The 225,700-nt window shown below is 35.9% G+C and overlaps 7 protein-coding genes and 3 long non-coding RNA genes across 31 annotated transcripts in view; 3 read left to right on the forward strand and 7 right to left on the reverse strand.

Annotated features, from left to right (window-relative positions):
- The first annotated feature begins 1,039 nt into the window (after window positions 1-1,039).
- On the forward strand, window positions 1,040-14,930 carry LOC127868585 (cysteine-rich DPF motif domain-containing protein 1-like). The gene is made up of 4 exons (XM_052410456.1): window positions 1,040-1,207; window positions 5,709-5,817; window positions 10,969-11,052; window positions 14,829-14,930. The coding sequence occupies exons 1-4, from the start codon at window positions 1,056-1,058 to the stop codon at window positions 14,862-14,864; spliced, it is 381 nt and encodes a 126-aa protein (XP_052266416.1). The 5' UTR covers window positions 1,040-1,055; the 3' UTR covers window positions 14,865-14,930.
- A 729-nt stretch (window positions 14,931-15,659) lies between these two features.
- Window positions 15,660-82,112, reverse strand: LOC127868250 (gamma-tubulin complex component 6-like). Of its 8 annotated transcripts, none has more exons than XM_052409885.1 (33): window positions 82,007-82,112; window positions 79,792-80,009; window positions 79,051-79,193; window positions 77,865-77,992; window positions 76,414-76,505; window positions 74,004-74,052; window positions 73,277-73,458; window positions 71,537-71,582; window positions 70,419-70,603; window positions 69,665-69,872; window positions 65,725-65,908; window positions 61,350-61,461; window positions 60,919-60,985; window positions 56,506-56,615; window positions 54,573-54,664; window positions 53,832-53,971; window positions 53,238-53,380; window positions 51,843-51,934; window positions 51,177-51,265; window positions 48,491-48,606; window positions 45,820-45,988; window positions 44,462-44,661; window positions 40,903-41,050; window positions 39,029-39,731; window positions 37,034-37,123; window positions 33,827-33,983; window positions 31,335-31,476; window positions 30,464-30,658; window positions 24,451-24,583; window positions 23,467-23,555; window positions 21,993-22,120; window positions 20,412-20,608; window positions 15,660-16,337 (listed from the first exon to the last, which is right to left on the reverse strand). In XM_052409885.1, the coding sequence occupies exons 2-33, from the start codon at window positions 79,962-79,964 to the stop codon at window positions 16,249-16,251; spliced, it is 4,791 nt and encodes a 1,596-aa protein (XP_052265845.1). In that variant the 5' UTR covers window positions 79,965-80,009; window positions 82,007-82,112; the 3' UTR covers window positions 15,660-16,248. The 8 variants fall into 8 exon arrangements, 2 of the variants coding, with proteins under 2 accessions (XP_052265845.1, XP_052265860.1); XR_008044039.1 differs by lacking the exons at window positions 15,660-16,337; window positions 20,412-20,608; window positions 21,993-22,120 and adding exons at window positions 22,140-22,910; window positions 23,128-23,158; window positions 23,190-23,251 and having other exon boundaries at window positions 23,374-23,555; XR_008044045.1 differs by lacking the exons at window positions 15,660-16,337; window positions 20,412-20,608; window positions 21,993-22,120 and adding exons at window positions 22,140-22,910; window positions 23,190-23,251 and having other exon boundaries at window positions 23,374-23,555.
- A 3,704-nt stretch (window positions 82,113-85,816) lies between these two features.
- Window positions 85,817-127,621, reverse strand: LOC127868410 (NKAP family protein CG6066-like). Of its 14 annotated transcripts, none has more exons than XM_052410190.1 (22): window positions 127,521-127,621; window positions 118,501-118,581; window positions 114,605-114,661; window positions 112,580-112,657; window positions 109,394-109,507; window positions 108,864-108,917; window positions 107,744-107,785; window positions 106,655-106,705; window positions 100,226-100,258; window positions 99,982-100,032; window positions 98,150-98,206; window positions 95,951-96,145; window positions 95,355-95,387; window positions 95,111-95,161; window positions 91,825-91,896; window positions 90,717-90,773; window positions 90,515-90,571; window positions 90,251-90,280; window positions 89,644-89,742; window positions 89,371-89,427; window positions 89,112-89,141; window positions 85,817-88,625 (listed from the first exon to the last, which is right to left on the reverse strand). In XM_052410190.1, exons 1-22 carry the CDS (start codon window positions 127,560-127,562, stop codon window positions 88,209-88,211), a joined length of 1,758 nt encoding a protein of 585 aa, XP_052266150.1. In that variant the 5' UTR covers window positions 127,563-127,621; the 3' UTR covers window positions 85,817-88,208. The 14 variants fall into 14 exon arrangements, with proteins under 14 accessions (XP_052266150.1, XP_052266142.1, XP_052266168.1 ...); XM_052410182.1 differs by having other exon boundaries at window positions 90,696-90,773; XM_052410208.1 differs by lacking the exon at window positions 107,744-107,785 and having other exon boundaries at window positions 90,696-90,773.
- A 5,947-nt stretch (window positions 127,622-133,568) lies between these two features.
- On the forward strand, window positions 133,569-141,354 carry LOC127868640 (uncharacterized). Of its 2 annotated transcripts, XR_008044213.1 has the most exons (6): window positions 133,569-133,911; window positions 134,892-134,974; window positions 136,286-136,381; window positions 136,634-138,524; window positions 138,862-138,957; window positions 139,238-141,354. It is a non-coding gene; the product is annotated as an uncharacterized LOC127868640 (long non-coding RNA). The 2 variants fall into 2 exon arrangements; XR_008044212.1 differs by lacking the exon at window positions 133,569-133,911 and having other exon boundaries at window positions 134,658-134,974.
- A 1,866-nt stretch (window positions 141,355-143,220) lies between these two features.
- Window positions 143,221-146,013, reverse strand: LOC127868520 (potassium voltage-gated channel subfamily A member 1-like). The gene has a single exon (XM_052410365.1). The coding sequence runs from the start codon at window positions 145,754-145,756 to the stop codon at window positions 144,251-144,253; it is 1,506 nt and encodes a 501-aa protein (XP_052266325.1). The 5' UTR covers window positions 145,757-146,013; the 3' UTR covers window positions 143,221-144,250.
- A 6,971-nt stretch (window positions 146,014-152,984) lies between these two features.
- On the reverse strand, window positions 152,985-168,129 carry LOC127868283 (zinc finger protein 616-like). The gene is made up of 5 exons (XM_052409919.1): window positions 168,046-168,129; window positions 162,866-163,636; window positions 160,007-161,661; window positions 158,312-158,411; window positions 152,985-155,699 (listed from the first exon to the last, which is right to left on the reverse strand). The coding sequence occupies exons 2-5, from the start codon at window positions 163,608-163,610 to the stop codon at window positions 155,104-155,106; spliced, it is 3,096 nt and encodes a 1,031-aa protein (XP_052265879.1). The 5' UTR covers window positions 163,611-163,636; window positions 168,046-168,129; the 3' UTR covers window positions 152,985-155,103.
- A 6,011-nt stretch (window positions 168,130-174,140) lies between these two features.
- LOC127864887 (uncharacterized) lies at window positions 174,141-180,359 on the reverse strand. Its single transcript, XM_052404778.1, has 7 exons — window positions 180,332-180,359; window positions 179,720-179,949; window positions 177,910-179,442; window positions 177,080-177,532; window positions 176,468-176,545; window positions 175,498-175,628; window positions 174,141-174,147 (listed from the first exon to the last, which is right to left on the reverse strand). The coding sequence occupies exons 1-7, from the start codon at window positions 180,357-180,359 to the stop codon at window positions 174,141-174,143; spliced, it is 2,460 nt and encodes an 819-aa protein (XP_052260738.1).
- Window positions 180,360-205,355: 24,996 nt separating this feature from the next.
- Window positions 205,356-208,851, forward strand: LOC127868614 (uncharacterized). Its single transcript, XR_008044200.1, has 2 exons — window positions 205,356-205,446; window positions 208,338-208,851. It is a non-coding gene; the product is annotated as an uncharacterized LOC127868614 (long non-coding RNA).
- Window positions 208,852-209,317: 466 nt separating this feature from the next.
- On the reverse strand, window positions 209,318-212,911 carry LOC127868611 (uncharacterized). The gene is made up of 3 exons (XR_008044199.1): window positions 212,823-212,911; window positions 211,868-212,014; window positions 209,318-211,332 (listed from the first exon to the last, which is right to left on the reverse strand). It is a non-coding gene; the product is annotated as an uncharacterized LOC127868611 (long non-coding RNA).
- A 354-nt stretch (window positions 212,912-213,265) lies between these two features.
- Window positions 213,266-225,700, reverse strand: part of LOC127864888 (uncharacterized) — a 22,504-nt gene continuing 10,069 nt past the window's right edge. The window contains exons 11-13 of the mRNA XM_052404779.1: window positions 224,138-224,299; window positions 223,705-223,930; window positions 213,266-213,542 (exon numbers count right to left, since the gene is read on the reverse strand). Of these exons, the coding sequence (XP_052260739.1) occupies window positions 213,266-213,542; window positions 223,705-223,930; window positions 224,138-224,299 (665 nt within the window). The remainder of the gene's footprint in view (window positions 213,543-223,704; window positions 223,931-224,137; window positions 224,300-225,700) is intronic.

Genomic DNA, 225,700 nt, shown 5'->3' on the forward strand with positions numbered 1-225,700 from the left:
AGAGAAACAATGTATTTATAACCGACCAATGAGGTAACATTATGCAACTTTCAATTTACACAGTGCTATATGGCAACAATATGGAATTTGAACAGTGGTAGTGTTTTAAGGTCTGGACTATCATTACTTGTAAGTTTGTATAAACATTTTTCTAATGCAATAAGTAAAATAATGTTTATATTTTATGTTTAATAATTTATTGCATGATTATTCTGTGCTGTTATATGAATTTGATGCCGTTAAAGCTTCCGACATGAATTCATGTCGGAACGATGCTATTGCAAAATAACGTTAAACGATATGAGGTCGATGTAAATCGACCTCATATTTATAGGAGTACCATCAGACATAGCCTTGGGTGGGCGCTGATAATTTAGAAGACGAAGACCATCCCCCTGTATATTGAGCATAAAATACTTAATTTTTTGCTAAGCTGTTGTAGGCTAGCATACCTTATATTATACCAGTCTTAAAGTCAATCCAAAGTCCAGCCACTTTTCTAAAGCGGCTAAAGGGTCATAAGCTGTAATATCTGCAAAAAACCAAAGGACCCCATTGGAAATAAGTGCTTGCACTTTCATGGGTTATCCTTGACTGCAAGGTCAAAAGAAATACATTCCTTTATTTATTAGAATTTAGATTTTTTTAATTCTCAATTTTCAGCGTCTGATAAACTTGAGTGTTGTTGTTTTTTTAAATACAAACATCTATGAAAAAGTTTCTTTTCGGTAAGTTGTTAATGTTAAACACATTGTTTTCGTTTTTCCAACCTTAAACAAATACATTTTGTTTTTGCAAATAAGCGAAAATTAAACACGTTTTTAGAATGCAGACGATATTTTACCAATTTTGCGGATAGTAGACGTCTATATAGAGCTATGAAAAATAATAATGCATATAGTTTCGAATCATTTCGCTGTGCTCAGTTTTTAATCAGTTAACCATAGTATGATTAAAAGTGTCATATATTTGAAACGTGATTTATTTATACTCATAACAAACAATACAATTATGTTAACAAGCTAACGAATTTAACGAAACTAAGGATTACACTTATGGAGCTGACCAAAATGCAAAACAACAACAACAACATGGAAACTGATTCAGAAAAGCCAGACGTTATCAAAGAATTTCTGTGCTCTAATTGTGGACTGAAAGTAAAATACGACTATTTTGGAACAAAGCCACCTTTTGCCAAGTCACTTTTGTAAGTAGTATTGTAAGCCATGCAAAACCTGGAGCTGTTTCTGTATTGGGTCACGTACATTTTTGCCCTGGGCCCGTTGACTCTGTAGTATTCTTTCATGGTGTTTTCTAGCCATTTGGGAAAATGGAGTCTTGTCAAATTGGGATTTTGATGGTCAAGAAAATGGTAAATTTTGGAATTTTTTATCGACAACTTGCAGGGGTTTTTCAGCACTGTCTGCGCCTCCGGAAAACGGAGGCATTCCCAACGCAAACAGACCTGATCCCAAACCAAAATTATAAAAAAAAATCCCAATCCCCCCCCCCAAATTTTTTTTTTTTTTAGAAAGAAGTGTCTTATCACTTATGATTATTAGATTGTTAATGTTCCAACTTGTCCAGGTGATGTGTATCACAGGGCTAGCGCTGGCCCAAAATTTCTTTGAGCCAACCAGATTTTGTTTTTTCGGCGCGCGAAAAGTGGTTTTGAAATAATAATATATACTATCAACTTGTTCATATTTCTTTTTATGACAACAAGGGCATATCACATATAATATAACATGCAGTTTTCAATAAAGAAATAATTATTATGGTACTTTTCAAAGTACAAACATAAGTTAATTTGTACATGTACACTTAACAGTGGAGTAAGTTGTCCCAAATTTGAAATCCTGAAAATTAGCCCGGGTGTCTTAGAACCAGGAACACAACAGGAATAAAGGGCAAAGCCCCCCCCCCCCCCCCCCCCAGAGACTTACAAATTGTTCTTTGTTATAGTCTTTCCAATTGCAATTTCAAGCGAATACAATTCGAAATATTATAAACCACATCGTCTGTATTACCGCATGTGTATTCGGCATTCTATTTCTTCTATAAAGAACTCCGAAGATAAATTTAAATAAACGAAAAATAATGTATCCGAAAACGACAGTCCGAAAAATTGTACGCGGTCTTCACTTGAAATAAAATTTGCATATCATTTGATTGCAGAAAATGAAAATTGGTAGCCTAGCAAATACGTAATAAATATACCATTTGGTTGACATTTTTCTTTACAATAGCATAGCTTGTGGGTAAAACAACTTAATTATCATCTTTTATTTCAAACGATAACATCGATTATTGTCAGAAAGGTGTAACATCATCAACATAGAACTACTTATTTAATGATCATCCTTTAATTCAGATCGATAGTCGGTAGACAGGTCTAAAGTGATCAGCTAAGAAATTATTTATTGTTGCTCTTGTCATTTGTTTATCTTTAAATACGACGTTTGCCATTGGCCGATAAATTGTTGGCAGACGACAATATCAACTGTGTATTCCAAGCGTCTATGCATGATTGGCCCAATATTATGTGCAGCGCCCTCACACTACTTTGGGGGAAGGGGTCCACAGCCCTTAGTAGGGGGAATTTTCGCGGCGTTTCCCTTTTGGGGGGATTTTTTTACTTACTCTCTCATTATTACATGTGTACATGTTTGCACTATATTCATTGCATTTTTCATAATTTAGTATGTTTGAAAAGATTAAATTGAAATAGAATTGAGATATAATAATCATGAGACACATCTTTCTATTAAAAAAAAAAAAAAAAAAATTTTTTTTTTTTTTTAGGGGGAATTTTTCCCCCCAAAAGGGGGAAAAAGTATTCTTTTAAGGTGGGGGACTGCCGCCGAAATTCAGCGGCAGATTTGATAGATTGAGGGCCCTGATGTGTAAGCGAACTCAATGTTGATTGGCCAGCTACCACGTGCGCTTCAATAACAATAAGGTCAAGCGATGTCTCATGTTTTGGTGCAGACCGGTTTTCGTTTATTGTTCAATTTGCGAACACTTTTAATGAAACAAAGAGAAAACTATAGAAAACCAGTCTGGATTTAAATTGCGGATAATTTCAATGAAGATTTGCGAGATTTTAACATTTTCGCAAATCAGAATTTTCTTGAGCCAATTTCTCAATATTTTCGCAACTGGCTCAAATGTTGAACGACAGCGCGAGCCCTGTATCATATCAACAAGCACTGCTGTGCTTGAGCAAGGATTCAGCACCATGAACCTGCTGTACTCCCCATTACACAGCACATTCACACAAACCAAACTTATACTCATCTGATGCTTTCCTGCATTGAAAGTCTAGACCTGAATGACAAAACATTGGAGGAGCTGTTTGATGCTTTAAAAAACAGAAAGCAGAGAAAAATTATGCTGTAACTTGTGTAACTAACCAATGTTTGTTTTTGTCAAAAATATCTGCTATAAATTTTTGACTGTACAGCTTTTATCTCAGAGTGTAACTGTAACCAGGGGTTTTTTTGGCCCGATTTTATAGCCGAAATTCGGCTATGTTCCCAATCCCAAAAAGTATACTTTTTTCCCAAAATGTGGCAAAAAATTCCCAATTTCCAAAAAAAAAAAAAAAAAAAAAAATATTTTTTTTTTTTTTAGAAAGAAGTCTCATGTGTATTTTATCTCAATTTTAATTAAATTACATCTTACAAAGTATTATATGATTTTTGTCTTTTAATTTGAATGATTATAAAGAGTTACTTCAATTTAGTATTTCCCTAATTAGTGGACTTTTCGTGTGGAAAAAAGGCTAATGAATTTATTTTCCCAATTTCATGAAAATGCCGATAAAATTCCCAATGCCAAAGCCATGGGCTATCTTCCCAAAAAGCGGAAAAAAAAACCTGGTAACCGAAAAACAAAATTGCAGTACTTGAATAAACGTTGAACATGCCCAATATTGCATGTGTTTATATAAAGAAGACAAAATAACAAATAAAAACAAATTTATTTGTTAAACCACTGACTTATTTAAGCATGATAAATCCACAATGTTTTCCCAAAATGAGCTGTTTAATCCAAGCAAAAATTCCCAAAATGGACTATTTTGTCGATAAAAAATTCCCAATTTGGTCAGACTCCTTTTCCCAAAATAGGCAGAAAAACCCCTGACTTGGACCAAATTTGAATTTTTGTATCAATAAATATTGACACATCTGAGGACAAAACAGGCCTTTTCCGCTCCGTTTTGGGAAAACGCCACACTGGAATTTTGGGAATTTCGCGTCGTGAAAAAACCCATTTTGGGGGAGAAAAAAATCGCAAAACTGGCTCAATTGGGAAAAATCATCGCATGTAAATAGTGTTTCTTATATTTCAAAGAAGCTGTTAACTGGTAAATAACGACTATTTTGATAACATACTATTAATATTTTACAAAATATTATGAACATGTGTGATAAGTGCAGGTTTTTTTATCTGATTTTGGGGATAATAAGGAAAGTCTTAAATAATCAATAATTTAACATATTTTACTGTTTTTAAAACAAATTCAAGGCAACAGATAATTTAATTATGCAATATTTTTCTATTTTCTACACTGGATCAGGTTAACTTATATATTTAAAGGTTTAAAAAATATATATATATTATTATTATTTATTTTTTTGGAATTGGGATTTTTTTCCATTGGGAAAAAAACAAACAGTTTTACATTGGGAATGGGGCCGATATTCGGACCCCTGGCATAGGGCGGAAAACGCCTGCAAAATCATATAGTAATAAACTGTGTAATAATTGTTGTTTTAGAAGCAGATTCAAACCTTCTTAATGTTTATAACATTATATTGTTCTTTAAAGCGAGATTATACGATTTTGTTCAATATTTATTAATTTATATAAAATGTGTGAACAACTTATTAAACATATATTTCAATATAAATTAAAATAAAAGTTCAGAAGAACATGTGTCGAAAAATGCAAAATAAGCCAGATATTTAATTCTGAAATCAAAAATGTCTGTACAGTCGAATTGCCAGCATGTAAATCATGCATTTACGATGTGAATCTAAATTTAGTTTAACAGTTCATTTTAAATTCCTGCAACGATATATATTCATATGACACACGAACACTAACTAAAAAGACGAAGGAAAATATGTACGAAATATCTTCATCAAAATCGGCTCGGGGCGCTAATTTGTCGTTGCTGCATTTTATGAAATTCGTCTTCAATGTATAATTTTTCTTGCCTATTTTGTGTTTTTGTAATATATTTTATCAATATATTACAATTTAACACATATAAAAAATCATATAATCTCGCTTTAAATAGTACCATAAACATTTTACTAGAAAATTAGTAACCTAATAGGCTAGCTAGCTGAGTTAGTAGAGGCAGGTATATGTGTCGAATACACATACCTGGTAGAGGGTTGGTTTACAAATCAGAGGATTGCCGGTTTGATCCCCTGCCCAGAAACATATCTTGTTGCTGATTGATCATGTACTCCACTCTATGTCTATTGTTTCCCTATGGCTCATTCATCTTAGGCAGTTGTCAGTTACTGGGATGTGGCATATGCATTTGCACTTAGTACCAACTTGCCCAGGGATTGTGAGTTTGTTAACTTACCACTGTGGTATGAATGAAATGCTGTAGAAAAAAGCACAAAAAAGCAACCTGGTATGTAGATAATAACAGTCAGTTGATGTTTTCTTTTTTATTGTAGGTTAATGGAAGACACCTTTGTTATGAAAGACCCATTTTCATCAGAAGTAGGGATTATCACTCTTGGATCCCATTGTTCATTATGTCAGAAGTCAGTGTGTGCATCTCAGGCAAGCCAATTATTCAATTTTGTTTCAAAATCTTTGTGTAATCTGTCATAAAATTAAGGTTGTCAATTCTGTTAACAACAAACTGAATTAACATCTATCGTAACGATATGGCCTCTGGAGTAAACTATTGTAAGTGTTGTATGCTGTAATTAACTTGGTTATAACATTTTGACCACAGACGTTTGCATGATTCTGAAGGGGCATTTTTATGGCATTTTAAAAAGATGTTGACATGTATTAAAACAATTTATATTGTTTCTTTTCATCCATATATTTATGTAGTAAGCATGATATATAAATGATGTTGTTAATAAAAAATGTATACAGTGTCAAAGATTTTCAATACACTTGTCAGTGTGATTCAAGCTCACACGTAGAAACATTACCAAATTCAGTGCGAAAGTTTTTTTAATATTAAATTATTGTTATATATAGTATTAATAACTGTATATTTAATGAACTTTTATATTATTTATCCTGGGCATCATTCATCCGGGGCATTTTTTAACTCACCTTAGCACGAGGTGTTTCAGGTGAGCTATTGGGGTTACTCTATGCCTGGCATCAAAAACTTTGTGTAGTGCTTTAACTTTTAGCTTGTTAACTCACTAGAGGCAACAATTTTCATCCAATCTTGGTTAAACTTGGTCAGAATGTTTATATTGACAATATTTAGTCCAAATTTAAGTGTTGGTCATGTGCATCCAAGAAAACTAGGTCACCTGGGCAAAGCTTTTTAAAAAAGCTAGAGGCCTTATTTATTACTTATTTTGATGCAGCCTTGTAAAAATGTTATCTTGAAACACTGTATAATGTGAATTTGGGAAAATTCCTTAAAACTTATAATTGATCATATTTTTGTTATTGATGTTCATATCAAAAACTGGTTATTTCATGTTCCGGATGTATTTTTGTGATATTCTGCCTTATAGTATACTTTAAGTATTATACGGTAAGCACTTTTCCTTTACTTTTTCATTGACAGGGATGGTATTTTTAGCATTTTGTCTGTCTATTAACCCTTTCCCGCTCCTTTCCAGAAGCAAAGTGAAAATGGCTATGGGCAAACAGCATAAAACCGGAACAGCCTGCGAGTAACTCTCAGTCTGTTCAGGTTTTATGCTGTTTGCTGCTCATCAGTATTTAAGGGTTATAAATGATGCTTTTAAAACTTGAATCTAGCAAGAAAGGTCTTTTAGGGATTACAAATACGTAAAAATACGTATCCAAGGGGTAAAGGGTTAAACTGTGTTAATGCACGCATGGACAAGGTTTTGATGAAAAAAATTATTCCAATAAAACATTCAGCTTTGGAGTAAAATCATTTTCTTATGCATTTTTATATGCAAGTGTTTATTGTTCTCATAATTTGTCATTATTGATACATACAACAGAAATAAACTAAAAATACATGTAATGCATTGTTTTGACAATATCCAACTGGGGTCCAAATCTGGGTTATATGCATTCAAAAACTAGTTTGCAAGGTCAAATCTCAAAAGAACAATTTTTTAGCTTGTTTACTCTCAATGGGTCACATGTTTTATCCAATCTATATGAAACTTAGTCTGTATCTTTATCTTAAATATATCGGTTGACTTTAAATCAAGGTTGTATGGTTCTACAAAGTAGGTCAATTGGTCCAATCTTAGGAAAACCATGTTACCAGGCAATACGAAGAGACTCCATCAAACCTGAAGAAGATTAATAAGATTGCATTATTTTGATTAAAAAAACTGTAGCTGACTCTTAGTGTTTAAATATATTCTTGTCTAAAATAAACATTCTTGGACAATTTATAGCTCACCTGAGCACAATGGACTCAGGGCTCTCGGAAACACTTAATCAAGGGTATTTGTACGCATAAATTTGAAAAATGACACTTATTGGAAACCAATTGAGTCCCCAGGATGCTCCATTTTGCATAACTGGGTTCTTCAATCAACCCATTAACAAACAAAACCTGTAAAGCAACCTCCTATTTAAATTCAACCCACCACAATAATAAATGAATTTATCTCCTCACACCTGTTTAAAATCCAATCAATGAAATGCAGTAATGTTTCTAAATTGTCTGATAGTTTTCTTACATCCCATCCTCTATGGAGATACATGTACTGTAAGCCCTTATTCTTAATCTGACAGTATAATCATGATTTCAGTAATGTACTGGTATTGATTTATGCGGTTTGAAAAGGCCACTTGCTGATGTGTTACAAATTTACAGTTTTAACTTCCTAGTAACTTGCCCCAACTCGGCATTCAAATCAAAGACCTTTGATGTCTGCCAACACCATTCACAACTTGCAGTTTTTTTAGGCATAGGTTTAATTAATGTCATCCAGTTACACTGTTGTGATTGTCCAAGATGTTTGTATTTAACTGGTTTTATTGTTGTTTCAAACAATGATTATATTTTGTTTACCAAAAAAGTGGATGTTTATAAGTGGGGTGTGTATTTAAATATACATTGTATTAAGCAATTTTATGCACACTTGCCTTAAAAGAATTATTTTACTTTTTTATGCCCCCTTTCGAAGAAAAGGGGGTATATAGTTTTTGCACTGTCCGTCTGTAAGTCTGTCTGTCAGTCTGTCACACTTTTCGTGTCCGCTCTCTATTTCAAATAGTTTTCATCCGATCTTTTTAGGTCACGGGGTCGAAAAAACAAATCCAAGGGAAGTAATAAGCTTTAAACGGACATAATTATCTGACCTGCCAAATTATATATTTTTGTTAAATAAATCAAAGCGGCGCAGTAGGCGGCATTGTGTTTTTCTGACAAACACATCGTGGTAAAAGGTCAAGGTCAAGGTCATTCTTCAAGGTCTAAGGTCAAAAATACAAATCCAATTGAAGTAATAAGCTTTAAAGGGAGATAATTATTCAATATTCAACATAGCAACTTGATATTTGGCATGCATGTGTATCTCATGGAGCTGCACATTTTGAGTGTTGAATCTACAGTCACGAGTGGCTTTTAATTATTTGCTAATAAAAATAGAGATTTGTTAGAGACAATTACTTTCAAGGGAAGTAATTTATATAATTATATTTCTCAGATTATATATTTCCTTACCAAGAATTTAAGTTCTTTTCACAGTTACTGTACAGATTTTTTATTTTGATTATTTATAACTCAAATGATTGATTTGTCAAAGGTTTTTTTAAATGATATAATTATCATTTCTTTCCTGTACTAATTTGTGAATGGTAGGGTTCATACCTGTGGACTTCTGTCCATAGATACATGATGAACTCTGGCTATGATCTCTTTGATAAACCACAGGCCTTGGTTGTCAGTGATGTCTGACTTGGTCATTTTTGACTGTCTACAGTCCCCCCCCCCCCCCCCCCGGTTGGATTGGACAAAATCCAAGGGAAGTAATAAGCTTTAAAGGGAGATGATTTCTATACCTGCCAAATGATAAATAGAAATTTTATTTCAAAGTGGCGCAGTAGGGGGCATTGTGTTTCTGACAAACACATCTCTTGTTCTACATTTTTATTTAAGTAACAATACAGAGAACATAATGAGTGGTGTTCCTTATGTACATTTTGTATTTGGCTTTAAAATAATGAAACCAACAATTATATTTTTTATTTAAATGGATTCTTTGCTGAACATTTGAAGAAATGTGCAATATTCATTGGGACTCCTTTTTTTCCTTTTGACTTGGATTTTTCCAAGTAAGGAGTCCAAGGACTCCTGGTTTAAAAACCTAGCTAGACCCCTGGTACTCATGGTGAGCACTTTTGAACGCCTTTTGTCTGTCATCCATCATGCATTGTGCGTCGTGCTGCATCAACATTTGCCTTGTTAACACTCTTGAGGCCACACTTATTGTCCGATCTTCATGAAATTTGGTCAGATGATTTGTGCCAATGATATCTTGGATGCGTTTGGCAATGGTTCAGGTTGGTTGAAAAACATGGCTGACAGGCGGCCGGACATTTTTCCGTATATTACCAATCTCGTTATTACTCTAGAGGTCACATTTATTGTCCAATCATTATGAAACTTGGTCAGAAGATTTGTCCCAATTATATATTGGATGAGTTTAAAGAATGTTCAGGTTGCTTGAAAAACATGGCCACCAGGGGGTGGGGCATTTTTCCTTATGTGGCTAAATATGTCTAAAGTAAAACATTGTTAACACTCTGGAGTCCACATTAATTGTCCGATCTTCATGAAACTTTCTCAGAAGATTTGTCCTAATAAAATCTTAGATGAGTTTGAATATGGTTCCAGTTGGTTGGAAAACATGGCCGCCAGGGGGGGGTGGGGCGTTTTTCCTAATATGGCTATAGTAAAAACTTGTCAACACTCTTAAGTCACATTTATTGTCCAATCTTCACAAAACGTGGTCAGAACATTAATTTTGTTCAAATGATATCTTGGATGTGTTCGAAAATGGTTCTGTTCTGTTGAAAAACATGGCTGCCAGGGGGCGGGGCATTTTTCCTAATATGGCTATAGTAAAACATTGTTAACACTATATATAGAGTCCACATTTATTTGTTAACACTATATATAGAGTCCACTTTTATTGTCCAATCATCATGAAACTTGGTCAGAAGATTTGTCCCAATGATATCTTGGACGATTTCAAAAATGGTTTTAGTTGTTTGAAAAACATGACCGCCAGGGGGCTGGGCATTTCTCCTTATATGGCTTAAGTAAAAACTTAACAACACTTTTTGTCCAATCGTCATGAAACATGGTCAGAACATTTGTTTTCATGATATCTTGGATAACTCTAAAGATAGTTCTGGTCTGTAGAAAACCATGGCCTCCAGGGGGCAGGTAAGTTATTCTTGTATGGCTATAGTAAAACCTTGTAAGGACTCGAAACGTTACATTTATAGTTCACTCTTTTTCATGAAAGTTGGTCAGAATATTTGTTGTAATGATATCTTGGGCTGCACAGAACAGGTCAGTTCCTTTGTATCTCAGGTTAGCGACATTGAGCCTTTAAGGCCCTCTTGTTATTACTATTACTGTTTTCCTTCTACAGACTTATTTGGATGTCAATCAGAAAACCTTTTGGGAGCTATTTTATAATTAAATGTGTAGTGAGGTTATAATTTCATTTCAATCCTAATATTGCAAGTAAAAACTAAAATAATGAGTTCATGTTTTGACTCCAGGATTGCAGTATATTCTACACAAAAAGATTCTGTATGAAGTGTGTTCATGACAACATAGAAGAATTTCCCAATGAAATATATCAGGTATGTGATGCTGTGTGGTCTGTAAATGTTGAGATGACCCTGCGATCGAAATGTTCAGGGGTAAAATAGGTTAAATTTTCAGGAGTCAAATGACCTCACTTACTTTGTTTCTGCATATTTGTAAAGTTATCTGCAAATATTGCTTTATCTTTATATAAAGTTAACAAACATCTTTTTAATACAAAATATATATTTGAAGTGAATTTGTTGTTAATATTTGCATCAAAACTATGCAAGGCAGATAATAGGCTGGAGTCATCAGTGAGAAAACTGGAAAATGCTTGCAGCAAAAAACAGGATTCTGGTCAAATTGTAGTGTTCAATGTTTAATGTTTATTTTCCAACTGTTACAGCATATTTAGGCAAGTCCTGGGAAAACTGGTCTTGATGTGTGAGCGTAAAGTATGTCACAGATTAGCCTGTGCAGTCTGCCTCGACTGGATTTTCTTTAAGAAGAGACTTTCTGTAAATGAAAATATCCTTAAAACAAAAAGTGTTGTTCCTGATGAGCCTGTGCAGACTGCATAGGCTAATCTAATACCATATTTTATGAACATGCATTTTGCCCAGTTTTCCCATAACAAGGCTCATTTTTTTTTGTTTTTTTTTTTTTTTTTTTTGTAACCTATTTATTTAAGCTCGATTGCATAACAAGCCTAAGCTTATATGAAACGCTTTGAGTCCGTTTTCCTTCGTGTCTATGGGGGAGATCGAAAGAACACTCCCACAGTGGGGATCAGACCTGGGGATCAAAGGCTCATTTGATAACCAAAGAGTGATCACTCATCTATGTGACGTGATCACAATGTATTAACCTCATCTATGTGACGTGATCACTATGTATTAACCTCATCTATGTGACGTGATCACTATGTATGAACCTCATCTATGTGACATGATCACTATGTATTAACCTCATCTATGTGACATGATCACTATGTATTAACCTCATCTATGTGACGTGATCACTATGTATTTACCTCATCTATGTGACGTGATCACTATGTATTAACCTCATCTGTGTGACGTGATCACAATGTATTAACCTCATCTATGTGACGTGATCACAATGTATTAACCTCATCTATGTGACATGATCACTATGTATGAACCTCATCTATGTGACGTGATCACGATGTATTAACCTCATCTATGTGACGTGATCACTATGTATTAAACTCATCTATGTGACGTGATCACTATGTATTAACCTCATCTATGTGACATGATCACTATGTATTAACCTCATCTATGTGATATGATCACTATGTATTAACCTCATCTATGTGATGTGATCACTATGTATTAACCTCATCTATGTGACATGATCACTATATATTAACCTCATCTATGTTACGTGATCACTATGTATTAACCTCATCTATGTGACGTGATCACTATGTATTAACCTCATCTATGTGACGTGATCACTATGTATTAACCTCATCTATGTGACGTGATCACTATGTATTAACCTCATCCATGTGACGTGATCACTATGTATTAACCTCATCTATGTGACGTGATCACAATGTATTAACCTCATCTATGTGACGTGATCACTATGTATTAACCTCATCTATGTGACGTGATCACAATGTATTAACCTCATCTATGTGACGTGATCACTATGTATTAAACTCATCTATGTGACGTGATCACGATGTATTAACCTCATCTATGTGACATGATCACTATGTATTAACCTCATCTATGTGATGTGATCACTATGTATTAACCTCATCTATGTGACGTTATCACCATGTATTAACCTCATCTATGTGACATGATCACTATATATTAACCTCATCTATGTTACGTGATCACTATGTATTAACCTCATCTATGTGACGTGATCACTATGTATTAACCTCATCTATGTGATGTGATCACTATGTATTAACCTCATCTATGTGACATGATCACTATTTATTTAATGCTTTCCGGTGGTTTATAGAGAAATATCAGTGAATTAAAACTGATAATTTCACTGTTTCAAACAGTGAAAATTATCAGTGAGAATTATCGATAATTTTCATTGTTTACTGTGAAATGACGTCATTTTTTTGACGAAATGACGTCATTATCCCAGCAAAATTCGTTAGTTAAACTCTTGAACAATGTATATAAACTGTGAAAAATGCATTAAATAAAAAGAAAATTTGTTGGATTCGGTGGATTATCGACTTTAATTCACTCGTGATCATAGAAAACATATATTTTCACTCGTGGCTGCGCCACTCGTGAAAATATTATTTTCTATGATCACTCGTGAATTAAAATCGATAATCCACCGGATCCAACAAATATCCTCTATGTATTAACCTCATCCATGTGACGTGATCACTATGTATTAACCTCATCTATGTGACGTGATCACAATGTATTAACCTCATCTATGTGACGTGATCACTATGTATTAACCTCATCTATGTGACGTGATCACAATGTATTAACCTCATCTATGTGACGTGATCACTATGTATTAACCTCATCTATGTGACATGATCACAATGTATAAATCTCATCTATGTGACGTGATCAAAATGTATTAACCTCATCTATGTGACATGATCACAATGTATTAACCTCATCTATGTGATGTGATCACAATCTATTAACGTCATCTATGTGACATGATCACTATGTATTAACCTCATCTATGTGACATGATCACAATGTATTAACCTCATCTATGTGACGGCATCACTATGTATTAACCTCATCTATGTGGCGTGATCACAATGTATTAACCTCATCTATGTGACGTGATCACTATGTATTAACCTCATCTATGTGACGTGATCACTATGTATTAACCTCATCCATGTGACATTCTCACGAAATATGTTCAAGAAATATGTTTATATCCGGGTTTTTTAGATTAACTTTTCTTTAAAATGATGTGTGTACTTAAATGAATGCTGTTTTTTACATGTATGTTAAAGACAATGAGTTCACATGCTTACGTCAAAAAATAAACTATTCTGTTCTGATAACCAAAGAGTGACCTTCTACCTACCATCACAGTTTTGCCCCCAGAAGTTGTCACAGCACTCATCAATACCAATGGTTCTGTTACATGTGTGGTGACATCCTTCCAAACTCACGTTGGGCCCCAGTCCATAGTGCTGTGTGTACTGGCATCCCTCTGTCCCATTGAACGTAGAAATCTTTGTAGATCCATTTGGGCAGTCAATAAACACATTCATGTTGCAGGATACACAATCTGTTTCAAAAATTTCAAACAAGTCTTTCGGACATTTTCCAAGAGGGTCACTGGTTGTATATTCAATTTCATTATAAAACACAAATACAGTTAAACAAATGAATTTTACAAAAACCAATTTCATTTTTGATCGTTTTTATTTCATGTAATTGTAATCCTTAGTTCAAACTATTTAACACATGATTATACCACAGAAACTGTGACTTTTGGGTAATTAACTGTATAGTTATTGGCTTTTTAAGTGTCATGAATATAAGGAAATGAGCGTGTATATTGCACTCATGCTTGTGCTACTTAACGAACCAGACCCTAGACTTTGTAAAACATGGGACCTTGCACACATAGATGTAGTCTGATACTAGTTCTCTTGACCCACTTGAACACTTCCTGTATTTACAGACAATTAGTGCTGGTACACAAGAGGGTTAGCTGTTCAACGAGTTTTGCTGCAATCAACAATAAACAATAATGATATTGTTTTGACTTACAAATTACTTGTTTGTTTAACATTGACCTCTCATATGGTTTGTTTGTTTTTATTTTTCAGGAACTCAAGAATCGCAAGTTAAAGGGCAAAACCTAGCATGGCCAGCTTATCTGATAACATGTACTTTGTTGGATTTGATATCCATTTAAAAAATAAACATATTGTTATATGTAAATATATATTTGTATACAATCCAAGAACTCTTGTTATTTTAATAATACAACTGGCATCATGCGAAAATGGGCCTTATGACACATGCATATGGCTCCAACCACTCAACTTTGTCGAAGTTCAAGGGCACATGATATCATGACACGAAAATATTGTCCTGCACTTCTCGATTGGATATTCAACATAAGTACAGATGTGCACCATGTTAAACAACTGACCAAAGGGGTGATTACAGTATACACCACAAACTTAGTTTGCAGGGGTATATTTACACTTAGTTAGATAAAATGAAACAGAAATGGATTTGGAGGTTTTAAGACCAGTTGTGTTTAATGTACATACCAGTCATAAAAACTTATATACCGTGCATTTATATGATAATAGCTACAAAATCATCAACATTTAACTAACAAAGTATGATGTTTTAATACACTATGACATATTCTCTTATAAAATTCGATTGGAATTGTCTTGAGTGAGATTTTTACTTAAATTTTTATATTATCAAGATTTTTAATTTATCTACTCATATTGGTTGTTTTATGTGATATAAAAGCCAATGTGTAAACCTTCACAGTGACATTTAATTACATGAAAAAGTATCCATGTTGAATTTCTGCTCATCGCTGTGGTAATAACCCCAACTATGAATGCAATGTAACAAACTCTTCCACAGTTAACAGTCATTTTTGGCAAACAGATTCAGCAAAAACAGAAGGATGGATTAACATGCAGTTTATTTCTATTAACTTGACATAATTTATTTCAAAGAAACCAGAAATAACTAGGTTTTGTTTCATAGCAATACATAATGGCATTCATAAATGTTTCAATTATTACAAACAAATAAATAAATACATTGTTACGCACGATAAGTATCATCTGTGAACTAGGACATATTACAAATGAGATGCTACAACTCCTTATGAGATTCCAAACAAGACATGAATCTTTTTGGTTATGCTAATACAGTGATGGCAAACACAATGTCACTGGTTCTGATTGATAATGTCACATAAATAGAAGTTGTCCCATAAACTGTTGATAAAAGATATCATTAAACAGTTTAATAAGGGTTCTAGCCACAGAATAGGTTTAAGTTAATTCACAGCAAGTCTGCTGCCTTGCCCTTTATGATCCCGCTATTTGTCTCAAGACGGGTTCTTGTCCTTTATTGATCACAGTAAAAGTTCAGTCTCAACAGGTTTTGCGTCCCAGCCGTTTGACTCTTGAATGGCTCCCAGAGCTCAGTAGGAGGTAATAATGATGAGGCTGGTACCCTCTGTCAACAACAGACTGGCTCCCTGCTCTACTGATCGTAGTAGTGGTTGAAGTTGAGTCTAAGTAAGAGGTCATGAAGATGAGGCTGGTACCCTCTATCAGCGAGCTTGCTAACCACTGCAAACACACAAAATAAACAGCTCTCTGAATTCTGATTTAAAGGGGCCTTTTCACAGATTTTGGCATGTATTTAAGTTTGTCATTAAAAAATTTATATTGATATATTTAAACATTGGATCTAAAAAGCTTCAGTAAAAAACAAGAATGAAATTAAAGAAAGAAAAAAAATAACCCTTAAATTGGCTCGATCCACTGACCCCTAAAGTAGAAGTCTATCGCTTAGACCACTCGGCTATCCGTGCTCATACAATGAGTGATGTATTTAATACTTTATATAAGCAATCCTCATATTATCATAAAATATAACTACAACAACAGAACTCTCTAAATTATTCAATCCTTTGGCATTGCAACGCTTTATAATTTTCAGGTTTTTATTTAGAGCATGTTAAATGTTCAGTATATCTGTTTCATCACAAATATCATAACTACAACAAAAATCTGCCAATCTGAAACAATTTTTAGCTCATCTATTTTTTGAAAAAAAATTATGAGCTATTGTAATCACCTTGGCGTCGGCGTCTGCGTCGGCGTCTGGTTAAGTTTTGCGTTTAGGTCCACTTTTCTCAGAAAGTATCAATGCTATTGCATTCAAACTTGGTACACTTACTTACTATCATGAGGGGACAGGGCAGGCAAAGTTAGATAACTCTGGCGTGCATTTTGACAGAATTATGTGCCCTTTTTATACTTAGAAAATTGAAGATTTTGGTTAAGTTTTGCGTTTAGGTCCACTTTCATCAGAAAGTATCAATGCTATTGCATTCAAACTTGGTACACTTACTTACTATCATGAGGGGACTGGGCAGGCAAAGTTAGATAACTCTGGCATGCATTTTGACAGTATTATGTGCCCTTTTTATACTTAGAAAATTGAAAATTTTGGTTAAGTTTTGTGTTTAGGTCCATTTTATTCCTTAAGTATCAAAGCTATTGCTTTCATACTTGCAACACTTACTAACTATCATAAGGGGACTGTGCAGGCAAAGTAATGTAACTCTGACTGGCATTTTGACAGAATAATGTGCCCTTTTTATACTTAGAAAATTGAAAATTTGGTTAAGTTTTGTGTTTAGGTCCACTTTATTCCTACAGTATCAAAGCTATTGCTTTCATACTTGCAACCCTTATTAACTATCATGAGGGGACTGTGCAGGCAAAGTAATGTAACTCTGACTGGCATTTGGACGGAATTATGGGCCCTTTATACTCAGAAAATTGAAAATTTTGTTAAGTTTTGTGTTTTAGTCCACTTTACCCCTAAAGTATCATAGATATTGCTTTCATACTTGGAACACTAACAAACTATCATAAGGGTACAGTTAAAGGACAATATGCATAACTCTGGTTGTCATTTTTACGGAATTATGGCCCTTTTTTGACTTAGTAACTTTGAATTTATGGTTAAATTTTGTGTTTCGATCCACTTTACTTCTTAAGTATCAAGGCTATTGCTTTCAAACTTCAAATACTTTCATGCTATCATGAGGTTACTGTACCTGGCAAGTTGAATTTTACCTTGACCTTTGAATGACCTTGACTCTTGAGGTTAAATTATTAAATTTTGCTAAAATTGCCATAACTTCTTTAGTTATGATTTGATTTGATTGATACTTTGACAAAACTACTCTTACCTGACATACCACAATAGACTCCACCCAAACCATCCCCCGTGCCCTTTCCTCCCCCCCCCCCCCCGAACCCCCCCCCAATTTTTTTTTTTTTTAAGATCATCTCACAAATGACCACCACACCCTCACACTATACCCCCCCCCCCACCCCACCCCCCACAATTTTGTTTTTTTGAAACGGTTAAAAAACAAAAATATTTATTTTTATTATTTTATGTTTGAAATAACGTCCAACCATCGCACCCAAGAATCCCCCCTCCCCCCCCACCCCCCACCCGAATCCCCCCCCCCTATTTTTTTTTTTTTTTTTTTTTTTTTTAAGATCATCTCACAAATTACCACCACACCCTCACACTATAACCCCCCCCCCCCCACCCCACCCCCATTTTTTTTTTTTGAAACAGTTAAAAAACACAAATATTTATTTATATTATTTTATGTTTGAAATACCGTCCAACCATCACACCCAAGAATCCCCCCCCCCCCCCTCGAATTTTTTTTTTTTGCATTTTTTTCGCATTTTTGGAAGATAATGTAATAAATGTCCACACCCCCACACTATACACCCCTCTTCACTCCACCCCTCCCTCCTTTGTGATTGAAAATGAGAGTCCCTTCGCCATTAAAAAGAAAATAGATCAGCGGTCTGCACCCGCAAGGCGGTGCTCTTGTTTTTAATTTTGTCAATTCACCAAAACATGAAAAGGCCCCTTTAACCTTGCTACAGAAATGTTGCTGATCATCATAAACAAATCAAATCTTTTAAAACAAGAAACCGTCGGAGACAGGTGATGCTCCCCAGTGTTTTTGTCACAATATTGCACTATATATTCAGATAAAAGGAAACGTCTTGAGGACACAGTAGTTGGGGGGACAAGATTTTTTTTTATAGAAAATTTCAAAGGGCCATAACTCTGTGAAAAATCATCTGACCAGAACCTGCTGATAATATGCACATCTCCTCTTGGTAGTGAAGCTTCCCATAAAGTTTCATTGAATTCTGGTCATTAATTGCTGAGTAATGGCCCGGACAAAAATTGTGCACGGACGGCCGGAAACACGGACGGACGAAGCGGCGACTACATGCTCCCCCAAAAAAAAATTTGGGGGAGCATAATAAATTATAAGTTGAAACTTTTTATATGACATGAGAATCACTTCTTAAGTATATTATAAATATAGACGGATATTAGGTAATACATACATTTACATAGATCAGTTACAATAATTTCAGTTCTCAGTTATTTGAACTTGGTGTCTGAATACTTTAAAATGTTGAAAATACACAAAGATTCACAATTTATGGGTACAAGTTAGATATTTTCAAATGCCGGTATCAGTTTTGAAAAAGGACCCCAGATGGGTTCAGGGCAACACCTCAATCGATTATTTTTTATTGGATTAGACCTTCTATTCTTAACTTAATTGCTGGTATGTTCTCAGAAAAAGTAGAAATGGGAGTTAATTTTCAGTTATACAAGCTGCAGTAATTGCCCTTTTTTTCAAACGCTGATTCATTTTCTTCTTTTGCATTTGATTAACATGGGAGAAATGTAAAAAGGTTGAAACTCCATGCAAATTATTTTATACTGAAAACCGCGTTCATAAACCAAAATCTGATTGCATGATCCATGAAAACCTCAAAATGAAAAGCTTTTTATGAAACTTTGAGAATGATGAATAGGAAGAATGTACCTAAACATTTTCGAAGGCACTCATGAAAAATCAGGTTTTACTCAATATATTTTCTAACAAGAGCACCGCATAACGGGTGCCAACGATCGGCTGCAGGTGCAGTTTTGAATAAATGAAAGCTTGTCAGAATTATTAATTCTTTTAGAGTTCACAGTGACCTTGACCTTTGACCTAGTGACCAAAAATGGGTGTGACGTGTAGAACTCATCAAGGTGTGGCTACATATGAAGTTTCAATTTTGTAGGTGTAAGCACTTTCATTTTAGAACCAATGCTCAAAAGGTTAACAAAGGTTAACAAAATGTTTAGGTTTTAGGACACGACGAGCTGGCTATGACAATACCTCGGGCTTTCTCAGAAAACAGCCAAGCTAAAAATACGTAAGAAGATGTACCAACGATTCAGAGTGTTAACAACCAAACATGTTTTCATGCAAAGTAGTTTTCGTTTGTTTAAGTGACATTGGAAGCTGGAGAATAACCATACCATCCATAAAATCCCCCATGAAGTCTAAAATTTACATTATTTGGAAAAAAAAGGCTCTGGAAAACTGGAAAAATGAAACTGTTTACACATTTTGGAAAACTTTCAGCCATGTGATCACATCAATCATTCTAGTAACTTGCCCCCTTCTCCCACCCATTACATGATCAGTAAAAATATTATCTGAAATTGGGAACAGTTGGAACTTCTGAAGTATTTAGTAAAATGTCCATGCAATCCAATCAGACACTATAGTAACTCACCTGTGAACAAGAACCTGGAGTGGTCATGGAAGCCCTTGTAGGAGTGTTTCATCTTGGCGTAGTTCCTGTGTGTCTGGACCCCCTGCTTGTTCACCACCCAGCCTCCCGCTGACAGCTGGCCATGGAACATCAGGATCAGGCGGAATGTGTCCTGTATGATCTTCATCAATGATGCAGCGTTCTTTGTCAATAGGCACCTGAAGTAAAAGGACCCTGTTAATAATGTTGTTCAAAATTAATGGAGGTTTTGTTTGTTTTTATTGGTAAAAGTAAATCTCGCATGTTTCATTAATGAAACCAGCATTTTGTTGTTGTTTTAATATTCTAATTTGAGACAAATTTGAAAAATTAAAAGTATTAATGTAACCAGCACAAACATTAACCAAATATAAATTACTAACAATTATACCAGTTGTTGTTACAAAGAACATAACTGAATTTTAAGAATTCATTAAGGGTATTTATTTCATTACACATAACCCATACAGACCATAAGCCCCATTCTTTCAAATTGTGGAACACACATGTTATGCTCTAAAGCATATATCAGGCCGATCTATCCTGAAACGGGTAATCTTGTCAATTTAAATGCAGCATTTTCAGGGAACACCAGTCTTTATGTATGTGGGTAAAGCAACGTCTCCGCTCAGCAACCACTTACAGCAGGTGTATGATTACAAGTTCACTTGAAGCTGACAATGCAATAACGGCATAAAGCATTGTTCCAATTTCACGGCCCATATTCACCAAACAATTCTTGTTATGTCTTAGAAGAAAGAATACTCTTTAAATTGGAATATTAAAGAATTACTTTAATTTCTTCATTGACAGCCTCTATCTTCATGTAGAACATTCTGTTAAAGGCATCATCACCAGTAGTAGCCTGTATACATTCAAATGCTGGACATATTTTTCTTGGGGTAAGTCCATGATTGTTTACTTAAAGTCTCAGAATAAGTTGGTGAATATGGGCCCAGTACCGGTATGTGCAGGTCAAAGGGTCAGTCTGAATAAACAGAATTAATGGGATGACACATTTCTCGACTCCATAAAGCAGTCTTGAACCGCACGCCTGATAAAATATAGGGTGCAGGATCGCGTGACTTTGTTGGGTTCCCAAATAAAAGTTAATGGATATAAACACACCGGTAAGTGCTGCTTTTTTCCAAATAACTTTAAAACAATTTTTCATAAGAATTTCAACTAGTGCATAAAAGACAGCTTTTTATTTTGCTTATGGCTATGTGAAATACATCAGAATTACTTTATTTAATAAGCCTGAGTGTGTTCTAGTTAAAAAATTCCATGTATACTGCACGATTATGCTTCACGCAACGTGAAATTTTGTCACCGATTTCAGATGTATTCAAGGCTTTATTCTTATACCTTATGATATCTGCACAAACTTCAAGAAAAACTGTCTTTTATGCACTAAATATTTTTACAAATGTATTCCAATAACTTTAGATATTTTCAAAAATAAAGTTCTTAACAGTTTGTTTACATTCTGTCCAGCCCGTGTGTAAATCCCTGAAAACCCCATTGATTTTGCAGCCTGTATAGGGGAGTCTGCTAACTAACCTAAAGAGAGCATTATCCAGGTACGTGTTGTGTGCAGCATGGAGGTCATCAAGGCTGTGTACAGTGGTAGCCAGCGCTGTCTGAAACTCCTGCCACGTCACATTGATCACCTGGTGGGATATGTACTCCTGAAATATAAGGACAACAATATCTGGTGATGGGTTTAAAATGAACAAGTAGTTTCTTTGTGTTAGAGGTACATCTTTTATTGGAGACAATGACAAATCAGCAACAGCAGCAATTAATAGTAAATCTCACTATTTGTGTATCTGTTTTGTGCACAGAATTGTGCGGCTCTGAATGTCTACTTGTTTAAATATTTAACCTCTAAAAATTTAAACATTAAACGAGACTTACCTTGGTTAAGTCGATGTTTGAATGTAATTCTATGAGTCATAGACTCACTGGAGGGATTTGATCTGCACATGCGCCGCACAATCTCATTTAAGACTGACAGTGATATGACGAAATAGAATTGGCTTGTTATTCACAATGTAAAGATATGAATTAGTCATCTGCACATCCATGGTTGAACACCATAACTCTACCAAACAGGAATGGAGAGAACAATACAAGCCTTGTTCTGAGAAAACTGGGCTTAATGAATGCGAGTAGAGTGTTGTCCCACATGAGCCTGTGCAGTCTAATCAGGGATAACACTTACTGTTTTCATGGATTTTTTATTTACAGGAAGTATCTCCTAATTGAAAATCTTGTTTAGGAAGAAATTATTGTCCCTGATTATAATGATAAGCATGTGCCGACTGCAGAGGCTAATCTGTATCCACACTTTACACACATACATTAAGCTGGGTTTTCCCAGAACAAGGCTCTGACACACACAAGTCTATGTTACCTGCATGACTTGACACACAAGTCTATGTTACCTGCATGACTTGACACACAAGTCTATGTTACCTGCATGAATTGACACACAAGTCTATGTTACCTGCATGAATTGACACACAAGTCTATGTTACCTGCATGACTTGACACACAAGTCTATGTTACCTGCATGACTTGACACACAAGTCTATGTTGCCTGCATGACTTGACACACAAGTCTATGTTATCTGCATGACTTGACACACAAGTTTATGTTATCTGCATGACTTGACACACAAGTCTATGTTACCTGCATGACTTGACACACAAGTCTATGTTACCTGCATGACTTGGCACACAAGTCTATGTTACCTGCATGACTTGACACACAAGTCTATGTTAGCTGCATGACTTGACACACAAGTCTATGTTACCTGCATGTCTTGACACACAAGTCTATGTTACCTGCATGACTTGACACACAAGTTTATGTTACCTGCATGACTTGACACACGTCTATGTTACTTGCATGACTTGACACACAAGTCTATGTTACCTGCATGACTTGACACACAAGTCTATGTTACCTGCATGACTTGACACACAAGTCTATGTTACCTGCATGACTTGACACACAAGTCTATGTTACCTGCATGACTTTCACAAAGAGCTGCATCTCCTGCCTGTAGAGATGGAGTTCTCTAAACTCAAACACCTGAGCCAGTTTGTGAACCAGACCTACAAAAAGACATAATGTTGAATTTGTACATAAATAAAAATCTAGAAAATTGTGCTTAAATAAAGCACACATTTCATAAGACTAGATGCATACAGACCAACAAAAAAATAGTTTAACCTTGACCTTTGACCCAAAGACTCAATAAAAAAGCATTTTAATTAAATTGAAATGACCTACTCAAACAAAGTTCTGTTAAAAAAATAATCTAGCTTCTTAGGAAATGAGTTAAAGTGGTATTAGATGCATTTTTCACTGTTGAATTGAGCTGAAAAGAATTAAATGGTCAAACAAGTTAGTTAAAATGTGGTAACTGGCCAGTTATCTGCAATTCATCTTGCTACCAGTTGTTTATAAAAAATATATATTATATTGGATATTTTTCATGACAGTTCCAGTCCTCTAAGCCGAGCCGAAGTGTCTTTATTAGGATCTGAGTTAGTGTTTGTGTGTCGTATGAATAGATATCGTTGCAGGAAATTAAAATGTTCCGTAAAACAAAATTGTGTCTTTGTGTCGTATGAACGTATCTGCACTAAAACTAAATTTAGATTCACATCGTACATGCATGATCAGTTGTCAAACAAAAGTATGGTTAATATTCAAATGCATTATTTTTCTCTTTCCGGGATGTTGTTTTAGTATGTTGATGCTGCATTAACAAATATAAGTGTATATGAAGTGAAAACACCAAAAATAAACAACGGTTGCGACAGACACCTATTAACATAGCAGATGCGTCTAATATCACTTTAATAGGACCAATGTGCGATATGGTGTTTCTTTCTAGAAATGATGAGTATCCATATTAAATTTTAATAGAATTAAAACTGAAAGCGATTCCATAACTTTGCTCAATCTATGACCGCTATGAAGTTATAAGTCACTAAGTCTTACCGTCCCTCTTGAGTCTGTTCCAGACATCCTTGAGCACCCACACAACCCGTTTAAGCTGCAGCATAAAGGAGAACACCTGGCAGTACTTGTCCAGGCTGTTCTCTGTGATCACAATGTTCAGTGGCCAGCCCACCTGTAAAAGAGGCATGGCAAAGGTTCATTCTTGGGAAAAAAGAGCTTAATAAATGTGAGTTATGTTTTGTCCCACATTAGCCTGTGAAGTCTTCCCTGGCTAATTTAGGACATTTCCCACTTTTATGGATTTTTTTGTTTGAAGGAAGTCTTTTCTAATTCAAAATCCAGTCTAGGCGGAAAGTGTTGTCCCTGGGTAGCTGAGTGGACCACACAAAACGAGGCTCAATTACAGGCATCAAAAGTGTTAAATGACCGTTACACAATGGTTGAACACAATTAGGGCATACTGTTTACATATGGGCCTTGCTCTGTGAAAAGAGGATTTAATGCATGTGCATAGTGTCGTCCCAGATTGGCCTGTGCAGTTTGTACAGTCTTATCATGGATGACACTTTTGAGCTAAACTTGATTTTTGCTAAGAAGAGACTTTCTTAAAGTGGAAAGTGTCATACTTGATTAGCCTGTGCGGACTGCTAATCTGGGGTGACACTTAACGCACATCCAATTAAACCCCCTTTTCACAGAGCATGGCCCATAATAAGAAGTAGTTGATAGATGTCATAAAATGTACATTAAATATCAAATCACAAAATCTACTTTCATTGTTCCTTAAGTACTCCAAATTATTCTACACTTAAAAAGTATTTATTTTTTTTACATTTAGTTACACAAAAATAACCACTGTAGACCAAGTCTGAGGATTTTAATCTAAACATATTGATGTTGAGATATTCTTTTGTATAAAGTTATTTGCTAAACATGTAAAATATAAATTTGAAATAAATTTGGAATCAATTTAATTTCATTAATTTTGTTTTATAGAAAGATAATCCATGTTTGAACGTTGACCAGCAAATACAAAGATAAGCTTTTTACTTGCAGTCATTTGAACCTATAATGATTTAACTTCAACTTAAATAACAGTTGCTTATTACGATTATGTTTGTTGTTGGGTTATTTTGTTGAAAAATAGCAAAACAAGAGCACCGCATAACGGGTGCCACGCTTGGCTGCTGGTGCAGTTTTGAATAAATGAAAGGTTGTCAGAAATTTTTAGAATTTTTAGATTTTTTTGTTAAGAGGTCACAGTGACCTTGACCTTTGACCTAGTGACCCAAAAATGGGTGTGGCATGTAGAACTCATCAAGGTGCAGCTACATATGAAGTTTCAAAGTTGTAGGTTAAAGCACTTTGATTTTAGAGCCAATGTTCAAAACCTTGACAAAATTTCAAGGTTTTAGCGGACGGCGGACACAACAAGACGAGCTGGCTATGACAATAGCTCGGGTTTTCTCCCAAAACAGCCGAGCTTATAAAATTGGAGGCTATTTGTCACACTTAACAAAACACTAATTTGCAAAAGCAACCAAATTGGCATAAAGACTTAAAGACACCATACAGAAGTTCCTAAAATGATTTTAAAAAAAGAGACAAAATGATTTAATTGGGTCCCTGCTACAAAGATTCCAACTGTATTACCACTTAAAATAGCGGCTGTGAAACCATTTATATAATCCATTCACATGCCTTTACCCAAATAAGCAAATTTAGTACGGTCTACTGATTTATCGCATTCATCAGCAAGGTGTTAGGACTTAGGAGTGTCATCCTGTTTTAAGATCACTTTTGATGTGTCAACTGATTAGCAAAAATTGATAAACATGTAATTCTGATTAAATTCAACTGTCTGAACATTAAGTGATTAATTAAAGAGGGAAAATATTGATTGTCCAAAAATTTAGTCACACAAATTAAATTTGGCTTAAAAAGAGTATCAAAAAATTTAGTGTCGGAAAACGTATCATGGTAGAAATTTTACAATAAAGTCTGTATTTTGACGTTCCAAATCAAAGTATGGCCTCTGTCTTTATATTAACAGCTCAAAGTTAGTTATTTTGGGGAATACAAATGTTAAGATTTACATGTGGCTAAAGCACGGTATTGGTGCTGATTTGCATTTTTTTATGTTATATCCTTGGATAAGAAAAAATATACAAGATAGAAATTAATTCTAAAGGTCCACTACACTGGCATATACCCATCTTACTTTCCTGAAAATTTCAAGAGGCTAGTGCTACACGTTCTTGAGATATACCTTGAAACATGCTCTAAAAATGGCCTTTTTTTAGCGTTATGCAGTCTCACTCAAAAATCTATTGATTTAAATGAGAAATGCTCTTGCTATCAGCAACAAATGATGCAAACATTGGTTATAATCTTACACAGACTTGTATCCGGTACGATTTGCTACTTGAATTAATGAAATAGTTAAAATAATATGGATTTTATAAGTAAAATACTACCAGCAGGGATTTTGTTTCAACACTAAAATTCAAACATATACTTATTGTTATACTCCAATTATTGGTACAATATTTCAGTAAATTAAACTTGTATTAACATAAAAAATTCAGTTATGTATAAGGATAAGTACAAAACCCATTCAAACTACTAGATAAGCCGGGGTTTTAGCAATAATGATAGTTCATTGGTAAATCTTTTTATTTAAAATTCTGTAGTGTCTGTAACCATTGAAAGTTTTATGTGGCAATAGTTTAGAAGTTTTTCCATGTAAAATTATATAAATACTACATTTGCTAATGTGTATTCATGTCATGTCTAAGTTGGCTGAAATTTGCCTTGCTAAAATATTATCATTATTGAAACAAGATGCGTTTGTGAAACACAATGTCCCCCTATATGATGTTTACCTTGAAGGATGACCTTGACCTTGTGAAGGATGACCTTGACCTTTCACCACTCAAAATGTGCAGCTCCATGAGATACATGTGCATGCCAAATATCAAGTTGCTATCTTCAATATTGCAAAAGAATTAATAAAATAAGCGATTTGGGCCACATATATTTGACCTCTGACCTTGAAGGATGACCTTGACCTTGACCTTTCACCACTCAAAATGTGCAGCTCCATGAGATGCATATGCATGCCAAATATCAAGTTGCTATCTTCAATATTGCAAAAGTATTTATAAAATAAGCGATTTGGGCCACATATATTTGACCTCTGACCTTGAAGGATGACCTTGACCTTGACCTTTCACCACTCAAAATGTGCAGCTCCATGAGATACACATGCATGCCAAATATCAAGTTGCTATCTTCAATATTGCAAAAGTATTCATAAAATGAGCGACTTTGGCCACATATATTTGACCTCTGACCTTGAAGGATGACCTTGACCTTGACCTTTCACCACTCAAAATGTGCAGCTTCATGAGATACATATGCATGCCAAATATGAAGTTGCTATCTTCAATATAGCAAAAGTTATTGCAAAATGTTAAAGTTGTCGCAAACAGACCAACAGACCAACGGACCAACAGACCAACAGACAGATAGGGCAAAAACAATATGTCCCCCACTACTATTAGTGGGGGACATAAAAATACTACTTAGAAAAAGTTACAGACACTACAAAAATGTGTAAAAAATGAAGGAAAAAAATCCCTGTTCTATTTCTCATAAATAATTTGTTTTACTCATGAGAAAGTTCCATCTTTTATGTTGGAATGTTACATCATACATTGTGCAATAGATTAATGTGCAAAAAAAGGTAATGCAAGACCTCTTGGGATGAAATATTGTAAGCATTCTTGTGGAATTATTTTATGAACAATTTATTTAGGAACAATATAACCTGATTTTCTTTTTCTAAAATGATTTATCTAAATATGTCTGTGTTCTTAACGATGATACAACCCTTTAATATGGAGAGAAGACAAGAACAAACCTCTTGTAATGACTCAGGTATGTAACTACCATTTTGATTATGCTACGCTTAAATTTGTAGTGTCTGTAACCACTAACTTCGTTCTGTAAGCCTTAAACCTTTTTTGTTATATGTGAGTAAAATGAAACAAAATTGTATTTTGTATTACATTGCTGATGTCTAAAGTGCATTATTTAGACATTTTCTGTTTGAATTTGAAATATTTATCATAATAATGTAAATAAATTGTCTTTATAGTGTAGCTTTCTATAAACTGGCATTTTTTCTATTATCTCCTAGAATATGCAATTGGAAACATAGTTTTTTGCATTAAATATCATGAGAACAGTAAATCCAAACAAAACCATTTGAGAATTTACTGAGATCAGACACAATATCAAACAGTTTGTTTTGATGGTCATATGGTTACAGACTCTACAATGCCTACACATTTAACTTATTATTGTTCATGCTATCAAAGAGCATATGAAATCATTTTTAAAGCTAAAGAGATGAGTTTTAACCAATTCTGAAGTAACTTCTGTTTTTTACTTTGATCCAAATGGCTGCATTTAATCATTTCCTTTGCTTATGAATGGATCAAAGAAGACATGCGCACTGTATGCTAAATACACTACATGTATATAAATTTACATTCTTATACTTTAATTAGTAGCAGAAACTTTGAAGAAAGGAAAATGAATTTTGTTTCCGTTCTTGTTTCAGGAAGCAAAGATAAATCAAGCAAAAAAGAAAAGATAAAATAAGACTAGGTTTGGCTGCATGAAGGTTAAGCATTGGGAGAACAAACGAAAATATGAGAAGCTAAAATACAACTAAGATGCCTTCGTAGCTGCTAGGCTAGAGCAAAAGAATGGAATCAAAGGACATTTTAGTGTTTGCTTTGGAACAGAAATCAGATTGAAATACATTTATTTTGTATGTTAAGCAAATTTGGCCTGGAAGAGAGGACTACAGGAATCAATAGATGTCATCTTGTTTATAGGGCACAAGATCCAGAGATATTATTGAAAGTGGACTTCGCAAATTCAAATTCAGGGCAAACATTACTTAAAGCTTAAACTTCTCTGTGATTATCTTGATAGCTAGAGTAACAAAGGGTTATAAATACATCACTAATTTGCTGCTTGCAAAATTACATTTTTGTTTACACTGAAATGTTTGGAAAGTTTTCCGCACATTATTTGGTAATGCTTATTGCTGCATAATGAAATTCTAGATTATATTAATTTGTAACTCTATACAGGTGTGCCAATTCATATGAGATGCCAAACTCATAATGTCAGATTAGTCTTCTTTGACTTGTATGTGCCCAGCACTGAGAATTGTCAAGCTACACGTCTCCTGGACAGCTATTGTTACCCCATGTGTAGTGTCTGTAACCAACTCAGATCATGTACACAAAAAATGTGTTTTAACTAAAATTCTAACAGATCAAAAATTATTTTATATAATGTTCAAGTCACTGTTTTTATGTAAACTTGCTTTTATAGTGCATTTTTTAATGCTTTATGCCATTCTGCAACTGTTTTTGGAATCATATATTTTGGTAGTGTCTGTAACCAAACCTATGAGCATGCAATTCTACCTTTTATGAAAACTTATGCTTTTTCAAACCAATTTCGTTTCGATTTATTTTGTTTGAATATACTTCCTGGTTTCAGACAAATGCCTAATTAGCTATCTTGTGGGTCTATAATAAAAGTTATAGAAAAGTTTCTTGCTTGGTTCTCTTTTGGTCTGATACCTGATTAATTAATGCTTTGATTTTTTTGTTAAGATAGTAATCACTTTTGGTTTTTTGCTTTATTTCAACAGTTTATAACCTGCAGTTGATGTTAAAGTGAAAATATCTGAAGTTTTGAAGTTCTGCTATGTTTTTCTTGCATGTTATATGACTAGTGTAGTGTCTGTAACTTGTATTATACCATAGGATGAAAATGTTAGATAAAAAAATAATGCATGCATGATCAAATAAAATTCAACTTGATTTGAGTAGGGGATACCTTGAGCTTTAAAAATAACACCAAGGAAATGCTGTATCTACAATTTCATTTTTTTTTAGTAAGTGAGACTACTTTCAGCACCAATACCGTGTTTTAGCCGATGGTATATTAAGAAGCATACCTCATAGTGAAGCTGAATACAATCAAACACGTCGGGTGCGGTTTGTTCCATGACCCGGGGCAGGTATTTGAGAATGAAGCTCACATTGTCAGCATACTTGTCCTCAGCATTCACCGACAGTCTGACTGCCTTGTTCAGACAGTTGTTAAGAAACATAGGGTTGATAAGGTCCCTTGGTCTGGGGTTGGTCCCAAGCTGAAATAAAAACAAGAGATGTGTTTGTCAGAAACACAATGCCCCCTATTGTGCCGCTTTGAAATAATATTTCAATGTATCATTTTGCAGGCTTAGATATTATCTGCCTTTTAAAGCTTATTACTTCCCTTGGATTGTATTTTTTTACTTTTGACCTTGAAGGATGACCTTGACCTTTCACCTTTCAAAATGTGCAGCTCCATGAGATACACATGCATGCCAAATATAAAGTTGCTATCTTCAATATTGCAAAAGTTATTGCAAAACTTTAACCAAGGTTAAAGTTTTGGGACAGAATGACAGACAGACAAACAGACAGGCCAAAAACAATATGCCCGATCATTCGATCCGGGGGCATAAAAAGGAAGAGATATACTTATTCTGACCAATCAATAAGGGAACTAAGATTAAAGTAAAAGACTCTGATGATATTATAATTTCCTCTAATATAAAAATGGGATGTTTGTAAAAAGTGTATGCCCCAAAATTTGTTGCACAGTTGTCTCTGTGATCTTGACCACAGATCTTGAGATCTGAAAATAATTAGGGGACAAGACTAACCAGAGTACTAATTAATATGATCTTAAGAATTCTCCAGATATTATGCGGAACTCACAAGTCGTGATACAAGCCCATATGACCTCGACCTTTGACTTGACAAACACTGTACACCTACCTTTTCCATGAGCAGATCACAGAGTATCTCTGAGAAGTCTCCATCCCCCATACACAGGTAGCGTCTGAGGGCCAGGAAATGGTCCTCGATCTGCAGATCTGACAGGAAGTAATCCACCAGGCTCTTGTTCACCAGGGATACCCTGAAACCAATACGAGCAGCTTTCTGGGAATAGTGCTTTGCAGTGCTAGATATTGGCTTAGAAAGTTTTATTAGCATAATTTTATTAGCATAATTCTCTGGGACGACACTTTCAGCCTAAACTGAATTATCGTTTAGAAAGTACTTTTTTTACATGAAAAAAAGCATACAAGTGAAAAGTGTTGTTCCTCATTAGCCTATGCAGTCTGCACAGAGAGTTGAGTCTATGCAGTCTGCACAGAGAGTTGAGTCTATGCAGTCTGCACAGGGAGTTGAGTCTATGCAGTCTGCACAGAGAGTTGAGTCTATGCAGTCTTCACAGAGAGTTGAGTCTATGCAGTCTGCACAGGGAGTTGAGTCTATGCAGTCTGCACAGAGAGTTGAGTCTATGCAGTCTGCACAGAGAGTTGAGTCTATGCAGTCTGCACAGGGAGTTGAGTCTATGCAGTCTGCACAGAGAGTTGAGTCTATGCAGTCTGCACAGAGGGTTGAGTCTATGCAGTCTGCACAGGGAGTTGAGTCTATGCAGTCTGCACAGAGAGTTGAGTTTATGCAGTCTGCACAGAGAGTTGAGATGCAGTCTGCACAGAGAGTTGAGTCTATGCAGTCTGCACAGAGAGTTGAGTCTATGCAGTCTGCACAGAGAGTTGAGTCTATGCAGTCTGCACAGAGAGTTGAGTCTATGCAGTCTGCACAGAGAGTTGAGTCTATGCAGTCTGCACAGAGAGTTGAGTCTATGCAGTCTGCACAGGGAGTTGAGTCTATGCAGTCTGCACAGAGAGTTGAGTCTATGCAGTCTGCACAGAGAGTTGAGTCTATGCAGTTTGCACAGAGAGTTGAGTCTATGCAGTCTGCACAGAGAGTTGAGTCTATGCAGTCTGCACAGAGAATTGAGTCTATGCAGTCTACACAGTGAGTTGAGATGCAGTCTGCACAGAGAGTTGAGTCTATGCAGTCTGCACAGTGAGTTGAGTCTATGCAGTCTGCACAGAGAGTTGAGATGCAGTCTGCACAGAGAGTTGAGTCTATGCAGTCTGCACAGAGAGTTGAGTCTATGCAGTCTGCACAGGCTAATCAGGAACAACACTTTCCACTTTAAAAAATCTGGGACAAAACTTTAGGCACATGCATTTAGTTTTCTCACAACAAGCTGTGTACGTACTTCATACAAATTGTTTTCACTAAATGTGCTTATTTTAGCCATTGGCCCATTTGATAAGATGGTTCTTTCATGTAGTCAGTTTGAAAGTATTACTTTTAGTATATTAAATCACAGGCCTCAATCTTCATTGTTACAACATGTATAACAAGAAACCGTCGGGAGACGGGTGATGCTCCACACATTTTTTTTTGTCACAATATTGCACTATATATTCAGATAAAAGGAAACGTCTTTAGGGCACAGTAGTTGGGGGGGATAAGAATTTTTTTATAGAAAATTTCAAAGGGCCATAAATTTGTGAAAAATCATCCGACCAAAACCCGCTGATAATATGCACATCTCCTCTTGGTAGTGAAGCTTCCCATAAAGATTCATTGAATTCCGGTCATTAGTTGCTGAGAAATAGCCCGGACAAGAATTGCACTATATGTACATTTAATGGAAAATTTCAAAGGACCATAACTCTGTGAAAAATCATCAGACCAGAACCAGCTGATAATATGCACATCTCCTCTTGGTAGTGAAGCTTCCCATAAAGTTTCGTTGAATTCCGGTCATTAATTGCTGAGAAATAGCCTGGACAAAAATTGTGCACGGACGGACGGACACACGGACGGACAGACGAAGCAGCGACTTTATGCTCCCCCTAAAATTTTTAGGGGGAGCATAATAAAATTATGCAACTGCTTCAGTTCAAAAAGAATTTCTAGCACTCATTCTGTTGATCAAACAATATTTTTAGCCAAGTGGTAAATTTGAAACCAACATTTTATTTAACAAATAAACTAACTATAAGAAATAACAGAAATTCAACAGGAAAATGATGGCCCTTAAGCTGTCCCCAGGGTTCAAACTACACCTAATGTCTTGACCTGACGACATGGTTTTAGACCATAGTTGAACCAGATCAAAACATAGTTTTATATTGTCAAAATAAACATAAGGATTATGTATCATCAAGTTTGAGTCATAAACATGTTTTCTAGAGCTGTAATAAGGTTTCAATGAGATTTGACCTAATGAATTATCATAATTATAAATGACCCTGATTCATACTTAACCTAGATATTGGCATCATAAACATTTTGACCAAGTTTTGTCAAGATCTATGAATACATGTTTTTTCTAACATGTGTCAGAATTTATTGCATCTGCATGTTTTATTTAAAATGTAAGGTATCAAACTTACTGCATTTCCAGAGCAGATGTGACTGAACATCTTAGAATGGCAGACAAAGGCAGGTACAGGTAGCCAGCAATATCTCCATGATTACCCACGTAGTTGCCATAGCTACCATACTGCACATCTGGTAGGTGAGACAGCAAATTTACCTGGGGAGGGTTACCTGAAAATTAAGAAACCAAACACAGTATTAAACAAAGTCATGGACAGACATATGCCCATAGTAAACAAGGGCTGTTTGTAAAACATGCATGCCCCCAATATGGGCTGTCAGTTGTACTGGCAGCCATTGTGTGAATAAGTTTTTTGTCACTGACCTTGAACTTTGACCTAGTGACCTGAAAATCAATAGGTGTCATCTGCCAGTCATGTCAATGTACCTATGAAGTTTCATGATCCTATGCCTAATTATTCTTGAGTTATCATCAGGAAACCATTTTACTCTTTTGAGTCACTGTGACCTTGACCTTTGACCTAGTAACCTGAAAATCAATAGGTGTCATCTGCCAGTCATGATAAATGTACCTATGAAGTTTCATGATCCTAGGCCTAATTATTCTTGAGTTATCATCAGGAAACCATTTTACTGTTTCGAGTCACTGTGACCTTGACCTTTGACCTAGTGACCTGAAAATTAATAGGGGTCATCTGCCAGTGATGATCAATGTATCTATGAAGTTTCATGATCCTAGGCGTATGCATTCTTGAGTCATCATCCGGAAACCATTTTACTATTTCGAGTCACTGTGACCTTGACCTAGTTACCTGAAAATCATTAGTGGTCATCTGCCAGTCATGATCAATGTTCCTATAAAGTTTCATGATCCTGCGCAAGCATTCTTGAGTTATCATCCGGAAACCATTTTACTGTTTAGAGTCACTGTGACCTTGACCTTTGACCTAGTGACCTGAAAATCAATAGGGGTCATCTGCCAGTCATGATCAATGTACCTATGAAGTTTAATGATCCTAGGCGTAAGCATTCTTGAGTTATCCGCAAACCATTTTACTGTTTAGTCACTGTGACCTTGACCTTTGATCTAGTGACCTGAAATTCAATAGGGGTCATCTGCCAATCATGATCTTTGTACCTATGAAGTTTCATGATCCTAGGCGAATGCATTATTGAGTTATCATCCGGAAACTATTTTACTATTTTGAGTCACTGTGACCTTGACCTTTGACCTAGTGACCTGAAAATCAATAGGGGTCATCTGCCAGTCATGATCAATCTACGTATGAAATTTCATGATCCTAGGCCTAAGAGTTCTTGAGTTATCATCCGGAAACCATCTGGTGGACGGACTGACCGACCGACCGACATGAGCAAAACAATATAATCCCTCTTCATCGAAGGGGGGCATAAAAATAGAACACATATCAGAAAAGTATGGTAAAGATTCGGTGAAAAGTGAATGAGTTAAGAAACAGGAAACCAATAATTTTGCACGTTTGGTACACACAAAGGACAATAACTATAAAGTGCCTAGCGCCATTTGGCTGATAACGTCCATTTTATGTTAACAAACATTTCCACTAAGTTTGATTTATATAACAAGGGCTGTTTGTAAAACATGCATGCCCCCCATATGGGCTGTCAGTTGTAGTGGCAGCCATTGTGTGAATACGTTTTTTGTCACTGTGACCTTGTACCAAGTTATTATTAAAGCTGTTAATATATGCAAAAAAACAAACCATTTCTTTTCACAAAATACGTTAACAACCCTTGCTTAATGTTACTTCATCTCAAGTGAGTTACATGTACTCTCTTGTTTAAATCTTGTTTAAATAAAACATGCATGACCCCCATATGGGCTGTCCATTGTACTGGCAGCCATTGTGTGAATACAACTTTTGTCACTGTGACCTTGACCTTTGACCTAGTGACCTGAAAATCAATAGGGGTCATCTGCAAGTCACGATCAATGTACCTATGAAGTGTCATGATCCTAGGCAAAAGCGTTCTTGAGTTATCATCCGAAAATCATTTTACTATTTTGGGTCACCATGACCTTGACCTTTGACCTAGTGACCTGAAAATCAATAGGGGTCATCTGCGAGTCATGATCAATCTACCTATAAAGTTTCATGATCCTAGGCATATGCGTTCTTGAATTATCATCCGAAAATCATTTTACTATTTCGGGTCACCGTGACCTTGACCTTTGACCTAGTCACTTCAAAATCAATAGGGGTCATCTGCGAGTCATGATCAATCTACCCATGAAGTTTCATGATCCTAGGCGTATGCGTTCTTGAGTTATCATCCGGAAACCATTTTACTATTTCGGGTCACCGTGACCTTGACCTTTGACCTAGTGACCTCAAAATCAATAGGGGTCATCTGCAAGTCATGATCAATGTACCTTTGAAGTTTCATGATCCTAGGCCCAAGCGTTCTTGAGTTATCGTATGACAACCACCTGGTGGACGGACGGACGGACGGACGGACCGACCGACCGACCGACCGACATGAGCAAAGCAATATACCCCCTCTTCTTCGAAGGGGGGCATAAAAATTATAGGAGTTGGAGAAACAACCAATTGTGCATTTTATTAAGTTCCATAACTCTACAGCTCATGGGGAGAATAGGCTGTTTATCTAATTTTGCCTCAATTTTATGTCAGAAAACAGTTCCTGAAAGTTTGGTGAAGATTCGCTGAAAACTGTTCAACATAGAGAGCAGAAACAGTACATTTTACATTTTGGTACAAAGAAAAGGCAATTATTTAACTCTAAAGTGTATGGTGCAAATCTGCTGGTTATCAAACTTTTCCATTTTATGTATAAGGATTGGTGAAAAATGTATGAGTTAGAGAGTAGAAACAATGAATGTGCTGACGGCCCTTCTGCCAACCCATCCATCCTCCATGATGAATGTTCTCATTAGCCTGTGCAGTCCGCTAAGGCTAAGTAATGGCAACACTTTCCGTTTATATGATAATTTTCGTTCAAAGAAAGTCTTCTTATCAAAAATTAAGTTTAAGCAGAAAGTGTTGTCCCTGATTAGCCTGTGCACAGCAAACTCACCAAAACAGTATTAGTGCCTGTCAAACGAATTTAATACATTTCACTGAATTGTTCTTGCATAATAATCTCCTATATACATATGTAATTTATAATGAAGGTAGAAGTTACATGGTACATAAGCTGATTTTGAAAATGCATAAGTCTCGTAAACCAAGTATAGCAAGAAATTATAAACCACATACCAAGGAAGTTAAAGTTGTCCTGGTATGGAGTTACCTCCCTTGTAAGCCACTCGATCTTCTCTAATGGGGGCACAACTTTCACCTCTGGACCTTCAACAGACAAACCTCCAGTTGTTATTATCACGACTTTATCAGTTAAAATTGTTCACATATGTGGCTGTGCAAACCTCAAGTTTTGGATGGTATAAAACTTTATTGTACAACAGCTTTTTGTAATATATAAAGTATTTGTAATGACAAATGCAACTTAACAAAAATATCTTTATGTGATTACATTTTGTTCAAATGCTCCATTGTTTATGAATATTCACTATTATGTTTTAAACCAAATTATCTGGAAAATGTGATATTGATTTATTTGTTCGATAATAACAAAATAATACTCCTTGTAATTATGCCCCCCTTCGAAGACGAGGATATATTGCTTTGCTCATGTCGGTCGGTCTGTCGGTCCGTCCACCAGGTGGTTGTGAGACGATAACTCAAGAACGCTTTGGGCCTAGGATCATGAAACTTCATAGGTACATTGATCATGACTCGCAGATGACCCCTATAGATTTTGAGGTCACTAGGTCAAAGGTCAAGGTGACCCGAAATAGTAAAATGGTTTTTGAATGATAACTCAAGAACGCATACGCCTAGGATCATGAAACTTCATTGGTAGATTGATCATGACTCGCAGATGACCCCTATTGATTATGAGGTCACTAGATCAAAGGTCAAGGTCACGGTGACCCGAAATAGTAAAATGGTTTTCGGATGATAACTCAAGAACGCATATGCCTAGGATCATGAAACTTCACAGGTAGATTGATCATGACTCGCAGATGACCCCTATTGATTTTGAGGTCACAAGGTCAAAGGTCAAGGTCAGGGTGACCCGAAATAGTAAAATGATTTTCGAATGATAACTCAAGAACGCTTTTGCCTAGGATCATGACACTTCATTGCATACGCCTAGAATCATGAAACTTCATGGGTACATTGATCGTGACTCGCAGATGACCCCTATTGATTTTCAGGTCACTAGGTCAAAGGTCAAGGTCACAGTGACAAAAAACGTATTCACACAATGGCTGCCACTACAACGGACAGCCCATATGGGGGGCATGCATGTATTACAAACAGCCCTTGTTAAAATATATATTATGCAAAAATAACATGTATGTATACTTTACCAACCACAAAAAGGGACATATGGATACCTGAATAATTATTTTAGATATTTTAAAATTTTGCTGACAAAAGCAACATCAAGACAAGAAACATGTCAACAAAACTAAGTTTTCAACATTTTACTTATTAATTCATTCAAATTTAAATAATTATGCAATCCCATGCATGGTCGGCATGGTTACTACCTTTCACAAAATAAAACTCCACAAAATTTCAGCCCAAACCGCCATCAAAACTTATTTCTATTTTTACTAACAATCACCTTAACCCAAATATCCTGAACTTAAAGCCATAGCTACGTAAGGCTGTAAGCGGAAAACTGTGTTTTATGCATGTGCATAAAGTGTTCCCAGATTAACATGTGCAATCAGCACAGTCTAATCAGTAACGACACTTTCCGCTTAAACTGGATTTAGTTTAAACATTTTTATTTTAGCTCGATTGCATAGAAAGTAGTTCCTACTTATTTGAAATGCTCTCGAGTCCGTTTCCTGGGCCTAGAACCAGTACTTGGTGTCTTTATGGGAGATCGAAAGAACGCTCCCACAGCGGGGATCAAACCCGTGACCTCCCGGTCGCTAGGAGGTCACGGGTTCGATCCCCGCTGTGGGAGCGTTCTTTCGATCTCCCATATAGACACCAAGTACTGGTTCTAGGCCCAGGAAACAGACTCCAGATTTGCATGGACTTCCTTTGAACCAAAACATTCCATGAAAGCGGAAAGTGTCCTCCCTGATTAGCCTGATTTAACTTCACAGGCTAATCTGGGATGACACTTTGTGCGCATACATTAAGCCAAGTTTCCAGAACATGGCTTACCATGTTCTACTTCCTTCAAGGTCTTGCCAAACATGCCCACATATAGAAGCTGCTGTACACTGGAGTCGGCTGTGTGACCATGAATGTTGCGTTCCTTAAAAATCTTCAGACGCTTTGCATCATGGTCCACATGCTCTGACTCTTTCGTGGCGGACATCTTGTCACTCATTTTTATTGCTCTCCTCGGCACATCGTCTGTTTCTACAGACTCTGTATTGGCCGTCTGTAATCTGTTAATCCTTATTTTTGGCTTGATATGATAATCCACGTTCCAATCAGATTCCTTTGAAGCTGAAAACATTGTTGATTTCTTTAACTTTGGCAAGAAGAAGTCATGTTGTTCACTTAGCTGAGACACATGCCCAAACACACTCTGTTTCTTTATTTTCCATTCCATTGGCTGGGACTCTGTCCCAGAATGCATCACTCCAAGTTTCATTCTTGGTACGGCATCATACTCCGGCTTATCAGAGCGGGTGTTTGCATGCCTGTCCCCGAAAGACCGGATGTGTGGCCGGATGTCCGGTTGCCCACTACTCTGCTGCGATATATGCTGGTCACCAACTGACTTGATGTGCGGGCGAGCGTCCGGTTCTGGTTCTGTTTCCTTGGAAGCGTGTTGATTGCTGACTGCTTTTGTGGCTGGTTTTGAAGAAGTGGTCTCTTCCGAGGATTCTTTTGATGCATGCATGTGAGTAAATACCTGAAGGAGAAACCATGAGCACTGGAGCTAGCAATTAAGATGATCAAAGGGACTTATTCACAGACAATTTTCCAGTTTATTGACACAGATTTAACAAATTAAAGATCACTACTAATCATGGAGCTTTGTTTATGAAAAACCATAATTTTAAAATTCACAAATATGTTAAGCGTCACAAACACAAAATGATTTAATAATTTTAAATCATTTCATTGTTTTTCATTAAATTTTGTTACAACACGTGAATCACTAATACATGGAATTAATTGTCTCAATATATACGAGTCCAGAATGAAGAGTTGTTTCTGAAATATCCTTAAACCCCAAAGGACACTGGTTTTGGCTATGCTGGGGACATTTTTAAAGTAATTTTTGTCAGTCTTAAATGCTATTCTTGTCACTATACAGCTCCTCTTAAATGCTATTCTTGTCACTATACAGCTCCGTGGTTAATCTGTAACTATTTATGGCATTAATGGACACCCTTGAAAAAATTACCCTCTCTGTGAACAAATCCCTTTCATTCCCTTATATACCAAACACATCTATTACTGTAACATAATCATTTATTTTCTTTAAAAAAACTTATTCAAAGCATCTGATTAATGGAATGCAAAAAACTTTGTTGTTGTTTGTATGTTTGGTTGTTGTTGTTGTTTTGAACAGTATTTCATTCTTATCAAAGCCATCATTCACTCTATTCACACTCACTACTTTTCACTAAGACCAGTAACTGACAACTGTCCTACTAGAATAAGAGGCAGAGGGAGAAGGACCGGACAAAACAATTAAGCCTCGTTCTGGGAAAACGGGGTTTAGTGCATGTGCCTAAAGTCGTCCGCACAGGCTTATCAGGGACAACACTTTCCCCCTAAACTGAATTTTTGCTAAAAAGAGACTTCTTCTGAAGGAAAAGTTCCATAAAAGAGGAAAGTGTTGTCCCTGATAAGCCCATGCAGATTGCATACGCTAATCTTGGAACACATTACCCACATGCATTGAACTCCATTTTTCCAGAGCAGGGCTCATTAAACGACCGATCCCTTTTAAAGTATGTTGCTAGGCTGGGAATCAAACCTGAAATTCTAGGAAATGAAGGCCAGTCCTCTACTAATTGAGCAAGCAGAACAGGTTATATTAAGTAACTGAAACTAAATATGAGGTCAAATACCTGAATGGCGGGTTTCTGTATGGATTCCTCTGACTCATCACTCACATGAAAGGACGTGTTCAGACTACGTCTTGTTTTCTTGCCCATCACAGGTGAAGGTGAACGAAGCTGTAAACCTTTAGTTGGAGAAGGGCTTCTTATGGCATACCTGTGATTAATTATAGAGATGTTACAAATTGCTTTTCAGACAATTACAGAAAAATTAATTTAGAATACAAGTATCATGTAATTACTAGTTTGAACTGATAATGACATTAAACAAGAGCTGTCAGGGGACAAGCGCTTGACTATTCGAGTGCTTGACAGTATAACGTAAGCAATCATGGAAAGGGGGGTATAATGTATGTTGTGGGCATTTAAGAGATGATATTTCAAAAAGAAGAAATTAAAAAAAAAAAAAATTGGGGGGGGGGGGGGGGGGGGGGTTCTGGAGTGGGGCGTGGGGGATGGTTTGGGTGGAGTCCATTGTGGTATGTCAGGTAAGTGTTGTTTTGTCAAAGTATGATTCAAATGTGATCACAAATAAAGAAGTTATGGCAATTTAAGCAAAATTTATTAATTTGACCTTGAGAGTCAATGTCATTCAAAGGTCAAGGTCAAATTCAACTTGCCAGGTACAGTAACATCATGATAGTAAGAATGTATTTGAAGTTTGAAAGCAATAGCATTGATTCTTTAAAAGTAAAGTGGAATTAAGCACAAAATTTAACAAAATATTCAAAGTTACAAAGACAAACAAGAGGGCTATGATGGCCCTGAATCACTCACCTGACTAACCTTGCTACATCAACTTAAATTCTATCAGACCCATATACAATCCCAAGCCAGATTTCAATAATTAATACATTCTGACAAAATTTCATTAAGACGTGATGAAAATTGTGACATATTTCATCTACACAAGGCTTTACTAGAATTAGCCCGGTGACCTAATTTTTGACCCTAGATGACCCAAATACAATCCCAACCCAGATTTCATCAAGATTAACATTCTGGCCAAATTTCATAAAAATTGGATAAAAACTGTGACCTCTACTGTCTACACAAGTTGTTTTTTTTAAACTTTGACCTAGTGACCTAGTTTTGACCATAGATGACCCAAATTCAATCCCAACCCTGATTTTAACAAGCAAATTCGTTGAATTGATATCCCCGCCAATATGCTTCTTGACACAAAAGGGTTATATTTGACACAGAAAAAAGCATTTTTTCAAGATACAAAGGGCCATAACTCCGTAATTAACAGATGGTTTACAATGACATTTGGCGTGAAACATCCTCTTATCCATATATATATTCATACCAAGTTTCAATGAAATCCGCCAAAGCAATTTTAAGATATGGCTCCGGACGGACGGAAAGACGGACGGATGGAAAGACTGACGGACGGAAGGACGGACAACGCCACAACAATATCCCTCCGCCTATGGTGGGGGATAACAAGACAAACATTCTGACCATATTTCATTAAGATCTTTTGAAAACTATGACCTCTATTGTCTACACAAGGTTTTTTATGATTTGACCTAGTGACCTAGTTTTTGACCCCAGATGAATCAAATACAATCCCAACCCAGATGTCATCGAGATAAACATTCTGACCAAATTTTATAAAGATTGGATGAAAACTGTCACCTCTACTGCCTACACAAGGTTTTTCAATTATTTGACCTAGTGACCTAGTTTTTGACCCCAGATGACCCAAATACAATCCCAACCCAGATTTCATCAAGATAAACATTCTGACCAAATTCATAAAGATTGGATGAACTCTGTGACCTCTATTGTCTACACAAGGTTTTTCTAATATTTGACCTAGTGACCTAGTTTTTGACCCCAGATGACCCAAATACAATCCCAACCCAGATTTCATCAAGATAAACATTCTGACCAAATTTCATAAAGATTGAATGAAAACTGTGACCTCTATTGTTTACACAAGGTTTTTCTATTGTCTACATAAGGTTATTCTATTATTTGACCTAGTGACATAGTTTTTGACCCCAGATGACCCAAATACAATCCCAACCCAGATTTCGTCAAGATAAACATTCTGACCAAATTTCATAAAGATTGGATAAAAACTGTGACCTCTATTGTCTACACAAGGTTTTCCTATTATTTGACCTAGTGACCTAGTTTTTGACCCCAGATGACCCAAATACAATCCCAACCCAGATTTCATCAAGATAAACATTCTGACCAAATTTCATTAAGATTGGATGAAAACTGTGACCTCTACGGTCTACACAAACAAATTGTTGATGGACACACGCACGCACACACGCACGCACACACAACGGACGCCGGACATCACACGGTCACATAAGCTCACCATGTCACTTCGTGACAGGTGAGCTAAAAAGGGCCATAATTCTATTAAAAAGCCAACCAGAGTTATGCAACTTGCCCTTACGATAGTTAGCGAGTTTTCCAAGTCTAAAAAGCAATAGCTTTGATACTTTAGGAGTAAAATGGACCAAAACACAAAACTTAACCAAATGTTCAATTATCTAAGTATAAAAGGGGCCATTATTCAGTCAAAATGCTTGAAACAGTTGTCTGCTCTTGTTTATACATTGGGGTCATGTTGGTAAAAAAAATATGCAAAATATGAAAGCACTATGTTAAAGGACATAGGAAATATTTGAGGTGGTACGCAAACTTTAACATAGAGTTATCAATAATATGCATATTCTAAGTGAAAAAGGGACATAATTCTTACAAAATGCTTGATACAGTTGTCTGCTCTTGTTTATAGATTGGGGTCATGTTGGTTAAGAAGTTTTGCAAGATATGAAAGCAATATGCCAAGGGATAAAGGAAATATTTGGGGTGGTACGCAAACTTTAACATAGAGTTATCAATAATATGCATATTCTAAGTGGGAAAAGGGCCATAATTCTTACAAAATGCTTGATACAGTTGTCTGCTCTTGTTAATAGGTTGGGGTCATGTTGGTAAAGAAGTATGCAAAATATGAAAGCAATACATATGTCAAGGGACATAGGAAATATTTGGGGTGGTACGAAAACTTTAACATTTGCACGCTAACGCTAACGGAAATGCCGGGGTGAGTAGGATAGCTCCACTATATATATTTCATATATAATAGTAGAGCTAAAAAAATATATATTTGAATAAAATTAAGCAGATTTTACGTGTCATGTGTGATCTTTTTACTATGCTGTATCCTTTAAATTAAGTCAATGAGATAATAAACTGTAAGGGATAAATAAAGTCCAGGTGCATTAAGATTATAGAAACAATCAACTAGTGGCCAAAATAAAATGCCCTTATAAAATTTGATTGTTTAATCATAACACATTTTTGCATGAATATAAACATATACACAATTTTAGAAAATGTATTAATACAATAGCAGTATTTGTATTGGATACTTTTTTAACTGTAATCAATCATGTATAGAAACTAAAAAATGAAGTGTTAAACAATTAAGCAAAAAATCAATGTTAGGCAAATGTTTACAAGTAATTACCCAATTTTAATTTGATGTGTGAATGCTTACACAAATGTTCAAGTAAAACCTGCAGCTTACTTTTCGAGGCCTTTCCTGGCCCAGTTAGGCAGATCCCCGTCTGTTGCCTCCAACAGGTCCCCGGGGACACCAGTATCACCACTCTCCTCCTCCCCGACGACCTGTATAGTGTTGCCTTGGATACCACGCTCTGCCCACCTTGGCAGTGGCACTGGGCTAGCAGGTCGGACTGGTGGGAGTCCAACTTCTGATGCAGATGACTGCAAAATGGGACATGAAAATACAACCGAGCAACAGAAACAAAGCTTCATAAATGACATATAATTGAGCGGTTCTCTGGAAAAGCAGACTTAATGCATGTGCCTATTATATCATCCCAGATTAGTTTGTTCTGCGCTGATCTTTTCTGCCTGGACTGGATATTCTTTACAACAAAAAAATCCATAACAACAAAATCCAGTCCAGGCAGAAAGTGTCCCTTATCAGCCTGTACAGACTGCTCAGAGACTTATCTGGAACGATTCTTGTCGTACTTAGCCTGATTTCTCAGAGACCAGCTCACATTACAATGCAGTGATGTTATTACTCATGTGTACATTTGTCCCACTGCTGAAGGACTGATACATGCAAATGTCAAAATCACGAATAAAAATATGTTATCTAAGTAAATATGATTCTTCCTTCATATTTGTTTGTGATCACTGAAATGTTCAAATATGTTGTTAAATAAGGTTTTATACACACAAAAAATAAACAAATTTAATTTGTACAATTATAGCAGGAACAAGGCCATTGTCAAGCAATATGGTCCCTTACCGGCTCCACCATTGTCAGAAATTCCACCATTTTCAATAAAAAAAAATTTTGGTTACCATAGCAATCACAATTTTTGACGTAGGAACAAAATGAAATTACGTGCATAATGTCCATATTGCCATCTATCCATGTTGCAAGTTTCATCAAAAAATATTTAGAACTTATAAATTATCCAGAAAACCACCATTTTCAGCAGTATTTCTAGTCTATTTGTTGCCATAGCAACCAGAATTTTTGATGTAGGAAAAACTGAAATGACGTGCATAATGTCCATATTGCCATCTATCCATGTTTCAAGTTTCATGAAAAAATATGAAGAACTTTTAAAGTTATCACAGGATCCAGAAAAGTGTGACAGACTCACAGACGCACAGAGCGCAAACCATAGGTCCCCTCCAGTCAAACCGGTAGGGGACAATAATCATACATTCTGTGAATACATGTACCATAATGCCATCAATTGCATTAACAATAAATATGTTGTTAGTTAGGCTATTATACAACAAAAATTTAATAAACAATTTTAATATTTCCATTTTATAATTATATCATTAACAAAACATTTCTTGAACCCAAGCACCATTCTGCCAAGATTTCCATACCGGGTCAAGCCTGTATTTCTCCATCTCCTGGGCCCACATGGCGTCCTGTTCTAGCAGGAAGTCTGTCCTCTCCCTATCAAGCCGTGACCTTCGTACCCTCCAGAGGGCCTTCTGCTCCCTGCGCGCCGCATCCTCACTCAGCTGGCTGTACTGGCGTACTAGCTCCTCCCTGATAACACATATCGTCTACTGTTAAGTGTTAAATCAATATTTGAGCTGAATTCTGGGAAAAGAGGACTTAATGCAAATGTTTAAGTGATTGATACTAATCTGGGACAACACAACGCACATGCATTAAGCCCAGTTTTCTCAGTACGCCCACTGGGCCTTTTGCTCCCTACAAGCCGCCTACTTATTCAGCTGGCTATACTGACACACTAGCTCCTACCTGATATTGCATAAGGCAAGTAGACATGAGTGAGAGCAATGTATTAAGAAATCTGTAGTTATCTAACAGCCCTTGGTTATTCCCTGATGCCTCTTTTGGCTGGTTAAAACAGCCCTCCAGATAAACTAGGTTAAATGCAAGTTTATAAACTGTTGTTTGGTATTAGCCTGTGCGGGCTGCAAAGGCTAATCAGGGACGACACTTTCCGTCTAGACTGCATTTTCACTAAGAAGAGACATTCATTAAACAAAAAGTTCTATTTTAACGGAAAGTGTTGCCCCCGATTAGCCTGTGTGAACTGCACAGGCTTATTTGAGACTACACTTTATGAACATAAATAAAGTCTAGTTTTCTCATAACAAGACTTTATATTGAAAACAATTATTTATCCCTCCATCTCTGGCAGGGGATAAAACAATTTTTAATAAACAATTACAGGTAGATCTTGTCAATCAAGGACTGAATTGATTAGTTATTATTTTGTTCTTCAAGTTGAGAAAAGTTACAATCAGAATACTTGAAAAGGTATACTACGGCAAAAACAAAGCACATCGCAGGCTTGGCGAAATTGGAAAAAAATCTGCCAGTCATCCGGACAGGCATTTCAGAAAATGTGTCGGTCCGGAGAAAATTTAGCCGGACCAAAAACAACAATAACAGAACGATGTACATTAACATAAACCCTTTATTTAGCTCAACAAGCCACTGCTGGCACAGTGCTTTATCCTAATAAGATAACAGTTGTTTGGTGTTCATCAATTTGTCATGATAGCCTGGACAATCTTCTTCTATTTCCATATCTTCTTCAGTGTCACACAGTTTATCAATCTCCTTTCTGAAGTTAGGGATTATAACAACGTAAACTAAAGTAAGAAGAAGTATCAAAAATAAAATTGCGGTTAACAGACACTAACCTGTACAATGTAAAATGATAACATTTTTGGAGACCTATGACGAGTGCATGTTATAAAGATATCACTAGAACATTGTTTATATTTAATAAACAACCTTTTTAAAGCCATGCTTCATAAAGAAATTCATATTTTAATGTCCTTATCTACTCGAAAAATATGTCAATCTTTTTTGTTAGAACGCAGTTGCCGATTTTGCGACTGAGTTTGAAGTAGGTGTTGTGTAACCAGTTGGATTTGGTAAATGTACGTAACAAAGTTATTGCAAACATCAAAACAATGAGCAATTTCATTTTCATGATGTAGTAAGGGGTTTGCTCTTTGAATTCTCAACTTTGAAACAAGAGCGCCGCATGACGGAGCAATATACGCCCGATTCGTGTGCCATTGGAGATGATACACTGATGATTGATGTATTTGTTTTGGAAATAAGCAAAAAAAAGTGGCGCCGTTGAAAATGCACTAATTGACCCTATGACCTAGTTTTTGACCCGGCATGACCCATATTCGAACTTGGCCTATATATCAACTAGATGCAACTGCTGACCAAGTTTGGTGAAGATCGGATGAATACAATTTGAAATAGAGTCCGGACAAAGTGGCCCCTTTGAAAATGCACTTATTGACCCTATGACCTAGTTTTTGACCCGGCATGACCCATATTCGAACTTGGCCTAGATATCAACTAGATGCAACTGCTGACCAAGTTTGGTGAAGATCGGATGAATACAATTTGAATTAGAGTCCGGACAAAGTGATGCCTTCCGCCCGCCGCCCGCCCGCCGCCCGCCCGCCCGCCAAGGGGTTTCACATAATACGTCCCGTATTTTATACGGGCGTATAAAAATAAAGATTTGTTTGCATTCATTTCACATTTTGCCGGTCGTCAGGACCGACATTCTTGTTAAACCTGCCGGACCAAATGGAAATCTGCCGGTCAGGACCGGCGGACCGGCAATTTCACCAAGCCAGCATCATGTGATGATATCCTGTATGAGCATCGCTATGGGTAAACTGAGTTTAATGCATGTGTGGACAGTGTCATCCCAGATTAGCTGGTGCAGTCTGTACAGGCTAATCAGGGAAAACACTAAAAACTGGATTTTCAATATGGAGGGACCTCATTTAAACCTTTCCCCATCAGAAGCAAAGTGAAAATGTCTTTTGCAACAAGCATAAAACCAGAACAGTCTGCGAGTAACTCGCAGTCTGTTCAGGTTTTATGCTGTTTCCTGCTCATCAGTAACTAAGGGTTGGAAATGAAGCCTTTAAAACTTGAATTTAGTAAGAAAAGTATTTTATTAAATTTAACTTTCTATTGGACAACAAATGCGCCAAAATACGTATCTACGGGGTAAAGGGTTAAACGAACCTGGCTTGTCTCTCCAACTCCAGCTGCCTCTCATCCATGGCCAGCTCTCTGTTAACCACTCCGTCCATGTAGGTCTTGTCCTCTGCCTTCTGGTCTGTCTTCCCTTGTTTGCGTCTCTGAATTGGAACAGACAGGTGCAAAATATAAAAACTCTAAATATTCATACTAGATAATTATAGCAGAGTCTTGATACTTATAGTGCAGTCGTGATAATAATAATGGTTGAGAAATATCTAAGATCACAAAATGTGAATCCTACTGCTTAGAAGCTGCTGATTGGAAAGCCACACATGACATTTACAAACAATTGGCTAAATCAAAGGACTGTCAAACACCTGAAATAAAGAATTTAAGCCTTAGAAAAGTTTCTTTTATTAAAATTTCAAAACATTTGCCAAATTTTTGTGTTGATCACAAAATTGATTAGTCCACAGCACGCTGCTGTACTGCTGTAGACTTTTCCCTCCCGTCACGACTAATACGCATAATTGTGTTTATACTTTGAGTAAATAACGTACATTATGATTATAATATTTATGCATGAACTTCAAAGATAAAAAGAGTGGTTTAAAAAATTAAGCTACGGCTCTGGGAAAATGGAGCTTAATGCATGTGCGTAGACATGCAGTAAACAAGAGATATGTTTGTCAGAAACACATTGCCCCCTACTGCGCCGCTTTGAAATAAAAAAATAAAATAAATTATTATATCCCTTTAAACAAGAGCATCGCATAACGGGTGCCAACGCTCGGCTGCAAAAGCTTGTCAGAATTTTTTTTTTTTTTTTTAGGTCACAATGACCTTGACCTTTGACCTAGTGACCCAAAATTGGGTGTGGCATGTAGAACTCATCAAGGTGCATCTTCATATGAAGTTTCAAAGTTGTAGGTGGAAGCACTTTGATTTTAGAGCCAATGTTAAGGTTTTAGCACGACGCCTACGGCGGACGATGAGCTGGCTATGACAATACCTCGGGTTTTCTCCGAAAACAGCCGAGCTAAAAATATTACTTCCCTTGTGAAAATGATCTGTACCTGCCAAATTTTATAAAATAGAAATTATCTCCCTTTAAAGCTTGTTACTTCCCTTGGATTTTGTTTTTTGACCTTTGACCTTGAAGGATGACCTTTACCTTGACTTGTCACCACTCAAAATGTGCAGCTCCATGAGATACACATGCATGCCAAATATCAAGTTGCTATCTTCAATAAGTTATGGCCAATGTTAAAGTTTTTGGACGGACGCACAGACTGACGGACTGACAGTTCAACTGCTATATGCCACCCTACCGGGGGCATAAAAAATATATGAAGCTGAGAAGCTCTACTAATAACTGCCTTACAAAGCTGTTTATTCCCACAAGCCTACGGTCCGTCTTGGTAAATACAAAGGGTATAAAACCTATATATAGTATGATAAACAAAAATGAGTCCTCGCCATTGTGTATAAATAAATGGTCAAATATTTTCAACTGTATTGAAACAAAACAAGAGCACTGCCATGCTCGGCTACAGGTGCGGGTTTGAATAAATGAAAGCTTTTCAGATTTTTTTGAATTTTTTTTTTTTTAAAGGTCAGTGACCTTGACCTTTGACCTTGTGACCCAAAAATGGGTGTGGCGAGTAGAACTCATCAAGGTGCATCTACATATGAAGTTTTAAAGTTGTAAGTGGAAGCAATTCGATTTTAGAGCCAATGTTCAAAACCTTAACAAAATGTTAAGGTTTAGGCACAACGCGGAATGCGGACGACGAGCTGGCTATGACAATACCTCGGGTTTTCTCCGAAAACGCAGAGCTAAAAATGGCGACATATTTTTATATGCCTTTTGATACAGTGTTTTCCATATAGAATTGTACAAAGAATAATAGAAACAAACTCCTTATTTAAGATAGGATATGCCACTTCAGCCAACTGCATGTTTTGTCAAACTAAATGTGAAACTATACATCATATATTTGGGAAATGCAAGCATGTCAATCAGTTAATAACATAACTGTTTTCTGGATGTAATCATTTTTGGAAATTTTTTAATATGCCTTCTATTATACAGGGACATGCAAATACATGCAAATATAAATGGACTCCCAAAATTTAATATTTCTTTTGATCAAAATGTTAATTTACAAATGTAAAAGGAACGAAACTTGACCAACTCTTAGATCAGCAAAATCATACCTTACCTTGCATTACAATGTACTGAATGATATTAACTGTTAATGATTTGCATCAAAATGAAGAAAGGGAACTATTTTTACCTTTTCTGCAGTATTTGTGATAGAGGACTAAAGAAGTCATGTAAAGGAAATAAACAAATATTGTTTATATTGCTATGTAAAAGCTATTAATGGTAAAATGTATGTCATAACATGCATCAATTGGGAAGTGTGACTTGGGATGCCTTCGAGACTCACACACTTTTTTACAAGGATAATAAAATATATTGAACGGAAAAAAAATTATTGTCCCATATAAGCCTGTGCAGTCTGCACATACTTATCAGGGTACTTTATAATTTAAGCCTAGACTGGATTTTTGTTAAGAAGAGATCTTTAAACCAAAAAATTCAACTTAAGCGGGAAATTTCCTCCCAGATTAGCCTTTGCAGACTTGCCAGGCTAATCTGTGACAACACTTTACCCACAGTAACCTCAGTTTTCCCAGACCAAGTCTCATTGCACATTACCTGCAGGTCTTCCACCATCTGATTCTTGAGGAATGACAGCTCCTTCTTCTTCTTATCTGCAACTGCCTTTTTCCTTTGTTTAATCTTGTCTGAAATAAACAGTTAAAAATACATTTTAGTTGATATAAAAATGCCATTTACTGAGTGTTTCCTGGAAATCAAATTGTGCAGAATTTTAGAAATCATGTTAAGAAGATCTAGTTTTTCTGGATTTAATTTTAGTGAGTGTGTTTACCAAAAATGTCTACCGCCCTTGAATTTTCAAAATATTAAGGAGCATGAAAATTAAAAAGTTTTATGATTTTTCACTAATACTTCTGCCATTAATATTAATATTCTCTCTATATCACTGACATGCTCAAAGTTGCTATAAACCTATAAATGAGCGGCCCACTAAGATAAAACAGGCTTGATGCATGTGCATAGAGTTGCCTGTGATTTGCACACAGGCTTATCAGGGGCGACATTTTTTGCTTTTATGGACTATTTTGTTTCAAGGAAGTCATTTCAAATTGAAAGTCCAGTCTAAGAGGGAAGTGTCCTCCCTGATTAGAATGAGTAGAGTGCACAGGCTAATCTGGTACGGCCCTTTACGCACATGTATTAAGCCCAGTTCTCACAGAGTGCGGCTCTACTGAGATCATATATTAGTTAATGGTCACAGACCTTCCAGTCGTTTGAGTTCTGCAGCAGCAGCCTTCCTTGCCGTCACCACCAGGTCATGCTTGGCTCTCTCAAGTCTCTCCTTCCTCTCCTTTCTGAGAAAAACATTTACACATGGCATGATATCAGGAAAGACAATGTCTCAATATGCCTTACTTGATAATTTCTTTTATATTCTATTTGCAAGTTGTCTATGAAGCAATTAAATATTCCCTTCTGTCAATCTTTCACATGTGCGTCAATGCTCCGGATGAGCTGGGACAATATAGACTGTCAAGGTCTGCCACTCCTGAGAAACTTTACATTTTCAGTAAATCACACACCAAAGCTATGTCATAGTGTGATCATCGTTACTTCAGAGCAATATGTAGCTTAAAAAAAGCAGTGAAGATTAGATATGCCTCATATTAAGCCCTTAATATACTTCCTACAGATATATTTTCCAAACTAGAGCTTTCCATAGATTTTAAATGTTTAACCAGTCAATTACATGGAAAAAAAACTGTGCAATCCCATGTAAGCTCTGCATTTAAACTACCTACAGGTTAAAACACAAAAACTGTTTACCTATTTTTAGCAACAGTGACCTATTTTCCCTTTTTTTAGTAACAGTGACCTATTTCCTATTTTAATAACAGTGACCTATTTTCATATTTTTCGAAAAACAGTGACCTTCATCTTTACTAGACTAATCTCAAATGCAGTCCCACATTATATCAGCATGAAAGCAACCTACACACACAATTTCATAAAAATATTTCCATTCTAATGTTATTTTAAATAAAAACTATGTCTTCTTTAGCAAGTTACCCTGACCAAACTGGTCCCAAACACAGGGCACAATACTGGCTGCCATATGCAAGATTTCATCAAGGTTTGTCATTGCAAACTAAAGTTATTGATTTTTAAACACAAACCAAATTGCATTTTTTAAGTATAAAAAGAGAATCATTCTGCAAAAGTAAGCCTGAATTTACAAAATACATGATGTAACCTTGAACATTCGAGTGTGATTAAAAGCATAAAATATTCAATGCTGCCGGTGTGAATCTGAAAATCAGAGAGCAAGCATAGTTATGAAACTTGCCAGTCTGGAGCTCACAGACTGTGGCTAATGTCCAGAAGTGCCTGTGATACAATTGAATCCGCATTCTTGGACAATTGGGCTTGATGCATGTGCATTCAAAGTCATCCCAGATAAGCCTGTTCTGTCTGCACAGACTAATCAGGGACGACACTTTGCATTATTATTGTATTTTTCATTTAAAGGAAGTCTCTAATTAGCAAAAAATAGAAGATAAGCCTGTACGGATTGCACAGGCTTATGTGGGACAACACTTTATGCAAGTGCATTAAGCCCTATTTTCCCACAGTGAGGCTTAATGTATCCTCTCTTACCTTGAAAGAGATGCCTGGGCAGCAATCTGGGTCATACGACTGGCATATGCTGCACACTGGTCTCTCGTAACGCGCAGCTCCATTTCAGAGAATGTGAGCTGCATGCGAGGAATATACTGGTCTTCAATATCACAGAAGAAATGCTGAAACAATGAAAACTCACTTAAAACTTACTAAAATTAAAAGATTAAGCACTATAATCATACTGATTATTCTTTATGCAATACACCCCAATCCAATCCATTTAACAAAGTATATTTACTAAACCTTTCTTAGAAACAACAGACAACACCCTTAAAAATGCTAGCCTACCCAAATCTTGTATGATCAAGAAATTTAACACAAATTTTCGCTTAGAAACAATAGTTTTAACAATGGGCAACTCATTTTCAATTGTGAAATTTTATGTTTAGTTTCAACTCATTATTCAAGCTCCACTACAGTAAAATTTTTAGGCATAAGATACTTCGAGATCATTTAGATAATGTTGAGTCTATTAATGGGGTAAAACCAAAACTTTTGTCTTCAGAATAGCGACCATTCTCAATGAAGAAAAAAGCCCTGCTAGTGCTGTATACCACAGCTGGCACCCACCTGTCTGTTGCAGGCTTTGAGCAGGTTGATGGACTTGCCACACACAAAGATGTCCCTGGCCAGGTCCCTCAGGAACAGAGGCACACTGTCATCTATCCTGTCTGTGGCCAGCGTGTAGCCATGAGTCCAGTAGTGCTTGTCTGCAGGCAACAAGGAATACATAGACTCAGAATGGGCATTAACAAGTGTTGCAATAGACCACCATAGACTATAGATTGAGGTACGACTTCGAAAATCCATATGGTTCTTCAACAGTTGTATATTTTCTGTTAATCATAATACACAAGCCAAAATGCAACAGAACAAGCCATTATACAAGATGATCTCTTCAAAATAGCAATAAAAAATCCTTAATGCCAATTAGTTAGAATTGCACGCACATAACATGTACACCTATACAAATATTTGAGCTAAGATGGCAAACAAAAGTGTGTTCATCTGAAAACATACAATTTTTGCAGCCCCACAATAAGAAAGATAATATTACAAGATACAAGCAGACATATCTGAACCAGACTTAAAAATCCTTCAGTAGGTTTTAATTGAATTTTTTTATGAACGTGCTCTGGGGAAAAAAAGGCTAAATGATTGAGCTTTGTGTAAAGAGTTGTCACAGATAAGCCTCTGCAGACTACACAGGCTTATCTGGGATGACACTTTACACACATGCATGAAGCCAATGTTGAACAGAATGCTACTCATATATCAAACACACACACAAACACACACACATATGACTACCTTTGAACTGGAGATAGTCATCATTGACTTGAGTGAGGAACTCCCCGTATGCATCTCTGTACACTCCATGGTATACCCACTCCTGTACAAAACTGAAATGTGACAACATTTAATTGCTTGAGTATACAACCATTTAATGAATTATTTTATGTTGATAAAAGCTACTAATAAGTACATGTACTGTAAAATCATTATTATTCATGAAAAATTGAGCCTCATTCTGAGAAAACTGGGCTTAATGCATTTGCGTAGTGTCATCCCACATTAGCCTGTGCAGTCCACAAAGGCTAATCAGGGATGACACTTTCCGCTTCTATGGTATTTTTAGTTTCAAGGAAGTTCTTCCTTACCAAAAATCAAGTTTAGGCCGAAAGTGTCGTCCCTGATTAGCCTGTGCGGACTGCACCACATTAATTTTCACAATTAGTTGATTGTGTGGGTTGATAGATATACGCATTTGACACAAATATATTGGAAAAGGCTTACACAAATTTCTTTTTTTTTCACCAAAATCAGAGATCTACAAATTTAGGTGTCAATTAAAGTCATTCTTTGACGTACCACAAAATGTTATGCCAACAAACAGGGATCATATTTTCCCACAACATCAATTGGTCTGGATTTAAAATGGGGGGGGGAAAGTATTCGAAAAATTACATCCGAAATCCATACATGCCAGAATTTTTCAGGTCCAAATCGGGACATTCCATAAAAAATTGTCGGGAAATTTGACCAAAAAGCAGGACACCTAAAACGATATTCCACCTTTACTTTAGTAAGAATATTACTTACAAAAACTCTAATTTTCTACCCAATTTTGACGATACATGTGTTTCAGAAATTCGTGAACACAGCGTTTATTATTCTCCGGAAGTAAACACACCCCATCAATTGAATTGTGGGGTTTTCCCGTATGCCTCGATTTGACATCCAATCGGTACAGGAATATCCCCTTGAACATATGTAAATCGTGTGACGCAATGTGAGCGCATCGAGCACTTTTCTTATTCAACCAATCGTCAATTAACTCTAAATTTAGATTGATGCAATAGGTTACAAATTATTTTCTGACTATCAGTCGAAAACGAAAGTTTATTTATGTGAAACATCAATGCGTATTGGTCAGCAAAATCGATGTACAAAATCGGTGTTTTGACATGTTTTATAACCTTAGGTGGTATAATACACAGGATAATAGTGTCATTGGCGTTTATTTCTGTATGATACATCTTTCGATAGCAATAAGAGACCTCTATCATAAAAACACTGTGGTGTGAATGCCTGATAAAATCAATAATTACCGATAAGGTGTCAAAAACAACACTGGTGCACTCGAGTAGCAGAAGCGGGTTGTTAATTGGGGGGCAATAAAGGGATTAGCAATGGTAAGTGTTAGCCAGACAGAGCTTGAATAGCGAATTTTATTGGGAACTTGTAGAGTTTACATCGTTTTTTACGAATGTCTGGACAGAATCGGACCGACTGTTTAGGATTTTCAATTGGTCTTTCATGACCCCAATCGGTCTACGACCGACAAAACCGAAAAAAAATATGATCCCTGCCAACAAATATAAATTAGCCAGGCTCTGTGAAAATGGGGTTTAATTCATGTGCGTAAAGTGTAGTCCCTGCAGACAGCATAGGCTTATCTTGGACGACACTTTATGCACACTGCACATGCATTAAACCCCCTTTTTCACAGAGTACGGTTTTCTTAATTGTTCATAATAATTATTAAATAATTTAGTATTTAGTATTTCACAGGCAATTAGATGACAATTATTAGAAATGTAAAGTAAAAATATGTAATGTTGTCTTGTTGTTCTTAATTACACTCATAAACCAGTAGTTTATATGCTATCAAATGCATTACATAATGGCATTTTCATACTCACACCATTACTAATGAGTCAAATGCATTTCCAACACTTACATCAGGTAGGGTGTGCAGGCATGTTTGAGCAAGGCCAACATGACAGGGTAGTGGTCTGTGAAGGAGGCCTCCAGCGTCTGGTCATACAGGTAACTCAGCAGCTGGATACCCTGGAAACATACAACATGACTTTGCCAAATCGGGGCTTAATGTATGTGCGTAGTGTCGTCACAGATTAGCCTGTGCAGTCTGCACAGGCCAATCATGGATCATGGATGACACTTTCCACCAAACTTGATTTTCCCTAATTTGACTACCTTTAAACCAAAAATAAAATACAAGCGGAAAATGACCTCACTCATTAGACTGCACAGGCCGCACAGGCTTATCTGAGACAACACCTTACACACATCCATTAAGCCATGTATTTCCTTGGCGAGGCTTATATAAAAGACAAGTACACCATGAGCAAAAGATCAGGGTTAAGCAGAAAGTGAGATCATTCATGTGTTTCTGAGAACAATCATGTGTTTAAGTCTGGTCATACAGATAACTCAGCAGACGGATACCCAAGAAACACACAATATGGCTTTAGTCAGTGGGCTGGAAAAATATTGGACACAGATATTAGCTGCTTCCTGTTTGCCCAGGGCAGATAGATTAATGTTGCGGAAACTGAATTTCAAAATTTGGTAGGCTGTCAGTACAACTAGCTTTTTAGTTTATATAAATACAAGAAGATTCAGGCTTATTAAATTGCCTAAGGTATTCAGTCATGTCAGCATTTTTTATATTGTCAAATAATTTTGTATAGCTATTTAAAATGTATGGCCAGAACTTTGTTCTAGGCTTTGTCACGTAATCGATTACTGTTCGTGGCGAACACACAGTAACAAACAAAGTTCATTTCTCTTCATTTATTAGTGTGTAACCTATCGTTCGAATTCACGTCATGCGCGTATTGCCATAATGACGTGACTCGCATTAACTACATTTTGCTACATGCGAATAGGGCAAGTCCGTCCCTTTCTATTAATGTAAGTTCATCCGTATAACAACGTGTAATGAAATACTCAACAACAACGCCATATGTGAATTCCAGTCCAATTTAATATCTAATAAATTCATATTTTCAAATATATAAGTACAGTCTGACAACTACACGATTGGATCTTTCTCGATCTGTTCACCTCAAAATCTAAGCAAAGAGTCCTCTATTCTGACAAAACATCTACATTTTATTTACAGGTTAATTTGCATAAAACTCAATTATAACTTTGATTGGTCATTAGTGTCCGTTTCTGCACGTGCTTATTGTTGATTGGTTGAGTTGCTATATGTACTGAATCAATGACACCCCCGGGAACGGATTTTCATGTGTTTACCCATTTATCGACTAATCCTTTCAGACATCTGATTTGACTACAGAGTTCAATGGATGTGAGAGACAATTTGATAAGATTAGGATTACCGCTGCAGTATTTTGTATGTTTAGTGATAGTAATAATAAGATTAGACTTCTTGTGGCATTAGTTTTGAATACCTTGTTAAATATACGTAGCTGAGTAACAGATTCATGTTTTAACTTGCAAGAGATCTTAAATTTCCAAACTTCATTTATGTTATTATTGTTTCTACCATTCAAATATTTATTTTATTTATAAATATTAATGTAAATAAACTTTTAACATTTTCTTACATTATTAGAACATCTATTCAATTTCTGAAATGCATATATGATTATCACATTATTAATATTATCTGTAACTAAATTTCTATCATATTGTTATATTATATAACATAATATTTATGTTATATGAATAAACAATATGTTATATGGATAAATAACTAATTAATTTATTTATCTCTACGGGGCTGTTACGTTACAGCTTTGTTTGTTTTATTTCAAGCAATTTACAATTCAATGCAATCAAGGCAATAAATAACGTATAGATTGCATTATTATCATATTCAGAAACATGCATTACATGAATGGTGCCATTTATCACAGATCCAAATAAGATTACGACATGATGTATACACAGGATAACCCGTAAAGCTTAGACATGTAAACATGAAAAAGCTTATTTCCAACGGGGTCCATGGATTTAGTCGAACAGATCTTATAAGTGACTATAAATATATTGTTTTTTCAGTTCTTAATATATAATCGACATGATCCTACACATGATTTCTTCTACAAATTAAGTGAATCTTTCAAAAGTTGACATGATAATACACTGACACGAATAAAAAACATAAAAAATAATGAATTACATAAAATAAAACAAATCTAAAAGTAAAAATACACGGAATTCTCGTCTACCTTCATATCATTTAATAGATGTGTCTTAACAAGTTTCTTAAAAGTAAATTTCGATTCGATGGACTTTATATTATCGGGTAATGCATTCCAATCCGTAATACCATTGTAGTAAAATGAAGAACTAGTAAAGCCATCAACTTGAGGTACATAAAAATTAAATCGGGATCTATTCCCATACTGATGGACATCTGTACATTTGACAAAATTGTCTTTCATATAGCTTGGACATTTATTGTAGAAAATCTTATGGATGTGGTTAAGCTGAAGTTGCTTGCATCTTTGTTCAACGTTCAATAAACCAAGTTCTTCAAAATGCGATACAACAAGTGATGTCCTACAATGGGAATTGTTAATAAAACGAACCATTTTTTTTGGACTATTTGTAACTTGTGCTTAAGCTGTTTCGTGAGTCCACAATACCACGAAGAGGATACATAATCTAAATGACATTGTATTAAAGAATTACATAAGCTTTTTCTAAGACTTTTATTTAAAAAATCACGTTGTCTATATAAAAATTTAAGTCTAGAGTTAACCTTCTTGACGATATTATTTACAATAGAAGTACCGGACAAATCAGCATCTAGAATAGAACCAAGATATTTTACATACGTCTGAGATTTTATAACATGATCATTACATTGTATATGAAAATTGTCCACCTTGGTGAGTTTACGTTTCGAACCAAAAAGAATACATTCTGTTTTGCCTAGATGGAGGGATAGCTTATTATCAATTAACCATTTACTACAGGACTCGAGTTCTTTGCCTAAAACTTGACTGATGGTACTTGGATCTTTATGTGAATACAAAAAAGCACTGTCATCAGCATAGAGTATTAATTTACAGTTGGATGATATACTTGTTTTCATATCATTAACGTAGGTCAAGAACAAAAGAGGACCCAGTATACTCCCTTGGGGAACACCACACACTACCGATTTGAAATCCGATTTAGCGGCATTAACATGTACAGACTGCGTCCTATCAGCTAGGTACGAGCGAAACCACTCCACAGACTCCACTCCCATCGCACGAAGCTTCCGACACAGAATGTCATGATCTACAGTGTCGAATGCCTTCTGTAGATCTAACATAATCATACCAGTAAACAAGCCATTAGAGGTTTGTCCACGTATATGATCAGACAGGTGAATAAGACAGGAGTCAGTGGAGTGATTCCCCCTGAATCCACTCTGATACTCATACAACAGACCGTTCTTCACTAAAAAGGATTCCGAATGGTTGTATACAGCTCTCTCTAATATTTTTGAAACAATGGACAAAATACTAACCGGTCTATAATTAGAAACCTCGGACCTATTGTCTTTCTTAAACAGATTTTGTAAGCCAATAAACCCTGGCTTGTTGGATTTTGTGTTTGTCCTGATCAAGTTCACAAATGCTAATAACTAATTTAGCCTCATTCTGAGAAATATGGGCTTAATGCATGGGCGTAAATTGTCATCGCCAATTAGTGTGTGAGGACAGCAAAGGCTAAGCAGGGACGACACTTATCACTGTATTGTATTTTTATTAAAGGAGGTCTCTTATCAGAGAAAATTCAGTTTAGGCCAAAAGTGCCGTTCCTGAAAAACCAGTGCGGATTGCACTATCTAATCTGGGAAAACACTCTTTGCACATGAATTAAGCCCGTTTTTCCCAGAGCGAAGCACAATTAAAATCTTAAGGGTTCCCAAGACATTGATTAGTGCGGAAAACCGGTGTTTCAAAAGTCACCCCTTTTACATTGACCTTTGATAAACCGAATAGGAAATCAGTTGAGGTCATGTCTTCATAGACAATGAAAATGAATAATTCTCACTATGATGAAAGGACATCAAGTGTGGCTTAAGGTAGGACTCACCACTATGCCTCACCCAGTCAAGGGAAAGACATTGCATCAAAATATGAGCCTTGCCTTCAGAAAACTGGGTTTATGCACAAATGTTAAGAGCTGTCCCAGATTAGCCTGTGCAGTCTGCACAGGCTAAGCAAATAAATAAGTCTCTGCTTAGCAGAATCCAGTTTAAGCAGAAAGTGCTGTGCCATATTAGCCTGTGCAGACTGCACAGGCTAATCTGGATCTTACGCACATGCATTACGCCCAATTTCCCCACAACAAGGCTTATATAACAATACGCTACCTTTGGGTATTGATCCTTTGTTTCATCTGTGACGGGATCCAGGCAATGGCACAGGCAGGCAAGAAACCTGGTCATCATTCAGGAGAATTAGAAAACTAAACATGAGTCTGCAGTCTATCAATATAAAGCTAAGTCCATTAACGCAAATCATTGGTTGAAACAAGGACAAATTATTAAAAGAAATAAAAAAGTATTCCAAAATTTCCAACCAAAAATATTGTTATGTTTCTTACACAAAAAAATCTACAAGCTAAAGATATGTCACTAGTTTATTTTATTGCTGAGACTATTTTCATTCATTTTGCAGTCAAAACATGGTTCTTTACTTTTAAATTACTCTTCATACAAATATGAATGCGTGCATATAAGAGAGAGCCTTTAATTTCAAAGTATAAATGTGTAACCAAAATCGAACTTTGTAAGGTGTGCACCTGATTTCTTGGAAAACATTCTGGAGGGTTACTCTAAGCTGTAGCAGGGTCTTACATCGGTCCACAGACAGAATGACTCCTCTGTAATACTGCAACACCATCTGTACTGCATCTAGACAGTAAAACAAACCGAGAAACCATATAAGAATTATTTCTTTCATTTCAATCCTTTTCTGATATCTATTGTATTGTGTATTTTGATATATTGTACTTGACAAAAGAAATAAATATGTTTAAATTAAAACAAACAGAAATTAGTAGCACTGCAACAGCAATAGTTCTGCATCTAGACAGTAAAAACAACCAGAAATTAGTAGTACTTTAACACCATCTGTACTGCATCTAGACAGTCAATACAACCAGAAATACATTTGATTTTTGTATTGATTGGAAATATGTCACAGATATGAATACTGTGCTGATGCATGTCTAGACACAGACGATCCCTACCTAATAATAAAGTGGAAACAAGAGCACCGCCGTGCGGGTGCAGACCGCTCATCTATTTTTCTTTTTAAATGTGTAGGGACCTATCTCAATTTCAATTATAAAGGAGGGAGGGGTGGAGTGGAGAGGGGTGTATAGTGTGGGGGTGTGGTCATTAATTACATTATCTTCCAAAAATGCAAAAAAATGCAAAAATAAATATAAAAAAAATTTGGAAGGGGGGATTCTTGGGTGGGATGGTTGGACGGTATTTCAAAAATAAAATAATAAATATAAATATTTGTGTTTTTTAACCATGTTAGAAAAAAACAAGAGATGTGTTTGTCAGAAACACAATGCCCCCTATTGCGCTGCTTTGAAAAAAAAAAATGTGTTTTTTTTTACCTTTGACCTTGAAGGATGACCTTGACCTTGACCTTCCACCACTCAAAATGTGCAGCTTTATGAGAACGCCGCTTTGAAATTATTTTTTTGACCTTTGACCTTGAAGGACGACCTTGACCTTGAAGGATGACCTTGACCTTGAACTTCCACCACTCAAAATGTGCAGCTTCATGATAACGCCGCTTTGAAATTATTATTTTTTTACCTCTGACCTTGAAGGATGACCTTGACCTTGAAGAATGACTATGACCTTGAACTTCAACCACTCAAAATGTGCAGCTTCATGAGAACGCCGCGTTGAGATTTTTTTTTAATTTTTTTACCTTTGACCTTGAAGGATGACCTTGACCTTGAAAGATGACCTTGACCTTGAACTTCCACCACTCAAAATGTGCAGCTTCATGAGAACGCTTTGAATTTTTTTTTTTTTATTTTGACCTTGAAGGATGACCTTGACCTTAAACTTCCAACACTCAAAATGTGCAGCTTCATGATAACGCCGCTTTGAATTATTTTTATTTTATTTTTTTACCTTTGACCTTGAAGGATGACCTTGACCTTGAAAGATGACCTTGACCTTGAAGGATGACCTTGACCTTGAAGGATGACCTTGACCTTGAACTTCCACCACTCACAATGTGTAGCTTCATGATAACGCCGCTTTGAATTTATATTTTTTTTACCTTTGACCTTGAAGGATGACCTTGACCTTGAAGAATGACCTTGACCTTGAACTTCCACCACTCAAAATGTGCAGCTTCATGAGAACGCTGCTTTTTTTTTTTTTTTGTATTTGACCTTTGACCTTGAAGGATGACCTTGACCTTAAAGGATGACCTTGACCTTGAACTTCCACCACTCAAAATGTGCAGCTTCATGAAAACGCCGCTTTGAATTTTTTTTTTTTACCTTGAACGATGACCTTGACCTGAAATTCAACCACTCAAAATGTGCAGCTTCATGAGATACACATGCATGCCAAATATCAAGTTGCTATCTTCAATATTAAAAAAGTTATGGCCAATGTTAAAGTTTTCGGACGGACAGATGCCATATATTTGACATTTGACCTTGAAGGATGACCTTGACCTTCACCTTTCACCACTCGAAATGTTCAGCTCCATGAGAAACACATGCATGCCAAATATCAAGTTGCTATCTTCAATATTGAAAAAGTTATGGCCAATGTTAAAGTTTTCGGACGGACAGACACCATAAATTTGACATTTGACCTTGAAGGATGACCTTGACATTTCACCACTCAAAATGTGCAGCTCCATGAGATACACATGCATGCCAAATATCAAGTTGCTATCTTCAAAAGTGAAAAAGTTATGGCCAATGTTAAAGTTTTTTTCGGACGGACGTAAAGACTGACTGACATACTGACGGACAGTTCAACTGCTATATGCCACCCTTCCGGGGGTATAAAAATTATTTTTTGGGGTGGGGGGGGGTATAGTGTGAGGGTGTGGTGGTCATTTATTAGATGATCTATAATTAAAAAAAAATGATGGGGGGAATTGAGGGGGGATTCGGGGGGAGGGTGGGGGGATGGTTTGGGTGGAGTCTATTGTGGTATGTCAGGTAAGAGTTGTTTTGTCAAAGTATCAATCGAATCTAATCATAAATAAAGAAGTTATGGCAATTTTAGCAAAATTTAATAATTTGACCTTGAGAGTCAAGGTCATTCAAAGGTCAAGGTAAAATTCAACTTGCCAGGTACAGTACCCTCATGATAGCATGAAAGTATTTGAAGTTCAAAAGCAATAGCCTTGATACTTTAGAAGTAAAGTGGATCTAAACACAAAATGTAACCATATATTCAAAGTCAAAAAAGGGCCATAATTCCGTAAAAATTACAACCAGAGTTATGCAAATTGTCCTTTACTGTCCCCTTATGAAAGTTTGCGAGTGTTCTAAGTATGAAAGCAAAATCGATGATACTTTAGAAGTAAAGTGGACCAAAACACAAAACTTAACCAAATTTTCAAGTATAAAGGGCCCATAATTCTATCAAAATGCCAGTCAGAGTTACATAACTTTGCCTGCACAGTCCCCTTACGATAGTTAGCAAGTGTTGCAAGTATGAAAGCAATAGCTTTGATACTTTAGGAAAAAAGTGGACCTAAACACAAAACTTAACCAAATTTTCAATTTTCTAAGTATAAAAAGGGCACATAATTCTGTCAAAATGCCAGTCAGAGTTACATAACTTTGCCTGCACAGTCCCCTTATGATAGTTAGTAAGTGTTGCAAGTATGAAAGCAATAGCTTTGATACTTAAGGAATAAAATGGACCTAAACACAAAACTTAACCAAAATTTTCAATTTTCTAAGTATAAAAAGGGCACATAATTCTGTCAAAATGCAAGCCAGAGTTATCTAACTTTGCCTGCCCAGTCCCCTCATGATAGTAAGTAAGTGTACCAAGTTTGAATGCAATAGCATTGATACTTTATGAGAAAAGTGGACCTAAACGCAAAACTTAACCGAACGCCGACGCCGACGCCAAGGTGATGACAATAGCTCATAATTTTTTTTCAAAAAATAGATGATAGCTCATAATTTTTTTTCAAAAAATAGATGAGCTAAAAATGGCAAAGTTTGAGAAAAAAATCGATCTGCCCCAATTAAAAAAATGTTGTGTAAAACAATATTTTGGAACATTCCTATGATCCTCCTTCTGGGAACACTAGGCTTAATGAATGTGTGGTCCTAGATCAACCAGTGCAGTCTGCACAGGCTAATCAGAAATGACACTTAAAAAAACACTTTCCAATTAGACTGGATTTTAGTTTAGAAGAGACTTCCTTCGAACCAAAAATATCTTAAAATCAGAAAGTGTCATCCCTGACTGCACAGGCTAATTTGTGATAACACTTAATGATTGTCATTAAACCCAGTTTTCCTAGAACAAGGCTCATACTGACAAGAAGCTTAATGCGTCCAACATTGGCAAACAATTATAAGCAATAGCCTCAATTCTATCTAAGAAAATTTTCATTACAAGGTTCGCAATGACTTTTATGTGGCAAAAAAATAAATAGTTTACTGACTGCTTAATGCTTCCAACATTGGTGAACTTTTATAAGGAATAGCCTCAATACTATTTAGTAAGATTTGTATTACAAGGTTCACAAAGACTTTTATGTGACAAAACGAATTAAATGTCTTCACATTTAATAAATCAATAATCATGTTCATCAAAAAGTCAAAACAAAGTTATTGATGAACCCTAGAAAATCAAATGAATGAAAACAATAGTTTAAATGTTTTATTATATTAAGTTAACTAACACCAAATTATTACTTAATGATAATATGTATGCAAAATAAGCACCAGTGAAAGCCAAAATGTGAGACCAGCATTGTAGAAAGAGTTCATCTCTAAAGGGCAATAACTCTAAACTCTGAGAAGAGATTTATGGTTCCTGTAATCTGTAATTTCCCTAAATGCCCTCTAACATTAACCGAGAACAGCTAATGAATAACAAAAATACATATTTTATTTCTTACCTATTTACCGATATGCAAAAAATCACCTGTGAAGGCTAGAAACGTGAGACCAGCCTTGTAGAAAGAGTTGATCTCGGGCGCCATAGAGAACACCCCCAGTCTGTGATAGTACATGCCACAGGCCAGGAAGTCCTCTAGCAGACTCTGTAGGCCCTCAGGCGAGACCCCTGACACGTACAGGCCTTCTCGCTGGATGAAACACTGGTCAGTCTGAAGACATACAAAGTTCTAATGAAATCTCAGAATAGTTTTAACAATTGATTTAAGTAGCATAATTGCAATCACATTCACATCACACCCACAAGTACTTTTTCCGTTCAATATTTTAGCCGTGCTCTAGGAAAATTGGGCTTAATGCATGTGCATTAAATGTTGTCCCCGCTTAGCTTGTGAAAGGAAACTTTAAGCACATGCATTAAACCCTGTTTTCCCTTATTGAGGATCATTTCAGTACTGTACGTCTTTTTATGTTCATATTAACTAGGGATGAGAACAAACATCAAAATATTCAAAAATTTCAAAAATCTGCCAAATATCCGAGTATTTGTTTTTTTAAGCCGACAGCCAATAAATATGTAAGTGCAAAATCACATTTTTTGTTCAGTGCAGACGACTTTTGTGTATCAGTAATTAATGATATGATAATTGGCACAGGGGTGGGAATAAGCAGAAGAAGTGGCTTGTTTGGTTTTATCTGGCGCTTTGCAAAGGTGTTTATACACTGTCTAATCTATTGACTTTCTAAGATAATTGGCATGTCATTAACGGTTCAGCGTCTTGCAATTAAGACAACAAGGGCAACCTGACATGCGTTAACTTAAAATGACCAATCATTTTAATTATTAACTACATGTATTAAATCCATGATTATCTAATCAGAATTTAGTTACAAAAATATCAACCAATAACTTTTGTTTGGAATAAGTATCAATTTATTTAGACTCAATAGTATTTATTTCAAATACGCTATAGGTTCTAATTACATCCAAAATTTAGAGTTAAATCGATACCCTCTTGTGTTTGGAATTGTTTTACAGGCTCAAGTGATATGACAAAATACATGTGAATTACAGTAATATGTATACCAGAAATATCTTATATCTTTTGAAAATGTAAAGCATTAAGAGGAAATGAAGAATATAATAATCAATTATCACTTTTAAAAATGATAACTCTATCCCCTTTATAAAAGCTGCATTTAAGATTATAGTGGTATTTGTGCCGAATAGGAACAGTACTTTTCTTCGGACTTTCTTAAATTCCGACATTTACATATTATGTTCAATAATCGAATATTTGAATATATTCGAATAATGAAGGACAAATATTTGAATATCATTTTCAGTATTTGTACCCATCTCTAAAATAAACCTTAATTTGAGTTTAACACAATAATAGTAGTATAGGTATTCTATGGAATTCCTATTTATGTTACAGTTTTTGTTTCACAAAATACAAAATGAGTCATTCATCTACTAAGGAGAATCTACTATTAAGTTAGACAGACATTTCAGATCTTGCATTCAAAGATATGTAAGATATATTCAGATTTTACTGGAATATTGAATTGTAAATGCAAAAGAACTGACCAAGCAACAACAATTTTTTTATACAGATTTGTATGACCAGGGCTATAGATAACAAGCGTATTTGCGTTATTACGCAATTAAAATAACCAAAAAGCGTACAAAAACGCAAATACAAATTTAATAACATAATTCCCGTTAAAAACCTTGCGTCACCAATAGGGCTGTCACGATTCACCGGTATACCGGTATATCGCGGTGCATGTCGTGAAAAAAATCGCACCGCGGTACGGCGTTGCCGCACCGGTTTTTTTTAATATTATTATATTAGCACAGATATAAATACATTACATAATTATTTTGATATAGATATCGTTTTGAAAACTGTAGAAGCGATTCAAAAGGGCTAAATAAATAATCCGTTAATATCCAGGTCAAGCAAGCGCTTCCACTGGTAGATGTTTAACTTTCACGTTTAAAATACGGCGATGTATGGGTCCGTACCTTTTTTGGAATTTGGGACAGATTTCCTTTGCAAATAAATTCATAATTATCCAAAAGATGTTTACTCTATTTTTTATTTTCTTTCTTTAGTATATCGATCGTTCAAAGCATGCCACTTCCGAATCATGTTATCTTAAGATTATGAATAAGTCGAGGAAGAGTCAGAACGCTGCGGATTTTCAATACTGGGCCTGCTGACTCCGCATTTTAAACATGCCCTTGAAGCGTTCGATTTACACAGATTGTAGTCACAGCTATTGTAGACAACATGGCGGACATTTTAGAAAAAGACGCGAATAACAATAACAATAACAATGACTACTTCTATCAAGTTTATTACAGTTTCTTTTACAGTTTCTAGTCAAACTATGATACCAGTGTTTTCTGATTATCGAGTTTAATAAAGTTTGTAAAACTTGTTATTCTGCTGTTTTCTTCACAGATACATATTCTGTAAAATATCGCGGTACGTACCGCGATACAGTGTTACAGTACCACGATATACCGCGGTACGCTCATGGCGTATCGTGACAGCCCTAGTCACCAAACGCAATTCTTACGAACATAGGCGTATTTTATAGACTGGTTATTTTCCATACAAAAATGTACCAGATAATTTATATGCTGTTCTATGAAGAAAAGAAGGCAGTCTTTCCAGCGGTTATCAATCTTTGGGGTATTATTGAAATTATTCGTAGACCTGTCCGATTTCTACTTTCATTTTAAAGGTATTCAACTCAAAAACGACCCGAAAATGTGGTGCATCGCTTTGAAAAGCCATAACTTCATCAATTGTGCAGCGATTTTCACAAACTCGGTCTTATTCAACGCAAAAATGAATGAACTTTGATCAGAAATTCAGTAATTGTTTGTTGTTATGTACAGGTACCTTTTTGAATTCCATTTGTATAAATAATATAGTAATCTTAGTAGATTTTTATTATATTATGTATGTCATAGCCTAAATTACCCAAAGAGTTAAAAAACCGGGGGTGAAAAACCCAATTAAGCTCAAAAGTAGGGGGTGAACATTTTTGCTAAAACTCTATTGAATTGAGATGTGTTCGTCAGAAACACAATGCCCCTTATTGCACCGCTTTGAAATAAAACTTCAATATATCATTTGGCAGGTTTAGAAATTATCTCACTTTTAAAGCTTATTACTTCCCTTGGATTGTATTTTTTTTACTTTTGACCTTGAAGGATGACCTTGACCTTGACCTTTCACCACTAAAAATGTGCAGCTTCATGAGATAGACATGCATGCCAAATATCAAGTTGCTATCTTCAATTTTGCAAAAGTTATGGCCAATGTTAAAGTTTTCGGACGGACGCACAGACTGACAGACTGACAGACGGACTGACGGACAGTTCAACTGCTATATGCCACCCTACCGGGGGCATAAAAACCTTATTGTTGTCAAAAACAGGGGTTGATTACCCAATATACCTCAAAAGTTATCTATAGCCCTGGTATGACTATATTCTTAATTATAAAATGTTTTTGTTTATTCAACTATTATAAATATCAGCCCGTGATTTGAGAAAATGTAAACAAGTAAGAGCTGTCACTGTAAGTGCCAAATGCCCCTGTAGTATTGTTTTGTGCCAAAAGTGTGATAATGATCTTCAAAGCTGGGGATATCAGCCAGGTTTCATTAATGTATAGAATTCTCTGCACTTCCCCTTAATCCTTGATGCTCTTTATCACAGGAAATGGACCATGCAAAAAACAAGCCATGAGCAATAAATCAAAACATAACAATGAGAAAGTTGTGGTTCTGGAACACTGCACTTCCTCTCAATGATCCAAGTTTCAAAGAAATATCTTCATTACTAAGGCAGTTATATACAACAAAAGAATATTCAATAACGGTCAATAATTTAAGTGAATGATGAAGAAGACAGTAGACAGTATTAAAAGGAAAATACTCACCAGGTCTATCATAAAGTTCACAGATGGCACGGCAATGAGGACATTGAGGATTTCGTTGACCAGTTCCGCCTGACTGATCTCGTGACGCTCAGTGATCTTCATCGACGGGAACGCTGTCCTCAGGGACTGGGTCATGTGACCGTACCAGTGGTCAAACGCCCTGGGCCCACCATGCATCAGGAACGGTTTTGTACGGGGACCAGGGCCACTGGAGTAACAAGAACTCTTAGAACAAAATGCAGTTAAGATGGAAAGCGTCGTACCTGATTAGATTGTGCAATCTGATTGAGAAATATGTAACAACAAGAGCTGTCACCATAGGATGACATATGCCCCCTATAAACGCTTTGATAGAAGTTATGAGCATTTTTCGAAACCTAAATACTAAATCCTTGAAATGCACTAAGTGAACCTGTGACCTAGTTTTTAAACCAGCATGACCCATATTCGAACTTGACCTAGATATTGTCTAGATACAACTTCTGACCAAGTTTGGTAAAGATCGGATGAAAACTATTTGAATTAGAGAGCAGACACGAAAAGTGTGACAGACTGCCAGACAGACTGAAGGACAGTGCGAAAACTATATACCTCCTTTTCTTCGAAAGGGGGCATAATAATAAAAAGGCTCATAATTTCACTGTGAACTAGAACAGCATTTAATCAAATATGTTTTGATTTATATCATTTGCCGCAGAATTGAAACAGCTCATATTTAAACAAAAAGCACTTATCACAGTGGTGTTTAACCTACAGGCCAATGGTCTCCCATGTATAGTGCAGTGACACCTGCTCAGTGAGACATCGATCGTACACGCTGGTGTCATAGTCCGCCTGGAAGGCTGAGTCCAGTGAGAGGTCAGCCCAGGGGTCGTCAGGGCTGTGAGGGGAGCTGGCCACACTCTCCTCCTGTGACTTGAACCCTTCGTCCACCTGCTCCTGTTGGAATCATATTAGCATACGTGTTAAGTGTCCTCCCAGTTAAGCCAATGCAGTCTGCACAGGCTAATCAGGGACAACACTTTACGCATTAAGCCCAATGGTCATCAGCCACACTCTCCTCCTGTGCCTTGAACCCTTTGTCCCCTTGGTCCTGCAGAAATCATATGAGTCTCGCTCTTGGAAAACAGGGCTTATTGCATAAGGTGTCATGCCAGATTAATGCCAGATTAGCCTGTGCAGTCTGCACAGGCAAATCAGGAATGACACATTCCAAATTTATTTTATTTGTTAAAAAGAAGTCTCTACTTAACCAAAATAATCTTTTTGCGGAAAGTTTTGTGCCTGATTAGCCTGTGTAGACTGCACAGGGTAATATGTTACGACACTTTGCGTGCATGCATTAAGCCTCGTTTTCCCCCAGGGAGGCTCATATGCAAGCTGACTGACCTGCACATCTACAGGTTTTGGATACCACCCAGTATTTTCAACAAGCTACAAGTTCCGCATTTTGATGCAAACAAATTGCAATCAACTAGCTTTATACTCCTGCAAAGTTGATTCTTATTTTTTTATGCAGTAGTAATGAAATAAGTCAAGTGTACAAGTATACAGCTATTTGATGCTATGTTTTCCAAAAAATTATTTAAGTCCTGGTACAATATATTCATAAGAGATGTGTTCTTGAAATGAACTATCATGAACAATTATCAAACACGTCAATTTTGCATTTATAAAGGGAAACACTGTGAGCAGTTCCCAGACAAAACTTGAAAATCAAACATCATCTTTTGTTCCTGGAGTACATATATAAGGTCATACAACTTTAAACATTTTTATTTCTCAAAAAATGTTTCTATTACAATATCAGGTCACAGACATAAAAAAAGTAAATCTTCCAAATTATTGAAAACCTGCAGCCAAAAAACTTACAATGCTGTAAGATGAGTAGGCCTTAGGAATCCTTGTTTCCAGCATTCTGAAAAAGATCAACATTCAATAGGATAGTAATTAGTAGACTTCTTCTTGGAAAACTGGGCTTATGCGTGTGGGTCAAGTTAAATCCAAGATAAGCCTATTCAATCAGCACAGGTTTATCTTAGATGACATTTTCGGCCAAGACTGGATTATCGTTAATAAAAAGACACTCTTTAAACAAAATGTTACATAGAAGCCGACAATGTCCCTGATAAGCCTATGCGAACAGGCTAATCTGGGATGGCACTTTCGGAACATGCATTAAGCACAGTTATCACAGAATTAGGCTCAATTGACTAGTTCTATCAGGATAATTCAAAGCACTATTCCACTAATAAACAAGATATGTGTTTGTCAAAAACACTATGTCCCCTTTTGCGCCGCTTTGAAGCTATATATTTGACCTTTGATCTTAGGATGACCTTGACCTTTCACTACTCAAAATGTGCAGCTCCATAAGATACACAAGCATGCCAAATATCAAGTTGCTATCTTCAATATTGCAAAAGTTATTGCAAAATGTTAAAGTTGGAGCAAACAAACACACAAACAAACCAACAGACAGGGCAAAAACAATATGTCCCCCACTATAGTGATGGGGGACATAAAAACATGCTGAAATGGATAACAGTTGACGAAAAAAGGAGTGAAATCTGTCAGATAGCTATAATTTGGTACAAGTTAATTGCATAACTTTCTTACAGGGACAATATTAAATGTATGCCTTCTACAGTTTTCAATAAATGCAACTTTGGAAATAATTAATTTATATTCAGTGCACAAAAGCTTTGATTGGACATAATGAATATAAAAACAAGAGCTGTGTTTGTGAAACACAATTCCCCCTACTGCGCTTTGAAGCGATATATTTGACCTTTGACCTTGAAGGATGACCTTGACCTTGACCTTTCACCACTCATGAGATACACATGCATGCCAAATATCAAGTTGCTATCTTCAATATTGCAAAGGTATGACCAAAGTTAAAGTTTTGGGACAGACAGACACAAACATACAATGACAGACAGACTGACTGACAGACAGGCCAAAAACAAATATACCCCCGATCATTCGATCCGGGGGCATAAAAATCAATAATCAACCATACAAATATTATATACTTTAAACATTTATTTAAATTAACAAATATTCCTGGCTGCAGGTGTTAAGACTCCTGGTTCTCCTGCTTTTCCATAATCTATACACCCAGTATTCTATGGTCACTTATCTCAACCTACTTGACTTCCAAATTGTGGTCACCATAGTGAAGAAGATATGGTGTCCCCCTAGCGACTGGGATGTCATGGTTTGATCCCGACAGTGAAAGGGTTCTATAGATCTCCCCCAAAGACACCAAGCACTGATTCTACCCAGGAAAGTGACTAAATAGTATTTAAATAACACTAAGGCTTTCAATGCAATCAAGCTAAAACAAATGAGCTCACTCTAAGAAAATGTTTCTTAATGCATGTGCATAAAGCGTCCACACAGGCTAATCAGCCACGAACCTTTCCGCCTAAACTTGATTTTTGCTAAGAAAATACTTTCTTTAATGAAAAATACAATGCAAGGTGTAAGTGTTGTCCAAGATTAGCCTGTGTGTACTGAACAGGATAATCTGGGCCAGAACTTAAGGTACATGCATTTAGCCCCATTTTCCAGATGGCAGTTCATATTAGTTTTTACTGAACATACCTGGACTCCGCCTCCGGCAGCTCCGGCAGTGTCAGTCGTACGTCCATATGGCTGGTACGGGACTGCACCAGGCCACCAAACAGGGACAGGGTTGTGTTCTGCTCATGTTGGTCTCCCAAACAACCCTGCACCAGGAACAGCCCGTTTCCATGCAGACCACTGCCCGGTGACATGTCGCACAGCTGGTTTACAACAGATCTTGTATTCAAACAAACAAGTCTCTTTCTGGGAAAACTGGGCTAAATGCATCTGGCTAAAGTGTTGTCCTATATTAGCCTGTGCAGTCATTACAGGTTGATCAGGAAGGACACTTTCCATCTAAATTGGATTTTTGTTTATAAAAGACTTCCATTTAACGAAATATTCCATAAAACTGAAAATTGACATAAGCCTTTGCAGATGAAACAGGCCTATCTTGGCAGACAATTTACACACATGCATTAAGCCCTGTTTTCCCATAGTGTGGGTAACATGCTTACTGTTATCCCAGAACAGCAACATTGTAATCTTCCAATCATTTTGCACAAATATTAAGACTTATTTACATTTTGTTTTGTTATATTTTTTACCCATGGATCTTATTAATGTGTCTGTCTTGTGACTGCTTTGTACTAATTGTTATATTTTACTTTACTTGCTTGTTATGATAAATAAATACTATTTTTGGTGTGTGGATTTCCAAATAGCAAACAGGCCGTTGATAACTACAGCAGTTGAGTCCACTTACATTATTGATATGACTTGTAATTTCCATTGGCTCTGCTTCAAACAAAGATCTGTAAAAACACGACACTTTTCATGTGAACAACAAAATACAATTCTTTATCAATAATTTTCAAAAAGAAAATCATAAGACTTGAGTTTTAATTGCTTGGCTTATAATTAATTAACTATTGTACCACCCAGAAAGAATATTAACAACCCTATTAAAATGTATGACAACTGAATATTACATGGTTTTCTTGTTTCTAAGTATGATAGGCTATTTGCAATCCTCAGGTATTAATATGTAGCTGATCAAATGTGCTTTATCTAAATACCAGTACTTTCTACTGCTTCATAGTACATCTATCATTTTCAGTAAACATGTTAGAAAGATCAGATTGAAAAAGGTGATTCAATTAAGTTTATCAAATGGGTCAATTATTTCTCAATGCAAACAAAATACAGACCATAAATGTTGCAAATAACAACTAACAAACATTTAAAGAACACCATTTCTATATAAGTCTTGCTTTTGGAAGCCTACACAGGACAATACGTGACAAAACTTTTCACTTTAACTTGATTTATGCTGAGAAGAAACTTCCTTTAAATAAACAAGAATATCAGTGAAACTGATGGATGCTGCCCGATGATGCGTTTTGTCAATCTATGTGTTAATAACCACCTAAAAAAATATATTATCAGCCTCGGTGACCTTGACCCCAGTGACCTCAAACCTCATCAAAAGGTAGAGGTTTATGCAAGGTACATACATGCCAAATATTTAAGATATCGGTAAAATAGTGAAGGCGCTATGAGAAACTGTAACGATAGTGACGGAAAAATGTATTATTAACCTCGGTGACCTTGACCCCAGTGACCTCAAACCTCATCAAAAGGTAGAGGTCTATGCAAGGTACCGACGTGCCAAATATGAAAGCCATTGGTAAAGTATTGAAGGCGCTATGAGAAACGGTAGCAAAAGTGTGACGGAAGGAAGTCTATTATTAACCTTGGTGACCTTGACCTTGACCCCAGTGACCTCAAACGTCATCAGAAGGTAGAGGTCCATGCAAGGTACCTACGTGCCAAATATGAAAGCGATTGGTAAAGTATTGAAGGCGCTATGAGAAACGGTAGCAAAAGTGTGACGGAAGGAAGTCTATTATTAGCCTCAGTGACCTTACCCCAGTGACCTCAAACGTCATCAGAAGGTAGAGGTCCATGCAAGGTACCTACGTGCCAAGTATGAAAGCGATTGGTAAAGTATTAAGGCGCTATGAGAAACGGTAGCAAAAGTGTGACAAAAGGAAGTCTATTATTAGCCTCGGTGACCTTGACCCCAGTGACCTCAAACGTCATCAAAAGGTAGAGGTCCATGTAAGGTACATACGTGCCAAATATGAAAGCAATTGGTAAAGTATTGAAGGCGCTATGAGAAACGGTAGCAAAAGTGTGACGGAAGGAAGTCTATTATTAGCCTCGGTGACCTTGACCCCAGTGACCTCAAACGTCATCAGAAGGTAGAGGTCCATGCAAGGTACCTATGTGCCAAATATGAAAGCGATTGGTAAAGTATTGAAGGCGCTATGAGAAACTGTAACAAAAGTGTGACGGAAGGAAGGAACTACGGAACTACAAATTGGCAACTAAAGTCTATTCTTAGCCTCGTTGACCATGACCCCAGTGACCTCAAACGTCATCAGAAGGTAGAGGTCCATGCAAGGTACCTACATGCCAAATATGAAAGCGATTGGTAAAGTATTGAAGGCGCTATGAGAAACGGAAACGGTAGCAAAAGTGTGACAGAAGGAAGGAACTACGGAACTACAAACTGGCAACTATATGCTCCACCGAAAATATTTTCGGGGAGCATAAGTGCCAAATATGAAAGCAATTGGTCAAGTATTGAAGGCGCTATGAGAAACGTTAGCAAAAGTGTGACGGAAGGAAGTCTATTATTAGCCTCGGTAACCTTGACCTTGACCCCAGTGACCTCAAACGTCATCAGAAGGTAGAGGTCCATGCAAGGTACCTACATGCCAAATATGAAAGCAATTGGTCAAGTATTGAAGGAGCTATGAGAAACAGTAGCAAAAGTGTGACGGAAGGAAGTCTATTATTAGCCTCGGTGACCTTGACCCCAGTGACCTCAAACATCATCAGAAGGTAGAGGTCCATGCAAGGTACCTATGTGCCAAATATGAAAGCGATTGGTAAAGTATTGAAGGCGCTATGAGAAACGGAAACGGTATTAAAAGTGTGACGGAAGGAAGGAACTACCGAACTACAAACTGGCAACTATATGCTCCACCGAAAATATTTTCGGGGAGCATAAAAATACAATTAATTCTGAAAGTGTCGTCCTGGTCAACCATCTGCACGCATTAAGTCCTGAGCAAGGCTCATATATATTACCCATGGATTCATACCTGGAGTAGTGCATGTAGTGGAACCTGCTGGACTGCAGTAGCTGTGTGTCTCCATAGTTGAGAGGCCCATCTGGCAGCTCTGGATCGAATCCCTGCAACATGAATCATATCAGGCTTCCTGAAAAGGCCTGACCGCCGGTCTTGTCCGGCAAAATTCTTTACGGTCCGGCGAAGTTTCTAATATCGCTGGTCCTTGTGACAGGCCAAAAAAATTATGACTAAATACCGAAAAGTCTAATACTTACCAAAACAACGATAACACCCAATTGGAATCACTCTTTTCGTGAATTTCGAGCCTTTTTGTCATTAAGAACACTAACGCGTTACTAGTTCTTAAGAGTACTCTCCCTTTGTTGTTTTTTTTCGGAAAAGTCAATTTCATTGTTCCGACATATTACCATCTATCCAATTACAAAGGTTGTAAAAAAAAATACACATGAAAAAAATGCTTATACAAATGATCGAAATTGTCAAATTTGAAGTTGTCATATATGTAAGCAATATTTTGCTTTATGTATCGTCGAAACGCATGAAATAATACGGAAATGTGTTTATATCCGTGTAATATCGCATTTTCATTTTATTTATGATTATATAAAACAGATAGTTTTGTAAAAGATTGATATTGTACGGAGAATATATAAGAGTATATTTTGTACAAGTTGACTACATAACTACATATTATTTTGAATGAATAGAATATTTTAAAATAACAGTGTGTTACATTTGCATAAGAACACATAATGGTTTGATGTTATATGTTCCAAAATCAATTACTCCTTAATAGTTGTCCGATACTTATACACAGGCTGCACATTGCAATAAATATGAGTTAAACTTTACTAAATTCTTCAGTTATAAACTCACGCTGTTCCGAGGTGAATTTTTATCCGGACAGGCTTACTTTTCCATCAGCCTGTCCAGTTGACAGGAACTTTTTGGGACTTTTCAGGAAGCCTGACATATGAGTCACGATAATTTCTGTTACCATAGCAACACAATTTAATGTCTTGATACAAAAATACATATAGGCATCTATCCACATAACATTTTTCATCAACCTTGCTAAAGTACATAGCACAGGTATAGTAATATATACATATATATAAAAAAAAATGTTAAAAAATTACAAGAGCTGTCTCCATCGTAAGACATATGCCCTGGAAAAACGCTTTTTTGAAGTTTTTTCGAAACCTCAACGCAGATTTCGAAACCTAAGCGCGGACCCTAAGTTCAAGGTCAAGGTCAAAGGGCTCAAAATTGTTGCGCGTATGGAAAGGCATTGTCCGTATACACATGCATACCCATAATGAAGGTTACATCTAAAGCGACATAGAAGTTATGAGCATTTTTCGAAACCTAAATGCAAAAGTGTGACGGAAAGACAGACAGACAGTGCGATCACTATATGCCCTCCTGCAGGGGCATAAAAAAACAACATAAACACAAACCCTTCTTTGGATAAGAGGCAGATTCAGTTTGGAGTGTCCCAGGACGTCAGGGGCTTTTGTAGGAGCCGTGTTCCTTAGCAACAACAGAACTTTGAGAACCATGAACACACTCTCTGACTCGCTGTGGTCTGTAAAAAATGAGATTTTAAACTTTTTTTATGGAAAACTAGACACAACCATTTTACTTTTCCATCAGTAAAATTACTTTTTCAGGACCACTCTTACTTCCACTTCAGACTACAGGTGTGTTTTTGACAAAATTTTATGTCTCAAGTTTAAAGGTTATTTTTAAGAGTTTCGCCCACAATTAGGTGCAGCATTTTATATTATACATGTGTGCAGCATGTTTTTCATGACCCATAGATGTTTAAATAGGAAGTGCAATGAACTTGTAAACCATTCTATAAAAAGCTGTAAAGGTCACTGTGTCAGTTAAGACTGGTGTGTACACAACCAGACGTATTCAGTAAAATGACGCTATTACTGGTGACAAACCCAGGTGATATCAAACTGTTACAACTTTTTGATTACTAGAACATGAAGGTAAAGAAGCTTTAGAACTTGGAAAAAAAAAATTGGATCTTTATTGAATTGCTATTATGTTAAGTATGTTTTATTAAGTTACATATAGAATTTAATCTATAAAAATTCTTTGGACCAATGAAACGATTTTTTTTAATATATCTTGAACCATTGCAAGATATGTCCGTCTTGTTCAAGACTGATGGTTTTCTAGAAATTTGTAACATTCAATTTCCACACCAATATTATATATCCAGAATATAGAACTATCTATTTCAATGCAGCAAATATAAAAGTCCCTGTACAAGTTAAAAAAATAACTTTCCGCCAAGTTCAAAAGATAAGTCCCCATATCAGTTCAAAGGTAAAATCCTATGAATGCTTTAAAAGTGAAGTCCACTGATAAATTCAAAAGAGAGAGTTAATAAGACTGGTGGATTTATATATGTTTTTTTTTCATAAAGAATAGTGCATTTCAGTGAAAGATGGATTTTTTTTAATACGAGACTAACGCATAAAGAATGTAAAAAATGGCTAACCAGAAAACACTGTTAGATGCCAAGTTTACGATAATTTAAAGCACATAACTTGACCTTAATTTTTGTTAAACCCCTTTCACAATTGACCGAAACAATAACTTTTCTGTAATCGCAAACCACTTAACCATTCATATCCTCCACTGCTTCCAGCAAAGCCTGCAGTCGATTCGCATCATCAAAGTTCCGCCTTCTCTGCAAGCCTAATTTAATCCAACCCAGCTCTGTTTTTATGTCTTCCACATCATTCCTGACCGGAGAATGTGCATTCCTGGAATATAAATGCACTTGTTAAAAACAAGATGGCCAATGGCCCTAGGTCTCTCACCTGAGACCCAAAGGAACTCAACTGTTTTGATCAGCTTTTGAAAAAAGACCAAGAGTGCCACTTTGGCGAAAAGTTTGCAGAAAGTAAGCTAATGTCGCTTTTTTAAGAGCTAGGAGAACTGAATTTGCACAAAAACATTAATCTGAATTTACAAAAAAGGGCATTATTCTTCTAAATTTCAGGTCAGAGTCATGGAACTTGGTAGGTGACCTCAAACAATGACCCCATAAACATGGGCAAAGTTTCAATTAAAACAAATGTAATAGAAACTGCGATATACAGATGTTGCACATTCCCACAAACCAGAGCATTACCGGTACACAGAAGCCCAATCCAGAAAATCCATGAGTTTTATAGCTTTGACTATTCAGTGAATAGGCAAGCTAAAATTTGCCAAAATTTTAGTATTGATTCCACACGGTTGTAGCAACAATAACAGGATATGCTTGGACTCTTATTACGATAACAATTTGTTGCCAATCAATGATGATATTTTACTTAAAGAAAATAACTCCTTAAAAGGTGATGATCATAATTATACCTTTGTTTATCATTCAGGAATGTAAAAAGAGAATTGTAGAGTTTTCGTTTCAATCTGGTCCTGATTTGGCTGCGAGTCTGTAGAGGCTGCCCCAAAACAGCCCTTTTCTTTTCAGGTGTGAATAAGGAACACAGTTTGCTGAATTCTCCAGTGATACTGTGCTCTACAGCCATTCTTCATTACTGTTTTTTAAGTCCCATACACAGTTTACACACGACCTGAGAATCAAACAATTCAGTTTGTCAACAAATGGCTATAAAAAGTTAAAGGCAATATGTTACATACTGGCAATACTAGTAGGTCTAGGCAAGTAAAATACCACTGACCCTCTTAAATTGGCAAATATTATGTCCCCAACATAGGCCCAATTGGGTCATTGCATTTTCATATAAGCCAACTATAACAGGATGAGGTGCTTTAAATCTTAACTGGTAGAAATGTGATTATACTTCTAAATATGGGATACTAAGAACTTTATTGAAAAAAAGTATTTCAACAGGAACTCAGTATGTGTTACATATTGATAGTTGAGATTCATTTTGAAAAAAAATAGAGTTAAGGTGACAGAAAAAATATGACGACAAAACATAAGGGCTAACTCATTTTGTAAGCTTGTAGCATTGCAGGACAAGTGCATTTTCCAGATTTTTACACACTTAAGGTTTGATTCCATTTTTTTCTGAAATCAAGTCTTCATAATTCACAAGTGCCAATTCGATAATGCAAATGAAAAACAAATCAGGCAAACAAAGCATTACCAGCCACGTTAAATTAAATATTTTCTTTCCTGACAAGATTAATAGTTAAGCGAGTTTAAATGTGTTGGATAAATAAGTGTAGTGATTTAAGGTCACTTCCAACAGCCTCGCTGTTGAGCTAGCTTTTCAGTGACGTGGTTAGAGTGTCTGACTACCACTCCTGAGGTCGTGGGTTCGATCCCCCATTGGAGCTCCGTATTTTTACAATAATGGCGACGAGGCAAACACAAACTGTGATTCAGAACGTGGGTGTGAGCTGTCTAATGGCTTCAAGGAGCCGCTTGTGAAGCGGTCGACACTATAATATAGCAAAACGTGTCAATGTGACATGCTGTAGCGGGCATGTCTGGCCTTAGTTGCAATAATTCAACTCTCAGCTTAGGCTGAGAGTTGCAATGCGCTCTCTCTTGTCCATGGGTGCAAAATGTTATCAACAATTCAAAGGTTAATGAACACTGAAACTGCAAGAGCTTATTAAACTTTACCTACTCTACTCTAAACCACAAACTCATCCAAATGGTACCATTAAAGCAAGAAATAATTGATTTGTATTGACTAAGGTTTTGTTTTGTACGCTGTATCCGCCATATTGGAAAATTGACCCAATATAGGTCAGGTCGCATTACACCAATATTTTGTACATCGCGTTATGTGTTGGAGCCAAAAAGTCGATAACGATGTGGTATTCGATACAGAATGCACTGTTTCAAATTTAAACATAACAATGTCAGCGAGTAAAGTGTGTTGAAACATCGTCGTGTTTTTATCGGATGCATGCAAAGGATAACATCCGTAGGTTTCCATTCAGGTAAATTTTACATGGTTATGAAGTTTATTCATTATTTTCCTCAATTTGTCTCTAACGTTGTCTGTAACTGTTTAGTGAAGCGCACGGATTCGCTGCGCTGAACTGCACCCATGTTTATGAAGGGGTGCATATGGACTGCCAGAGCCGCCATAGCAAAAATTATCAAAGGTTCTGGGAGTCCGTTTATATGGACAAGTCTGGCCTTGAAACATTAAAAGGGGGAGGAGTGTAGTGATTTAATGTCACTTCCAACAGACTTGCTATTGAACTAGCTTTTCAGGGACGTGGTTAGAGTGTCTGACTACACCGAAGGTCGTGGGTTCGATCCCCCATTGGAGCTCCGTATTTTCACAATATAAATTTTTGTCTACACTTAGTTCAGTTTTCTTTAATTGTTGAAATTATGTCCTAGAATTGAGTATTTTATTATTTTAAGCAACCGTTTTTTTGTCTTGAGGGGGGGGGGGGGGGGGGGGGGGGGGGAGCAACAAAGTGTTTACCCTACAACTTTACAAGGCTACATAATGTGTCCGAATTTGTATTTCTCCGAAAAGAACACAATTCAATAACAAAAGCGATTCAAACATCATATATATTTTTATGAATGGATTACTTAACGAAACACAAAATCAGTCTATAATTATATAACCTGTTATAATTCGTCAACGTGATAATGGTACTTAAACCAACTTATTAACTTTTAAAGTTACTCGGTCTCCAAAAACAATCCGCCATTAAAAGGTAATGTATAATACTCCATACTATCGTTGTCGACAAATAGACACTATAATCGAACATACGTTCACAATGTACAATGTGGGGAAAATGCATTTTTAATGTAATCAAGTGCTTGTTTTACTGTGGTCAGGACGATTTAGACACTAATCTTTAGAAAGATTGTATGATTAAGTATTGTTTGCCGAACAGAATATGCAAACCTAAACCAGGGACCTATACTGGTCCCTGACTAAACCAGAGACGTAGATTTACGTCTCTGACTAAACCAAGAGAAATAAAAACAAGAAATATCTTTAAAAAAGATATACGGCGTTGATTGTGGTCGGTGTTTATGAACGACCAAAAGTTATATCTATGATATCAAAAATAGCGAATGCCTTGTTTCTGCGCAGTTCTTAGCTGCATCACACGCAAATCAATAACGGGGTACGTGTTGCGCCAGATTTCGTGGCTTATTTCGCTTTATTAGATATTATTACTCAGATATCTATATTTACAGAAAAGAAAAACACAAGAAGCGTGAAAATAAATGAAAGCATATAGGTCAGCCGGCAACACTCGAATCTTATTTGATTCCATTACTATCATGAATCATCCTGATCATGCTTAATAAATTGGTCTAAATGGATAAATAATTCTAATTAAATTAATAAAAATTGGTCCTTATCATGCAATTGTCGAAAACACATTAAAAATCTATGATTGGCATACCATAATAATATCGCCGAATATCTTTAATTATTAGATAGCGTTTATATAACGATTTCTGTAACTGACCGCAAACTGACCTTGAAACCTTGCGGATTGGAATGCAATGCATGAGTGAGGTAACAATTCCACTGCTGGAACGCCGGCTTGTTTAAAGCTTTAATTATTTACGTGTTTAACGGTCAATTTCGAAAACAATTTTAAATATTTTCGTCAAAGCGTATATTAGTTTACTGAACAACAATACTTAGATCTATTATGATCTAAAATTATGAGTGCACAGAATGCAATATCGTAGTAATTACCAAATATGAGAACACAGCCTTTTTGTAGAAACGCTCTGGTGCTGACAACACGGGTTTGACCTTCCCGCTTATGTGACACACAATTGATATAATCCCCTTAGTCTAACAAAATCAAATAATCAAGGTATACACACCGACAGCATCATCATTATGGATTTTGCTAAAGCATTCAATAAAGTACCCCACCAGCACCTCTTATACCAACTTTAAAACTGCGGAATCAACTGCGGAATCAATTCCAAAGTTTTCTTCTGGATACTCCCCCTCCCCCGGTATTTCTCGCTTCCTAACAAATAGAACATGCCTGTACCTGTGACCTCTACAGTTTCAAAGGGCACTGTCTTGGGACCAATCTTATTTCTCATCTACATCAATGACTTCGCTGATTATATAAAATAAAAATAGCATTCTAAGACTTTTTGCAGGTGATAGCATCAGTGCGGACTGCAAATGTTAATCTGGGAAGACACTTTAGGCACATGCATTAAGCCCCGTTTCCCAGAGCGAGGCTTAAATACAAGCTGGCAGACATGATAGAAACAGAATTCCTAGACATTTGCGATATGAAATACCAAACATAGAAGATAACTATCATTTTGAAATTATATGTCTATGTATTGATTTAATACGCAACAGTATAAACCGTTATTTTATTACAAAAGACCGTCAAGTTTAAATTTTAAAAAAGTTTTGTGTTAATACTTTCTATGCCAAAAATAATTTTGGCACTCTTTCACGATTCAAAAATAATAGTAAATAAATTCATACTGGCAATATTGACAAGCTAAAACAACACATTTGGAAGGAAAAACACTGTTAGCATTTCTGGATTTTTTTAAAATTATAAACGCCCGCTTTGAGAGGCCAGGTTCTACCACGCGGCTGATTCCTCAGCGTGTTATGGTGGTGCCCCTACAACCCGGAGAGCTATACCAGCAGGAGTGCAATCAACTGACAGGGCTTCCCAAGCTGGACAGGTTGAAGGGCAGTGGAAAGACGAATATCAGCCATATCTCCTCGATGCTAAAGGGTAATAGAAGGATTACTCAGACTGAAAATCCAAGAGCGGGAGACGCTCTAAAGCCTTAACCAGTAAGTCTCCTACAACAAGGAAAAGTCGGAAAATTCAACGATGCGGAGAACTAATGCACTGGGCCAAAGTGCGCATAACGATGCTGCAACACGCTCCACTCCAATGATAAACGACGATGGATTTTTGCGTTATGGTCCTCTGACGACAGTCTTTAACACTTTCAGCGCACGGCTATCTTTGCGCATAGTGCCGGCGTATCCAACTGAACGATCGATAAGAAGAAAACAGGCTAGATTATACGTAAATAAAACACTCATAAGTATTGCAATGACTTCATATATTTTATGAATATTCAATTTTTAAGAGATATATTTCGATAAGTATGCGTTTATTAAAAAAAAAATCTATTATTGTACAGATTTAGCAAATTCAACTACGCATCACATTAAACCTTGATTTAAAAAACCCGTATGTCAAGTGTTTCTTACATTCTTTCATTGTTCCACCTTCAAGTACCCGTAGTGTGGAATAATGTTCCGTCGAGGTCCTTGTCCGTCTTCCAATGTTGGTCAGTGTATGTTTCGACACAAGCCGAACGGTCAATACCACATCCGCCACCTGACAGCGTAAAAGGAGCTTAGGTCGCCATTCTATGCTCTCGTTTTGATTCTACAGATTCCAATGTGAGCTAATTTAATAAGGTTTTGAAATATAACTTATAATACAGTATTATTACTTACCAAAATAAAACAAACAAAAAATGCTTTGCACTTTGATAATTCATCATCATTTTTAGTTTGGGCTGTCCGGTCAGCACAGTGGTCTTCACCTAGGAGACCCGGGTTCAAACTCCCTCCGGGCGCCTTGAGATTGGTAAGTGGTCACAATACCGGATGACTGGGGTTTCCCACGTGTACTCCGGTTTTTCCAAACAGTAGAAGAACACGCCAAATTTAATATATTTAAATATAAATCAAATAGCTCTAGCTTCAAATTAACCGTTCCATTAAATATTAATCACAACTTTCAAAGTTCATACGGAATGAGTGATGGGACACATTCTGGCTCCTCGGAGTCTTCAAATAATGCAGCCTCAGGCAAGGAAGGACCTCATGGACTTCAAAATTCCCACACATTCTTAGTTCGCACACAGTCTATCATACAAGCCCCATGCTTTAGCTGCCGCATTGAGTCCAGGGTAAGCATCGAGCTTCTTTCACATTCAGCAATTTGATTCGTTTAATAAGTCATTTACATTTAGATAGGGCCAACCAATTTTGTTGTGATATGATTGGTGTGATATGGAGATTTAGACTCTTTGAAGCGGCTACATTTGTGATTTGTTTGATCTCAAATCCAATTGAACCTTACACAGGGAAAACCAGGCTTAATGCATGTACGTAAAGTGACGTGCATGATAAGCCTTTTCAGTTGGCACATGCTGATCATGTACGACAATGTCTACTTTCATGGTATTTTTTGTTGAAAGGCTTTTCTTATCAATCATCCAGTTAAGGCAGAAAGTGTTGTCTCTGGTAAGCTAAGGCAGACTGCACAGGCTAATTTGGGATGACACTTTTTGCACATGCATTAATTAAACCCCGTTTCCCCTGAGCAAGGGGCAATTATATGCCCGTTTTGGGTAAATAGTATTCTTAAATGACAAAGCTAAATATTCTTTAATCTACATTAAATAATACATAAACAGAAAAAACAAGATTCATTTCCTTTCTATTCACAATACAAAACGGTCACAAGTCAAAAAAGACAAAAACAACACTAGAAGGCCATATACAACAATAAGAACAGATAATAAGCATTAAGAACTTTGAACACAATTCATTACATGATCTTCCTCTTCAAAATACAGTCCAATATAACGCATTGCTTTTTGGAACACACCATCTTAGCTTGCATGTGCTAAATGCATACAAAAAGAACACATTATTGTTTATAAATAATGAATATCATGAACATTTATACTATAACACAATGATTGTTAACAAATGATGGAACATTAATACTAAAACACAACAACAACCAACAAACAAATTCATTTCAGTGGAGAAAATAGCAAGAATATAAAAGCTAGTAAGGACAGTGAAATAACGGTACTAGTTAAACCAATACTTGTGAAAATAGTTTTTAAATTTTAAATATGGAAACTTATGACATTTTGTAAACAGATGCACACTAAGTAAGAAAAGATACAATTCAAACCAGAAATGCGTCACAGACACTGATACCCCCACAACATATGTTGGGACTTTGGACAAAGCCACTTTTTACTTTAGCAGTTGACAATACGACACAGGGCCATAATTCAGTTCTGGTTACAGTCAGATTTTCTTTCTGTACGATCAAATAAACATTTAGGTGAAAAACAGACTTAGGGTCACAATTAAAAATAAAACTTGTTTCAGATCATCTACACATTAATGTCTTTCAACTATACAAGTTCAACCCTTTACCACTTAAATACATTTTTTGACGCATTTGTAGTCCGTTAGAAAGCTACAAACAATTAAATACTGGTACTTTTCTTACTAAATTCAAGTTTTAAAGGCCTCATTTTCAACCTTTAGTTATGGTTGAGAAGCAAACAGCATAAAATCTGAACAGACTGAGAGTTTCTCGCAGGCTGTTCAAGTTTTATGCTGGTTGCAAAAGCCATTTTCACTTTGCTTCTTATGGGGGAAAGGGTTAAGAGAATTCTACTCTAAAGTGAAGGAGGAGTTAAAAGCTTGAATGCTCAATGTCCCCCAGTACATGTGGGCATACAAATACACTTTTTTTCCATAAAAGCTCCATTAAGAATAATAGATATCAGACCTAGTGTGCTAGAACATTCTCTTTACAATAAATAAGCATAATTATTGCTATGGTCAAAGCAGAGAAAATAAATCAATGCAATTTAGGGTCCTTTGTGCCACGCTCTGGGAAAATGGGGCTTCATAAATGTGCGTACTATTCAGGGACAACACTTTCTGCCTCAACTGGATTTTCGTTAAGATGGGACTGCCTTCAAAACAGAAATTCCATTAATGTCAAATGTGTCATCCTTGATTAGCCTGTGCAAATGAGCAGGCTTATCTTGGGAAACATTTAACACTCATGCATTAAGCCCAGTAGTCTCACAGTGAGGATTATTTGTACTCTGCAACATGACAGCTCCTTACCTCAAATTGTACTGGTTAACAATATAAAGGAGTCGTGAAAAAGGGGGTTTAATGCATGTGCGTCAAGTGTTGTCCCAGATTAGCCTGTGCAGTTGGCACAGGCTAATCTGGGAAGACACTCCGTCTTAACTGGATTTTTGCTAAGAAGATACTTTCTTTTACCAGAAAATATCATAAAAGTGGAAAGTGTTGTCCCTGATTAGCCTGTGCACATTGCACTTTAGGCACATGGTGTTGTCTCTGATTAGCCTGTGCACATTGCACTTTAGGCACATGCATCAAAACACTTTTTCACAGAGCATGGCTCAAATAAAAAATGGCCATTCAACACTTAGTTTACATTCAACTGTAAAATGTGTTTCATTTTGGATGCATTTTTACAAATGATAACTGGTATTGATCTATTTATGTGCAAGTACATGAGTTTACAACATGAACTGTGATATAAAATCTAACAAACTTTTCATTTTCAAAACAGTGATTTTTTACAATTTCAATGTAGACCAAGCAAATGCAAACTGAACACTAACATGAAAACCTTTAAGAAATCAGTCAAACATAGAACATGAACACTACTATGTACTGGGTCTTTAGTATGGCACAGCATACATGTACAATGCCAATTAGCCATGGTCTGTAAAGACACCTTCTGCTTTGATGGACATTTTTGTTAGAAGGAAGTCTCCTCTATACACAAACCTAGTCAAGATGATGTGTTCATGTATCTTTCCATATTAGCCTGTGCAGTCTCTTCTAGAGAAAAATCCAGTCTAGGCAGAAAGTAACTTTCGTGAGTCTGATCAGACTAATCTAGGACGACACTTTACGCATATGCATCAAGCCCGAATTTTCCAGAACACAGCTCAAATGATTTATGCAAGTATGTTTCTACATGACAGGAATTTCACATAAAGAGTGACTGTCCCCGACTTCTTTTCTTGACTCAGCAGCCACTGAACTTGCCGGTGATGGTGAAGTAGATAAATTAATCCCAGTGTATAAAAGATTCAAACTTTTAGTCTCTTTAATATCATTCAGTTTCCCCCCTTGTTTATGTCCAGATTTCTCTGCTTTTTTATCAGAGTCCTTTTCCTGATTGTAATTTGCCGTTTTTGGGCTGCTGCTCTTAATTGTTTCAGTTTTGTCACTCTCTTTCTCATAACCTGACTCAGTTTTGGTATTGTCAATTTCTTCATGGCTAGTAGAACTGTCATCAGAACTGCTCGTGGTGTCTGATGATTCTTCTGAACTTTCAATTTTTCCTTTATTTGTTGCTTCTGAACTGGTACTTGATTCATCGACAGTCTGAAATAAGTTATTCCAGAGTTTAATCCAACTATGGGAAAATGGGGCTTTATGTATGTGAGTAGTGTGGTCCCAGATTATCCTGTGCAGTCTGCATAAGCTAGTAAGGGACAAACTTTCAGCCTACATGGGATTTTTGTTATGAGGAGACCTCCTTTAAACAAACAATTCCATAAAAGTAGACTGCACATGCTAATCTGGGATATTTTACACACTTGTATTAAGCCCAGTTTTCCCAGTTTTCTAGAAGCTGTCTGATATCATTAAAAAATTCTAGAACAAAATGCTTAACATGGACAGTAACTGGACTTGTTGATAAAGCACTTAAATAAGAATCAAAGGAAAAGATTAAAACTAATCAAAGGCATAACTTATTTGTTGATAAAAAGAAATTATGAAAAAAAATTGTGTATAATTATAACACCAAATAGATCTTAATAAGAAGACTAACAATGGTTCACTTAAATGTTTCAATAATTCTTTTACCTGATGTTTCTGTGGCGGTCTACCTCTCGGCTGGTGAAAAACAAGCAATAATAATAATATCATTATTATTAATAACTTAAAATCATTTATTTAGTACATGTTATGATATTTAATTAATAAAGAGCAGTTTTTCAGGACTTAAATTGAGTACAAATGTCACTTTACAGAATATTGTTAAAGTAACAAGCCTTTTTTATATAAATAATAAAATATTGAATGGAACATTCACTATCACTAAACAACTATTATCAAAACCTACTTTTTTAGTTGACCCTTTTGGTCGCCCCCTCCCTCTTTCTGATGAAACTTTTTCAGGCTAAAAAAAAACATAAAATGTTTGAAATAATTACTAATATGAGCCTCAATCTGTGCAGACTGCACAGGCTAATCTAAGACAACACTTTAAGCACATGCACAAGTCCAGTTTTCCCAAAGCAAGGCTGATTCACTAAGACACTAACCAGATCCTTTAAGAAATGTTGCTGTAAATAAAAGGGCTTTAGTGCACGTATGTCAGGCAAATGTTTTGTACCTGCATAAGCAACTGGTCAGTGGTGTCTGATGATTCTTCTGAACTTTCAATTTTTCCTTTATCCCTTGCTTCTGAACTGGTACTTGATTCATCGGCAGTCTGAAATAAGTTATTCCAGAGTTTAATCCAACTATGGAAAAATGGGGCTTTATGTATGTGAGTAGTGTGGTCCCAGATTATCCTGTGCAGTCTGCATAAGCTAGTAAGGGACAAACTTTCAGCCTACATGGGATTTTTGTTACAAGGAGACTTCCTTTAAACAAACAATTCCATAAAAGCAGACTGCACATTCTAATCTGAGATGATATTTTACACACTTGCATTAAGCCCAGTTTTCCCAGTTTTCTAGAAGCTGTCTGATATCATTAAAGAATTCTGAAACAAAATGCTAAACATGACAAGCAACTGGACTTGTTGATAAAGCACTTAAATGAGGATCAAAGGAAAAGATTAAAACTAATCAAAGGCAAGCAATAAAAATAACTGTCATGACTTATTTGTTGATAAAAAGAAATTATGAAAAAAATGTGTATAATTTTAACAGCAAATAGATCTTAAAGAGAAAACTAACAATGGTTCACTTAAATGTTAAAATAACTTCTTTTACCTGATGTTTCTGTGGCGGTCGACCTCTCGGCTGGTGAAAAACAAGCAATAATAATAATATCATTATTATTTATAACTTTAAATCATTTATTTAGTACATGTGATGATATTTAATTAATAAAGAGCAGTTTTTCAGGACTTTAATTAAGTACAAATGTCACTTTACAGAATATTGTTAAAGTAACAAGCTTTTTTAAAATAAATAATACAATATTGAATGGAAAATATTCACTATCATCATTAAACAACTATTGTCAAAACCTACTTTTTTAGTTGACCCTTTAGGGCGCCCCCTTCCTCTTTCTGATGGAACTTTTTCAGGCTAAAAAATACATAAAATGTTTGAAATAACTCCCTGGTGTCATCAACTTAAGAAACAAGACTTAAATGGTAATAATTCCAATCAAATTCAATATAAAAAGAAACAATATTGTAAATATTCTTTCTGTTTCAGTGTGTATCTGTACCTTAAAAGGATTTTTAGGCCGACCTCTGCCTCTCCCTGGCACTTTCTCTGGCCTTATCTGCAGAAAGCACCATGACAACAGTGTAGACAAATGTACAAAGATCATCAAACATACTCTTTATCATTCATTTATACACGATTTCAAGAATTCTTTTTTGAAAAGCCTTTATCTAATAAATTTAAGAAAAAGAAATTGAGGGTAACCAAAATGAAGGGATAAGAAGAACAAGATGTGTTTGTGAAACACTATGTCCTCCCATATATTTGACCTTTGACCTTGAAGGATGACCTTGACCTTTCACCACTCAAAATGTGCAGCTACATGAGATACACATGCATGCCAAATATCAAGTTGCTAGTATCTTCAATATTGCAAAAGTTATGGCCAATGTTGAAGTTTGACGCATTTTGACCCATATATTTGACCTTTGACCTTGAAGGATAAACTTGACCTTTCACCACTCAAAATGTGCAGCTCCTTGAGATACACATGCATGCCAAATATGAAGTTGCTATTTTCAATATTGCAAAAGTTATGGCAAATGTTAAAGTTTGACGCAAACCAACAAACAAATAGACAGGGCAAAAACAATATGTCTCCCAGTATAGACTGGGGTACATAAAATCTCTTGGGATAGAAAAAAATAGTCAAAAATATTAAATAAACTGCATGTGGCAAATGATTTTCCTGGTTTGCCATTCAATAGAAGTTTTACAGTAAGCTTCATCTGACAAATAACAATACATACAAATATCATGAAACAACTCACTGATTTTCCCAATAAAACACTTTTTTACACATCTTTTTTAATTTAAACTTCAGGCATGGTGGATTGAATTGTGATTTTATAAGAAGCTTACCATGATCATTAAAGCCTTACTCTGCAAAAACTGGGCTTAATGCTCTTCTTAGCAAAAATCAGTTAGCAGTTAAGCTGGACTCCACAGATTAATCATGGGCGACACTTTTGGCACATGCATTAAGCCCAGTTTTCCCAGAACAAGGCTGAAACAAAACCCTCAAACAAGCAAATTTCATCTGTCAAATAGTACCATAACTTCAAGGCTTAGGGAAGTAAATAAGAATGAACAATAAATTATCAGCAAACCTTTAAAGGATTCTTTGGTCGACCTCTTCCACTCTTTACTCCATCTTCTGTATAAGGCTTCCATGTCAGATCCTAAATTGAATAAGTTGAATTGATATCCCCCTCCAAATAAACTTTGTTTATGGATCGGTGCAAATCCCTTGATATACAGTATAATCATTAAGTGTAGGGTAATAATTAATAGGTAATGATTCAGTTTAGGGTAATTGTTTTTATGAATTGCAATTCTTCTCATTGATATTTACACACCTATGAAGTTTCATGTTGAAATCTTGTAACGTATCTAAGATATAGCCTTGAAAAGTTACATCATACAAAAAAAAAATGGCAATAACTCTAAGTTAATAAAGTGCAGGGTTATAGTTCTTGCGCATGGCACTTCTCCCCATAGATTTCTACAAACCTGTGAAGTTTCATGTTGAAATGTTTGAGATATAGCCCTGAAAAGTTCCATCATACAAAAACAAGAAATGGCTGTAACTCTTATTTTAAAAAATGTGGAGAGTTATGTTTCTTAAGCATGGCACTTCTCCTCATTAATATAAATACACCCATGAAGTTTCATATTGAAATCTTTCATGGTTTCTGAAATAAAGCCCTGAAAAAATTCATCATACAAAAAAGGGCAATAACTCTTATCAAAGAACGTGGAGAGCTATGCTGTTTGTGTATGGCACTTCTCCTCATTTTATGACTATTCACCAATGAAGTTTTGTGACAGACGGACGGACATAAAAGCCCAATTCTATATCCCTCTGCCTTTGGCGAAAGATAATCAAACTTAGAATCATGCAACTGCACTCGTTGTTTGATGAAACTCATACAAAGTGCCGTGTTCAATAAACTCTGTTATCCATGGATGAAGCCATGTCAGTATAGATTACTGGCCAATATGGATTCTTAGTCTAAAATCAGGTCAAAGTCAAGGTCAAAATCAGATCAGGTGATGTGAGAGTACCGAGCATAGAATGAAAGTATTACACTTTTTAGTAAGAAGCACTGATGTTAAGCAAACGGTTAGTTCAGGTTAAAACAAGCAAATTCTTTTATTTGATATACCCAGCAAATTAAGTTTGTTTATGGATGGGTGCAAATCCCTTGATATATGGTATAATCCTAAAATATAATTTGAATTGTAGGGTAATTGTTTTTATGTATTGCAACTCTATTCATTGACATCTTTACACCCATGCAGTTTCATATTGAAATCTTGTAGCGTATCTGAGATTTAGCCCTTAAAACTTACACAATACAAAAACAACAAAGAGCAATAACATTAACTGAAAGAAAGTGTATGGTTATGGTTCTTGTGCATTGCACTTCTTATAATTGATATCAATACACCCATGAAGTTTCATGTTTAAGTCTTGTATTGTATCTGAGATATAGCCCTGAAAAGTAGCATCATAATAAAAATAGGCAATAACTCTTATTTAAGAAACTAAAGCATTATGGCGCATGTGCATGGCACTTCTCCTCATTGATATCTACACACCCATGAAGTTTCATGTTGATATCTTACATAGTTTCTGAGATATAGCCATGAACAGTTTTGTGAAAGACCGAAAGACGGAATGACCAAAATTTGGTAAAAGTCAAGTTTAAAGTCAAGTTAGGGTACATTGATAGTGTTCATAGATAAAACAAATGCAAGCATCAAAGCTATGTAGCAAGCAGTTTTGATGTCAAATGAAACTAGAAATGGCGCGGCAGAGGCCGACGCGTATCCCCACGCCGAATGTTTGACCTAGGTGTGCCCCAGGGTTGGTAATGGGGCCATGCATAGCTGAGATTGACCGTATTGTCATAAGAGAAGTTCATCATCAATAAGAAGTGAATTGGTGTAGAAATGAAGAAGTTATAGTAAAAGGCAATTTTGGGTGGGTGTGACATATGTGGGCAGGGCGCCCCAGGGTTGGTAATTGTGCCATGCATAGTTGAGATTGACCGTATTGTCATAAGAGAAGTTCAGTATCAATTTGAAGTGAATCGGTGTAGAAATGAAGAAATTATAGTAAAAGGCAATTTTGGGCGGGTGTGGTCTATGTGGGCGGGGCCCCAGGGTTGGTAATGGGGCCATGCATAGTTGAGATTGACCCTAATGTCATAAGAGAAGTTCAGTATCAATTTGAAGTGAATCGGTGTAGAAAAGAAGAAATTATAGAAAAGGCCATTTTGGGTGGGTGTGGTCTATGTGGGCGGGGCCCCAGGGTTGGTTATGGGGCCATGCATAGTTGAGATTGACCCTAATGTCATAAGAGAAGTTCAGTATCAATTTGAAGTGAATCCGTGTAGAAATGAAAAAATTATAGTAAATGGAATTTTTTGGTGGGTGTGGCCTATGTGGGCGGGCGCCCCAGGGTTGGGATTGGGGCCATGCATAGTTGAGATTGACCCTAATGTCATAACAAATGTTCAGTATCAATTTGAAGTGAATCCGTGTAGAAATGAAAAAATTATAGTAAATGGAAATTTTTGGTGGGTGTGGCCTATGTGGGCGGGGCGCCCCAGGGTTGGGAATGGGGCCATGCATGGTTGAGATTGACCGTATTGTCATAAGAGAGGTCCAGTATCAATTTGAAGTGAATCGGTGTAGAAATAAAGAAGTAAATGTAAAATAACCTAAAAAAATGAGTGATAATTTCTGACGCGGCCCACCCCAACCGCTATAACTTTTGACCCAGGGGTCAGATCAAAATTTCAAATAGTGCAGGGTCGCACATATGCTCATAGCTACCATGTGTGTAAGTTTCAAGGTTCTAGTGCTTTTAGTGTAGGAGGAGATAGTGGCCAGGACGGACGGACAGACAGACGGACGGACGGCGGAGATAACCACAATATCCCCACCTTTTTTTCAAAAAGCGTGGGGATAACTAGTAATATTCGGTTAACAAAGAATTATGACCTATAAGTCATAGTTAAAAAGTCTGTCAATGTCAGGGTCAAACTGCGGGACCATGTTGAGGAGGCAGTTAGAGCGCTTATGGATCACTTCCATGCCAGTATCAAAGCTTTTTTAGAAGCATTCTTGAAGTGTTAAGAATGAAGATTCTCGTCATTTACATTAAACCTTGTATGGACAAACAAAACCTTGTATGAACAAACGAGCAGACGATAGACAAAAAGACAAATCAATGGACATGCCATTGCTTCTAGGCATCTGTAGATGCCAGGGGCATATAGAGAAATGTCTTATTCCCAAAACTATAGACATTGTAAAACACATGAAATTTGTAAAACACATGAAATGTGTCCCAAAGCATAGAATAGAAATAAATATTGTTACCTTTTCGTCCTCACTTGTTTCTATGGACTTTCTTGGACGCCCTCTTTTACGCTTTTCAAAATAAAACAAAACATTTACTAACATGCAAAAAGTAGTTCAAAATATTAAAAATATATATGCTAGACTTGCAGACTAATTAACTTATACACATAAAATATATTGTTTTACAATCTTTATATCACTATCATTTAGGTTACAAAATGTAAAATAAAGGATATTATTCAGATCTTTGAAGTTGACAAACCTCCTTCAACTTTTTTGGTCTTCCCCGTTTTCCCTAAAAATGACAAAACAATTTTTAGACAATTATATATTAAAAAAAATAGACAGAATAAGGTCAACGACCATACCCTTATGTGTTTGTTTACATAAAAGTTAAACAAGGGCAATTCTTGTACGAGACAATACAGACATCATAAGACGTTAAGAAGTATCCAAAATATTGCATTGCAACCCGGGCAGGGAAAGTGATGTTTTAAGTCCAGAGCTTAGTATATTTATTTCATTACACTAAACAAACATGTTGTACTTCAAGTAAAAAACCCAACAGAAACTATGATGTTTTATTTAAAAACAAGAAGCAGGCACAGGCAATTTATTTCCTGTCATATTCATTGTTGTTGAAACGGTACACTTACAATTTTCAAATTAATTCTTAAGAAAAAAAAGAAAAACTGCAATCCATACCGGTGGCCCTGGCAAGATGTACTTTCAACTCAAACAACAATAACTTCTTAAATGCCAGAAGGCTAATAATTGCTAATAATAGATGAAATGGGTTACAAATGCTTAATAATTTTTTATAATGTGAATATCAAAATACTATCATGTCTTTTTCACCTTTTTAGTTACTTCAGCTTTGTCTATCTCTTTCTCATAACCTGGCTCAGTTTTGGTATTGTCAATTTCTTCATGGCTAGTAGAACTGTCATCAGAACTGCTCGTGGTGTCTGATGATTCTTCTGAACTTTCAATTTTTCCTTTATCCGTTGCATCAAAGGAATCTTCAGAACTGGTGCTTGATTCATCGACAGTCTGACATAAGTTATTCAAGATTTGAGTTTAACTCTGTGAAAATGAGGCTTAATGCATGTGGCTCAAGTGTTGTCCTAGATAAGCCTTTGAAGTCTGCATAGGCTAATAAGGGACAACACTTTCAGCACAGGATTAATGTTAAGTGGCGACCTCCTTTAGACTAACAATTCCATACAAGCAGAAAGTGTTGTCCCTGCAGACTGACATTTTATGCACTTGCATTAAGCTCAGTTTTCCCAGTTTTCTAGAAGCTGTCTTGATATCATTAAAGAATTCTGGAACAAAATGCTAAACATGGACAGCAACTGGACTTGTTGATAAAGCATTTAAATGAGGATCAAAGGAAAAGATTGAAACTAATCAAAGGCAAGCAATAGAAATAACTGGCATGATTTATTTGTTGATAAAAAGAAATTATGAACAAGATGTGTTTGTGAAACACAATGTCCCCCTATATGACGTTTGACCTTGAAGGATGACCTTGACCATGACCCTTCACCACTCAAAAATGTGCAGCTCCATGAGATACACATGCATTTCAAATATAAAATTGCTAGCATCAATATTGCAGAAGTTACATTACATGAACAATTTTGACTCATATATTTGACCTAGAAGGATGACCTTGACCTTTCACCACTCAAAATGTGCCGCTCCATAAGTTACACATGCATGCCAAATATCAAGTTGCTATCTTCAATATTGCAAAAGTATTCATAAAATAAGCGATTTGGGCCACATATATTTGACCTCTCACCTTGAAGGATGACCTTGACCTTTCACCACTCAAAATGTGCAGCTCCATGAGATACACAAACATGCCAAATATCAAGTTGCTATCTTCAATATTATAAAAGTATTCATAAAATGAGCGATTTTGGCCACATATATTTGACCCCTGACCTTGAAGGATGACCTTGACCTTTCACCACTCAAAATGTGCAGCTCCATGAGATACACATGCATGCCAAATATCAAGTTGCTATATTCAATATAGCAAAAGTTATTGCAAAATGTTAAAATTGGCGCAAACCAACCAACAGACAAACCAACCAACAGACCAACCAACCAACAGACAGGGCAAAAACAATATGTCCCCCACTACTATAGTGGGGGACATAAAAAACTGTCACAAGATACGTCCATTTGAAGGTTTTAAACGCACTAAGTGACCCTGTGACCTATTTTTTACCTGGCATGACCCATATTTGAACATGACCTAGATATCATCTAGACACAAATTCTGACCAAATTTGGAGAAGATTGGATGAAAACTACTTCAATTAGAGAGCGGACATCATGCCAAATGCTTGAAATGCACTAAGTGACCTAGTTTTTGACCTGGCATTACCCATATTTGAACTTGACCTAGATATCATGTAGACACAACTTATGACCAAATTTGGTGAAGATTGGATGAAAACTTCTTCAACTAAAGAGAAGACACCATGCTAAATCCTTGAAATGCACTAAGTGACTCTGTGACCTAGTGTTTGACCCGGCATGACCCTTATTTAAACTTGACCTAGATATCATCTAGACACAACTTTGACCAAATTTGGTGAAGATCAGATGAAAACTACTTCAATTAGAGAGCGGACACCATGCTAAATGCTTGAAATGCACTAAGTGACCTATTGACCTAGTTTTTGACCCTGCATGACCCATATTTAAACTTGACCTAGCTATCATGTAGACACAACTTGTGACAAAATTTGGTGCATATCGGATAAAATATACTTCAATTAGAGAGCGGACACCATGCTAAATCCTTGAAGTGCACTAAGTGACCCCGTGACCTAGTTTTTGACCCAGAATGACCCATATTTGAACTTGACCTAGATATCATCTACACACAATAAAGAGCAGGTTTCCAGGACTAAAATTAAGTGAAAATGTCACTTTAAAGAATATTGTTAAAGTAACAAGTTTTCTTTTTATAAATAAAACACTATCGAATGGAACAATATTTACTATCATTAAACAACTATTATCAAAACCTACTTTTTTAGTTGAACCTTTTGGTCGCCCTCTTCCTCTTTCTGATGGAACTTTTTCAGGCTAAAAAATACATAAAATGTTTGAAATAATTACTAATATGAGTGGGAACTAACAAACTATCTGTTGTCATCAACTTAAGAAACAAGACTTAAATGGTAATAATTCCAATCAAATTCCAATCAATATAAAAAGGAACAAGATTGAAATATTCTTACTGTTTCAGTGTGTACCTGTACCTTAAAAGGGTTTTTAGGCCGACCCCTGCCTCTCCCTGGCACTTTCTCTCACAGGAGGGAAGACCATTTTTTTTTTTTAATATAGATATATATATATGCTATAAAAGAAACAAGGAACGCAACTTCATTTGCCGTAAAACTACACCATCTTCACTGTAAACCATGTAACTCGAACAATTTTTAACAAATCAACTACACACCGGTTGCATTCAAAAGCTAATTTAACAGGAAAAATTCAGAACATAATATGTTTGCAGTTGTTAGGGCAAATTGATAAAATACGCAATTGTTAGAAATTTTGTTAATTTGATAATTATTTCATCACATGAACAACATTTGAAAATAAATTAAAACACACTAATTTATCATGAAATAAACAAATTTAATTTACTTTGTTGTTTGATTGGTTTATTTTTCAGACTTGCGTGAATTACTAATTGTATGCAGCGCAAGTTTGAAAAATTCTCAATGTGTTGCTAATTGATGATTTTTTTTAAAACTCTGCCGTTTTTTGGCAGTTTTTCGGCCGATGAAAATGTGACCGCGTCTTATATGCGGGGAAGTCTTAAATCCACCCATTTTAATGTCTGAAGTCGGGTTGCGTTTTATAAGAAAGGGCGTCTTAAAAGCAAAAGTATACTGTACCTCGCAAATAAAGTTTTTTTTATGGATGGGTGCAAATCCCTTGATATATAGTATAATCCTAAAATATAATTTGAATCGTATGGATATTGTGGTTATCTCCGCCGTCTGTCTGACCGTCCGTCCTGGCCACTATTATTTCCTACACTATTAGCACTAGAACCTTGAAACTTACACACATAACTTTTGCAATATTGAAGATAGCAACTTGATATTAGGCATGCATGTGTATCTCATAGAGCTGCACATTTTTAGTGGTGAAAGGTTAAGGTCAAGGTCATCCTTCAAGGTCAAAGGTCAAAAAACAAATCCAAGGGAAGTAATAAGCTTTAAAGGGAGGTAAGTAAATAACCTGCCAAATGATATAAAAAAATAAAATAAAATCAAAGTGGCGCAGGAGGGGGCATTGTGCTTGTTCATCCTTCAAGGTAAAAGTAAAATAACAAATCCAAGGGAAGTAATAAGCTTTAAAAGGAGGTAAGTAATGAACCTGCCAAATGGTAATTTTTTTAAAAATAAATCAAAGCCGCGCAGGAGGGGGCATTGTGTTTCTGACAAAGTTGGCACAAACAGACAGACAGACCAACAGACAGGGCAAAAACAATATGTCCCCCACTATAGTGGTGGGGGACATAGAAAGTATGTCAATGTCAAGGTCAAACTGCGGGACCATGATAGAGGAGGCAGTTAGAGCGCTTATGGATCACTTCCATGCCAGTATCAAAGCTTTTTTAGAAGCATTCTTAAAGTGAAAAGTTTCTTGTCATTTACATTAAACCTTGTATGGAAAAACGAGCAGACTAACAGACAGAAAGACAAATCAATGGACAGGACATTGCTTTTAGGCATCTGTAGATGCCAGTGGCATACAGAGAAATGTCTTATTCTCAAAACTATAGACATTGTAAAACACATGAAATGTGTCCCAAAGCATAGAATATAAATAAACATTGTTACCTTCTCGTCCTCACTTGTTTCTATGGACTTTCTTGGACGCCCTCTTTTACGCTTTTCAAAACAAAACAAAACATTTACTAACATGCAAAATGTAGTTTTAAATATTTAAAATATATATGCTAGACTTGCAGACTAATTTACTTATACACATAAAATATATTGTTTTACAATCTTTATATCACTATCATTTAGGTTACAAAATGTAAAATAAAGGATATTATTCAGATCTTTGAAGTTGACAAACCTCCTTCAACTTTTTTGGTCTTCCCCGTTTTCCCTAAAAATTACAAAACAATTTTTAGACAATTATATATAAAAAAAAATAGACAGAAAAAGGTCAATGACCATACCCATATGTGTTTGTTTACATTAAGAGTTAAACAAGGGCAATTCTTGTACAAACAATACAGACATCATAAGATGTTAAGGAGTATGTAAAATATTGCATTGCAACCCGGGCAGGGAAAGTGATGTTTTAAGGCCAGAGCTTAGAATATTTATTTTATTACAATTAACAAACATGTTGTACTTACAATAAAAAAAACAGACAATACTATGATGTTTTATTTAAAAACAAGAAGCAGGAACAGACAATTTATTTCCTGCCACATTTATTGTTGTCAAAACGGTTCACTTACAATTTTCAAATTAATTCTTTTTTAATTGAAAACTGCAATCCGTACTGGTGGCCTTGGCAAGATGTAATTTAACTCAAATGAAAATAACTTCTTTTTTATGCCAGAAGGCTAATAATTGCTAACAAGAGCACCGCAAAACGGGTGCCAACGCTTGGCTGCGGCTGCAGTTTTGAATAAATGCAAGCTTTTCAGATTTTTTTTTAGAGGTCACAGTGGCCTTGACCTTTGACCTAGTGACCCAAAAATTGGTGTGGCGTGTAGAACTCATCAAGGTGTATCTACATATGAAGTTTCAAAGTTGTAGGTGGAAGCACTTTGATTTTAGAGCAAAATGTCAAGGTTTTAGTACGGCGGACGACAAGCTGGCTATGACAATACCTCTCCGAAAACAGCCCAGTTTATAATAGATGAAAGGGTTACAAATGCTTCATAATTTTTTCTAATGTGAATATCAAACAAGATATGCGTTTGTCAGAAATACAATGCCCCCTACTGCGCCGATTTGATTTTTTAGTTCTTTTTTATCATTTGGCAGGTACAGATAATTATCTCCCTTTAAAGCTTATTACTTCCCTTGGATTTTGTTTTTTGACCTTTGACTTTGAAGGATGACCTTGACTTTGACCTTTCACCCCTCTAAATGTGCTGCTCCTTGAGATACATATACATGCCAAATATGAAGTTGCTATGTGCTGCTCCTTGAGATACATATGCATGCCAAATATCAAGTTGGTATCTTCAATATTGCAAACGTTATGGCCAATGTTTAAGTTTTCTGACGGACGCACGGACAGACAAACGGACTGACATTTCAACTGCTATATGCCACCTTACCAGGGGCATAAAAACTATCATGTCTTTTTTACCTTTTTAGGGGAATATCTAAGTCAGCGTTTTTGAATATAACCTTTGATTAGCCCTTTCCCACTCAGAAGCAAAGTGAAAATGGCTATGTGCAAACTAGTCCAGTCGATTTGTGCAGATTTTCACCAGAATTTTTCAAGTTGTGATAAAAGCATGAAAATTTGCAGAATACTAGCTAAGAGTATACTGAACAAAATCAGATATGGACCCACTCTCAAAAATTTGCATAAAGGGGTATGGCGGCCATTTTAAAATGGCGGCCGTCAAATTTCCAATAAATACATTTAAAAATTCAACACAATTTTTTTAGAGTATCAAATGACCTGAAATCTTGTATTGAAAAGGCAAATGACCTTATCAATGTTATCATAAAACCAAATAAAAAAAAATATCAAATTAAAATGCGGCCATCTTGAGATATGAAATTCTAGCCACATTTGTCAAAATCAATGAAAAATATTATATTTAACTGTCTTGAACATTTTTACGATCCATTTGAAACATACACTGCAAACATAATAACAATAGCAAGTGATTGGTATAATTTGAATAGTTTTTAAAACAAATTTAGGTTAATTAAGAGTTCACTATCCGTAAACAACACAGATCACATGTGCATGATCAAATAAACATTTATTGTCAAGTCCAAGTACAAGTAAATGTATTCATTTCCTATCACATTGCTCTTCACTTTTACATAGAGCTGTGCAGCTCAAAGCTGCTAAAACACACTTGCAACGTCCTCGGCAGCCATTTTCACTTTTGCATCCACATCTGATGAGTTCAGCACAAGACTCGGAAGCTTGCTGTAAGGTTGTCCAGGAAGGTTTCCACATTCCATCTTTGTTGCAGAGCTTGGTGGGATATTATCGATTGCACGCCCTTTTCGAGTAAAACAATCTTTTCTTGCCTCATCTACGGTTATGCACTCACTGCTCCTGTCATACAACAAAATGTTCAATGTTTGAAGTACATTTGTTGATTCTATCAATATCTGGCTTATCACTCAATGTTTTGAAATCTTTGGTTACTTCATCAAAGACAGACCATGTTTCCCATGCAGTCTTCTTTCCACGATTGGAAAAGGATGACACTTGGTCACAGCCGCTAAAGGCATGTAAGAATAGAAGTGCATTGGGCTTGGAAGCACCCAAATTGGCAGCGATTTCATGAACTGTTATGTATCTTAGATTTTTACCGACTCCAAATGCTATCCACAAGGTAAGTATGTTCAGTTTATGCACAATCGATATTGCAATGACAACAACAAACGTATCTACGGTTCTGATCATTATTTGACGCATACGAGTTTGTACTGCATCCTTAACGTGTAGCATAATGCGCGTGTCTGCCTCTTCATGGTTACACGGTGATATTTGACTTGTATCCTTGCTTGGGCAATTGTATACAACTTTCATTCTGAGTGTTGAGACCACTATCTTGTCATCGATTGCTTTAAATGTTGATAACTGTTCTGCTAGATAGGTAAATAACTCGGTCTTATCGTCATCAATGCGAAGAAAGGATTCCCAGTTTCCTGGAATGGCTAAATCTTCCTGAACACGTCTTCTTATTCCTTTTCCACGCTCGCCTCGAGTTGAAGCTTTCAAACCGTCTTCGCGATATTCATCCCATACAACCTCAACTCTGCTACACGTCTTCAATTGGTTGTCAATATAAGGTAGAAAAACGTTTTTGGCATAATCTTCCAACGTCTTGCAGAATCTTGGCTTCAGAATATTGACAATTACAGCTCCGTCTAACTTAAAGTTCAAAGCTGCTATCTCAGGACATTCAGTTTGTGATGTGATGATCTTCTCTAGAGAAACTAACAAGTCTGACTTTGAACCGAGTCTTAACTGTCCGAATTGTTAAAGAGAAGATGGATACGCTTGATTACCGTCACGAATCTGACAAGAGACATACAATTGCGAAAATAACGAACAATTTTGTTTCAGTGAACTAATTTGCTGTTAATCCTTGCGACAACCCTGGATCCTGACGACTGAATAGATGTAATTTGTTTTGTTTTATGGGATCAGAAAGCGGTTAAGTTTGATTGTCCAATCTGTCCCGTATATATTCCTGGTATTGATTCTTCCCAATCTGTTCAATATTTCGTATTGTATTTGAAACGTTCAGATCAGCAATGTCACGCATGCCTAGGGCATCATTGTTTTTGTTGAATAACCACAACTGTGTCTGGTTAGTTTACTTGCATGTTCAGATTGTGACTCTCCAACAACATCAGATGTTTGTTTCTCTTTCTGCTGACGTGATATCTTAAGATCAGACATTTTGTGTTTGCATGTTTTATGCCACTTTGCCTTGTGTATTTGAAGTGTTGATGCAATGCCATTTCCTTCATCCAGTTGCTGTCAGTTAAGTTTTACAGGGAACCAGTTTATTACTTTACCTCTTTGTATAATAGTTTCAAATGAATGGTAACCAGCTCCAATATCTACATTAATTCTTTTCGTATCAGCTGGACATTGTAATTCCTCGTGTGTTCTCTCTTGACAAAATAAAACATTCTTTCCAATCTAATGGATCAGTAGGTTTTTCGGTAGGTATATCATAAACATCTACAAGTTTAATTCTTTTTGCCATAATGTCTTTACAAGTCACATGTTTTTTAAATGCAAGATACTAATAAGGTAAATCTGCAAGTAAACAAAAATAATTGCATAAAAACCTTTTATTTACCAAATTTTCCAGTGTATAAAACAAAACTTTTTTCTGCAATATTTTTACCCGCGTCTTATTTAACAATGCGACTTTTAAGTGTACAAAATCCGATTTTTAAAAAATATTATCACCACCCGCCTTTTGCAATAAAATCATCAACAAATGTATGCAATTCTATCCAAATAAAAAATATTTACCATGTGACAATAATATCCAAAATTGGCCATATGCACCCTGTATCATTTGTCAAACTGATCTGTGTATTTTGTAGACATCGTTTTCGTTAATATGTCATTGACAATTGGAAGTGTTGTAATTCTCTGGCATCCAGAATAGAGATGTGCATGTATTGAGTTGAAAAATTAATTGACATAGATAAATGTCTTAGTATATACATTTAAAGTAATATGTAAGCGTTTGTAATTTTAATGAAAAAAGATTACCTATTATTAATAACAAATAAGTTAAAAAATGCATTTTTCTTGGCAATTTCGAAAAATGTAATTTTCAAAATGGCCGCTTTTTAAGATGGCCGTCCTATTTTTGCCAATTGAAGAAGTTTATTGATTGGGGATATTATTAGAGATTTGTATACCAAATTTTATTAAAATAGATGAAAAAAAAAATATGATTTTTTGAAGATTTATTATGAACAAATTATGGCCGTCATTTTAAAATGGCTGCCAAAGTCCGCCATTTTGATTTTTTAAGATGGGTCCATATCCAAAATTAATTGTTATAACAACTCCATTTCTGCAAAGTTTCATTCTTTATCATTTTGTGAACAAATTTCACACAAATCGACTGTACTAAACAGCATAAAACCAGAACAGCCTAAGAGTAACTTGCAGTCTGTTAAAATTTTATACTGTTTGCTGCTCATTAGTATCTAAGGTTTGAATATGAAGCCTTAAAAACTTGAATCTAGTTAGAAAGTCTTAACTTGAATATACAGTCTAACCTGTCAATAAAGACCACTTAAGAGATTTGGTCGTTGTGGTCTTTGTTCATAGGTGCTCTTTATTCGCAAGGTCGATTGAAACTTTACAAAATATGCTAGTAGGATTTTAACAGGTACCTTATCTATGTATGTGCTCTATTGCTTAAATGGTTGAATACTAATGCATGAATAATGTCATAAAGGATTGAAAACACAGTTTTGATTTTATATTTATTCTTCTAATTTCCTTATATTTTTATTATTTATTTAATTAATCATATCATGTAACATGTATCAATAACTATTGACATACATGAATATGTACTTGAACTGACAAATTCCGTATCGATAATCCTTGCACGTCTTATCACAGAGAAATTTAAGAAAGGAATAAATATCAAAATGTATGTTTTTAATTGGCATTGTAATTGTAACGAAACCGTAAATTTCCTTAATGAGTTGATGAAAGCCCCAAACTTTTGTTTGATATTTTCGGCAATTAGTACATTAATCACTAGTCACTAAAATACAAAGGCAACTTCTTACACTTTCGACAAACTGATAAATACATAAAAGAAGCAGGCGGCTACCAATCAGCAATGTGTATTAAGTAAACAAACAACTGCTATCGAGTGCAGTAAACTTTCACTTGCCAATATCTCCATAGCGACCGAAGAGTCTGCTGGTTAGATGTTTATCACGTGACTATCACAATGTCATGGTGGCCATTTTTGTAATTGAAAGTTGCGAAATTGTTGATTGTTATGATTGAAGTCGTCTTTGTTATGTATCAAAATGGACATTTGGGAATGTAAAATGGCGGTTCTTGGTCTTTGTTTGCAGGTGGGCTTTATTCGCAGGTACAATATATAGTGAAATCGTTCGGGAGGAAATCGTTGTGGTCTTTATGTACAGGTGGTCTCTATTAAAAGGTGGTCGCTGGGACAGGTTGGACTGTACCTTTCTAAGGGACTACAAATGCGTGAATATACATTTCTAAGTGGTAAAGGGTTAATTTTCATTTTGCCATACAGTGACCAAATCTCTTTCAAATCCTGTAAAGGTGGGTACATAATAGTAACAACTTATCAACATAGAGATCATTAACTCTTTATCACTTTAACAACATAGAACCTGAACAGACTGCAAATTACTTGCGGGCTGTTCTGATTTTATGCTATTTGCACATAGCCATTTTCACTTTGCTTTTGAGTGGGAAAGGGTTAAATTGTTTCGAGTTATGTAGGAAAATGAATGTCTGTGTCTACGTATAACCTGCAATGTCTTACAGATTAGGTAATGAATATGCATAAAAGTTTTCCCACATTAGGTTAGCCTGTGCAATGTGGTAACCAAGGTTGGCACTTTCAGCTTCAGTGTGTTTTAGTTTTAAGTAAATCTCTTCTTTGCGATAATCCAGTTGAGATGGAAAGTGTCATACCTGATTAGCATGTGTGGACTGCACATGCTTGTGTTGGACTACACTTGATGCACATGCATTAAGCCCAGTTTTCCCACAACTCAATTCAACTATTATATATACCTTAACTTCGGGAGGCATATTGTTGTCGATTTGTTTCTTCGGTCCAAAAAGCTGAAAAGAATCATTCAAGTTTTATAAATTATGACCAACAAAAATTGAGTTCTTGCTTTTTACAATGTTATAAATGACTTTTAAACAAAGTGTACTTAATTATCGGTATACTAGCATGACTGTAATATAAATATAACACATAAATAACTTGCATCCCCCCAAAACAGAAAATGTAAACTAACTAAGCAAGTATGTAATTGAAGGTTATGCTGTAGTAGTAAATACAATTTAATAGACTAGCAATAATTAATTCTATACAAGGCTTTATTCCAATCACAATGCATATGAGCCCCGCTCTGTGAAAAGGGGGCTTAATGCATGTGCAGTCCACAAAGGCTAATCAGGGACAACACTTTCCGCTTAAATGATATTTTTTGTTTCAATAAAGTCTCTTCTAAGCAGAAATCTTCTTAAAGCAGAAGTCTTGTTTAAGTGGAAAGTATTGTCCATGATTAACCTGTGCAGACTGCAGACTGAAGTGGAAAGTGTTGTCCTTGAACAGCCTGTGCAGACTGCAGACTGAAGTGGAAAGTATTGTCCCTGATTAGCCTGTGCAGACTGCAGACTGAAGTGGAAAGTGTTGTCCTTGAACAGCCTGTGCAGACTGCAGACTGAAGTGGAAAGTATTGTCCCTGATTAGCCTGTGCAGACTGCAGACTGAAGTGGAAAGTATTGTCCCTGATTAGCCTGTGCAGACTGCAGACTGAAGTGGAAAGTATTGTCCCTGATTAGCCTGTGCAGACTGCAGACTGAAGTGGAAAGTGTTGTCCCTGAACAGCCTGTGCAGACTGCAGACTGAAAGTGTTGTCCCTGATTAGCCTGTGCAGACTGAAAGTGTTGTCCCTGATTAGCCTGTGCAGACTGCAGACTGAAAGTGTTGTCCCTGATTAGCCTGTGCAGACTGCAGACTGAAAGTGTTGTCCCTGATTAGCCTGAGCAGACTGAAGTATCTGGGACGACACTTTACCCACATGCATTAAGCCCCATTTTCACAGAGCAAGACTCATATATTATTTATTAAACACTGACAGTCCCTACCTCTGCTTCAATACTGTGGATTCTGTCACCAACATCTTCTGCCTAAATGTACACGTTACATCAGTATCACGTTCAATACAGAAATTGTTAAAATCATTGCAGTATGAAGTTGTAATATTGGCAATCATTTTAATCAGATCAGCTATTCCTTAACCCTTCATAAAATTTGACACATTTTGACACCCCAGAGATAATCAAATTTAATAAAAGACCTCTCTTAATAGAAGCAAGTTGAAAAGACTTCATTTCTAACAATAAGACACTGATGAGCGAGTCCCAGACACTGATTCACCCACAACACATGTTTGGACACACACAAATATACTATAGATTCCACAGAGGACAAAAAGAAGCGTCATTATTCTGCTCAAACTTGTAGCAGTCAAAATTACTTTCTTATTTTGATAAACTGTACAGTAGGGCAATGAGCTTGAAGATTAAATCTAATCTAAATTAAATCTAAATCCTGCAAAAACTATCAAGATTTAAGCAATATTTAATCCATTGTTAAAAAAGAGTTGAAAACAAAAATAGAGTGACTTAAATTCTATAGTGGAATATTTCTGCAAAAACTAATTTCACTCAATAATCCACTGCGAATTAAGGTCATTCAACTGTGAAAGTGTGAGCAACATCTAACTTAAAGTTCCAGAGTTCAAACACTGAATTTAAAGACTAAATCAAGAAAATAGACAAAGGACAGTAATTCTTTCAAAACTTGTCACAGCTGAAATTCTGTTCTTTCTTATCTGACAGCTAAGTTATAATGTCATTCAACTATAAAAGTTTGAGGAGTTACAAACACACATTTCAGGCTGTGCACACTCAGATCTAAATGCCTTTATTTGCAATCATCTACTCATTGATTCTTTCAACTGTAAAAGTTTGAGCAAGATCAACCCATTAGTTAAAGAGGAATTAAAAACACTAGCTGCAATATGTAGGACCAAAAAAAATTGTGGACCTAATTTCGAAACAACAAGTTCTGATATTGTGTCCATTATTTGTGTAGCTTTGAGTCAGTCAGTAGAAAGCAAACCTTTTGATTTCTTGTCTTATACCCAAGTTTAACAACATAAATAATTATATAAACATTACAAATAAGTTGAACATGCAATACCCTTAACAGCTGCTGAATCTTCCTTGGTCTTCCTCGTCCTTTCTTGGATTTTACCTACAGCAGTCGTAAAAGAAATACAAACATGGCTGTACAAGAAATCAATTTAACCATCTTTGATAAAGAAATTAACATTTCACACTTACACTTTACAAAGTAGGTTAATTAATCCTTGTATTACTGCAGTGAACAATTGTGTTGAAGCCAGGATAGGAAAATATTTAAAATGAGCATGTTATTTTCAGTTTTCCCACCAATTACATGTTAGATTTGAATGTGACAATGTGTTATTATAATTTTAATCAGAATTATGTTGAAGTGTGCATAGGCTAATCTGTTAAAACAATTTCCATCAAGCGTACACTTAACTTTATTTGACACTTCCCTAAAACAAATAAAATTGACAAAAGGGGAAAGTGTTGTTTTGATTAGCCTGTGTGGACTGCAAGGCTAATCTGGGAAGACACTTTACACACATGCATAAGGCCAAGTTTTTCCAGAAAGAGGCTCACATGTAAAGATTTCATGCCTACCTCCAGATGTTCACTTTTCCTTGGACGCCCCCTTCCCCTTGCATCTTTCTTGGGTCCTGTTTGATAGCCTGGTATTTCATTATCAGTTTCCGACTCAAATCCAGACTCACTAAACTGCAAAACAAGGACACAGGTGTGTTAACTGCAAAACAAGGCCACAAGTGTGGTAACTGCAAAACAAGGCCACAAGCTTGTTAACTGCAAAACAAGGCCACAAGTATGTTAACTGCAAAACAAGGCCACAAGTGTGTTTACTGCAAAGCAAGGACTTAGGTGTGTTAACTGCAAAACAAGGACACAAGTGTGTTTACTGCAAAACAAGGACACAAGTGTGTTAACTGCAAAACAAGGCCACAAGTGTTTTTACTGCAAAACAAGGATACAGGTGTTTTATCTGCAAAACAAGGCAACAAGTGTGTTAACTGCAAAACAATGACACAAGTGTGTGAACTGCAAAACAAGGCCACAAGTGTGTTAACTGCAAAACAAGGACACAAGTGTGTTTACTGCAAAACAAGGACACAGGTGTGTTGACTGCAAAACAAGGCAACAAGTGTGTTAACTGCAAAACAAGGCCACAAGTGTGTTTACTGCAAAGCAAGGACTTAGGTGTGTTAACTGCAAAACAAGGACACAAGTGTGTTTACTGCAAAACAAGGACACAATTGTGTTAACTGCAAAACAAGGCCACAAGTGTTTTTACTGCAAAACAAGGATACAGGTGTTTTATCTGCAAAACAAGGCAACAAGTGTGTTAACTGCAAAACAATGACACAAGTGTGTGAACTGCAAAACAAGGCCACAAGTGTGTTAACTGCAAAACAAGGACACAAGTGTGTTTACTGCAAAACAAGGATACAAGTGTGTGAACTGCAAAACAAGGACACAAGTGTGTTTACTGCAAATCAAGGACACAAGTATGTTTACTGCAAAACAGGGACACAAGTGTGTTTACTGCAAAACAAGAAGACAATTAAGTTTGTTAACTGCAAAACAAGAAGACAAGTTTGTTTATTGCAAAACAAAAAGACACATGTGTTAACTGCAAAACAAGAAGACAATTTGTTTACTGCAAAACAAGAATGCAGGTTTGTTTACTGCAAAACAGGGACACAAATGTGTTTACTACAAAATAAGAAGACAAGCTTGTTTACTGCAAAACAAGAAGACAAGTTTGTTTACAGCAAAACAGGAAGACAAGTTTGTTAACTGCAAAACAGGACATAAGTGTGTTTACTGCACAACAAGAAGACAAGTTTGTTTACTGCAAAACAAGGACACAAGTGTGTGTACTGCACAACAAGGTCATAACTCTGTGTAGTAACATAAGCTTAGTCACATGGTCTCGACACTTAAACACGGTCAACATCTTAAAATGAACACAGTCAATAGCAATCAGCTAAAGTCAGAGCTCAACATTAACCTAAAAACCAACTTGCCCTGCCAGGCAAGTACGTACTTATAAAATCTACTTGACCTGAACGTAAAGCCACTTTCCCTAACATGAAATATCACATTAACTGTAAACTTCATATTTTTTTTAATAAAGATCAAAATGATACACCACAAAACCTTTTTTATTTGTGCACATTTAACAGCAGTTAAAGCCTTATTAAAGTCTAAATTAAATGCTCTTTGTTCTCTTTTGCACTTGCCCGGGAGGACAACTAGATTATAAAATCACTTGCCTGGACCCAACTTTTACTTGCCAGGGGCAATAGGACAACTGTTAATGTTGAGCCCTGAAAGTGTTCCAAAATGCCAAAAAATGTACATATATAAAACATTTACTAATAAAGTGAATAATTTAAATCAGGACTTTTCAAATGTCAGAGGAGTGGCCATTTTCTGACCATTTTGAGAAAAAGTATATTGGTTAAATTTGGGAAATTCACGACATTAAGTTTTCATCATTTGGAAAAAATCTTATCATGGATGTATGAAAAGGAAAAGTACAGATGTAATAAGTTAAATATTACTGTAATTTATGTCACTCTCAATTTTGACAAAATTTAAAAAATATTTAACACAGGAATGCAAACCAGATTTGATCATCATATCAACTTCTTATTTCCAATAATTGAATGACGTTAAGTGTATTTCTATAAGATGAACTCTTAATCTGACCATATTTACAAGTCTTACAAAAAATCGATTATCTTAATTATTTATCTTGAATGGAATCATAATAAACATTTACAAATACCCAATAAGTTGTAAAAACATGTGACAACTAAAATATAAATGTTTACCTCTTAATAGGTTTTTAAATAATTCATTTATCTGATATGATCATAGTTGTAAAACCAAATTATTTGTCTATTATATTGATTTAAATTTGATAATGACAATGGACAAACAAATTGTTTTTGTTCGATACACTTCATTAATATATACCTGGCTAGAAGAGTTATCTCCCTTAAGAACAATAATGATAATCTTGATAATCTTGATACAACTTATGTTTCACAACGCTTTATTGTGACGAGACATCACTCTTTTTAATTGGTTAACAAAACATCAAATAAGCAGACGAAGAATTTTATCTATTGATTGTTATCGCCAATTAGATAAATATGTCCATTACTGATGATATCCCTATCTCTAAATAGATCCCAAAGATAAATTTCACGATTTTAAGATTAAAACAAAACCATACTGTTTGTAACAATAAATTGATTGGTTTATTGTTGTGCTACTTTGTTTATTGACATATTTGTACTCCTGTTAATGGCATGTTGTTTTAAGTATGTACTAGCAATACTTGGCAGTATATGTTGGTCCTACAAATGAAACTTGTATGATTTATTTCACACAAAAAATGCATTTGATTTATTTTAAATAAACCTATCAAACATTAGGTTTACCAGATAACATTGTTGCATCCCTAGTAAACATGGAGTATATCCAAATGTAGATTCAATCTAAAAATAAGTATTTTTAGTTTGTAAAATTCCTTTTTTGGAATTAGGAAAAACTATGCATATTTTTGGGAAAGGGTCCGACTATCAACCTGTAAGAGCAGAAAAAAAAGGCGTGAACTACAGTTGTCCACTTGTAAAATGAAAGAAAATGAGACTTTCTTTTCATTACACAATTTTCATTTAAATTAATCTACATGTAAGTATGTGACTTCAATTATAATGATATCATGAGCAACCAAAAAGATTTCTCTGCCATTCTTACATCATCCCCAAATGAGTCACCATCACTTGGTTCAGCGTAAGACAACCGCATCTTTTTTCTGAGTCTGTCAGACTCCATCTGAAAAAAGAACATAGAAATTTTATGTAGAAGGTCAAATGAAAAAAAAGATGAACATTATCATAATTCAGCATTTACTTTTAATATCTGGTAACATACATTAAACAAGATACATAATGCTTGTTTGTATTTTTTGTGTGACAATATATTCCAGCAACGATATCCGAATAATGCGAGATTGGCTTTGCTGCCCAAAACAAATCTCCAATTGGAATACTTTTTATACAGGCAATATTGTTCCATCAAATTAAGCTCGACTTGACATACTTTTTATTAAAGCAATAATATTCCAGCAAATTCAGCAACACATTACAAATATGGGCCAGACAAGCTTGTTTCACCTGCCAGCCCGCCCACCGACATTCGCCAATGTATTAACCAGTTTTTTCCTTCGGAAAACCTGGTTAAACAAGGGCTGTTTGTAAAACATGCATGCCCCCCATATGGGCTCTCCGTTGTAGTGACAGCCATTGTGTGAATATGTTTTTTGTCACTGTGACCTTGACCTTTGACCTAGTGACCTGAAAATCAATAATGGTCATCTGCCAGTCATGATCAATGTACCTATGAGGTTTTATGATCCTAGCCTAAGCGTTCTTGATTTATCATCCGGACACCATTTTACTATTTCGGGTCACCGTGACCTTGACCTTTGACCTAGTGACCTGAAAATCAGTAGGGGTCATCTGCGAGTCATGATCAATCTACCTATCAAGTTTCATGATCCTAGGAATAAGCGTTCTTCAGTTATCATCCGGAAACCATTTTACTATTTTGGGTCACCCTGAACTTGACCTTTGACCTAGTGACCTCAAAATCGTGACCTCAAAATTGAAAGGGGTCATCTGCGAGTCATGATCAATGCACCTATGAAGTTTCATGATCCTAGGCATAAGCGTTTTTGAGTTATCATCCGGAAACCATTTTACTATTTCGGGTCACCATGACCTTGACCTTTGACCTAGTGACCTCAAAATCAATAGGGGTCATCTGCAAGTCATGATCAATGTACCTATGAAGTTTCATGATCGTAGCCATTAGCGTTCTTGAGTTATCATCCGGAAACCATTTTATTATTTCAGGTCACCGTGACCTTGACCTTTGATATAATGACCTGAAAATCAATAGGGGTCAACTGCGAGTCATGATCAATCTACCTATCAAGTTTCATGATCCTAGGCATAAGCGTTCTTGAGTTATCATCCGGAAACCATTTTACCATTTCGGGTCACTGTGACCTTGACCTTTGACCTAGTGACCTGAAAATCAATAGGGGTCATCTGCCTGCCATTATCAATCTACCTACGAAGTTTCATGATCCTAGGCATAAGCGTTCTTAAGTTATCATCCGGAAACCATTTTACTATTTCGGGTCACTGTGAACTTGACCTTTGACCTGGTGACCTGCAAATTAATAGTAGTCATCTGCGAGTCATGATCAATCTACTTATCAAGTTTCATGATCCTAGGCCTTAGTGTTCTTGAGTTATCATCCGGAAACCATTTTACCATTTCGGGTCACTGTGACCTTGACCTTTGACCTAGTGACCTGGAAATCAATAGGGGTCATCTGCGAGTCATGATCAATCTACCTATAAAGTTTAATGATCCTAGGCCTAAGCGTTCTTGAGTTATCATCTGGAAACCATTTTACTATTTCAGGTCACCGTGACCTTGACCTTTGACCTAGTGACCTCAAAATCTATAGGGGTCATCAGCAAGTCATGATCAATGTACCTATGAAGTTTCATGATCCTAGGCCAAAGCGTTCTTGAGTCATCATCCGGAAACCACCTGGTCGACGGACCGACCAACCGACAGACCGACAGACAGACCGACATGTGCAAAGCAGTATACCCCCTCTTCTTCGAAGGGGGGCATAAACATGTTGTAAACGTAATATTTTTATGTGATTACAAAAACATATGGGGTTTGAGAAAGACTTACATGTTTATCATTCTGATACACTGTTCTTTGTCTTTTCTGAGGTCTATTGTCCATGACCTGCAATCAATAGTAATTTGATAGTTTAACCTTTCCTTTTTTATTGTTTGGTTTACAAGAATTGTATGCCAAGTTTGGCAATAGGAGGGAGTGAAAATAATATAATGCAATTTATAATGAATCATTCATTTTTTCATCGGATTCGAAATATGTATACATTTGTATTAACAGCTTATTTAAGAAATTAAAAAGTGAACTAAAACAAATAACTAGTCTCTTAATTTGACTTAAAGAAAACATTTGTTTCCATAATGCATAAAAAAAATTTGTCAATAACAACAGCTCAAGTATAAATATACTTTTATTGTTCTATCCTGTATGTTAACAAGTAAACAAGGGCTGTTTGTCAAACATGCATGCACCCTCCCCCCCCCCATATGGGCTGTCAGTTGTAGTGGCAGCTATTCTGTGAATATGTTTTTTGTCACTGTGACCTTGACCTTTGACCAAGTGACCTGAAAATTAATAGGGGTCATCTGCCAGTCATGATCAATGTAACTATGAAGTTTCATGATCCTAGGCGTAAGCATTCGTGAGTTATCATCCGGAAACCATTTTACTGTTTCGAGTCACTGTGACCTTGACCTTGACCTAGTGACCTGAAAATCAATAGGGGTCATCTGCAAGTCATGATCAATGTATCTATGAAGTTTCATGATCTTAGGCCTAAGCATTCTTGAGTTATAATCTGGAAACCATTTTACTATTTCGAGTCACTGTGACCTTGACCTTTAACCTAGTGACCTGAAAATCTCTAGGGGTCATCTGCCAGTCATGATCAATGTGCCTATGAAGTTTCATTATCTTAGGCCTAAGCGTTCTTGAGTTATCATCCGGAAACCATCTGGTGGACGGAGGGACGGACCGACTGACATGAGCAAAACAATATACCCTCTCTTCTTCGAAGGGGGGCATAAACATATGAAAAAATGGTGATCATGTTTAAATACATCATATCTGATTGCTGACCATTATACATGCATTATGAGAAATACTGATAGTTTATCAAAATAGTCAGTCTTTAACAGCAAACATTTGCATATACAGGGGTTTTTATCTGATTTTGGGGAAAGGGCCTGGCTTTTTTGAGGGGAAAAAAATCACGCGAAACACCAGATTTTGGGGGAAAAAATCACACGAAACGCCGGATTTTGGGGAAAATAAGGAAAGTCTTAAATAATTAATTAAGCATATTTTACTGTTTTTAAAACAAATTCAAGGAAACAGAAAATTTAATTATGCAATATTTTTCTTTTTTCTACACTGGATCAGGTTAACTTATATATTTAAAGGTTTAAAAAAAAAAAAAAAAAAAAAAAAAAATCTATTTTTTTTTTGGGAGGGGAAAATGAAATCTAGGGGAAAATTTACCAGCTGAGGGGAACAAAAAATCGGAGGGGAAAGGGCCGATGATCGGCGGGTCACAAAGAAGGAAAAAAACCCTGATATATATATATATATATATATATATATATATATACATACAAGTACATATTTTAAAAAGTAACTACTAATATATATCCTCAAAATTTACATAACTTTGTATACAATCAATTAAGCATACAACAATTATGGAAAATATCATCAACTTATTCAAGCTTGAGGCTCAATAGGAACACTTAATAGGCAATTTGGGCCAAGCACATCCGACTGTAACAAGTCTAGTAATTTTGGGTACTGTAAGCACAATTATACAGCAAAGTTTTTAAATAACACATGTATAATGTATGATATTACAAACATCTATGTTAAAAATATAAGAATAATATTAAAATGCTCAATGTTGTATGCTAAATTGAGTGTATAAAAAGTTGTGTAAATTTTGTAGAAATCTCACCGCCAAAATACTCTTTTCTGACAGTGCCTTTTCTATAATTTGCATGAAATATCGTTATTATTGAAATTTTTGAAAGATGACATATTCAGCTTTATATGGATACTAGGCTTGCGCAATCTGAGTACAAAAAAAGAAAAGAAAAACATGTAGAAAGTTTGCCATAATGGGACCCTATGTGCATTGGATTTCATGTAAATTTTTGAATTTTTGTTTTGCAAAAGTTATATGTTGTTACAACAACATTTGGTTTAACTACATACATGTAGGTCAAACGGATTTGGGAATTTAGCTGTTGCTTTCAGGTTTCTCTGAAGAATTATTTTTATTATTGTCAGTGAATGTGCATCAGAAGTAATGAAACAAAAAGATTTTCTCTTCTTTTTTTATTCCAAACCTTTTTTTCATCGGCGGATTTGGAAATTTGAGCTTATCATTAACATAAGCATATTATCGCAGCAATTGTTTTCCTTCTTAAAACCAGAAAATGGCACTTTCCCAATAGGAAAAAAAAACAAAGTTCCTAATGGCTGTAAAAAAATCCCAATTGAATTTGAAGGCGTTTTTTTTTAATAAATAAAAATAAATAATTTGCAACATAAAGTTACTTTCCCTATGCAGCTCTATGTCTTGAACCTAAGTGAACATAATATTTCCCTATGCAGCCCTATGTCCTGAACCTAAGTGAATATAATATTGACAACTTGACAACACTTAGTTAGGTGCCCTCCCATCAAATCTGGAGGGGCGGATACTGTAAGTGCCTCCCTGTCAGAATTAAGTAGGCAGATATCTGCCCCCTCACAATAATTCAAGGGGTGAATGAGCGCCCCCCCTTGGGACTATCGTCTGTTCCAGTTTGTGTCAGCATCCATTTTGTCTTGTTTTGCAAAATCAATTATTGTTTTCAGCTTGCATAAGATTGTATGAAATTGCATGCTAATTCATGGGCTTTTTGTTTGAACTACCGGGAAATATAAAATAATTCAGCGAAAACTGTTTATATAAGTAAACAAGATATGTGTTTGTCGGACACGTCCCCTTCAGCGCTGCTTTGAAGCTATATATTTGACCTTTGACCTTGTAGGATGACCTTGACCTTTCACCATTCAAAAAGTGCAGCTCCATGAGATACACATGCATGCCAAATATCAAGTTGCTATGTTCAATATTTCAAAAGTTATTACAAACCTTTACTATATGAAAGTTTTAAATTGTTGACCTTTGACCTTGAAGGATGACCTTGACCTTTTACCACTCAAAATATGTAGCTCCATGAGATACACATGCATGCCATATATCAAGTTGCTATGTTCAATATTTCAAAAGTTATTGCAAAACTTTACTATATTAAAGTTTTAAAATTTTCGACCTTTGACCTTGAGGGATGACCTTGACCTTTCACTACTCAAAATGTGCAGCTCCATGAGATACACATGCATGCCAATATCAAGTTGCTATGTTAAATATTCCAAAAGTTATTGCAAAACTTTACTATATGAAAGTTTTAAATTGTTGACCTTTGACCTTGAAGGATGACCTTGACCTTTCACCACTCAAAATGTGCAGCTCCATGAGATACACATGCATGCCAAATATCAAGTTGCTATGTTCAATATTTCAAAAGTTACTGCAAAACTTTACTGTAAGGTTTAAGTTTTGGGACAGAATGACAGACAGACAGGCCAAAAACAATATACCCCCGATCTATCGATCCGGGGGCATAAAAATGTTATTTATATAAAAATAAACTGCATTAAGACTTAATGTGTTATGAAATTACTTCTTGTAATTTGTGTTTTTATAGGAAGTTAGGTTTCTTAAATAATTGTTATTTATAACAAAGTCAGATTAAAAGACGGTTTTTACGTTGAGAAAAAGTGACTACACCTTTTTTAGGCCGGGCCAGTGAAACCCCCGATTTTATGCACATGCATCAAGTACAATTTTTGCAGAACACAGCTTATATTTGAGAGATAGGGTGGGACCCATAACTTATACAAACCTCATCACTGGTCTTCATCATGCTAGACTCAATCTTCCTCGGACGACCTCTTCCTCTCTTCATAGTGACTAGTAAGTCCCCCTATTTTTAAACAAATGTAACAATTACATAAAAGTTACACAATACAGACCATGCAGTGGTAGGGCCTATTCTCATACAGAGATTTCAGTAGGTTTTGAAAACTAAGAGTCAAATGAAACCTTGCATCAAGTTTTCAAATTGAAATATTTTATTGTAAAAATAATGAAGAAGCAAAGATTGTGTTTCCTAATTTCTGATAGTTGTTTTTGGGTTAAATGTTTTTTATATATAGGTTTTCATTCTCCAAAATTATGACAAAAGTGGAGGGTCGATTCGGTGCCAAAGAGATGCTGGAAACCAAAAGAGCCAATTTCCAGTAGGCCGCACAGATGTCTGAAGAGTCCCTGGAGGATTAGGTTGACAGAGTGATGACCTTGGCAAATCTGCCGGAAAAGCACAGCATGCAGGAGGCGATTTCCAAGTTTTGCCAAGGCTGTTTTGACAAGCAGGCAGGAAAGCATGCTAGCTTGGAGCGTCCTCAATCAATGCAGGAGGCAGTGGACCTTGTAAGGCATCATCAATATGTAACACAGGCGGTTTATGGTCTAAGAAAGGCAAAGTCGTATGCTGTGAATGCAGTGGCGTGTGAAGAAGACAGGTTGACGCGCCTGGAAAAGATTTTTGAGCGCCTGACTTCAACTGTGCAGACATTTTCACAGAAACATACATTTTCGCAGCCACGCCGACCTGGGTCAACACTTGCATGCTACAAATGTGGTGAGTTTGGCCATTTTCGGATGGACTGTCAAAAGCAACAAGACGATCAGGAAAAGAAGGGGCGAGAATCAGGGAATGGCCAGAGTCCTTTAAACTTCAAAGGAAAGATGGCATTTGGTCCCCCAAGAAAGTCAATGGCCCACAAACCAAGAAACACTCCGTTTGTAGGATTTGTGCTTCTGATGCACAGGAATACAAATTGGATGTTGGGTGTCTCTTCACCAGTGCCGGTGGACAATCGTAAGAAAGAATCTATTGAAGAAGTGGCTTATTGCCTTCCTCAAGTGCAGTCAATTCCTGAGATTGCTTCTCCAGTGCCGATGGACAATAGTAAGAAAGAATCTCTTGAAGAAGTGGCTTATTGTCCTCCTCAAGTGAATTCAGTACCTGAAAATGTTTGTCCAGTTATAGATGTCAAACAGAGGTTTTCGAAGGAACATAACTTGGCTTCAAACAAGAAGGTTCCCTCAAATGAAAACATTGGGTTAAAGTGGTACAAAAGTGGGATTATTGCCCTGTTGTGTGTTTTATAAACCCGATAGAGAATAACCATGTTATGAAGAAAGGCTTCATCATTGGGAGTGTGTCAAAGAGTCTAAAGGATGATTACACTGGAAATACTGCTTGCTTTGCTGTGGAAGATGTTGGTGTTGGCAGTGTGCTGAGTCAAGTACAGGGCGGTCAAGAGAAGGTTAATGCTTATCTCAGCTTTGCTTTGACACTGGAACAACAAAAATATTGTTTAACAAGGAAAGAACAGCTTGTATTTGGTTTCAAGACGGTTGAAGAATAATCTCTTGAAAAGATCGTTTAAAGTGCGGAATGATAATTCCAGTATGTCATTGTGTTTACGCTTCAAAGATCCACAAGGACAATTGGCACTATGGAGAAAATGTTGCAATAGTTATACCACGTGGTGGTTAAGCAACGACCTGAAGCCAAGTGTGGAAAAGCTGATGTTCCTGAGAGCTTGGCGTTTTATCCATCGTATGAGGCTGTGGCTAGGTCAGAAGACTTGTATTGTGGAGGTTGTGATAATTGTGTTCATGCTGATGAGCAGTGAAGCAAATTCACGGATGTAGTGGAGAAAGCGGTGGGTTTATCAGTCGCGAAACAGACAGTAGTTTCTCATGAAGATGCTGTGTCTGATCAAGATCTTAAGTTCAAGGTCATGATGAAAGGTAAGGAGGTGAATGCTGTGAACAGTGGTGAAAGCTGCACGCCGGTGGGTTTACCTTACTCTCTGAGTCAAATGGAGCATCAGGTACCGTGGGTTTCCTTTACTCCCTGATTGCACTAGGTATCTATTATCCATAGATACCAATTTTGTCTGGGATACTGGAGGGAAGAGGACAACGGGACCATCAACGACAAAAGGGCTTCTTTGTTTGGTCTGCCATACTCGAGGTCATGTTGATGCCGGTTGGAATAGTGGGCTTACTTGTAACAGAATACTGGATCACAACTGAGCGTCAATCATCAAAGTAGAAGGTCAAGTGAATCTGCTGGATACTGCTGTGCTGAAAGGAAAGTGTATAGAGTTGTGTTTGTCCGCGGGGCGCCTGAAATTTTCAGATCAGTGTAATTTTGCTGTTACTGCAACTAGCCATTCTTAAGATCAAAACGATATCGACTTAGCCAAAAATTTTGAAAGCCGATTTACGATCCTCTGTGAAATACATCTAACGCTTTACCCAACTAAAGCCCTATTAAGGACGAAGCGTCGTATTGGAAAATCAATATTGGCCAAGGAGAGCCACGCCTTGTATAAGCGACAGCACTCGTAGGCAGGCACTATCTGCAGTTAAATCATGCAGGCGACTCGTGACGTACATGTAATTGCCAAAGAAATCTTGGCCCGTTACTTAGACGACTGATGATGGCTGTAATCCTTGTGGAAGTTGTGCATTTCATGAATAATACAGTCCAAACATTTACTCGACCTGTAAACTATTTTAACAAATTATTGTTGAATTCATTACGCAACTGTTTATGTTTTCTTGAAGTCTCGAATGAGAATAATTTAATTTGTAATCCGAAACCCACTTCCGAATGTTAATGTAAACTCTATGTTAACAGATTCTTGCATCAAACAAACATCGATAATTTAATTCGTTTTGTAAGACCCTTTTTCTCAATAAAAAGGGCGTGAAAATTATGCAGCAAGTACAGCATGGAGTCATGAACATAGAAAGCGTGGGTGTATTGAGTGTTGTATTAACAAGCACACACCACGTCAAGCCATTTACGCATGTTCAGTGGTAATATTTCCATAAAATCTATAAATAGTCACTTACACTGAAATTTATTTCAACGTCAATATTTACTAGAACGTGCTTTTAAAAATGGGATTATCGGGTAATTAAAGCAACTTGAAAAGTAGTAAGTACACAGTAATAGAGTCTTGTTGATACGGGTGTATTGGGGAATAGTTAGAGTCTGGATTTTACTTTCTTTGTGGGAAAGTATAAAAACAATTATTAAAAAATGTCTTTATAAATGACTTTATAGCTGGGGGGGGGGGGGTTTCTTGAAGAGTCATAGCGCACCAAATGACGTCTCTTTACCAGGGGTGTGATTGAGGCGAAGTCAGAGGGGAGGAAAATTCTGTCGACTGATTTTGACTACGCGAATCGCGCGAATAACGCAATGACAAACCTTAAACCAGACATTAAAATAAAACATACATTAAAATAAACAATTTCTTGAACTTCATAACACTATTTCTTTATAAAAACCTGTTTAACTTCACATTTCACATACTGAGGATGCAAAGTAAACAATATTTACTGTGACCAAAAACAGAAGTTGTTCAATGTATTCACAGTAAATGGACTTATTTAATTAAATATCAAATGGGGAAAACATTAATAAATATAAACAAACACACTTGAGTGTTCTTGTTGAGTTAATGATGTATTAAACTGAGTAAAATTAATATATAGTAATGTGTTTACCTTTTAAAATCTTGCATTTCACATCTACAGTTCAATGCTAATTCTGTTAACTGAACAGTGTGACAAACATAATAAAGCAGAATATGCATATGAATCTGATTACACACAGATCCACTAACATATAAATCAAATCATGTTTGTCTTTTTCCATTTTCAAACGATACTCTTCTAAATTGTTTTACTTCGCAAGTAGAGTGAACTCCAATTTGCAAACACTGGTTTCCGAGACACAAATTCACTGCGCACATTTGTAAAAAAAATATGTGTTGCTTGTATCTAAAACGCAGTCTTCATCGATGACAGACACATTTCATTTATCCTATCTAACTATATGATGACAGTCGCTAATTCGATTGATATTTGTCATTTGGATAAACTTAATTTTCGCTTTGCAACTGCGCCATTTGCAGTCAAATCAGAAAAGAAATACCGAACGCATTTAAAAAGAACCATTTTAATTGGTAGATTGGAAAACAAGAGCCAATGACATCGCTCGTTTCAAATTGCATAGGCAGAATCTACCAGTGTACTATGCGGAGTGATTTCGCGAGCCGCGGATATTTCGGGCCGCACATAAAAGACGTCCGCGGATTCGGATGTACCGCCCTCCCCCCCATTTTTTTTACGAATTTACGCGAATCTCAGAAATGACCTCCGAGACAAGCCGATCCACGGAAATCCGCGGAAAAATCACACCCCTGTTTACGCTGTCTGTCTTAGAATTATAACACACCACAGAATATGAATTTACACGTTAAATTAAAACAAAAATCAACGTCGGGCGGGGACAACCCTCCGGAAGCCACCCCTATTAGCCCCTGGGCGCCTGAAAAATTCAAATCCGGTGAAAAGCACTGGTAGTGTGTGCTGCCGAGGATGATTTGTGCTATTTTGACAAGGTTTCTGGTCCATGACCCGGTGAGTAGTCTAAGGTAGTGTTGTTACTAGTAAGTCCTAAATAAACTCGCGATATATTGTAAAAATGCTTTTAAATGAGAACTGATACCTTGAATGCAAACGTTGAGTAATTCGATGGCCTTAGTGCATTTTTAACATCTTTTTATGTATGAGTTTGGTCACTTTCGCATTACTATGCATGTGCTTATTGCTTATATATTGTCAGTTTTGTATATGTAACGATGAACTGTAAATGTTCAAGTTATATGAATAAACTTTCTGTTCTGTTCTGTACATAAACCACAGGTACTTGAAAAAAAAATTTGGTCCTTATATATATATATATATATATATTATGAGTAAAGGTATCCAAAGATGATTTCACAGGTGTATTGAATAACACAATGCAACAGCATAAAAGATCAAACAATGCACACATATGTCGTTGTGGTTGCCAGCAGGAAGCGTCCGACTCCATCTATGATAAAACACCTTTTATTTGATGAAAATCCACCAAGTATGTCCAAAACAGCGAAAAATTCACAAATATGACCGGTAAATTAACGTGTGTATTTCCGGACGTCCAGCTGTCAGTAATGAATGAAGGCGATTTTCGGTAGATTTTTCACAATAAATTAAGAACATTGCTATAAAGACCACGTACGTTTTTCAACCACAACGACATATGTGTGCATTGTTTGATCTTTTATCAGGGGTCGGCCAAGATGGCGACTTGGGCGAAATTTTCGCCGAACGTTGGCTCATATCGCCTTTATTAAAGACAAAAGCGAAATTCATTTCGCCGTATTTTTCAAGTAAAATAAAATCCATTAACAAACATTACCTGTAAAGCAACATCACATTCAAATTCCAGCAAACACGATTTATTTCCTCACACCCGATAAAAATAAATACAAATGAAGTCAAATCTCCGATATTTTTCACACATTGCATCCTCTATGGAGCTAATGTATTAATGCTGTATCAGTGATTCATTTTGATGTGCGTCCCGCGTGCCAGATGCACGTTTTTTTCTGGGGACGCATCATTCTCAAACATGTGCGTACTCGGGACGCATTGTTTAAAAACTCCGATTTTCAACATCGTCAAAGTTGTACATGATACAGAGTTGGATTCGTGGAGATAAGCTAAACACATGTTAACACCGTTTTGAAAAGTAGATCGGAAGTAACATTACTACATTCAGAATGTAATACACGTATTTTTATTGGTTGAAATATATCAATTATCCAATCAGTTACGACGTTTTATTAAAAGTGCATTGGACGTTTAATTTGCTGTCCCTGATGGTAAACAAAGAAAATGCCACCCAAAAAGGTTTTCAAACTTGATCCTCAACAATTTAAACTCGCTCAGTGTGTAGATATTTATCGATAACGCAGCCTCGATGTAAAACATGTGGTTAAATGTGAAGAATAAAAGGCGGAAAACACATTTTGTGTTCGTCTGTTGTGAGCGCAGACAGTTATATTGTAAAGCGATGTTATTATACTTTTCTGGATTAATTGATCATTGTTGTTTTTTCTAAAGCGACAATTAAAAATTTGCAAGTTCTGAAATAAACAGCATCTTTTATTTTTATACGGTACATACATAATAGTGATACAGATCGTACAGCATTCCGTCCTATGTACATGTAACGTAGAATGTAAGTATACAGTACACTCCACGCGTTTCCCCCAAAAAACGCGCTCCCTTCGCGGGTTTTTTCTGCTAGCGAGTGTTCACGCGGCGTTGGACAGCGAGGTGAACTCGATAAAACGCTCGCCGTTGCGCCGCGTTTGCTAATTCCAGCGGCGTGTATTACTTTAGCCTAGTCGGTAAATGCTGACAATTTCCGTTCTTATCAGGGACCGCCGCGCAACACCCCATTAGCAGTGTTCTACTGGGCATGCCAAAAATAAAAACATTGTTATAAAAAAATGTTTAAATACTGTATAAAAATAAAGATAATTGTATAGAAAATTAATACGTATAAAAATTATGTTTTTTAATTCACAGGTACGTCTATAATATGAATGAATATACGACATGTCATGCGTTTTGAAAAATTAATATTTAAATCAGAGCTCCAGATAAGGTTTTGTGAAATTCTTAAATTACTACCAGATTTTCAAAAAGAATTCTTAACTCTGAAATGTTATTCTTAGCGTTACTACTAAGTTTTGGAAAATAATTCTTATTTTTTCTGAATGACCTAAAAATAAATAATAATGGTTATTTTCATGCAAAAAAATATAAATAAACATACTAGCAACTTTATTTATACGAGTTCAACAGTGTCTTTTTAGTATTATACCATTTTATTTTTCCAATACCTTCATATGCCCAAACTGTGTTTAGATTGCATGCCTTAGATGAATTTTTACATATTTCACATTTAAAACGGGTCTCCCCTTCAATCTTTTCAACGATTAGCCACGGGACTTGTCCCTTCCACTCGTGCAATGTTTTTTTTTGTGTTTAAGTTTGGACCCATCGTGTCGCGTTTTTGTGTCGGTAACTGAACATACAACATCGTATAAGATCTTTTCTATAATATCTTTCTAAACATTTAACTTCGGCTCACTTTGCGTACAATATGTTAAAAGCGTGTTTTGGATGCTTTGCAGTTTTTTAGGACGCTCTCTGGGCGCTGCCATTGTTTTTTGACAGATAGACTGTATACGCCGCTTTTATTGGAAAAAATGCGCTTTGTTAAACAAACCCGATAACCATTCTATATAAGCACCGCAAAGATCTTTAAAAGATACGAACCGATGTAAAAATAATATTCGTAACTTGATTTTGTAATTCTTAATGGTACGACAAGATTTTAAAATAAATACGTAACGGACTTGAAAATAATTCGTAATTACGAAAATACGACCCTTATCTGGAGCTCTGTAAATCATTATACATATAACACAAGGATAAATGTTGCGTAAAATTTCCAAATGAGAATAATAATTAGTAATCAGAAACACACTATGATTTTAATGTTAACACAACGTTTACAACTGCTTCCAATATACAGTCATCATGTATATTCTCCACAAAAGCGCGCGAAAATTATGCTGCAATGTACAAGGTCAAGGTATACTCCTTCAAAGCGTGCGTGTATTGATTTCTTGATACAAACTTTGTAGCGCAAAGAACCACCCCAGGAAACCCGATACCTTGCAGGTCGTGTAATACCATAAGGGACAGTGCTGTGCATTTTGGCATGAACTTACATAGGGTAATTAAATTGGAAAAATTAAATTTTTCAAAGCCCAATTTAAAACAACTGTGTATTAACATTGATAACAAAGGTATTGGCCTACATGTAGAAAAAATCCTGACAATGTTTCTTAAACAAATGAGCGAAATGTGGCTCCCTGAAGTAGAAGATTGGACAAAACGGGCCATGTTCAGGCATTTAAGGGAGAAAAAAACTGCTTTAATTAGCAAGCCACTACCATTATTGAAGGATTTATAGTATACAAACTTTCACATGTCTACCATAACCTCTCAGCAGGGTTTCTCCAGAAAACTATTTATTGTGGAGATATTTGCTTTTTTAATGACCATGTCACCCATCGGGAAAAGTGAACACTGCAGACAGGTGTTTTTGTTAAAGTAGTCTGTACTGTAGTATTCTGGTAAAACTGATTGTGATATGTTTACGTTTGCTCAATGAACTTGGAACTTTTCGCAAATACCGGTAAACCCTTTTTAGGTGTTTGCTCATATTATACCTAAAGGGGGGTGAAATTAACGCGCCCCTTTGTGATTTGCATCACGCCCGGGTGCGTTTATTAGGATAAATACGGTATATAGACATACGTGAGGCATATTTTTTTACATGGTTTTGTCTTTGCCAGGAAGAACTATGAGCTGTACATATGTACTCATAAAAGCTCAGAGCATTCAAGAAGAACTATCACTTCTCCCTAAAATTTTACACTAGGCCGACCCTGTTTATGCTGTTGCATTGTGTTATTCAATACACCTGTGAAATCATCGTTGCATACCTTTACTCTTTTTATATATATAAGGACCAAACAAAAATTTCAAGTACCTGTGGGCATAAACACTACAATTTTATGGTTCTGAAAACCAATTATAATTTTATTTTCATTAAATCTGTTTATTGTAAACCTTAAAGCAATCATGCAGTTTGTAAAGAAACAAAGAACAATTCACTATATAATTGACTGTGTCTGTGGACCGAATCTGCTCATTTGATAAGATTATCCGAATGTTTAATAGTGTCCGAAAGAGAACCATTGTCATCCAATACTAAATAATATATTACCATTCATGCATTGCAAACATTATCTTGTTGAAAATAAATAAAACACTGCAGTATCATAAGAGACAAACCTCGTCCTTATTTTTGGCAGGTGGTGAATCGCGTATATCCATTTTTTTATAACACGCGTTTGTGTTTGTTTTCAAACCGGAAACAAACTGATTGAGGTAGGTTACATGTCACTTAACTTAGGTCACATTGGAATTGATTATCTACCTTGGAAAACCTTATAATCTCTCGACAAAAACAACGTTTATTTGTTTACCAATCGCACTTTCATTCAAATAATAATTATTTATTTTTTTGTGATTTTGAAAAGAATTTGTATGGGTTCGCGTTGTTTGTACCGATGAATTAGTGTGATTTTTTCTAAACGTTTACTTATTCTGGGATACGTCTTTTTTCGGCGTAAGCTGTATTAAGCCAGCTTTTCACCTTACTTGACCTTTGTTAGTGTCCAATTTTTGTTTGTTTGTTTTATTTGTGCATACATGTCAAGCAATTTACAATTCAATGCAATCAAGGCAATAAGTAACGTATAGATTGCATTATTATCATATTCAGAAACATGCATTACATGAATGGTGCCATTTATCACAGATCCAAATAAGATTACGACATGATATATACACAGGATAACCCGTAAAGCTTAGACATGTAAACATGAAAAAGCTTATTTCCAACGGGGTCCCTGGATTTAGTCGAACAGATCTTATACGTGACTATAAATATATTGTTTTTTCAGTTCTTAATATATAATCGACATGATCCTACACATGATTTCTTCTACGAATTAAGTGAATCTTTCAAAAGTTGACATGATAATACACTGACACGAATAAAAAACATAAAAATAATGAATTACATAAAAATAAAACAAATCTAAAAGTAAAAATACATGGAATTCTCGTCTACCTTCATATCATTTAATAGATGTGTCTTAACAAGTTTCTTAAAAGTAAATTTCGATTCGATGGACTTTATATTATCGGGTAATGCATTCCAATCCGTAATACCATTGTAGTAAAATGAAGAACTAGTAAAGCCATCAACTTGAGGTACATAAAAATTAAATCGGGATCTATTCCCATACTGATGGACATCTGTACATTTGACAAAATTGTCTTTCATATAGCTTGGACATTTATTGTAGAAAATCTTATGGATGTGGTTAAGCCGAAGTTGCTTGCATCTTTGTTCAACGTTCAATAAACCAAGTTCTTCAAAATGCGATACAACAAGTGATGTCCTACAATGGGAATTGTTAATAAAACGAACCATTTTATTTTGGACTATTTGTAACTTGTGCTTAAGCTGTTTCGTGAGTCCACAATACCACGAAGAGGATACATAATCTAAATGACATTGTATTAAAGAATTACATAAGCTTTTTCTAAGACTTTTATTTAAAAAATCACGTTGTCTATATAAAAATTTAAGTCTAGAGTTAACCTTCTTGACGATATTATTTACAATAGAAGTACCGGACAAATCAGCATCTAGAATAGAACCAAGATATTTTACATACGTCTGAGATTTTATAACATGATCATTACATTGTATATGAAAATTGTCCACCTTGGTGAGTTTACGTTTCGAACCAAAAAGAATACATTCTGTTTTGCCTAGATGGAGGGATAGCTTATTGTCAATTAACCATTTACTACAGGACTCGAGTTCTTTGCCTAAAACTTGACTGATGGTACTTGGATCTTTATGTGAATACAAAATAGCACTGTCATCAGCATAGAGTATTAATTTACAGTTGGATGATATACTTGTTTTCATATCATTAACGTAGGTCAAGAACAAAAGAGGACCCAGTATACTCCCTTGGGGAACACCACACACTACTGATTTGAAATCCGATTTAGCGGCATTAACATGTACAGACTGCGTCCTATCAGCTAGGTACGAGCGAAACCACTCCACAGACTTCACTCCCATCGCACGAAGCTTCCGACACAGAATGTCATGATCTACAGTGTCGAATGCCTTCTGTAGATCTAACATAATCATACCAGTAAACAAGCCATTAGAGGTTTGTCCACGTATATGATCAGACAGGTGAATAAGACAGGAGTCAGTGGAGTGATTCCCCCTGAATCCACTCTGATACTCATACAACAGACCGTTCTTCACTAAAAAGGATTCCAACTGGTTGTATACAGCTCTCTCTAATATTTTTGAAACAATGGACAAAATACTAACCGGTCTATAATTAGAAACCTCGGACCTATTGTCTTTCTTAAACAGTGGTTTTACCTTAGCACTTTTTAAATCAGTGGGAACTACATTGTTAACAATAGAGCTATTTATCAAAAATGTAATATGAGTTTTGATATAAGGAGCAGAATCTTTCAAAAATCTGGCCGGGATTTCGTCTAACCCAGTACTTTTAGAACAATTCAATTTGCTTAACTCTTTGTAAACAAAATCTTCAGAAACTGTATGAAGTTTAAAAGAATTGTGAGCAGGATTTCTGTCTTTTGTAAAACGATTTAAAAATGTTAGATGCTGTATTAAATAGATTTGGAGCAGTAGGAAGCTTATCAACTAGTACTGAAGCAACAGTTGTGAAAAAATAGTTAAAATGATTGGCTATTGTTTTAGCTTCAAAACATAGGTTGCCCTCTACATTTAAAACAACATTGGGTGAGGATTTACTATTATTGCTATGACCTAACGATTTTAAGTGAGACCACAGACTTTTAGGATTGTGTTTGTTTTCTTCTAATTGATCACAAATATATTCTGCCTTTGCTTTCTTCACAGACCTTTGGACTTTATTTCTATATGAACAAAACTTTTGAAAAAATTCCTTATTATTAGTTTTTTTTAATTTGTACATAAAATAGTCCCTAATTTTAATTAGTTCTAAAATATCGGAATCCATCCATGGCTCTGTTCTCTGCTTTAAACGAACTTCTTTGGTTGGAGCTACACTATTCAAAACTGTCAAAAATTTGTCTTTGAAAAATAACCAAGATTCTTGTACCGTGTCAGCAGTAAACATAGAATTCCAATCACAAGTGTTCAGTTTGTTAATAAAATCTTCCACAGTATAGGTTTTCATACACCGAACAAGAACTGTGTTATGCTTACTTATTTTTTCTTTGCTAGTTTTTCTTGTACAATATACTGGGAAATGGTCACTAAGATTTATGGGTAAAGTACCATATTGTGAAACTTTATTACTTTGATTACACAAGATATGATCTAAAATTGATGAAGTTGTTTCAGTTATTCTAGTAGGATGAGCAATCATTTGTTGTAGGTTAAAAATGTCTAATAAAAGTGCATATTTTTCAAACAGTGAACACATTTTGTTTTTAAAACAAATATTTAAATCACCTAAAATAAACCATTCAAAATCAGATCGTAAATTCGATAAAATGTTTTCTAAATGTTCCGTAAAATCCTTTTGATTCGGAGGCCGGTAGCAAGAACAAATCAGAATAGGTTTAGTTTTTACAAGATGTATCTCAGCCAAAACCGCCTCAATAGTGTCACTGTGTAAATCAGTTCTTTCCGAAAATGCAATACTTTCATTTATAAATAAGCACACTCCTCCGCCATTACGATTTCTGTCTCTCCGGATGACATTAAAACCTGGTATACAAATTTCATTGCTTGTGATGGTATCGTCCAATAAAATTCAAATACAATTTCCCGCGGCTAGGTACGAATGAATACACTTCATTTATTCCATTGGCTGATTTGAGTATACCACCAGAACATTGGAAACATATCCGCGTCTTTGTAACACTGTTTTACTGCATGAAACAATTTTATCTCTAATGAAAAGGCTTAATAGATAGAACAGTTTTACACTCAATTCTCGACATCAATACAGTTTGTGCGTGCACCTTTTATTTTCAGAGAATTACCAGCGCAAAAGCGTTTATACTTAAAGGCTATATTCTCATATTTAGTACTTACTCCCATATTCCTGTCAACATGTTAACATGTAAAAGTATAAAGAGCAGTGGAAGCGAGGCCTCACTTTAATGTATTGCATTTCAACCCGCGAGGTATCGGGTCTATTCGCGGTTAGTGTGTGAATGTCAGAGTTTATATACAGGTCATCACCGGAGTTCACGGCCAGTAAAATAATCGTTATATAATAAAGACGCTATCCATGAACTAGGTGACCTGGAATGTTCTTAAGACCAGAAATATGTTAAATGAAGATATTCAGCAATATAATTATGGTATGTCAATAAAAGATTCTAAATGTGTTTTCAACAATACAATGATAAATACTATTTTTGATTAATTAAACAATAATTATTCCACCATATTGACTTATGTATTAAGCATGAGCGCGATGATTCTCGATACTGTTAATAATGGAATCAAATGGCAATGCCCGACAAACCACTAAAACAGGTTTGTTCGAAGAACGCGCCTATAAATACGGATACTTCGCGTGTGGCCGGTTGACTCATATGTTTTAATTTCACTTCCATTCTTCTTTTGGTTTTCTGTTTTGTATCTATAGGTTTATGACCAGCAATATGAAATAATGTAAAATAAGCCGCGAAAACTCCGCGTAACATCCAGTACTGCGTGTGATGCAGTTAAGTGCTGCACAGAAAAAGACATTCGCTATCCTCGATCTCATTCGTTGAACTATCAACGCCGTATATCTTTTTTTAAGATATTTATTGTTTCTGGATACGGATCTTGATAGATAAGTTGTTGGGCCTTTAAGCGCCGGCGCAACGGTACATAGGGTGGTTAGTCCACTGTAGGATAGTTGACTTGAAACTGCCAACTGTGTCTGCGCGCACTAGACTTTCTTCCAGATTGTTCCACTCTATTATTGTCTTAAGGAAAAAGGAGTTCTTATATAATGGGGGTTTGCACTTGATTGGTGTGAAACACTTCGAGTTTTTGATAGAATAGTTTTCAAAAATGTTATCAACTTTAAAGTATGAAACAGTCTAAGGGGTAACTCTACGTTTGAATTGCTGGACTGGGGTAAGGAAGTCTTGGCTTGGCAGGGCTGGTACAAGCCCCTCAACCACCTTATAGAAGAAGATCGGTCTTCCTTCTCTCTTGGAGGGGTTGGATCTTCATACCTTTCAGCATATTTGTTACGCAGCCAGGTATTTTGGTGGTATAGTCTCCGGTAATATTAGATATTGAGAGTGTCCTAACATACAGCAGCATCCTCAATATCGTTTATTTATTGTATTTATTTTCAATTAGTTTCACTTAGTTTTACTTTAAGTTTCTGCTGATTTCATTCATGATGCAAAAAAGTTCAAAAACTTCCTCTGCATTAGAAAAACAATGCAAACCACTGTATGCGGCATTGCCGGGAAATGTTTATAGTTTTTGCAAATGCGGAAACCTTTAAGGTACAAACAGTTCTTTGTAAAACGGCATTCTGAGGAAAGTAAATCTCGCTTTTTAAATTAAAATTTGGAGGACCAGGGGACTTTTGGGAATGATGGTTAGCAACTTCATGCGTTTAATATAAACATACTATAAGGAATATAAAACTGATTGACATTTCGGTACAAACAGAATAGTAAACGTGTTTATATTATCGAGTGCAACGATATTTGCATCATGCGCATGGTCATCGTCCACAGACAACTTGTGAAAAGGCACCCAGTAGGGTGATGTATAAGATGGACCTCTAATGCCTTGCTATACGAGCAAGCCTTTGGTAGTGACGCGGTAGAGTCTGCTTAGGAACAGGAATGATCTGGGTTCAATCATAATTGTAGTCAGATATTTGTCAGGTTGGTTTACTCACAGACGACGTGTGACAAGGAACAGATGACGACCAGACCATGGTGAACACATCTGGATTTTAGATTGATTTTCATTGTATAAAAAATGAAAAAGATTTTGCTATGACTGTATTAACTACATGTTAATATTGATCAAATACTAGTACATTTCTTTTCCACCTTAGAAGAGTCATTGTTTCGGCCATTGACTGTATTTACTTATACATGTATTACATTTTTATGGTATTTAATATGATTATGTTATATGTGAGTCGTGAAAGAAAATAATTTGTATATGCATATATCGAGACAAAGTTCTGTTGTACAAGTCTGAATTATGTGAGTGTGTGTGTGTGTGAGTTTGTAAAACCTACCAACCGGGGAAAATCGTATGAATACACACCAACAAACCGGGGAACACCTACCAACCGGGGAATTCCCCGGTTGGTTTTAGGCGAAAATCTCTAATCTACGTGAATGAAATACCAAACTGTCAATTTAAATTAGAAATCCAACGCCTTCCCCGATTAGCGGGTTTGTGGCATGCACAAAATATACACAAATCTTCACCATATTACAATCGAGTGTGTATCCAGGCTTATAACAGTTCCCCGGTTGCGCTGTTTAAAAATCATACACTCGGTATTTATATCATTTAGTGAAAGTCAGTTGGAAAAATGGAGTTTCGAGCGAACAAACGCATTAAACTAAGGTAAGTTTTTTAATTATGTTTATAATTTTTAATTACTATTAAAAAGCGCTTTTATGTAAACGTTAAAGTAATACTGGAAGACGAATTCTAAAGATCGATTTATATAAATATCATTTGATTACAAAGCTTGTTTTACGGTACATATTTCAAGAATATATTTTATAAATATACGTTAAACAAAGTAGAGCTCTACGCAGTTTTTAGCTCGACTATATATATACAGTGGAGCTATCCTACTCACCCCGGCGTCGGCGTTAGCATGAGCGTTAGCGTGAGCGTTGGAATGTTAAAGTTTGCGTACCACCTCAAATATTGTCTATGTCCCTTGACATATTGCTTTTATATTTTGCATACTTCTTTACCAACATGACCCCAATCTATAAACAAGAGCAGACAACTGTAACAAGCATCTTGTAAGAATTATGGTCACTTTTTTCCACTTAAAATATGCATATTATTGATAAATCTTTGTGAAAGTTTACGTACCACCTCAAATATTTTCTATGTCCCTTGACATATTGCTTTTATATTTTGCATACTTCTTTACCAACATGACCCCAATCTATAAACAAGAGCAGACAACTGTAACAAGCATTTTGTAAGAATTATGGCCCCGTTTTTCCACTTAAAATATGCATATTATTGATAAATCTTTGTTACAGTTTACGTACCACCTCAAATATTTTCTATGTCCCTTGACATATTGCTTTTATATTTTGCGTACTTCTTTACCAACATGACCCCAATCTATAAACAAGAGCAGACTACTGTAAACAGCATTTTGTAAGAATTATGGCTCCTTAGTGATTTTGTTATTACTACACATGCCTAAATACATATTATGTATATCATGAAATTAATGTAATTTGTGTACAAGGAATTAATGTCAATGTGTTGTACTAAATGGTTTTATGAATAACGAACTTTTTAACTCTGACTAGATTATGTGTTATACCATTTTTTATTGTTGTTGTGAATAGGCAACACAATGACTACTAGATCTACGGACAGCCAGGAACCAGGACAAACAACATCCGTACACACGGAAGAAGTCGATGAGACGGTTTGTAATATTTCACTATGTCGAAGCTACTAAGGCGTATTTTCTGGTTTGGTTTAGTCTTCAGTGAAATAGGCGTAATTTTGCCTTAAATTATATTGTGCCAATATTTATTCCGGGTGGTGCTAATTGGTATTTGGGCTTAACATAACACGTACGTCGATGATCATTATATTAACATGTTATGCGAATTTTAAAAGAATAAAATATTGTTTACCAGTTGTAGTGACTTTGAACTACTTGTCTTTCAAAATCTTCATATACACAAAGAATTTAGAATTTACACCTGTCAATGAAACTGGTGCGCATGTGTATTAACCACTGTAGTTTATAAACATCGACTTCATCATAATCACAAAAACGTTAATTATCGCTTATCCAAGAAGTGTAATATCATTAATTTTTATTTTCAGTGTAAGACTTATACGCTGCCAATTACTGTGTATGAAACTCTGAGACATTAAGAAATTTAACTTGCGTGTTACATATGGTCATTGGTTGATATTTCATCTTAACGACAAAAAAACAATAGCGTCTACTCGATATTTTGCTATACGATACATTCTGACATGGGTAAGAAAAGATAGTTCATTTTACACCAACCACCGCACAATACATACATGATTTACCGTGAACCACAGTCCGTTCACCAGTTCTTTTTTCTTCCAACACATTTGTCCAGAGAAGTACAATACCTTTCATTTAACCGTGCATACATTTCGTCTTATTAGTATCTGTAAAAAAATATTCCTTGTATACTTTTTCGAACTTTGATAACATGTTTGGAACAACCTGGTATATGTTAAGACTTGCTACGTCGGTGTATTCAGCCAATCTTTAAACATGCTTGATACGTTCAAGATAAATAATCAAAGATATGTTAAATTTGAAACCGTTTTGTTAAAAAAAACAAAAAAAAAAACCGTTTTGTTGAAATTGATCATTTAAATGCAACCTTTAAAAATGTTTTATGGGTGTTTTTCAGTTTGTTATTATGTCGACAAAACAAGCTATCAATCTGTTTCAAATCTTCCCCAATGACAGTGAACGGCAAAAAATAAAACATGTGATGTAAGATAAGCAAAAGTAAACTATTTTGGACGAAGGTGAATTAAACTTGTATTATACCATCGGTTGCAAACATTTACACAAAATTCTCATGTCACTTAGATTTTCTACATCTTAATAAAAGGCCACATGAGTGATGATATCAATTGAAAATGCTGCTACTAAAGAATTGCAATTTCAACTGATACTAAGTAACGTGGATGTATGAATCTTACTCTATTATTGTCTCATTGAATTGTGTTGCAGAGTACCGAAACTAAAGAACATAGCGACACTGCACACGAGTACAATTCACAAGATGCAGCAGAAAATATGTTGAACAGTGAATCATCGGATATCGATGTACGTAAACTTATAACGATTTTGTGATTGCAATACAGTACACACATTTAAACATTTTATCTAAGATTATATATAGTTCCGATTTTTTTCAAGCTCTAGTATCGAACTGTAATTAAGACATGCATTCTGGTAAGTGTTATGTTACACTTACACATTTTTATGGATGTAGTTCACCAACAACAAATTATGATGTTGTGATATTTTCATATTTTTATATGATCTCACACACAGGAAAACAACTTTATTTTACAGGATAGTGACAATGACAAAGACTATATTCCGGAAGAAGGCGATGCATCGTCAGATGAGTCGATAGTTGTCGAACTCATACCAAACATTCAAAGATTTCAAAAAAAGACAGCGTCAACACTACCTCCTGTTGAATCCTTGCAATCTCGTGCACGTGACGAATCATCCGCAGAGGCACACAAAACCAACATCACCATCGCTCAAACAAATAACAGTGAATACAGACATTACGATAAGAGATTTTATTGCATGTTTTGCGAAAAGGCTCAAATAAAACTAAAAAAAACATTTGCTTTTGCAGCATAAAGATGGGCAAGATGTGAAAGATCTATTAAATACGGAAAATTCAGCAGAAAATAAAAAAATGTATGAAAAAATAAGGAACGTAGGGAACCATCTCCATAATGTTAAAGTATTGCGAGATGGCCAAGGACAGCTGTTTGTGTCATACAGACAAAGTCACAATCAACGCGTAGCTGAGACGAGTATGGACCTTGTCCTTACTGTTACGGGTATTACCCGAAGAAAATCCTGTGGAGGCACACTCAAAAATGTAAGTTTACAATGCGGCGTGATCAAGAAAACGACTCGCTTTAGAGAGCAGCCTGCTATTACCAAAATCAAAAGAAGGAAGCACTATTTTAAGACGAGTAATCGAGTCCATGAGAAACGACGAAATAAGTCGCAAAGTCAAAAGTGATAATACAATCCTTGCATTCGGTGAAAAACTCTGTACAAAAAGGGGCCATGATGAAAAGCAACACAATTATATTAGACAGAAGTTAAGAGAAGTTGGTAGATTGCTGAAAGACATGCGATCTTGTCCAGGCAATGTTGAAAAGTCTTTGGAGAATTTCATGTATTCAGATGCTTTCAAATTTATTACACAATCTTGCAAAAACGTTGCAGGCTTCGACGGAAACACCAATACTTATGCTACACCATCATTAGCCTTAAAGATTGGCACAACGCTTCAGAAATGTCTAAAAATTCTAATTTCGAAAGGAATCGAAACAAACAACCAGGATCTGCAAACAAGGGCTGAGGAGCTTTCCAAACTATTTGAAATTAATTGGACGGAGGACGTGTCTTCCAATGCCCTAAGAACACTTCATGAGGCTAAGCAGAACAGTCAGAAAGAACTGTTGCCATTGGCAAATGATGTCAAAGTAATGTCTGAATACTTACGACATGAAGCAGAAACACATGCAAATACCTTACAAGAATCAGCAAGTGATTGCGAGAAAAGGCAAGCATGGCATAAGTTGTCTGAAATCTGCTTGTGTTTAATCGAAACGATCAGACGATGTGTCAAAAATGACAGTCGAAGAATATTCAAAAAACAAATTGACAAATGACGATGGAGAATTAGATTGATGTTTAACAAAACTGGAAAAAAACCTGTGCCGTTATTTTTACCGTACAGAGATTATTGCAAAACGAGGTCGAATAGCTGCAGTACTGTTTCCAAGACAGGTGAAAGAAAATATCGACCTGCTCATACGCAGCAGAAATTCTCTAACAAACTGTTTAAATAGTAAATATCTTTTCCCAACAAAATCTGCATCATCGCATATTCGTGGGACAGATTTATTACGTTCAATAGCAATTGACTGTGGAGCTGAACATCCGAAAAGGCTTCGTTCTACAAAGTTAAGGAAACATATTGCCACAATGACTAGGCTTTTTAACTTGTCTGAAAATGAAATAGACATTCTAGCTAAATTTCTTGGTCACGACATTCGGGTACATAGAGAATTCTACAGATAACCAGATGGAACCATGCAGGTTGCCAAAGTCAGCAAGCTGCTCATGATGATGGAAAGTGGACAAATTACCAGAAATTCTGTCAATTCGCTAGACGATATTGATGTGGACGACGAATGTATTGTAGGTATGTCGCATTTTTAGTGTTAAATTCATACAGTAAACTTAATGTTAATAATGGGCTCATTACCGAACTTGATTACCTAAAGTGATAAAAAGAATTACAAACATTTTCTGAAATATACTTGTGTTATGCAAGGCAATTCTTTTTTATCGGAGACGACCAGGTAAGGCGGAATTTAAAGTCTACACTCATTTTGTGCTCAGTAAGGTTTACATTGGCTACTTCTAATTTTTCAATTTCAATGCACTAACTGCATATTTATTTGGTGTGCTTCGGTTGTTTCCATCATTGCTATATTATAAACTATATATATTTTTTGATCTTGTGATTTACACGACAGATGAACAATATTCTTCTGAATTATCAGAAAATAAAAATACTGAAGACCTTGAAACTCTGCTTCCCAGCACCAGTCAACCAAAAATAACAGACAAAGGTATGCATACACATGTGGATGCATTTAAGTTATGTATCTCCAAGTTTCTTATGTTCCTTAGAACATGATTTGCTTACATGTAATTGTTTGATTCATTAGGCAAAATAATGTTTCCAAATTTGTCGTGTGACATCGATGTCATTATCAGGTGCCGTAAGTACCTGGACGCTTTTGTCGTAAATTTGCTATGAAAAATTGTACTGAAGTATATATATTTAATATGGATATCTTACACATGGCAGTTAGCGACGTCATATGGTGTTTTATTATCCATGTACAGAAAAGGGTACTTCAAATACCAGGAGAACAAAACAAGCAGCCAAAAAGCAACGGAGTGAAGACGAAAACAGGAGCTGTTCACAGACACTTAGATCGTTTTTTGATAATTGGTAAATTACCAGGGAAAAAATCATTACTTGCATGTATTGAAAGTGAGAATGACCTTCACAACAGAAGTTGGAAAAATGTCAAAGACTTTTGCATAAATTTAATTGAAACAAAAAAGCGACGGGGACTTTTAACTTAAAAAAATATAACACATATAATGCACGTTTAGGAGAATACGTTAAAGGATGAAGTTGCCACATGTGTTTTGTGTGTTTTCTTGTTCTATATACTCTTTTCGAAAACGATATATGTGTGCTTATTGTATTTGAATGTTTTATTAATACGGTTCAGTCAAAAACGATATTTGTTCATAATCATATCGCCGAACAAATAAGGATTGGTATATAGTTCGGCCAAAGAGTGTTTCTTTGTACTTTCTATTACGAGTTTCTACGAGTTACTCACTATACAAGTTATTTTTTACCCCAAACTTGGTGAATATGAATGAATATAGCAAACATGATAACAAATCAATCTAGAAGGCTAAACGTTCAGAGAAGGCACAAAAAAATTCAGTCGGATAAATGGAAACAAACATTTTGTTCAAGCATAACAAACAAACACTTTTAGATATAATAAGATAAATGTAAATAACATAAAAAAAACTACTGCTAAACTACTGCTACAATGTGAAGAATACAAATGAATATTTTGTCAATTTTACAAAATTTGTTTTGAATGACAGGTGTCTGACTTGCAGTTGAGTACTTAATAGTTATTTTAAAGTAAAAATTTACCAATATGTAAATTATTGCGTAAATATCGCACTAGAATTGATTAAATAGTTGTTAAATATTACAATAATTTCCTACACAGACTTTTGTGCATTTGTTTTGCGTGTAGATATTCACATTAACTATCAATTCACATATTTGCTTTGTGTATATAATTGGTATGTTTATTTTCAGAATTGAGTCACACTGTTATAATTTCCCTGTTGGTACATATTATTTTTAAGTTGGCACCAACAAGGGTCTAACAATTGATTCACATGTGCACTCCCCAGTAAGTATATATACTATAATGTAAGTGATGCAAAATAATATTAAACTACGTGTTTGATAAGTGTTTGCTTTGGTACATATTTAATTATTAGTGTTTTTATAAAATGATAATGCTGTCAAAGTCAGCGATGATAATACGTGTATAACAACATTAATTATAACATTTTTATATTGTTTTCAACAAATAATATATGGTTGACACATCGGCATAAATTTTCAGTGCTTAAAATACACTCTTTCTATTATATTTTATGCAAAAATTAGGTACATAAGTTGGTTTACATAAAGGTAGTTTGAACAAAATACGTGAATTCAAATCTTGAAAAAAGGTGTTTGGTTTGCAAGGGAAAACTAAGCGATTGCCAGTGACTATTTTCCTTAAAATATAATCTGTTATTTCGACAGGTAGAATTTAATGTGAGTTCATTATTAACGTTAACCCGTTTTTGGCATTCTCTACTCAAACAAGTGCATACATACTGTATTTTTTTAATACAGCACATGTGTAATGGTATCACAGTTGTAGAATTGGAATTCATATATTATAACAATAAATACTGATCATTATTCAGATTGACCTACCGCCGTAGACTAAGTCACTGGCGCATCAAAATGCATTGTTATCAAGTCGTTTTGCTAGTTTACTAAACTAATTTGTTTCTCAGGCCTCGCCACATTCGTTGTGAAACGTTCATGATTGTTTAAACTTTCAGATTTTATTATTTTTGAAAATGCAATAAATGTATTTAAGACAATTTAAGTGAAGTGGAAGTTGCCCTGCGTGTGAATGAATTTTCTGATGTTTACCTGTTTCAGGGGATTAAATGCATGAGTTATTTTATAATGTCAGAGTAAGGACAAAGTAAATTTACACTACTCAATCTACATGCTTATGGGCAGTTCTACTTTTAGGATAAAAAACTTCATAGTACGTGAACATCGTGAATATTTTTTTCTGATGGAAAAAAGGAATTAAACAAATAAGCCGCCTCCCCCTCTCCTTCATTCGGTTTGACAAAAAGCATGGCCTAAAACAAAAACATTATTTTTTAGTTTTAAGAACGAATTGTATTCATTTGTTGATTAATTCACCATGATTGATATGCTATAATGCAGCACTTGCATGTTTGTAGTCGGCTTATAGCTAATAAAGTCATAAATGTATTGTTTGATTTGCGTTATGTCTCGTATGCTTATTTTGATGTGAATAATATTTGAGTCAATCAAATGAGGCATTTTTGCAGAACTTATATAAGGTCATATAATAAACATATTTAATTTAAATATTGTTTCATACATATTCCTTTCAATTTTTGTGCTAACTTAAATATTATCCATGAACGTGCACGCCATTGTCCTATCAACAACGGTACCATGATTACACACAATTACCCCTGTTGGTAAACGCAAGTTCCCCGTTGGACATTATTGAAGTTCCACAGGGATAGCGCGCTTAAGTTCCTCTCTTGGTTAACACAATTCCCCTGTTGGCACACATTAAAGTTCCACGGTTGGTACGCACATAGTACCCCTGTTGGTATACACCGTTCCCCAGTTGGAACACATTGAAGTGCCACATTTGGAACGCACTAAGTTCCCCTGTTGGTATACACCATTCCCCTGTTGGTACACATTGAAGTTCCACAGTTGGTACGCACTTAGTACCCCTGTTGGTATACACCGTTCCCCAGTTGGCACACATCGCAGTTCCTCATTTGGTACGCACATAATTCCCCGGTGTGCATGTAAAATTTTCTTTGATTTATTACCCTATTTATCATAATTGTTATGTCAAAATCGTATTTTAGGTTCGACACTTGTCTGTTTTTTATCACTTTCAGCTTTCTAGAATATGTGGAAATGGTGGTCCCCGGTTGGTAGGTTTAGAACACATTTCCCCGGTTGGAAGGTTTTACAAGTATGTGTGCGCGTGTGTGTGTGTGTGTGTGTGTGTGTGTGTGTGCGCGTGCGCGCGCACACGCGTGTGTGTGTGTCTGTCCGTCCGTCGATTTGTCTCGCCTCATTGTAGCGGTGTGTTAGGGGATGAGCAATACATGTAGTTCGAATCTGCTATCCCTTAAATGCAAAGCAATGAAGTTTTACAACGCATCAGACGATGAAAGTTGTTTATAAAGTACTTTATAAGCTTTTCGACTAGCAAAACCTGTCACAACCACTGACCCCAACACTTTATTGTGAGGAGTTTGCATTTGTCTCGAAGCACAATAAGTACGTATGTCATGTTGTGATAAAATTTAAAATGACCCACGGCATGCGAAAATGTGTTTTATGTCATATGCGGCCATCGGAGCTGCAGACCAGCATCCATTTTCGCGCAATCTAGTTAAGAGTTACGCTGTCCGCTACAAAGGAGCGCAAGGTTTCGTGACTTCATAAACGGACAGTAAAGTTCATGACTAGACTGAGCGTATGCACAGGCTGGTCTGAAGTACGCTGGCCGCATGTAACATAAAACCCCTTTTTGCATGACGCGGCTAAACACACGTGTAATCAAGTATTCAACTTATCTTATGCTTGTTAAGTTATCGAATCGACTCCATGTTGCGAATATGAACAACAAACGAATTACTGGCAGTAGAAGATAATACAATTTGTGAACTTAAAGAAAGCACACAAAATACACAAAGTAGTGTGCGTGTAATCCTAGACGGAGATGCATTCAGATTATGTTTTAAGTTAAAAGTACGCACCATTCGATAAATGAATAAAATATATAATAATATCGCTGAATTTGTTTCATGATTACAGATACATGTCAAAGAGATGTTTATATTTTAGATCTCAAAACTCAAAAATAACATACATGTATATTATTTCTCTATATTTATTAATGAACAAACTATTACGTCACACACAAACAAACACACAAATTTATTTTTAATTAATAAAATTTAAGCAAACATATAATTTCGCTCTGGGAAAACGCGGCTTAATGCATGTCAGTAAAGCATCGTCCCAGACTGGCCTGGGCTAATCAGGGGCGACGCTATCCGCTTTTATGGCATTTATCGTTTAAAAAGTCTCATCTTAGCGAAAATCCGATTTAGGCGGAAATACCCGTTTCTGATTCGCTTGTTGCATAGCACAGGCTCATCTGGGAGGACTCTTTAGGCACTTGCATTATGCCCTGTTTTCCCATCGCGAGGTTCTTATTCTAATATTCGTCATAACGAAACAACGTTGATTATCAACTAAGTATAATCGCAAGGATGTCACTTTATCTGCACTTTTGTTTGCCACAAACAGTAATAATACATAAATTTCATTCGAGTTATGCTTGGAACAAATACACGACCGAGCGATTAGTATTGTCAAAACGCTCATCGTCAAATATCCACGTGCGATACACTCAATGGCGTGCACTTTCGATGGGAGAATGTCACATGAACGCAACATTGAATCGAACGCTTTCCTTGTTTCAGCTGCTATTGATTCGGTGACATTTCGAGCAAGAGAACACGGAAGCCGTTAGTTTGTGTGCAGATATCTCGCCATTAGGTCCCAACAACCAAATATGAACAGCTTTGTGCTATACATAATGAATATACCCTGGAATAAAGGGGATGCTACAGACGCGTTTTGGAAAACTGGGTTTAATACATTTGCATAAAATATCGCCCCAGATTAGTATGTGCAGTCGACCCGATTTTCTCATTACGACACTCATATGGAACTTAATGTATCAGTATATAGCTGTTAACATAATAACGGGAATGACACATTTACATGAGCTTAATGTACCAGTATATAGCTGTTAACATAATAACGAGAATGACACATTTACACGAGCTTTCACATTCAGCTAATGACTTTAATACTTCATGCTGAAAACCTGCTATATTTCTGCTAACATTACTTTTGCTATAGACGTGAAGACGCTTTCACAGATTTGCACCACGGCCCGTCGTCCGTCGGTAGATGTTATTGAAATTCGTGACAATCACGGGCACTGGCAGAGCTATGGCGAGAAGACCGGATAACACGCACATAGTGCCAACTATTTTGCCGGGAATTCCAACCGGATACACGTCACCGTAACCAACTGTTGTCATCGAGATCACTGCATACCAAAAAGCGTCCGGTATACTGATGAAAAACGTGTCCGGGTTTTGCGCTTCCGCGTAGTAAATACCACCTGCAAATATTATTACGCCGATACCGAGAAATAGCATAAACATTGACAGTTCACGAAAGCTCACTTGCATAGTTTTTGCGAAAATTTGAAGTCCGTCTGAAAATCGGCTCAATTTGAAAATTCGTGCTACCCTAAGAACTCTGAGAACTGACAATATCCTACTGTTGTTCTCGCACGAGTTTGTTAGTAAAAACATGATCTGGAATATAAAGTAAGGAGCTATCGATAAGACGTCTATCCAATTGACCATGTCCTTCACAAATTTCATTTTGACAGGGGCGCAGACAAATCGTATACTCAGTTCGAAAACAAACCAAACGATACAGCAACTTTCAACGATATACAACGGATCCGTATAATTGAACTTTATTACGGTCTTGAACGTTCCGTTGTGTGTTTCCACCGTATCGTTGTAACAATCCCTGCCGCGATACTGGGGGAGCGTCTCGACGCAGAATGTGACGATCGAGGTCAGAATAAACACTACTGAGACGATTGCAATCACGTTTGATACACGCGTGCTTCCCTGCTTTTCAAACACTTCCCAAATATAGCGTTTTATTTCATTGTCGGGGAGCTCACTTTCATCAACCTCGTCAAGTATGAAACCTTCGGCAACCTTGAAGGCGTGAATGACCGACGAGCCAAGCTTGAAAAACTCGAGTTCTTCTATAAATATATCAACGGGCACCTCCACTGGTCGCCGCAGACGCCCGCCGCTTTGATAATAGTACAATATGGCGGCAAACGAAAGCCGGTGACGGTCGAAGAAATACTCCTTCCGTTTCGGATCCCAAAACTTGTGACGCTCTTCGGGGTTACCGAGGAGAGTACTCGGCAGTCGGTTCAACGTCTTTAACTGGGTTTCAAACTTGAGACCGGCGACGTTCAATATCACTCGCTTACAGTTTTCTGCTTCGCAATCGTGCTCCACCGCTCGTGGTTGAGATGTCGACGGGGGATTCTCAGACTTCGGAATGAGAGGTACCTTCTCGTGATTTCCGTCACTATCTTTCTGTAGAGAGTGACCCAACAGCGGATCACTAGCCCTGTGCTTTTCATATTCCTGTATCTTCGTGAACTTGACGCTACTGAAGGAGTTCGACCGAACTTGTTTCGATCTCTCAAGACGCGGCGAGTTGCTGTGTAGAGTTGTTGGCGGCTGTCGGAAGAGGTTCAGTGGGTCTTGACGCAGCGAGTAGCCCGGCATATTGTACGCAAGGTCCGTCGTGTTACGGGCAACAAAATGCATCTTTGTGCACACTTATAACAACGTCCGACGTCCGAAGCGTATGTTCAATTTCAAAGAAAACCATATACAAAAAACGCCAAAGGGTAACTCAATTTTTTAACGCGGAGGCGCTACAGAAAACGTACTATTTAAATAAGCAATGATTATCAACTTCAAGTTTAAGTCTTTGCTTAGAACACTGCACTTTTGTTTTTAAATCCTTCCGTGCATATGTGACATTATTTGTCCGTTAATCACTTCTATATACGTGCTGTGGATCGCCTTAATCGGTAAATAAGAAAATGTTAAAAAAGAAAACACCAAATTATCTTAGTAGTACACAATCTATACTCGTAGAACGAAACATTTACCAATGTGGTTTAACTGAAAGCACATTTAAAGTAAACAGCAGTACGGTTCGAAATCACCGTTCACATAATCGCTATATTAAAAGCGTCAAAAGAAACACAATGAAATAGAATAGCCCACCGGTTTGTATAAGTATATCCACCAAAAGCTTTTAACTCCACGCTCGAATGGAATTCCTTTGAGGTTCTTCAACTGCGAAGTTTAATGAATATTAAGCCTAAATGTCATTAAATATGACCGATTGAAAAAATGCCTCTAATAAAGGCATATACACAAGAATAATAATTATTCAGTTTTTGCATATCGAGAGTTTAAGAGTCGTTTAACATTTTACAGAAGAAAAAAAAACAAATAAGAAATTTGTAAAGCTTGTGATTGTTTTCCTTTTTACGATTTAAGATTATAATGCATGTCGCGTGAGGCATGCCGTGCATTGAAAGGTAGAAACTGGCATAAAATATTAAAATTTAAATAGAAAGAATATTAGTATGTTAAATGATTTCTAATATTTTTTTTTATATAAAAGTTAGCAGCTGAACAAAATGGGTAGGTATTCCTTAGCAGAAGAATGTCGTCATATCAATGCACGATACGAGTCTAGAAGAAGAATATCGTCATAGCAAAGCACGATACGACGCTAGCCAAGAATGTCGTCATATCAAATCACGAAACGACGCTAGGGGAAGAATGGCGCCATAGCAGAGCACGCATCGAGGATAGCAGAAGAACGCCGTCATAGCAAAGCACGGTACGACGCTTGCAGAATAATGTCTTCATAGCAAAATAGCACCGACGATAGCAGAAAAACCATTTCATAGCAAAGCACTCACCGACGCTAGCAGAAGAATGTCGCCATATCAAAGCACGCACAAACGCTAGCTTACCATAATAAGCAGATTAGCGTACGCACAAGAAGTCGCCATTGCACAGACAATTGGCAGGATCTAATGGCGTTACAGATAGACATTTACACCCACATGAGTTGTATCTGTGAAAGATGCTTAAAATTACATGGACATTTTGATTTCCAGTTCCTAATCGCGAATTTCGGTCTAAAAGACAACTTTTGATACTACCAAACGGCGTCAGCTGAATTGTGATCATTTTAGTTTACTCCACTAAAATTTTACCCGGCGAGTTTCCTTTAAATGCTTAAATACAGTACGAGTGAAAATATTTTGTTAAAAAAGCTGGATACAGAGATTAATCCTTGTAACTTTTAGCAGTACCAGTATTAATAGGGTCACGACCGACTTTGTCACAATGGCAGTCACGCATTGTTAAGTAGCTTATTTAGCAATCTCATTAAGTTTAATGAGTCGAAATTGGTTTTAATGGTATTTTGTGACCGTTTAAAGATCACTTGATCCGAAGTACTATGGATTCGGATTCAAAGCAAACGTGTTGTATATCTGCTTCTGATGAACAAATTTTAGCCTCGTTCTGGGAAAACTGGGATAAATGCATGAGCGTAAAGTGTCGTCCCAGATTAGCATGTGCAGTCTGCACAAGCCATTCAGGGACGACACTTCCCGCCTGAGCTGGATTTTCACAGACAGAATATTCATAAAAAACACACACCATAACAGAGGAAAGTGTCGTCCCTGATTAGCCTGTGCGGACTGCACATGCATTTTCTCAGAGCAAGGCTCATTTATCTTATTCAGCACGAATGTTGCTTGTGTCCGCATTATCACAGATCACTGAATTGCAACTACGTAAATACAGGTAATATGTACAAGCTTTAACATTAAAGAACTGCAAACTGTAATATACTAGTATAGAAAAAGAGTAATGCTTGATTTCCCGCCCCAGAAGGTCAAATATTGGAGGTGAACTTTTATACAAAGCAAGCGGAAATTTCAACAAACGGTCAACAATTGCAAGAGTTCAAGTGTTTCACCAGTTGTCGAAAATTTGAGTAGTGTTCAACTTCATGCAACCCTGTTTTAAACTCGTCCTTGATATACTCAAGCAAACATTTAGACGAAGTTCATCGTAATTAGGTACCAAAGAGGTGTCTATACATTGTTTTAGATATGACATTGAAACCTTATTTTTGCCCATATTCAATCTTAACATAAGACATTTCAAGACAAAATGCTTGCCAAGTTTCATCAAGATTTGGATAAAACTGTAGCTTCTAGAGTGGTAATGGGCTTTTTCTTATAATTGACCTGATAAATGCATATTTAATCAAAAGTGACCCAAGTTCAAATACTTACATGTAGTAAGATAGTGTCAAGATTAATATTCTGGTCAAAGTCATCTAGACCTCTGATAAATAAGGCGCCCAAGGTCTTCAAACGGTTTTGCTAAGATTTGACCTTATATATCCAATATTTATTCTATAAATGTTTCATCAAGATTGAATAAAACATCAGGCTTCTACAGTTGTTAAAAGTTTTTTCTCACATTTGACCTGGTAACCTTTTTTGTTTACCGTACTTTGACCCAAATTATATCTTGGTCTACTTATTGTCAATCTAATCCTAATGTTTCATTAAGATTAAGTCTAAATTGTGGCCCCTTGATTGATTATCCACTGAAAGCTGACGATGCAGAACGAGGCACGACAAAAGACAAAGTATTCCCAAGAGCACATATTGGGCTTTCTTGGTAAGATGAGCTAAAATGCACACTTTCGTTGTATAGTGAAATTCTCTTAGATAGTTATATTAACAAACTTAATCTAGTAAGCCTTTGATATAAAAGGGTTAATTGACCCGCCCGTTATAATATATTTACAAATGTGGCATTTTTTGTATAGTCATGTATTTTTTTAAATTTTAAATGTCTCATAACCAGTATAACAGGCACAATGTAGATAATGAATCTTTATTAACAGTAATACATATACTGACAATGGTATCAATCTGTTTATATATTGTTAAAAAAACCTTACACTCCTAAATAAACCTTATAAATTATAATTCATCCAATGTTTAGTAATGACTTTTTCGATAACAAGATGCTCACGAAAATTAAGTATAGTTGCTACACTTTTCATACAATCTCTTTACTCTAGAGCTTTTATTTTGTCAGTTGGCCCTTTTTCATTTTTCTGTTCTGATTCATGCCTAATGTTTAAACATTAAATTCATTTTTAAACTACAAATGTCTGTTATCTTAAATCTTAAAAAATATTATGTTATGAGAAAGGCAAGATAATGCTACATGAATTGAAAGGCAATGAACATCTTTCCATTAAGTAAAAATCAACATCAAAAATGTTCTAATGGAAGTTTCATGAACAAAATCTGTGTATATCTTGTTATTGACACATTGTTTATTCTTGAGAGCTAAACAAGGGTATGGGTACATGTACAAAATATTGAGATGTCAATAATTTCCTAGTGACTAGTATAGCTCATTACAAAAATAAAACACTAGTCACCACAACAGAAAAGAATCAAAACAATTAACAAAAATAAAATCAAATCCATTCATACTGATAACCATACATCTAAGCACATGTATACTAATCAATAAAGAAATAATTACATGCATAAATGTACTTGCCAAAAAAGACGCAAATACATGCCCATTCCCTCAAATATATTCAAGTAAAGTGTGTACTATGGTTTCCAGCATTATACAAAATATCCACAATATTATGTTTTCTGTATGTGACGTCTCAATCTGGCAAAAATATTAAATAAAAATGGGGGTCATCGTGAATTATTTGAAGAAAATCTTTTTTTTCGATTTCATACTTTTTTTACAAATCTCCATTTTGGCAATTCATGGAAAGGAGTGGTATAATAAATATATGATAAATACTATAATGTTGAACCATACACTTAATATTTAACAGAATAATCAAGTATAAAGTACATATAATGATATTAAACAAATTTAAAACAAGACAGACATCCATTATGAATATTTAGGGGTATTTCAAGTCCACATATCTTGGAGTTCAGGCAATTTATTTTCATGTACAGTTTTCAGATATGCTATACATATACATATAGTTTGCTATTTATAGTAAACTATATTAATAAAACATTCAATATTTTCTTATTTCTTTATGTGACTTGTTTCTCATGCTCAATGTCTATTTTGATTACATTCGAGTAATTTAATAATTACATTAGGAATAAAAATATACTTTAGCAAAAATGAGTATAATTTTAACATCACACAAATATTTAGGGTGTCTTACATGTTGCCCAAGTTAGTGGAGTAACATCTGTTTATTTCATACAAGAAATCTAAGACGATCAGAAAAATATTAAGGTATGTGGCAATGCAACGGTTATTTAAATGAGTCCATTTTTACTTGCCCAAGGGACTAGTTACTTTAAGCATCTCTCTTGCCCTATTTGACAGAATGTTGCCCAGTATTTCAGTGCTTTGTTTGTTTTGTGTACACATGATTTCAAAGATGTGTTTTAGCAAACAATTACATTACCAACAAACACACGTTTAATGTGTAATTTAAAGCATTCTGCAATAACAAGTCAAATACTTGTTTGTTTTATTTGTCTGATAATCAGAATTGATAAACATCGACAAATAAGTCCGAGTAAAAAAGGGTGAAAAAATCTACTAGGACTTGTTTTTCAAGCTACAAATAATAGACATTGAAACTATTTTTGTACACAAAATGAGCAATTATAGAAGTCACAAATGTAAATTTCTTCTTTCCTACAGCCAGTACTATATTAATAAGGTTCGGAAGTTCTGTTTTGTTATCCTTTGTTTGTTTACTTCATGGCATGGGCTTATCAAAACTATTTGCTTCCTAAAAATGAGAAAAAACTGTATTTTGATTATATACACCTGCCATTTTGGACAAATGCATAATTTCTCAAGCTTATGATACAGAATTGCTCATTGTATCATGCAAATGATAAAAACTTCTAATTCTATTATTGAAATGAAAACATACTAATTACATGTATATCATGCAAATGATATAAATTACTTATTGTATCATGCAAATCATAAAACTTATTTAAGGAAATAACATTACCATAAAGCCCTGTCTATTACCAAAAATGAGGATATTTTCTTCATTTTCAGAAAATTCATTATAATGGTGTTAAGGCAGGCTAGAATAAAAAAATATGCATCAATATATTAATGACACAAACTAAAATGATCACATTTATGTCTAAAACTACATGAAGGACACATCTAAGTACACAAATATGCGCAATATCATATTCAAATATTATCTTCATAAAATTACATACACGTATAGAAAATGCAAAATACACTCTGTACACTAAGTGATTTACAGGTAAATAAAAATTACATTTGAACCTGTATCAAGGAAAACCAGGGTAAATGCATGTGCTCAAAGTATCATTCCCCATTAGCCTGCGCAGTCCCTGAAGGGTAATTTGGGGCAGCACCTCTCGCCTAGACTAGTCTTAATTTGAACGAAATTCCATAAAAGCAGAAAATGTTTATTATGAATAGTCTGTGCAGGGACCCGCTCAATTATATAGGTTCACAACATATTCCCACAAATTCATGAAATTACAAGATGGAGAACGAAGCACCAATGTATAGAATACAGCAAACACTTTACATATGAGCCTTGCTCTGGGAAAAGGGGGCTTAATGCATGAGTACAAAAGTGTCATCCCAGATTAGCCTGTGCAGTCCACACAGGCTAATCAGAGATGACAATTTCGGGTTTTATAGAATTGTGCGTTTACTGAAAGTCCAGTTTAGGTGAAAAGTGTGGTCCCTGATAAACCTGTGTGATCTTCTCAGGCTAATTTGGGACGACACTTAACACAAATAAATTAAGTCAAGTTTTCCTACAACACGGTGAATAAAGACATGATTAATGACAATGTTACAATTAATCACTTACAATACAATGTGTATCCATACAGACATCTTTTCTTTCATCAAATGCAAATACATTCTCAAGAGAAGTGTGAGTGAATGATGTATATTTATATATAACACATGTATATAAAATAAAAAAACAAGAGATGTGTTTGTCAGAAACACAATGACCCCTTCTGCGCCGCGTTGAAGCCATATATTTGACCTTTGACATTGAAGGATGACCTTGACCTTTCAGCACTGAAAATATGCAGCTCCATGAGATACACATGCATGCCAAATATAAAGTTGCTATCTTCAATTTTGCAAAGAAATGACCAATGTTAAAGTTTTCGGATGGACGGACTGACTGACGGGACGGACTGACGGACAGTTCAAAAACTATATGCCATCCTTTGGGGGCATAAAAATATTTAAGGAGTTTAGACATTACATTTATATTTTGCAAAACAACTGTTAACTGCAGACATAAATGTTATTTAGCATGATAATTATTAAATAAATAAAATAATAAAAGAGTCAAATATTGGAAACATGAAAAGAAAACACCATGAAAGCAAAGCTACAAATTGACCTGCAATTTAAAAACAAAATGTAAGGATATAAAAATACAAATAGCCACAACTTAAAATATATAAAAAAAACCCACATATTTACTATTAGAATACAGTTTAAAAAGTATCACTATTGTGGGTGAGCAGAAATAGAAGCTTTTATAAAGTCAATGTGCAAAATGGAGCACAGTCTACACTTAAATGTGACATTTAATCCATTCCCAGACTATAGCAGGAATATCAAATATGATCTGGGAAAATGGGTCTAAAGTGTTGTCAAAGATTGACTTGTAGAGTCCGCACTGGCTAATGACACTTTCCGCTTGTATGGTTTTTATTTTAAATGAAGTCTCTTTAAAAAAAAATCAAGTCTAGGCTGTAAACGTTGTCCCTGATTAGCCTGTGCAGACTGCACAAGGTAATATATGACAAGACTTTATACACATGCATCAAGCCAAGTCTTCCCATAAAGCTGCTCAATGCAGACTGAAGAAAATCAATGCTGCGCTGCTTTATGTGGCTGTAGAGCATTGCTAACTGTGCGAACTGCTTGACATATAAACTGCACTGATCCAGTGTGTGCACAAGTCTGTATAAGCCACACTCTTCAAAATTGGCTTAATGCATGTGCGTAAAACTTCGTCCCAGCTTAGTTTGTGCAGTCCGCATAGGCTAATCAGGGACGACACTTTCAATCCTAACTGGATTTTTGTATTGGAAGACTTCCAGAAAATGCAAAATTTCATAAAAGCAGAAAGTTTCTTCCCTTATTAGACTGTGCTGATTTCACAGGCTAATATTAGAGGAAAATTGACGCACATGTATTTAATCTAAAGTTCCCTGAACCAGACTCACTTAAATTTGAAATTTCAATCAAAACACAGGATTTAGAGGACTATCAAATACTCTGACTGCAAAAAAATCAATGGTGGCTTTTACATGGCCGTTAATCATGCGCGCTACCTCTTTTTTGAGATGCATTAATAAATGAGTCAATGTAACTTCCAAGGTGGCGCTAAGGCCCGGATGTTTTGAAATTTCATGGATAATTTTACAGGGTGATTAGGTTTTATATGTTTTTTCACCAATTTTTGCATTATTTTAAAAATCGGACAATGTAGTGCGATTCAGCGAATATTACTTCATCCAAAAAAGAAAGAAACATAGATTCTCAACCTATTTAACAACGTGAGATCCTTTATAAGTTGTGGCATGGTGGAGTTTTAAAAAGCATTTCTATGAGTTGTTCCAGTGTGACGAGAACATTTCCACCCAATTAAATCGCTAACAGCATAAAACAATTGCGTACAACATACATTAGATGCTGCATGCACAAAAATATTGGCTTCTTGTCCACATAGTAGATAATTTTGCATTTGTCCAAAAGAGATGGAGCCAATGCTTAGGAGATGGCGCCAATGATAGGAGGTTTTATATATATATATATATAAGTGATCAACTCAATTAATTAGTCACCAATGTGAATAAAACATATTGTACGATATATACCAACATTTGTAATACTCAATAAAACCAATAACTTTATGTTCAACATTATCAAAATAATTCATTGACAGCAATATTTGTCTACAGTATGGTAATTTACAAAATCAATATACGATAATACTTCTTCTTGAAATGATGATTCGTGTCCCTTAATCCAAATGCTTAATTTACTAAAAGGCCAAGGTCAAAGAATCTTAATTAGGCTCAAATATGTTGTTTTTCCCACTTTCAACTCCAAAAAAATTATGACAGCTCTGTCTTTTCTGTTAACATTTTTGTATCATACATGTTAAATGTTCTTATCTTATAAAGACGAACATTTAAATCCATCAAGACATTATTAGAAAACTACTTTTTCTAATTAAAAAGGCACGCGACTCAAATGTGCTGAAGTAGTCAACTTACACAAATTAATAAAGGTCCTGTAAACATAATAGAAACCATAACATAAAATATTTCACTTTATTTTAGCTGTAAATGTGCATTGGCGCCACCTCCTAATCTGAGCGCCACCTCCTTGGCATTTGCTCCATCTCTTTTGGAAAAATGCAAATTTATCTATTAGATCGGCTAGAAGCCGATCATAGATATTTTTGTGCACGCATTACCTTGTACATGTTCAAAGCAATCGTTTAATGTAATGAGCGATTTAATTGACTGGGAATTTGCTCGTCAAACAGGCAAAAGACATTGATTTGCTTTTATGAATTCTACCATGTTACAACTTATAAAGGTCCTCACGTTTCAAAATGGGTTGTGATTGTATGTTTCTTTACAGCTTTGGATGAATTTATAATCGCTGAATCGCACTACATTTGCCAACTTTTAAAAATAATGCGAAATATGTTGAAAGAACATATAAAACCTTATCACCCTGTAAAATTATCCGCTTAATTTTAAAACATCCAGGCCTGAGGGCCACCTCGGAAGTAGCATTGGCTCAGTTATTAATGCATCTCAAAAAAGAGGTGGCGCGCATGATTAACGGCCGTGTTTTGAAGGAATATCAAATACGCTGACTGTAAACAAATCAATGGTGGCTTTTACAGGAATATCAAATACGCTAACTGCACACAAATCAATGGTGGCTTTACAAGAATATCAAATACACAGACTGCAAACAACTCAATGATGCTTCATGTGGCTGTACAGAGTGGCATTCTGCGCGAACTGCTTGGCACAGATGCTGCACTGGTAAGGCTTCTCTCCGGTATGAGTGCGCAGGTGCTGGGTCAGGTGGTGCTTTTGTACAAAACACGCCCCACACTGATCGCACTTGTAGTCCCGAATCTGAAGGTGGATCTTCATGTGGATCTTCAGGGCCTGGGACCGCCGGAAACCTTTCCCGCAGGTTGAGCACACAAACTGATTGGTCTCTGAATCTCTATGTTCAAATTTCATATGCATGGCTTTCTCACCCATAGTGTCGAATTCCCGCAAACAGAATCGGCATACAAACTTCCCTTTGATGAAAAACGGCTTTTCCATACAGTCTGTTTTGCTGTTCAGATGGCGCATCAGCCGCGACTTCTTGCAGAATCCTCTCCCGCATTTCTCGCACATGTGGTTCTTTTCTGCAGGCTTGTTCACGTGGGAAGCTCTTCGATGGTCGATCAGGTGGGCCTCTGATTGGAAGTGCTTTCTGCAGACGCCACAACCGTACGGCAGCTTGGAGTGTTTGAACTCCATGTGTGTCTTCAGCTTGGAGGCCCGAAGAAATCCTGCAATAATAGCTGTGATTTATGATTTGGATGTAAGAAGAGACCAAGTGAGTTCTCAATATCAGCAGGATGTCATGCATATATAGAGGCAGACTGTTTGTAAGTGAGATTAATTGTAAATGATTGAAAAATGGCGTCCTTTCTGATTTTTTTTGGACAAAGAGGACCCATACTAAGACCAGGCTTAATGCAGTCTAATCAGGGACGACACTTTATGACTTAACATGATTTTGGTTTCGAGGAGACTTTCTTTCAACGAAGCAATCCATAAAAGCAGAAAGTGTTGTCCTGTCCAAATATCATTTTATTTAACAATACTCAGTATTCGTGCATTAGTGTTTGTGAAAAACAGAAACAAATGGATCCCATTTTATCAGTCATTCACGCAGAAGCTCACTTAAACCTTCAGCCTTGTATATGCATGTCACCCTGATAAGATATCTGTGTATGAAGTTTCAGAGAAATAGATGAATTTGATCTCACATTGATTTGAAATAATGAGAAATGTGTTGTTTTTTAATTTTCTAGGTGTATGAACTGCCTAACAAGAACTATTTAATTAACAACAGCCATCAGAATAAGAATAATTTGCCACATAGTTAATTTACCCTTTCCTCCATAAAAAGCAAAATGAAAATGGCTTTTGCAACCGGCATAATAGAACTTGCAGTCTGTTAAGGTTTTATGCTGTTTGCTGCTCATCAGTATCTAAGGTTTGGAAATGAAGCCTTACAAACTTGAATCTACCGGTAGTAGGAAAGGTCCTTAACTAAATTTAATTTTCGAAGGGACTTCACACGCGTTAAAATATGTTTCTAAGTGGTAAAGTTTTATTCAATAATTTGCAGAAAAATGCAATTGAATTCATTTCTACTGCCTCTTAATAGACAATAAACTTTATAGAGGAATAAAAATGTACTGCATTTAGTATTTTAGCATTTGTGTGTACAAGTATGCATTATATTTTGCTCTTTCAAAACCAAACATTTTAAGATATGTGTATAGAGCCAGGACATGAGACAATTTCAGCAAATTCCTCCAATAGTAAATACTCTTCCCAAATTTTTTATAAACATTGCGCAGCGCTCTGTGAAAAACAGGACTAAAAGCATTTATTGGTGTTAAGTGTCGTCTCAGATTGGCCTTTTCAATCAGCACAGGCTAATCTGAGACAACACTTTCCCCTTTATTTTGTATTTCTTCTTTTAAAGGATGTCTATTTTTAACAAAAACTATTTTAAGCAGATACTGTGGACACTTAAAGAAAAGCCATTAAACCCCATTTTCCTAGAGAAAGGCTTAAATGTATTTTTGCTCAACTATTTTGAAAGAAAGAACTCTTTTGAAATAACCATTAAACATGACAGGTGGTCAAGCCGTAGTGGATATGGTGTCTGCATTGCAACCAAGAGATCTCGAGTTTGACCCTTACTTTAGTAGCATTCTAAAGATCTCTGGTTCTACCCAGGGTATTGACTCGAGCTCATCTTTGGTTCTACCCAGGATATTGACTCGAGCTCATCTCTAGTTCTACCCAGGATATTGACTTGAGCTCATCTCTGGTTCTACCCAGGATATTGACTTGAGCTCATCTCTGGTTCTACCCAGGATATTGACTCGAGCTCATCTCTGGTTCTACCCAGGATATTGACTCGAGCTCATCTCTGGTTCTACCCAGGATATTGACTCGAGCTCATCTCTGGTTCTACCCAGGATATTGACTCGAGCTCATCTCTGGTTCTACCCAGGATATTGACTTGAGCTCATCTCTAGTTCTACCCAGGATATTGACTCGAGCTCATCTCTGGTTCTACCCAGGATATTGACTCGAACTCATCTCTTGTTCTACCCAGGATATTGACTCGAGCTCATCTCTGGTTCTATCCAGGATATTGACTCGAGCTCATCTCTTGTTCTACCCAGGATATTGACTCAAGCTCATCTCTTGTTCTACCCAGGATATTGACTCAAGCTCATCTCTTGTTCTACCCAGGATATTGACTCGAGCTCATCTCTGGTTCTACCCAGGATATTGACTCAAGCTCATCTCTTGTTCTACCCAGGATATTGACTCGAGCTCATCTCTGGTTCTACCCAGGATATTGACTTGAGCTCATCTCTGGTTCTACCCAGGATATTGACTCGAGCTCATCTCTGGTTCTACCCAGGATATTGACTTGAGCTCATCTCTGGTTCTACCCAGGATATTGACTCGAGCTCATCTCTGGTTCTACCCAGGATATTGACTCGAGCTCATCTCTAGTTCTACCCAGGATATTGACTTGAGCTCATCTCTGGTTCTACCCAGGATATTGACTCGAGCTCATCTCTTGTTCTACCCAGGATATTGACTCGAGCTCATCTCTGGTTCTACCCAGGATATTGACTTGAGCTCATCTCAGAAAGCCTTAGGCTTTTGATGCAATAAAATTCAATAAATTTAAACTAAATGTTAAACATGGGATACATGTATCTAAATGCAATTATAAGATAAAATGTCAACAACATTTGCCTAAGATACAACAGACCTAAGGCGCGAGCCCCTAGTCACAAAACTCCTTAGTTCAATGCTTAAATACAAACTGTCCCTGGCCATGGGCTGCTTACAGTACCTTTCCCACACTCTGTACAGCTGAACTTCTGTTCATCAGTGTGGGCCTTACGGATGTGATAGTTCATCTCCCCCTTGCGCTTGAAGTCCTTGCCACACACCTGCAATTAGAACTCCCTTAATAACCAATATCCAACGCTCACTAGTACCAATAGCAAACAATAAACCTCTCCAGCTTCTTCTGTCATTTTGAAGTTTTTCCATGCTGAACAAAATGGGAGATCTTTAGAAATCTTAAATTTAATTCTTATACAAAACATTCATGAATATGACAACATTCCCAATTAGCAAAATTTGCAAATTACACTATTTTCATTTATATTAGTATTCATGTGTTCTTTTGCTAGTAATTAAGCCACAGCTATTTAACTATGCAAAATATTAAGATCAAAAGTGCTTGGCTACATTTGTAATGTAATGACTTTTATTGAACATTTTTTAACATTACTTTATTATATATAAATAAGTTAATTTTGGAAATCATAAATACATTTTTTTATCATAATGTAACGTGATAAATATTATTGGTAATTACTAAATATACATATGTAAATAATAAATACTTGAATATTAGAAATTTAAACTTTCTCACAGAACATATACAACTATTATTACATTATTAAGATATATAATAGATGTTATTAAATCATATAGAGAATTATTATTATGACATGTTCTGTAGTATAATATAAAATACCTATTTTCTAAAATTCTTATAAAAATCAGTTTGTTTAAAATTTCGGAGAATGTTAGGTTGGAATACATGTACATTATATCGCATGATGGCCAATTTTAACATCAATATTTCCTTCCCTTGGAGGTTGAAACGTCAATTAATCATAATCTAATCGCCGTAAGGTAATTTTCTTGAATTTCTCTTAATAAGACCACAGGCATGCATATTGATGTACAAGCAAATCAAATAGTCAATGAATATGTAAAATTGCAACGCAGTATACTGGTCACACTTCTGTACATGCCTGTCAATTTATGAGTATATAAGATGCGTGAAATCACCCACAAAATACACTTGCGGCTAGGTTTTAAACGATTACTTTAGACTTATTTTTATAAACAGAACTTGTGTAATAGTTGTATTTAATTCAATAGAAAAATAAAATAGAATTTGTAAATTATATATATATATATATATAAATTCTTATAAATTATACAGTACATAATTACGGTACACATTTAAATACACAAACTGCATAAATCATAACTCAACTTGTTTAGTATGCGTCTTTTGTTATTAACTTTTTTCATCAAATTGTCTTTTTCTAAGATTGTTAACACTTAAATAAAATATACAAAATCAGGAAAACTCACGTGTCACTATCAGTATATAAGACATAGATCTAATATAACTTCCAATGATATTTCTAAATTAGTCACACAACAAGAGATGTGTTCGTCAGAAACACAATGCCCCTTTCTGCGCCGCTTTGAATTATTTTTTTTACCTTTGACCTTAAAAGATGACCTTGACCTTGAACTTCCACCACTCAAAATGTGGGGCTTCATGAGATACACATGCATGCCAAATATCAAGTTGCTATCTTCAATATTGCAAAAGTTATGGCCAACGTTATTTTTTTGTCCGGACGGACAAACTGACATACTGACAGACAGTTCAACTGCTATATGCCAAACTACCGGGGGCATAAAAATATTAAGTAGTAACAAAGTTTCATACATCACAAATGAATGGCCTTTCTCCGGTATGCACCCGTATGTGCTCAGTCAGCGTCTTGCGGTCGGAGAATCGAAGATCACAGTGAGTACAGGAGAAGGGTCTGTAATCCATATGCACCGACTTAACATGCTTGTTCAGTGAACTGACATCAAAAAATGACTTTCCGCATACATTGCAAGTTTTGTCATTGACCTTCACTCCATTATGTATATCCATGTGCGTTTTCAGAGAGCGTTTTGCAGCAAAGACTTTGTCACAAATCTTGCACGTGTAAGTTCCCTTGTGAAGATTCATATGCTTACACAGTGCTGTTTTACATGAAAATGTTTTATCGCAAGTGCTGCAGAAAATTGGTTTGAGTTTTGTATTTAAAACTGCACTGTCTGGCCATTCATTGTTTTCCTCATTTTCTTTTTTCTCTTCAAGAGTTTTTGTCTTTTGGACAATCAAACCCTCTTCATTTTGGTCTGAACTGTTATCAACAACATCTGTCTTCATAGCATTCTCTTCCCTTTTTTTAAATTTCCTTTTCACAGGAACCGATTTCCTTTTTCTTCTTGAAGCTTTTTTCTCTGAACTCAAATGACCATCATCTTTTGCATGTTCAGCAGCACTTGCTTCATGCAATACATTTCCTTCTTTTTCAGAACTGCTGTTGGTATATGCATGTCCCTTGCTCTTCTTTGCAGAATTTATCTTTAACTTATTTATATGAGCAGTTTCCATTTTATCTGCTTGCTTTTGAGAGTTAGTTATGTCAACAGTTTCCTGAATGTTGTCACTTAAGCTTTCTTCACTAGTAATATCAGGATTTTTCGGCATACAATGAGAATCAAATTCATCATGTTCTGTCTTATCTTTTATGATATAATTAATACCGCTATCATCATCACCATCTGACTCATAGTTTATCATGTTGTTAATTTCATCTGCATCTTCAATATCAGTGTCTGCATTATAAGCAGAAAAATTGCCTTCATTAACATTAATTTTATTTTCATTAAATTCATTCTTAACATCACAAACATTTTCTTTGTTTAAAGCAGCAATTACATCAAGATCTGAACTCAAATTTCCAGTAATATTGAATCCAAAGGCATTGACCAGTTCCACACTTCTTTCCCTAGAACTGACATTCCCAACACTGGTCTTTTCACTTGTGTTCAGTTCAGTTCCCAAAACAGCAGCATTGTACATGTCATCATCTACCTCAATCTTTATCTGCGGCAAATCCAGAAGAGGTTCAACAGGAGGAATAAAACCTGCTGCAATTAAGGGTGCTTCATATGTTGCATTCTGGCCCATACTAATATGGGGACCTAATGGGGGATATAAAGGCATATAGCTCCCGGACGGTTGAAAGCCTATTTGGAGATCTTTGACAATGTTGTTGACCATTTTCCTCTTTTCTTCGTTTTCTTGCTGCGTCAGTAAGGTTCTATTCTGCATGGTCGTTTCTAAATGCGTATTAATATGGACTTTCAAATCTTTCGCAGTGGGGAAGAACACATTGCACCAGTGGCAGTTGTGGCCTTCAGACAGTGTCATGGATGAGTTTAAGTCATCTGGTTGCTCATGTTTGCGCATGTGGCGATTCATTTCCGAAACGCGCCTGAATCCTTCTCCACAGAGTTCGCACGTGTGCGATACCTCCCCTGTAGGAAATGATGATAAGATTTACACAAGATGGTTAACCCTTAACCTCTTAGATACTCATTTTGACGAATTTGTATTCCCTTAGAAAGTTACATTTAATTAAGACCTTTCTTACTAGATTCAAATTTCAAAGGCTTCATTTCCAACCCTTAGATACTGATGAGCAGCAAACAGCATAAAACCTGAACAGACTGCGAGCTACTTGCAGGCTTTTTTGGTTTTATGCTGTTTGCACATAGCCATTTTCACTTTGCTTCTGAGTGGGAAAGAGTGAAGTTTTACATTTTATGTGTATCAAAATATATTAATGTTCTGTTTTCCATGAACATTTATCCATACACAGTATCTCAATGAATGATTAAATTTGACAACAATAAGCCTTTTTGACTAATGACGATTTTAATGTTAAATCTTTCAGATAAAAATTGATTCCTCTCTTAAGAACCAAAATTTATATGAGCCTTGTTCTCGAAAAACTTAGTAAAATGCATGTGCGTAAAGTGTTATACCAGATTAGCCTGTGCAATTATTATTATAATTGTACATAATTGTTCATTATATACAATGCCATCTTCCTGGTTATCATTCCTACTAATGTCTTGATCCATAATCCCATCACTCATATGAGCTTCAAGGTCATCAGAGGTACTAAACAAAACTCATGTCTAGGCAGAAAGTGTTGTCCCTGATTAGCCTTTGCAGACTGCACAGGCTGTTTTGGGATGGCACATTTCCTATATGTATTTAGCCCAGCTTTCACAGAACATGCATTATACCGCTATTGCTGTAACAATACTACAAATATACAGAGGATATTTGTTGGACTCGATGGAACATCGATTTAATTTCACGAGTGATCATTTAAAATAACATATTCATGAGTGGCGCAGCCACAAGTGAAAATATATATTTTTTATGATCACGAGTGAATTAAAATCAATATTTCATCTAATCCAACACATTTTCTTTTGATTTTATGTTTTTTTCACCTTTTATTTAAATTGTAAAAGAGTGTAACTGGATAATTTCGCTGGATTCATGACGTCATTTAGTCAAAAAAATGACTTCATTTCACAGTAAAACAGTGAAAAATATTGATATTTTTCACTGTTATTTTTCACTGTTTAAAACAATGAAATCTCAGTTTTATTTCACTGATATTTCTCTATAAACCACCGGAAAGCATAAAATAAATCTTCATACCTTTATGAAGACGAAGGTGATGGTTGAGATCAGCAATTCTCTTGTAGGACTTGGGACACAGTGTACATTTGAAAGGCCTCTCTCCAGTATGTACCCTCTCATGTTCGTCAAGTGTCCTTTTGCCAAAAAATGACTTATTGCAGAACTGGCATTGATAGTTTGTAATTCCCATATGTACCGACAATGTATGTTTATTCAGTGAGCTCTTGTCGCAAAACACTTTGTCACATACGTTACATACCACGTCACCAGTGAAACCCTCGTGAACCTTTGCATGGTTAATCAAAGAGTAAGTGGAGTTGCAAACTTTTCCACATTTGTCACATGTGTACGTCCCCAGGTGTAGATTCATGTGCCTTTCTAAGCTTCGAGCATTGTGATATACTTTCCCACATTCTTCACACTTAACTGGACTTTTTTTATCAGTTTTTGAAGGACTTGCCTTTTTAACAGGTGTTTTATTTTTCTTATTCGTATTTATCAAATTGACAATGGCATTTGCTTGCAGTTCAGGAAAGTTTTCTTCTTTCATGGCTTGACCTGTTTCTTCCGATGTTTGTTCATTTTCTGTTTTCACGTGTACTGCTAATGAAGTATCCATGTCAAGGTCTTCAGTAGTGTCGCTCCATCCATCAATTTCATCTTCTTGATCATCATTTCTACTGGTGTCTTGATTCATCTTTACATCAACTCTATCACTAATATGACAGTCATGGTCATCATTTGTACTGGTGTCTTCATCCATCTTTACTAAACGTTGGAGGCCGGTGTCTACATGCAAAAACAAAATAGTGTAATGATATTGTTACATTGAAAGGAATACATAAACTTAAAACTAATACTAAATTATTAAAATTAACTGCCAATTGATCTTGTTATAAATTTATATATATTAAATTTGAGTTTTATCACCACAAAATGCTATGGTTTCTTTGTTAAAAACCCATCATGTCATGCCTTGTCAAAACAATAATACTCCTACTGTTAGTGTTGTGCCTGAGTTTGCCCAAGTCATTCAAGTAATATTTAGTCTGATACCATAACTTCAGCCTACTGATTATTATTTACTTAACTTATTGTACAAAGATTTTTTCACCATTTTGCACATGGGGCTGGGGCCATTTGGATTGCAAAAAATCTAGTTGTTTTAAATAAAATTGGGGAATTGTTGTTATTTTTTGTGCAAAAAAAATCTATAAAATTGAAAACCAATGTGTTTTCAATATTATATATACTAAAGTTTCAATCGCAAAGCTCTATTGGAGAGATGAACTGAATATTGCCATTAAAAATACATATTACCTTCTTTAATTTTGGAAACTTTCAATAGGAAATTTTAGACAGCTGAGCCATTTGTAAAATATACATTGTACATTCTTTTTTGAGTTAGGGAATAGGGCTGAATATCAATCGTAAATTTGACAAAAAAACAACAACAACAAATACTGGTACAACAACAAGAACTCATCTTTGTTTTTAATACAGGCCCTCTTTCTAGTGTTCTCAAGATCAGATTTTTTTTTGCAACAACCTATTTTTGACACATAACTTGCATACAATTGTTGTTATTTGAACATAAGAAACACCAACACATAATACAAAATACAAACAGTACTTTCACTGAAAAATATTTTTAGTATTTGGCATCTGCAACATTGTCCATCTTTTATTAAAACTGTTGCCATTTTTAAGAACATGAAGCCATTTAATGGTCAATTAAATAAAAGTGAACAGTGTCAAATAGATATTACAATTGAAGACATACATATTGACTTGCAAACATTGCAGGAAGGACACACGGTGTCAACTTGAAGTCTTAAATATGTTGTGTTCCTGACATCAATATAGTAAAACAAGTTGTCATAATCTTTACCTGTTGTGTTTAATAAGTTATATTGGGATAATTAATTAGAAATAGAATGGTCCCACAAACTATTTTGCAATTAAGAAACATGTTGATGCTCACTCTGGATTGGACCTATTTTTTGCATTGTTTTAAGTTGAAATTATAGACTTAGGAAAACAAGTTCTTCTTGAATGTACTTTATTTATAATTTCTGAGAGAGCCTGAATGAGTCAGACTGTGATTGATCATAAAATGAACAAAACGTTAAGCATTTGTGTTTTTTGTAATTAACATTAATAACATACAAATAAACACAAGGCAGCTCACTTAACATTTTCGATTGTAATGAAAGTGTATGTATTGTAAATTGATAGGTTCATTCTTTACTGCTTAAAGGGAAATACTCAGTTTTTTAAAAGAATGATTTTCAAATTCTTTGTCATACATTCAAAAAAGTATATCTAAATGTTTAAACAAAAAGTAGTAAAGCTCTTGACTAAGAAAAGTGTTTAAAACTATTTAGAAAAAAAACTATTCCATAATTTTATTTAATACCTTACCTTAATTATTCGGTAATTATAGACTGACATTTTCAGTGTTTTCAACTTTTGTTCTATTTAAAAGATCTCACTGTCAAATATGTGCAATAATTCAACAAGCCTTTTTCTGTCTATTTTGGGAAAAATGTACCTAGCAAAATTCGCGAAATCTTCCAAATTTGGAAGAATTTTCATCGACAAAAGCATTATTTGGGAAATTATTTTTCTAATTTTTTTCTTATTAAATCTAAGGTTTTCATACATAGGTTTTGCCCAAAAATAGTAAGAAAGTATTAAACTGTTTTTTTTTACCATGAAACAGTCATTGTCCACTGATAACGTAAGTATGTGTATGATAAAAATACACAGACTTTGTTATGCTTGAAGTTCAATAAAATACATAGCTCGATCTGTCATTAAGGATTTTTTTATGAATATTTACAGTCGAAGGACCTGCATCCAACATATTTTTATTCAGAATTCATGTTGCCAAATGTCTGACGGCAACCATTTTTTGAAACACAAAAGTAAAGCTGAACATCATAAATTGATAGTATTGAAATGTTAAGAAGCTACAAATGGTAGTGACTCTGAATCTGGCAGTGGCAAATGTTCATCACTTGCTTGCTTATGGGCCAGTCAGATTCTGGCTTAACCGTAGACTGACTGGCAGTAGTATTTTTCCACAAAACGTACAGTTTGTGCATGCCTTTCGAGTCAATTGTTCGTAGTTTACTTCGATAGTACTTCCAATTATGCGTCATTTTTAGACTGCGTCCGATTTCCGTATTTTTTAACCCAAATTTACTCTTTCGAACCACAGAAATGTTGAAAGTGAAACTAATCCACATTTATTTACCTCAGAATATCCATATCGATTCTCAACCAATTTACAATAATTGATGCGTACACATGGTTATCACTTGTTGTATGCATACCTGATAATTCGGAATAATCCAGCACTTCAATATTTAAAAGCTAATTCTCACCGAAAATGTGTCTTAAGAAATGCAAAGACACAAGCGGCCGCCATTTTGTCTGAAGTCTCAAGATCGCAAAATTGTATTATGGAATACTCGATACGATGACGTTCTACGCATTGCCACGTTGAAACACGGCGCCCGATCATTTAAAACATGGTACCTACCGCGAAAGGCATTTTTCGGCTTCCATTAATTCGGTCTGAAATTGGGATTTTTTTAAATAATTGGGGAAAAAACATCCATATTTGGCATTGGGAACGGGTCCGTGAGATAGGCAGAAAAAGGTCTGTTCAATAAAATTAGCCCTCAAGACAACCACAATTTGCCCTAATGATGAACATTAGTTTACATATTGGCAGATGCATGTAGATGAGAATGTACAACATAATAATTCCAACTAATAGAACTCAATCTACAAAGAGTTACCTTATAATGGCTTATTTAACTTGTTTTTATCTTTACATAATGCAGGCTTGGCGAAATTGTCGGTCCGCCGGTCCTGACCGGCATATTTCCATTTGGTCCGGCAAGAATGTTGGTCCTGGCGACCGACAAAATGTGAAATGAATGCAAACAAATCATATTTAAACAAATCATATTTTTTTCAAAGTTGAAAATTCGAGGAGCAAACCACTAATTACATAATGAAAATGAAAAAACAACAACATTGTTTTGATGTTTGCAATAAAATTGTTAGGTACAATTAGCAAATCCAACTGGTTACACAACACCTACTTAAAACTCAGTCGCAAAATCGGCAACTACATTCTAACAAAAAAGATCTTGATAGCTTTGACATATTTTTCGAGTACATGTAGATAAGGACATTGAAATATGATTTTTTATGAAGCATCGCTTTAAAAGAGTTGTTTATTAACTCAGGTTTAATGCATGTGCAAAAAGGTCGTTCCAGAGTACCAGGTAGCCTATACAGACAAAACAGTCAAATCTAGGGCTTGTTTTTCTTCTTTGAGACTGGCCATAGACGAATATTTTACAATTTTGACACGGACAATCCACAAATCTTACGCATTTTTTATCAAAAACGGCCGTTTTGAACTCTTAAAAACTAACTTTTTGTGCTCTAACCTGTCAAAAACAACCATTTCACAATTTGAAAAAACGTTTTGTTTTACCGTTTTTCATTCAAAATTCACAAATTTTGTTAACTAATTGTTTGACTGGCGTCGCTTTTAATTGATCACTAACGTGAATTGATTAAAATTTTGAAACTGGTGCAACCAATGTATTAGTCGATCAACCTCAAACCTTAAACAAAAAAATTGGCGTCGCAAAAGTCGCGTTGCTATGTTAAAAAGATTTAAAACACATAAAAAAATTCTAATTAATTGCAATTCGGTATAACAATAAAGAAACAAAAGATTTCTTCATAAGGATGAATGTTTTTACAATGCTATATTAAAACGGACATGAATTAACTGTTGTTGATTTTTTCAGGCCGGCTAATCTTCTACGGACCAGTACATTTTCTGAAATGCCTGTCCAGATGACTGGCAGGTTTTTTCCTATTTCGCCAAGCCTGTAATGCAGCCTCAGATGAGGAAAGTCATCACTAATTTCGAAAAACACAATCTTCTTAAGATTTAATGAGGAGAATAAGTCTACATGTCTACTTTTCCATACGCCCTAAGGTTTGTTGGGGATATTTTATTTGATAAAAACCGAATCCACTCGTCTATGCCAAAGGCAAAGTTATCTGTTGCGATTTGGGTCCGTTTTCCGAATGTAAACGATTAAAAATCGGTACATGCAGATGGCATGTGCTGGCCTATGTGACTAACATGTTCTTACCTTAAGATTTTTTTTCTTAAATTGATTGTTCTTTGAAACACAAATTATAACACAAAACTGTATTTTCTCTTTCAGTAATGACATATTCTGAGCAAAGGGAAGTAACTTTTTTTTACCAAATAATACTACACCGCACGACGATGGCTGGACAGCACTAAAATATCATATAATGTTATTGTTCGACCTGGTAAGGTCGTTAAAACTATTGCTTCGTAAATTACCTTAATGGTGCAAGCTTTTTGTTTCACCATTAACAACATCAATACTAGAAAAAAGGAATGTGTAACGAAAATAATAAAACAATGATATTTTCTTTCTCTTTCTCTTTATTTCAACAGTGTAACACTTTCGAACACAATTAGGCTGTTCACCTTATTAAATATCAATATGATAAATTACGGGAAAAACGCTTATTTGATAACCATGTAATGTAATAAAAATTTGGAAATTATTCTGTACAAAACATCATACTAGTTTGAATAAAAAATAATGCATCCAAACAATTAAATCCTACTTTTGCTGCATGAAGCGTTTTACATCTGCCAAGCTTTTAGATCCTATATTTTATAATTGTGTGCCTATTAAGCCTCTAGAATTGAACGATAGTTCGGTTGCTGTTGCCTAGTGGAAATGGTGTCCGCTTAGAGACTAGGAGATCTCGGTACTAATCATTATAGTGGAAGCGTTCTTTAGATCACCGTTTAGAAACCAAATACTGGTCCTACCAAGGAAACATATTGTTTTATTATGTATCAATTCAACTTAAGCTGTTGATTATTGCATAACCTGATTGAACATAGGTTATTAAAATAATGTTATGTGTCAAATCAATTTTTATTGTCATGATCATCAATGCATAATGATGTTTAACTGAGGGACAGCATTATTGTTTTGAAATTGAAATATTTCATTCTGTTGCTCTTTCATATCTCATACATGTTCCATAAGAAGGCGCCGTGAAGAAGGCCACAATTCACAACATCAATGTCTCTGGCAAGCGTGGCAACATCGTGCAGGTGTACCATGCCGTGGAGTATGACTTTGTCCCTAACGTCCTGGAAATGAGACCCGGAGAATTTTTGCACTTCCAGTGAGTGCCACAGGATAAAACATCTCAAAACAAGACCAACAAATGTTTAATGAGTAATATTTGGGTTACTGATACAGTTCATGATGCATTTATTGAAATACAAATGCAGCATCAAAATTCGATCCAAACTGATGATTCTTATCATTATTTGCTATCATTATTATTGCGTCAAGTACGGTAATAGATTGAAGCAATTAACATCTTTGGATTTTAGTTAAATGTTCAGTTCTCAATTGTAAAGAAAGGACTAATTCAATGTTGATATTGGTTGATATTTGTTGCTTTTTATGCCCTCCACACAAACAGATTGGGAGGCATTAAGCATAGCACTTGTTTGTGCTTCAGTACGTCTCAAAGCTTGTGCATGATTTCTTCAACTACTTAAATTGCTGACTGGATGTGTCTCAAACTTTGTAGCACTGTTTTGTCTGTTTTTAAACATTGTGTTTTCTACCCCTCTCTAATGGCTTGACGCGTGCAGCTAAAACTTGTGCGTAGGTGTGTATTTCCAAGATTATGAGGTCCTTCTTGGCCAGAGGCCGTATTATGTGAAGACCCAGATTGTGTCCCAACACGTACTGCTCCTAATTGGCTTACAAGACTCACAAAAGTTGGGACAAATTTTTGAATTATAGCTTCAATTTTCATCTTTTTAGTTTTTACTAAAAGTTATTTAATTTTGGTGTGGTCTTATGCTGTGTGTGTGTAGGGGGGGGAGGGGTATGAGTGCCCGGAGGAAACCCACCAGTTTGGTATGGTGATCACCTAACAAGCTAAAATGCGGTGGGAATGGGGATTGAACCCAGGTTGCAGAAGTGAGAACATGTACCAACAACTGTACTTACCGAACAGATAAAACGTTTATAGCTGACAGACAGTAATCTGTAGCTGATTATATAGGAAGAATTGCAGCCCTTTGTCTGGTTTTCGAGATTTTTTCAAGACTGAATGACCTTAATGTGATCATAATGGAAGGAATGTCTGCTGCGACCAAATTTTGGTAAATTGTGGCCCTTTGTTTGTATTTCCTATTGTGTCGCCGGACTATGGTCAGAGGACATATAGGTATTACTTGTTTCGGCGGTGTCGGCGGCGTCCGCGGTGTCACACTTTTCGAAAAAGGCTCATAACTTCTGTGTCCCTTAAGATATTGCTTCATATTAGGTATGCATGTGTATCTGAACAATACCTTTCCATGCGCATACAATTTTTAACCCCTGTCACCTTGACCTTGAACTTGAGGCCAGCGTTCAGGTTTCGAAATTTGTGGCCGCGATTCGAAAAAGGCTCATACATTCTGTGTCCGTTCAGATATTGCTTTCATATTTGGTATGCATGTGCATCTGGACAACACCTTTCCATGCGCATACAATTTTCTTTCCCTGTGACCTTGACCGTGAACATAAGGTCAGCGTTCAGTTTTCGAAATCTGCGACCGCGATTCGAAAAAGGCTCATAACTACTGTGTCCCTACATATATTGCTTTCATATTTGGTATGCATGTGTATCTGGATACATGCATAATCTGCGAACGCGATTCGAAAAAGGCTAATACCTACTGTGTCCCTTCAGATATTGCTTTCATATTTTGTACGCATGTGTATCTGGACAACACCTTTCCATGCGCATGACAGTTTTGTCCCCTGTGACCTTGACCTTGAACTTAGGGTCCGAGTTTAGATTTCAAAATCTGCGACCGCGACCCAAAAAAGGTCCATAACTACTATGTCTTGAGCTTTACTTTAAATTTTTTTAATAATAATAATAAACGATTTGATATTTGTGAACTTTGACAGTTATATAGATGTTGGTGAACTAGAAATGTATTACAGCCACCACAAACTTGTTTGGATAGCAGTTTAGAATTGATGAGAATTCACAAATTATAGCTGGTCTGTCTGTGTGTTTTTGTCTGTTTGCTATTAGATTTACAATATTCATACAAAATTATTTTGGTCATTCATTAACAAAAAGTTTTGCTTATTCAATATGTTACTAAATACGACAAACAAGGGTAAAAGTTTGATTGTAACAACATTAAGAATTAATGTCCCATCCCGATATAATAGTAAACAAGTAACACAGGTATGTTACCATCAGGCGACACATCCAACTCGCGGAGTTCTAGTTAGAATATAAAGTTCCAAAAATATTGTGTACTTAATTCCTTTTAAGTAGCTTCATTGATTGAGTTCAAACTTAAACAGTCTGCACAGGCTAATCTGTGAAAACTATTTCCGCTTATAAGGTATTTTTTGTTCAAAGGAAGTCCAGAATCCAGAGTAGTCAGCAAGTGTCGTCTCTGATTAGCCTATGGGAACAGCACAGGCTAATCTGGGAGGACTCTTTGTGCATATGCATTAAACCCAATTTTACAGAGTGAAGTTCAATAGCATTGTTGTTATGCTTTCGTTGTCTGGCAAATTCGGCAGAGTGCAGGTGGATGCAGGCGTGTTTGATGGACTCACAATGCTGAGACTGGAGGTGTGGTCAAGGTCAAAAAACAAGGCCAAGGTCGAACAGATATCAAAGTCTCTAACGGTGAGTGAAAACTAAGTTGTGAGTATTAAACAAATAAATTTAAGTTCTCTTTTTAGAAAGACAGATTATTTATTTTGTCATTTTGCATGAAGTTTTTGTTATTGATGTGCAATATGTGTTTGATAATTACTGGTGTACACGGATGTATGTGATTACAAATGATTTCTTTCTCAGACACAGTACATAAGAATATATATTTTTATTTACCTTACAACTACTTGTCTAGTTTCTGGTCCATTAGTGTCAGAGAAAATATATTTAAAGCTTTTTGCTCATTCATATTCTAATAATGATCTATGCACCAGTCATAAAAATCCCTGCTGGACAGCATCTGTTTTGACAAAAATTGGGAAAAGTTCTCTTCAGCTTTGTTCTAATGATGTCTTAATGTAAAACACAATACCTTATCATCACAACTCTGTGGATTAGTTGCTTGTCAACATAACTAGACTTGATGTTCCGTTCTCGAACTAACGAAATGGTTCGTTCTTTTCCAGGATGACCAACATCTTGATGTGGACCTTTCAATACTTCAGTGTGATAACATGATTGTAAAACTAATTGTCGAACTGTATTTTGATTTTCTTGAATTTCCATGTAAAGTAGACCTCGTATCATATTCAACTAGTTAAAATGTCTTGACATTGTCAAATGTCTATTGTTTGAAATCAAACTTTTGTGTGGATTTTTTTAATTCACAGTTGCTTTAACCCACACACCAATATCAGGATCATTAAGCTGACTATTTCGCAATTCCCTCATCTCCTTCTGTGTTAGAGTAACACCAGTGTCTTCAACACTTTCAAGAACTTTTACAGAAGCACATGGAAATACTCCAATTAATGGAACATGTATTTGATTACAAATTGTTTTAACAATTTTACTTTCAATTTTACTTTCTTTCAACTGATTTTCATATTTTTCAAAAGGATATCGTGACATAATGTCAGCATCAATATTTTTAATTCATTAAAACCTTTTTCTTCATCAGCTCCCCATTTCCATTTCACATTCAACTTGTTTTTTTTTTAAATTCTTTTTGGGGCTTGTGGGTGGTAGTAAATTAGTCAGAGGTTCTGCAATCTTACTAAAATTCTTCACATATTTTCTGTAGTAGCCTGCTGAAGCCAAAAATGACCGTAATTCATCTGCATTTGATGGAGTAGGATAATTTCTTATCTTCTCACACTTGTCTGGATCCGTTTCAATTCCATCTTCTCCAACAACATGGCCTAACAAATTAACTTTCTTTTTTTTAAAGTTACATTTTTCTGGAGAAAGCTTTATTCCACACTCTCTGAGTCGAGTCATAATCAAATCAAGTCGTTCCAGATGTTGTGAAAACGAAGTACTGAAACTGATTAAATCATCTAAATAAATAACACAGATTTTCATGTTACAATCACCCAACAATTCTTCCATTAAACGTTTGTAACTAGCGGGGCTGTTGACTAACCCAAACGGCAATTTGTTGAACTTCCAAAAACCAAGTTGACCTACTGTAAAAGCTGTTCTTTCTTTATGACACTCTTCAACCTCAACCTGATGGTAACCAGCTTTCATATCCACAGTGCTAAACCATGTTGCACCACTTAAACATTTAAAAATATCTTCAACTCTGGGAATTGCATATGAATCTTTGATGGTTTGTTTATTCAGCCTTCGATAGTCAATGCACATACGCAATTTTCCATTCTTTTTTCTACAAAGTACAACTGCAGATGCCCATGGCGACTTCGACTTCCTAATTATTCCTGCAGTGACTAAGTCATTCAAATGTTTGCTCACCTCATCTACCATATGTTGAGGTATATTTCTATGTCTTTGTTTAAAAGGAATGTTGTTATGCAAATCAATTCGATGTTTTGACAAGGTACAATTGCCGATATCTGTGTCTCCTTTTGATAAAATGTTCTCATGTCTTTTCATTAAAGTTAAAAGTTTACTGTTCTGTTCTGAAGTTTATTCAGAATTTATATGAACTTGGTTAAAAATATTTACATTGTCATCTGACAAATTCTCATTTGAACTTTGTTCAATGATCATAGGCTGCATTTCACAAATGACAGCTCTAGGTGAATTGTTTACAAAATTGGAAGATGGATTTGAGATATTAACTAATATCTCTTGTTTGTTGTTTTCAAAATTAAAAACAGCAGGAGTAATTTCCACAAAATTTGGCCATAAAAACTCCTTTGTCTTTTTCAACATAGCACAAGTCTGTTTATAACTTAAGACTTTATCAGTAAAACATAGTAATTTTACTGACTGATTTGGACCAATAGTCACAGTTGTGTGTTGGTTACCTCTCAGTATACCAAGTCGATTCCCATTTCTGGCTAATTCTCTTTCATGTAATGTCATGGTTCTAAAAGTTAAGTACCAAGGTGTTGGCAATTTAGCCTTTAAAAAAAATTGCTCGCCACAATGTAATTTAGAATTTTCCATAAGGTGAGACAATATATTAGTACCTAAAAGAACAGGAGTATTTTGATTGTACTCAGTATTTGGCACAACAAGTAATAAACAAAATTGTTCTTCAGAGTTTTCAATCCCTAGGGTATTAATTGAAATTTCACTATACTTTTTATATGGTAGTGCATTACCACCAGCACATTTAATTTTCATCTATTTAGAGGTTTCAATTCATGTTTAGACAAATGTTCATTATAAAATTTCTCTGAACATGTGGATAACATCTTAAGATGTTCTTTTAAAGGTTACTTAGACCCCAGTTTAAGGAATTCGCTCCAAATACAGACACGGTATATTAAATTTAATATCAAACGGATTGAACTGTTTTTACAAGCACAATGTAGAAAAAGTATCAATTAAACCAGTATAGGTAAACGTATCTAGTACTTACCTTTTGTATAATGTATAATAATATAATGTATAATGGAGAAGTTAAGTATGCAGCGTTTTAAATTATTCATGTTTAAATTATTCAACAATTGTCATTGTATACTCCAATTCATGTGCAAAAAAGGATATTTAAAACAATTCACAAAACTAAAAAATAAAAGTATGGTTAACACAAACTATAATTTTTAAACTTGAGATTTCAAAAAAACAAAATTGTTTCACTATGGTTAAGCTGAATCAAATATTTGGAGAATAAATTAACCCCCAATAAATCAATATCAATAAACAGATTCAACCAACTGATATAGCAGTGCATGTCAAACGATTAAAACATATCTCTGTGTTAAAAGAAAGACTTAAGATTTAGCAAGGAATTTGTGCTTTTTTGGGGGGACGAACATAAAATTATAAAAATAATGCAAATGGTATATCAGATCTGTAAATGAGAGTTTGAACGAAACACATTTTTGGTTCAGCACATGGGCCCTTAAGCATAATTCAGGACAAGATTTTAGGCAAGTAAAACTGTATTTGTGTTTGTGGATACAGCTATGTTTTATTCCTAGGAAATGGAACACTGTATTTCATTTTCAACCAGATGCATGATATTCTCAAGTACCCGAATTAGATAATTAAATCCATATAAATGTATGTGTGGGCTTATAAGTTTAAATTGTCCTTCCGCGCCAGTCGCTGAATTGTGTGAGGAACCGGTTTGTGTCCCAGAACTCCGACCTAACTAACTTTCTAGACTACTCGCAATAGTTTTTACTAATTTTGAGTAGTATTCAAGTGTTAATCGGTAGTTTAACTAATATTATTTCAGTGTAACGATTTAGTATACCTTATTTAAGTGTTACTCAGAAGTTTTCCTTACTAACTTGCTAACTGGTAGGAAACCTAATTAACATGTAATGCGGTAGTAAATATAATTAATTTGCCACCCTGTATGATACCTGTGTAACAACTCGAGTGCGACAGTGTCCCCGTAGTCATGTGACAGCACGTGGGTGTGGTTTACAGACAGCGAGACCAGAAGTGTGTCGTGGGTATTTGCCTGCTCCTCAATTAGGTAGTCACTATTCAACTGAAACAGATATTGATAGACTTGATGTAATATTTGCAATCTATATGTATCACGAGTAATATTTGAGGTTGTTACAGTAGTACAGACGTCATAATTATGTGCTTGCTTTTAGTTTTTTGTTATTTTGTATTCACTCTGATGAGAACGACTTAATATGTGGGAACGATAAAACTAACGTTTGTGAAAGAGATCGTTGAAACGTATTAAGATGCGCGATAGAGATAACTAACTCGTGAGAACGACATAATAAATTTGTATGACTACACGCAGTTTCAGAAGCATTTGAATGCGCGAATCTGTTATATTCATATCATTGAAAATTATGCTACGCCCACCCCTGTTATCAACCACTTGAAACTTATGTGCGCGCGACGTGGAATGCCGTTATCTTCGAATTGGTTAATCGTTTAATCGAGTTACTAAGTCACTCGCAAGAGTAAGCTATGTCATTACAACGACTTACTAACTTAGTTATCTTAATTCCAGGATTTATTGTATGCGCCATCGAAAGTATTGACTCATAATATTGTACTGTATTCAATATAATTATTAACACGATTTTTAATAAGCTGATGGTGATCATAATAATGTAATAATCGTCATAAATACTGTGATGACGACAGTAGTGGTGTTATCTATATAATACAATCCAATCTTATATTGCCTAACTAAAACATAACTGACAAATCATGTGATCCACTTCTCTCTACTAAAAGTATACAGCGCATAACACGAAACATTGACTTGTCCGACATGCCCAGGGCCAGGTTGGGCAACACAGGCCTCATATTTGTCCAGCCCTGACACATCACAAACCAGTGACCCCGATTATAACTCACCGGCTTATCCGAGAATCCAAAACCTAACATGTCAACCAGAATGATTTGTTCAAAATGCTGCTTGAGTCCATTCAGGACCTGCAACATTAACATAAACGAGCCGCGTTTTGGGAAAACCGAGATTAATGCAAGTGCGTAAAGTGCGTTTTAATAGTATAATTTAAAGGAAGTCTCTTCTTAACGAAAATCTACTTTAGGCGGAAAGGGTCGTCCCAGATTAGCCTGTATGGATTGCTTACATTAATCTGGAAATACACTTTTTTCACGTTCATCGTTCATTAAGACCTGGTTTCCCAGACCGCGGCTAATATCTACATCTACATCTACATTGTTCATCGCTGCAATCACGCATGATTATTATGCGACGGGTGGTTAAAGAATAAGAATAAAGAATGAGGGACAGGAAAGCAAGGAGAGCTTAATAGTTAAAAGACAGAAGGAAAGTAAAGCAGAACACCAGCTACGTTTCGCCCTTCTCCCTTATGCCTCTCCGGCTACGGTGGCCGCTGAGAGGATTGAACCTCAACCGGCACAGCCATGAGGGGTCATTAGGAGTTACTTTGTTCAACTTATTCAGAATCTGGTTGTTGCTAGCCCCCGCTTGAAGGATACCAAGTCGGGGGATTCAGCGATGGAGGCTGGTAGGTTGTTCCAGGTGGCAATTATACATGGAAAAAAGCTGTACCGAAAGTATGAAGTGGATGTCGATAATGGCAGGAACTGGATGGAGTGGTTTGCTCGTGTCCGGCTTGAGCCAGGGGAAAGATATTTCGAAACTGGTATGTCCATGAGGTCGTTGGTTATCTTATAGACCATTGTCAGCTTGGCTTTGCTTCTTCTGGACTCTAGAGTTTCCCACTGAAGGTGTTGGAGCATTGATGTGACGCTACTGGTGTTGTGATATCTGTTCGTCACATAGCGAGCTGCTCGTCTTTGGACCATCTCCAGGTCATGGATCTGCTCCTTATGGTATGGGCTCCACACAGTGCCGCAGTACTCTAGGTTAGGGCGAACGAGGGAAAAGTATGCTGCACTTTTACCTCCTCGTTGCCTATCCGTAAGTTCCTGCGTAAGAAACCAAGGGAACTGTTGCCTTTCTTGATCACTTTTTGAATATGTGGCTTCCAGGACATGTCCTTTGTCAGCCCCAACGCAAGGTATTTTTCTGCACACTCGCAAAATGCAGCACTACTCTTGGTTAAAGGACATATCCCAGAGCTTCTCCCAGTCCCACAGACGACGGAGGTCTTCCTGGAGCACTTCACAGTCCCGCTCCGAGGATATTTCTCTGTATGCTACACAGTCATCTGCGAAAAGCCTAGTCTTGGAAGAGACTTTAAGGGGTAGGTCGTTAATGTAGACAAGGAAGAGGATCGGTCCCAGAACGCTACCCTGGGGCAATCCACTGACTATTTGGCGGGATCTGAGATTGCTCCGTCTACAGAAACTCTCTGTGTTCTGTCTGTCAGGAAGGCTCGGATCCATTCCAAGGTCTGGCCGCGTATGCCGTTGTGGTGCAGCTTGGTCAGCAGGCGCTGGTGTGGAACTTTGTCGAACGCTTTGCTGAAGTCCAGAATGGCAAGATCATGTTGTTTCCCTTTGTCTAGGGACTTCAGGAGTTCGTCGGACAGAGTTAGGAGTTGCGTTTCACAGCTCCGCCTCTTTCTGAATCCATGCTGACCGTCAGTAAGGATGTTGTTCCTGTCCAGGTGTCCCATGACATTGCTAACAATGATATGCTCCAGCATTTTACAACATATGCTGGTGAGTGATACTGGGCGGTAGTTGCTTGCTTTGTACCTGTCTCCCTCATTGAATATTGCAGACACTGTAGCAGTCTTCCAAATATCTGAGATGGATCCAGCTGACAGGCACTTTTGGTATATAAGGGAGAGGTATGGGGCGCACTGATTTGCCAGTTCTTTTAGTACACTTGCTGGGAGAATATCTGGGCCCGATGCCTTTTGGGGGTTAAGCTTCATCAGTAGCTTCATCACTCCTTGGGTCGTAACCTCGATATGTGGCATAGTTGGTGCTGGTTCCCCATCTGGTGTTGGGTTTGCATTACAGTCCTTGTCGTTGGTGAACACTGACTGATATTGTCGGTTCAGTATATTGTCCTTGTCTAGTGGGTCGCTGTTTAGCCTGCCATTTTCTTTCAAGGGTGCCACCCCAGAGTTGTCCTTTCTAGTCGACTTGATGAAGTTCAAGAACCTCTTCTGCTTGTTGGGTTGCTGTTCTTGTTCTTGGTCGCCGACTTCTATGAGGTTCTCGATGTATTTCCAATAAGCCTGCCTCTCTAGTCGCTGAGAGGTAGCTTTGGCCCGGAGATAGGTATGACGATCTTTCGACTTTCCTTTCGCTTTTTGTCTGGCGAAGAGTTTATTTCTTTTCCTGTGGAGGGCCTTGACCGCTTTTGTTATCCAAGGTTTGTGTACCTTATTTCCAGACAGCATTTTCGAAGGAATGTGTTGGTTCATAAGCCTTTTTAGGAGCTCTTCAAAGATAGACCACGTGTCATTTACTGTCATATCTTTGGTGTTTTCCATAAACTGTGAAGTCTGTGCGGACAACTCATCGCGCATTGACTGGTAGTCGGCTTTCCTGTATTGGTATACCTTTCTTGCCGGTTTCTTCACCTTCCTTGGGCGTAAGCTAGCGTCCACAAATATGGCTTCGTGGTCGCCTATCCCAGGGATAGTCTCACATTTATTGATGAGAGTGATGTTGTTTGTGAAGAAAACGTCAAGAATGTTACTGGTGTACTCCGTGATACGCGTGGGCGACTGGACAACTTGGTCAAGTGATGCGTCCGTGGCTATTGACAGGAGCTGTTTACATTGGGTGTTGTTTGTGGCCTGTGGTTTAGGGCATTCATTTTCCCAGTCAATATCAGGCAGGTGGAAGTCACCTCTCAGCAATAGGTGGGCGTTTCTCGGGATTCTGGTGAGGATGGCGTTGAGCTCCTCTAGATACTCCGGATCAGTGGACGAAGGTGGTTTATATCACTCTCCAATGTAGAGGTCTTGTGCTCCTTGAATTCGGACCTTGATCCACACCGCCTCTAAGTTGTTGTCTGATTTCAACTCTTCTGGTTCGTCACTCCTGTGCTTGTCTACTACAAGGATGAAAACTTCTCCTCCAGTGGTTTTTCTATCTCGGTCTTTCCGGTAAGCATTGAGGTTGGCCGAAAACACCTCAGATGATCCAATAGAGTCATCAAGCCATGATTCCGTGCCAATGACTATATGCCTGTGTCGCTTCAATCATGTTTTGCAGTATCGCCTTCTTGCCTGGGCTTTTGATTGACTGGCAATTAACGACCAGAGTTCTCAGTCCATTTTCAGCCCTGGCAGCAGTGGGGCTTTCCCTTGACGAAGTGGCATTTGGGCGGCTGAAGCTGATTTCACTATCTGTATGTGTGATGTCGCTTAGGGCAGAGTAGCTGTTTGACGTGTCGAACAGGGTTGTGTCAAATATCACTGTTGAGAAGTTAGGCACACCGCATTGAACACATTCCCAAGTTATGTTAGTCAGTGCCTTGAAGACACAGTCCGGCATCCCCATGCACTCCTGATGGTACCACACATTGCAGGAATCGCAGCAGACACAGGGTGTTGTCCATTTGCATGCTTTACTGCATATAGCACAGGGTAATTTGGCCTGTCTTGGGCCAGGGTTTGGTTCTATTGACTGCTAGTAGGAGAATGCAAAGGTACAATAGGACTTGTTTGTCTCGGCAGATAGGGCCTTGAGCCTTTCTCATTGTGGTCTTCATGCTAATAATAAGATGCGAAGAAAGAAACAATGTTGGGCAACTTTGACCTTAAACTTGGTAAATTGTACCACTATCCGACTTCTCACCATGATTTGGCATCTCTGGGGTTGGCATGTTGTCAGCGCAAAAATTGTGATTTGGTGGTCGAACATCGTAAGGTTTTCCTTTAAATTTCGTAACCGGAAGTAAACAAATGAGTTTTCAGAATGAGTTTGGATGAGGGGCGTTCAAAAAGTGTTTCTTGCATCTGTCATTTAGAGTTTATCTGCCAGATCTTGATGGAGATGGCTTACCATACTCTTCCTGAAGTAAGTTGTAGACAAGGAGATAGTTTAAGCATAAGGGAAAAGAGAAATTAAATAATTTTGATTTTTCAGAGCCGAGAGAAAAAAAAGAAGTTGCGCGCGCACCACCGGTCACACTATGAAATCACATTAAACTCATAACATTACATCCTATATGTTACAAAAGGTTTTGTTATTGAATAAATGTAAGGCTTGCATGTTAACATCCGCAATTCATTTCTCAAGGTTTTCTGAAGTGAAACAATACCCTATAAATTGACATGTTTATGTTCTGAAAAAGGCTGTTATATTTTTTTTCCAATAGACCGTTTCTAGTTTGGTATCAATGTAAACAATTAAGCGATACTAAGAAATGTTTTTTTACTAGTTAATACTCAATGGGTGTAAAGAAATCTTTATATAACCATTAAAAGTGAACATTGTTGAAGGTTCAATTCAATAACTCATAAATATAAATTCGTAATGCCTACTGTCATTAAGCCTATTACAAAGCTCTTCCGAAATGTTATTGTCAAATCCATAACAATCTGTCGAAATTCCCAAGTATGGCGAAAATTCATTTAAAAGCGTTCAATTGGGACACCTAAGGCCAACATTTTTTTATTATCTGTTTTACGGGAAATTTTTCAAAAACATTGAGTCGGGGGGGGGGGGACAAATAAAAATAAAAGCGTGAAAAGCGAGCAGACTACCAAAAATAAAATAAAAATAAAACTGACTAAACCGATTTTTTATTTTATTTTTCAAAATGTAAAATATCAGCCAATTTAACCTTATGTATACTTGCATTAACCATAAGTTGTTTTATATATCTCATTACACTGCTGATGAAGAATTTTTATAATAATAATAGTCAACATACTTTTCTAATATTAATATAATATTAATAGGTAAAAGCACCTTTTGCATATAAATTGCTTTAATAGAGACTAAACACTCAAGGTGTGTAGAATAGTATAGTGATCGTTAAACTTTTGTTGTGTGTTTATCATATGTATGTTTATAACAAATAAAGCACGCTTTTGACTTAAATTAAAGAGACTGGAAAACTTTTTATATTGTTTAATAGCTTTAACAACCAACTTTCTAACTTTCATCCATGGGTGGAATATGCACATTAAAAAACTACTTTTTGACGATGCTGGAACAGCATCGTCTAAGGTATGATAACCATCAAAAAATTCTTCACAATGGCGACCTATGTAAAAGACCGAGCCAGTCCGATTGAGATAACTCGATTTTTCGGTTACTTCCCTTGGGCATTCGCCACTGCGTAGGAGATTGCTCGTTGATTTTCATTGATAACATTCTCCTAGCAGAGTTGTCGTTCGTGTTTCAACATTCAACAATGGCCGCCCCCATGAGAATCTCGATTCAAAACTTTCTTACTGCATAAATTGGCTTGTTTCGCTATTTAGAAGCTGTCATTTATGATATATGAATTATTTATTCACTAAATCTCCGCTAATGACAACAGTGGATGGAATTCGAAGGATATATTCGATGTGAATGGATCACTTTCTACAACAATGGCTTCGCCCCTGAGAGACTTGATAACACTCGTGTCAAAACTTTCTTACAGCTTAAATCGGCTTGTTTCGCTATTTAGTAATGCAACAATAAATGAAATTCGAAGGATATATTCAATGTGAAATGAACCACTTTCTGGATCTCGACAGATTGACAAGGCAAAACTGGCATACTGATGATACTGGTATTTTTAGTAATCAATTTAAGTCACATTTTGCTTTATAATTTTTTTTTGAGCATTTTGCGACTTATTGAATGGCTATGATACCCGATATCAACAGCTCATATGGGATCTGCATATCATCAAGCTGTCCTGAAATACAACATTGATTACAAACTCCTTACTCAAATTACTGGTTTGTATGAATTCTTTCTTCTTTCTTTTTAAGTAGTTGATATCATAGTCCAAATAATTAGACGTAATTTACCGTTTAGTCCATGTATTTCGACCTCATATTTATAGGAGTAGATATTATGTTAAAGGGGCCTTTTCACAGATTTTAACATGTTTTGAAGTTAGTCATTAAATGCTTTATATTCAAAATGTAAACATTGGATCTTAAAAGCTCATGTTAAAAATCCAGAATAAAATTCTTTTAAAAAAAGTAGTCCGCCGCAGGGCTTGAACCAGTGACCCCCTTAGTCCTGGAGTAAAAACGCATTAGCCTGCTCGACTTTTCTGCCAAGTATAAATGGTTGACGTATTTTATACCTAATATAAGCAATCTTCGTAGTTTTACACAATTAAACAACAACAACATAACTCTCCAAATTATTCAATCGTTTCGCGTTGCAACGCTTTAATTTTTAAATCGTTAAAATATGCATATAATGGCTATATTAGACCATGGTAAATGTTCAGTAATACTGTTTCCTAAAAATAACATACCTTAAACGAAAATTTGCGAATCCGATACAACTTTTTTCAATTTTCGTCAATTTACCATAACGTGAAAAGATCCCTTTAAAGTTAAATGAACTGTATCCCAGTAAAAGAGACATTAAGGCGATTGTGGCCAGTTTAGATCCAGTTCAGCTTGCAGTTGCTTGAAAGCTGTTTGCTTAAGAGCGGTTGTCTGACTATGACAAATAGTTTAATTGGATACTGATTAGACTGCCCTTTTCCTGTGACATGGCTAATTAAATTCAGAAGCCTGGTAACAGTTTAACGTTAATGTTACCAATGTGTCAGACCAGGGCCTGGGTTTTGAAATCTATGACATGCATGGTCAGAAGATGTCATTTAAGATTACCCGGTATACATTTTTTCAAACATATACAAATGCATACAAATATAAATAGTAAAATGCACTAAGTCAGAAGGCATTTGACTTCGGCTGTGCCTTGGCACACCCGATTGTATAAACGCTGATTAAAGTTGCCGCTCGGTAACATTCAAACCTTGGTAAGTTTGCGGTTATTCAGGTATAGTAACCTTCAAGGTAACTCGATTGTATAAACACGATATACCGCAAAGTAACCTAACCGCGCATAGTGGAATTTAACCACCGGTAACTTTAACCAAAACATTCCCACAATGCATTTTCTAATGACGTAATTTTCGCGCGAAGTGTCACGCTTATAAACAGCGACATGTATTTTTTTATCAAATTCATTTACAAATGAATTCACAATAAAATAAAGCGTAAATTTTAACTATGAGTTTATCAAAATGACCAGGGACAAATTGATCATGATGTCGGGATTTGCATCATTTAGCGGAATCCCCGATGCTTCCAAACTGCAAGAGAGTGCTTACAAAGACGTCTATTCTTCTAGTTGTTCTAGGTGTAATATAAAAATTATACATGGTCGTCGTAACTTGCTAGACTATTCTTCTAATTTGGCTTATGTTTACAATAAACTTACTTACTTTCTTTTACAATAAGGGAATTTACCATAGACAAATAAAACATTGTTCAAGTTTAAATATATCTTTGTATGCAGAAATCTGCAAATGCAACCGAGTTCACCAACGGCTATTATTTGTGTCGTGTTCTGAGAAAACTGGACATAATGCATGTGCGTAAAGTTTCGTCCCAGATTAGCTTGTTAAGTTCGCACAGGCTAATCAGGGACGACACTTTCCGCCAAAAATTGATTTTTGCTAAGAAGGGACTTCATTTTAACAAAAAAATGTCATAAAAGCGGAAAGTGTCGTCCCTGATAAGCCTGTGCGAACTGCACAGTCTAATATGGGACAACACTTTAAGCACATGCATTATGCCCATTTTTCTACGAACACGACACATTTGATAAACTGCTCCGGTTCATTTTGACAGCAGTAATGTACATAGAGTACATGACATAGCGTGTGACGAAGAAGAAAGTTTATTGAGTTCTCATTTGAATATAATGATATGATGACATAAGGGTCTTTATTTAACTATGCTAAAATAATTATCAAAGACCCTAGATGCAAACTCGTCAATTATTGAATTAAATGGATTATTTATGGATTTTAAAGGATTATTAAAGGTCAGATACTAGTTCGAACGTGTTTTGTTTTTTGTTTGTACTTTTATTGTTCCCTGTTCTCGGAGAAATGATTTTAACATGGGCGCCATTGATGCATCGGATCACACACGGCATACCCATAACAGAATATAAGAAACACGTTCTGTGCGTCCTTAAATTTGTCGTCCGAAGTCGGAAGTCGTATTGCCCTGTACATTAAGTCAAATAAAGTGTCAGTCGCTGCATTTGTTGTTTACCTGTCGAAGTGACGGTCGTCGATGGTTAGATTTTATAATGTCGCGCGCCGCGGCCATTTTGTGTAAGTTACCTCTCGGTTACTTGTACTTACCCACCTAGGGAAGCAGGGTATGTTTTAACTGGGTTTTAACCGATCGGTATAACTAACCAAATTTTATACGAACGCTTATCGACCAGTAACCAACATGTTACCGACTTTTAACCGCCGGTATGTGGTTAACCGCCGGTTTAACTGTTTATACAATCGGGTGCAGCACCCGATTGTATAAACGCTGATTAAAGTTGCCGCTCGGTAACATTTAAACCTTGGTAAGTTTGCGATTATTCAGGTATAGTAACCTTCAAGGTAACTCGATTGTATAAACACGATATACCGCAAAGTAACCTAACCGCGCATAGTGGAATTTAACCACCGGTAACTTTAACCAAAACATTCCCACAATGCATTTTCTAATGACGTAATTTTCGCGCGAAGTGTCACGCTTATAAACAGCGACATGTATTTTTTTTATCAAATTCATTTACAAATGAATTCACAATAAAATAAAGCGTAAATTTTAACTATGAGTTTATCAAAATGACCAGGGACAAATTGATAATGATGTCGGGATTTGCATCATTTAGCGGAATCCCCGATGCTTCCAAACTGCAAGAGAGTGCTTACAAAGACGTCTATTCTTCTAGTTGTTCTAGGTGTAATATAAAAATTATACATGGTCGTCGTAACTTGCTAGACTATTCTTCTAATTTGGCTTATGTTTACAATAAACTTACTTACTTTCTTTTACAATAAGGGAATTTACCATAGACAAATAAAACATTGTTCAAGTTTAAATATATCTTTGTATGCAGAAATCTGCAAATGCAACCGAGTTCACCAACGGCTATTATTTGTGTCGTGTTCTGAGAAAACTGGACATAATGCATGTGCGTAAAGTTTCGTCCCAGATTAGCTTGTTAAGTTCGCACAGGCTAATCAGGGACGACACTTTCCGCCAAAAATTGATTTTTGCTAAGAAGGGACTTCATTTTAACAAAAAAATGTCATAAAAGCGGAAAGTGTCGTCCCTGATAAGCCTGTGCGAACTGCACAGTCTAATATGGGACAACACTTTAAGCACATGCATTATGCCCATTTTTCTACGAACACGACACATTTGATAAACTGCTCCGGTTCATTTTGACAGCAGTAATGTACATAGAGTACATGACATAGCGTGTGACGAAGAAGAAAGTTTATTGAGTTCTCATTTGAATATAATGATATGATGACATAAGGGTCTTTATTTAACTGTGCTAAAATAATTATCAAAGACCCTAGATGCAAACTCGTCAATTATTGAATTAAATGGATTATTTATGGATTTTAAAGGATTATTAAAGGTCAGATACTTGTTCGAACGTGTTTTGTTTTTTGTTTGTACTTTTATTGTTCCCTGTTCTCGGAGAAATGATTTTAACATGGGCGCCATTGATGCATCGGATCACACACGGCATACCCATAACAGAATATAAGAAACACGTTCTGTGCGTCCTTAAATTTGTCGTCCGAAGTCGGAAATCGTATTGCCCTGTACATTAAGTCAAATAAAGTGTCAGTCGCTGCATTTGTTGTTTACCTGTCGAAGTGACGGTCGTCGATGGTTAGATTTTATAATGTCGCGCGCCGCGGCCATTTTGTGTAAGTTACCTCTCGGTTACTTGTACTTACCCACCTAGGGAAGCAGGGTATGTTTTAACTGGGGTTTAACCGATCGGTATAACTAACCAAATTTTATACGAACGCTTACCGACCAGTAACCAACATGTTACCGACTTTTAACCGCCGATATGTAGTTAACCGCCGGTTTAACTGTTTATACAATCGCGTGCAGGACACTTCCTTTCTTTCGCCAGTTTTTTAGCGTGGAAGACAATGGGGGAGGAGGGATGTTTAGATACCCCAAAGTAGCCGCAGTGACTGACACTACCCAAATCATCGCACTGTAACCCAGGACTGAAATGATTCCATACATACACTCAATCTTCATGGAGAACGTTTACTAAGGGCTCTAAAGCAGTGGACTAAAGGTTTGCCATTCGTTCACCCGTCCCTCTGCCTATCGAGTAGAACTTGATACTGCGATATATCAAACAGAACTGAATACATTTATGAAATTGGACACTTCGACCGAGGCTGCATTATGCAAAGTGGTCGTCGTTTGTGGCTCTTGGGCTCCAGTGTAGTAATCGTAGATAAAAAGGATACTACATGAGATCACATTATACGTGTCCGCAAGTGGCTTATTATGAATTTATTTTTTCCGCCATTCGCCATGGAAACATAAGTTGTTAACATTTGAGTTAGACGCAGTTTTTTCTTTTCATATTCAAGTCACACTTTCCGTGCCGCGTCATGCGAACATGTGTTTAATGGCGTAGGTGGCCAGGGTAGCTTAAGCCCAGCCAGCGCAATTGCCCAGTCTGAGCTAGTCTGACCGCAAATGGTATACCCATGTTCACATGACGCGAGTCTTTGATAATCTTATTGTATTTTCTAAATGGACCATCTAAACCACGATACTTCTTGATAGAAATTCGCAGTCAAACTGGACACTGGCAAATATCGATAGCCTATTCTGGCTGGTTGGAACGCTGTCGGCCAACGTCATAAAATGATAAATACACGATTTTTATATTGTCTTTACACTATTCTATGATGGTACTTTTTTGCACAATGCATATCTTTTCCTGATGATTTACATAGTATACTGCTCTCACACTGAAAGTCTTGGCGGTGTAATTTATTGGCAATGCTTACATGTGTAATCAGGGTGCAGAATCAACGGGGTCCACAGGGGTTTACACACGGGTTGGACAGAATGTAAACGCACCGGTAAGAACTTTATTTTTGAAACTATCTCAAGTTATTGAAATACATTTGCAAAAATCGTAAGTGCATAAAATACAGTTTTGTTTTTAATGCAGTTTTTGCCGATATCTTAAATTAAAGAATGAATCCATGAATACGTCTGAAATCGGGGCCGAATTTCCCCGTTGTGTGCAGCATAACCATGTACATGAATGCTGTACACATCGAATTTTTGGCATGGGCTTATTAAGAACACAGGCTTATAAAATAAGTAAGTATGATGTATTTCGCGTTGTCATGAGCGGCATGAAATTCTTGAGATGTTTTTAAAAATTATTTGAAAAAACAACAACAACACACTAACCGTGTCCTTACATCCATTAACGTTTAACTGTTAACCCCACAAAGTCAGGTGAACCTGCATCCTGGTTATTGTAACTGGGCCAAAATGTGTATCTGCGCATCGTATGAACATGCAGAGACTTGTCTGCATTTTCTTACACTGTTCAGTGCAACATCCTATACTACAAAGACGCGGTTATGTTGCTAATGTTTCGGGGAAATATGCTCAAATCAACCAATTGAATAAATGGAGTGTATTCGGGTCTGCTGGAGTTATGTGAAAAGCTGGGTTAAAGATCTATGCCGAAAAACCTCAGACTGAATACGAAAAATATATATATTTCAAATTATTATGTATTTGCTTTGCATTATTACACATTCATCATTGTAATAACGTCTTCATTTGTATATACATTTTTTCCAGAAATACTACTTCGCATGTTTTATTTATATCAAAATAAGAGATATGTGATGGTTTGAAATCAAATTTGTGCATCAAAATCTTTTAATTATTTTGATCTCAAACTCGTAGCTGTTATGTGAATTCCATTAAACATAAACAGAAGAATTATACATTAAGTTGGTTTATTTACGTACAGTTTGAATGTTGAAAACCTTAAAAAAATACAGTTGCCACAAAGTAATGAAATGCGTACAAATTTAAAACATGATCTTTTGTTTCAACAAACTTGTTTTTGATCAGTTTCTACTGAATCACAAATGGATTGTTCAATCTGGCTATATACTAAGTGCCAGCAGCGTGGCACAATGTCAGCGAACGTACATCTCCACATCTCCAATCGTTTTCGTTTGGTCATACGTGTTCGCATATCTGTACAGAGCCAGCATGTTGGTCACATAGGTGCACGGTTCAGAACTCCAGAATGGCCAGTAGTCCGGATAGTTGTTGTATCCATGGAAATCAATAGGCGCGGTCTAACCATGCACTCACTCTTGATAAAGGCTTGGATTGTCTTCTCGTCTATGATTCCCTGGTGTTAGGCTGACACGGTTCATCGGGTAAGAGGGGCGTGTCTAAAAAGATGAATACATCGGAATTATCCGAAAACATTACTATTGACAAAATAAATAGCTAGGCAACAATTCATTATTTAAAAATCTGTGAAAAAGTAAGTACAAAATTTGTGAACGCCTTTTAAATGTTACACTGATTAGTGAACATCTCTTGTTTATTTGTATTTAACAAACTCACTTTGGTTGTATTTATTACGTTAATATTTCTATTTGAGCTTATAAATGTCAACACTTTCACAATGCCCTATGTATCATTTAGACTTTCAAAACCACCATAGGTTATTGCAGTTGGGTTCATTTATTATCATGTATTTCATGCACAATATAACACATGTCTTGAGGATTAGTATGATATGTATAACTGCCAGTCTTGAGAATTGTTATGATATGTGCAACTGCCAGTTTTGAGAATTCTTTTGATATGTGTAACTGCCAGTCTTGAGAATTGTTATGATATGTGTAACTGCCAGTTTTGAGAATTGTTATGATATGTGTAACTGCCAGTCAGGAGAATTGTTATGATATATGTAACTGCCAGTCTTGAGATTTGTTATGATATGTGTAACTGCCAGTCTTGAGAATTGTTATGATATGTGTTACTGCCAGTCTTGAAAATTGTTATGATATGTGTAACTGCCAGTCTTGAGAATTGTTATGATATGTGTAACTGCCAATCTTGAGAATTGTTATGATACGTGTAACTGCCAGTCTTGAGAATTGTTATGATGTTTGTAACTGCCAGTTTTGAGAATTGTTATGATATGTGTAACTGCCAGTCTTGAGAATTGTTATGATATGTGTAACTGCCAGTCTTGAGAATTGCTATGATATGTGTAACTGCCAGTCTTGAGAATTATTATGATATGTGTAACTGCCAGTCTTGAGAATTGTTATGATATGTGTAACTGCCAGTCTTGAGAATTGTTATGATATGTGTAACTGCCAGTCTTGAGAATTGTTATGATATGTGTAACTGCCAGTCTTGAGAATTGTTATGATATGTGTAACTGCCAGTCTTGAGAATTGCTATGATATGTGTAACTGCCAGTCTTGAGAATTGTTATGATATGTGTAACTGCCAGTCTTGAGAATTGTTATGATATGTGTAACTGCCAGTCTTGAGAATTGTTATGATGTTTGTAACTGCCAGTTTTGAGAATTGTTATGATGTTTGTAACTGCCAGTCTTGAGAACTGTTATGATATGTGTAACTGCCAGTCTTGAGAATTGATATGATATGTGTAACCGCCAGTTTTGAGGATTGTTATGATATGTGTAACTGCCAGTCTTGAGAATTGTTATGATATGTGTTACTGCCAGTCTTGACACTTGTTCGTAGTATCATTTCATCGTTCCTCAAAAAGTTGTAACTCTGTTGCCCTGGTCTCTTTCCTACCATTGAGTAATGAAATGGTAATTAAATTGAATGTGTTTTAATTCCCTTTTATTATTGTTTAATTTGAGTTGCAATGCTATGAGGTTAAATGTTATTTTCACTTAAATGTATCATGAATATTGCTGGGCCAAGTGTGAGGTTGAGCGCCCTTAACCTGGTTGAAACCCCCAATGCTTTGCATTGACCGTTCCAAGGCGGTGTCCCCAGCTTTATTCTTATATGTGTTTATGTTGTTTTGTATTGTGCTGTTTTGTGCTGTTTTGTACTGTTTTGGCAATTGGTCACTTGCCTTAAATAAAGGACCAACTAATTGTAAATAATGAGAATTCAAATCTGCTCCAGCAGCTGGAGTTTCACTTCTTTATATTGAGAATTGTTATGATATGTGTAACTGGCAGTTTTGTGTGGCGTAATAAAACTAGGTTTTGTAGTTATTGTGGTCACTGACATTACTGAACACATCGTTTAGTATTAATGGCACATACGTCTGTGTTAAAGAGATATACCAAATCAAAATAATGTTTCAAGATAATTATTGTAGTAAGTCAGTTTAAGTTTCTTTGTTACCGTAACTGAGCGTCCCGTTCGTCCGGCCATTCTCATATGTTGTGTATAAAAGCAGTTAATAATTGATAATAATGTTGCAAATAATTGAAATAAGTTAAATTAAAAAAAATACATTGTTGCGTGAAATATGTGTTGTCCAAATTTCAATCAAATGCCATGTGCAATATAACAGTCGCATTAAACATTGTATGTAATACATTTACCGTTGAACCCTTCACTGAACCAGAAAAGAAGGCGTCCCAAGGCTGGTATGCAAGTCCAAACAAATTGTTGTGAAGAAAAGACGCTGCCGTTAACAACATCGGGGTTGTCTGTAGAAAATAATGTATAAAAAAAATAGGAGGAAGTCGGATATAAGTTATTATCTTCGTAAACAAAATGTCTAGTTGGGTTATATAATTGTTTAAGTTTTAATTTTGTAAACGATTTCCCATCAGTATTAATACCGATTTATCCTCAGTCTTGAAGTCACCAACTTTTCTTGAAGTCTCAACTACCTTTTTCCCAATACAGATGCTTTGTTTTCTAATCAAAGACCGCCCACGTGCTCAGCAAGGCATTGATGGCTATACCTGTAGTAAACATGCGATCTTGACCACGTACCTATATATATAGCAATGAAATGAGCAAAAACATGTTTGCTGAAATATGCACTTTTCGCACACACATAGTTGCACTTTCAGAAAAAATGTGAGGTCAATTCAATTTGATTAAAAATTCAGAACACTATATTAAGGTACAAAAGATAACAAATGTTGATCAGCGGGCAAAAACCAGCGTTCACTAACCTCCAAATAAAATAAGTATTATATACCAATTGCCATTTAAAAACCTTATGTATTTAATTAAAATGCACATACAAACTTACAGCCCAGTGGCTTAACGTATGGATCTTTCAAAACCTACAGAACAATGAAGTAGTTATGATTACGCGTGCACATTGATAGCAATCACTAAAAGCTTGGTTATACAACTATTATGATTATCATTATTGTATACATCTACTGCACAAGTTAAATCAATTTACATTCACCCATTACCCCGGATATTTCGCAGCGGTCATTTCTGCAATGACATGTACTCATTTTTAGTAGCAATGAACGGCAAACATGCGCATGTGAATGGTTGCGGACTGCAAGAAGCAGCAATAATATTTACCACTGTGATGTTGTTGCGGTCAAGATCACCGTCTCCCACAAAGTCGTCAATGCAAATATCTCCCCGACTGTCCTCCTGAGTCTGATTGAGCAATACTGAAGTCATGTGATCGTGCAAGACGGTACTCAATAGATCTTTGACCTCATTGTACAATAATATAAAGTTACACGAGCGCCCCTACAGGGAGGAGATACAAACCAAACTGATAAACTTAGAACCTGAGATTCTACGTTGTATAAAACAAGAAACATGTAATGCCTATACTTATAATGATGTGTTTCGTTTTATGCATTATTAATTATTTGCTTTGCATAACACTATTTACCATCTGACTATTCAAAATACAGGGCCTTGTGTTGCAAATGGTACAATTATGGCTAAAATCCGTGATCAGAACAGTACACTTATATTTCGGACGTTTAAAACCTCGTTGCAAAAAATAATGCCGTAAACATGAGTAATATTGTTTAGTCTTTACCTTTTTTTTCGCAAATATTCTTGAACAACCATGTGTATCCGACACATAAAACAGAAAAAAAAACATTTTATGGTGATAACATTATAAAAGTTTGTGTTGCCTTATCTACTGTAGCCGAGAGCAAGTTCGTGTCAATACAAGTCCCACCTACCGGGTGTGGTAATTTCTCAGTTTTGTCTTTCCTGGTTATTTCGCCATAGGTTCTGGCCACGAACCAATAGAACTCGATCGCGGACGGGTAGTAGAGTAGAGCTAGGTTGTGACGGGAACTGAAGTTTGTTGCGATCATATTCGCTATCAGTTTGGAGGTGTTCAGATATAGTTGCTGTAAATAGAAAAAACAACATACAGTGCGTGTTGCGGTTAACATCTGTAAAAACGGCTCTATTTAAGATAACGCTGTACAAGAGTAAAGGAACTAACTACAGTTGAACATACCAAGGTAATGTAAGGTATTGAGCCATAAATACAACACGAGAATTTGATGGCGGAACGACAGAAGTCAAATGTAAATACAATAGTAAAATCAAAGATAATGGTCGACAATTGTAGGAGGAAAACAAGTGTTGTTGTTGTTTGCTAATATGGCCAATAAGGAGAGCATAACAGTCAATTAATTTTTTTTTTCAATCATTTATATTTATAATTGAATTGTGTGTTTACTTACACTGTATTGCCAATACAAAGTAAATATGTATGGTTTAAATACCTTAACTAAAGAAAACAATCGTTATTAGCACATGAAAACTATTTCAGGTGATTTAAAAAAATGCTGCTTGATTAGTAATACATACCTATGGACTATATATTAAATTGTGTTAAGCGATTTGTCCTGAATATTAAATAAGTATTTTTCTTGTTTACGGTATGAATATGTATGGTGTTATGATAAAATCGACATTACAACCATTTATAATTAACTCTTACTATAGTATAACGCTCATGAAGGTCGCCAAAGATGGATGTTCTTATGCGGTAAATCATCTGATGTACGTAAACTTGACCTTCGACATGCACACGTCCTTGGTGGTCGAATATTGAATGGATTTATATAGACAGAACATAAGAATATTCTGCAGTTAATTATTCATTTAAAGGGGCCTTTTCACAGATTTTTGCATGTTTTGAAGTTTATCATTAAATGCTTTATATTGATAAATGTAAACATTGGATCTAAAAAGATCCAGTAAAAAAATCAAGAATAAAATTTGCAAAAAGAAAAAAAGTAACCCTCAACAGTGCTCGAACCACCGACCCCTGGAGTCCTGGAGTAAAAGTCTAACACTAAGATCACTCGGCCACCCGTGCTCATGAAATGAACGATGTTTGCATACTTTATATAGGCAATCTTCGTAGTTTTTCAACATATAACGACAACAACAGAACTCTCCAAATTATTGAATCGTTTTGCGTTGCAACGCTTTAACATTTTCAGCTTTTTAAATCGTCAAACGATGCATATAATGGCTATTTTAGAGCATGGTTAGTGTTCAGTATTATAGTTTCTTAAAAAATATCATAACTAAAACAACAATTTGCGAATCTGGAACAACTTTTTTTAATTTTGTCAATTTACCAAAACGTGAAAACGCCCCTTTCAGGCCCGTAGCCAGGGTTTTGAAAAGGGGGGTGCGAAGTTTTGCCATCGACGATTGTTATTGAGCAACGAAGTGGCGAAGAGGGTATGTGCAGGAGAGGATGTCCCCCTCCTGCAATCAGGGGCTTTGGAGGTCCTCTCCCTAGAAAATTTTGGAAATGAAACGTAAACTACTGCATTCTGGTCAATTTTTAACTGTATTTAGAGACTGAAGTTATAGAGCATTTTTATATGAAATTTCACTTTCAGTGACCATACTCAGTCACTGATCGACATGTATATGATATAACAAACATGTATTCCCCACCACGTTTTTCAATAACTACCTTTTTAATCAGTCACGGATATACATAATTTTATACGGTATTTAACCCGACAACACACACACTTTGTTTACATATGCAACAACAAATTTAAAGAATGTTAGATAAAACAATAAGAACGGTATAAAATATCATTATTTATTGGAATCTTGGAATCTTGATAAAATTGGTGTGTTTCACCATTCCAACATTCTACCATTCATAAATCGAGCAAATTAAATGGAAATATTTGACTTTTTTATTCAAAACAATTATTTTTCTGCTACTATGGATAGTACCAGAGGGTTAGCATTGCTCTCAACGTGCTAATAGTGTATTGTACAACAAACACTGATTAGCAAAACTGGGTCTTCTCTAATCTGCATCAATACTAAAAAGAAATCAAAATGGTATGACTGGTTACTTTATTTTTTAAAACTATTTTTAACAAATAAGTTATCTTTTTTTCTAAACGAATTTCAGAAAAATATAACACTTAAGGCTTCATTAAGACCCTTTAACCACAAACTACTTGCCATATGGTCTCAAAGTCCTTAACAATCTATACCAGGACTTCAAAGAAAAAAGATGTACTTATTTTCCCATTATATGCTCAAGATCCGTCACAGTTGATGAACATTAAACGTTAACGTCCACCTGATCATATGTTATAACGTTTTAAATTTAAAGTCGTGGCTTCATCATTTTGTTATGATATCTATTAAAGTTATTGCTTTAACATACATTAATAACGATGACAAAAGTTATAAAACAATCATTTAGTATCAAATATCTATAAATCAGTATCGATTTTATACGGATTAGAGTGACAGGTTAATAATTATGCATTATACAGAAAACAAATATTCTTTCATAACAAAGATTCCAATTCCATTTTGCGGGGACCGGCTTCCTAGATCTTCTCAAATGTTGCTGTCAAAACTTCTGTTGATTTCAACAATTCTACGGTTAAAAATTGTAAATAAAAATCACGCGCTATCTTGGGAATTACTTAATCGAGAAAGTAATTATATGGTGACCTGTCGGTTGCATATTTAATACAACATTATTTTAACGCTGAAATACGAAGACTCACTGGGTTCCTGGAAAAAAATGAATAACCGCTTTTGCGTCAAATAATGTTGGTTGCAACTTATAGTACAATTTTTTTACTCGTCAAAAAAGATTGGGTGCGAACGCACCCAACGCAACCCCCCCCCCCCCCGCCCCTGGCTACGGGTATGGCCTTTAAGTACCCCGAAAAAGATCCATAACGGAAGAATATATTTCCCAGCGTAGAAATATGAATCGAAGTTGGGTTTTTAATGAAACTTTTGGGTCAGCGCCGTTTTAATTATATTGCATCCTGGTTATCGGAAAATATAAATGCGCCAATAGATCTTGATGTGTTTAATAATAAATACTTATAAAAACACAACCGCCTGTTTGACGAATTGAACCACACACGTTCGAATTGTGTTATTTTAACTCACGATGTACAAAAAAACACAGAAAGTTATTTACAAATAGTTGCGGACAACTGCTCTGACGTACAACAAACTGTCAATAATTATGACAAAAGACAGAAACTATATGAAGGTAAACTAGATGACATTTTAATTTATAAAAAAACTAGTCGAGCAATACAAAACAGTTATTTGTTTGCGATATGCCACGGCACATCCCATTACGGCTGACCGCAGAAAGCACGTTCGTAAACAGAGCAATGGTTAACATGTTGTTTGTGACGATATTGTTAATTGTTTTGGCGAATACGAGCTGTCGGAGTACCGGTCAGCATTGCCCGGCGACGGTAGGTCATAATCAGCGCCGGATAGACATGTGCATGCGGCGATTGAAGGGTCTGATAGACGTAATCTGCGAGATTTTAGAAGGTAGGCATTCCAATTTCATTTCCTTTTTCGTATACATGTAATTTGAAGTTTAAGTTTACTGCATATGGCTTATTAAAATATCTTTAAGAAAACCATAAATTGTCTCTCAGGCTAGTTTGTGTATATGTGTTTTTTTACAATAAAAATTTTGAAACAAGTAAATATTTATTAATTGAATTTAATATTTGCCATTTGCAATCTGAAAAGACTGAAACACTGGATTTCAAATAAAATATATGCTCTGATCACTAAAATATTACATAAGTTAATATACCTCTTATAGTTGTGTGACTACGATAACATGGTTTCACGAGATATGAAAAGTGAACAGTCATAACTGCAGACTCACATTTGTAAGAGTCGGTCAGTCAGTTAGTTGTTTACTACACGAAAACATAAATTTAATCAAAGCGCTGAAGGCACTGTAGGTGTTCGCTGTTGTATAAGTTAAGGCGCAACATAGTTTTAAAAATTATGTTATAGCTTTTTATATTGCAAAGTTTTAAATGAACACAACCCATTCAAATTTATAAAGAGTGTGTCTTAAAGCACAGGTCCAGATGTGTGTTTTTTTTAAATCATTAATAAAAATATAATTTAAGCTTAATTTTGGGAAAACAGGGCTTAATGCATATGCATTAATTGTCATTCCAGTTCCAGAGACTCTATTTAAACGAAAAATATTATAAAATCAGAAATGTCGTTCTTGATTAGCCTGTGCGCATTGCACAGGCTAATCAGTGTGCACAGGCTTATCTTTTTTTAAATGAATTAAGCCTCGTTTTCCCTGAAAGCAGCCAATATGTACAGATTTCAATGATAAACACTGGCCTGGCCAATGTCGTCTAACAAGCTGTAAAACACTATTAGTCATACACACCCACTGCAGTGTACCACTGGTGAACTATAAACAGGCAAATGTGGTGGTTATCTTTCCTAGCAGACGCTCCTGGCATTTGTCGTCTGCATAATTTTACTGCAACAGGCAGTGGTTGTCTTTCCATAGCGTAGTTAAGCAGTTAAGCGCATACTGATTTGCAAAATTTGCTCTGTAACATTAGTGTAAGCTGAGCTAACGCTCACACTAAAAATCGTTTTTTTAAATGGGTTTTAATATGTAGAACCAAATAAATGTATATCCAGAATACAACAATTACGTTTGAATTTAAAATCATTAAAAGAAGCATGTACTTTACAGATATATTCGCTTTAAATGGTTTCTGTAGAGATTTTGTTTTTACTTTTTATTTAAGTTTGCAGTCAATAAGCTCACTTGTATAGCTTGTTTGAAAATTTATTAAATAACGATATTTTTCTTGACAGTCGCGGCGACGCACGATATTTTTCTTGACAGTCGCGGCGACGCACGATAGTTTTATTGACAGTCGCGGCCACGCACTGTATATTTAACACGATATATCGCCTTTTGGGCTACCTACACAAGGGCGATATATCGTGTTAAATATATCGTGCGTCGCCGCGACTGTCAAGAAAAATATCGTTCGTCGCCGCGACTGTCAAGAAAAATATCGTGCGTCGCCGCGACTGTCCAGAAAAATATCAAGCATCGCATCCTGTGTCTAGTGTCGCCCTTGATGAAAGAAGTGCGAGATTATAGATGGCACTATCCGGATTCCGTATTTCCTATTGTGGTTTAATAAAGTGATTGTTTATGTCAAAAAACGCCGACTTATTGTTACATAAAGTTGTTTTGTCAGACTCGACAGCGAACGTCAACAAAGGAATAATTAACATCCTTGAGTACAGACATGTATGTTAACCAAATGCATGCGCACTAAGGTGTATAGCTATTTGACAATGTTAAAATCCATACTTGTTAACCTACACTAATTGGCTTTTACAGTAATAAGTTTTCCTCCATAAGAATGCATATGTAATCAGAATATACACGTGTTTATAATAAACGTTTCCTTTCTAATGTATTACTCGCGACGTTATGTAAACGTTCAAAGCCATAGTACATGTATTGCATTCAAATGACTTAATAACAATTTAAACAATCTCAAACTGACATGGAATGTTTTTGATCTATTGTTCTATTGTATCTATGCATTCAGAACCATATGATCAGCCATCCAGTCACACACGCCACGCATCGAGAACGACACGTGGGACAGATTCCAGCACGTGGCACTCGGACATGTTCCAGGACATGTGCACTTGTTGCCTCCGTCAGTGCTCAATGCACGAGATGCGGTTATGGTGTACCAGGCATCCGCGCAATTGATGATATATACACATTAAAACGTGTATACAGATTGAAATGATTGTGTTTTTTAACTTTATCGAACACAAAAGTGATGTCAATAATAGAAAACAATTAATGTTTGTCTTGTGATTGGACAACTCCTTGCAAGTTACTTTTATACTTGTGTTGGGTTTGTATTTTGTAAAAACTGAATTCGGGGCCGTTTTGCAAACCCGAGCTTAGGCTATCAAACGATTTTCATTTTAATAAGAATATGCGACGACTTGCAGAAACCTTCCAAATCTCTATTAATTAATATTGATGTAATTTAAAGTGAGATTAAACGATTTTGTCAAATATTTATTAATTTATATAAAATGTGTAAAAAAAACTTATTAAACATATATTTCAATATAAATTAAAATAAAAGTTAAGAAGAACATGTGTCGAAAAATGCGAAATAAGCCAGATATTTAATTCTGAAATCGAAAATGTCTGTTCAGTCGAATTCGCCAGCATGTAAATCATGCATGTACGATGTGAATCTAAACTTAGTTTAACGGTTCATTTTAAATTCCTGCAACGATATCTATTCGACACACGAACACTAATTAAAAAGACGAATGCTTCGGTTATTCTAGGAAAAGATGTACGAAATATCTTTGTCACAATCGTCTCGGGGCGCTAATTTGTCTTTACTGCATTTTATGAAATTCGTCTTCAATGTATAATTTTTATTGCCTATTTTGTGTTATTGCAACATATTTTATCAATATATTACAATTTAACACATATACAAGATCGTATAATCTCGCTTTAAGCTTATAACTAATTTAAAAAAACATGAACAACAATCTAATACTCAACCTTTGAAACCAAAACAGGTTTAGGTGGACATAATAAATTAGGATCGGTCTTGTCAGTGGAAATGAACAGCTTTGTTGCACCTTATAACGGTACAATAGAACCAATAAAAATGTTTAGTGTTACATGTATTATTTGAGTCGCGTTCTGAGAAAACTGGGCGTAATGCATGTGCGTAAAGTGTCGTCCCAGATAAACCTGTTCAGTCCGCACAGGCTAATCAGGGACGACACTTTCCGCTTTAAGATTTTTTTTCGTTTAAATGAAGTCTCTTCGTAGCAAAAATCCAATTTAGGCGGAAAGTGTCGTCCCTGATTAGCCTGTGTGGACTGCATAGGCTAATCTGGGACGACGCTTTACGCACATGCATTATGACCAGTTTTCTCAGAACAAGGCTCTTTTAAACAGATAATGCAGAAACCGAATGGCAGGTCGATTCACAAGCGATATCTCCATTTCCGATATTACTATGTCCATGTAGTGAGCAAGGGGTAACGCGTCGCGTTTGAAATAGTGTTCATGTAGTTTTTTATTCAAAGTACTTCAATAAAGGTCATCACGTTTATGTTTTAATCGGGTAATATTTTGTACAATATGAATGAATTTTAGTTGAATAATGACATTTAAGAGAGTTCATTGTTAAATAACAGTCACTATTAAGACATCTAAGTTAAGTTAAAAGTATATCAATTTGAATAGAATTTGTGTAATTTCCACTTTCCTTTTTTATAAAAATCATGCTCGATTATACACTTACCGGAAATGACTCGTTTGTCATCGAAGACTCGTGGTATCACCACATGAACGTTTTGGTTTTTCCAGGGCATCTGTCGCTGAAGACATATTTTGTGTCACTAAAATAACGTGTTCATCAGCACCAAAGTCTGTCTCACTTAACACTTTTCCCTGTGAAAAAAACACGCGAAATTTTAGACATGTTAACATTTGTACTGGTATAGAAGAAAGTAAGGAGTTGATTTGAAAGTAATGGGTTCATCAGAACATATTTGAGCCGCGTGATGCGAAAACGGTTCGTGTGACATATACGACCAGCGTAGGCTGGGAATTCGCCCATTCTAGTTAAGAGCTGTCCTCTAATAATACCACGAAACTTTGCGTAGCTTTATAGCGGATAGGTCCTAACCAAACGACGCGAATGGCCTTATATGGTGGCACAAGACCATTGCCTCGGGGATGCCGCTGTTGAAAGACACGTAGAAGACCTCCTCGCACTCCTCCGCGTACTCCTGGAACACGCCCCACCGGAACTGAGCAAACGCTTGGACCAGGTACTTGGCTGCGAAGAAAATATGAGCCAAGAATTTAATGGCAGATTATACCATAACCTTTGATGTCTTGAAAAGTTGTGTCGTAAGTTCTAACATGCGTATTGCTAGCCTTACAATTTGAGCTGGGTTACATTTTTTTCGTTATTAAACATTATTATACATCGTATTATGTGTTCGTTACAGAAAATCATGTATACAGTGGCAATCTTTTACATATAAAAGGCCTGATATTCATTGTATTTGATAAGAGTTAAAGTTACGGATCTTTTAATGTGCAATTTTAACTCATAGGGGAGGTAACCACTGTGAAAGTTTGCGTCCAACCTTACTGTTTGGTTTACTAGCCTTTCGATTCCGATAAACTTCCTGCAAGTACGTTAACAATGTTGGCTGATTTCTGATATATCATTCAGGCGTGTTGGTGGATTAAAAGGATGCATACACAACGAAACGACTATAGGACGAAAAAATGTCGTAATATATATATAAAGCGCATCTGAGAATTGTCGTTCTGAAGGCGAAATTTTCTTTCGTGTACCGCGTGGATGACCTTGTTTCAACCCCACCAACACGCCATAACAATATAGCAGAAATCAGCCACCATCATTTATAGCTGTGTTTGTAAAACTTTAAAACAAAATCACAATCTAATTATTTACAAAATAATAACATAAACAACATTGCACTTCTGGACAACTCTGCCGAAAAAACAAATCTAGTTATTATGTTTATCCATTAACCTGAGTTGTTCGTATACGGGTCAATAGTCGGATTTGTTAAAAAAAAACTTCGTACGGAGCACGTGCACCCCCTGTCTGCCACACCCTTCGTAGGAGCGCGTCTGGGGAAGACTGCGTTTCCCGCGAATCGGATCAGTTATGACAATATCAGCCATATTAAGGGTCTCTGACGTGACGTGGTCGTATGCGGCGTGCGGCGCCCATGTCGAAGGAAGCAGGATCTTGATTTCTTTAAAATATGCCCTTTGTCGTGGGGCCTTGTACACGTATTTGGAGACCTCTTCTAACGTATTCTGAATGAATGGAACATCGAATAATTCTCGGTTTAACGTTCATATTGAACTAGTTTTGATGAATCTAATTCAGTACAAGTTGTTAAAGCTATCTAATATTTCATAAATTTAAACGGCTCCATTAATTTATTGTTCGACATATCCGTCTAAGATGGGTTTGAACCTAGATTTATTGCGTTAATTGTGTATACGTTGTTTACGCCTCATACACAAAACATAGAAAGTAAATTGAGAGTGTCGATGAGCGCGGGTATCTCGGGAATACTCTCGTGTATGGCGACCACGACGTTGGAGAACTCGTTGTTCTGCAGCATCATGGTGGACGGCCGGCTTACGCAGGAGACGCTGGCCGAACGGCGAAGTAGACGCACATAAACACATGCATTTTTGGTGCATTTAAAGAATTGTGCATTGTGTTATGGGTAAGCGTATCCGTTGTTTACGTTTAAAACATTAACACCTGTGCAATCTTCTTGTTACCATCGATTCACCTACAGTATTTTAAGGTGAGTGATGATGATCGCATGTATTGTTTATGTACATGATTGGTCATTAGCTTGTAGATTTGGTAGGCTACCCAGTCAAAAATAGCACCTAACGGAGGCTAACCAGTCAAATATAGCACCGAACGGAGGCTTACCAGTCAAATATAGCACCGAACGGATGCTAACCAGTCAAATATAGCACCGAACGGAGGCTTACCAGTCAAATATAGCACCGAACGGAGGCTAACCAGTCAAATTTAGCACCGAACGGATTGATAGATATTCTACTTATAGAATATATTCGTTTCAGTTAATGTTATCTAAAATCTGCTTCAACATTTTTACCTTACAAGAAGGCGATCTGTTTATAGGAGTAAACGTGTGTATTAATTCAATTTAACATTTACTTTTTATTTTAGTATGAATAGCAATGGATATGACACAGAGGCAAATAAAGCATTGCTTAATAAATTTACTTCAACTTGTATAATGTCTTCGCGGAAATCTTAAGCATACACTTAATTATATCAAATCAAAATGAATAGCATAATTATAAAGTAAAAGTCCAAATATTGGTGTACACAATTACAGGTATAGCAATTGCTTTCTCCATGTAGACACATTGTATATCGTCAAATGCATGAACTCGAACCCAAATGAAACGACGGTGTCTCGTAGAAGTATAATATTGTAAGACTAATATCTACTAATAGAATCATAAACTTGTTGACATTGAATTTCGTTTAAAGATGCGTGTAGACAGATAACTTGACGTCTCGAATTTTTCAGCGTAACTAAATCATAATTTAACCGTCGAATGTTTGTATACAATTATCAATTGCAAAAGCTCTATAGGAAAACATATGTATGATACGTATGTATGATACTTCTGTCGAGGTATTCAATTTTGTTTTTAAAAAAAGGTGTGCGATTAAGGCAATACATATTTAATTGCTATAACTAAACAACTTTAACCTTACTAAGTTACCTAGTTGATACAGATATGCGTCATGTTTAAACAAATAAACATTCATGATTTGCAAAGACAAGGGCCGCTTTACAATATACTAGTTAGTAAAGTTGTTTACTGATGGACCGCTAGTCCCGCATTGCACAATCATGACTTGATAACAAGCGGGTCAAACATGGAATTACGAATCTTATGTATTTTAAGCATATAAACAACGTTGAATTTTAATGTGTGTAATTCCAGTAAGCAAGTATGTTCGCGTGAGAATAATGTGTCTTTATAAAATAAGTATAAGTATGTATGTGTGTTGCTGAATATACCTCATAAACAGATACATTTCAGTATATAGTATATCGGGGCTAGTCCTTTTTCTCTAATGTCAAATCATTATTATTTCACAGTTAATAAATGTCTTATTCATAACCTCGACGATCTTTAGCGAATTCTTGCTTACGTACCGCGTCTCGTGTGTCGGTTAGAAAATAGCATACATCATGTTATTAACATTATTTAACAATCAAGTTAATTGAAAACCGATTAGCCAATTGATATTATGTTCTTCATATTAACATAAATATCGATTGTTTAAGTCCCCACACTTGATGATGTTTTAAAATTATGTCACGTCTGTTTTAATTTACAAAATACCCAACAAACATTTGATAAATACACGTGGGAAGTTTATTTTCTTTTGTGCGAAGTTTGTCTGTCAAATCCGTTGCTACTTATTTATTTTTTTATATAATATTACCTTGATGTTCAATATGTTTTCTTGTATAATACTCAATATATGTTACAATATATGTAACATTAACATAAAAAACATAATTAATATCCGGTAAACAAAAAACAACAACGTTCGTTTTAAAGCCGATATACTTCCTAATACCCCCGTCACACTAGGCCACGTTCCCACTATGTCCTCATAAATATGCCAGGACGCAGTTCGAACGTGAAAAACGTAGCGAGGACGCAGAAGACACGGCTTTGCGCGTGGTACGGTCTTCATGGGCGTGAAGGACGTGGGTGAACTTTGAACATGTTCAAAACTTCCGTGGCGAGGAGGTGGTCAAATCACGACGTGGTAAGAACTTGGTTTGGTCGTAGTAATGACGTAGCTAAAACCTAGTAAGAACCTCATTGACGCAATACAGGCGTAGTGCAGACGTGGACGAGTGTATGACGTTCGCATCACGTTGTCTCTAGATTGTCACTACGTTCTTGCTACGTCCATCGGGTTCTCATTACGACCCTTCCACGCTAATGTTGCGAAAATGATACGTCCCTACTACGTTTCAAAAGACCGCATTAGGTTCTTAATACGTTCTGGCGGTCGAGTATAAAAACTGAATTCATTTCCCTTTCACTACCATTTCAATATAGAATGGTCAGCCAAGAACTTCTCCAGCATGTTGCTGTATTGGCTGGACAACAAGATTTTCTTGATGGACAGGTCGCACTATTGCTTGTGAGAATGAGAAGGCGGAGAAGAAATAGAAGGCTGTCATCAGAAAGATGGCTACAATTCGGCCATTATGACCGACTTATGCCAGAATTAAGAATGGAAGATCAGTAGTCATTCTTTAATTTTCTTAGAGTGTCTCCTGAAATGTTTAATAAGCTTCTCAACCGAGTTGGTCCAAGATGTCAGAAGCCAGACACCCCCTGCAGGAAAGCGCTGGATCCAGGTCTGAAACTTGCGATAACGTTGCGACAGTTGGCATCTGGAAACTGGTACCCGTCCTTGCAGTGCGCCTTTAGAGTTGCTAGGAGCACAATATCTTTGTTTATTCCTGAAGTGTGCAAGGCGATCGTTGACGAATATAAGGACGAAGTCATATCATGCCCAACATCACAAGTCGAAAGGCGCACTAATGCGGAATAGTTTCAGACAAAGTGGAATGTGCCACACGCCTGCGGAGCAATTGATGGCAAACATGTGGCTATCAGATGCCCAAATAACACTGGATCATGGTTCAGATATACAACGAGTCCGAACTGAAGGAGTGTTTGAAAAATGGAACAATCGGACTCCCAGATCCAGACCCAATATCCAATGATGATCAGGACATGTTATATTTTATCTTGGGTGATGACCACCGGGGATGAACAACTTTTGTCACGTGACCACAAAAGTCAACGCAGGTTGTTGAATTACATCAGGAATCCCGCTCCGTCAGGTAATTTTCATCTTTTTATAGAGAATATGTTAAAATTTCTGGACAATACAAAGCTTATGACATGCTTCATACCTTTTCGCATATTAAGACGCATTGCACTTGTTTCGAAGCTTTGCAGTTTTTAAGAACACTTCGACACAAACTTTAGATTTTCGATGCAAACGCAGTTTGATTTTATATTTTTTTACTTCCCATTCACGAATAAATCATATTTCTAGAAAAATGAGAGCACACGATGCTTAATTTTTGATGATTTATTGTATTTGCGATATAAGTTGTTGTTGTTATATTTAATTTGGGCAGTTCTTGCTATTTCAAAAATTTACAAACGCGGGTTGGTTGAGCAAACGCAGTTTGCTGAAGCTGGATTATGGCAAACGCAGGTTGGTTAAGATTACGGAATCCGGATAGTGACATCTATATTCTTGCCCTTCTTTCATCAAGGGCGACACACGACACACGAAGCGATACACGATATTTTGCGCGACAGTCGCGGCGACGCGCGATATTTTATTATTCAAATATCGCCCATATTATCCGAATTTCGTGTAACGCGGTCTAATTTCAGACCGCGACACACGACACACGAAGCGATACTCGATATGTACTGTTCAAATCAAATCATCATCAACATCTTCATCATCATCATCTCCATCTTCATCGCCATTATCATCATAAAATAAATCGCGATTCGGAGCGGAGTATTGTAAAATGAAGATCTCAAAAGAATTGAAAAATAATTTGTCGGAATGTTATTTTTCTCATGCTGTTTTGTTAGTTGTCCAAATATATTTAATATTAAATATTATCTTAATATTAAGATTTGGTAGTTAAAGAATGCAATTTGAATGAACACAATTGTATGCATATGTTTTGCTCAGCTGTGAAGATTGAGGGAACAATTTATAGAAGAACTGTGAGAATCATCTCTACAGTGTTGCTACTGTTCCGCAATTCATAATACTATATTTTCGGCACACGAGCATTTTACTAAAATGTTGAAAGTTAATAAAAACAAAATATACGGTGTTTGGGAAAACGTATTGAACACCTGAATGTTGAGACACTTTACGACAATGGGCTCGAGTTACAGGTTGTAGCACGGCGTCTCCGTTAGCAACGTACCAGTATAAATTTAATATAATAGCAAAATTGAACTGAGCCTCGCTCTGTGAAAAGGGGGTTGAAAGCATGTGCGTTAAGTGTTGTCCCATATTAGCATTTGCAGTCCGCACAGGCTAATCAGGTACGCCACTTTCCGTCTAAACTGGGCGTTCTTCTAAGAAGAGACTTCTGAAACGAAAAGAATCATACAAGCGGCACGAGTCGTCCCTGATAAGCCTGTGCGGACTACACAGGCTAATCTGAGACAACACTTTACACACATGCATTAAACCCATTTTTCGCAGAGCGACGCCCAATTTTCCGAGTCTAAAAAGTTTGAGAATATTAAAACCCATTCTTAATATTAATTAGCACATTCATATATTGTCAGCCTGATTAAAATTACTGAGAGCAACACCACTCATTCGAATAAAAAATCTGTACCCGCTTCGTCCAGATAAACTTACTTGCTTGTTTGTTTTAACCTAACCATGATAAAAAGAGACATACCTACTTATTACAATATATGAACATAATTTAATTCCATCCGCATCATCAGATGAGGATAAATATAACAACCAATGTTATCTTATTTCTCTTAATGAATAAATTGAAAACACAAATAATGTTGCCCATTTGTAAAACCAAAAATAAAATCAGAATAATAACACGCCAAATCAATGTTTCGAAAGCACTGTTATGCAATTAGAAAACACAAACGAGCAATAAAACCAATCGAAGCATTTGAAATTGACATTCGGATTATGAATGCAGTAAAAATAGCCCCTTTTTGTCTCCCCTGATTTTTTGAAAACGCGACAGTCGACAGGCGATATGATTATAGCGAAACTTGAACAGTACAAATATCGCGTGTCGCCGCGACTGTCGCGCAAAATATCGTGCGTCGCTTCGTGTTTCGTGCGTGGTCCTTTGAACGCGAGACACGACACACGAAGCGATACACGATACTTTGCGGGACAGTCGCGGCGACGCACGATATTTTGCGCGACAGTCGCGGCGACGCACGATATATTTAACACGATATATCGCCTTTTGGGCTACCTACACAAGGGCGATATTTCCTGGTACATTCTCGCTCGTCGCTCCGTGTATCGCGCAAAATATCGTGCGTCGCCGCGACTGTCGCGCAAAATATCGTGTATCGCTTCGTGTGTCCCCCTTGATGAAAGAAGGGCGAGATTATAGATGGCACTATCCGGATTCCGTAAAAGATAGTGGTATACGCCGGTTGATTGAATATTGAATACCATTTTGTTTCAATTTTGAATGTTGTACTTATTCCTATGATATCATTTTCCTTTTCAGAATGACACGAAAAAAGTCTCACCTCGGGCGGACCAAACGAAGGACTGGATTGCATCACACTTCTGAATTCCTACCGCCAACAACCTCGCCTTTTCGAACAGCAATGAAACGAAAATTAACACCAATGAAGTCTCCAATTCAGCAACCCTTTCGATCTCCTTTGTATAAAGCAAAACGAAAATCGCACCGAGAACTATTTAAAGACAATGATAATCGCGATACTAACTGGGTTATTGATATGAACTCTCAAATTCAAAGTGACAACGCGCCAAATCCAATGAATGATATTTTTGACAAAGAGGAGAACAACAATAAGTGCAGTGCAACACAAACACAGAATGTTACCGTTGAAAATTGCACACAAACGGAAAATGATTATGCATCAAATATACTTACCAACCCTAATATAGCAAATAACATCGCAAAATAAATAGTTTTCGATAACAAATATCATGTTTCAGGGACCACGAATTTGACATTCCAAAACGGAAGGAACCTAAACGAAAATTTGACACCGTGTCAACAAGCAGAAACGCTCTCCAGAAGGGAACGTTGGGTGTCCGATGGGAGAGGGCAAGACGAAATGACAGCAAAATGCTTCTAACATCAAAAATGGGAATTGACATTGACCCGTAAAAGGAAATCATAATATCATACGACAGTTTGTAGTTCTTTAAAAGACAGCTGTCATTTTTGATATTCGTTAACCAACGTTACCTATATTGATTCCGTGTAATGCTACTGAATTTGATTTTGTGTTGCTCTTTCTATGTTTATGCATTGAGGAGCTACCAATATTGGGGCCGTATAATATGCTGCCTATATTGACGCTGTGGGATGCTTCATTTAACGAGGCCTACCGGTATATTCAACCTTTTTGGGGGATTTGAAACAACAACAGACATATTGGATCTAACTTTATTTTGTTTGCTGTTATTTGTTTCAAGTTTTAAAATTACAGTTTCTAAAAAATGCCATGTATCTTGTATCTTGTTAATTAAAAAAAGGTACCTTTCTTTTAGTTGCATAATGATAAATAATGTGGACCTATAAGGAGAGAGGTATCATGAAGCAAATAAAACAATCGATTCCTCTTATTCTGCAAGACATAGTTTTCATTTTAGGTGTATACCATTATCTTTTGATCCGAAACTTTAAATATAATAATAACTATTGACCTTTACATGGGCGCCTTGCAAATCACTAGTGTCTTCATATTGGTCATACAATATAATGTCTTTATGTGTAACGTGAGAATCCTGACAATCTTACAATATGATTGTTGGAGATAATACTTAAAATAAAGCTGAAGGCATACTACATCCATGACAAAGTACACTTCACCGAGATAAGTCTAACTATACTGTGAAAAACATTGAAAAACCCAGCGGTTGAACGCAAACAAGATCAGTGTCTTTAACAACAAAACGAACCAAACATATGCAGATTAATTGTTTTATTGCTGCAAAGAATATCCCGTATCGCAATAATAGCTTATACGCAAAACATTAAACTGGCCTATGTGCAACTTGAGAAGGAATTACAGATTTACATGTAATTGTTGACAATTCGCACAATGATTCCAATGAGACAAAAAGCTAACTCACCAAAAATATATTTTAATCATATTGATTCGAAATAGATAAACAAAAATCGCAGATTACAAATGAGTCTCGCTCTGTGAAAAGGGGGTTTAATGCATGTGCGTAAGGTGTCGTCACATATTAGCCTGTGCATTCCGTACAGGCTAATTAGGGACAAACCTTTCCGATAAACTCGATTTTTGCTCAGAAGAGACTTTCTTTTAACAAAACATATCATAAAAGCGGAAAGTGCCGTCCCTGATTAGCCTATGTGGACTGCACTTTACGCACATGCATTAAACCCCCTTTTCACAGAGCGCGGCTCAAATGTATATTCCAGCGGATATGGTGAGATCAACAATAATCACAGATAATCAACATAAATTACAATGATTTTGAAAAGATCAACAATAATCACAGATAATCAACATTAATTACAATGATTTTGAAAAGATCAACAATAATCACAGATAATCAACATAGATTACAATGATTTTGAAAAGATCAACAATAATCACAGATAATCAACATTAATTACAATGATTTTGAAAAGATCAACAATAATCACAGATAATCAACATAAATTACAATGATTTTGAAAAGATCAACAATAATCACAGATAATCAACATTAATTACAATGATTTTGAAAAGATCAACAATAATCACAGATAATCAACATAGATTACAATGATTTTGAAAAGATCAACAATAATCACAGATAATCAACATAGATTACAATGATTTTGAAAAGATCAACAATAATCACAGATAATCAACATAAATTACAATGATTTCGAAAAGATCAACAATAATCACAGATAATCAACATAAATTACAATGATTTTGAAAAGATCAACAATAATCACAGATAATCAACATTAATTACAATGATTTTGAAAAGATCAACAATAATCACAGATAATCAACATAGATTACAATGATTTTGAAAAGATCAACAATAATCACAGATAATCAACATAAATTACAATGATTTCGAAAAGATCAACAATAATCACAGATAATCAACATAAATTACAATGATTTTGAAAAGATCAACAATAATCACTGGTTATATAAATCACAATTAATCGGTTGAGATCAACAATAATCACAGATAATCAACATAAATCACAATGATTTTGATAAGATCAACAATAATCACAGATAATATAAATCACTATTAATAGGTTAAGATAAAAAATTCACAGATAATCAACATAAATTACAATTATTTTGATAAGATCAACAATAATCACAGATAATCAATATAAATCACAATTCATGGGCTGAGATCAACAGTAATCACAGATGAGCAATAATGAACACAATAATTTGTATGAGATCAACCATTATCATAATCATTTTAAATTAGAATGATAAATATTACAACAATAATCTTATTAAAAACAGGAATATCAAACAAAACAACACAAGATAAACGATATGAAACACAATGTTTAAGACGCAAAAACACGCGTAATACTATATATTATTGTATGACAGTCTGTATTTTCAATAATTAAGAAAATAACCACGGCACATTGGTAAGAATTAAAAATAATTCTTGGTCTTATCATCGTCATGCAACAGATGACTAGGCCCGGTGCTTTGCAGATCTGTGCTTTGATAGACTACTGCGGTGCCTGTACCTCTTTTCACACATATCACAAGCAAAGTTTTTCTCTCCATTGTGGGTGGCAAGGTGGGCCTGAAGGTCAATTTTCTCCCGGAGCGTTGCATTGCAAATTGAGCAGGTAAATTGCTTTGCAGCAACCTCCCTCCGGACGTGACGATTCAGGTCATCTTTGGTTGAAAACTTTTTGCCGCATTGTTCACAGGGGAACGGCTTTTCAACACCATGAATGCTGCATCTATATAACAAAAACAAATGGAACTGTTGAATTATTATTCAATACAGAAAAATACACACAGAATATTATCCATAACAATGTGGAACTTAACAAAATGATGGTCGTCAGAAGCGCTCCAGATAAGGCGCGTTAACGCGTATTTACGCATTTCAAAATCCAAAATACGCATTAAATAATATGTTTAAGGGTCCAATTACATACGAGAAGTATCGGAACGCGTACATTCTGGATTTATACGGTGTAAATTCCAATTGTTCAGTGACAATTTGCATTGAAATTTATCTGGACAATTATGGTCGTTAAAAACTAAATACTATAATGAGCACACCAATATGCACCACACTAGTAATAATGTGTTAAGTGTTTTAAAGCCGGCTTTTTTCGAAAACACCATTCAAAACATTTTAAATAGTGCTTTGCAACTAGGTTATAAAAACATACTTTCGCTCAGAATGCAATGACCTATGTTGAATTGTATCTTGATTTTTAAACCGACAGAACCTAGCATTGTACTAAAAACAAAAAAAATACAAACCTGTGTCTGTTGAACGCCTGTTTTGTGTAAAATGTTTTTCCACAACAGGCGAATCGTCCAGTCCCTCTGTGGCGCTTATCATGAAGCTTTAACCCCCACTTCGATTTAAATGTCTTTCCACAGATTTCACACACGAGCGTCATGTTTCTGTAATGAAAGAATTACTTTTTGTTAAAATATATTTCTAAAATGTTTTTATAAAGTTTTAAAGACTACACCAAAAGAGATATGAAACGCAAGTGATTGGATGTGACACACTATCTGCTATTCTTTTCGTCACAGTTCAATAAACATGCGTGTTTACTAATGCACGGGATTTTCGTGAGTTTTGGCGCGTTTAGCGTCATTCGAGGTCCGCTTAAAGGAGGCAACGCACGTTGTGGTTCAATATACTTGTAACAGTACTTAATGTGTTGATAAGCATATTTCCGCTCTGTTTAAATGTCCTCAATTGAAGTTCCGTAGTCATATATTGTGTTGAATAGTTAATATTTTCGTATTTGTAACCATATCATATTTTAGAAGACTTTCAAAAATGTGTACAGTGTGCGTTTCATTATCCTTTGAATATTCTCGCAACCTGCGTTTGCCATTTCCTATTGCTCAAGAAATACCAACCTGCGTTTGCAAAACAAAACAAAACAAAAAAATAAGATATTTTTCAATTTGCACCGCTATTTTTGTCATGAATCTTATTAAATATATTAAAATGAAGTGTAAAATCATACTAATTCAGTCGTTAAACCAATATTGTTGAAAGAAAATCATCAACACCACATAAACAAACAGCGTTTGCAATGCATTTCAGAATTTTGTGTCGAAGTGTTCTCGGAAAGTGGAAACAGTAAAGGCAATGGAATCATTTCAAATAAAAGTTTATTTAGTATACTGTGTCATAGGCTATCACTTGTTAAAAACTGAAATTTTGATTATATGAAAAAACAACAAAACTTACCTTAATGTACAAGATTACAATCTGTTTCTGCAACCGGCGTTGACTTTTGCGGTCACGTGACAAAAGTTGTTCATCCCCGGTGATGACGCTTTTGGACTACGAACCCATCTGATGAAACCATACTCCCACCGAGGACTTTCGAAGCAAGAGTTGATTACCAACTATAGAATTTCAAGAGGGAGACGTGTAGTAGAGAACTAGTTTGGTATAATGTATTCTTTACTCCAACTTACACTGACAATGGGCCTCTTCTATACCTCTAGGATATAAGGATGCAGGAAAGCAAAGTTTTTTACAACCCACTCGTCTCTCTTTGTCAGTTCGGTATCCTCAGTGCCAGATTTGTTTTTTCTTGAGCCTGTCGTTTCTACTTCTGAGGCTAGTGTACCAGGTCTTAAGAACGGGAACGAACTTTCTTAGCAGTTTCTTTGTAAGAAGTCAGCTTAATTTTTATAAAGTATCGGGTGTGCCTCCAGCCACTCAAACATAGTCTGTTCCTCTACTGGTGTTAGAGTGGACAATAGTTTTGCCTTCTTTGGTCGGGTACCGACAACGCTAGACACATCTGATTGGGCTCCGCTTTCTGTTGTTTCAGTGGGCCCACTGTTACAGATAGGTTCTGGCTCAAGAACAACCTCGAACCCATCATTCGCTGGTGATGGAGTTCTCGGTTTTGCTTTCGTAGCTGCTTTGCAGCCCCCTTCCTTCTCGGCATACTTTCTGATATAAAATACTTTACTTTTGCTCAGAAGAAAGTCGCAGATTAAATGATCCGATCGAGCCTAATGGCAGTATTTATATGCAGACATAGAACGCAGAGATAACGTGATGAGCGCGAGGTAAGAACGCAGTGCTATCTTGGCGGTCGTAGTAGCAACCTAGTGCGAGCGTACTTAAAGCACAGCAAGAACGTGTTGGACGTGGTTCCCGCCTGAATACACGCGCAATAAGAACATAGTGGGAACGTGTTGGACGCAGTAAGAACTTAGCGCAAACGTGGTATGAGCGTATCAGGAACTTGAGAAATGCATTTTTTACAATTTTTTACCCCGTCCTCGCTACGTCTTACGACAATTTCAGGACGCAGCGCGGTCTTCATGGGCGTGGTCAAGTGTAACGGGGCCTTAAGTGATTCAATCGACCACTCTAAGAACAGAGTTGTTAATCACGGGCGCCACCTCTTTTTTGAGATGCATTAATAAACGAGCCAATGCAACTTCCGCGTTGGCGCTCAGGCCCGGATGTTTTGAAAATTCATGGATAATTTTACAGGGTGATTAGGTTAAACAAGTTGTGTACAGATATTCGATCCGTAATCCATGTGTGCAACAATGTACTCAATCAGAAATGAATTATTATACTTCAAAATTTATAAACAAAACATACGCAATTATATTAACAAAACATTATAATTTAGATCACTGAGGCATACGAATGTAAATTCCATGCACGCTTCGTGGGTTAGAATGCATGTCTTTTATAATGACAAATGAGAACACATGGTATGCAATGAATATACAGTATGCATGCACGAGCATATAACGTTAAATCATAAACCAGTGCGTACGATGATAATGATTTACTTTGAAAAATAATCGTACGAAGTCTGTGTAATAAACCATAAATCTATATGTATATGTACATACAAATATAAAAAAACACGAATAAGTACGCAAATAAAATGTGAATATAATTAATTAAGTGAGAGTTGATAATTTTAAAGAGACTCCCAATATTTGAAGAAATCTGACAAAACGTGTTCAAAGAACCAACATAAATTTTTGCATTATTAGCAATGTCCAAAAAATTCAAACATCTTAAGTGTTTACCGTATAGGAGTATATTGTGTTATAATGTGTGTATTTCGCAGTTTATGCTATGCTTCCGAGTCTGAAGCTGGATAATGTGAGGACCATGAGTGTGTCCCAGCACTCGTGCCTACTTTACTCACTTGACTTACGAAAGATGGGAAAAAAATTGACAACTTTTGAATTATAGCTGCAATTTCCATTTTTTTTTCTGAAAGAGTTCGATTTTGTTATGGCTTGTGCTGTGGGGTGGGGGAAGCCGGAGTACCCAGAGGATACGCCACCTGCTCGATAGAGTGACCACCAACCAAACTCACATACTGCGTGTAACGGGGATTGAACCCGGGTCGTTTTAGAGAGAAGTGCGTGTACCAACCACTGCGCTAACCGGACAGCAAGTAAAGTATAATGATTAAATTGCGCGATTCTGTAGCCTGTAATTTATCAATTTACCGTTGTTTCAATACTTACTGACACAACTATGTAAACACGTAGATACAATGACGAATATGAATATATCATATATATTTTGTATACTTCATTTCGATAATCGTTTATGCTGCATAGTTACAAGTATGTATACTTTGTCATATAGTACTACAAAGTCGCTATTTGTATTACTTCCAAAATGTATTGAACAAGTTTGTCTGAACCAACAAACAGAAAAAAACAAATCATATATATTTTGTATACTTCATTTCGATAATCGTTTATGCTACAAAGTTACAAGTATGTATACTTTGTCATGTAGTACTACAAAGTCGCTATTTGTATTACTTCCAAAATGTATTGAACAAGTTTGTCTGAACCAACAAACAGAAAAAAACAACATTATCAAATGCATATCTTTCCCTCAGTAAAGCCACAGTAGCGATCTCATTGTAACATCGCTGTTCAGTTTTTTGGAAGTGTATCCACATACCAGCATTTTGCCCGACTCCGACAAGTACACGTCAAATGGTTACGTTCCGGGTCAGTGAAGGATGCCAAGAGTAGTCCATTCATGTTAAGGTAAAGGACCTTGTTATTTGCTACATTGACGACATATATTTTGTCATCTCAATTATTCTAATCACATATGCTGTTCGCTGTTATAAGTAATAAACGTGTGATCACAGAATATTTTCTAGCCTACCGGTACCAACGCTACTAGCGCCCAATTGGTTTAACAATTGCCGTTTTAGTTATAATACAGTTTATTTGATGCTTTAAAATCATTGAATGATGTACATAGTTAATGATTTTTTACATTCATGTTATTCACATTTTAAGGATATAAAGGCAACACAAGCGATAATAATATTCAGGTATAGATCTATATTTAACCTCAATCACAAATCTGATTGGCAATCGAAGACAATGGCATGTTATCAAAATAGTTCAATGAATTTGATTATTAATGAACAGTAGCAAAAGTCCGGCCCAGCTCGGTCGTATGTTATCGTTTGTAATACGTATAATACGTTATACATATCAATCTAGTTTAGTCCAACACTAAAATAAATTATAAAAACTAGCTTTGCGAACTTTTATTTTCCTTAAACTAGTAATAATTTATGGCGCATCTCGCGTGATGTAATTTCAGTAACGAAACACATCCATTTGAGCTCAACTCCATGTAATTTTGGGACAGCGCTTCTGACGTGGTTGTTTTCAACAGTTACATACGAGAACAAAAGTATGATAAATAAGCATCGAACGGATTCAAAACATATTCCGTATTTTGTGTTTGTCTTGCATGAAGTTTATATTCTGGTGCTGGTTTAAGATTGTCAACATGACTATTAAGATTGTTATTAAATCATATATATACTCGCTTTTAAATACACCAAATCAACATTACCCAGATTTAAGACAATATGACATGAACTAAATACAAGTATCAGCTATGTCCCTACGTGTTGACAATACTTCACAACCTTACATCATGTAGTACAAGTACAGGAGTATCGGCGTGCATCTGAGAAAGAAGTAGTAAAATGCCCGATGGAGTTGCTTACCTCAGAGAGTCTTAATATGATCACATTAAACGATTGAGTAATTAAGGTATTGTGCGAATTTGATTTTTATTAGCATATATAGATAAAAGGCCTTTAAATACTTGCCTTAAAAAACTAGACAATGGGTGCCAACAAAATATCCTCGCACATAATTTCATTATCTTTATAGTTTACAAATGGATATTTCTACAGATTTATTTAATTAGAACAACATCAATTCACATTTTGTTATTAATTTTCATCATATATACAATACGATTCGTATAAAACACTCGAAAACTAGTCATATTTTTATTTTCCAACCTTTAAACATAATATCTAATAATAGCAATCGTTTTAATACCCAATGACATAAAAGTGCCAAAAAGTGGTATACATTTAATTTATTTGGACTTAAAGGTTCTTAAATTTCTAACTTATTTATAAATGATATCGACACAGAGAAGACAACGTAAACAAAACATGCAACAAAATATTTTAGCATCACACTGCTAACTATTAAGAAATTGTGAAATATGTTATTGTTTAATTTGTGGTCGTGTTCTTATGTAGATCGCATATGTTAAAGCAGCACCAGCATCAGTTCTACACACATAAGTTGCTTATGTGGAATCGCCGACTGTTAAATTCAAGTTAAATACAATAGTTACTATTTTATTCCATGATATTAAACGAACAGATTAATTTCTTTATGTGTTGTGATGTTGTAATTGTAATGCGGGAGATCCTTAAAGATTTTTACTAAGGTCTCTAGCATTAACCTCTGGAACTTCATGAACCATGTGTGAACAATTAAACAACTAAATCAATGACAAAGTATACGTGTAAGTTTAAGCGAGCGTTTAGTCAAGGCTTGCATGCTGGCAGGCGGATAAAAGGGGAGACGTCAAGGGTGATTCAAGTAGACTACCCCATTTTCTTCGTATCAAGGAGTTTAACACAACTTGTATTGAGCTGAAAACAAGAAAACCAGGTGATGTATATATGAACAGTGAATAGTGTTGGTGAACGCAATAAGTGCGGTACGGTATTTTCTTCGAAGACCAGATCATTTTACTCCAAAATCACATCCCTGGTTACGGTCGCAAAAGGGGACATATGAAATATTTTATTAAGCGATAAATATGACCTGCGCACAAAATAGCCATAATGTGCACGCGCCTGCAATAACTCTAAGGACGAATACGATTGCTAATACGTGCGCACACGTTATCCATTAAATGCCCACGTGATGACTGACCAATGAAAATACGTATCGCGTGCGCACGTAATAATATTAAGTGCGCATGGGATAGCTAATACGTGCGCCCATTATTACTATCGCTTGAAAACAAATTAGATAACTCTTTATAAAATATCTTCAAATTTCCCTTTAGAAAAATATCTCCTATATCCTCTTTATTCCACCTTAGTTAACAGTCTACTGTAATAGCAATACTTGACATGGTGATATGGTAAACATGTTGATTCGCTTCACAATATAAATATAGCAAAATTCTTAAGACATTATCTTTGTGCACTGCTAAGGTTGCTTAAATTCGATTTTGGTTCCTGATAAATGATAATAGTGCAACGGTTATTTTATGTTCAAAATATTTCAAAGACAATGTCGGAAACTACATCATATTTCGAAACCAAAGAAGGCGTTAATCAAATGAATTACTAACGTAAAAGTCAGTGTTATTAATTGAATGTTAAAAATAAATCATAATAACATAAAATTAACGTTTCTCTTTTTGATTCATAAGCGTCATACAAATACACTCAATAGTAGTTTTATTGCAAATTCATTATCGCATACCACAAAACTAGTATCTTTTTTGAACTGATTGAGTGCCATCAAAACATATAACTAACTACTTATTTAGATGTGCAGGTAAGGCAATGTTAACTTGTTTTGGTGAATAAAAAATTAATGGGAAATCCTCGAAACATTTGAAAGAAAATATTACAAAGTTACGAATGTTAACACTTATGACTTTTCTACATTGTACACAACATATCCACACAGTATTAGAACGAATAAACTTATTTCGCTAAGTGAACATGCATTTGCTATAGAAAAAAAATTCCTACCTCGTTTTAAGATATACCCAAATTCTATGCTAAATCCTAAAGTTTTTTTAAATTTCATTGTGTCTTAAATATAGCGTTCACTAATGGAATGCCATACCCGCATTACCGATTGGTGCTCTTAAGGTAGCGCACCTCTTATGATTTCCCGCGATTTCTTCGAAGGTTGAAGAGCCTACTATTAGGTGCCGTAGCCTAGTGGTTAAGGCGATAGACTAGAAATCTTTTGGGATATTCCCGCGCAGGTTCGAATCCTGCCGATGACGTATACTTTTTTGCGACGCGTTTTATTTATTTTCTTACGTAATTTGATTTAATATGGCATATAAGCTATATTTATTGTTAAATATGTTGCAATTTTTATGCACATTCTTCAATTATTAAAATTATAACAACGTTATGGCGAAATTGGGTGATTTATTGTTGAAAATACGAACCATGCATGTTGCATTTTTATTTTTATTTCAAAAAGTAAACGGTAAATCTGTTTAGTTCTTGGTAATTTGCTGTATATAGTGTTTCTATAAAAACAAAGTTTAAAATATGACTTAAATGATACTATTTTGAATTTTATGACACTTTGTTTTTAACCGACCCAATTTTTACTTTGCTGAAATCACTTACATTTCATGGCGCTCTTCCATAGATAAAAATTTGTAAAAAATAAATGTCTGTAAAAGAATACTTATTTCATATTGTTTAAACTTTAAACACCTTTACAGCATCTGTACACACCAACTGCATGCCCATATTTGGAAATTTGAATGAATTATGGAACTTTTATATACCCCAGGGGTGAAAATAAACTGGACAAAAGCCGAGCGTGGGGGTGGTTTTGAAAAAATCGGTATATTTTTTTAAAAAGCATGGAAAGCCTACCTACAAATTTGCATGTAGTTCAGTGAAATGATGCTGATTAAGAAAATAATTAATTAGATTATGTTTGGATATGTGCCCATTAGAGGTGCGCTACCTTAAAGGTGATCGATATTTTTTATGGTCTGAAATTGTCTGAAACAGAACTACCGTAATTGCTCTGAATTTTTGGACATTACAACATTTTTTTTCCTGTCCAAACATTTTGATACCCCCAAAAAAATATACACGTGTCCAAAATTTAAAAAACAAAACTGGTGTTTGAAAATTTAAAGACACTCTTAAAATATGATATACTTGTATACGGATGATCGGATACTGTTATGCAATATGTAGGGCGTCATTGTTTCAACGAATAATAGCACGTGTAGTAAAAAAATCTTTTCTATAGGTTTGACAAAGCTGTTGGATGAAACAATTGCCTATTATTGGTATAAAAAGTACAGTCCACTCTCGTTATCTCGAAGTCGGCGGGAACAAGAAAAAATATCGAGATAACGAGAGTTCGAGATATCCGTTTAGGCGTTTTCAAAGAAAAAATGAGACGAAAATTTACATTGTATTTAACATCTTAATACCTGCTAAGTGATCTAACTAAAGCCGTCACCGTGTGGCATAATACTCTCTTCCTGATATATACGCGTTTTACGAGGCACGATTAATTTTGCTATTTAAATGCTTAAAATGACATTTTAAGTATTACAGAATTATAATTTTTCTAATATGTCGAGTAAACGACGGTGTATATACGCAAAAATATAACGCAATGCATTTTGGAATGTTGTTTGTAAAAACAATTAGTCTTTCGGCCTTTCGGCAGGCTGTGTATTAATTGCAGTTAATTGATGTAAGAGTGACACTTAAAGTGACAAGCCTTAATCAAGTGTTAATGGCTAACGACATTACACACGTGTGATCATTGATGCAATTAACGGATCAATTTCCTACCGCACAGGATCGGGAGCAGTCGGGCGAAGCGGGACGGTGAAGTATCAAAGAAAAAGTTTCTCACCCTTTGCCGACACTGGAAAAGTTATTCGCACTTCGAGATAAACCACGGTAAATACATGTTAAATCGGAACTCGGGACAAAATTTTATATCGACATATCGAATTATTCGACATAACGAAAATCGAGATAAGCGATGTTTATTTATACAGATAAAGAAGGAAAAATATGGGACATTGAGCTTACTTCGACATATCGAGAATATCGAGATATCCGATGTCGAGATGACGAGAGTGGACTGTATTTACAAAATAATGCAAATGTTATGGTCTATTGCCTTAAGGCATTCCTCTGCCAGGTTTTATGGCCTAATCCGGTTGTACAAACACATGATCGACGTGCCACCAGATAAGTGCAACAGGACAGAATTCTGGTAAAGTAAAATTGCTAAATAAACTGTAAGACAATTTAAAGTCATTAACTATGACGAAAACCCGTATGTTCGAAAATTTAGAGTCACGAAAAATAACTATTTTGACTAAACAACGGGGGTTTCCGAACAATTAGAGTTCCCGAAACCTTACAGTTATTACGTATTCTACTCTTCATCTTCACGGAGATCTCTTCTGTCATCCTGCATCTTGCAAGATCAGCTCGGGCTGGATAAACCATTAAGAAACCATGCTAAAAGCTTCCCGAAACGCCGAGCCAATTAGGATGTGTTCCAGGGCATTCCGAACGATTGGCGCTAGTTTGCCTAACATGCCGAATAAAACATTGGATGTCCGCACTTTACATCTTTAAAAATGAGGATTTTAAAACAATTTCGATTGTAATCAGGTACAGAAGGTTCCAGAAGATTAGAGAAGCCCTTAAATCAGACACAGTGTGGTCCCAGATCGTCGCTAAGTGACCCAAAATATCTTTCTTTTGCCAAATTCACTTTTGAGAACCATTCTCATTCGGCATCTTAAATGACGGCAGGTTTTACTGGTTACTACCTGCAGGAGAAAGTATCACGAAGTCTCAAATGGAAAACTTGGCACATAATTAAAACACATTTTCACAGACGAAGTGTTGCAGTGAAATAAAATGTTAGGCTAAGCAGGTCTATTGAGATATTTTATTCAGTAGGTATAATGAAGCTTGACCATACCACGGTAATTTTATTCGGCACTACAAACAAATAGTAACTGAGAATAATAAAGTAATTTAACGTTTTTTGTTTAGTTTTTATTGCCCCACTTTCTGATGGTAGGGGGAAATATAGATATCCGTCTTCCGTCATTCATTCCTGCCGTTATTCCTACCGGTAGTTATTCCTTATTGTGTCGCGCGGTAATCAAAAAGTATTGGTGTTTGTGGGATGAAATTTGCAAGCATTTCAATCACATTTAATACGAACACCGCCATATTATGGTTAACATATTTTCGACATATCCGGTGTAATGACCCTCTTTTTAGTAAATAATTGAATGGTTTAACTAGGGTCTCGTGTAACTTTGCCGCTAGAGGGGCCTTAAACTTTACAAACATATTAACCAGTTACGCTAGTTTCAGTAGTTACGATTGTATTCTTTCGGTGTTAAAATTAAATCGGTCGAAGTCTAAAACGAAAACATGCATGTCTGGACGATGCAATAAACAAAATAACTTAAGAGGTAATACGCTTGCTGTATTCTTTAATATTTGTAACTTACTAGTATTTGCTATCTTAAATAACGTGTGCGTGAATATCACTTCTTATATACGGCAAGAACGTTATAGTTATTCAGTACCGTCTATTCAGTACGAGATGTATAGCATTCAAATATTGCCTCGCCTAAATTGAGAGGTGCATGAAAAATGATAAATCATATATCTATTAGTTCTGAACGCAATTTTCGCCGTTCAAAAAAACCCACAGAAAACAGCAGTATCGTAAAACCAAAACCATAAACAACAGTAAACAAAATTAAGAACAAGGTCTGAATTACAAATCGTTCGCATTTCATCTTTAACAAAATATTTGGTAGCCTTCTTGAGTGCATTGGTCTGCCTTGCACTCGCATGTTTGATGGGTTTCGTGACTAGCATTGTAGTCTTGATTATGAGTAGGATAAAATGAATAAATAGATACGATAAAATAAATATATCAATCAAGAAAATAATGAAACAAACAAAAAATTAAGGTGTTCTTTACCCACAAAGGTAATGTTCTGAAATCCACATCAGAAGTTAAATTGGAAATTTGTTGTAATTCACTTCGAAAATATTAGACAGTATTCGTTTTATGGTAATTTCTATCAAATGAATCAGTGCAATATAAGAATTAATAAATTCGGGTTTACTAGCGGGACATATCCGCAACATTCTATTGGATTAAACATGATGACGGCAATTACTGATATTGGTATACACTGTAGCAGTGATATTTACACAGGTCTTTCGAAGAAAGAATCTATTGACCGTTCCGTCGATTTGAGTTTGAACCATTTTATGTTCATAGTTAATGTTTTCGAATAAAATTAGTGGATACGAACAAGAATTTCTCTCCATATAGACTTTCTGAAGTTTCATGGTTGGCTGTATCGGGTCGTATAAAATTAGTTCCAATTAGTTAACCAGTTCGTCTTCACAAGACTTTGGTGCATGCTGTAAGGCGATTTATTATCGATAAAGGTTTACGAGAATGCCGAAAGTGCTTCAAAATAGCAGTTTTCAAACAGTGACGAAAGTGTCCGACCGACTGATCGAATCCAACACAAAACAAAAACGAATGAAATGATTGCCTTAGACTGCTTAAATTAACTAAATCCTATAGCCAGTATACATGTATATCGATTTCTTGTTAATCGGTTTTCAATTTATCGCTAGCATCGGGACAAACTAAATGTACAAAGAATTTAATATGTGTTGAAAGTATCTGGTCTCTTACCTTAAAAGCCTTGCAACTTAAAGTCGCATTTGCCAAAATACGTTAGCACACATTTACGTAATCAGTAAATAACCATTATCAATAACCAGTGAACAACTCAACGTTTATATAGATTCTAACGTTTGCACACATTACTAATAACTGCCACATGATCTGTTTTTCTACTTTTTTTCTTTATTCAATTGTGAATCCATATTCATTTTTTTACAATCATAGTGTACAACACAGTGCAGTAGATACACAATTATTTTCTCCTAAACATCAGTTTTGTTTCTTTCAGTGCTTCCAATCCAAATCCAATGTAATAAATACCAGTAGAATCGTAAGAAATGTCTGTTCCAGGCGTTTGGTACAATCCATTTAGATTAGCCGATGCACCACCCCCGTACCACCAGCCTCCGTGGTTACGTTTAGCGCAGCCAAGAGAGGTGTTGTCTTTGTCATAAGTTGAAAATGGTTTTCCTCTGACTCCCCATAGCGCATCGCCTGTTGAATATAAATATACAATTATATAATACTTTTTTTATAGAAGGAACTTTAAATACAGTAACGATTTATATTTTTGCACGGACTGACATTTCAAAAACCAATAAAGAAATAAAAAGAATATTTCTTAGTTCGAAAGAACAACATTTGAAATAAGACTGAAATGCTTAACTTTTTTAAATATGTAGTAAATAACTGCCGTCTTACCAGCAGTTCCGTGACCACTGCCAGCATTCATCGTGTAATTAGGTGATAACGACACGTTAAAGTTAGGAAACACTTCATAAACCATGGTTCCATTAGCTGCCATCAAGTCGATCCGCAGTTCTAATTGACCTTTGGATGTCATAGCATGCATGTACTTCAAACCTGAAAAATATTTATATAATAAAGAACACCACAATTAACTACGCTCGTATTATATCAGTTTCAGTTTTTTTTGCAGAATCAGCAAATACATGCCTTTGGCAACCTATTCGACATCGAGACGACGACACTGATGAATTACTAAACAAACACATTTCACATAAGTTGATAGATTAACATGGTTAGTTTTATCAAGAAGAAACATAGAAGCTAATTAGGAAGGTACTCATTTCATTTTAAAATAACATTGTTAACAAATTATTGGTTTTTATTGACGTTTTGAAGGTAAAAAAATAATTTTTAATTTTGTTCTTTATTCGTAAATCTTGATAACGCGTACATATACATACGAAGTGATATTCTGATTTAACCATGTAACTGCTCTTAAGTTTGCATTTCGTGTTTTCCCTAGCAATGTTATTGCATCTACCAGACTCAATTTCTAATGAATGAGCACGTCTAAATCTTGTAAGAGTTTTTCTATTACAATCAATATCAACACATTAAATGCATTTTTCAAATGCATTTTTAACTCATCAAAAAATCTACTTTTTGTGCGAATTAATTCTATCAGACCATGATTGGACGTATTGATTTCATAGTCGTTGGTTGAATTACGATACTGGTCTTTTATGTTAACGTTTTAATTCAATATATCACTAAAGCTTAAATTGTCAATAAAGGTTTTTACTATTTTTAGTTCGAGCATAGTTTTACATAAGTGTTAGCAAAGGAATTATCTGAGATAATCTCATCACACATAGATCGAATCAGTGAGTTTGGTGGAATTATAATTTTGCAGCGGATTTGAAGAGTCCTATCTTAGCAGATAACAGATAATGGCCAAGATCTTAATTCGCTTAATCGCCTAAGACGGCTGCATTTGAAGTCTGTTGGCGGACACCTAACATAATCTTAGATGTATTTTGTTTTTATAGATCCTCTAAACTCCGCGAACGCATGTTACTTTAGGTACAACTAATGTACCAACAAGTAACAAATTTATGTTTACATCGAGTTTTCCTCTTCTTAATATAGACAAAAGTTGATAACATTCCTTTAAGGCTTGCTCATTTGGTGTTTTTTCCAGCTTCGTTGAAAGAAAATATCATTTGAAGATGAAACCAAAGAAAGGAATTTTGTCAACGATTTCTATGTTTTCATTGTTCAATGACCATATATTATTATTTGTAGTTTTACCTTTGACAGCAATCGTATGTTTTAGGCTGTTTTAAAACACCTTTTACTAGAGTTTCATTTGCATTCTGAATTCTTTTTGTTTTAACGTTTAAACGTGCTTTATTTCTTGTTTTTTTATGTGAATGGTTTTTTTTAACCATGGGTTGATTTGGTCACTTGTTGTATCCTAGGTTTATTCGACATTACTTTTAGCGGGAAAACATC

Source organism: Dreissena polymorpha, chromosome 1 (assembly GCF_020536995.1).
Source record: "Dreissena polymorpha isolate Duluth1 chromosome 1, UMN_Dpol_1.0, whole genome shotgun sequence".
Taxonomy (NCBI): domain Eukaryota; kingdom Metazoa; phylum Mollusca; class Bivalvia; order Myida; family Dreissenidae; genus Dreissena; species Dreissena polymorpha.

Coding starts and splice junctions, on each gene's coding strand:
- LOC127868585 (XM_052410456.1), top strand. CDS start 1,056: ATGGAGCTGACCAAAATGCAAAACAACAACAACAACATGGAAACTGAT. Junction 5,818..10,968: donor AGTCAGTGTGTGCATCTCAG/GCAAGCCAATTA, acceptor TTTTGACTCCAG/GATTGCAGTATATTCTACAC. Junction 11,053..14,828: donor TTCCCAATGAAATATATCAG/GTATGTGATGCT, acceptor TTTATTTTTCAG/GAACTCAAGAATCGCAAGTT.
- LOC127868250 (XM_052409885.1), bottom strand. CDS start 79,964: ATGGCTGTAGAGCACAGTATCACTGGAGAATTCAGCAAACTGTGTTCC. Junction 65,909..69,664: donor TGAACTTTATGATAGACCTG/GTGAGTATTTTC, acceptor GTATGTCTTCAG/ACTGACCAGTGTTTCATCCA. Junction 22,121..23,466: donor TCTTTGTGAAAGTCATGCAG/GTAACATAGACT, acceptor CTTATATTTCAG/GAGTACATATCCCACCAGGT.
- LOC127868410 (XM_052410182.1), bottom strand. CDS start 127,562: ATGGATATACGCGATTCACCACCTGCCAAAAATAAGGACGAG. Junction 100,033..100,225: donor GACCAAAAAAGTTGAAGGAG/GTTTGTCAACTT, acceptor TGTTTTGAAAAG/CGTAAAAGAGGGCGTCCAAG. Junction 89,142..89,370: donor CAAAAGGGTCAACTAAAAAA/GTAGGTTTTGAT, acceptor GTTTTTCACCAG/CCGAGAGGTAGACCGCCACA.
- LOC127868520 (XM_052410365.1), bottom strand. CDS start 145,756: ATGCATTTTGTTGCCCGTAACACGACGGACCTTGCGTACAATATGCCG.
- LOC127868283 (XM_052409919.1), bottom strand. CDS start 163,610: ATGGATGAAGACACCAGTACAAATGATGACCATGACTGTCATATTAGT. Junction 158,412..160,006: donor AAAGGCCATTCATTTGTGAT/GTATGAAACTTT, acceptor TTCTAATTGCAG/GTGTGTGGCAAGGACTTCAA. Junction 155,700..158,311: donor CTGTACAGAGTGTGGGAAAG/GTACTGTAAGCA, acceptor CTATTATTGCAG/GATTTCTTCGGGCCTCCAAG.
- LOC127864887 (XM_052404778.1), bottom strand. CDS start 180,359: ATGCCAACCCCAGAGATGCCAAATCATG. Junction 179,950..180,331: donor CCCAGAGATGCCAAATCATG/GTGAGAAGTCGG, acceptor ACTTCTCAACAG/TGATATTTGACACAACCCTG. Junction 179,443..179,719: donor ACATGATTGAAGCGACACAG/GCATATAGTCAT, acceptor ACTGATCCGGAG/TATCTAGAGGAGCTCAACGC.